General features: G+C 46.5%; 1 protein-coding gene and 1 pseudogene across 1 annotated transcript; both read left to right on the plus strand.

Moving 5' to 3' along the window:
- The first annotated feature begins 82391 nt into the window (after window positions 1-82391).
- On the plus strand, window positions 82392-83562 carry LOC147709004 (ADP/ATP translocase 3 pseudogene; annotated as a pseudogene).
- Window positions 83563-84500: 938 nt separating this feature from the next.
- On the plus strand, window positions 84501-238158 carry RAB1A (RAB1A, member RAS oncogene family). The gene is made up of 6 exons (XM_086927595.1): window positions 84501-84783; window positions 162859-162931; window positions 185882-185977; window positions 211062-211157; window positions 212255-212386; window positions 236361-238158. Exons 1-6 carry the CDS (start codon window positions 84761-84763, stop codon window positions 236556-236558), a joined length of 618 nt encoding a protein of 205 aa, XP_086783721.1. The 5' UTR covers window positions 84501-84760; the 3' UTR covers window positions 236559-238158.
- The last annotated feature ends 50200 nt before the right edge of the window (window positions 238159-288358 follow it).

Here is a 288358-nt window from a genome sequence, read left to right on the forward strand (position 1 = left end):
GCTTCACGCTCTATGACCGAGTAATTCCTTTCAGTCTCGGTCAAGGAACGTGACGCAAACGCAACGGTGTACTGTTTACCACCACCTTTTTGTGTGAGAACTGCCCCGATCCCAACAGAGCTAGCGTCAACGGTGAGGATAGTGTGAAAAGATTGTACAAAGCTTGAGAGGATATTAGCATCTAAGATATTTTGTTTGATCACTGAAAAAGCATTTCTCTGGTCATCTCCCCATGTAAAACCTTTCCCTTTTCTCATGATGGCACGTAAGGGTTCCACTTTCTCTGCAAAATTTTTAACGAACTTGGCATAGTACTCTACCATACCCATAAAAGACCTTAGTTTGTCTTTGTCATCAGGTTCAGGCACATTGCATATTGCACTTACTAAATCCTTCTTTGGCTGAATCCCAAGGCCAGACACATGATACCCCAAATAGTCTACTTCCCCAACAGCAAAAACACATTTCTCTTTGCGCAGGGTCAAACCAGCCTTTGAGAGAGCAGTGAGAACTTTGTTAAGAATAGCATTATGATCATCAGCATTTAAACCATAAATTAGGATATCGTCTTGAAAGAATACCACTCTTTCTATGCCTTTCAAAACGTCAGTGATGATTCTTTGAAATGCGCTTGCCGCAGAGCAAAGACCAAACGGGAGTCTTTTGAATTGATATGTTCCCTCTGGAGTGATGAACGAAGTGAATTGTCTTGAGTCCGGGTGAAGTTTTACCTGGTGGTATGCGCTGCGAAGGTCCAACTTCGAGAAAACTTTACCTCCGCCCAAACTCAGAACAATTTCGTTTATGTTGGGGAGTGGAAAGTTGTCCATTATCACAGCCTTGTTTAGACTTCTCATGTCCACACAGAAACGCAAAGAGTTGTCCGGTTTCTGTGTGATAACTACAGGACTTAACCATTGTGTGGCCTCTACAGGTTCAATTATGTTATCATCCAGCAACTGTTTGATAATCTTTCTAACTTCATCTCTTGCGGACAAAGGTATTTTCCTTGCAGTGTGTTTCACTGGTGCAATACACTTCTTAGTTTTAATAATGTGTTGATAACCAACAGCTTCCCCCAATTTCTCACAAAATATATTCTCATGCTTTTTTAGAATGCTCTCTAAATCCCCAGGAAAACTATTGCACTCGTTCTCATTATCTATACACAACACAGGTGGATCTGCTCTCGGGTTCACCCTTATGTTTAGTTCGTACTGGTGTAGCCATCCCAAAATGGCAGGGCCATGAGGTGACACGTAGACCTTCCCTCGAGTAACCCTTCCTTTAAATATAATATTGGCCTCAAAGAACCCAAGAACACCAATGCTCACACCTTGATAACCTCTCAGGGTGATGTCAGATTTGATAAGAATTGACTCTTTGCACGAGGAATTAAACAAACTTTTGGGGATTATAGTATATAATGAGCCGGTATCTACCATCAGGTTTACTACACACCCATTCAATTCAAAATCGGCCTTTGGGCGAGACAAAACAACATCTTCCGTCAACTCTTGACTACCAGCAGATGTAATCATCATTACCTCCGCCTCATCATCAGTGGTTTCACTTTCAACTATGGCAACCTTTTTTGGACCACTATTAGTTCTACACATACGCGCATAATGTCCTTTCTTTCCACACTTTAAACAATCCCTGGACAAAGCTGTACAGTTTTTTGAATCAGCTAAGTGAAAAGGACTACCACACCTGTTGCAGGAACGTGTGGTTTGTCTGAATCTGTTTGGTTGCCCACTCTTACTAAATGAGGTTGAGGCTTTCCCTCCTCTATTCACCTGTCTCCCTTGTATTGGGTTGACACCTTCTGAGCTATCTGTTTGTAAAACTGCAACTTCTTGCCCACTGGCGTACCCATGTTGTATCCTCTTAAGTTCCTTCATGCATCTGTCACTTTCTTCAGCCACCTTGGCAATCGTGATTGCCTCAGTGAGAGTGGGATTTTTAGCTGCCCACAGCTTTTCTTGTGTTTTTTTGCTAAGACATTGCACAATTAACTGATCACGGATCATTTCATCCTGAATATTGCCAAATTGACACTTCATAGAAAGTTCTCTTAGCCTAGACACAAACTCATCAATTGTCTCATTCTCTCTTTGAGGAGCAGTGTAAAATTTATGTCTGCGCATTACCACATTTTCTTGTTTTGCAAATCTCGTATACAACCTAAACAAAGCATCTTTATATACATCATCAATATCTAAGGGTGGGCTCGGTAAATACTTAAAAACTCTCTGTCCCTCTTTCCCTAATGCACCCAGTAATAAAGCCTTTTTCCTGACAGCAGAAAACTTTGTGCCATCTAATGCTACGATGTAGTTCTCGAATGCCTCACACCAGTCATCCCATTCCATGGATGGCTCACCCGGGGCACTCAAGAAAGGGACAGGGGCTAGGATGGTGTTGTTTACATTCATGGCGTGAACAGTGAATTAAAGTCACAGTAAGATGAACAATTAGTGTGTGTGTCACTGCAGTTTTGGTTTGCAATTGTATGACACACTGGATTTAAAGTGAGTGTGTCACTGTTGTCTACAAATTGTGTGGCTTCCCATATAAGTGTGTGTGTCACAGTTGTTTTAATCTCCTGTCCTTCAGAATGACACACAGTATTTAAAGTGAGTGTGTCACTGTTCGCTGTAATTCAATGCAGAAAGGTTTGACGTTTTAAATATGTGCCTGTGCCGCTTTTAGATGTATTCTATTTCAATTTCAACAAGTTTGTCTCTAACCCTTGAGCACGTTGCCCTTTTAAGTAGTCTTTTCCGTTTAAATTTTCTGCTAGTGCCGCTTTCAAAGTAGGTTGCATCAAATCCCTTAGCGCGTTGCCCTTTTAAATATTTTTTGGGCGCTTTCAAAGCAACTTGCATCAAATCACTTAGCGCGTTGCCCTTTTAAATAGTCTTTGCCAGCGGTGGGGCTCACCAATGTTGCCTTTCGATACAGAGGGAGATTTCCCTTTTAAGTGCGATGGCACAGAGGCGCTGCTGTCTGCGTTGACGGGCTGGGAACTTATGGCCACCGCTCCGTCAAGCTTCACGCACAGTTAAACTTTCCCGGTGAGTTATTTTAACATACCTTCTTTAGAGGCTTACGGTACAGTCTTTTCCTCTATGCGACACTTCTCGCCGAGTCACAGGAGCTCTCCTTTGGTCGGGTTCACTTTTCTCCCTTTCGACGTGTTCGTCGTCGGTTTCCGCTTTTCCCTTCACTGTCGTCTTCTGAAGTCGCCAAAATGTTGTAAATAAACGAGGAGGCAACGTAGTGAAGTCAGTTTGGTAACAAGGTTTATTCAAGAAGAAGGGTAGAAAAACCCGACCAGCAAGACCGGGACCAAACGGGCAATAATCGCCGTTGGGACCGAACACTGGCCACGTAGTGCAAGCAGGCAGCTCGAGCTCAGCGCGAGATGCACGCTGAGAGTAGGGGAAATATAACAGAGATCCATGCCACTTGTATGCTTAAAGCATCTTTACAATCTTCAGAGTTAATGAAGAATGCTCTTGACTTTTTAGTCCATTTTGGTGCACTGTTTTGTTGTGCACTGAAACTAAAACGCAAATATTTCTCATTTTGTGCTTTTTGTGGCATCAAAGAAAGAGTCTTCCCAAGTGTGTCACTCAGGACCAGCTTTAGCACTGGTGGCGCCCTGTGTGACAATGTTTGTTAGCGCCCCCCCAATGACCACCTCTGCCACATATTCCATCATTTGACAGTGATCCTTAAGTCTCAGTAACCACTGTCTCTCATATTAATTTAGTTGTATAGTGCCACTCATGGCAGTTTAAGGTGTCAGAACATTTTCTTTTGCCCACAAGCATTGCACAGATACAATTATATGTGTGTGAATCAGTGTATAGGAAATGTTACATAAGACGGAAGCTTACAAATGTGTAGGAATCACATGTCATCCATTCTGGTAGGCAGTAAAGTTTAAGAGTACTTGGTCTGGAAAAGCACAAATTCATAATTAAACATGTAACACCATTGTTAGGGGTTTTCTTTAATAATAAGAATTAACTTCTACCTAAATTATCCCTTATTTCAATATTAGGATAACGAAAGACAGGGCAAAAAAACACATAGCTCTAATATATTCCTTGCCGTTTGCATGCAGCTCCTTGATGACAATTAATAGCTCATTGCTCTATATCAGGATTTTAACTTATAAACTGCAAGTAACAAAAGGATATCTCTGTCAAAATGGGTAACCCATTGACCAATTTACATTATGTGTACTTTGTGATCTGAATGGGACACGTTCTTTGCAGCAGGCACATTAACCCGCTGCACCACAATGAGTCATAATTTCTTAGACAAAGCTCCGGTCTTGCTCCAGGAAGAACATTTATCAAAGGAGTTATCTTGACATTTTTGTTGCTGGGACAAGGAACGTGACATCAGGTGCTTTTAAAACAATAAATATAGTGCCCACACCCCAAGTCAGAGCCCATTGCGATGGCACCGATCGCACCACCCTAGAGCCGGCCCTGGTGTCACTTAGCTGGTGGTTCTCAGTCCTAGAGGCCATGAATGCTTTATTATCCATGTGGCAACTGTTTACAGAACATTGACTGAGTAATGATGCCAAAGGCAAGAAATGTGAGGATCTTTGATCACATAGTGATAGTGATTTGAAAAAAAGTACACTCTACTGCATTCTTAGATTTGAACAGGAAAGCATAACTGCTGTAGTTGACATAATAAAAAAAACTAGAGTCTGAAAACATCCTTATCTACCAAGTGTTCAGCATAATTGGTGTAGATGTGAAACATCTCCTTGAGAGTAGGCTGGGCAACACTTTTAGCGACTTTGGCACTGCAACATATTCCATGCTAGAGTGCTTGCCACTTGGTAAGCAAAGAAATGTTGAGGAGCAGTTCAGGAACTTTTAATTGACAATGTATGAGAAATATCCCTTCACTAACCATGGCATTTGAAGTCAATGAAGCCTCACTGTGGTACACCGTTATTAACAAGGGGTAACCCAATTAGAGTCAAAGGACCTGGGTATCAAGTGTTATAGAAAAAATGGTCCTAGACGCTGATTCAATATATGCAATGTAAACATAAATTAGATATTCATTTCATTTCTGATCACCAATCGATTAAATCTGTTATGGATGATATTAATCAAAACAAAACACAACAAATATTATTAGCCCGAAACATTCGTTGATGCAGAAGAGCCACACCTGAAATAAGTCTTTTTTTCTTTTTATCACACCGTGTTTCGGGAGACTCTCTTATTTATTATACACTTCGAAAAGATATGATAGGTATTTACAACGTAAAAGATCACAATTATTTACATAGGGGGTTGTTAGAAGGCGACTTCAGGGGAGGACAGGAAGTGTACCTGGCCACCCTGGGACCCACCTCCCTGGGTACAAAGACGAGCACTGGCGGGGGACTTCCCAGGGGGAGAGTCTTGAATCTGGGATCATACACACTACTCAAACAGCACACGACAAAGAGACACCACACCGTAGCTTCTTGAGAACGTTTCTTTATCTCGTGATTCACAGGATCTTTATGATCGGCAAAAGCAGGTAGTTACACTTAGAGCAAGGGCTCAAAGAGTCTCGGGCAGGGGTAGCGGGGCAGTCATTCGGGATCAATGTCAATATTGGTGCGTATCCGGCGCATAGCTCTCAATCCTTGAGCCGGGGGGATACGATGCGATCTTTGGGGTCCAGCCAGACTAGGAGAGTCCGGGATCCGCGAGTCACTCAGCAGGGCTCAGGTGTTACAAGGTTGCAAAGAAACCGCGAGTCACTCAGCAGGGCTCAGGTGGTTTCAAAGTTGCAAGGGAGCCGCAAGTCACTCAGCAGGGCTCAGTTGGTTTCAAAGTTGCAAGGGAGCCGCGAGTCACTCAGCAGGGCTCAGTTGGGTTTAAAGTTGCAAGGGAGCCGCGAGTCACTCAGCAGGGCTCAGTTGGCTCCAGCAGAAGTCCTTCTCTGCCAAGCGAGCCGCGACCACGTCAGCAGGGCTCTCGTCGTTCCAGAATCGAGTCTCCCGATAGTCCCAGAGCAACCCCAGTTATAGGACTGCTCCTCTTTGATCTTCGGAGTTCTGGTCTGCAGGGTTCTTAGCACCTGGGGGCCGCTTGTTGGGGCTTCCTGCCAGGCGGCCCTTCGATCCATTCATGTCAGGTTCGGGAGGAGTCCCAGACACACAGCGGGCGTGGAGCCAGCCCTCCGGGTGGCCGGCGGGGCGATCAAAACCCACTTCTCGAGGAGAGGTCGGAGGTGTGAAAGGTACTGCTCCTCCTTCTCTCACTCAAGGGGAGTGCTCTGTCCTCCAGTCAGGGTGGCGCCTCTCAGCCTAGGCCGTGCGGGTTTGGGCGGCCATCTTAGGTGCCGGGAAGTGGGCACACAAGGCCTACGGGCCGGGAAGATGGAGGCATGGACGGGGAAGTCCGGGGACGGTTATAGGTAACCTGGAGGGAAGGGTTGGCTAGACCGGGGGACTCAGGGGTCTGTTGGGGTGTAAGGCTTGGGAGGGGGGTGCTACGGGTCAGGGAGGACCACGCCAAGAGGCCGGGTCTAACATGGGTTCACTGTCAAAAGTTGACGTGCACAGATGAGAGTGATAGTAAGTGCTCGTGAGTGAAAAGCGACCAAGGAGGTCAGTGAAAAAGTGTAGGTTAAAATGCAGTAAAGTTTCTTTTAGACAAAGACTGAGCTTCAGTCCTTAATATAGGACATGGATGAGCCTGCCCTTGATGTTATATTCGCAAAAAATGTACTTCTTTCTTGCTGGCACGTAATTGCAAAATCCTCCGTATTCTAACTGATACAAGGGAGAGGGGCGTGGGAAGAGCAATACAGGTACAGACTCAGGAGAAGTGTGTCGACGTTTCGACCCAAAAACGAACAGGGTAACTTATATCCTCAGGGGCGGGTCTTCATCAGGACGGGGGAGGGTGGGAACTCAGTATGCACGAAAACAAAATGACCCCAACATGAGTGGGAACCCTTCAATGGTGTGCCACTTGTTGCGCAATCAGTCAGCACCCCACCACTATGGTGTAAGTCAAGCGGTTTCAACATGCTATTCAGCACTAGGGGGTAGAAGGAGAGATGACCATCAGTGCCACGATAGATCTCACGCCCAAAGATCCCAAAGGTGGATTGATTAAAGATGTAACTTAATTAACATCAATGATACGTGAGCCGTAAAAAACCTTTGCGCCATCCACATACGCTGTTGCTGCAACCGTAACTGCGGGAACCTTCCAGATATGAACATGGTGCACTACAGGGGCATGGCCAGGGAGACCGCTTAAGGAAGTGAGATGGAGGGGGAGCACTGCTTATGGCAAGTCGACCACTGTCTGAGATTACGAGGACCAACCCACTGCGATATTCCAGCAGTGGACCGACTCCTCCCTATGGACTATTTGTCAATGTGGAGGAGCTCTGGAGTGCCAAGAGAGGTCTGAGGAGAGACAGAGGCACACTGATCCTGGAAGTGGGAGCTTAGGCATCCCACCATGGGGAAAGATAAAACCTCTGGAACCTCAGCAGCACAAGGTCGCATTGACAAACTCATGAAAACCAGAGCACCACATGAAGAGGGGGCGTCCCCTGCCACCCAATCACCAGTCAGTCGCCATCTTGCAAGCTATCCATGACTCCCTCGCCACCCAAACACCAGTCAGTTTCCATCTTGCAAGCCATCATGACTCCCATTCCTCGTTGGAGGGGAAAATTGGAGAACTCCAAACAGATGTCGCCTTGTTGCGCCAAGATCTGCCAACACAGCTGCAAGGGTCACAAGGGCATCGGGGAGGTTATCAGAGATGGAAGACATGGTGAAGACTCAACACATCACAGTATCAGCCCACAAACGGCAGGTGCACCAGCTGAAGGTGAGGGTGGAAGATGAGGAGGGGCATCCCGCCGTAACAACCTTCGGATTATAGGCATATCCGAAGGATTGGAAGGCACCTCTGCCAGCGTTTTGTAGCAGACTGGATACAGACCTGGGTCCCCGAAGGTGAACTTTCAGCGTGTTTTGCATATGAGGGGCCCCATTGGTCACTGGCCCAGAAACCCCTGACAGGGGCCCCTGGTTAGAGCAGGCAGACCCTGAAGCAGAGGTCAGACCCGGGACCAGGGTTCAATTCCCGACGCGGCAGGGTCTTGAGCTCAAATGTCCATGGACTCGATAATTCTCGCTTCGGTGCCTGACCTAATCATGGGTTCACACTCTGCAACTCTGGGCATTAAACTTGCTTAATCTCCACAATGGCCCCCCGCGGCGGGATGCCTGGCTTTCACCTTGGGGATGCCCTGTAGGGGCTATCTCACAGGGAAAAGCCAGGACGGGTTCCCAAGGCAAGCGCGGAGATACCCCTTCGGGGGTCGATTCAGGCGCTATATAAGAAACATAATAATAATAAATAATAATGTGTTCAATTTTACAGACGGAGATATGATACTTAAGGCTTTCCGCAAAATTGACACTCTATTTTGCAACTCAGCATGGGTCATGGTATTTCTGGACTATACCTGGAAGGTTCAGTAACAAAGACATTCATTTCTGGAAGTGAAACAAAAGCTAAGGACAATGCAAATCCAATACATGTTGTTCTTTCCAAGCTGCCTCAGAGTAATCTTTAACAATAACACTCTCTTCTCTGGCACACCGGAAGCCTACTGGTCATAGACGGAAGAGAGACCTGCCTTCCAACACTCCTTGCCACAAGACCTGGGACTTGGGTAGCTTTGGAGGCCAATGGGAGAAGAAACGTTCCCAGCAAATTACCTTAAGTCCCAGCACATTACCCGAAGTAACCGGAGACGTCAACACAATGGCAGGCTGTTAGACGACTCGAGCCTGCACCAAAAAACTCCCTAACGCATTTGGATAGTGGACACCCAGGAACCAGCCCTGCACACACCTGGCCCGTACATTGACTGAGTGTCCTGATTGAGCCAGCTGCAGCATTCACTCCAGATTTGTTAAATGGAGGAGAACTATGTTGCGGGCGCAGCCCACTCCAACATTTATGTCTCCCTTGTTTTCTCTTTCCTTTCTTGATTTATTTGCCCGTGAGCTATTGACATTTGTTTGGTTCGGGGATGGGGAGGAAGAGTTTGTTACAAGAGGACACCGCTGTGGTCTATATACCCAGTTGGCAGTTGGCCCTAGTTTATTCCACAACAGATGCCTTCAGTTTTCGAGGCATTGGGAGGGGGTTGGTGGAGGAGTTCTGTTCATGTTTTATTTTACAGACAGGACAGCCCACATCCCATTGAATGTTCCCGATTAGTGACTCCTGATTGCCCTGACATACCCACACATATTGATCCTGGATAAGCCTCAATCTCACAGACATCTACACCTCCTCACATGGAATGTCAATGACCCCAGTAAAAGAAGGGGCAATCCTGCAAGTGGATAAACGCTATGAAGCTGATGTTCTCCTTTTACATGATGGGGAAGCTACGGACACAGTTCATTGTTACTGCTGGGGTATGACTCGGTCCCCCAGCTCTCACCAGTGCTGCAGTCAGGTAGAGTAGCCGGGCCGGCCTCTTGCAGCGCTGGATGCATAGACACAATATATTGCTACTGCTGGGGTGGGACTCGGTCCCCTAGCTCTCACCTGTGCTGCTGTGAGGGGGAGGAGGCCTAATCGATCATTAAAACCGCACAGGCCTCCCACAGTGCGGGACGTGCGCGGGTGCACCCGGGCAACGGGCCGGTCCGTCTGCGTCCGTTCGTGGCTGATCGAGTCTGGGTTGGACATACTCTTTTTTTTTTAAACTTTATTTTCAAGTTTTGTAGTTAAATTCACAATGCGTTATATATTGAACAGTGTCACAATGATACAATATCCCGCCTATTCAAAGCTGTCCCACCAATGATTTCCCATGCTTAACATGTCAACCAAATAGCAAATGATCAAAATGCACAGTCCTGTCTCTGCTGCGCTCCCATTGAGGAGTACAACTCTAAACAGTTAATAACACATAATTTACATTTGGCTATAGGTCAGTGCATGTGTTCTACCCATTCCTAGATTTAAAACCCATTAAACATCACAGATTTCACCATCAGTATCCACAGACCCCTTTAGTGGGAGATAACCCTGCAACGGGCCCCAGATATCTTTGGGCTTGGAGGCCAGCGCCAATAGTTCAGCATAAGTGTTATTTTGCTCTTGACAATATAGGTCTGCTATCCATTACTTACATTTCGGGATACGGCCCCTACCCTACCTGCAGGCCACTCTACGTTTGGCAAGTAATAGGGAGAGAGCAAAACATTTTCTATACTTTGTAGGCACTTGTGCCCTATACCCCAGTAAAGCTAGTAATGGATCCCGCCCCAGGATTTGACCAATCATGGTGCCCAAAGCTGTCAGAACTTGCTCCCAGTACTCCCGTATAGTCGGACATTCCCACGCTAAGTGGAGAAATCCTGCCCCTGTTTGTCTGCACCGTAGGCACCTGTCATTTTAAACCGCAATTTCTTTGCCGACGTGTAATACATTCTATGCAGATATTTATAATGCATAACTCGTAACCTGCAGCTGGATGAAATTTGTGCCGTCTGCACACAACTATATCCCCATTGTTCATCAGTGACCTCACTTCCTAACTCTTCACCCCAGTGTAGTCGGGACTTACTCTCTACTCCTGCCCTATGTGTACGGAGGCTGTTGTATAACCTTGACACCAGATGCTACCCATCTGGGGAACCTAACATGTGGTGTAGGGGGAGGAGGCACGCTTGTTCTTGTGGGAACTCAGGGAGAATAGACCGCAGCCCCTGTCGAAGCAGAATGTACAGGAATGTATGTAAGGGCGTAGGTTGTATACCGGACAAGAGATGATCCAAAGAGCGAAACACCCCGTCATGAAAAAGATCCCCCCAGGTGATTACATGTGCATGCACGCAGAGGTTCTGAAAGCCCTTCTCTTGTAATAGCGATAGTTCGGGGTGATAGGACAGCGGGAGCTGGGGAGAGTAAAGAAGTGGCACATCCAGCAAAGTCGCAATCCGATGCCAGGCGTCCACATTACCCGTGACAGTCGTAGGTGGTGTTGCTTGTGTGCTGGTAGGCCCATATATCACGCCAGTTAATGGTATTGGAGCAGCAAGCCAGTCCTCCACTGTCACCTGTGGCATATAACGAGGAGGGTGGACCCAGTAATAGGCATGGTGCGCCCGCGTACTTTAAAAATAGATTTCAAAATCTGGAACATCGAACCCCCCTTGCTCATATGACCTCGTTAACGTGGACCATCCAAGTCTCGCTTGCTCCCATCCCCCCATATGAGTCTGAGCAATTCAGTACGTAATGTTGGTCTGGGCCTACTCTCTTGGCTGGTTTATGTTGGAGTGGTTGCAGACATGGGCGTCCGGAGGGTGGGGGGGGGGGCAAGGAGGGGCACTTGCCCCCCCTAGAGCGCCCCTCCTTGCCCTCCCAGCAGAAGCCCATGACCATCACCACGTGGCGTCTTCAATCCCTCGTTCACCCCTCTTTTAAACTTCACGCCAACTCATCTCCCTCCTACCTCGACTTTAAGCAGAGGCACAACTAGAGTCACATTTCGGGGGGGAGGGGGTAATTCATCCAGCCATATACAGAGTGGAGATGCAGGGGCTCTAAGAAGGGTCAAAAACACAACAAAGCCTCATTAACAAGTAAAGGGTCTTTTAAAGACCTGTGTGAAGTACTCAGGTGCGGCTGTGTGTGTGCCCGGGAAGCTGTCTCAGTCGGGCTGATACACAGGGGGGGTGCTGCAATGGGCGTTGCGCGCCTGACTTTAAACACTCTTGGTGCTAAAATCTGTGACTTTGTTTGTTGCTACTTTAGTCTCCGATGGCAGCTTTGCAGGTGATAACCATTCAGGCACAAACTCCCATTTGCACAGGATATAGCATTATTATTTGGGTACCGGCAATGCGGTATGTATTTGCACCCAATTACATGTGCCCTGAAATAAGGAATAACATGAGTAAACATTTCCTGTGGCAAGTTTTGAATGTTATTACTCCTAGCGTACAGATTTGTACATCAAATATCCTCCAGGTAGGACCCTTTGACAATTGCATGAGCAAACACAAGAGCAAACGGCATGTATGATCAGCTCATAACAGGAGTAAGAACAAAAAATATAACCTTTTGCCTTTGTTCTCTCCACCCACCTCAGAATTAGGCCTGTAAGGTGCTGCCTCCTCTTAAATCCTCGGCGTAAGAACCAGACCAAACTAATGTAACTGTTTGTGTAATTGCGTATTTGTTGGGCAGTCTGTCCTGGCACACATTGTTAATAGAGGGTAGAAAGCATTTACCACTTGTGTGTGAGCGTTATTATTTATTTGAGGTAAACCCAAGCCCTTCAGAGATTGGTGCACTTTAAACCAGGTGATTTACCACACACCTTTACAGTATATTGAGAATGACCTCATGTGGGGTAATACATGTGCTCAGTACAGTGCAGAACACGAGGGTTCTCCTGCCAGATCCCGGGGCTGTTATTAAGCATGGTCCAGGATCCAGGGTAATCCCTGAGGTAATGCTGATTTTGGCCTGGTGTAATTTGCCAACACCATGACACATTCAGCAGCACCCACAACTGATAGCTCTTTATTCTGAGCATCAACCTGCAGGCGGTGAAGGGGCTTTTTTATCTTCACTTCCAGGTGGACCCAAAACAATGGACTACTTTAAATGGCCTAAATCAAATACCATACACTGTCAACCGCGCTACTCATGTAGGCAAGCACTTCAGCACCCCACCAGCACTATATAAATGCTGCAATATAATCTACTACTTGCAAATGTAATAATCTTTTTATACAGGATCCTTGACATCTCTGCTTGCCAGACACTGCAACTCTTTATCAATTCTCTGAAGATATCACCTGGCTGCATTTGTTGCCCTTTTCTATACATAATTTCTCTTTTTTTAAAATATTTTATTGAAGAGGATTTGCAAAAACAATATCACCATTATATCGTACATATTTATCTTGTAATATCTAGCATGTGCAGCGATGCAAGCTAACATATAGTATAGTATACATCTTGAGTCACATAAACAATATTATAAAATCCCCGCATGCAAAAATAGAAAGAAAAAGAAAAAGAAAACGAAAGAGAGAAAGAAGACTAACCATATATTAACCATATATTACTATCGGTGTAATCCTCCGAGCATCTTTCTATATCTTATAATTAATTACGCAGTGGTTTGATCGGCAATCCATCTTTTAAACAGAGCCCAGATTACTCAACCCCGTTTTCGGGCAGCCCGGCCTTTACATTTATAAAGTTCCTTTTCCAGATGGTATATGGCCAATAGTCGGCCGATCCATGCTTGGAACCAGGGTGGTTTCCGATGAGTAGAGATAAGAAGTCTCATTACCGCTATTGCAATGAAGACAAATTTGCTCGCCTGAGAACCACATTGTAAACTTTCGTCGCATCCTAATAACATTAGGGTGGCAGATATTTTAATAGGACACTCTACTACTGCTGTCAAAAAAAGATTCCATGTGTTTCATCACTGTATTTAATTGATCGCAACTATATAACATATGTATCGTATCTGCAGGTCCTTGCTTACATCTATGACACTTATTATCATCCCTTTTACCCCAATGGTGTAATTTTTCAGGGGTAAAATAAAGATCATATAGTGTATAATAATGTTGGGCTTTCAAATTTGCCACCAGAAAAATCTCCTTAGATAAGTTCAGGGATCGGCATATATCGATATCGCGGTCCCCAGTCTTCATAGCCCATTTAGCTTCTACCGCTATCAGATCGTCTGGGAGTGTATCCATTAACACTTTATATATATTCTTGATTCTAGTCAGCGGATTGGAGAGGATTTTAATTAAGGATATCTTACGGAGCAATAATCCCTTCTTTTTTACTTTATTCAAATAGCTTGCAACCTGGTTATATTTAAAAAACGAGTTGTCAGATAAACCATATTTTTGTTGAAGATCCGAGAATGGCAATCTTCGTTTAGCAGCATATAGATCACCCACCGTAAGTACTCCCTTTTCCTCCCATTGCCAAGCTGTTCTATCATACAACAATGGTGAGGAATAAGAGGATCGCCATAGCGGAATATATCTATTATATATAGGTATGTTAAATAGGATCTGCATCTTTTTCCAAATCTTCCAAATTGCAATCATTATCTTGAATTTTGTTTTTTATAGTAGCTGAGCTCAATTTTCCTAAAATGTTTCCCTTGAGCGATGTTACCTACGGCTAACTCATAAATTGAGGGTAGATCACTGTTTGACTTATATTGCCTACCCCTGCTGCCTGGCATAATTACATATGACATTTGCTGCATAAAACATGCATAGTAATAATATCTATTATTTGGGGCAGACCATCCTCCTTGTTCCTGCGGCAATGTTAAAAATTTGACAGATCGGCGGATTTTAGAATATTTCCAAGCAAAACAGCTGAAGATGCTATCTATTCTCCTTAAGAATTGTTCATCAATAGCAATTGGTATTGACCTGAACAAATATAACATTTTTGGGAACATAACCATTTTTAAGATGTTGCATCGTCCTATAAGTGATAGATGGAGTCTGTTCAACCGTTGAAGATCTATGCTAATCTGATCACATATAGGTTGCATATTTATTTTCCAGAAGGTATCTATGTCTCTAGTGATCTTAATACCTAAATAGGTACTTCGGCTAATTTTCGAGGATCATTACATCCGGTGTTGATGTTACATAAAATCTGGGTTTTTCTTGTGTTTAATGATTTTCGGCCATACTCTTCTGCTAATATCTGGATCCAAGCTATTGCCTTGTCTGATTCTGTTGTTATTATCGCCAGGTCATCAACATATGCCAATATTTTTGTCTCACAGATATTACGTTGGACTGGCGTGATAGTGTGGTCTTGAAGAATTTGCTCTATGAAGATGTCAATATAGATAGCAAAGGGTATTGGCGAGCAGGGACACCCCTGCCTCGCCCCCCTTGCAATTGTTATTGAAGCAGATTCTTCCTCCATAATATTCAATTTGGCATATGGCCGATGATATATGGCTTGTATGGCTGTTACAATACCAGGGCCAAAGCCCCTTTGTGCCATGGTTGTCCATAGATATTGCCATGCAACACGGTCGAAAGCTTTCTCCGCGTCTAGGAGGATCATAGCCATCTTCTCCCCAGCCGCCTCAGTGATGTCCAGCAAAGCTATCGCACTTCTAATATGATCTGTAGTGCTTTTTTTCTGTATAAAACCGTGTTGCCAAGGAGAGACAAGATGAGCTATGATCCTCCCTAGGCGGATAGATAGGATTTTTTAATACAGTTTTGTATCCGTGTTCATTAGAGATATAGGCCTGTATGAGGCAGGACTATTTGCAGATTTTCCTTTCTTTAGAAACACAACTATATCAGCCCATTCCCAGGACTCTGGAGGCACTCCATTATATTGTATCCCCAAGAACAGATCTAATAACATAGGGGTTATTTCTTTTTGAATCGCTTTGTATAGCTCCAGGGGAATCCTATCTGGACCTGTCGCCTTCCCTATGGCCATTGCTTGTAAAGCGCCAAGTAGTTTAGGTTCGTGGTCGATTGGCAGTCAGAGGTTGCAAACCAGGTGCTGGTCCTTCTGCGCGTACTTGTAGTGGCAATTACTGCAGATTTTGAAAGGTGATTTGTTCATTCCTGCGCTCAGGGGGCCCCCTGTATGCGCATTTTCCGTTGGACGTCAACGTTTCCAGTCTTCCTCTACTTAGTCGTCCCGGATCTGTGTACTTGATTGTGTGATGAAAACTCCAACTTTTCGGTGGTTTTCTGCTTGATTCTCTCTTCTACTTTCCAAAAACTCTGGAACCTCTTGGTGACGATCCAGACCAAACGGCGGAAAAAAGAATCTGAAGATGGCCCCCAAAGGTGGGAGCTTCCGGAGGAAGCACGCCGACTTCGTGGGAGGACAGCAAATGGTGGGACGTCGACGCCCACCTGGGCCACGAAAAAGAAAACTATGATTCCGGACCCAACCACTAGACAGCGGAATAATGCGCAGCATAGTGAATCCAGAAAGATTCACGCTGCAAAACTGATGTTAGCGGGGGGCGTGGCCAAGGCGGCGAACATGGCGGACGTAGCCTAAGAGAGCTCCGTCCCGCCGGTGAGTTATCCGACAAATATTCTTCGTCTCCCCAACCCTGAGACATCTCAAAAAGGGTATATAGGTGTCGGAAGTGGCGGGGAAGCCCCGACGGCAATTTGCGTGACCCCAGACGCCGGCCCAACGGTGATCCTAGACCTGAGTGGAGAGGCCTCCCGAACACGCCGAAGCCGGGACGTCGAGTCCGGGTGAATCCGGGCGGAAGTGCGGTGCGATGGGGACCAGTGAGGAGCAGTGGACGGGCCCGCACTTCCGGCGCATGGAGGCCCGCAGTGAGTAAACTGTGTCACACGGAGGAAACGGAGCACCCGGTACCACCGCTGCCACACCTGGGTATTGGAGGCTGCGCCGGCTGCGAGCCGGGGTTGCGGGAGGGGCCGGGTTGGCCTTGCTCGGCGGTCGCATCGGACCGCGGGGGGACTGTTGAGTTGCGGTCACTATTGGGGATCTCTCCTGTGTTTACCCCCCCCAGCCCTCCGGCAGGTCTTGGACGGCAGTGGCGGCGCTCGCTGCAAAGGAGGCGGGTGTCGTGTACCGGGACCGGCTGGGGCCCTTATCAACTTGAGCTACACACGCAGCGCGCCCCTGCGTGCACCCTGATCGGCGGCAGGATCGGGCCGTTGGGGTGACCTCCGAGGGCGAGGTGCCGGGGTGCCGGGGTGCTGAAACCTGGGCCCTGAGTGGAGAAGAACTGGCGGCGAGGCCGGGGGCCCAGTGATTGAGGACGAACGACCCTGCGCGGACCCTGTGACTGCCTGCACACTTGGGGCCCTGGGCTCTTGGAGGGTGGCGACTGTGCCCCCGGAGTAGCTCCTGGACTAAGCTGAGACCCCTATGCCCCCCACATCGGACATGGTATAATCACATAGATGGGGGCCCCGTGACATTGGGGTAAGGAGGTGTGATACCACGGGCGACAGCGCAGATTGATCTGAGAGCGGACGATATCCTCCCAAACGTCTCAGAAAGTGGGGAAGGCCCGGACACAGATCTGCGACCAAGGAGGTCAGGGTGACTGACCTACACCCCCCACGGTGCTCTGGACTCTGTGCACATATCCGTTGGCAGCCATGACGAGGGGTGGCAACAGTGGAGGCGCCTCGAAACAAGGCACGATCGACAAAATTACTGGGCCAACTGGGGGTGCCGGGGCTTCCGGGGGCCCCCAGGCGTCTGGCCCGGACAATGCAGCCCTCATGGCAGCGATAACGCAGTCCAGAGAAATGCTAGATGCAAAAATAGGGGCAGTTGGGGCGGATGTTACTTTGCTGCGCCAGGACTTGCGCAATGCCGTGGCCCCCATCACTGAGACTGAGACCAGAATTACAGGAGTGGAGGACGACGTGGCAACCCTGAAGAAGAAGGTAGCCAACATGGAGGGGATTCAGAAGGGCCTTGCACTGCGAGCGGAGGACGTGGAAGGGCGTGCTCGGCGAAATAACCTGCGGTTCGTGAGATTTCCGGAGGGCTGTGAGAAGGGCGACATGGAAGCCTTTCTGACCCAATGGTTGGAGGGGTGGCTCCCTCCGGAGTCCCTTTCGTGCTGTTTTATAATTGAGCGATCGCACCGAGCGCTGGTCCGGAAGCCACCGGTGGGAGCTCGCCCGCGACCTGTGATAGCCAAGCTGCTCAATTACCACGATCGTGACACGATCCTGCGACAAGCGCGAGAGAAGGAGCCTTTGTTATTTGAAAATCACAAAATCCTAATATTCCCGGACTACACCAGACTGGTTCAGCAACAACGTCAGTCATTTACCGCAGCTAAGGCGCGGTTGAGGGGCCTCAATATCCAGTATGCCTTGCTCTACCCGGCCCGCCTGCGTGTGGTCTTCCAGTCCCGGACTTAATTCTTTAACACTCCGGAAGAAGTCTTCACCTGGACGGATGAGAAGGTCTGGATCAGAGTGCATACCCCTCCGGTCCGAGACTCGGATTCATCATCCACGGCCGGGCCCCCGAGGACCCCCCGGCGATCGCAGAGCAGGAGCAACTGGAGGTCGCGCACCAAGAAGAATCCTCCTCCCAATGATGGGGCGGCGGAGGCGACCGAGACTACAGACTCTCAGAATCCGGATGCATGAGACCCAAAGACACTTGGCAGACTCCAGACATGAGCCCTTGGGAGTGGTCGGAGGTCTGCGCTCATCTCTTGGGCGAAGAAAACTCTTGTACTCTATCGACTATGACTCCTGAGGAATAAGTAAATGGGTAGTCATGGGACATGGGTTGGGGGACGAAGAAGGGAGGGCGGTCATAACCCCTCAGTTTAGAGGAGTTTGTTCAGTGGGGGGTGAGTTGGGACTGAGTGGGTAGTTCATGGGGATCCATTGGGATAGTGGGTCTCTGACCTTCCGTTGGGGGCCGGAGATAATCTATACCGCGACAGGTACTTCAATGTTACTGAGGTATGGGGTGGGGGGTGGTGGGGAAGTTGAAGGGGTGACTTGGAACGGGGTGGGGGTTGGGGGGCTTGTTGGGTGTGAGTTGAAGGGGGTAGGAGAGGGAGGGATGCGTTAATCTGCACAGTGTTCTTTCAAGTCCTCTTGAGGCAAGATGTGTGTGTGTGGCCTCAGACGCTCGGGCCATTCATTTTTGTGCCCATGGATGGCGGTTGATACTCCCGAATTGGGCCTACAGAGGGCATTGATGCGTGTTGTGAGCTGGAATGTACGGGGGATGCTGGACAGGATAAAGAGAGGGGCAGTCCTGCGGCAGGGGAAGAGAGACAAGGCTGATGTGTTACTGTTGCAGGAGACTCACCTCATGGGTACCAAGACCCTTAGTTTACAGCGCTATGGATTTCAGCAGGTATATCATGCTGGGTTTGCGAGGGGATCTCGAGGGGTAGCTATCTTGGTGCACCGCAGGTTGTCCTATATTCATGAGACTCAGTGGGTTGATGCACAGGGCAGGTATGTGTTTGTCCAGGGCAAGATAGGCACTGAGCCGGTAGTCCTCGGGAGTGTGTACGCCCCACCTCCACTGCAAGGTGCTCTTATAGAAAAGTTGTTTGGTGTGTGGGCCGAGATACCAGATGTAATGGCAGTGGTGGGCGGGGACTGGAATGATGTGATGAATGCACGGATGGATCGACACAGGCTGGGGGGAGATGTGCCATCGGACTCACCTACTAAACTGAATGGCATGGTGAGAGGGATGGGATGGGTAGACGCATGGCGACACCAGCACACCCAACGTCGTGAATACACATACGTCTCATCAGTACATAAGTCCTTCTCCAGAATTGATTACTTGTTTGTCCCCCACGCCTGGGTTGGTAGGGTGGATTCCACGTCCATACTGCCACGCGGTCTGTCGGACCACTCCCCGATAGTGATTAACTTACTTCTCGATAGGAGACGGCAGCCGTTCAGATGGTGCCTCTCCACGTGGCACTTACAACAGGAAAGCTATCAGACCCACATGAGGGAGGCTATTGCTCACTACTGGAGTGATAACAATAACTCTGACACAGATGACATGACCCTCTGGGAGGCTCTGAAGCCCACGATTCGCAGGGGGGGACATTGTATGGTGTGCAGCTGCCCATAAGACACGTAGGGAGGATATAGTGAAAGCTGCGGACCGAGTCAGCGACCAGGAAGAAAGATGCCATGCTGGTGGGGGTGAGGAAGATGTGGGACAACTACTACTGATGCAGCAGTCGTACCCCTCCTTGTTGTTAGATGAAGATAGACAGCTGTGGCTGGCGACTCAGAGTAGGATCTACCAGTGGGGCGATAAATCCAGCTCGATGCTATATAGGCTCTGCCAGAGCACTTTCCACGCACAGTCCCTACCGTGTCTCCGTGATGAGGCGGGAACGCCCATGACGGCCCCAACGGACCTAGCAGCCAGCTTGCACGGAGCTTCTCCCGGCGGACAATATCGACAAATTCCTGGCTGACCTCCCGCCACGAACAATCTCGGATGAAGGGCGTGCTCGCCTTGAACTCCCTTTGTCGGCGGAAGAGCTGGGTACAGCCCTCGGAGAATTAAACGTGGGCAAGTCCCCCGGACCCAATGGGTTCCCTTGCGAATTTTTAAAGAAATTTCACCTCCAACTAGGTACATACTATGGTAGGGCACTAGAGGCAGCCAGAGAATGTGGCCGACTCCCGAGGGACTGGCGACACGCTGAAATAGTGGTCTTCTGAAAACCAGGGAGGCCCCCTGAACAACCCGAGTCCTATAGACCAATCTCGCTATTGAATACCGAAGCAAAAATATTGGAGAAAGCGCTGGCCAATCGCCTCCTCCCATACATTACCGATCTTGTCCACCCGGACCAGGCCGGGTTTATGCCCCATAGGGCAACAAGACACAATATTAGACGCGAGCAGGTGGCGGTGGAGGCAGCCCGAGCAGCAGGGATCCTGACGGCACTTCTACTGGCCGACATAGATAGGGCCTTCGACTCAGTAAGTTGGGTCTACCTCCGCGTACTTCTGTCCCGCCTGAATCTTGGGCCCCACTTCTTGTCATACCTGCAGTTATTATACACGGATCTAACGGCGTCGGTGAGAGTGGCTGGGGCAGTGTCCGACTCCTTCTCCATAGGTCGGGGCACCAGGCAGGGATGCTCCCTATCGCCATATCTATTTGCCCTGGCTATGGAACCGTTGGCGGCGTGGGTCCGAATGGACGCACAGATGCGGGGCATTGAGTGGAGAGCGGGACCCTCCGATAGAATTGCACTATATGCGGATGATGTCCTATTTTTCCTCACAGATCTGAATAGATCTGGGCCGCGGGTCCTCGACATCATGCGGATATTCGGGGAGGTGTCGGGCCTCCGCTTGAACTTGCGTAAGTCTGTGCTGTGGGTGCTGGGGGAGCGTTGTGGCCTGGGGTCCTGGGCGGCGGCATTGCAGGACGCCACGGGAGGCCTTAAATATTTGGGTGTGTTCCTGACAGACCTGTGTGGAGTCTCCTGGACACGCAATGTTGTGCCCGTATGGGAGTGTATCCGCTCAGACATGACTACATGGTCCCGCATGCCCCTGAATTTGTACGGCCGCTCAGCCATATTTAAAATGGTAGCCCTCCCGCCTCTCTTATACCAACTACAAAACCACCCATATCCCATTTCACCGCAGTGGTTCAAGCAAGTAAACTCGACACTCAGTCAATTTCTTTGGGCCGTGGGAGTGGCGAGAGTAGCGCTCCGCACATGTTTCCTCTCCACGTATTGTGCGGTCTAGCAACGTCGGACATCCTGTCCTATTATCAAGCTTCTCACCTATTGATACTGAATGAGTGGTGGTATGGGGACCAGGGAGATCCGACCTATGCCCTGGAGAGGTACCTGATGGACCCTGACACGCTACATACTATACTTTATTCGGCTATTAAGAGAAAGAGGCTCCCAGTGGTCACTCAAATAGTGTTTCACATATGGCACGGAGCACTCCGCCGCATGGGGTGGTGGAATAGGCTAACGAGGGAAACCCCATTGTGGAAAAATTGGCTACTGCCGGCTTTGACGTCCCTACAGGGGTTCCGTGGCTGGGACGCAATTGGCATTTCAGCCATAGGCCACGTTGTCAAGGGCATGACCCTCAAGTCGTTCCAGGAGCTACGGGAGGAGTATGACATGCCCCAGACCCAGTTCTTTAGGTATTTGCAGTTCCGCCATGCTATCACACCCACCCTGAAAGGCCTGGACTCCTTGCCCGAGTTTAGCCCCCTGGAGGCTAAGGTATTTATGGGGGAATTGGAAAGTAAAAAGATATCCACTATTTACCAAACACTAGTTACACATTGTTCATCTTCCCTAGACACTCTGCGGACTAAATGGGAGAATGATCTGGGTGCATTTGAAGAGGAAGACTGAAGAGAGTCGCTTGAGGCTCCAAGAGGAGCGGCCATTGTGGTACGCCTGCGATTCAATCAGTTCAAATATCTGCATAGAGCGTATTACACCAGGGAGCGACTGTGGAGGGCGGGCATGATTGCGTCCCCTGATTGTTTGAGATGTGGCAGAGAGGTGGGCACCTTTATACATACAGTATGGTCGTGTGACGGACTGCGGAGGTTTTGGTCGGGGGTGTGGGACTGCCTGTCTGAGGTGGTGGGCTGGGAGCTCCCCCGCATGCCACAATTGGGTCTCTTCCATGTCCTGGAACAAGTGGGGGGAAATATCTATAAACAATATTTGCTGCTGTTGGGCCTCATTGTGGCCAAGAGAGATGTGGCCCGAGCCTGGAAAGACCCCAGGGCCCCCCTAGTGGGAGTGTGGAAAAGGGGACTAGACATTTATATGGGAATGGAGCGCCCAATCTTCGAAGCCAGGGGCTGTCCCCGGAAGTATTATAAGATTTGGAAGAGATGGGCAGATTATAGAGGACTGTGGCTGGAACCGCCAGCACATGATGAACCTGAAGAAAGACATTTGGACACCGATCCCGGGTGATGAGGAGTACACACTAAATGTTACCTGACATGCTTTTTGTTTACGGACTACCTAGACGCTGTGCAGGGGGCGGGAGGGGGGCTTCGGGTGGGGGGAGTTCGAGGGAGAGGGGAGGGGGGACGTAGGGTAGTTATTTTCTTTTAAACGGTTGTTTGAATTGCCTAAAATGTGATTATTACTTTAATGCTCACAGCTTCTCCGGTTCCCGGGGCGCTGTGCTTGTCATGCAACTTTTCAACAACACAATAAAATCTTGTTCTGAAAAAAAAACTGATGTTAGCACGCGATGGCGGCGTCTAAGTAGCTGCAGCAACTTTATCCCAGCGACCATGACGCCAACGACTAATGTGGAGCCGACTGACGCCACCTTTTGACTCGCAGGGGTACTGCTGACAAAAAATTCTCCGGATCCAGTCTGGCGCCTGGGGGTAATTCACAAGGTAAGGAATCTGTAACTAATTGTCTCTTTCAGATAGTAGGATTAGTTAAATTGTCCACTGAAATAACAAAATGACAAATGCAGAGTAATTTGTCTGAACAGCTGCAGGCTTTGTCCTGCGGCTTATGGATGCAAAGGTGCTAGGCAGAGAGCTGTTAACTGTAAGCGTGGGTATAACTTATTTCTAGGCAGTCATATCATCACAAAACAAAACAAAATGCAATACAGGAAGTTATGACTTCTGCTTTTATCATCTGTTGCAAATCAGGATATGAAAATTTCCAGATAAAAGTTTGGTGCAGGGATGTTATGTATGTATACCTCCCGACTTAAAAATCAGATCCCTCAATTATGGTACACTACACAGTCACTACTGCACTGCTCATGAACCTAGTAGGCCATACATACAACATAAATGACAACCTGAATGGAAACAATGTTAGACTGTTTCAAGACACACACACACATTTAACAGCCAACAGCAGTACTACAACCATATATCTAGATAAAGAAAGCAAGGGTACCATTTATCTCTCCCTCCAACCATGGAAGCTCAGGACCACAACTATACACAAAACCTCAGATTGGACAACACCCAGTGCAGTAAGCAGCTAAGGAGACTGAGGTGCCGGGTTTTTAGGAACCCGGTGGTGCCAGGGGATAACACCCGAAGACCTCTGAGTTCTCCCTGTTCCGGACCACAGAAACCAAGAGTCTTCTAGGTGAAGTCAGAGATCGAGTTTTATTGGTTGCAACCAAGTAACATGTGTCCTAGAAGCACGACAGAACGGGCCGTGAGTTCTCAGGAGACTGTTCGTTTTTACAGAACCAGCCTTCTCCTTTTATATACGATATTACACTTCAGGCAAGAATTCTTGAGTTTACAATACGGCCATATACATATTTACACAATAGAGCAAAACGCACAGTCATGTTGGTCAACCCATATTTTAGATGTCCAGTTTGTGATAGATGACCCAGCCCAGCCCGGAATTACAATCAGATATCGATGAAACCCCAATAAAACAGGGCACCTCCTTGTCATAAAACTGGCCATAAACAAGGAACATGGACAGGTGTATGTGTGTAGAAAACATGGTCTGTATGTGGTGAATGGTTTATGGCATGTTGTACTTTGATGATATCTTACTCGGCCACTGGGTGAGGAGCTGCCCAAACAGGTTTGGCTGGAGGCGGTGGAGTCAGTTCGGCCAGGTCATGGGGAAGTCAGCTAAGGTGGACGTGTCCTTTCAGATCAAGCTCGACCTTAATCAATTGACTTATATGAGGGCAAGGCATAAGATGGATGCCGTTCACAAAATGGAGTCCGAGGGTTCAGAGCGGAAACCACGATTTGAGGGTGTTGGCATCGCTCAATCACGACGCAAATGCACAGGGATAATGTCCTAATCATTACCGGTCTGCCGATACCAAATTCGTCATGGTACGACGATATTTTGTGACACGAGTGTCGGGCCTCGGTACCGTATTATAGCAGGGTCCAGAATTTCGGAACCACAGACCCTCCTTTTGCCCTCATATTAGGCAATAACTCATGCTAATCTGAGTCCAAATCTGTATTAATGAATTCATGGAGATGCTGCTGTAGCATCATTCTGTTGCTCAATTCGTCCCTGGACACAGGCTTCCTTACACATGAAGTAGCACAGAGGCCACATATTGCAGGAGCGCACTGCACGAACAGGCAGAACATAAACAGAACGGCTAAGATCATCCCAATGAAGATCAGAGTTTTCCATCCCCAGGCAGAGATCAGTTCCCAGAACCACCCTAGCAGGGACCAATCCCCTTTATCCATATGAAGGGAATCGGAGATTTTGTGCAGTTTGGAGATGGCCTGATACACTGTCGGAGCATTATCAGGGATGAAAATGCAGCAACTGGATTGGATCACCCTACATACACCACCACGGTCTGCAAGTATGACATCTAGGGCAACTCGGTTCTGAAGAGTCATAAGCCGGTCCGACTGGAGCTCGGCTGTCAAATTACTAAGGGCACCGGCCGTTTCGGTCACGGCGGATTCGACTACCCTTGTTAACTGGCGAATTTTCCTGCTGTTCACCATAGGCCCCCAAAAGGGCAGAAAACCCTTTGCGAAGTCCCCAAATTCTTGACCCGCAGTGTCGTCTTGACTCACGACACCCCTAACTGTCCTTGTCCGATGGTAATCTGCCCCGGCCGTATAGGTGGGTGGCAGCAGAAACGAGATAAAGCATGTGCCCGAGAAGTCAGGGGGCAACCAAGCGCATGCTTTGTCATGGCAGATGAAGTATGTACCCTTAGCTGCCAAGAATGGAGGGGAATTTCGGGATGCAAACACGTACGTTTCTGTGCATATGCTCTATCCCAACTGTGCTTCGGGATCCCTGCCAATACCTTGCAGACATAGGTGACCTCGGTGGGGTACCATCCAAACTGGGGAGGATCTCTTCGCTTTCTGGCTCTCACTTAAGGAGATCCCATACTTAGTGATGTTCCACCTACTGTACGGGGTAAACTCATCTTTGGGAGTTGCTCTAACCGTGTCAATATCTCTACTCATATTTCTGATTCCTGCTACTAGTGCCTTATTATTTGAATTTTTCCCTGGAACGTACGGTTCAAGGGAAAACAGGAACATGGTCTGGAAAGCCCACAGAGAACCGAAATAACTAAACGGCAGGACAAAATACGGGATACCCTTATCCGTAGTGTGTGGCATGAGTCCGCATATCCAAGAGTTCGTAGTGTTCATGACAGATTGGTGCTGGTGTAGGAGTTGGACAAATGAATTATTTACAAATTCTAATCTTCTGGCAGACTCGTGTTCAGGTAGGGGATGAAAGGAGTGCGGGGAAATAGTAGGAGGAGGTGCAAGCTGAGTGTTGTGCATGAATGGAACTCGGAAAATGAACAGAGCATAGCCAGTTAAAAACATTATTATACTACACAACATTGAGATGCTTAATACTAGAGATCGTCTTCTTGTCATTACAGTGCATATTTTCTTTTCAAAGTTCATGGGTCTAGCAGGTCTCTCCACCCTCGGAAACTCCATCCTCTAGTTGCTGCCCGCGGTGGGAGTTTGATTCTGCCAAGGAGTGCGCTCTGTTCAGTCCGGGGTAATTCCCTCAGACCGACCAGAACCGTTGACCTAGGCGTCCCCAGCTGCACTCCTCAGACTTCAACCGCGGCCCTAGCAGCAGAACCAGATGGCGGTTCGAAAATCAAAAATGAGCAAGTTCCCTGGGCGAGAGAGCTGTGAAATCAAAAATAGTTCTTTAGGAGAAGAGAGAATCGTAGTAATTTGTTTCCATTAGTCTCTTGTTCTTGACCTCAGATTGTATTGTTGTTTCCCAGGTACAGTGTGGTCTTCGAACAATGTTTCAGGTTCTGTAGTGTCCAACTGCATTGGCGGAGGCACAAATCCTTGCAAAGTACGATCACTCTCCTTTTCTGTACCAGTTCCTTTCAGTCGTGCATCGCTGAAGAGTGCAAAGCGAGGTACAGCTTCGGTCTCAGAGTCAGCGATTCCGTCCTGGACCCACCGGTCATATGGAAGAGGCAGAGGGACCCGTTTACCGTGGGTCCCGTGGATCCAGTTCTTCTTTCCTTCCACCCGAACGGCTGATCTTGTGGAAAGAAGGACGAGGTACGGTCCGGTCCACCTGGGCTGTTCGTTGTTCGTGCGCTGAAAATTCGGCACCAGTACCCAGGTGCCAGGTTCAATGGAGTGACCTGGATCGTCAGAGGCTGGCGGAGAGGAACTGTGAACCTGTTGGTGTAAAACACGCAATTTAGTTGTCAATTCGTGTAAATAGTCAAGCAGTACAGGATGCTCTACTTCAGTTAGCCTCTTTGGCCTTGGCACGCCCCAGATGTTAGCTGGGCGGCCAAACACTATTTCGTGGGGACTGAGTCCTAATCTAGAATGGACAATCATTCTGGTAGACAGGAGTGCTAAAGGCAGGGCGTCAGGCCATTTAAGACCTGTGCTGGCTTGGATCTTGGCTAATTTCAGTTTTAACGTGCCGTTGTAGCACTCTACTAATCCTGCTGATTGGGGGTGATTCGCAGCGTGAAATTTCTGGTGGATGCCTAGACATTCGCACACCCTCTTCATCACCCGTCCCACGAATTCACTTCCATTATCACTCCAGACCATTCTAGGCATCCCAAACCTAGGGAAGAATTCCTTGACAAGGGCTTTGGCAGTTGACAAGGAAGTGTTGTCCTTGAGGGGATACGCTTCCACCCACCTGGAGAAGGCGCAAACAACCACAAGCACGTATTTCAGATTGTTAAACCTCTCCATGTGGATGAATTCGAGCTGCAAAACCTCGAACGGGTACGTTGGAGGCGCAAAATGACCAGCTGGAGTTGGGGTCCCTCTACCGGGATTGTACTTCAAACACACCATATAATTCCTGACCAAATTCTCTGCGCATTTCGGGATACCACTATTCTGCCATACTGGGGCCAACAGTTTACAGATTCCTTTTACACTGATGTGCGCCATTCCATGGGCCATTGTCACCACTGCGAGTACATATGCGTCGGGTAACAGCCATCGTTCGTGTTCTGACAATTCGACCCAACAACCATTCGCATCCAATCTTCCCTTGCTTTCCCTCCATTCATTCACCTCTTTTTCAGTGGCATCAGCTTGTATGGACTTCACACTTTCAATAGTGTCCTCACACATACCCACATCAGGGATCCATCTAGCAGGACCTACAACATACATCCGACTCATTGTGTTCCTTGCGGTCTCTTTCGCAACTTCGTCTGCAAATGCATTCCCCCGACCAACATCATCTTGAATCTTTCTGTGTGCACTGCATTTTACAACCGCAACTTGTAGTGGCAAGGTCAGTACCTCGAGGAGCTCGTTAACTAGCTGACCATGTTGGATTTTTGCACCATGTGACGTCAGGAACCCACGTTCACGCCACAATCTTCCAAAACTATGGGCTACGCCAAAGGCGTATTGGCTATCTGTATACACATTCACTCGCTTTCCTGTTGCCAACACACATGCTCTTGTAAGTGCTATTAACTCTGCTGCTTGTGCAGAATTCTGGGGGATGCGTGCGGTCTCTACAATAGTGTGCAATGTTGTCACAGCATATGCTGCAGTTGTATCACCATTTGGCAACTTGAAGCATGAACCATCAACCCATAAATTATCATTACATTCAGGAAGGGGTGTGTCCTGCAGGTCTACTCTCCCTTTTGTCTCTTCTTCTGTCCTAAAGCAGCAATCATGTTTTTCAACCTCATCTGTCTCTGCCGGAATGGGCAATAACGTAGCGGGGTTGAGTGTATCACACCTCTTTATGTGTATGTGGCTTGCTAACAGTGTCAGCTCATAGCTGGACAGTCGAGCACTAGTTAAATGCTGCATCTTTGTTCTGTTTAGTAAAATGTCTACTGCATGCGGGACCATAACGATCAGAGTATTATTCATGACTAACCCAGCAGACTGTCGAATACAGACAGCTGCTGCAGCAGTGGCCCTCAAGCAACTTGGTAATGCCTTAGCTACAGGATCTAGAGTCGCTGAGAAATACGCGCATGGGCGCTGTTTGTCCCCAAAGTATTGTGTCAGTACTGATAATGCGCAACCTTCCCTCTCATGGACATATAATGTAAAAGGCTTACTGTAGTCGGGGTTGCCCAACACAGGAGCCGAACACAATGCTTCGCGCAACTCATGGAAACTTGTCTGACAATCTTCAGACCAAGGCATAGGATTGGGTGTGTCTTTGCAGAATAGTGCCAGCAAAGGTTTGGCCAATAGGGAGAAATTCGGTATCCATTGTCTACAGTACGATGTAATGCCCAAGAAAGCCCGAACTTCTCTCTGTGTCCTTGGGGCACTCAATCTTGCGATTGCCTGTATTCTTTCTGGGGTCAGTCTCCTTCCCTCCTTCGATAAGATGTGACCTAGGTAGGTCACTTCTTGTCGGCAAAATGGCAGTTTTGAAAGAGAGACTTTATGCTTCATGTCACATAGATGACGCAACAACGACAGTGTGGCTTGCTTACAAATTTCTTCAGTATCTGCAGCGATCAGTAGATCGTCTACATACTGAATCAGAGTCGCACCATCAGGTAGAACAATCGCATCAAGTTGTGTCTTCAGAGCTTGACTGAATATAGATGGACTTTCACAGTAGCCCAGAGGAGCGCGTTTGAAGCGGAAGCTTCGTCCTCCTAAATTGAAGCCAAAAATGTCTCTGCTCTCCTCGGCAATCGGGATGCTGAAGAAAGCGTTCTTCAGATCAATCACCGAAAACCAAGTGGCTGAAGCTGGAACCATTGTCAATAAGGCAGTAATGTCGGGGACAACTGGAAACTGCGGTATAACGATCTTATTTACTTCTCTGAGATCGATCACAAATCTGTATACAGGGGGCTGTGAAGGATCAGTACGCTTTAAGACAGGCAAAATAGGACTGTTACAAATGTTGCCTGTTGTTTCCTCAATGACATCTTTCTCAATCAGATCGTAAATGATCGCTAACAACGCCTTTTTACATTCGCTAGAGATCTTGTATTGGGGAATACGTGGCAAACTAACATTGGCTTTCAATGTTATGACATACGGTGCTATCTCCAAACGACCTACATCATTAGAACCGGTAGTCCAAAGTATATCTGGAAGAGATGACAATTCGGTTGGAGTATCTTCCTTTGACAAATACATTGGGGAAATCACTTTCTTACCAAGGGTAAGTTGTACTCCCGAAGGAGAACAGTACAAAGTCGCATATAATCTTTTTAACAAATCCAAACCTAACAAATTTTCGCCACAACCTGTTGTAAGGATGAGGGGTGCTTCTAATTCGCATGGGCCAACAGAAAGGGGCATAGGACTAGATATCGGGTTTCTAACACAGGCGCCAGAGAAACCTACTGAAATATTCATTTCGCCAGACAAAGGTGCGCCAGGAAGTTTCGAGTGCATAATAGAACTTTTCGTAGCACCAGTATCCAGCAGAAATGGCTCTGACACTCCGGATGTAATCACCTCAACATAAGGTCCATTCTGATCTACTGGAACTGAAACAACTCCCTCTCTTTGTCCATGGCTGTCCTAGCAATTATTACCCTCATTCTCTTTTTCTGCGTAATAGTCATCAGCATAGTACTGAGCTGACCTAGAAGATGCATTATTCTGTTGATCAAAGCTATTCATAGAATTCTGAGGCGGAAAAGAAGTGTTATTCTGGGGCAAATTTCCACGGCCCCTACCCCTAGGAGCCTGTTGAACACCTCTACCTCTTCCACCAGACACACCAGAAACACCATTCAGACGTCGTGCCAGAGCTGGACAATTATTCTTGAAATGATCCTCTTCTTTGCAATAGGCACACTGATTCGGGCCGTACGGTAAACGCTGATGGGAAAACTCGTTCCCTTGCGCGTTTCTCGAATACTGCTGTGGTTGCTGATAATTGGGCTGACTAGGAGTGCGAGGCGGATAGGCTTGTTGGAGAAGAACTTTGGTCTTTAAATCTTTAGTCTTCTTATCTGCCTTATCTAGCTCGTCTTTGCGCCTATTTTCGTAGTACTGGGCTGTGGCTAAAATCTGCGCTGACGTGGAAACAGCCCAAGCACTCTCTGAATCTTTCAATTTATTGCACAGTTCAGGAAGCAAATTATGTACGAATTTGTCTACAAACAATCTTTGACCACCTTCGGTAGCCATATCCTGACCACTATGATCGACGAAAGTCTCTTCAAATCTCGTGAAAAGTCAGACACATTCTCATCTTTCTTTTGCTTGCATGCAGACAACTTATCCCAATTTACACGCAGTTCAGGCATTAACGTCTTCATGTACGTGATAATTCTACCAGGAAGTTCGGCTATTAAAGGCTCAGGTTTGGAACCACCAACTTGTCTAGTATCTGCAGCAGTAATATTAGCCCACGTGTCACCTAGTTCTTGATCATGATCTGTATGACGAATTTTACTCCATAAAGGCTGTGGAACGACGTTCCCAAACAACATGTCTACATCTGCTAAATTCATTATACATGAGCTGGCAGTCTGTGATAACTCCTTATAATACCCTGCGGGATTTTTACGTGGATCAGGTAATGTCTGCTTGAGTGCTAAAACTTCAGATCTTTTCCAGGGGACATGTACCCATACACGCTGGAAATGCGGCGGAACAGGTGGATGTGCATTCTCATCACCTTCCCTCCAAACTGGAGGAACCTCTCTCATAGGGTATTGTCGCGGCTTTTTCCTACCTAATACGTCATCTTCATACAATGATCTAGAGACATTTCCCTTACTCCTATAGGATAATAACAGATCTATTGCTTTTTCAACATCGGCACCTACAATCATGCCTTCATAGAACTTAAAACACATACGAAATAATTCCTTCATTTTGCGTTTGGGATCGTTTGTCTCTAAATCTTCGCAAAGGTATACACACATCTCTTCGAATACATATCTCTGAGTGGGTGCATCCCATTGTCGGAAGACTTCCATAACAGACTGAACATCGTATCTAACAGTGTCAGTAACCCATTTGCGTGCTAACTCATTCAGTACTTCCCTTTCCTCGTAATCAGGCAGTTGACTACGCAACTGTCTACGTCCTGTTTTAGGGGTCGTTTTAGGCGACCCAAAGAAAGGTGAGAACAGACCAGTGACAGTACTTGCCACTCTCTGTCGAACGGAAGGAGAAACTTGCGGAGAGGCAGATGCGCCAGAAAAGATAGGCTGATGTAAAGATGAAGTCGAAGCAACAGCAGAAGCAGTCGAGGCAGTGGCAGAAGTAGTATCAGGATAAACAGGTGGAGCGGTAGGCAAAGGTGTAGAAGAAGTAGATGGAGTATGTAGCAAAGGCGGCGGCCCTTGAGAAGGCTGCGCCGGAGAAGTAGGAACCAGCTGAAGAGGAGCTGGTGCTTGTGCAAGAGCTGCTTTTCGTGCGCCGGGGCGCGGTATAACAATACGCTTCGGGGGTCCAACAATACTCGATGTATATGGGGGTGGTGAATTCAACAAATGGGACATTTTTTTTTTAAAAATATTTTTATTGTAAAACAAAAGATTTTTCTGGCACACACATAACACAGGATACAAATAAAATTAATACAAATAATAAACCAAGGTTACTATCAAGAGAAACGATATAGTACTAAACATAACCTTCGACACAAAAAGAAGAAGAAAGAAGAAAAAAGCTATTAATCAAATATAATAATACATCAGACTACACTTGCATTTGTCCTTTCCTTCCATCGATGTACCGGTTCCCAAATTTTCATTCCCAACCTTTTTACCCTTTTTCCCAAATATACCCTTTTCAAGGTTAAACGTCCCCAATAATAAAGCAATCCACTGCTGTATTCCCGGGGGTAAGGGGTCCAGCCAGACTCTAGCAATCAACAACCTGAGAACCGCCATCGCTACGAATATAAATTCACCATGGTCGCCTTCGCAACCCCTAACTCCTAACATAATTACTGTCGGTGTTAGAGTCACATTCAAAGCAAGTGTATGGGCCATAAATTCCTCAATACCCTTCAATAAGGGTCTTAATTTGGGACAGAGCGCAAAAATATGGATACTATCTGCGGCCAGAGCATTACATCGCCAGCAATTAATCCCTGTAGTGGCACCCCACTGTGCTATGCGATCTGGCGTATGGTAAAGTTGATACAGCGTTTTGAAATGCTGAGATTGAAGTGGGGCAGAATAAAAGGCTGAACGACCTAACTCCAAGGAATTCAGAAAAACCTGATTCGATATCCCTAATTTTCCAGCCCATTTATTACCAAATTTGTCAGTGTCGTCCTTCTTCGTTTCAGCCAACTGGGCATAAAAATATCGAATGCAGCACCCCCCACTTTGCGCTATTGCTTCCATAATATTACTTGTATTAAATCCTCCCACACCTCCTTTTTTTTTAGAAAAAAAACTCCTAATCTGCAGGTACTTAAAAAAACTATATCTTGCTATATTAAATTTAGCCATCAGATCTGAAAATTGAAGTATATTTCCATCTAAGTCTAGCATATCTCCTATATTTTTAATACCTTTTCTGTCCCAGTCTGCCATAATGGTATCAGAAAAAATTAAAGGGGGTAGGGATTTATTCCTATACAATCTAGTATACCTATTAAATCTCCCTAATCCACAATTTTTTGCAACAGCAGACCATACATTGTAGGCTGCGGCAACTGTCTTGAATCGTGTACGTTTATAATATGATGAATCTGTACAATTTAAGAAAGCATTTACTGAATCTTCGCCCAATACAATTGAATAAATCATAGTTGAGACAGCTTTGACTTTCAAATCCCCTTCATTTGCTCCGATCAAGCCTTGAATGTACTGCAATACCGATGCCCAATAATAAAACCTAAAATCAGGAACCCCCCAACCTCCCCTGTCCCTTGGCAAAGTCATAAATTTGTATGCCCGTCTTGTCTTCCCATACGACCAAATGAATTTGTTAAGAATCGACTCCAGTTTGTTAAACCAAATTGACTCAAACAAAAGAGGGATTGTACGAAAAAAGTGAAGAAATTTGGGAAGTATAAGCATTTTAATAATGTTAGTGCGGCCCACTAACGTAAGCCTAAGATTATTTATCCTCATCAGGTCCGAGCTTACTTTCCTCAATAAGGGGGAGATGTTACGTTCAACTACTGTCCCTAAATTAGGCGAGATTTCAACCCCTAGATAAACTGCTGCCAAGACCACTCGTGGATCATTACATTGAGCTACTATGTTTTTAATAATCTGTGTTTTGGCTCTATTAAGCTTGTAACCAGAAATATTGCCAAAATTTAGGGCCACTTGTTCTATCTCACCAATTGCCATTACAGGATCAGGGGTAATTATCGCGACATCGTCTGCGTATGCCAACACTTTAACCTCTATCTCATTTACGCACATGGGGGGAATACTGGGATTAAGATTAAGATTGCGTAAATACGGATCCATATACAGTGCAAATAAAAGGGGAGAGCTTGGACAACCTTGCCTTGTTCCTCTTTTAATCTGCACCGCCGTTGTTAATTCCCGATTGATTTTGATTCTAGCCGTTGGATCCCTATAAAGAACCTGAATTGCTCTTATAAAATTGTCACCGAACCCAAAAGTTCTCATTAGCTCCCACAAATACTCCCAAGCAACCCTGTCGAAAGCCTTCTCGGCGTCTAAAAATAAAGCCGCGACAGGGCCGCCAGAAGCCTCCATAGCATCAAAACAGGTGATCACAGTCCTGACATGTTCTGTAGTCCCTTTCCCCGGGATGAATCCGTGTTGTACTGGGGTGACTAATTTTTCTATGACAGCTGACAACCTTGTTGCCAGAATTTTAGAATAAAGCTTCACGTCAGCGTTCATTAAGGCAATAGGTCTATATGACCCAGGAGCTGTGGCGGGTTTACCTTTTTTCAGGATAACTATAATTTCAGTCCCGCCCCATGATTTTGGGATTGAGATTTCTCTCTGAGCTTGAATAAGTGTATCCAGTAGCTCCACTCTAAAAACTGATATAAAAGTTTTGTAAAATTCGATCGGTAGCAGATCTGGTCCTGCAGCCTTTGAGGATGGGAGATCTGATAGGGCTAGTGTCAATTCTTCTAATGTTATAGTGGCATCAAGTATAGTTTTTTCCTCCAAATCTAGTTTATTAAGTTGAATGTTTCCTAAATAATCCCTAACTTTGTCCATATCTACCTCAGTCTCCCTATCATATAGTCCAGAATAAAACTTCCAGAATTCATTCCTTATACCAGCAGAGTCAGAGATCAAGTTGCCTGAATCGTCTACTATATTTTTAATGTCCCCTGCATTAACTTTTTGTCTGGTCCTAACAGCAAGAATATGACCGACCCGCTCACTAAATTCACAAGCCTGCTCCTTCTTTGCTAAATAACTAACTGCTGTCTTATTAGTGATTCTTTCCGCTATTTCCGCCTTTAAAACCATAATTTCCAACAATTGTTGATCCAATGGGAGCCCCCTCATAATTAACCTACTTAACTCAGCCTCAGCGTTCAAAAGGGAATTAACTTGTTGATCGATCATTTCTCTTTCTTTTTTCCGTCTATATGTTGAAAAACTAATTGTCTCTCCCCTGACGTGTGCTTTGAAGGCATCCCAGATATAACCACTACTAGTGCTCCCCGCATTGTTAAGCCAAAACTCACTGATCCACTTTTTCATATGCTTACAATAACCCTCATCTTGTAGCAGAGCTCGCTCAAATGACCATTTATATGTCTTTCTACCTAACCCATTTAAACTAAGTGGCAATAACAGTGGGTTGTGATCAGAGACCAAACGAGGTAACTTCTTAATCTGCCTATTAGAAATCAAGACATTGGATATTAAAAAATAATCCAACCTTACTGTTATATTGTGAGGAGCAGAGAAAAAAGTATCGCCATCTATCTGCGGGTGCAAATTGGCCCAAACATCTGAAAGAGCATTATGCGAGGCCATATCTGCTATCGCCCTATGCACCCTTTTCTTCCTCCCCGTATAGGAATGACTCAGTTGTAGCTCAATATTTGCCGGTCGACTGATATTAAAATCTCTGCAACAAACAATTGGCTCCACCCAAGTTGAGAGTTCCTGATCCAGAAATTGGAATATGTCTGGGTCATCACACGTTGAGCCATAAACTGAAACCAATGTGAACCTAGCTCCTCTGAAACCTATTTCTGTAATCACCCACCTACCCCAAATATCTTCTTTACTCCTAAATACTGTGCAATCCGCCCCTCTCCCCAAAATCGCTACCCCACGAGTTTTGGAGGCTTGTTTGGTATATGCTAAGACTTTAAAGCCAACCTGTTCTAGCAAAAAACCCTTTCCTCCCTCCACATGAGTTTCCTGTAGACAAATCAGATCAGGAGACATTGATTTGCAAAATGCTGAAACTCGCAGCCTTTTTTGGAGATCGTTAAGGCCACAAACATTAAATGACAAAATTCGACAAGTCATCAAAAAACATCAAAGATTAGCACCAGCTTCCAATTCCAACTCTTAACCAAACCCATCGCTTCCTTCTTTCTCCATTTGTACAAAACCTGTAGCTGCCTCAAACTACGTTTTACTGTGTATGATGTGTGTCATTTTCTTTCCCTCTTCCCCTTCCTCCCTCCCACCTCCCTGAACCCCCCCACACTACCCCTCCCCCTCCCCCCCTACAGGCAAATAGGTCACGCATGACCTATATGTGAACGCCAGGGAAGCAGCAGCCGCTACTCCTCCCCACCGCCAACCAACATATCAAACATAAATCCATTATGTGTTCTCCTTATATCCCAAAACTTCCATCATGTAAGCCTTCGCCTTAATCTCTGAAAAGAAAAATTTAAACTGGCCCTTGGTCACAATTTTCAATTTTGCAGGATATAACAAATAAGCTTCTGAGCCCAAAGCCTGAATATGTGGTATCAGTTGCCTCAACCTCCATCTACGTTCAACTGTGGCATGGCAAAAGTCTGGTCTTGCAAAAAAAGTGACATTGTTATAGGTACGTCTCGACTCTGGCTTCGCTTTGTCCAATATCAACTGCCTAAGGAGAAAATTCCCTACAAAAATTAGCAGAGCCCTTGGGCGCCCACCCTGTGCTCCAGCCTGAGGCTGACCCCTTTTAAGGAACAATGGGAAGCGATGGGCTCTTTGAATTTCAATTTCCCACTGCCAACTAGATAACTCCGGAAAAGCCCCCTTTAACAAATTTACCACAAACAACCTGGGGTCCTCCCCTTCAAGACCTTCCTCCACGCCTAACAGTCTGATGTTATTACGACGCTGCCTGTTCTCAAAGTCTTCCAACTTCCAGTTGATGTCCTCTGCCACCTTTTGATGCTCTTCCTTGTATGATTTCAGGTCTCTCAAGTCGTCTTCCACTTTACTGGTCCTTTCCTCTACATGTACGACTCTCTCAACCATCTCATCTTGCCTTTTACTTATAGTTCTAAGTTTATTCTGTATCTTCCTTGATTCCTGTCTCGCCCTCCTGCTCTCCCCTCTAGCCTCAGATTGCATTAATTTCAAGGTATTAAAAAGAAGATCAAGCGTAACAGGAGGCTGAGAGGATTGAGTAGAGCCTTGTTCACCAATCAGTGTTGCCGGACTGTCTTGCTCCAGAAACGAAAAGGTAGTAGTAGAATAATCCCAAGCTAGTTTTTTAGTAGGATCAGTAGTACTACTTGCAGTGGAAGGTTTCCTTTTAGAAAGGCGTTTTTTCTGTGAAGTTTTCCTAGCCGGGGAGCTACTGGCTGAGTCAATACCCGTGGATTCATCAGAACTAAAGCCCTCTGATGGCTGAGACTGCGACTGCGTATCTTCATCAACAGAGTAAAATCTCTCTGCAGAAGCTGAACCACTAGCGATGCCAATCTCGGCGGAGGTAGAGGATTCACCTCCTGATTGGATTCCCCCACTCTCCGTATCTAAGTCCATGGTTTCTGCCCAAGTTAGAGGTTTAGGCAGCAGTGTACCCGCATTATCCCCATCAGTTGCAACAACCTCCATTCCGTCTTTTAACTTTTGCCCAGGTAGCTCGGTCCCCAACTCAGCTCCCAGCCCTGGCGCCAGCATAGAAGACCTTCGAGTTTCATCCGGTAGCTGAGTATTCATAGCCCGGTTATCAATCATATCTATAAGCTCTTTACCCGCTCCTTTGTTTATATTTGTTTTTACTGTTTGCCTGAATTCATGCGACTCTGTCCCCAGCTTCATCCCAGTCCCAGCGTATCCTCCAGACTCACCCTCGGCAGCCACCAGGCCCGCATCTCTGTTCTCAACCGGAATGACTGCAGGCACTGCAGCGGACGGCTTTCCTGCTGCTACTGCTGGTCTTACGGGTTGCCTAGCAACCCCGACACCGGCTCCGAGCCCTGCTCTAGCATCCCCATCGAGGACGCCGGCTCCAACGCCTCCAACGCCGGCTTCAGCTTCTGAATCCGCTCCTGCTCCTGCGCTAAGATCCGCAGAAACACCAGGTTTGATTGCGGGGGGTCCGCTACTTGCTGGGGTGTTTGCAAAACTTTCCGTAACCGTAGGCTGCCGCAGCGCGTTTTCCTTGGCTTTCGACTTGATAACGTGTCCTGCATCTCTTACGGGTGCTGCACTGTCCGCTCCGTTTCTTTTTGCTGCCGACTTCTTTAGACTTGAGGCATTTTTTTGTGCAATAGTTATGGCAGGGCCAGGGCCAGGAGCTTTTAAATCCGCTTTATTTTTCTCTTTTTCTTTTACTGTTTGGCATCCGTGTCTGCCGATTTCCCTCCCTTGCCGTCTTTGGTCTCGAGTCCACGCTGCAGGCGAGGAGGCATCTTGAACCAGGATTTTAGTACCAGTCTAACAACTTCTGATATTCTCCTCTTAAAACGCAGGGCTGTGCGGGTTATGGTATTTCCTCGTTGTTCCCAGGAAGGGAATATCGCAGTGCTACACAAAAAAGGCATACAGTGACCTCAGGCCAAGCACCTTAGTTACTCCATTTCACCATTGGAAAGCCTGGCAGTGGAGAGGAGAAGAGTGCGGCTTACTCGCTGCATCCCTCGGCGGCCATCTTGCCCTCTGAAACGCCCCTCAACAAATGGGACATTAATGGATCTTTGTCAGATGCTCCCTTCGAATCTTGTCCTTCATGGGGCAACATCGGGTAACATTTATCTACTGCTAATTTCTTGCTTCTGAGCATTTTCTCACTTTCCTGCTCTTCCTCATTATCCCTGTATGCAATGGCAGCTTGCACCATTGACATACCTCTTTTATTTTTCTAAGCTAATTTCATTTCTTTCTGTTTGGCTTCTTTGCGCCATAAGCGAAAAGAGTCAAACATCGCCGGCCGGGCTTTCTTCTTAAACAATTTGACCTCGAGGTTATCTAAAATTTCTGCGTCAAAACTACCATATTGGGGCCATTTTAAAACACCATCCTTGCGGGTGTATTTTATCCATACCTCATTATATGTGATAGGGCCTACTCCGTGCTTGATATTTAACTCATATGTTGGAGTTCCAATCGGAGGAACCGGACACGAAACCTCTAATCGGGAGTCCTTACTACAACCAAGACAAAACAAGTTTCCAAGTCTGCTAAGACCAGGCATCTTTGCTCACTAGTCTAGCTTCAAACTTCAAGGGATTATCTAATTATGATATTTTCGTGAATACACGAATCCCTCGGTTTTGGCGCTTGCAAGTTCCAAACAAGGTGTACCTCAAGGATACCAAAGACTAAGAACCAAACTAAGGACTAGGAGACGCTCCACTTATACTTAACTGAAGTATTGAAGATCGGTGACGTCACTAGAAGACTCGTCTATCGTTTCGCTCTACCAAGGATCACTGGGTCCAAAACAGGGCGATAGTCAGGGCAGCAGTCCTTCGTAGCCGTCGGGACGCGGGGAACCTCGCAGCAAAGACCTTCGGAACCACGTCGACATACAGGGGTCGCTGAAGTGAAGTAGTGTGGCTCACTGGTTAGAGGCGGCAGACCCGAGAGCAGAGGACGGCCAGGGACCAGGGTTCGATTCCCGGCGCTGCAGGTTTCTGGACCAGGGTCAGCGGACTCGATAATTCTCTCGCCTCGGTGCCCACTCTGATCAGTGATCACACTCGGCAACTCTGGGCATTAGCTTGCCTCATCTTCACTAACGGCCCCACCAGACCGCCGGGGATGCCTGGTCTCACCCTGGAGATACCCATTAAGGGACCATCTCTCAGGGAAGCCAGGAAGGGTTTCGCAGCGGTCGAAGCGCCTTGGGACCCTACGGGTAAGTAGTGCGCTATATAAATGCCAATACATTTACATTTACATTTTACATTTACAAGTGGCTGGCCGTCCTCTGGAATTTTCACACGAAGCTCCTCATGAACATCTGGCTTGGACCGTCACCGCTTGATACCGCCCCGAGTTGGGCGCCAACTGAGGTGCCGGGTTTTTAGGAACCCGGTGGTGCCAGGGGATAACACCCGAAGACCTCTGAGTTCTCCCTGTTCCGGACCACAGAAACCAAGAGTCTTCTAGGTGAAGTCAGAGATCGAGTTTTATTGGTTGCAACCAGGTAACATGTGTCCTAGAAGCACGACAGCATGGGCCGTAAGTTCTCAGGAGACTGTTCGTTTTTACAGAACCAGCCTTCTCCTTTTATATAAGATATTACACTTCAGGCAAGAATTCTTGAGTTTACAATACGGCCATATACATATTTACACAATAGAGCAAAACGCACAGTCATGTTGGTCAACCCATATTTTAGATGTCCAGTTTGTGATAGATGACCCAGCCCAGCCCGGAATTAAAATCAGATATCGATGAAACCCCAATAAAACAGGGCACCTCCTTGTCATAAAACTGGCCATAAACAAGGAACATGGACAGGTGTATGTGTGTAGAAAACATGGTCTGTTGTGGTGAATGGTTTATGGCATGTTGTACTTTGATGATATCTTACTCGGCCACTGGGCGAGGAGCTGCCCAAACAGGTTTGGCTGGAGGCGGTGGAGTCAGTTCGGCCAGGTCATGGGGAAGTCAGCTAAGGTGGACGTGTCCTTTCAGATCAAGCTCGACCTTAATCAATTGACTTATATGAGGGCAAGGCATAAGATGGATGCCGTTCACAAAATGGAGTCCGAGGGTTCAGAGCGGAAACCACGATTTGAGGGTGTTGGCATCGCTCAATCACGACGCAAATGCACAGGGATAATGTCCTAATCATTACCGGTCTGCCGATACCAAATTCGTCATGGTACGACGATATTTTGTGACACGAGTGTCGGGCCTCGGTACCGTATTATAGCAGGGTCCAGAATTTCGGAGCCACAAGATCATCATATGAAATTCCATAAAGGGACCTGCAGAGCTGTTCAAAGCGACCAGCATACCGAAAACAGCAAAACTGCGCGTCTGAGACCCTAACACGGCCAAAACCAACCTACACGAAGGAATGAAAGAAGTAGCCGAATGGATGAAGCACAGCCGTCTGAAACTGAACTCAGACAAAACAGAAGTCCTCATCTTAGCTACCTCCCCCTCCCTCTGGGACGACTCTTGGTGGCCAGAGGCCCTTGGAAAAGCACCCATCCCGACGGACCACGCACGGAACCTGGGCGTCATCCTGGATTCCTCACTCTCAATGAACAGACAAGTCAACGCCGTTTCTTCATCCTGCTTCAACATTCTTCGCATGCTCAAAAAAACATTTCGCTGGATCCCTACCGAAACTAGAAAAACAGTCACCCATGCTCTGGTCACGAGCCGACTGGACTACGGAAACACCCTCTACGCCGGCATCACCGCAAAACTCCAGAAAAAACTACAACGCATCCAGAACGCCTCAGCCAGGCTCATATTAGACATTCCGCGTAAAGAACACATCTCTGATCACCTGAAAAACCTACACTGGCTCCCCGTCAATAAGAGGATCACTTTCCGGCTCCTAACCCACGCACACAAAGCACTCTACGAAATCGGACCCGAATGCCTCAACACACGACTATCCTTCTACACCCCCTCCCGCCAGCTACGATCCTCCAACCAAGCCCTTGCCACTGTTCCTCGCATCAACAAAACCACCATGGGAGGTAGATCCTTCTCCTGCCTAGCAGCTAAAACTTGGAACTCACTTCCCACTCACCTTCGCCTTACTCAGAACCACCTAGCATTCAGAAAGCAACTCAAAACGTGGATATTCAACAAGTAACTCCCCACCCTTCTTCAAGCGCCTTGAGACCCTCTGGGTATGTAGCGCGCTATACAAATCTTTTGACTTGACTTGACTTGACACTTCATCTAACAAACTGCTACACGATGTATTCCATAACACAATGTATCCCATCACACGATAATCGCACCACGGTAGTCATCACACACAACATCGAAAACATTCCAACATAGGATCAAAACAAAGACAACATCCTTCCAATCACATACCGTACACTGTCAACCGCGCTACTCATGTAGGCAAGCACTTCAGCACCCCACCAGCACTATATAAATGCTGCAATATAATCTACTACTTGCAAATGTAATAATCTTTTTATACAGGATCCGTGACATCTCTGCTTGCCAGACACTGCAACTCTTTCAATTCTCTGAAGATATCGCCTGGCTGCATTTGTAGCCCTTTTCTATACATAATTTCTCATAGGATATCTAGCTGCTGTGGTACTACAGACTCATCTCAAGATAATGCATCATGTGATGGTTCATCAATGATATTAAAGCAACTAACAGTGATGTCATTCATGATGTAGTATGAAGTCTTGAGCAGAGCGTTGGAGAAGTTAGTTGCATAGCTCAGCATAATTAGAGAATGTCGTTAGTTTCTAATTCAATTTCAAGTTTTATAACACTGAAATGCAGCCACAGAAAACCATTTAAAGACTTAAAAACTACGATGTCAAAAATAGTTTGGCATTTCAATTTTATTATTAAAGATATTTCTCTATACATTAGGAAACATCTCCACACGTAGGCATGCAAGCTAGACAGTTCTTTCGTCCTTTTCATAGTGTGTTCTCATCGGAATCTTAAAAATGCTTAAGATAATAAAATAGGTATTGGTGTCAGAGTTTTTAAGTTAAGCATCCATCTTCCGGCGTGTGAAGAGCATCTCCTTTTGATTTGTTTAAAGAACAGCAACAGAAACTAGCATTTCTGACGACTAACTTTTTAGCAGCTTTTGGGAGAGGAGTTCACAGTCCAAGTAGGAATACAGGGCTGTGTAACAAAATAAGGAGCAAAGATGTCCAGTTAAGATGTTAAGTTGAAGAATGCGCGCCCACGACTTAAGACCGGTAAGTTCCTGAGCAGGACCTCAACCGCTTAGGTCAGAACACTAAGTTAACTACGCCCAGAGCATGAAGCACGGACCATAATCAGCAAGTTAACAAAGAAGCAAACAGTGTACAATAACGTGTGAAAGGTACACATATCTTAGGGGGCTCTTCATTTCGCGTATATGTTTCAAAAAGCCCCATTCAATCTTTTTCATTGATATTCATAGATAAATCTTTCTACGGTACTACTTAAAAGAAAGCATTTTGTGTTTTGAAACTTATTTTTTAACACATTTGTACGGATTTAAACAAAGTTAAATATATGAACAATTCAAATAAAATCTGTATCTGTGGTGGAACACAGTATTTATATTTGACCGCACCAGCTCGTATTGAAGACCGGGCACATCGTTCTGGTAGAAATGCAGAGTTATGGGAAAAAGACACAGGAATGTTAATGAAAATAACAATAAGGTTCTAAACCCATGCCTTGACACTTGCATGTAGCTCCTTGATGCCAATCCATAGCTCTCTGTGATATATTAGAATTATTGCAAGTTATGAACAGCAAGTAACAAGAGGATGTCAACTCAAAAGCAGTAACCCGCTTACCTTGATACATACAATACAAATTTTAAATTTGCATGTTAAACTTCATGATTCTTAACTGGGTGTAGACAAAACACAGATCTTTGCATTAACCACCAGAGAAATCTTACTTTATTAAAGAAAGAGATGGCTGTGGCACTACAACCCTATGGTGTATGAGATCATATGCAGCCTGCTTCCTGTCCCCCAAGGCTCCTCCTGCGCCCCAGTGTTTCTTGTGCCCCACCTGGCACACATAATGTCGGAGAATGGTGAAGACGTTAACATTTTGCCCCCCCCCCCCCCCGGAAACATTTCTGCGGACGCCCATGGTTGCAGAGTGAGAGATACACTATTTCTTCATCTGAGGAGTAGCATCTACATTGCTATTGCTGGTTAGTGCAAAAAGTCTGAATTCCAATATGAATATTGACTTGATAGTGGCTTGTTTTGTTCTTGTGCCTTGGCTTTTTTCATTTCAATGGAAGGAGCCCCCCACAAACCCTCCGCTAGTCAGCCACAATGGGGAAGAGAAAGGCAGCTTGACTGATCACCTTAATAGTAATAAGAGGGCTACCATTGACTCCTTCCTGGCGAAAGAGGCGGGAGCTATTTCAAAGGAGATTGACAAAGCAGAGAGGAGTCTTTCTGTGGGCTCTTTCGGTCTCCCAGTACTATTGCCAGGCCAAACATTAGACACAGTAGCTTTGAGCCCCAGGCTACTACCTCCAATAATCTACGGCCTCTGCTATATGCGCTCTAACGCCCGTTGTGGGAGATCAGTGCCTTAGTACTCCCTCTTCTGCCACAGTTAGGAATAGTCGTGGGGTGACACTAGCCACTAAAGAGGGAATGGATACAGAGGCATCGCCAGTCCACAGAAAGCAAAAAAGAGAAATCAGCCCCCGCTGAGAGAGGAGGAACAAGTAACATCTATTAGCTTGACAGAGATGGGGGGAATTATGGAGCACCCTGAGAAGTGTATTTACGGATTTGCTGACTGATCTGCTATCACAGCTTTGGGACACATGTATTAAGGTATTATCAGTCTCTAGAGACATACTTGGTAAAGTGGAGAGTATGTTGAACACTATTACTATGGTACCCTCCCCTGTCGGATTTCAATGGTCTGGATTGACAAGTAGAGGGCAGTAAACATAGCATCGTGCATGTAACACCGACTGACATACAAGCACAGGACAATACGCCTAGTGAGTCCCAGCCAAGTGAGAATGCAGGTTATTCCCTGAGTTGCTTAAATTCCATCTGCCAAATGGGCCCCCGAGGGAAGCTATAGCCGCTCCTACACCCTTTAGTTTGGTATGCAGGGAACATGTTAGTTTGATCTCCTGGCATGTGGCTGGCCTAGCCTCTAAATTCGAAGATGACAGGTGGATTCAATTTATAACATCATTTAATAATATATGTATTCAGGAGACCTGGGAGGTGGGAAAAAAATTCTGGAAGGATATAAGACATTCTTCCTTTCAGCAGAAGGGTCGTCCTCTGGTAGAGCAAAGGGAGGATTAGTTATTTTTATAGCACTTGGGCTCTGTACGACTGTGAAACGATTGACTTGGGACTCAAAAGTGCCACAAGGCCTCAAACTAGTGGTAAAGAGGGCTTTGCGGTTTACACTTATACATGTTTACAATGTAAAAAACAAGAAATAGGTCGCCTCCAATCTGGTGGAGCTAACTGGGCTGTTAGAATTGTTACAGGGTGATGATCCCCCACAGGAAAACCTTATTCTGTTAGGTGACAAAAGACACACAATCGATGGACGGAATGCAGAATGAATCAAAACATTCACCCCCAGTCAAGAGATCTTGGCTAAATCCATCATTCTTTTGCTCACCATGCCACGCCAGTTTAAACCTGGCCATACGCAAATCAGTTTTGACCTTGTGCCTCATGGGAACAGTCCAGCCCGAACTGCCAAGCCAGGTCCTCCCTGGACCGGAAACAAGCATCCTAGGACTGGTTTCACCCCTCATCAGCCAAGATAGCTTGATTCCAGTGGTACAGTGAGCCCAGGACCCACGTCTGGGCATACATGGCCCACTTAGGGCGAGAGAGCAAAAAAGACACATTTGATGGACGGAATGCAGAACAAATCAAAACATTCACCCCCAGTCAAGAGATCTCGGTTAGATCCTCATTCTTTTGCTCACCATGCCACCCCAGTTTAGACCTGGCCATATGCAAATCAGTCTTGACCCTGTGCCTCATGGGAAAAGTCCAGCCCGAACTGCCAAGCCAGGTCCTCCCTGGACCGGAAACAAGCATCCTAGGACTAGTTCGGGGTTTCACCCCTCATCAGCCAGGATAGCTTGATTCCAGTGACACAGTGAGCCCAGGACCCACTTCTGGGCATATCCGGCATACCTGGCGCACTTAGGGCGAGAGAGCAAAAGACACACAATTGATGGACAGAAGGAGAGCAACGTACTAATGATCTAGAACCCCTCTTATGTGAGGCCCAAATTAACTTCCTTCTCGAAGAGGTTAAAATTGGCATTGAGGGACTGTCCCAGAATAAGGCCCCAGGTCCGGATGGGATTCCCCGGATCTGTTTCTGAATAATAAAGATATGTGGGCCCTGGACCTGACTAGGGTCTACTGCTATTATTGTTCCAATATTTAAGAAGGGTGGCAGGTATAATCCTCAATGTTACCGCCCCATTTCCCTGATCGACTCCACTGTAAAGGTTATGGGTCGGGTCTTATTAAATAGGCTATGCGAGTGGGCAGATGAAAATCAAATAGTTTCAGAGGTTCAATATGGCTTCCGCATAGGTAAAACAGTAGATCAATGTCTGAACCTTTACCCCTTGATATCTAAATATACAATCGCCAAAGCGGGTTCTATCTATCTTGCTTTTATGGATCTCACTGCAGCATTCAAAAGAGTGAGCAATAAGTTGACCATGTTATTAGACGAGTTAGGAGTCGAGCGCTCAATAATAAACGTTTTAATGACTCTCTATACCCATACAACAGCAACAGTCAGATTTACCCAAGAGGGGGGACTCACTGACAATTTTAAATGCTCAAGAGGAGTGCATCTAGGGTGTATTTTCTCCCCTTTTTTATTTACCTTATTAATGGGTTAGAATCTGCCCTGATATCCCTGCAGGCTGATACACAGAGAATAGGCAGTAGATCAGTGCCAGTCCTGCTGAATGCGGAAGATGCTGTGCTTATAGCACATACTTCCAGAGCATTGCAAGTCCTAATTGATGGGCTTGTTTCCTTTATGAATGTGCAGAATGTGTCTCCTAATTTTACCAAGTCGTTTGTGATGGAGCTAGGGTGCTGAGGGACTAGTTTGAAAACTTATAAGGCAGGCTCTTTTAGTTCATCCAAAGTCCCGGCTTTCACATATTTGGGTGTTTTATTTGATGCCAAACTAAATTGGAATAACCTGAAGGCAGAGAAGCTAAGGGACATGAAATAATCCCTGGGAGCTATTGCAAATTATGCACACAGATTGGGCATATGGCCCTGGGGATGATTATAAAATTATATCAGTCCTTTTGTATTTCCAAGGTCCTGTACGAGAGTGAGATTTGGTGGTACACTGCAGTTGATAAATTACAGACATCGCAAAATAATTTTTTAAGGCTGATTTTTAAAAGTCCTCCAGGTAACCCCAGCTTACTCTGTACACGAGAAACTTGGAACTAAGTATATCACTGATTTGGCTGTAGCTAAGCCTCTGCTGTGTTGGGTGAATGTTTGGTCTAATGAGGAGGCATCTTTTAATCGAGCAGTAATTCTGGACTGCCTTTCACTGGACCATGTTTTCTAAAATTCCTTGGTTAAAATATATCATTCTGAAGCATCTTCACAAAATATGAAACAGTGACACGACAGGATAAACAATTGATTAAAGATTTGTTTTTAAAAAAAAAGCTATTGCAGAGCTTGAGGGCATGGAGCTCAACAAACCCATTGTGAGAGAAAATGCTCTACTCAAATCAGTGCAGGGTGTAGGAGCGAGGGATCTGCTTCTTATAGTTACCCCCCATTTTTGCTGATGTTTCACTGTTTTCGACTTAGTCTGGCTGGGATCCTGCTATTCAGGATCCCAGCCTAGCCGCTTTTTCCTCTAAATTGATTGCATGCACTTTAGGTACACTCCAGATTGGATTCTGGGGTACCCTTATAAGTCCCTAGTATATGATATACTATGTACCTAGGGCACAGGTACCCCAGAGGCCTCCCATGGGCTGCAGCATGTAGTATGCAACCCCTTAAAGACCACTCAAATTGAAACCACAGGTCTGCTACTGCAGCCTGTGTACGGAGGTGCATGCACCCCTTACTTAGATATCGGTTCACTATATCTACCTTATATCACTGCACATATAAACCTATCAGTCACCCCTATGACAGGCCTTATCAATCCTGAAGGCAGGGTGCTGGGTTCTATGTGAGAGGGTGCCCATGCATGAGCAGAGCCCCGCTTCAGCCTTTGGAATCTATTCTCCGGGGTTGTTCTGTGATGTAGCCCACCATATACTCTTAAGTGCATTATAACCTAGCAGTAAATGCTAATTTTAAAATGGCTGCAAAGAAACATGTCATGTTTGGTGTCAAAAACCTTGGAATCATACCTCCACACCAGTAACTGCTGTGGGAGGTATGATTACACCCTCCTAGAGGGAGAAATATGATGACACCGGTTAGTCCGGTACCAATTTTACAGACCCTGGCATCATAAGATGGATCATGCCAGCCACAGACACAAGTCTGCCCTCCTGCTGCTGGACGAAACTCCGGCAGGGGAGGCTGGACAATAGGTTTCCTGTCACAGGGAGGTGTAACCACCTCCCAGTCAGGCTTTAGTGTATTGGGGCTGGGTGGATACACTCTGAGAGTGCTTTGATGTCTGCACTGGGGGCACATTTGGAGTCCATGCGCATATTCCAGCTCAAACTGGTTGCAGGAGCCATTTGCTCCTGCTCTAGTGCGAAACTGGACAAAGGACATGGGTGTAGCCACCCCTCTGTCCTGACCCTCCCATAGGTGGGCCCCAGAGTTTGTCCCATCCCTTCCTTGGGTTTGAAGTAGGAACCCCAGACTACAGGACTTTAGATTTACCTGGACGAAACTCTGCTACAGAAACCAAGTACTTCGACAATCTACACTGCGCTAGATGACTGAAGAATTTTCCTTGGAGTAAAGGAGTTACTCCCCTGCTAAGCAGGCACCAAAGACGCATCTGACCTGTTTGCATCTCCGAAGCTCCTGAGGACTCCAAAGACCGTTGCAATACAGGACCTGGGTTTCCAAGCGTCCCCGAGGTCAACTAGTGTGCTCAGCAAACCTGTGACCCATATCCCTTGTGGGGACTGTGCAACCCCAACCCTTGGGCAAGTCTATATTTGTAGAATCATCTGCTATTTGGGGACCCCTGAAACTGTGCTTTGGGCTACTGGTAGTCCTGACCCGGAGCAGTGATTCCACCAAAGATTACCGGCCTACACTCCACGAGTGTTCCACGGGCTAGTATTTTGTGATTCCTCTTGAGGTCCCTTTGCGATCCCTGGTCCGTTGGCCTGTGGGTCCCTGTGAAGGTAACTTTGAGCTTTCCTGGTTGCTCCAGACTTGCCCTAACTCTCCATTGCTTGGGGAGTCCCCAGAACTGTGCTGTTCCTCACCTAAGCATCTTTTCTCTGACTACTTGGGTTGCAGTTGGCAAGGCTTGTTGGTGTTCAACCCGGACACTGACCCCCCAGCACTCGACATCCTTTGTGGGACAGCTCGCCTGTGGACTTTGGTCATCCTCGGCGTCTCCTGGTCCCCGTGGCTGCAGAGTCAAGCTTCACCTCTTCTCACCTGAAACACCCGACATCGGTGGGCATTCGTCTATCGTGCCCCTGGTCACTGGCAAGTGACCCAGACTCTGTCCCCTCTGCATTCAGGTTCTTCTCCGCTCCGATCCAGAAAACGACAAAGATTCCTGACACCATTTGACACCTATGCACCCTGATTCCCTGGATTAGGTAACACAAGTACTCCGGTGCTCACATGGGTGCTGGCCTTAGACCCTTCTAAGTTTGAAAGGGTTTGCTAAAAGTCCTCTCCTAAGTGTCCTTAATCTTTAAAAGTCCAACCGTGACTTTCCCATAGAGTTGTACAGAGCTCGCGGCTGTGTTCTCACACTGCACGCATCCCCGTGGGTCCCCTGTGACACTACCTTGGTTGGTTCCTTGGGGTCCTAGCGATTCTACGGGCTCTAGGCACTGTGTATAGTCAAGTTGTGGTTGTTATACCACTTTCTTAGTATATGGTTTGGTCTCCCCCTGGAGCCCACTGTGTATTGTGTGATTTACTGTTGTTCTAGTACTGTAATATTGTGTGCCTTGTTCTCTAATCTCATAAAAAGGTTAGAAGAGAGTGTTTAGTAATAAATACATATATTTTATATATACCTTGTGTGGTTCTCCTTTCATTTGGTCATTCAGGATTTATAATCTGGTAAACCAAGCTGCTTTACATTCCTTCGAGACTTAGCCTGAAGGCTGCTCTCCATAGCTACCACTAGGATAGATTTCAATAAAGGTTGTCTTTAACCTAATCATCAATAAGGGTCGTTTAGACTGGTGCAAGGTGCCCACTATAACTAGTGGACAGCATATACCAGGCCAACTTCTCATATTGGTGTGCAGCGATTGGGATTCAAGCTTGCTATTGTTTTACCAGATAATCTCATTGAGTGACTAACTGAAAACCACTAAAGGTATTAGGTACATATAAATCAAGTATAGAGTAAAGTAAGTTCTACTGAACTTAGAGTTGGGTAAGTCAAGGGTCTAGCACACCCTTTCTCCAACTCAAGAGAGTTTAGTTCTGACTTGGATAGGTAGGTGCCTACACCACATAACACTAGTATGTCTTCTAGGGTAGAAGCCAGTGGCTCCTTGCTAACTAAGTATGCCCATATCTAATTTCAGGAATTGAGAAATATGTGTGCATTTAGAAAATTGAAGACAGGCTGTGTACCAATGCCGCTTGCACCAATGGCATTATGTATTGGAAGAGAGGTGACTGAAGATAACAGGAAATAAGAACATTGCTCAGTGTTTTGCTTCCTACTATGCAAAATTATATCTAGACGGGTCGATCTGATCAGATGGCCATGCAAGAGTTTGTAAGGGACCTCCCAGTGGTCCCGCTGCTGAGGGTGAAATGCAATGGCGCTGCAGGAAGACAACACATTAGAGGAGTTGGCAGATGCCCTTAACCAGCTCCAAACATGGAAATGGCCAGAATCCAGTGGGTTCCCAGCAGAATTCTTCAAAACATATAGTGTCCAGCTGTGCGATCCATTGACCAAGACCTTACTCGCAGCTCTGGAGTTGGGAACATTGCCCCATTGCCTCTGTCTGGCAGAGATAGTGGCTACACTGAATCCGGGACACCCACCGGAACATTGTTCATCATTATGACCCATTTCACTCATCGGTATAGAAGATAAGGTATGGTCTATAATGCTGGATAACCAATTGCTCCAGGTGATCCGTGCGCTCGTCCATCCCGACCAATCCGCGTTCATGCGACATCAAGCATTCACAATGCCATAGTCTTGCCCAAAGACTGTCTGGAACCTCATGCACTCTTCCTAACCGACTTCCAGAAAGCTTTTGACTCTGTACAATGGGACTATCTGTTCTGCCTTTTGACTAGATTGAACTTTGGCATTAAGTTTATTATCAAAGTAAAACTGTTGTATTTTGACTTATCGGCTCGCGTATTGGTGGGTGGCACTGCCTCTGACACGTTCCGAATATTCAGGAGTACTCACCATGCATTCACTTTATTTATCACCACTACTCTGCTCTGGCTATTGAGCCTTTAGCCTGGTGGGTGAGAGTGGATGCTCTGGTCTGGGAACTGGACGCCAGCCGTTTCTTATCGAATAGCATTACATGCGGATAGCATTCTCATATTTATGACAAAGCCTCGAGATGCGGGACACCGAGTCCTCTAGATATTTCATTTCTTTGGAACGTTCGCAGGGCTCACCTTGAACAAAACAATATCCATAATATACCCAATTAATTGTCCAGCATCAGAGCGGGAGCGGGCCGGCGACATACAAATTCAGACAGAGGGCTTCAGATATCTTGGGGTATACGTCATCTCTAAATGTTATACCTTGGCCTATGATGGCGGCATCGCTATCCCAGATATAGCCTCCTTTTATAGAGCCTCACAACTGATCATCGTAAATGAATGGAGGTGATCATCATAAATGAATGGTGATCCCACCTTTGAAATACTCCTCTTCTGCAACTATTATATGGCAACCCTGGGGTAAACCCATTTCCACCAGCCACCAAGATGGTGCTTCAGGTCTGGCGAGACACTCACAGGGCCCTGGGATGGTCGGGACATCTGACCAGGGAGACCCCTCCTTTGGCATGTGACTTCGCTGAGAGAGGATTTGAACCTGCGGGCTTTCCGGGGTGTGAAGCTATTGGCAATGGACTGGAAGCCGAGTCCAGACAGATGCATGAGTCTGAAAATTCCCAATTATGCGGTTCAAGGCTACCCACAGAAATATGACAGAATATGGGCAGCATGGGCACAATATAGAGGGAATCCCCTGGCACGACCAAAGGCTAGATCCCTCTCCACTGATGAAGAAATTAGGACATTTTAGGGATTTGAGGATTCCATAATCAGGAGGAGCGGGAAGAGGTGAACTGAGATTACTATCGCTAGTTTGTTTATGCATAACTGGGACTTATGAGGAAAAGTGGGGAGATCGGAGGACTTCACTGACAGACCTGTTTATACAATGGTGGTATACACAGTCTATGTCGATGTCTGTGCTACATGTAATAAAATGTGTTATTAAAAAACAAAAAAAGTCCTCTTGTTACAAAGAAACATTGATTGCATCTGGGTAATGGACCCTCTCCACTCTTATCTAATATTTAATTGTTTTTGCTCATAACAAAACTGCCACCTTGTGAAAATATGTCACGTTGTGAGGCGGGGTTAGGGTTTTGAAGGGTGTAGGGCTTTGTGCCAAACACAGCCGGGGGCACTTTAACTGACCACCCCCCTCCCACACTCAAAAAAACTAAAGATTCTGAGGCTGCTGCCCATGTCCTGGGGAGGTTTAGCACCTCATAAATGACAACAGGTGCACAGGGCCTCCACACAGTTAGCTGAAAATCTGTTCTCTGCAGGGGTTTCCAGCTAATGATTACCTCACTGTGGGATGACAGCTCCTCACCGGATGACAGTGTGAAGGGAGCTGATACTGTGCGAAACACGGTGACACCGTGTATGTTAGAGGATCCTTCATAAGCATTTGCTACCAAGTTTTTGCTCATTTGTAATCTTCTCTGGTGCCCAACGGACAAGTCTGTGCTATAGAAACCTGTGTAAATACAGGAATCATACGCGGACTTCTTCCCTTACAACTGTCTTTTAAATGAATAAAATGTTAACGCTGAATTCTTCATCCAAGACAACCAACGCAATGGATACCTCTCAATGTGGCTCTGGTGACACACCCCATGGGAATCCCTTGCCTCTGTCAGGCATCCTCCTAGATGTCACAGCAGATGTAGAGCCCTGGGCATCTACTGTCCAGGCCTTACTGGCATTTTGAGGACCATCGGTCCTAACTAAGTTACACAATAGATGGACCAAGGACACCAGAATTGTATTCATTGAGGATATCCAAATTGAGTTGATTGAGACTTGTTCACATAATGTATGGCTTTTTTGGGCAAGTGGAGTCCAATCTATCAATAATTCGGAGATGGATGGCTGTGTTTTAAGTAACAAGGCACTATCGTTGTGTGAAGAGGATAAGTCCTTTAGATATTGAAGTGAGTCTCCTTACTTTAGCAGTTTCCTGGGTGCTTCTTTGTACCTTTTCATCATGTATGGCACAGGGACTTGAGGACCGATTTGCATCCCACAACCTCACGCTGCCTGAAAGCATGGAACATAAAGGCATATCTATCTTGTCCAATTCCCTTTCCCTTTCTGGATTGTCTAAAATTGACTTATCACTTAGTTGATTCATATGATTCCATTGGTTCCATTCACCTCCCATAAAATCTACTTCCCTGATATCCGCAACACACTGCTTCACATCTCTGACTTTTCAAACACAAACAAGCTTACATTGGCTTAAGTTCTTTTTTGCAGCACTTTTGTTAGATTTAGAGCGTGAGCTGGAGACATTTGCCGATTAAACCTCAATTACATCTTGAACAAACCTCTGCTCCAAAAACAAACATTGGGTACCTTTTTCCGGGCCGGATTCCATGATCACGTTAGTATGCACTTTTACAGTAACACTTATCGCATCCTTTTTCCTAGGATTAGTACCTAACTGTAAACTTGTAGTAGACTCCACAGTATTCTCGGCCCTATGTTCACTGATCACTAGGACTAAAGATGATTGTTCCATTTTATCCCCAATGACCTTGGTGACAAACTCATTTGCAGCCCCTGGGCAACTGTTGGCAGAAAACTCCCCCTTCTTCGACTTGGGTTGCATAAATTACTTTATTGAATAATATGAGAACCTTATGACACATCGATTTTTAATTAACTCCCTACTTCTCACAAGTCGGGATCTCAAAACATGCAATGGGCTAAATGCTACATGAGCGCCTGAAATAACACTTGACTGCACGTTAGATCTCCGATTCAGGGAGATGTCCCAGAAAGATAGTCCAAGGCTGCCAGTAGTTCTCAACCATGAATAACAGATTAAACCAGTTTTTTATAATATATTTTTCCATTATGCCCCTAGTATAGTCACAGCTTCAAGTACTGTTTTCTCAAATCTTTCCTAGTAGCTATTTTCCATGTGGGGGTAATTATTCAAGCCATTTAAAGAACAAGGAAGCAATTTCAAGAGCAGCTTCGATATTCCAAAAGCAGCAAATAATGACAAAATACCACCATTTCCAAGCTATTATCCAAGTATCTGAATGACCCAGCTCACAATAGCAGGTACAAAAGGGGGGTGGTGATGGACGGAGCATCTGATCCAATCAAACACTCACACCCAGTCAACAGATCTGGGTTTAATCCATCACCGTTCTTTAGCCAACTCTGCCACCCCAGTTCAGACATGGCCATATGCAAATCAGTCTGACCCTGTGCCTCATGGGAACAGTCCAGACCGAACTGCCAAGCCATGCCTTTCCTGGACCGGATCAAGCTTCCTAAGACTGGTTTCTGGCATCACAGCCTTCTTCAGCCAGGCTTGCTTGAATCCAGTGGCAAAGTGAGCAAGGCAGCACTCCTCCAAACGGTCCCAGAAAATAAAACACAGATCTAAAAACTAATCCGATCAACACAGACCCCAAGGGGCTCCCGAAAACCACACCTGGGCCACCTTCCCACAGCCCCTACAACTGCACCACTTCACCAGGCTGCCCTCATCCGGGAAACAACCATTGCAATGCAGTCATTACAACGCACTGTTACAACACAACGACCTTTACATCGCATGCCATTACAACGCATGCCTCCACAATGCATGTCACTACAACACATGCCATTACAACCATACCAGTACAAAGCATGCCATTACAACGAATTATAACGTAAGTAATGGGGATGTTTTCGTTTTAGGGTGGGTAGGAGTTTTAGGGTACATGGGGATAGTATTTTTACCCCCAAACTATCCAACACTTACCCTACTGCTGCACTCACTGGAGTGGGAATAGTAATTTTTACTCCTACACTATCCAACACTTACCCTACTGCTGCACTCACTGGAATGGGAATAGTAATTTTTAACTCTACACTATCTAACACTTACCCCACTGTTACCCCAAAAGTATTAAGCTTTGTAATGGTATTCGTTGTAATGATATGCATTATAATGGTATGCGTTGTAATGGTAGTTTCTAAAAATGAGTTGTAATGGCATGCGTTGTAATTGTTTGCATTATAACGTCATATATTCCCCTCATCCACTCCAACAGAACGATTCTCCCTCTCCCACACACACCGCAAACCTTAGGACAATGCTCACCAGCAGTTTTTGAATGCCATTGGTGTGAATCAGACGTCCACAGAGTTTACCACCCACACTCTACTAGAGGTAGGACAGAGGTTTGCAAAAGATGGTGTGTAAGGGTGAATCGCTCGAGGAGGGACTGGCACCCTGGCCCAATGGAGGAGAAGAAATTTGTGGGGCACAAGCACACCCGGTCACTTTCTCAGTCTGCCTGCCTGCAGGTGGCGTTTCAGTATTTTTACTGTATCACTTGGGCCGACTCACTGAGGGCACTTCCAGCCCACTCCAAGGAACACCTCCACAGAATACCTTCGTCGCTCGCCGCCCACCTGCCCCATAAGTGCACAGGGCTACGCAGCCTCTCTAATTGCTTTAGGTGGGGTCCAGGTAGGGCAGACGGGCAGTGTAGCGAGAGACACGAGCAACAGGGCAAGGAGGTGGAGGTGCCACAACCCCAGTGGTCACAGAGCAGAGCAATGCTCCGCTGATTCTAAAGTTCCAACGCAACACATCAAAGCAAATACCTTACCAGTTTACCAGTCATCTTAACCCAGTAGGAAACATTCCCCACTAACCACCAACTCTCTATGAAAGGAAGTGGCTACCTTGTTCTGCAAAGGCCGATTTTTGGGAAAAACAAGGCCCACTGGCCTTACAAACAGGCTGACTTCTTGTAAAGTAATGCCAAGTACACACAGAAAAAAGGCTCAGATCAAGAAAGAGACAGACATTCAATAAAGCAAGGTGCACCGCCCATATAAAAAAGACTGAACGTCTATTATACTAGGCCCACCACTCTTGGAGACTACTTCTTGGTGGACTACCATTCCAAAAAAAGATCACCAACCCAGGATCTAACTACGCAACAGGCTCACCAACTACATCAATTGTAATTTTAACACAATTACAATTCCCACCAAGGGCCATCGACAAAATACTCCCTGGTGAGCTTTGAGGCATGGAGTCACGATCCATGTTAATCCCTCCTCTACCAGAGTCACTCTTCGCAAAAAATCCATCCACACTGTTACGTTAAACTAGAGCATACATCCCAAATCACACAATGATCACAAAATGCCTGGTTACCCGCCCTACATGAGTCAGCCCACCTAAAGGACCAGGATCAGTCTAGAACACACCTGAAATCTGGCAACTTTGACGATTCTGAAGCCCAGTTAAGGAGTTATTTACCACCTATTGATATATGCCAACCGTGATCAGCAAATAAACCTGCTAATTTGTTCTCCCCCTTTCTCTGAAAGAATGAACTTTTTCAGCACTATGAAAAAGGCACGCGCTGTAGGAGCCAGTCTCAAACTGATGATCTCATAGGATACACTACTGCTGAGGATCTCACCTCAATGAACTGGTCAGAGAACTTGAAAATCCCTTTATGCTATCCTTTCTCCACCAGAAAATGTCAAGGCAATTGAAAATGAAAATTCATGGTTATGTGACACGTGGTATATTGACATCACCTTCATGGCTAAGAAAAGACCGGCAGTAACCTACCCAGCCCTGGCACACCGCGAGAAATTAAGCCAGCAACAGACAAGCACAATAACTACATGGAAAACTGATTAATTAATGTGCTCCATTAAAAAACAAGAGAAAAAGACCTAACCTTTGCTCCCTTGGTTCTCAAAGGATCTATACGCCGAAAGAGAGCTCTTGAGGCATCTTGTAAAAAAATGGAAACAAGCACCTTATCTAAGTGGCTAGCCTCACGACTGCCAGAAGAAACAACAACCTGAACATCTAAATCTAACCACATCACCTCTCTCCTTGACGTCTCTGAAAATCAGCCAAAATGTTCAAATCATTAAACAATCCAACAGCCAGTCTTTGCCTAGCACGGTCTACACACTATCTTCCAAATGTGAAACGTTTGTAAACTTCTTTGTGGAGAAAGTAGACTCTTTGCAACTTTTACTTCCACCAAGAGCAATCAATCCTGATGACTACGTACTTGAACCACCGGCCCAATACACCCGGTTTCACTTTGATGCAGTTGTTACTACCATACTGGACAGCCCTGGTGAATTCCTCAATAAAACAGAGTGCTCTCCTCGAGTGTTAGAAAACTGACCAGGTCTCCCCCATCCTAAAGAAGCCCACAGCTGACACCAATGACCTGGACAACTTCCGCCCAAAATCAAAACTACCCTTCTGAGGGAAGATGTTAGAAAGCTGTGTAACTCACAGCTATCCCTTCATATCCAGACAAATAGCCTTCTGAACGTCTTCCAATCTGGTTTCAGACAAGGCCTCAGCACTGAAATGGCTCTTCTGCAAATTGTGGATAATTCTCTCTTTTTCCTCAATTCAGGTAAATTGCCTATTTGTCCTTTTGGACCTCTTGCCTTCCATTGATACAGTCCATCACATATGCTCAGGTTAACATCCAAAAGGAATGATTGGGCATTGAATGATTGGGAATTCTCTATCATCAATAAGTGGAAGACAACTTGATCTAACAGCAGATTTCTTGCCCAAATTAAATCGTTCGACAGGGTTCAAAAGTTGATGGTCAAACACCACATTACACTCAACCCAACAAAAACTCAATTTATTCTAATCTCTCCGAAAGAATAAAATCTCCTTGCCCAAGAGTGGCTTGATTCCTTCTTTCCACTGTACTGTAAACTGCCCTTTATGGTCTTTATACTTGACAGCGAACTTAACCTTCAGAAAAAAATCTTGTCCATGGCCAAGAGTGCTCGCGCCAACTTAAGACTGCTGTGGAACATCAGGCAGCATCCCTCAGCAAGAGCCAAACTGGTACTCTTCCAACGGAACCATTGACTGTATCCACTCCAGTCCCCCGAAAGTACATTTTGCACCCCTGAGAGCAGTGCTTCATTCAGCTGCCCACTTCTGGTCACAAAAACATTTACCATATTTCTCATATTCTTCGCACCCAACAGTGACTTCCCACTGAACCAAGAGCCCAATTTAAGGTTGCATACATCATCCACAAAGCCATCCACAGCACCACACCTTACTACTTAATTGGTTACAATTTAAATCTCTGCCACTCACCAGGGGTCAAGAAAGGCTGAAGCACTCTGGTTGGAACCTCCAGCATTCAGGCAAGAACGTTTTAAGGAAAAAAGCCTTCTCTGGCAGTGCAACAAGGATTTGAAACTCACTCCCTCTTCTAATAACCTCGAGCCTTGCCACGTTTAAAAAGGATCTCAAAATCTCCTGTTTAAGAGAAACTTTGGATGAACCTTTGATCGCTTCTCTGCATCTCCTTTTGACTTGGGGCCTGATTTAGAACTCAGCGGATTGGTTACTCCGTCACAACGGTGAAGGATATCCTGTGTGCCAAAATATAAATCCCATAGGAAACAATATTTGACCTTTCTCCCCTGATTCAGGCCTCCCAATTACCACACATCAGGCGTTAGGCTAACGCTTTTAAGTGTGGTGGTTCGCATCAACGCACTGAAATGCAAAGTCACGCATAATAGCGCCTCCTCAGCGCGAAGTAATCATGCACCAATTGCTGCCTGATTGAAATAAAAATTGGTGCAGTCTGGCGTGGGAGATCGCCATGAGTGCTGCTTCCGGCGGGCTTAGGGGGCGAGTCGAAGCTATAAGCTACAACAGTGTAACAGATTTACCTGACACATACTGCAGCATGAATAATGGCTATAGATTCATGACATTGTGGCGCGAGTGGTGAGCGGACTGACTGCAGTTTGAATAAACTAGTAGAAGCCTACAGGGAGTGTTAATGGCAGTGGTGCACTGCTCACACAGTGACCGAGTTCTGTGCCGTGGGTATTTTATTATCTCTGTCAATCACACAAGACCTGACCGGCCGCGGCTTCTGGAGCTGTTCGTCAGCAGCCCAGAAGCACACAAGCCCCTCCTGTGCAGCTGCTGCCAAGCAACATAGTTATGCCTTGGCCGGTGTTTGCTGCAGGGTAGTCTTTGCGGTGAGGGGAGGCCCGTGCAATTGCCAATCCTTGAGTCGACTCACAAAGTCAGTTGTGCCTCAGTGAGGTAACTTTTTTTTTTTTTTTCTTTTTTTTTTTTTGGTGTAAGACGTTTATTTAGTACCGTTAAGTATACACAGCATACTGCCACAACCCGGAGGCCGGCTGCTATAGCACATTTCAGTAATCACAAATAAACACTAGCGAAAAGGCAATATTGTGTTGCGGAGCTGTATATATAGAAAATGACATCAGTAACAGCACAGGTACAGAAAGCATATAAATGCGTCTTACTTTTGTCGTTTTTTGGTTAAAAAGAGAACAATGAAAACAAACAAAACAACATCGTCATAAGCGTGCGCACCACAAACAAGCAGATTTCGGAGGGGGGAGGGGGGGACAGCATCCCGCAGCAACCAGGTGGACCACGGGTAGGTAAGGCATACAGGTGAGTGAAGCAACAAGGACAGTTCAGAGACATGGCAAGGGGGGTAAAGTGCATAGTGCAGTCACAAGGCATACAAAGTTGCAGGTAGGTCCAAAGCGGTTCAGCACCCCTTCCTCATCACACCTAGAACAGTATTACAGTTCACAATTCATCGTCACTCGGTGCATCCGTTATCAGGTAGCATTGCAGCGGAGCCCAGACATCAGTCGGCCTGGATGAGAGTGGCAGTAACTCCGCATACGTGTGCAGTTGTTCCTGACAATACACCAGGTCCCGTATCCATTCCTTAAATTTGGGCGCCCTGCCTCTGCCCCATCTACAGGCCACCCTCCGCTTGGCTAGCAACAAAGCTAACGCGACATACTTGCGGTGAGCCGCCTGCAGGGGTACGACCCAACCCAATAGTGCCATTTCAGGAGTTGGCGGCACCGTAGCATTGATCATTGTAGAGAGGGCCTGAAATACTAGATCCCAATACTGACGTACAGTGGCACATTCCCAGGCAAGATGTAGAAAGTCAGCTCCAGGGGCCCCGCATCGATCGCAGTTATCAGTGTCTCGCAGCCCAAATCTGTGTAATCGAGCCGGGGTATAATACAATCGGTGCACAAATTTGTAGTGGATAATTCTATACCTGCTGCTGGATGAGATACGTTCTGTCTGTAGTAAGCTAAATTCCCATTGTTGATCGGTGAGTGGGGCAGGCAGCTCCTGATCCCACTTCGCTTTGGCAGGAAGTGTGGTGAAGTCAGTGTGTGTTCTAACTAATTTGTACAACGTGGACACTAGCTTATATGGATTCGCAAGTTGCATTATGTGTTGCAGGGGTATGAGGATCGGTGGCTCGCGCGGAAAGTCAGGTGTAAGGGCTTGCAGCCCATGTCGCAGGCGCAGGTAGTAAAACACTTCTAGTGAGGTAGGGTGTATGGTACCAAACAAATGATCCCTCGTACGGAACTCGCCATTATGATATAGATCCCCCCACGTTTGGACATGGATTTTAGACAGTAAACGCTGGAAGCCAGTTTCCTGCAGCAGCTGCAAATGTGGGTGATAAGCCAGGGGCATACATGGAGCGTAGAGGAACTGCAGCCCCAGGGAGGCACAAATGTGTAACCAGGCCGTGATAGTGCTAGATAAAGTGTTCGGGGTCTTATCCCTCCCCTCAACAACGGCATACAGAGCTCCCTCGATAGGCGTGGGGTGTGCCAGCCAGTGTTCCGCAGCCAGTTGTGGCATGTATCTCGGCTGCCTCACCCAGAAGTAAGCATAGTGCGCCTGGGCTGCCCTGAAGTATAGCTCAAAATCAGGTATACCGAACCCTCCCCGCACATATGGCCGTGTCAGAATCTCCCATTGGAGCCTAGCCTGCTTCCCGCCCCATACCAATTTGAGCAATTCTGACCTTAGTCTCTTAAAGAAGTATGTACCAGGATGGAAGGGTATGTTGAGAAACAGGTAGAGCAGCTGCGGAAGGACAACCATTTTAATCAAAGAAGCCCTGCCCGCCATCGACAAGGGAAGGGACACCCACCTCGTGACCTGGTCTTCAATCCTACTAATGGCAGTGCCATAGTTCGCTCTCATAAGCGCTTCCCAGTCCCTCTCAATGTGGACCCCAAGGTACTTAAAATCACCTTCAGTCCAAGTGAGCGGATATTCCAATGGGAAGGCCTGAGTGGCCGCCGTGAGGGGGAATATGCACGATTTGGTCCAATTTATTTGCACTCCCGAGAGAGTCCCGAATCTAATGAACTCCCTAAGTATGGGGTGTAGGTTGTCCCGAGGGTGCCGGACATACAGCGTGATATCGTCTGCGTACATGGATATGAGTATTTGTCGCTGGAAGCAACGCAGCGCGCTATCCTTATAATGTTGCCGCAGTTTGGCAGCAAGGGGTTCCGTGGCGATTGCAAAGAGCAGGGGGGATAGGGGGCACCCCTGCCTCGTACCTCTAGAGATATCAAAGTCAGGGGAAAGCTGCCCATTAATAAGGACTTTGGCCGTGGGCCGTGTGTAGAGCAGTTTTATCCAGGACACGAAGATGGCCGGGAATCCCATGCGGTTTAGTACCCCAAAGACGTAATCCCACTCCAGGGAATCAAATGCCTTGGTGGCATCCAAAAAGATGGCCGCCATGGGCAGGTCCTCATGCACAGAGTCGTACACAGAAAAAAAGGTGCGTAGATTGTGGGATGTAGCCCTCCCTGGGACAAAGCCCGCCTGATCCGGGAGGATCAGGTTAGGCAGCAGTAAGCTAATTCGAGTGGCAATGAGCTTTGCGAGAATTTTCACATCACACGCCAATAAAGAGAGGGGTCTATATGAGTCGCAGTGTGATGCAGATTTCCCGGGCTTGAGTAAAGAGATGATCAGCGCAGTTCTCATTGATGCGGGGAGATGCCCCACCTCCAGAGCGTCCTCATAGACCTCCCGCAGTACCGGGGCCATAAATTCAATGTATGTTTTGTAGAATTCTATAGGGATGCCATCTAGGCCTGTGGCCTTGCCTGATTGCATACTCATAATCGCCTCTTTCACCTCGTCAAGCTCAAACGGGGCACTCAAAAACGCCCGTTGAGCGTCACTCAGCCAACCAAGCGCGACATCCGCGAGGTAGTCATCTAAAGGTGGGCCCCCCAGTCCCTTAGAGGTGTACAGCTTATTGTAATGGCCCACGAACTCGTTAAGGATTTGCGTGGAGTCACGGAGCAGCAGCCCCTCGGCTGTTTCCAGCTCTAGTATAGTAGTAGGCGCCCTCGCAAGCCGGACCGTAGCCGCCAACACCTTCCCAGGCCTATCTCCTTCTCCATATTTCCGCGCCACCCAGTATTTATGTCTAAATTTTGCCTCACGCGCAGCTTCCTCTGAATATTCAGTAACCAAATCTCGAATCTCTGCCAGAGTGTCGCTAGTGGGGCGCGCTCGGAGGGTCTCTTCCGCCTGACTCAGTTTTACCTCTAGCGCCTTTAAGCGGTTCAGGATAGCTTTAAGCACCCCCGAGCCCTTCGCAATGCAGAAACCCCTTAGTGTGACTTTGAAGGCATCCCAGACCGTCTCCACTGCATCCACAGACCCCTTATTTCTTGCAAAGAAGTCTAAGCATTCCTCGCGCAGCGTCTCTCTAAATTCCTCATCCAGCAGCATTGCGGCCTGCATGCGCCACGCGGTAACAGGAGGGCCTAGCTCAGCTCCGCGCATGGCGACCAGAACCGGGGCATGGTCCGAATAAGTTCGAGGGAGGTGTCGTGCACAAGTGACAGTGGCATACATGTGTGTGGTCAGAAAAAAATAATCAAGCCTGGCCCAGGACCTAGCCTGTGCCGTGAAATGCGTTCCCTCCCCCCTCGGCCCGCAGTGTGCTCGCCAAGCATCCACTAGGTGATTCTCCTCCAAGATGGCGCGCAGCACCTCCCGCCCTTTTGTGTAGTGGTGTGGGGCCGGGTGTGAGCGGTCCAGGGTCGGGTTCACAGTAACATTGAAGTCCCCCCCCCATAGTATGTGTTGCGACCCAGCTTCCAGTATAGCAGCCCAGAGTGTCTAGAAGTATTGCGGGTCGTCCACATTGGGGCCATAACAACACGCAAGGGTGACCGTCACACGGCCCAATCTGCCCCATAGCAGGCAATATCTCCCTTGTACATCTGATTTCATGCCAGCCATGTGGAAGGGTGTTGACTTTTTAACCAGGATTGCAGTACCACGGGCATAGGAGGAATACGAGGAGAACACAGTACTCGAGGCCCATCTACTACCAAAGGCTGGCAACTTGTGAGGCGCAAAGTGTGTCTCCTGCAGAAATGCTATGTGAACATTATGTCTGTCTAAATATCCCAGAACCTGGCGTCTCTTCCGATGATCCCCCAAGCCCCGCACATTCCAAGTAATAACATTCAGACAAGTGTCCCCCATCTCAACATCTTTTCATATAACAGAACAATCCAACTGCACCAACAGTCCTTACAGTTAGAATCACCAGCGGCCCACAGTAACCCCGGCCACCACAAATAGCAGTCCCTGAATCCCCCCCCCATAGCAAAGACAGTAGACCAACCCACCCCAGGACGGGTGGAAGGTCGATGAGGTAAAGGTGCACACGCTCGACCACAAAACGAAAACTTAAACCCAGTGCAAACCCAGGCATCCAACACTAGAAATCGTAACCGTTGCCATTCAGCAAACAGGCCTCCGTGTTTGACTAACCATGAGGCATCCCAGTTTTCCCCTCTCGAGCAGCGACACATAGAGAGAGGAGCCAGCAACCACAGAGCTATTACTCGGGGCCACAGGCCCAATTCAAGGACAGTGATAAACATGGACCAGATCAGCACGAACTGTCCCCGTGAAGAACTTCTCCCCACCCCCACCCACTGAAGCGCCCCCAACTCGCCAGTACCCTGTGCCCACCCCCCTCCCCGATCAAACCCGCAACAACCAAACAGTAAAAGTGCATTGAGCAAGTCCAGTGGGGCACACCCATTCGGGGTTCTAGAGGTGCACCGTCGTCCACCCCCGCCTCTCCTCACCGCAGTTACCGCCATTCTTACCGTCCTTGTCCGGGCGAGTGAGTCAGCATGGGGGGGGGTGGGGGCCTGGCATGCTACAGGGCCTGCAGCACCACCCAGCCCTACACTCCTGGGGGCCATATCAGGAGTAGCAATCCATAGAAAAAAAAAACAAAGCATATATCAACGAGTCATCAATAACGAAAGCGAAGATCCCAGTTCATTCCGCACCAGAATCGTGTCCGCCAACCGCCTGTGCAGCTCTCTTGTCCCTTTTCGGCAGGGTCTTGATGTACTCCTCGACCTGTTGCGGGTTCAAGAAAAAGTGTTGCGTGCCCTGGTGGGTCACGCGGAGCTTGGCAGGATAAAGTAATGCATAGTCAATGTTCAATCCTCTCAGTTTCCGTTTCACAGCTAGAAACTTCCTTCGCTGTTCCTGAACAAGTGGAGTAAAGTCCGGATAAATAGAGAAGGACACTCCCTCATAATTTAGGTTTTGATTCGCCCTCGCTGCTTTCAATGCCGCATCCCGATCACGGTAGTTTAGCAGGCGTGCTATGATGGGCCTCGGTGGAGTGCCTGGTTGAGGTTGAGGTCCAAGGGAACGATGGGCCCGCTCCACTATAAACTGTTTGGAGAGAGCCTCCTCTCCCACCGTGGCCATGAGCAAACGTTCAACATACAACTCCATACGTCCCGTGTTTGTGGATTCCGGAATTCCCGTAATCCGGACGTTGTTCCGCCTGCCCCTCGCCTCCAATTCTTCGTTCTTGGCGGCGATCACCCGCAAAATGTTGTCCATGCGGGATAGTCGCGTGGCTTGCGATGTTGTGGCATCCTCCGTTTCGGATATGCGGCGTTCGGCCTCTGTTAGCCGTTCGTCGTGTACATCCATTCGTTGGACGATGCCGTCCATCCGGGCGGAGAGCCGGTCCACCTTGTCCACCACCGTGGCGAAACCCTGCCGCATCTCCTGAAGCATTGTTGCTATCTCCGGGACCAGGGGGGCCGCCTCTGCCGCCGGGCTCCTCGGCGGCGCACTGTCCCCCGTCTGCCTCGTCCCCTTTTTTTGCGTCGCTGGTTCAAATTGCAGCTTGGGCTGCCGAGTATCTGGTTTCCCCATGCCAGGCAAGCAACAAGCGCACCTCTGTGTCAAGCCGCTCTATTAGGAAGCGCACGCGTGAGCAACCACGGCGGTGGATCGGTTCCGACGTCCAGTGTCCAATATAGGCCGGTTCCATGCAGTTGTATAACAGAATGTCTTCGGGTCAGAAAGCAAGCTGCCGAGGCAGAATCCCACTGCTAGGTTGATGGGCCAGGCCCGCTAGGCGGAGGTGCGCGAGGCGTAGTGCGGCCTACACGCCACGTGTCAGTCCTGGGCGTTGCGTGCGGCACCACGCCGCCTACAGCGAGGTCGTAGCTCTCGGTCTCTCCCGCTCCAGACTGATCTCGATCTAGCTCCGTCCCCGAAGGTCGTAGGATCTCCAAACTCAGACAGAGTGTGCAGTAGATATATCTCAATCCCTCAGACCGTTTTCGGGCGGGTGGTCGCAGTTTTAAAGGATAAAAGGAAGGATAAGAATGCCAGGCAGCCGGAACCACACTAAAGTGCGGCCATTCAGCTCGTGCGCCCTCTAGCGCCCCCCCCTCAGTGAGGTAACTTGCTTTTCTTCAAAGTGTACTTTACATTTTATTAATAGCGCTAACACACCGCCAGTGCTGCCAGTCTCATTACTTTCAGTGCCAGCGACCTTAATTCAGCACAGGTTGTATGATGTTACAACGCGATCTTCTAGATCGCGGTACATCACAACGCAGGTTTTACAACGCAAGTCGTTACCACGACTTGCGCTGTAGGGTGCTGGATTTATGAATAGTTAGATTTACTATTCCAACACCAGCCTACGTACAGTAGGGAAGGTGTTCGAATAGCAAATCTACTATTCCTTAGTCTAGAGTGCCCTCAAGCGCAAGTCGTGGTAACGACTTGTGTTGTATAAGACGCGTGATAACGGCAGCGCGGTGTTTTGACCGTGTTGTCATGGATGTTTCCCTTCAGCACAGCTCACGTGGTCAGTGTCTGTGTAGTAGCTCTGTGACAGCAACTTCTGAAAACAAATGTGTGCAGGGGCCCTTCTTTTCATCTAGGCAGTGTGCGGGCTCTGCATTCACAGTACGTTACGTTATGCAAATATTTCATATTGTGTTGCAGAGGGTTGCTTGGGAATTGTTTAGCAGTGACACTAGTGTATTTAAACCCAAAGCCCTCTTTTTTTGCACATGCTCTGCTTCCAACCTCGACAACTGCTTTTTTGTCAAAACATTTGCATTTTATTTTCCACTGCCTGTTTCTTTAGTGCATTGTGGCGTCTTGAGATCACCTAAAAGCGCTGGGAGTTCTGGAGTTCGTTTTCATGTTACACCCAGTGTTGCCTTCCGTACGGGGTGTGCATGTGCCCTGCTCTCCAAATGCGGCCTAAGCAACATATTGCTTGTAAGATCTGAATGTTTGTTTTTATTAATGCTAAAAACAAAAATCTTTTTTGAAAAGCATTATTGTTGAAAATGGCCCTTTTTGCAGGATTATCCCCAAACTTTTTGCTTCTACCTCCAATTTTTTCCTGACTCGTTTGTGTTGGTTTTAGGACTCTGGGCACTTTACCACTGCTAATCAGTGCTAAAGTGCATATGCTCTCTGTGTAAATTGTGTTATGGATCGGTGTTTCCATGATTGGATATTGGATTTACTTGTTAGTCCCTAGCAAAGTGCACTGAGTGTGCCAGGGCCTGTAAATCAAAGGTATCTAGTGGGTCTGCAGCACTGATTGTGCCACCCATGTAAGTAGCCTTAAAAAGTTCAATCAGGACTGCCATTGCAGAGTCTGCGCGCAGTTGGTAACTGCCATGTTGACTTGGCCAGTGCACACATTTGCCAGGTCCTAAACCTTCCCTTTTCTACATGTCAGTCACCCCTAAGGAAGGCCCAAGGTACCCCTGCGAGCAGGGTGCAGCGCCTGTGAAAAGTAGGACACGTGTGTGTGTGTGTGGCATGTCCTGATAGTGAATAACAGCCAATTTCATTTTTCACTATTGCAAGGCTATCTGTTCTCATAGGCCAGAATGGGCAGTTTGATTATAACATCTTATAATCCTAAACTGACCCAGGGAACAAGGTAGAAATTAAAGTTTAGTATGCCTGAACTCAGAATGTTAAAATACATCTTTCAGTGAAGGTGATTTTTACATTCTGTGTTTGAAAATACCACTTTTAGAAAGTAAGTATTTTATTGCTCAGTCATCCTGTGTGTCTCTGCTAGAATTTGGATTGCCTGTCTGGGTTTCGGATGAAAGAAGGCTGGGGAGCAGGAGGCCTTCAGATACTCTAGGTAGGGTCAGGAATGGGCTAAATAGACCTGGGCTGCAATGGGGGAAGGGGGAGGAGATTTCCTTGCACCTCAAAGGGCCTGGTCTGCCTCTGACAATCTCGTCTCCACCCCCTGCCAGGAAATCACACCAGAGAAGGCAGAACTGGTTCAGGCTGGGCACAGACACCCTCTGTCTAGAAGATCAAAGTATTTTTGGATACAAATACTGGGCCCGACCCCTGAACTTTAGAACTCTTTTGGATCAAGAAGACTGCCAAGAAGAAGAGCTGGAGAAGCTGTGAGGAGGGAATACCACTTTGCTGTGTGCTTTGCTATGTTGGCCTGCAGTGGGTGCTTCTGTCTTGGGCAGTGAAAGGACTGGACTGAACATTCTACAATCTACTTTGTTAGTTTTTCCAAGGGCTTGAGGTAGAGCTTGCCCCTGTTCAAGAAGTCTCAGGAACAACAAAGACTTCAAACTCTTCTGCCCGCAGCACTGGGGAATGTGTATTTTGTGCTGCAACAGAGGAAAAGCAACTCGACGACGCTGCCGACCCCGTGTCCTGACTGCACCGCAGAGGGCACCGGCGCAACGCCGCACTGCGACCTTGGTCTCACCGCCGCCGCCACCGAGCCGCTGCTCGCACCACCACCTGTTGGCGCCACACTCCGCACCGCCTTGCTTCACGACAACGCCTTGGCACTGCCGTAACGCCGCATTGCGACCTTGGTCTCACTGACGACGCCTGCTGACACCGCCACCGAGTCGCAGCTCGCATCGCGACCTGTGGGCACCACACTCCGCACCGCCTCACTTCACGACAATGCCTTGGTATCCCAGATGACGCCACTCCATGTCGAAATCGACGCCGCTGCTTGTACCTTGGTTTGAGGTCACCACTCGTAAGGTTACATGACGCACTGCCCTCATCCCGCACGGCAGTCTTGGCCTACCGACGCCAGTGCCATCGACTCCAGTATATCCGACGACGACAGCGCTCCGCAACGGTGACGACGCTGCTTGCACCATGACCTGCTAGCACCGTGACGAGCACCGTCTTCATCTCGCACCACGAGCCTGGTCTCACCGACGACGCCATCTGATGCAGCCACCGAGGGGGGGCATGGCTTGGACGCTGATGTAGGCGGCAGCGGACTACGGAGCTCCTCCGCAGCCGCCCTGCTCCCGTAATTATCCTGACTTGATTCCAGTTCCCCAAATGCGGAATGCACTCCTAAAAGCCTTGCGCCCTACCTGGCGGGAAGAAAGTGCGGCTTCGGCACCCCCACGCGGCGTGGGAACACTATCCGCCGTGCTCGGTGCAGCCTGAGCTTCTCCTTCTCAAAAGGGCGGCCTGAGCTCGAGAAAGGAGCGCCTGACCGAGGCTCCCCCTTTGTCCAGGGACGACTTCTGGAGACCAGCTCAGCGAGCGGTAGGCACTGGTCCCTTGCCCACACAGAGAGCTGCAAAGTGGGGGGCAGACAGCATTGACAGGCGAGTCCCCACGGGCGGCCGGGCAGAGGGTTGCCTGACTTCAAAATGGCGGCGCCCGTGACGCACTTCGATGCCCATCACAACGGTGCTTAGAAGACAGCGTGGTTGCACAGAGGAGAGATAATTCTGCAGATTTACGGAGGCAGGTGTGCTCCGCTTGACACTGAGGGAGGGAGACGGCCGTCGACGCTGACGCCTCTTTATTGACTGCGGACTTGCCTGGGGCCCTGCTTGGCCACGTAGAGACGATCTGGTTGGTGGAGCCTGCAGGCGCTGGGCTATTGAGGGCCCACTACGACCCCCCAGAGCTGAGGAGGAGAGAGGCGATTAGAGGTGCTGGGCTGGGGAGGCTCCTTTGCCTTGATGGAGCGAGTCGGGTCCCCGAGCGGCTAAGCCTACTGATCAGCGTGGGGCCCCAGGTACTCCAAGGAAGTGCGGAGCGCTGGTTCTATGGGTCACCAGGCATAAGAGCCTCACTGTTGGACAGGGGCTACGGCACTACAAGCGCTGACTGTTACACAAGAGACTCTGCAAAGGGTGATTATACCGACTTGGTTAAGAGGCCCTGCGACGCGGTGAGTGGGGAGGTGCTGAGAAGCCGGACATTCACTATTCCACCCACGATGGGCAGGGTGTCCAAGAAGAAAGGTTTTGAAGCATTGCGGCTGGATGACCCGGGTCACGCTGCGGACGACGAGGAATCGGTGCCGGGGAATAGAGCTTCCACGTAACCACGCGACCCTTCCTTGGGCGACTTCATGCAGGCCATCATGGCCTAGAGAGAGGCCTTATAGAAACAAATTGACTTCATCGGATCTGACGTCTCCCTACTGAATGATGACCACAGGAACCTTAGGGAGCGAGTGGCGACTCATGAGATGACCATTAAAGATATTCCGGACTCGGTTGATACCTTGCGGTCACAGTTGAATGAGGTGGTGCAGAAAGTCTGCGTACTGGAGATGCGGGCAGAGGACAGCGAAGGGCGCTCCAGGCGCAATAACCTCTGCATAGTTGGAATCCTGGAGCGAGAGAAAGGATCTGACGCCGTTCAGTTCTTGGAGACATGGATAAAAGCGGAGGTGGCGCCGGCGAATCTCTCTCCCTTCTACGCGCTGGAGCAGGCGCACAGGGTTCCGACACGACCGCCAAAGCCAGGGTCCCAGCCGCGCCCGATGGTGGTGAGGCTTCTACACTACCGAGACCGCGACTACATCCTGCAGAAAGCCAGGGAGATTCAGAATTTGAGAATTGGCAACAGTAAAATAATGATCTTCCCGGATGACACCAGGGACGTGCAGCGCCAGAGAGCTTCCTTTTTGGCAGTGAAGCGGAAATTGAGGGCTCTGCATCTTCCTTACGCAATGCTGTTCCCGGCCCGATTGCGTGTCACTGCTGACGGGACTACGCACTTTTTCATCACGCCACAAGCCGCCTGGGACTGGCTAGAAGCCCGTGGTGAGACTGGTGAGCGTTCACCAGCTGCGACCTTGCCTCAATAGCGCTATCCTACCACATTGCCGACGCAACAACCAAGCTCTCCCGAGGATTGGCGCTGAGAACGCGACAGGGCGGTTTTGGCTGTGGCGGCCATCAGCCAGGGAGCCCTCAGTCCAACCAGCAACACTTCGGAGCGCACGGGGAGTGGAGAACAGAGCCCCAATTCCAGCAGCGCCCACGGGCTCTCGAAGACTGAATTACCAGGGGTCACTCTACAAACAGCAGATGGGGTGTTTGGCTGACCGAACATTATACACGATCTGTCTGCCTTTGTGAGGTATTGGGGTTGCTTGCTGGGCCTTGGGATTTAGAGCCTGGTGGGGGCTGGGCCGACGGAGCGCGCTGTGGAATTGTTGAGGTGGACCAGGTGGGGAGATGTTCACATGGGAGTGGGGAGGGGCTGGGGGGGGGGGGGTTCTGAGATTCTTGATTCGGTGTTCCAGGCAGCCTGAACTGATTGGACTTTCTATGTGCATTTTCTTTGTTTGTATGGGGATGCCGTGTTGGATGCCTGTCCTGGGGAGGGGGAGTTGGGGTTGTTTGAATTGTTCTATTTGTGGGGGTGGGTACAGGGGACCTGGGCGTGTCGGGGGGGAGGATGGGATGGAACGTTATCTAGATAAATGTGAGCAGCGGGGCCCAGTTTAGGTTACACATGTCTCACATGGAATGTAAGGGGTATGCATACTATGCATAGGCGACACAAGATACACTCCTTCTTGACACGTAGAGGTATACAAATTGCCTTCCTCCAGGAGACCCACCTCACTGCAAAGGAAGGGAAGGCTCTCCATCGCCGCTGGAGGGATCAAGTTTACTACACTACTTACTCGGCATATGCGAGGGGGGTCTTAATATAGGTACGAGCTGGGGTTCCCTTTCAGGGCACATCACAATTGGTTGACCCAGAGGGCAGGTATGTGGTGCTCCAGGGGAAACTGGATGGTAGAGATTTAACACTGGGATGTTTATATGCGCCGAATGTGTACCAACCAGCCTTCTTCTCCTTACTGTCCCACAAATTGGCATCAGTCTTAGTAGAGCCTCTATTATTTGGGGGCGATTTTAATTGTGTTACAGACATTGACCTTGACCGCTCACACCCCCCCTTGCCGAATGCACCAGAAGGTAAACTGGCAGTGACAAGCTCTACCTGGAAGCAGACTTGGGGGTTAATTGACACTTGGAGGGTTCAGCACCCATTGGATAGGGGTAGCTCCTTTTTCTCTGCCCTCCACGAATTACATGTCCGCCTAGATGCATTTCTATGCTCCCCTGATGTACATGGGGAAATTAGTAATAGCGAATATCTCACTCGCACTATTTCTGACCATAACCCGCTGATGGCCCAGTTACAGTGGTTGCGGCGGCGCCCCAGAATCCCTACCTGGAGATTGCGCCCAGAAGCACTTGAGGATCAGGTCTTCCGAACCACCATAGCCACATCCATTGAAGACTATTTTCAACTTAATGCAGGGACTACGGACACCTATAAAACAGTGGTGTGCGGGAGATGTATTTCAGTGGTATCTGGGGCCAGGAAGACGCTATTGCAAGACATCCAACGGGATGATGAGCGATGGCATGCCCTGGACATAGAGCGCCCTGAATGGCCAGATAAGCAAGATGAATTATTGACAGCCAGGGAGACAGTTGCTGCAACTGTGGAACACTTACGATGTTTTGATTACAAAGCCTGTCTCGTACGGGCGCACTCAGAGCGGGATAAATCGGGAGCCCTTTTGGCCTGGCTAGCTAATCCCGCTCAGCGCGGCTCAGTCATACTAGAGTTGAGGGATCGGGTAGGAGCGGCCCGCTTTGACCAACAAGGGTTAAATGAGCTGTTTTTTTACTACTATACGGAGCTTTATCGTAGCCGGGTGCTTCCATCAGAGGAAGACTTACAGAACTTTACGGGGGGTCTGGATTTGCCGAAATTGGGGGATGATGATGCGAAACAATTGGGTAGGAACATCGCGGTGAGGGAAGTGCGAAAAGCCATTAAAATTATGGCACGGAATAAAACGCCGGGATCTGATGGTTTTCCGGTGGAATTCTACCTCACTTATATCGACCTCCTTGCACCTCGTCTGGCGTGGCTCAACAACGAAGCCAAAAAGTTGGGTAGATTACCAGAGTCCACCAGGGAGGAGATCATAATCCCGTTAATGAAACCGGACAAGCAACCCTGGGATAGAACGGCGTATCGCCCTTTATCTATGCTAAACCTGGATTACAAAATCCTGAGCAAAATACTGGCGACTCGGCTGCTTCCCCACATGTCCACACTGATACATGCCGATCAGTCCGGGTTCATCCCCGCCCGCAACACAGCGCTTAATATACGACGGCTCCTACAAATTCTGTAGGCCGACACTTATGAGGTGGATACCTCAGCGGTGTTTGCTGTTGACATCGAAAAAGCATTCGATAGTTTGGAGTGGGACTACCTCTTCCACGTTATGCGTCGGATGGGGTTGGGGCCGGATTTTGTGAGCCGGACGGCTTTACTGTACAAAGATGCCATGGCCAGAGTTCGAACGGGAGGGGTGATCTCCGAGGCATGTAAAGTGGGAAGGGGCACACGCCAGAGCTGCCCCCTCTCCCCATTGTTGTTCGCTATGGCGATGGAACCCCTTGCGGCGCATGCTCGATTGGGTCAAGCATATCAGGGATTCAACGTTTATGGGCAGGTCCACCATATCGCACTCTATGCGGATGACCTATTAATGTTTTTGGCAGATACGGGGGAATCCCTGCGGGGAGCAAAATCTCTGCTGCGAGCCCTAAGTGTGGTAGCAGGGTTGAAAGTCAACTGGACGAAGTTGTGCCTATTTCCGACTCGTGGTGGTAGAGAGTGCCCGCGGACTACAGAGGGGGTGTCTTGGGAAGAGAAACGTCTCCCCTACTTGGGTACGATGATTTATCAAGAACGGGGAGATATCCTAGACGGAAATGTAGGGAAGGCGATCAGGGGTGCTAAAGCTAACTTTGAGTTCTGGAGCACCCTCCCTTTATCTGTAACGGGCCGAGTGGCACTACTCAAAATGGTGACCCTACCGCGCTTACTCTACTTCTTTAGGACCCTTCCGATCTGGATACCGGCGGGCCACTTTCGGAGACTACGGGTGCTGATCGGTTCCTTTCTGTGGGGATCAGGCAGGCGTAGGGTAGCGCTCGGAACACTCATGAGACCTCGAGCGGAGGGGGGACTGGCGGTCCCTGACTATGAGACGTACTACTTAGCTGCCCAGCTTCAACGGCTCATGCAATGGGTAGCGAAGACCACTAGGGAAGAAGGAGAGGCAGGTGTGCCGACGGGCACCTTGCTGGTGTTGTGTAGCATAGCTCTGCGGCTCCCGATCGGAGACATGCAGCTCAATCAGGACTTTGCCACAGCTCGTAAATGTTGGAACAGGTATCTACGAAGAGGGGGTATAGCGGTCCCTTATGCGCCCAATCTCCCATTAAAAATATGCAGGGCACTGCCGCACGGAGGAAGCTGGCGGAGGTTGGAGACCTGGGAACAACAGGGTTTAGCAACCATAGGGGACCTATATGAGGAAGGCAATCTGCTGCCTTTTGATGTCCTCAAGGACCGTTTTGAACTACCAGGGGGAGACTTTCTGGTCCATGCTGCGCTCACAACAGCGATTCGCAAACACTGGAAATCGGGCTTGACGGAACCGCCTACATCTATCGGTTGCCAATATGTTGTGGTTGCGCCGGGCAGAATCAAAGCAGTCTCATGCTTGTACAAGCGCATGACCCACGAAGCTCTAACACCACTGGGAGCTTTGAAGACACAATGGGAAGCGGACATAGAAATGGAAATACCAGATCTGGCGTGGAGTGGGATAGTGGAGAGAGCCTGGAAGGGTACGCGAAATGCACTGTTCCAGTTGGTGCAGTTTCACATTCTACATAGGGCATACCTAACACCAGCCCGTTTACATAAATATTTTCCAGCCCAGTCCGCGGCCTGTCCCAGATGTGCACAGGGGGAAGCCGATTTTAAACACATGATATGGGCTTGCCCGGTGCTTAATTCCTTTTGGCAAGGGGTGACTGCACTGTTGAGGGAGGTTACTGGGAGGGACATCCAACCCACCATGGCGCATTGCATCCTTCATTGGTTTTCCCACACCTCAAAAAACAAAATCACTAGTAAATTTATTAACCTGGGGTTCCTCTTAGCTAAAAGAACCATAACCTCGCAGTGGAAGGCGAACAAAGGTCCCAGTGTGGATCAATGGAAACATGAATTTAGCAAGTGGGCTCGATGTGAGGGGGAGGTCCGACTACAAATGGCGCATAGAACAGGTAATGAACAGGCATTAGAGAGGGCGAGAGTCTGGGAGAGATTAGTCATGGAACTCACACTCCCTGCAGATGAGGATGGAGGGACCCCTGCACACAGCCCTGGGGCACACCCGCCATAGAATGCCAAGATGAAAGCAAGTTGCCTTGCATTATCCGGTTGCGCACTGATGCCCCACACTGGGCAGTGAGACAACACATTATTATTTAAAAATTATTTAAAATCTTATATAGCGCGCAGCTACCCTTGGGCATCCCGGCGCTTTTCCAGGCAACATCCGATGGTAATGGGGGACAGAATTAACACATTATGCAGGAAACAAAAAGGTTTTAAGACCTTTGCGGAAACGCAGTGTGCAAGACTCAGCGCGTAGTTTTAAAGGAAGCGAGTTCCAAAGCTTTGCCGTGTTAAATGAGAATCTTCTCCCGCCCGTACGGGCCTTTTTAACTCTAGGAACTAGCAAGAGATGTTTCCTCTCAGATCGCAGCGTTCTGCTTGCTTTATATGGAATAACTAGGTTTTTTAAAATGAGGGGGCCTTTTCCTGAGAGGATTTTATGAGCAGTACAAAGTGCCTTAAAAGTCACTCTCTCCCGCACAGGGAGCCAATGCAGCGCCCTCAATGCCGGTTTCGCTGATTGCGTCCTCGGAATATCCATAAGCAACCTTGCCGCTGCATTTTGGACCTGTTGAAGGGTCTTAAAGGTAGATTCAGGGGCGCCCAAAAAAATGGTATACCACATGTTATCCACTGGTCCGGATGCGAGATAAGAGCGGAGATGTCCACATCTTTACAGCCCAATGGGGCTGCATCACGACACGCCTGGGGGGCGAGGGGGTGGGATGTGTTGAATGAGGGGGAGAGAGGGAAGGGGGGCTATAGTTGGAGTAGTGAGTAGATGTTGGGGGGGGAAGGGTCTTACAGGGGTTTTAGTTCTATTGTTTGCAATTGGTTGCACTGCCATGTTAGTGACCCAGAGTACAAGAGCTATGTGTGTACAGTTTTACTGCTGACTATGGAATTTAACCGAGTACTTGTCTTGTGATAGGCTGATGCTTATGCCTGATCAGTGATTCTGATCTAATATCTGTCTGAGCTTTCATTTCAATAAAAAAATGTTTTGAAAAAAAAATCTGATGCAGCCACCAAGCCGCTGTTCGCAACGCGACCTGAGAGCACCACCCGCCACACCACTGCACTTCGCACCGCAGCACACAATGCCACCGACGCCAATGCTCCTGACTCCATCAGAGAGGAGATCGACCTGCAACGCGTGTGACTTTGAGGGCCCCGACGACTCCTACACGGACCTCCGGAACCGACGCCTGCGGACGCCTTGTTTTCGGAAGCTCAACGAGAGGTCATCAACGCCCTGCATTTCTAAAAGGTACTGTTTGCGGGTCTTCCCTAACTTTGCCAATGCACGACTATAGAGCTCACTGGAAAAACTGGTCGTCAAGTGGGACTGGATGTTGTTTGTGCCAATACCACACAGAATCCACTGAACATGTAATTTGCTGTTGCCCAGCTTTGCTGTCCCCAAGGCATTTGTACTTAAGAACCATGTTCATTCAACACAGCGTAAGAACATGCAAGGAGGCCTAAAAGCACATTTACACTACTATAGTCCCGATGGAGCTGGCACGAATTGGGAAGTTTTATGTGGCTGCTGGAATGACTTTACGATCGGCCCGAGAATTGACAGTTAAATAAATTACGATTCACGGATCACCAGCACTCGCATTTGCTCAGCACCGCACTTTTAATACTATTACTGTCTACACTAACTTTTACTAGTAACAGGATATTCAATAGACTGAGCCCTCCGTGGTGGCGTAGCTTCGTATGCCCCCTGCATGTCAAATCCTTCATGTGTTTTTTTTGGAAAATCTTAACCAGTATGGGCCTACAACCACCAGGGCTGGCCGCTAATCAATATCATTTCAACCAAGCAATTAGAACCAGTCTCGGCCTCCCGGGAGGTGAATCCAGCACGACTTCAATTAAAACTGGCAGCATAGCATACTATACGAATAGCAGGATAATAAAGGTTCCATTTTATAATATAAAGATAGAAGGATCAGGTGCCATACAATATCACAAAGGTGCATAAAGGGCAGGCAAAACAGTAGGAGGTCCAAAGTTAGTTCAATATCATTCAAAACAGTGGCGCTGAGGCATACGATTCAGGATAAACAAGCATACAATTAATGTTCGCACCAGTGGAGCGCCCGCTCGATGGTACTGAAGTGCCGTGAAAGTATAGGCACAGATAAAAAGTCGACAATTGACAAAAAAATAGACCCACTACGCTGACCCGAAAAAGAAGAAACAAAAGAAAAGGCGAAGAAAGATAAAAAGAAAAGAGGCCATAGAAACAAATAGTAAAAACAACATTCCCCCCCTCTAACCCCCCACCCTGCACCCCTGCAGATGACTACGGCCTACCCCCCTAGCAGCGTGCCTGCCACCCCGTAAATGAACCCGAAATATAGAAGAACAAAGGGAAAAAAAAGAAAAGGGGAAAGAAAGAAGGGACTAAAACCCTACCCAAAAAGGGAGAAATAGAGGAGGGCTATGTCATACGCATTCCTGGACTCTCCCCCTGTCTTAACGAAGAATCCCCCGCAATGCTGTCACAATCAAGCAGATCACAATAAACAGTACATCAGAGGAAACTAAAAATTCCGCCCCGGATTCCGTTAACCAAATAAAGCAGTCCCGTTACCAATAAAGCAATATTGTGAAACCTCAAACAACAGTATCAGCCTTGGCCCAGTCGATCAAATTTGCTGATCCCCTCCGATAAAGAAAGCCCCACCGTAAAATTGTCAAAGGTCAAACAGAAGTTGTCGAAACATAGTCCATAAGTCGAAGAAAGGATGGCAAGTCCCAAAGCAGACGCTCGAGTCCAACGATGCCCCTTCCCGACTCTAAGACCAGGCACTATCCCATCCGCCATCTTGATAAACCAGCTGGGAAGGGGGTGCGACACAGTCCCACACAGATCACAATTACGAGCAAACGTCTCCAAATCGGGAAAAGCAGTGAAATGTTCCGCCAATTGCAGTTCCAAAGATTCCGACTTTGTAGGTGCATCGCCAATCTCCACATGTTCGAACCGTTCCACTTCTGTAGGGGCATGGAAAGCTCCAAGCACCGGGTCAAATTGCATCGCTGGGGTAGCAATAGGGAAAGGAATTGGCCACCGGGTCTCGGGCAGCAAATCAGAGTCCGGTCCCGATCCTCTAATTTCGTCCGCCGCCAACATCAGATTCCAGGCCTGAGTCTTCATAGTCGCCTGAAGTGCCTCAAGGGCTGCCATCACTGACCGCAATGACGGGCCGCACTGAACCCGCTCCGCCGGGTTTCGCATAGCATCAAGCATATTGACCCCCACGGATAGGCGCCTTCCCCGGGGTAAGATTAGGCGGAGCAGGAATGAACCGTGAGGGACCGATCGTCAATAGGCGTTAGTGCGCACCAAGTCTCCGATCCAACGGCACCGGCGCTACGAACGCCAGGCCCCCGGGTCTCGGACCCCCACACACACCACCTCGGGCGTCACTCGTCTCCTCACCTCCGGTATAGTTCCAGGCAGCAGATCGGCAGCCGAGCAATCATAAAGATGTCGGAAGTTCCATGGACCGGACCCTGCCGCTCTCTCCTGTCCGCTGTTGTTCAACTAGGACCCGGCTAGACCAACACTTGAGACCCCGGCTTCCAGACTGGGCTAGGCCTCAAATTAAACCTCGACATAACTCCACTCCACCATGTCGGAAAAACCTCGGGATTGCACCATCAGTCCGCAGAGTAGTTCATGCACCCGGATATGGGGAGAGAAATCAGGATATACGACAGGATCTTCGAGCGAAAGACGGGGGTCAGCGGAGCCGGGAAGCTATGCGGCCATCTTGCTTGCTGTCGTAGCTCCTCCCCTCCTTCATGTGTTTTAATTCTAAATGCACCTTTTTTTTGCACCAAGTTATTTATGTACTGGTACATTGTAGCATCTCTGCATTTTAACCCCCCTTTTAGAGTTGTGTCTATTTTACCTTTACCTTTTCTAATTTGTATCTACTTGTTCCGCTTTTGTAAAGGATTTTAAGTAATCATACAATAAAGAATTACTTACTGTTTGCGGGTCTTTCTGACACCGTAGAAGGCCCGCGACGCCGTGGTCAGTCAGAACTGCTTGGATTTATTTGCTCACGATGCCTTGATAGCCCCGGACGGAGCTATCAACATCAAGGAACTGTTTTTAAAGCGTATTTTGATAACTGTGGCTTTTTAAGTACTGTATTGTGGATTTTTATTGTTTTTGGTCATGTCTAAAGTATATACAAATATTGGATCTAAACTGGTGTGGTGTCTTTTTGTAGTGCTTACACTGTATTACTGTTGGTTATGTGCAAATGCTTTACACACTGCCTCTAAGATAAGCCTGACTGCTCGTGCCAAGCTACCAAGGGGATGAGCAGGGGTTATTTTAGGAGTGTAACTCCATTATCCTGACTAGAGTGGTGGTTTCTGCCTGGCTTTGGCACATGCCCTAGTCTGCCAAAAATCCCATTTCTAACATTGGTTGTCAGAGGTGAGGATAGGACTTGCGTTTGCACTTGACTTACAGTGATTGGTGGGCACTACTACCATATCGTAGACCATTACATACCACATACTGTTTTTTTGGTCTATTTTGCCTTTCCATTGGTTTTGAACTTGAACTTTCCAGTACAACATGCCTGAATCAACTGCATCATCTGTTGCACCCTTGGAAGTGGCCTTTGAGGAAGAGAGGTTAGAAACCTATAATGTGATGGGAATGAAGGCTATCTGCAAATACCTCAAAATCCAAATCAGGGGCCGCACCAGAAAAGAGGAGCTACAAAAGGCGCTGAGGGCCTGGGTAGCAGCCAGACATGCTAGTAAGCTGTCCGGAGATCTTGGCATGGAGACAGAGGAGCCTATTCCAAGGGTGGATGTGCTTTCGGGAGGGGGGGAACCCTTCCGGCCAGGTAGCAGTAGCCTGTCCCCAGAAGAGCTGAAGGACAGACTAGAAGCAAGGAAGTTCGAGTTGGAAAAACTCAGGATAGCCAAAGAGGAAAGGAGGATGATGTTAGACCAGGAGTTTAAAATGAGAGAGCTGGACTGGGAAGCCAGTGGGGCTAGGCCCAGCACAGATGGTGGCAGCAAAAGTGTTAGGTCCAGTACTGAGGATGAAGTAGGCACACACACACAGATTTGGGGCCCTGCTTCAAGGAGGGGGTTGACATACACCAGGGGGTTCAGGATTGTGAGTTAACTCCAATGGTGCTCAGTGTCCCTGAGGTGGGTTGGATAACTGGCACAGGGGATCATTTTCCTGGAAGTGGGAGGGACACTCTACTGACTCTAGATGAGAGGTACAAGGAGAGGGGTTCCCCCACGATAGAAGCCCTGGTACGTGAGTGTAGAGACCAGCCAGAAGAGTATGGGTTGAGGGGCAGCAACAGCCAGACACTGTCTCACCAGTCCTGCATGAATTATGTGGGGTACTTTTCTGAGGCACTGGATGGCGGGGTGAAGGGTAGTTTGGTTAACACCTGTGTGGGGCTGTGTGATTCAATTGTTGGAGAGCATATTTTAAGTCCCTGTTTTCAAGAGCTATGCCAACACCCAGTGGATTGTGAGTTCTCTGACCTCAGGAAGCTTGCACTGGAGGAAGACCTTTTGGTGAATTCCAGAGGGTCTGGAGAAGCATCTGGGAATGACCCGGAAGGAAGTAGCTTAGGTATTTCCCAACCGAGGGTGGTGGGAAAGGTTTTTGGTAGCCCAGATAGGTCCCGGTGCTGTGGGAAGGGAGTAGGGACTCACGTCCTGTCTCCGCAGAGAGGGAGTGGGAATGGGCTACAGCCCAAGATGCCCAAAACGCGGTCCCAGACCTAGGTGCTTCCAGGAGGGAATACCAGGTGGGAAACCTAGGCTGTACTGGTAGGCTGTCCGTTGAGGGGGATCTCCTAGTGTCAGGAGAACGTGGAGTGTCTGTAAACAGAGCTCCAGTGGTTTTGGTGTCTGGCGTTGCCGCTCCTAAGGGGATGGTGCATGAATACAGATGGAGGGGTGAGAGGAGGATGCGTGCCCCAGTGGGAGAACTAGTGGGTCAGGGGCCAACCAGAAGGCTGAGCCTCCTTGGAGTGACAATGGTGACACCACTTCTGTCCTGGGAGATCGTTGCGCACTGTCAGATGGACAAGGGTCGGGAGCTCTGCGCAAGGCAGACTATCACACAACACATGAATCATGTGGTACCCTCAAGGGGGAGGCATGCGTGCCCCCAAGGAAGTCCTGGTGTACCAGGCAGGTGCTCAGCCGCAGGGGTTAGTCCCTAGGATGGGAGGCCAGGTTCAGGTCCTGCCTGACCTGGAGGGAAGGACGACTGTAAGCAATGTCCTGACCGGTTTATCTTCCAGGGGTACCACTCCAGGTGGGAGGGTGAAGAACTCTGGAAGGGGGTGCAGAGGGAAGGAGTCCTTGCCTCTGACCCCGGTTCGACCCGAGGGTTATATCCTAAGGTGGTGGATCAGTTGCAGGGTCAAGGCCCCGAACTGGTGGAAGAATTGTGTAGGAGGTATGGTTCCAGCGTCCTGACAGTTTTTGGTTCTGAGGGTGCTTCTCCCGGAAGGAGAGTGCGGAACCCCGGAAGGAGAGGTAAGAGGAGGAGAGGCTCCCCCGAGACCTCTGGTCAGCCTGAGTGTACAGACCCTGGGTTGGAGGACCAGGTTCAGGGTGTCCCCCTGACCTGGGGGAAGGGGCGACTGCTAACAGTGCCCTTACCAGTTTGCCTTCTGGGGGTGCCGCTCCAGGTGGGAGGGTACAGAGCCCCAGGGAGGTGGACCGGGTGTGGGAGAGCCCACCCCAGTCCCTTGTTCAGCCTCAGTGTACAGACCCTGGACTGAGGTACCAGTTGCAGGATAGCCCCCCTGAACTGGTGGGTAAAATGTGCAGGACACCTGCCACGGGTACCCTGACAATTCTGGAATGGGGGACAGCTCATGGTGGGATGGTACAGAGCCCCAGGGAGAAGGAGATAGAGTGGGGGAGCCCACCTCCACCACCTGTCCAGCAGCAGGATACAGACCCTGGGCTGGTGGGCCAGTGTCAGGATGCCATACCAGACTTGGCAAGGGGGAGAGTAGAGAAAGGGTGCCAGGCACCTGGGGCCACCGCCCCCCCCGACTCCCTGACGCCACAACGGTTGAAGTGGCCAGAAAGGTATAAGGCCTGGCTCTCATCACTGACCGTTATCGAGCTGCAGTAACGACTGTGCACCCTCCGAGCACCGCGGGCCGAGGCAAGCTCGCCCTCCCGTTGACCTGTGCATCCAGCCGCCAAGTGCATCCCCGCCGCCATGGCTGACCAGGCGCTTTTATTCGCTAGGATTTTCTGGCCGGTGGCGTCGCCGCCGCCATATCCAAGACGGCCGTGGCCCCCTAAGAGAGGGTGAAGCTGCTGCTGCAGGTACAACATGCCAGCCAGCAAATTGCTGTTGATAAACAGTACAAAGGTATCATTGACTGTGTTGTCCGTATCCCTAAAGAGCAAGGCTTCGTTTATTTCTGGCGTGGGAACCTGGCAAATGTTATCCGATATTTTCCCACGCAGGCGCTCAACTTCGCCTTCAAGGATAAGTACAAGCAGATATTCTTGGGAGGAATAGACAAGCATACACAGTTCTGGAAGTATTTTGCTGGAAACCTGGCTTCTGGTGGTGCAGCAGGAGCCACATCTCTGTGTTCTGTTTACCCTTTGGATTTTGCCAGAACACGTTTAGGTGCTGATGTTGGTAAAGCTGGGGCTGACCGACAATTCAAAGGGCTCGCTGACTGTCTTGTGAAAATCACGAAGTCGGATGGGCTGCGCGGCTTGTATCAAGGTTTCAATGTGTCTGTGCAGGGCATCATAATCTACAGAGCTGCCTACTTTGGCGTTTACGATACAGCAAAAGGTATGCTCCCTGATCCTAGGAATACTCACATTATGATTAGCTGGATGATTGCACAGACCGTGACTGCGGTAGCTGGTGTGATGTCCTATCCATTTGATACTGTGAGGCGTCGTATGATGATGCAGTCTGGTCGTAAAGGAGTTGATATAATGTACACTGGAACAATCGACTGCTGGAAGAAGATTTTCCGAGATGAGGTTGGAAAAGTGTTCTCCAAAGGGGCATGGTCCAACGTCCTCCGAGGCATGGGTGGAGCTTTCGTCCTTGTGCTGTACGACGAGTTTAAAAAAGTCATTTAAATGCAGATTAGTTAAGCCAATCATGTAGAGCTCCTCTTCCATAATGGACCATTTGAGCTTCGAGAGATGTTCAGTCTTATTAACAAAGACGTTCAACCCATGTTTGCTGGCCACCTAAGTTGTAGTTGAAAAGTGTACAATTATGTAGATTGTCCTCTTGTCTTGCAAACTAGCAATGTATCGTTTTGCACACCTGAATATTTAATGTGCCCAAAGTTTGGGCATTCTGCTAAACAATAAAAGATAATCTTGACCGTCAAAAAAAAAAAAAAAAGACCTTAGAGTTTCTTGTCGCTCAAATGGGTGTAATTTCTGATATTTATCTGTTTCCCTGATCTTCATTACTAGATTTTGTTCTCGAGAAGGTGTCACTCATAGTCATTGAAATGTCACTCATAATTACACCGACATTGTGCAAATGTCACACATAGCAATCTGAAACCTGGGGAGTTATGCTGATTCGAACCTCTGGGTCAACAGGTTTTCTTTGCTGCTAAGCTGTTATTTTTATGTTGATTGTTTTCCACATTGCTCTTCTAAAACTCTGTGATGTAATTTCGCTAAATAAACTATATGCTATAAAAAAAAAATTAAATTAAATAAGGTATACAAATAAATAAAATGACGTACGTAACAGATGGAATCAAACATACTTATTTTAAAGTAAATTGTGAGAATTAAAAGGTTAGTTTGCCTTATGACTTAAATGCGTTTCCTCTCTCCACTCTTCTTCTTCACGAGTCCTGACTTGACATTGTCCTTATACCGGGAGCAGAAGCTCCTCCCATCTTAGCTTTTTTTTTGTTGCTCTTATTCTAACCCCGCTCTTAGACAGTAACTAACACTACTCCTTCCTGCTTTTACTTCTCTTTTTACCCTTCCATTCTCCGCCTCGCTGACTTGCCTACCCAGTCACATTTTTACTCTCATACAGAATGTTTCCCTCACCCCTCGCCCAGCACCTCCCCTCTCGCCCAGCAGCTCGGTGACTCGCCCGGCTGCCACGTTTCAGTGGTGACGTCACCCACCGCCAGCCCCCGATAAGCCGTTCTAGAGGAAGCCAGAGCCAAGACAGCCCAGGCTGGCATTGGCCAATGACAAGGGGAGCACAGGCAGGGGCGACGTCATCTCGTAGGATGTGGTGTTACGGGGCATTGCGGGATTAGTAGTTTATGTTGATAACACATATTATTGGATCATCAGCAGTTTGTTAGGCTCTGGGACTACAAGCGCCAGGGTGTAGTGGTTGCCGGCCTCCAGACAGCCCAGTAAAGCCCTGAGCTGCAGCAGTCACTATTTCCTGGTTCGGGCTGGTCGGCCATTTTGGGGTTTGAGAGGAGAGGGGCCGGTGGTGTTTTTTTTTCTTTTGGGGGGGTAAAGGAAGCGAGTGTCAAGCGGCCCCGCCCCAGCATCAGACGGCGGAGAACTGTGCAGACGCGGAGGAGGGGACAGCGTGACATGTCCAGCATGAATCCTGAATAGTGAGTATTCGGTGAGGGTGGGGGCAGAATAGTTGGGGTCATAAAGGGCGCATGAGGACGGTAGGGAATCGGGGAGAGGGACGCACATTTTGTAAATTTCCTACACGTAGTGATTATAGAGCTTATAGGTTTACCCCTAGGACCTGAGCTGACACCAACATCCCCTCCCCTTTAACTACAAAAAAGAAGCATCGGCAGGCCCCGTGCACCTGTCGAAGCTGGAATGTAGTTGTTTTTCATCTAACCGGTAAGATCGAGACCGGTAAGTGCCTGTTGTAAGGTGTTTACCCATGTCCAATTAACAGGGCAAATGTTTATCTTCGATTTATAACGTTGAAGGTGTAGTCTCGCCAGTTACTGCCAGCTAAATCATGATGTCCATTTGTACAGAGTGAGGTTTCTTTACGGTGGGACAGGTTGATTGTATCAACGCCCAGTAATGGAAATCTGCGTCCCAGATTTGTTCCAGTCGCCTGCTTGTTGAAGTACGTGTCATTACCATGTATATGAACTCGCTGAGCTATCTCGCTAGTGGGTATTACCTTGGTGACTCGAGTGATCGGTGTTCCTACCTTCTGTTCCCCCAAGTGCTGTCTCCGAACAACCACTTAATACGCCAGCTACTATTCCTAACTTTCTAATTATCACTCCGCTTTTCTTTATTTCTTTTTCTTTCTTTCTTTACTATTATGCAATTAGAACCTTCTTGAATGTAAAGTTAGGAGCTCGTTGCCATTTGCACATTATTATTGAAGGTCTTGTCAGTATCGTGTCTAAGTTGTCATGTGCCAGCTGATTTCTCCCTCCCACACACTTTCTGTGACCTGGAACGCAACCCTGCTTGTGGTGGAGAGTTCATTTGCTTTCCACGGTGTTTATAGCGAAACCGGAGCAATTATTTTTAACTAATTGTGGTTGGATGGTGATTTCTATGATAAAGTGACTGGCGGCCTTTGGTACTTTCAAGAGTAGTGAACTGGAAATGAAAACGGAAACGAGTAGTCTTTCGAGCTCTTTGTGGCTTTTGGTTACAACCCTGAATAGTTGCAGATAAGTGAAGTTAGCGCAGATATTAAAAAGTTGGTAAGCAGTCGCTACCTTATTTAAAAATTCTGTTCTGACTGCATCATGTTTTCGACTAGTGCGCCCAATTCAACACCTGTAGTATTCTTGAAGTTGTGACGTCCCCTGTAAACTGTGTTGAACTTTCACTGCCTTATGTGTGATTTAGTGTGGTACTTTGTAGTAGATATAATTCGAGCTTCTTATTTGCTGAGTAGCGCTGTTGACGGCCGGGGAAAACGTCAACCCGCCATCGGAGGAGAGAGTCATGTGTTTGCCTGTCACATGTCTATTGCTAAATTCTTCTTGCCTGAGATGTTGCAATCCCGGACGCAGCCACTTAAACAGCATTACTGTATTAGTGTTGCAGAGAACTACACAGTAGTGACTAGGCTGACAATCCCCATGCTTCTCTTGTATTTGAAACATCCCTATCGGTGTCTGTAGTATCTGTAGTTAGTATCAATGTAAATACAAGGGCGTGATAGGTTTCTTTACTAGTTAAAGTTGTTGCTCCAAAGAGTTACTGGACATCCTTGGAAACGTGTTGTATAGGGCTTTGTGTTCATTTCACTCCTGTGGTGCAGCAATTGTACTGAACATATGTTCTAATTTAAGACTAAATGATATATATAATTTTTTAAGTACGTTTAATTCCTGCACGGTCCAACTCCGTAGTTGAATCCAGCTAACTAGCAACCCCCTCATGTATAACCTAATTCACCCCTTTCCTAAAACTGACAGACGCACGCCACAACCGTTTAATGAATGTGTAAACAAAGCATAATCCCACCCCCCCCACCTCCGAAGAAGCTTGTCACTCCTTTAACTGCTGATGTGTGTAATGCCTCAGTTCACAGGTGGTCTTCGGTTTATCATAGTATATATTACAGCCTAGTTCTGTCAGAATCCGTTAGAACCCCCCCCCCCCTCACCACCATTCATTCTTTCTCTGCACAAACGTAGCTTTTTAACCCATCTGCAGAACATTTCAGCAACTTGTCTCCCTGCACAGCATTACTAGCAAGCATATCGTACAGTATTGCTTTGAAAATGGTTTTCCTTTGTCCGTTTTTTAATACATCATATTTCCTAACTGCTTTTTCACAAACGGAGAGACCCATACTTGAGCAAATCATCTACGTGAACTGCTTGAAGCAAACTTACCCTTCTTCACCAACATTCATAACAATGACCTTTTACCATCTTACCCTTATTATAGCCCTTGCAATTTTTCCTCCGAAGACTCATTATTGTAATTGCATTTATGTAGTGCTTACTATCCATGACGAGGTGTCAAAGCCCTTTTTCAGCGAGCAGCACGCCACTCTGTAACCCAAAAAGGATTGGTGGTGAATTTGTATATGGAGATATGCAAATAATTTGAGCTATGGACTCGTGAGTTTGTTACTTGGATTGAAAAACAATAGTGGAGAGAGAGGGAAGGGTTTGCATTTATAAAGCGCTTGCTATCCCTGATGAGGTGCTGAAGCACTTTTCGGTGGGTAGCACGCTACTCCGGAACCCAAACAGGATTAAATATTATAGGGAAATATGAAATTAATTTGAGCGGCGGACATGTTAGTCTGTTTGGATTGAAAAAAAGGACAGTGGAGGGATAGAAGAGGGAAGGGTCTTGAAATTGGTGTTATTTTTGTTTCTTTTTAGCTCCGTAGTAGGAGGAGGAGGTTTGGAAAGGGGAGGCAGAGGGGGAAGAGTCATTGAAGGGTGATGAAAGGCTTGCTTGGGAGATCTGATTAGTAAATTATGAGATGATGCAAGGGGGTAGAGGAGGGAATAGTCTAAAAAGGGTTATTTTGGGAATCCTAGTAGAATGGGGTTTGGAATGAGTCAGAGTGGAAGTAGAGGATGTATCGAGAGAGGTATAGGGTGAGAAATTAGGTAGTGCATTGGATAGCATAGTAGAATGAGGTTTGAGACGATTCAAAGTGGAGGTAGACCATATATTGAGAGATGTATAGGGTAGTTGATTGGAGATGCTCAATTCAAAGTAAAGTAATAAAGGTACTCTTTTACTATTCAGATCTCCCAAACAAGCCTTTCTAAACCTTTCCCTCAGATTCTTCCCCCGCCACCTCCCATTTACTCATCCCTAACCCTACTGCTATGAACTCCAACCAAAAAAAGTTCAAGACCCTTCCCTCTTCTATCTTCACTATTCCTTTCCAATCCAAATAACAGACTAACATGTCCACCACTCAAATTAATTTCATATTTCCCTATACTAACTCCCCACTAATCCTCTTTGGGTTTCGGAGTAGCGTGCTACTCACCAAAAAGCGCTTCAACACCATCAGGGGTAGCAAGATAGATAGATAGAGATATATATATATATATATATATATATATATATATATATATATATATATATATATATATATATATATATATATATATATATATATATATATATATATATATATATATATATATATATACACTCTCTCTCTCTCTCTCTCCTTGGCTCCAATTTCGTAGTCCAATGGCGCTCTTATCAATTCTATCGAACGATAGAGAAAGTCAGCACTCAACAAAGGATTTGCTTCCCATTTTCCAAGATTTATTTTCAGATTACAGCATCATCTGCACAATACCAACGTGTTTCGCTACACACTGTAGCTTGTTCACGGTAAGGGTACAATGTTGCGGTTCTCTCTTATGTTTTGAAAAAAACCCCGCCACAGACACTTGCTGCTGATGTCACTTCCTGTCACTCAACAGGAAGTAGGATGGGAATTGTAGTTTCCCCCCCCCCCCCCCCCCCCCTTCAATGAGTGTATGTTTCGGGAACAGCGCTATCACTAAATGGAAAATACGTTGTCACAAATATATAACACTTAATAGTTATATCTCATTAACTGGCAGTTATTGTGAAGAAGCATGTTACAATTTCACATGTTTAAGGGTGATACTTTCGGTCTAATGCATAATTCCAATAGCCGAATGAAAATAAGAAATCAACAAATATATATTGCCCTCTAGTGGGCAAAGTTAATTAAACTTTTGTTATTTAAATAAAGCTCTCTGGTGAGCATTTCGGCTAAGGTGCCTGAACTATAATAAAGCCCTCTGGTGGGCAAACAAACTAAAGTTTCCCTTCAATTGTCTAAGATGTGACTCCATTACGTTATTAGTTCCTTGTCAACCCAAATGTAAACGCTTTGACATTTTCTGTTCTCTGCCACATGTTATATACATCACTATTAATTCGTAGTACAAAAGATAGCGCACTGTCCCTTAATGTTCGAACCGTTCCCAGGAAACCATATAATTCCACCCACTTTTGTTCTGATTTAACTATTTACTATTGTCTCTCACTTTTCATTGCAAAGAAATTGTTCAAATACACAAACAGTTCTCCAGTTGTCCAAATATTTACAAATGTACATAGAGTTCCTCGCTCTGATTTAATCCCCAGGGGCACATCGTTCGAAAATTTAGAATTTGTCTAGATTCTCTACATCTCAGTTGTTTCTCCTGATCTCCGCCCCTTTCGTGTGGCAAGATGCATTCCAATGCATATGTTTTGAGGAGTTTCCAGTCACTGTTGTGAGCCAACTCCATATGCTTCGCGACAGCATTACTTTTGTCTTTATTTACTGTAGCTCTAATATGCTCCAGGATCCGTTTTTTGAACTCATTCTTCGTGCTGCCGATGTACTTGAGCGCACACGGACATTCGATTACATATACTACGTGTGTGCTCATACAGTCTATTAATTGGTTGATCTTCCACCATTTTTTATTTGGTAACATTACTTCTTTTTTTGTTGATGGCAATTTGGCTGTCGCGAAGCATATTCTGCTTTTAGCTATTCTGGGTTGAATGATAGTGAGGCACATCTTCGGGTGAGAAATGTTGCAAGTCTGCTAGAAATTATGATGTTCAGCTCAGTTGATAGCAGCCAATGTACAGGTTGAAAATTACTGTGTAGAGAATGGAACCTTGAGGGTTGTTGCCTAGGAGGACATCCATTTGGACCAACTAAGCTCTGTCAGGCAAATACAATTCAAAACCGTATAGGATGATGCTGTTGCAGTCCATTCAGAGATCATACAAGCTTCCCTTTGTGCTCTGAAGAGTTTCATTGGTACTTGGATGTTTGCTTCCACTATGCTGCAGAGTGATCTGATCCCTGATTGGTAACACTGTAAGAGGACAATACTTGCTTTGATGCTTGCTTGTGATCTTACCAAAAACGTTAGGTGTGTATGTAATTGGGTGGTAGTTTTGGGGTGGAGGGAGGGGGGTAGGAATTCCCGATCCAGCTGATTGAGGAAAGGCTGGACCTGCTTGGGCGTGACCTTGCAGAACAGAATTTTATTCTGTTATTTCCTTCATGGGTTTTTGTACTAGCTAGTGTCCTGCTGATGTAGCAGTTGATTCAGAATGGTGTGGTCGCTTGCAGCTGCTTTCTTATTACCACTTTTTCCTGCTGTCTAATGAGCATGGGTATCTACTGCTTTCCGCGCAGTGCTGTTAAGGGCTTATAGCAATGCTTTGCTGTGATTACATTTTAACCCCTTCGACACTCATGACGAGCTGGGCTCGTCATGGTGTAGCCCGCTCGCACACTGATGACGAGCCCAGCTCGTCACGCAAAGTGCGATTTTGAAAAACCCAGCGCGCTAGCGGAATTCCGCTAGCGTGCATGCGGTTAAGTTGTTCTAATAAATAATGTACCTAGAGGATGGGCGATCTCTAGACCTACAAAGTGCTCAAATTGCTGGTACGATATGGTGTGTGATGTTTATGCGGTTTAAGTTTTCATGTTGACAATCTCAGTAGACAGTGGCTAAACTCCTCTCTCCACAGTGACTGTTTATCAGCACATATTTGAATTGGGGCAGAATTAGATATAATAAATTGTAGATACAGTAAATGGGGGGTAGTCACCAAGGTTAAAATCTGTAATCCTGTCAAGAATTTCAGCCTGTACTTACAATAGGGAAGTACATTAAATAACATTCATCTAATAGATTCTGTGGTTGGAGTGATATGTCTTCCATTGAGATTCGAAACTTCTTTGGATATTTCTACTATTTTACATAATATTAGAGTGAAGCCCTGCCAGGTACGGTTGTTTGAATGCAGTCTGCGCGAGTGCATGAATGATTTCTTGGATGCCGGAAATTATGTCTGCACAACTCGTTGTAACTGAAGCATAGGTTACATGTTTGTCTAACAGCACTCTGTAAACATGGGCTTAAGGTACTCTACAGTCAAAATGTGTTATCTGCTTTGTGTATGTGGCAGTAGCTTATTTTTAGTGTTTCTATTTTCCTCTACCCCATGTGACACCAAAGCGTTAAAGGTTGGCTGATGCCATTGGGAAATTAGTAAAGTGAACAAGTTCCTACATGGGTCGGGACACAGCACTGCAAGGTTGATACAGTGAATTTAAACAAACAAAAAACTGTTCCAATGGAACCCGGTGTAGCCACGCTCTTAGTCGAACACCGATGGGCTCTCTGTATCTCTCTCCGGTTCCATGTGACTGTAAACTGTAGCATGTCACTTGAAATAGTTGCACATCAGTAGTGGTTGGGTTGAATGACAATTGAGGAAAGTAGTGAAATACAGACTCCCTACTCTGTTCAGTACTTAGCATAGCACTGTCCTCGGGCTGTCCTTAAAAGCAGATATTCTATCTTATTAAAGACCATTATTGTTGAACCAACAGCATACTTATATGAAACTCTGTCCTAGGCACAGATGTAAAGGATGAAAAAGTAACTTTCCGGATTATTTACGTTGTAATGTACAGTAATTCTAGCTCACTCACTTGTTCTCTTTTGGCACAGATATTAAAGCACATATATTAAACCACAGATAACTGTGACTCAGATGCTGCCACCAGCTTTCATCTTGTGCCTACAATCAAACCTTATCATGTGAAGAAAAAAAATGCTCCACCTTCTTCATCTCCCTTCAGATGATCTCTTTCAGGAGTTGGTAGCGACTACAGATCTGTAGCACTAAACACTTCATAACAATTTGAATAATCCTCTCCCCAGGCATCTGTAATGCCAAGGAGTTTTTACTTTGTCAACCTGTCCTTTCTTCCCACTTCACAAAGCTGGCAAAAGCATCTTCGTCAGAACAGGCTATCCTCATCCCTCTATTGAATACCCTAAAAATGACAGCTCGCCCAATACTTGTCCATCCTGGGATAATCCAATGTAGCATAGGTTCTGGATCCAGTAGTGACATTCCAACCAAATTCCCATTAGGAGCAGTTTGTATCCTGTCCTTTTTGTCATACGGAAATAGTAATCACACATAGATGTGAATTAATCTCACAAATTCCCTGACTTGCGGTACACCCTAGACCAGCACCATGTTTATTTTGGTATTGATGCTTAATATTTGGGGTCCTTCTCTGCTTGTAAACCACCAACTTGCACTGAACTTTATTGAATCCTTTTGGGCTTGTGCAGCAGCAGAAACGTGGACATCCTTGTTAATGGGTTACTTATTTTAGAAAGCACAATATTTTGTATTTAATCCCAGTTTCAAGGTTGAGTGCTTGAGATCCTGCCCCTTGGAAGTTTTGCCTTGGATCACTGTCAAAACACACACTGCTTTATTGCAAGGCAGTGTTTCAAAGCCCCAGTACAACTCAAAGTGTGCCCATCCAGATGATTTCACACCCTAATAAAGTACCCTAAAGAGTGAACTCATTTTCCTAAAACTCTTTCCACCAAAACGGACACTCCCGGCTGCAGACTCTCTGATCTTTTGGCTGAAATCTCTCTATGTTCAAGGTTAAAAGCTATGGAAATCTTTCTGCTGTCTTCCAAAACATTAAACAACTGCCAATACTGTTATCTCTAAATCAAGTTTCTAAGATTCTCAACAAAAAGAATAAAACTTATTGTGACTACGAGACTTGGAAATCCGTCCGAAAGAATCACTTTTTATTTTTATATATTTTTACGACGTTCATTGGGTAAATTTCACAATTAACATGGAAAAAGCAATACAAAAACAATTTCATAATAAAAACTTTATCCTCCACTTTCATACATCATTGATCAACATTACACATTCCATTCTTACTCTCACACACCCGACAAACATACTTTATTTGCAATTTATTATGCAGTGGTATATATAATTATCACCATAGACAGTAATTTGTTTGATTTTAAGAATAATATCACATATGTAGCTATTTTGAAGATCTTATGGTGTAGCAAAACGGTCTACGCGTTTCGAACCCCTATTGAGTATGGAGTTCTCATCAGGACCTCATAGCTGTAGAGAAGAAGAAAGTCTCTGTCACTATGAATGGGGACTACGTCTACATAACTATCTGCCAGTTATTCTTTGAGCCTCTTACCTTATGACTGGAATGTGCCCTAATTCGTAAAGTGCCCGGCGTGAAAACACTGAAGAAGACAAAGCGATGGACCCCAGTCACTATTGTGAATCCATTACCAACACAGGGCTCGAAAAATCATACAAAGTGCATTAGACCTGCAGGTCTAGTAACATACCAAATCTCCTCGACCTAAGTGAAATACACTTGACCTCTGACTCTGAAAACAGAACAAATGGGACAAGTTAACAAGATTTAAAAAGCATTTTTATTGTTCATTTACTTTGTGAGCAATAAAGATGCCTTTAAATCTAGCTATCTTGTCACATTTCCTCTGCTTTCAGAGGCAGAGGTCAAATGTCAGTTTGTCTTCCGACTCCAGAAAGGGCGAGTAGGACCTAAAAATAGCTTGTCCTGAATTAATCTAACTCGCAAATGCAAGCGGTCGAGTGAATTTTTCGAGCCCTGCAACAACCGGTGCAAGCAGACGTCTGCAACCCACTCAAATCTCTTTAGAAAACAACTGAAACCAATGTAAGGTGAAGCTTACTTACATCGCTTCGGGGATGCCAATGTAATACGCAGGAATTACGTAAAGACAATGCGGTCATTTAGAGTAACTTGTCTGATAAGTGCCTATGATGTATCTAATGTGATTTAATCTGCTTACTTTTAGTTATTCCTCTTCCTGTACGTGTTGACTGTGCCAATAGTTGTTTGTGGAACCTGAAAAGAGACGAGTGCGATTGTAAATACCCTTCGATTAAGCAAGGGGAGCAGTCTACATTCGCTTGGATGCCACGCTGAGGAAATCCTCTTACCTTCAATTTGCGATGCGCTCTGTCACGCAGCCTGTGTTTACAAAGGCGTGTTGGTTCAATGAGGGACGCCGTGATTTAACCATGGAGGGTTTCCTGGTTGGGTTTGAATCATGGGAGTCAGCCTGCTGGGAAATGGAGTTTGCTTAGTGCATGATGCTATCCCGGTCTGAGCATCATGGGATTTGTAGTTTGTGGTGTTGCGTGTATGACGAGAACGTTTAGTGCGATATGTCGGCCCCATCAAAAATGCAAATCGGGCGCTCCTTCAATTGTAGGCATGAACGTACATGGAGATAAATATAATTTCGGCACAAACGCTTAATCTGCTTCGATCAGATTTGTATCGTGTGATGGCACAACTCTTAAGGTGCATCGTGGGAGGTGGAGTTCTAAACTTCTGTGGAAACTATGAAGTGCTTAGCCCTGCTGTCACAAATTGTTCCCGTTACCCTCTGGGGAACGGGCCTTAGTGAGGGCACATATGATGAGGCCTTCCCAGCCAGATGGTGTCCTCATATGCAGCCATCTAATTGCTTGTGCTTTATATTGATAATTCCCTAGTATGGTTGCGTTAACTGGTTGACTTCCTGAGTTGTGCAGGTCTAAAATGCTTGATGACACCTGTAGTTGTTTGCAATTGATTGGGCAAACATTGGTTGTGTTGGTGAGCTCTAGCATGTGTCTTAGGCTTGATGAGGTCCTGGATGGACCCTGGATTCTTCAGATTCTGTATTTGGTGGGAGCGCAGGATTGTTTCTGTATCTGATGCTGCGGAGGGAAGCTGGTTGCATATTAATTTAGCTTACATATCTCTGACAGTTCATTAAGGCCCTCCACGGCCGAGTTGAATTTAACAATAAGCATTGCTTCTCTTCTGGATAATTTCACATCCAGATCGCCACCTCTTAGATCATGTTCGACCTTCGAGATAACTGCCCACTTGATGTCAGTTTCACTGTGGTTCATTGTATGCCAATGGTTGCCCAGGGGAGCAGTCAGTATGTTCGTTCTTTTTTTTTTATTTTTTTTTTATTCTCGATTTTGTGTTGTGATTCTTGTTCTGACTTCTTGATTGGTCTTGCCAATATATAAGAGGTTGCATGGGCACTTGATCCAATAAACAACATAACGTGATTTACAATTAGTAAACTAATGATGTTACCCAAAAATATTTTTGTCCTTGAAAATAGACCCTTCTTCTGTAGTGAAGCAACATATGCACGTCCCACATTTCTTATGTCCTACAATGGGTGGTAGGCCAACTAAGGATCTTATTGTGATTTGTTCTTTAGGCGGGAGAGCCGCCCTGACTAGATTGGCAATGCTCCGATCTTTTCTGAATGCAAACAATGGTTTGTTGTTCAATGATAGCTAGCAATTGGCATTTACTAAAAAACCTGCATATGTTACCTTTTTTAACAAATTTAAGTTGGGACAATATGTTGGTACAACAATCCTTTCAGTTTCTTTTTTCACGCTTCTTTCAAGGAGGCTTTCACGCGGCGTCCACCAGGCGCGTTTCATCAACCTTTTGAGTAGCTTCTTTAGATATCCTCGTTCCAAAAGGTTTTCTGTTAGTTTGGTGGCATTACTTAAATACTCATCTTTAAAATGACAGTTGCGACTAATTCGCAAATATTGGCCGTAGGGTAAATTATCTTTCATTGACCTATTGTCCCAACTCAAATTTGTTAAAAAAAGGTAATTGCTAGCAATTGGCATTTGGTAAAAAACCTGGCATTTGGTAAAATTTACAATGCCAATAGCTCAAACTCGCGTACATGCGAGACCTGTTGCATTGCAAATGCTTGTACTTTCTGAATGGGAGAATGGAAAGCTTCCAGCGAGCTGCTCCCCATCCCAGTGCAGCCTCTGCAGCGTTGAGCATGGACTGAGCCTCCTCGTACTCCGGGTGCCTCTCACTATGCGCCTCCCCGGGACCTGGGCAGCGCGGTCTGCAAGAGGAGCCGCCGATGGCTTGGAAGAAGCCCCTCTACTGCGCCTCCTGCCCGGGTGCCCTAAGTTCGGAGCTTCCTGCAAGTGAGCAGCCCTCGCTGTCCTGTGCCAGGGCCAGCATCGCTGCTCCGGGACCAGGTTTTTGTGTGGCTTTTGACCTTTTCTCTACTGGCTGCGGGGAAGGCGGAACAAATTCAACGAGTTTTCTTTCGATGTGCATTTTGTCATGCGGAGCCTCCTGGAACTGTGTTGGTAAATCTTTTTCTTGAAGATAACGACCTCTGTGATCCATTAAGTGCTGTACTTTCCCGGTAAGGAAGGGGCGCGGGGTTCCTTGGGAGACTCTGTGACTGGGAAGGAGCAAGGGCGGTGAGGAAATATTCCCCAAGTGTTACATTTATGTCGGGGAGGGGTGATGGGTTGGGGACACTGGGCTGCATAATATACCCAGAGGATAAAACTGTGTGTTTGGGAGGATAGGGTGTCCCTTGTCCGTCCGCCCCCCATGGGAGGGGTAGAAGCAGCGTTTAGTGGTAGAGAGGAAGGAGGGGAGGCCCTCTGCTCCTTGGATTAGGGGACGGTTCCTTGTCGCTGAGAAGTTTCCTGCTGCTTCCTGCAAAGGGGCAGAGCGGACCTGGGAACTACTCCTGCCATTAACGCGCATGCATATCTCCTGTCCCTACACAAGCGCGTTCTGCTGAAACGCAGTAATGGAAAGACACGCAGAATGCAATGGAAAACAAGCGCGCATGCACATCTCCTGTCCCCCTTTGCCTGCGGAGAGAGGATGCCAATGGTGCGTGCTGTGTTCACGCGGCTACAGGAGATGTGCACGTGTACGGAGTGCACATCTCCTGGCCCCCTTCGGCAGAGAAACCGACGACTATAGGTCTCGCCAAGGCGAGCAGCGCTGGCGCTGCGACGCTAGGCGAGACCTAAAAAGGGAGGGAAGGGACCTGCCACCACCTGAAAGTGGCAGTCCGATGCTTGCCATAAATTTTCTATCTCTAAAAATACCTGGACCGTCGTATATAGTTAGTACAGTAGTGGTGGGTGTATGCAGAACAGATATAGAAAACCTTTTTAGTTTTCATGCACGTTACCAACGTTTCTTGTGTTGTAATGAAGAAATGGTTTTGTATTTCTGTAGCATGAAGTCCCAGTTTAATCATACAAGACTTACTATAAAGAATTCCTAAAAGTTAAAGAATGGAAAGAACAAACCATCAGAAGAGTAAGCTAGTGGTCCACCTACCATGGCATTGAAGTGCACTTCTTTGTGGAAAATGTACTTATTTGATCTAGAAAATGCAGTTGCCAATAGTGCAAGAGAACCAGCGGCTGAAGTGGGCTGATTCATAGTCCCATGCTGCATCCTTTGATGGGTGAAGCATAATATGAAGGACCATAGAACAGACCAGTGAATGAAGAGGGCTGTTTCAAAGCCCCTCTATGCATACATGATTGTATTTTTTGGTCTGGCCTTTGAGACCAATTGTGCTATCTCGCAAACAATTTTTTTTTCTCCAAACAATATCATAAATGACATTCACAGATGAAGAGATTTTGGTAAGTATGCTTAATCTATAGGTCTGTTAAATTATATCATTCAGGTATTGCTTCCTCCCAACACAGCATCGGGCAGTATGTCAACTGTCAACCCACTTTACCCATTGGATCATTTTGCTTTGAGTGACTGCACAAAGCCTATGCACATTGTTCACCTCTACCTAAAATAGTTCCTTTCTCTTCAGTGTCTTTATTTTGCCAGCACTTCTGTGGTCCAGTTAAATGGCACCTCCTTTTCAATGTTGTTTTCTAAAGTATATGAGACGGTGATAAATTTTAGCTGCCTGCGGTTTGAGTGCTTGGTTACATCTTTAGTTTTATCTCCTTCACAAATGATAAAATAAATCGTTCAATTGAAAGGGGTGTTGCTTAAAATCACTAGTCAAAAGACTAAATCAGTGAATATTTTTTACACTTCACATTTTTACTGCAAGCACATGGTGGCCAAATTAAAGTGGCAACATAATCTTATTATTTTTGTTGAACATGCTTGAAATAAAAATTTAAAAAATGAACATTGCACCAACTTGTCAATGTTGACCTATTGGATTTGCCAGTGCATGTGTTTTTATCAACCTTTTTTATTGCAAGCGGCTTGTGAGACTGCAAGATGTCTGTAGGCAAGACCTAAAAATGCCTTTGTCTCTTGATATCCATCAGCCTCCCCTTAGTCTGTTTGGTCACCAGCCACCCTATACTGTTGGGGATGGGTGACTTTACTGCTCCGTCTTGCCACCAACCACAAAAAAGATCAAATGCCTCCAGGAGGCTCGCAGATGTGGAGATCGTTGTGAAGGCTAGCTTTGGCATAACCAATGGGTTTGTGGTTTGCCATCAGCCTTTAGGCTTTGTCAGTGCTTGTTTTGTCAACGTTTTTGTGAAACTTTGTTGGGGGAGGTGCCAGGGCACCATCAATATAAATAAATAAGACTGGCTGAAAGCAAAAATAGATTTTATTTGGTTGGCAGAGAGAGCTGCTTGGATGGACTTAGTTAATATCATGACTTAGCTGATTGTCATTGTGAGGCGAATCCGTCGTAGTATGTAGCTATTTGGGACCTACAGCAGTGGACTCATTTAAAATTAATCTAGTGTCATGCGGTAGATCCCTTCAGTTATTCAATGTCTGTTCAGTTGGTGATGAGCTGTTTATTCGCTGTGGACTGGTACAGTATTGGGGTCATGACATGCCCCTTAGCAATTTTTGTCTTATGTAAGTGTCAAGCAGTAAAAGGGAATTATGCTGCCTGTATGAATTACAATAGACATCCAATCACTGACTGTTATATTATTAAAAGTGCGAATGAAAAATTTCCTAGCTAAAGTAACGGAAAGTTTCAATTCCTATTAAGGACTCGGAGGCGAGGATTATGCCTTCTCTCTTCGCTTTATTACAACAGCAGCATGACGGTCAAACAAAACTACGTTTCCCATGAACCATAGGGAAAAAGTAGTCAAAATACAAACAAGGCAACAACCATTCCGAGTCCATGGCAGTGTCCAATCAGGGACAACCAGCCCAACATAGTCCTCTTTCGGAGCGCGACGACAGCTGGACCCCACACTTCAGGCATCTTGCTTCTGAACGTCAACACCTGGAAAGGACAGGTAGGCGTTACTCATAGCACTGTCCACAACCCGTTAAAACCATACAGAATACAACTTCAATAAACCTTAAACCATACAGAATACCACTTCAATAAACCTCATGAAATTGAAAACAGGTACTTACTACAGTACGGGGAGGGGTCTCATCCAAGAGAGCATGGGCGGGAGTCCGAAGACAAATCCGCCGCATTTAGGATATCCTCTAGGCGTGCCCCAACGCTGAACGCCTTGGAAGCCATTGCTCCTCGAGCGGAATGTGTGCCGAATTACCGCAGACTTATGCCCGCCTCCTGCATAACCCAGCGAACCCACCTTGCAATGGTGGGGGAGGAAACCGCCCTAAAGAGCCTCTGGAGCGAAATCAGCAACTGGCGCTCACCAGGGGGACGGAATTCCTCCGTTATTTCCTCGTACGCCTTGAAGCAACGCACCACGCACAATTTAGGGGAATCTGGAAATGCTGGGTATGAAATGACTCAAGTGTGGCACTTAGTGCGACGCAGGAGAGTAAAAGTCACTCCCTCAGGAGAAAATGTCCAGGACCCGAACACCAGAAACCCGCCTGCACGAAACCAGGCAAAACAGCCTAGCTAATTTTGCTGAAAGCTCTTTCCTGGACAGATAACGATTAGGCTGCCAGGAGATACTTGGTTGACATCCCACAAGGCAGAATACCAAGGCTCTGGAGGCAGTGACAACCGTATACCCCTCAACAGCTTGCACACCAAGGGATGCTCCCCCACCGGGGAACCATTCACCAAGACATGACAGGACGAAATCGCCGATCTAAAAGTATTGATCGACCTGTAGGCCAGACTAGCCGAAGCCAGGTGAGCCAAAACATTCACCACGGCAACAATGTCGGTGACCAAGGGATCATAACCCAGTCGCAGACACCAACTGGACCACCAGCCCCATGCAGACCTGTAGCGCTTAACTGTACTGTCTGCCCATGCCTTCTAAATGAGGTCCTCGGCTTCTCTCGAAAGGCCCGGGGTTTCCCATTGGGCCCCAAAAATCCACCACGCTATGAGCTGCAGAGAGCCCGCTAACTCCAGCGGGTGATGATCCCCCTATGGGACCCGTAAGAAGAGTGGGAAACTGGGGGAGTAGGATTGGAAAATCCCAGGAAAGTTCCAGAAGAACTGGAAGCCACACTTGAGACCTCCATAGGGAAGAAATGAACACCAGGTCTGCCGCTTGTCTGCGGACCTGCGCCGAGGTCCATATGATCATCGCAAACGGGGGGAAAGGCACACATACCCCCGTTCCAATCTCCAGTCCTGGAGAAACGCATCTGTGGCCACCGCTAGTGGGTCCGCCCCCAACTGAAGAACCGGGGACCTGGTGGTCCAGACGGGACGCAAAAAGGTCTGCCGTGAACGGACCCCAATGAGCGTTCAAAGCTGCAAAGCCGGTCGGGTCCAGCTTCCTCAAGCTGAAGTCGCGGAAGTGCTGAGACTGAAGATTCGCCTCCAAATTGTCCCGACCTGGGAGATACTCGGCTGTGACCGAAATCTGACTGTCTAGGCAGTACTGCCAAAAACTCGCCTCCAGATCCGCGAGTGCCCGGGATTTGGTGCCTCCCAAGTGGTTCACGTACCGCACCGCTGACACATTGTCCATCTTCAAGAGGACACAAGACTGAACTAAATATCTTGTCCAACACCGTACGGCAAACGAGTCTGGCAAAAGCTCCAGACAGTCGATGTATAATCTTTGTTCGTCTGGAGACCATAAGCCTCCCGTGGCCAAATCCCCGCAGTGCGCCCCCAGCCGAGTCTGCTGACTCGATCACCAGATCCGGGGTAGAGACGAAAATTGCACGCCCATTCCAGGCTTCCATGTGGTCTAGCCACCACTGGATCTCGGCCCTCGCCTCGGGAGTCAGGGACACCGTGTAGGAGTAAGATAACCCTTTCCGCAGAAAGTATCCTTACAGGCACTGCAACGCCCTGTAGTGCAGGGGGCCCAGAAATATGGCTTGGATAGAAGCCGATAAGAGGCCTACTATCCGCGCTAACTGGCGGAGGGACACACGCTGCTTGGCCAGGACGCGACGTAACTCGTGCCGGATTTTGGAAATTTTCCTTGGAGGAAGACTCGGCGTAGAAGCTGTCGAGTCGATGACGAACCCCAAAAAGGTAAGAGACTGGGTCGGATGTAAGAGAGACTTGTCCCTGTTGATCACAAACCAGAGGTCCTGCAAGAGGGTTATTGCCATCTGAAGCTGCGCCTCCAGGCGACGCAGGCACTCCGCCATTAAAAGGAGATCGTCTAAATATACGATCATCCTGACACCTCTGTAGCGCAAAAATTCCACTGCTGGCTTTTGAGGACCTTGGTGAAACACCAAGGGGCTGACGAAAGGCCGAAAAGAAGAGCGGTGAACTCTTAGACGCGGTCTTGCCAAAGGAATTGCAGGAACTTCCTGTGTTCGCGGAGGAAAATGGGAACCACCAAGTACGCATCTTTGAAGTACAAGCGGACCATCCAATCGTGGGGACGAAGCACGTCCCGAAGGAGGTTAATCCCCTCAATTTTGAAATGGCGATCTACAAGCCACTCGTTGAATTCGCTTAAGTTTATGACAGGCTGCTTTCCGCCATCCGTTTTGACCACTAAGAAAATGTTGCTTAAAAACCCCTCGGGGTGACGGGCCACCTGGGAAATTGCGCCCTTGTGGAGGATGAGAGGCTTCGTCCACCAGGGCGGAATCCGCACTTAAAAATGTAATGGGGCTGGGGGCGGGGGGGGGGGAAACGTTGCTTGGGAGTCCCCAGGAACTCTATATGAAATCCCTGCACCGTCTGAAGAACCCACGCATCGAGTGTGATGGACAACCAGTTTGCCAGCCACCTCCCTAGACTTCTTGGGGAAAAAAGGTGAACACTCACCGGAGTTTGAACTGTTGGAGCCTCCACAGAAGCCTCTTCCTTTCCCTCTGCGACCCCTAGTGGGGTAGAAGTTCCCGAAGCGGGACTGGTCCTGCTGCTGACAGGAGCCTATGTGGTTACCTTGCTGGTGATCTCGAGCGGCCCCTGCCTCGGCCAGCCCCGCGAAAAACACGGGGAAACGCATTCCAAATCGTTGTCTGCGCTCTGTCGAGAGACGTGAAGGTATTCACAAATTTGCCGAGCTAACTCACGAAGGGCTCGCCAAAGAGACCCCCTTGCGCCACCGCCCCGGCCTCAAAATCCGCCAGGTCTCCCAATTTCGGATCAATTTTTATTAGAAGAGACCGGCGGCGCTCTGTAGAGGGCGCACAATTCGCGTTCCCCAGGAAAATAATTAGTTTTTGTGCCCAGTTGGAGAGGGTCTCAGGAGAGATAGTAGAACTGGACTCCTTGGCCTCCTCCGCCATATCTAAGATCCTAGTGGCCGGGCCCAGGGCATCCAGAAGCTTGTCCTGGCAAGCCCGCCAGGATCTATCAATCCTCCGTTTTGATCTCTAATTAAATTTTGCAAGAAGGTATGCAAACTGGGGTCGATTTCAGGGGTAAGGGTAACCTTCCCCCCCCCCCCCCCCAAAGAAGGGCGAGGGCATTATGCACGTAGGCAATTTCGGGATCCTTTCTAAAGGCTTGCGGATGTGTTCCGCCACATAAGCAGCTACCTTTTCCCCCGGAACCCACTCCGAAGAGCGGGGGTGAACAATATCATTCGGATCCAACATATCCGAAGTGGCCGAAGGGTTAGCGGCTGAGCTCGAGGGAAGCCAGGGTCTCGAAGGGCCTGGGTCGCTGTCGGGCTCCCCTCCAGCGTCTGGGTCAGCAGGCTGGGAGTCCTGCAGAGGTTGGGAGGGAGGGGGTCTGGGAGGGAGGGGGGCTGGGAGCGAAGCCGGCTGGGCGGAACCGCTGTCCAGGAAAGCCTGGTGTAAACGCTCAAAAGCATCCGAATCCATCCCTGGAACCCGGGCACGTTTGGCTGGGATTTGCCGTCTGGGGTGGAGGATTTGGGGGTGGCAGGAGTTGGTGGAACCCTATGCGCCGCTCTAGGCGTGAAAAAGCGTCGCTTATTTAGTGGAGTGATAGCCTGATAGATTGAGAGTCCACAGCATCATAAAATGCTTCTCCCCAGGGCATCTCAGCGAGGGGGTCCTCTTCGGGGTATTCATCGTAATAATCCATATTCGCTAAAGCCTTTTGCAAGAGGCAAGGGTGGCAACTGCCCAGCCCTCAACAGGGGACTGAGTCAAAGTAGAAAGCTGGGTGTCAGCTAAAAATCAGGTGGGAGAGTAGCACTGCAATTTAGGGGGTTCTAGCCCCAAGGGACACCGCTGGCAGTTAATACAAGCACACTCCCTGCCAAGGAGCGCTCACCTGTCTGGAAAATGTCCCCTTAAACGCCTAAAGAGGCTAATACAAGACCTCACCTGAGGTGTAGTGAAACCAAATAATACCGACTGCACAGCCCTCTGGAGAATATGAACGGAGGGCAGTGAAGCAGTAACAACGCAAATGTGGAGGAAACGCCGTAAACGGGCCGCCAATGCCACTACAACCCTGCACGGGCGTTTCTGCTCAGACCGGGGCCCTGCAGCGGGGACGCGCGCGTGACATTAGAACCGTTTCAGGGCAGAGATGAAATGTCGCTTTGTTGATCCGACAACCACCAGCGGCGGGAGGTCCTAGGGCACAGCCAGCACCACAGACTCCGCGTAGGGACGAGGGAGGCCTCGACCCCGCGGCGCGAACCAAGCCACAGAAACTACGAAGGGGTAAACGCGACCCCCGATAGACAGCAAAAAGGGAGGGGGGGAATTAACACGCTGGCGCCGCTAAGCCTGAAGCACGCAATGGGCGAAGAGCCCTCAGGCAAACCAGCGTGAACGCCTCCACCTGCAAAAGATCACATAATCACATAATCATAGACTGCAAGGATAAACCAGGCAAATAGCTTGTGATATGAACAATAAGCACAACAAAATAAGGCAAATAGCATTCAACGTGACCAATAAGCACACTAAAGCGAAGAGAGAAGGCATAATCCTCACCTCCAGTCCAGACATAGAATTATATATTGTAAAGCAACTGCATTTATCCCTTAGTGCCCAAAATGAGGTGTTTACACAGCCTTCCGCTGGGAGCACGCTGCTCCAATTGGGATTTGCACCTTGGGCGAGTCGTGCTGTGCAACATTCCAAGCCATTGGTAACTGAACTTGGATTAGTACCAAGGGACGTCTTGCTGTGCAGCAGTTTGCATTGCTACTACAGAGCTTCAGCAGAGCATTTAAAAGCATTCACATTGGCTTCTACACTCGACCATGAAACTTTCCAATGACAGAAGGACCGTACCTCTTCTTCACAAAGGACCGACGGACCTAGTGGATGCAACGCTTTGTGGTCCACCCATGACTGCACGCTAACGAGCCACAAACCAAACTATGCTAGAGATGTTCGGGTCTCGTAATCCTACCCAGTTTTGAGTAACAGCTCTGCTGCTTTGAGCAGGTTTCACTCACTGCAGTTCAGTTACGACTGCTGCTCGTACTCTCCACTGGGTTAACGTGAAGCCTCTCCCCTGCATTAGTTCCCGTTACCAAAACGAAATCATAACTTATTGAAATTTGAACAGAGGCATGCTGCTGCGCAACTCGCTGCTTGCTTGCGTCAGTCGACTAAGAGCTGCAGCTGCGCAATACGCTAAGGAAGTGAAATGTGGGGACACAGCTCTGCATTGGTCCGACTCTGGAGGCAACACTTGACAATTCAACGCCGTCAAGGAGGAACGGGGTGGGCTTAAAATCAATTTTCAAGTAATGATAGCGCACTTGCGCTACTATGATTGCTGTTATGCTGATGCTGGGTCTTCATCCACGCAGACAGTTTCTGGCAGTGGGTGGGTGACCTCCCATGTGCCTCTTGCCAAGGCAGGTGACGTCCAAATGTAAATATCTTACACACCAATCCTAATAATGCAACACTGAACCCAGGCTGGAATGGATTTACATGCGATATCAGCTCTTCACCGGAGACAGTGTGACCTTAGTGAGCTGATATCACATGTAGACCCGGCCCTGAGAAATAAGTGCCGGTTAGCACCGGCACAAATTAAGCACTGGTTTGCCCCAATTGGAACTTGGTAGAAACACTCCATCTCGCAACTTTTATCTCCAGCCTTCTAAAGATTATGGAATCCATATAATGCCCTCATTTGAAGTGAATTATGTATCTGAGGCAAAATTTAAAATTGTAAAATACTAGCCAGGCATAAAATGTCTTGCCGCTATGTGTGCATAAAGGATATTCAGCATACTGAGCACACAATTGTGGACATACACATTTCTTGATTGGTAAGTTAAAATGTCTGAAATAATAAACATTGTGGTGGACTAGCCTTTTTAAGGTGACCAGTGAGTTGAGGACTTTTGCTGAGCTGCATGTGGCATCTGCAGGACAGTTTGAATCAAAAGAGCTCCACCTCCTCTTTTTCTGTGCTGCGCTGTTTGAAAATACGTTTTTTTAACCAAATGGCTAGCTAGTATTTTTCTCAAAAATATTTAATTTGACAAATAAATGCCTATTGTGCATCATAAACCACTATCACACCTGCAACATTATTCCCATGTGTAAGCTTCGTTTATTTTATTTTCCTAAGGTTGTTTCTAATTTGCATCGCTGTTGCCCTTTGTGTTAATTTCCGAATAGCCTTTTGCTGTAAGAGTGTCTGATGGTATCATCCACACTTTCATTTGTCATTTTTAGGTCTCGCCTGTCGATGCGCATGCGCATCGAGCAAGCGAGACTATGGGGGCTTATCCACTCTTTGTCCAACTTGCAAGGAATCGTGGCGATTCCTTGCAGTGCACGAGAAATTTAAGCTCAATGCGCATGCGCATTGAGCTTAAAAGCACGTGCACATGCCCCCAGCCGCCTGCCTTGACGACTCTCCCGCCCCCTCACTTTTTGATTGCACGGCCGCTAGGCCGTGCCTCCCCTACTCTCCTCCCCCCTCCCGCCTGCCTTGCCTACTCTCCCGCCCCCTCACTTCTTGATTGCACGGCCGCTAGGCCGTGCCTCCCCAACTCTCCTCCCCCCTCCCCCTCCTCCTCTCCTCCCATGCCTGCCGTGTCGCACCTCTCCCCGCTCCACCCCCTCCCCTGCCCGCCGTGTCAAAAGGACTCTGTTCAATCTTTCCTGTGCCTGTCTGACCACCTTTGGTCAGATTGGTTTGTGTTAATTTTATGGCGTTCTAGTTAAATATGCTTTATATAAGTGCACTCCCATTGCCTTGTTATTTCATGCGATCGTTTGCGTAGACTGGTTTGTTGGCTTTGATCTCTGGCGCGCGCAGTGCATTGCATTTTCTGATTTTAGCGTCGCCTTCTCCTCGCAGAGCCCTGTGTGATTTTATGGCTCAAAGGCGTTCATGCCGGGGCTCGTGTTACAGGGCTCGGAGACCGAGGAAACACACTCCCTTTCCAAGACAATGATGAATAGGGCTCGAGGCTGCCTATCTCTGGCATCGGCAGGTGATGCAAAGAGGTGCATGGGAACTGGAAATGTGGGCTGGAAACGGCATTTACTTGTACTTTTTAAATAGCTAATATATTTAAGAGACACATGAAGGCTTAACATGCAACAGCGATCCCAGCAAGAACTGTGATGTTTTAGGACGCATTTATTTGTTTGCACTGTGTATGAGGTGGGGGGCGGATGGAGCAGTGTCCACTCCTTGGAGGAAGGGTGTGTGTTGTTTATTTGCGGCGCCGCGGCCACGAGGTTAATGTGTAGCCCTTGGGCTTCCTGCCACGTAAATTCAAGGAAAACACGATTTGAAGAAATTTGCATGTTTTCCCCTCACGGTGAATTAACACAAGTTACAGTTGATTTGATGCTGCACGTGTAGAGCTATAGGGTGGGAACTAGCGCAGTCCTGAGGACCCCCTCCCCTGCAGTTTTAATGCCCCCCCTGCAGTTTTAATGCCCCCTCCCTGCAGTTTTAATGCCCCCCTCCCTGCTGCGGGTACGGGGTGTGGGAACCCGGTGACACGGCCTTGGAAAATAATGCTGATCAAGCAAATCGAACAAGTCCCCCCCCACCACACGTATAGTAAGAAACCAGCCCGTTTAGCAGTGCGAAAGCGGGGCCAGCGACAGGATTTAATTTCCATTGGGGTGGTTGTGATATCGCTGTGGTTTTTAAGGAGTTCTTTTCTGCCATGAGTCTGTTTTACTTAGTGCGGATCTGAGTTGCAAAGCACAGACCTAGCAGGGTGGCGATTGACAGTAACGACACATTCTCCACCTTTCGAGATTAATTTTCAGATGCTTTTGCAGCTGTAATCTAAGGCGCTTGATGTAATTTCTTCAACATACATGTCCGTATTTATCTTAAATGCACACTGTGACTTTAGACGGGGAAGCTCGTTGGGGTGTTTCTAACCTTTACATTTGCCAGTATGCAACAAAGTCCCACTTTTTGCATATTCTGTGCCCTAGTGAGCCAAGGGCATGACACTTGATGTGTAAGGTATATTAACAATGCACTGCGGCCGCTAGCTTCATAACCGGAAGCCTTGGCGATCCCCTTGGTGGCCCGCCCCCTTTGAATGGCTCTCTTCTGTCCACTGCAAGGGATCTAACGTCGTTCGGATTCCCTAACGTGAAAGTGCAGGCCGCTGTGCGGGTGCACAACGAGCCAGCCCCTTGTGCATGCATGTGTGGCCATGCATTACTACAGCTACTCATTTGACATCCGCACTACCTGCTGCAGACATACATCAGTGTCGTCCCGCGCCCCCTTAAAGGGGGCCGAACCCGTATTAATGGTGGGGGCTGCCTTAGACCGGGGGTCTCTACCCTTCTCTGTAATCAGACCTACTTCTGTGCAATGAAAGTCATACCGAGCTGCTAAAACTCAGTGTTTTTATACTGACTACATCAGACATGATTATTTAAGTTGCCACCCTATTCATGATTACCAGCAGTTAGTCACTCACCCTCAACCCCTCACCCTCACTCACCCTCACTCACCCACCCTCACCCACCCTCACCCACCCTCACCCACCCTCACCCACCCTCACCCACCCTCACCCACCCTCACCCACCCTCACCCACCCTCACCCACCCTCACTCACCCTCACTCACCCTCACTCACCCTCACTCACCCTCACCCTCCCTCACCCTCCCTCACCCTCCCTCACCCTCCCTCACCCTCCCTCACCCTCCCTCCCTCTCCCTCCCTCTCCCTCACCCTCCCTCACCCTCCCTCCCTCACCCTCCCTCCCTCACCCTCCCTCCCTCACCCTCCCTCCCTCACCCTCCCTCACCCTCCCTCACCCTCCCTCACCCTCCCTCACCCTCCCTCACCCTCCCTCACCCTCACCCTCACCCCCTCCCTCACCCTCACTCACCCTCACTCACCCTCCCTCACCCTCCCTCACCCTCCCTCACCCTCCCTCACTCACCCTCACCCCCTCCCTCACTCACCCTCACCCTCAACCCCTCCCTCACTCACCCTCACCCTCAACCCCTCCCTCACCCTCCCTCACTCACCCTCCCTCACTCACCCTCACTCACCCTCACTCACCCTCACTCACCCTCACTCACCCTCACTCACCCTCACTCACCCTCACTCACCCTCACTCACCCTCACTCACCCTCCCTCCCTCACCCACCCTCCCTCACCCACCCTCCCTCACCCTCCCTCACCCTCCCTCCCTCACCCTCCCTCACCCTCCCTCACCCTCCCTCCCTCACCCTCCCTCACCCTCCCTCCCCCTCCCTCACCCTCCTCCCTCACCCTCCCTAAATATATTTAATAAACTTTAAGCTATTGGCAATATAAAATAAAATCCATTTTATTTACGTATTCATTATTAATTTTTTTTTAAAGCCATTGATTTTTTTTATATCAATACATATAAGTCACATATAAGTCCCGTTAATACAAAACATGTTGCTTTACAAATGCTAGAGGGTCACATTTACAAAAATTATAACTATTGGCTTTGTAAAGAAGAAAGCTATTAATTTAGCTATTTAGAAAAAACAACACATAAATAAAAAACAAAAAAATAAATAACACCTATAGCTCAAACTTTACTACTGCGAGACCTATTGCATTTCCAATGCTTGTTTTTGTTGGTTCTATGTGTTCGCTCACACCGTTATAATTAAAATAAACAATAAAGGAGCTTCCGTATGTTATACCACTAAGCCTCCCAAGCCATGGTTGCGTGTGCTTTTTTTTTTATCGATACTTCCCTCTTCCCCCTTGAAATTGATATGTATTTTAAAATGTTACAACACATGCCTTCTTCTTTTTGGGCTGGGAAGCGCATCATCTGTTAAGTATCAAGAAGCTAGGATCTTTGACCTGTAGCCTGACTGGATCACAAAAGGTGTCTTGTCTGCTGGCAAGGAAATGTTTCACACACAATCGGACAGGATGAGCTGTGAAACGTGAATGCAAGGTCTAATGTTTCAACTGGGCGTTTGTTCCTCACCTGGTCCAAGCATGGACTGTCAAGTAAGTTATGAACATTTTGCATCGAGTAAGTTGGTCGTACACAATTAAGATGTTGCTAGTTGATTGTTTAACACCACTATGTTTCGGTTTCTAAAAGTATTAGTGCAGTTATTGTGCTGCTTCGCGAATTCTCATGTCCCTACAATGTTCCTCTTTGTACCGGAGAAAAGCATACTGCAGCAGTATCACTTACTGGTGACTGTTATTTGCATGTAGATTCTCAAAACATCTGAAAAGTTAGGTACACAGATTAATAAAAGCAATCTGACATGGTGCACCATTTGCCGAATCCGTGAATGTGTTGGGATGGGGGACATGTGCTAGATATTCCAAGGGAGAACATATATACCCCACAGGCTTGATGGTGCACACGTTTCGCAGTTTCTCATGTAGCTCTTTAGGTCAATTGGCTCCGGCTGAGGATTTTATTTTTATGGACCTTAGTAACGACCAATGAAGTCTTTTTGAGTGCACTTTTGAAATCCGGACCAGGAGGTAATTTACAATTGTAGAGGTAGGGCTTTATGGTAATGGAGTGACAGAAAGATACATTATCGGACTCTTCATCCTGCCAATGTGGGTTGTACTTAGGAGTTTGGTTTGGGTTTTACAGCAGATGGCTCTTTTAGTATTCTAAAGGGGGTAGTCTTCAAAGAATTGGCTGGTGACAGGAGAGACAGTGGCTTGGTTGAATAATCTCATGATGGATTGCTATATATATGTGAAATGAGCATCTAATAACCAGTGGACTCTTAACATGTATAGTTGCACGTTTTTGATGTGCAAACGTTCATGACTGTTAAAACTGTGTGCACCCTAAAGCCACATTACTGAAGAAATGATGAAGTTTCCTGTACAGGTTTGCACAGTCACTTTGCATGTCTGCATGGAAGAGCACAACATAGAGCTTTGGTCTGCAGGTTGCTCCATCAGTGTGCAGCAGGCTTACCTGCCCCGAGGGCCTGCTCTGCAATCCTCCTTCAGACTGGTGCGTCGTGTGCAGATCCAGATTACACAATCTTGCAGCATAATGAACCCCCATACCCGCAGTAACGGCACATAATCATGACTGCACATGTGATTAGGTAGAAGGACTAAAGCGCTGTATCACCTTAATCTCCCCTATATAGTCATTTATAGCAAGAGCCACTTCTCATTGGTTTTGAGCAGCTTGGAAGTATAACTAAAACTGCAACATACAGAGATAGTTTTCCCCTTTACAATTTATACATATCATTTGTAGGTTTTCAATATGTACTGTTTAACGGTTTTACTTAGATGTTGAAATGACTAGATCTATGCTAGTTTCAGTTTTCCCCTGCAGTATGTAAGTGAGGTTCATTGTTCGAAAATCCTTTATAAAAAAAAAAAAAAAACTGGAATGGAGTATAAATTGCTTTGTTACATATAGGTGAGTGTTCCAACCGTCATGCCCTAAAGGCACATGAAGAAATAGGAAGTTTTCAAGCTGAGGGTTGAATCCGCTTTGCCACTCAACTACTGTATGCACCTCAAATGATGTTCCCACGCCATTGGGCTTAACCATTTATTGCATATGGAGACTGAATCTCCCCCACGAGTTGTGCTTGCCCTAAATGGGCCAATGTCTGTATTTTCTAGTTGCATATCTCTGAAAGGGGGCTTTACAATAGAAGATCTACTAATATAAATACTGATTGTAACAGCCTATAAATTCTACTAGTTCCCTATAGTTTGCCAGTTTTTGACGCGTTCATGATACGCAAGTCTTGTACTGCTACAGCCTCAGTGGCTCAGTATGGAGTCATTTAGCTAAAAATACATATAGGCAACAAACGGTTAGTAAAATTGCATTTAATGTAATGCAAGAGTGAAGCCCACTATCCCTTTGAAGTTGGAATAGACTTATTCACAATAATGCCTAGTTACACACTTTGGATGCATCATTTTATAATCTGTGTTCACATAGTGAAAAGGTGAAAAAAAGTTTTATTATGAGTGTTCTATATAGAGCAATATATAATCTATCAATGAGTTCTGCTAAATCTTGGAATATATAATCCAATATTTAATATTGTGTTAGCAAGCCTTAGTTCACTGGTAAACAATGGTGTTTCAACCGTAAACATTTTGGTCATCTTCAGGATAAAATAATCAAAGCACAGGATAGATATAAAATAGTGGTGTCACATAATCACCAACTGGTTTGAAGGGATTCAATTAACACTTCAGAGAGGATGTAATATAAATTCACCACTGCTGCCATAAAAAAACGTTTTAATGTTCTTGAGCCCTTCCACTGCTCCCCTAATATCCCTTCTGTGCAGCCTAGTTCTAGGAGTCCACCGCTAATAAAACTGGAGCCTATGTACTGCACCAGTCACTCTGTAATTATCGCCCAACCTGCTCACCTCTTCGCCCCCGCACTTAATTTTTCATCACTGCTCTTGCCTGTCACTTATAACTTTGTAATCCTTCAATGTTATAATTTGCCACCTACCTCCAGCATAATCCTTGGTGTATGCTGAGGTTCGTCTCTCGTCCATTAGTTCTTCTCTAGCCATGCAAAGATAGGTTTTGCACCCTCTTACTTAAATTGGTGGATGATCTTGATATTGCAGAGGCCGGGATTCGAAATGGCACTGGCACTCTTCTTGTGACCACCCCAAATAGCATTTCTTCACAAAGTGGCTAAATGTAAGTTTACATAAAGCTTGCACCCGTGTGTGTGTGTGTTTGTTAGACCTTTATGTAAGTCTATATGCCCTCTGTTGCTAGGTGAGATCTTATGGGCTTTGATGCTGGTAGTGAAAGTACTGCCATTGGAATTTGGGTGTGTTGCCAGTGTCGTGCTTCCAGATAACAATTTTGCTTGTTTTCAGTATTTATCGCTTGCAGTTGTCTTGGATTTGTTGGGATTGGAGCAAAATACGTCTATCAATTGAATAAAGCTCTGCATAACCGCAACTCTGTCCCTTTGCACATCCACATAGCATGGTTTTTAGCTCTACCTTTTTATATCCAAACTGGGGAGCGAAATATAAGCACTGATTAAAAACTTTTGACATGTGGGGCGGTAAATAAAAATGCTCCAGGCTTTTTGTTTCCTACACTAGGTGAAGATTAACATGAAGCGCCTATGTCGCATTACATATATGGTTCACTGTCTTCTGAGAAATGGAGCACAAACTCGGGCTTTTCAAAACGTTGGCTCACTAAGCAAAGTGAAACCATCCACTTCGTCGTAAAATGCCAAGGGCCATTCATTCTTTTGAAAGCAACAAACGTAGCCCTAACTGCCATTATCAAAGATATAAAATGTTGATTTCTAACTGCCATCCATGTATGCTTAGTCATTGCTTTCATACGGCCCATGTCTTGTGCCGCCTTGCCCAGTTCTGGCATTTTACCCAACAGAACTTTACATTCTGATACTTAGCATTTTACCCATACAAGTATGTGTTTAGCATTCGCAGCCTCAGTTTGAATTTGGTTCTTGGGACTGGCCCACAGGACATGGGGTGAATTGACAGGCATGGATATTTGCTCTGTCTTATCCGTGTGAATATGAGCTTGTAATTGTGTTGCTGTGCACAAGGGTGTCTTTGTATGTGGTGTTTGTGTAAATGGAAACTTGCAGGTGTCCTGCAATGTCTGCAGATTTGCTTTTGTATTGTCCCTTGGTGTATATGCACTATACAAAATACAGATCTCTTGACTCTGTCAATGCTTATTTTGTTCCTGTATGATGGTTCTATATGGCACATCTTTCATTTCTTAATATGCATTTAGGTAGCTAAATCAGGTCTATAAGAATAGGTGGAGTACATAGACCGTTTAAATCTGCTTCAACAGCTAAATACATTGTGAATGGGGAAACTTCGTATTGTCTCTTATGAGCAGATTGAAGATTCGATAATATCTTGGCCACTTCATGCACACAGGAACGAATGCATATGTTCTCTCCCTTGTTGGGAATGTGTGGTTTGCATCATGCTTAACATTTATTGTGTTACAGAATGCTGCTAGTCCTTTAGGGAAGATTAATCTTTATTTTGTTGTGATTTACCCATATGCTTTACCTGCAATTTACAACAGTTGTGGAATTTATAACTGTTCCTATTGCCTGGACTGGTACTGCAGGTTTGGCATTAGTTTTCTAGAAACTCCCAGAAGACTATGCAATCGTTTGTGGTCTGTAGCACATTACGGTATCATATTAGGGTATTATTCTAAACCTAAGCCTTTCAGGCGTGATCCCTGTGTCTAAAGCTAAGAATGTCCTTGTTTCGTACTCTACTCGCTAGGAAGAACATTGCATATTGTAAGATTCCAGGTAAAATAAGTCACAAAGTCCAAGGAGTACAGGGATTCAAAGGTAAATAAAGGGAAAAAAGGAAATAACATTGAAACTCATTTCTCCCCTAAGGAAAAACTAAGAAATACCATTAACACATTTGGTAACATGTCTGACATTCCACACTTTACCGTCATGGGTGACAATACTATTGCGATTGACTTTAACAATCTTAATAGGTTTACCAAATTTCAATTCACTTTTTATGTACAATGCCATGCTTCCAAATTCTGACCCTTTCTCCAACAGTGAAAGAAGGTTCTTTGACTTTCATATGGATATCATAATGACATTTACTTTTGAGTTGTTTAACCTCCACTCTTTGGGCCACATCATCAACACTGATGTCAGAGTTACAACATTTCGTTACTTTTTTTGAACAACCAGGGACATAATTTGGAAATGGGATCTCTACCTCTCAATAAACGGAAAGGTGAAATATCAGTGATAGTGTGAGGAGTTATGCAGTACAGCCACAGTTTGTCTCTCAATTTATCCTTCCACTGGGCACCAAAGTTACGTGCCCACAAAATATCTTGTTTGAGAACCCTATTCTATCTCTCCACCTGGTCATTTTCCTGAGCTTCATACAATGCTGTAGTCATATGTCTAACATTAGAAAACTTAAGAAAATCAAACATCTTGTGGGACTTAAAATGCACCCCATTGTCAGAAATTACGACTTAAGGATAACCTTCACGGGCCAAAACTTCTTTAAGGCTTAGAATGACCCTTTCAGTAGTGGGGTGGGCTACAAGTTTGACTTCGGGCCATTTAGAATAATAATCAATTAACACCAAAGCAAATCTACATTCTTGTGGCAAAACATTGAAAGGACCAGCTATAGCCAAGCCTAATTTTTTCCAAGGATAATCTGGCCATTGAATTGGAATGAGAGGAGCAGGGTCACATTTACACATCTTGTCGCTGCTGACACATTCAGGACATTCTCTCACAACTTTGTCTACAAACCTGTCCAAACCAGGCCACCAGAAAAAAGATCTAATCGACCTTTTCATTAAAGACATGCCCAAATGACTCATGACTCACCGACAAAATGTGGCTGTGAAGAGATGATGGAGGAATACACTTCCTTTGTCTGAAGATCAAATCTCAGTGACAAGTTAATCAGAAATTTTCCAGAATCGAAACATCAGCAGTGACATAATTTTTAGAAGGCCGTCCTATTCTAGTGTAATTAACAACTTTACATAAAAGATCATCTTCACTCGTAGCTCTTTTCCACATTTCCTCAGAAATGAAACCACATTTTCCACATACAATTTCAGTGATGTCCGCAACCACTTCATAATCTTTACATATATCATCTGTATTACATGAAAGTCTTGATAAACATGGTTACATTAATTTTACCTAGAACATATTCGACTGCAAAACTATACTCCTGTAAACGTGACATAAGCCTAGCTATCCGAGCAGTAGCACTAACACCTCCTCCAGGGGACAGAATGGAAACCAAAGGTTTGTGATCCGTTCTCAAAACAAACCCTGCAACCCAAATATGATTACGAAAATGTTCTACTTCCCGGACACATGCCAACAACCCCCGCTCGATAACAGCGTAACGCCTCTCAGTGATAAGAGTGCGGGAGGCAAACTCAACATTCCACTCTTCTTTCCCTGTACGTTGAGACAAAACATAACCTAAACCATACAGGCAGGCATCACAGTGAGCACACACAACTTGTTCATACAATATGGTTTAAGTGTTGGGGCAGCTATAATTTCAGCTTCAACAAGACATTTTTGGGGAACAACACCTTCCTTGGACAGTGTGTCCCCCAGATATTCAACAGAATCAAGGTATAATTTGCATTTCTTCATCTTAAGTGTAAGACCGTACTCCTTGAGAGTATTACAAACATTTCTGAGATGCTCTGTGTGTTTTCTTGTCTGGAGACAAATTTTAAATGTCATCTTGAAAACACTTAACGTAAGGTTGCATGTCCTTGATTTTGCTTTGTCCTTAAAAGGATGGCACATGGATCTCTGAAAAACGGATGCTGCTGACGCTAGTTCAAATGGAATCCTCTTAAATTGAAACGGACCTTGGGGTGTGATGAAGGCTATCATATGCCGCAACTTTTGCCAGTTCTATCTGATGGTATGCAGACCTAAGATCATGAGATGAGAAAACAGTGGCTCCTCCTAACATACTCACTACGTCATTGATATTAGGTAAAGGGTGACCATCAATAAGGATATTGGTGTTAAGAGCTCTAAGGTCTATGCATAATCTCCGACTTGTCCGGTTTGCGTACTAGAACAACCAGAGAAACCCATTCTGAAGATTCTATTTCTTCAATCACACCACCAGTTAACATTTCTTTCAAAGCATCTCCTAACTCTTCTTTGACATTGATTGAACATTTCTTAATTTTTGTTTAACTGGTGATGTCCCTTGTTTGAGCATGATAACATGTGTGAAACCCTTAAGCTTTCCTAATTTCTCAGAAAAAAAGGTTAGGAAATTCCTTTTAAATATCTCTTCCCTGCATCTTCTTCTACTACCATGACCGGTTCTTTGTTGCCGGGATTAAGGATGATTCCCAATTTCCATTGATCCCTCCAACCTAAGACATTACCACCCTTTTTAGCAACATATAACTTGATAAAAGCTGACCTTCCTTTAAACTCAATCTGAGAGGCAACATACCTAATACAATCAATAGCAGAACCATCAAAACGTTCAACAATAATATCAGGAGGACACAAATCCCCAAAATTTCTTGGCCCCATATTTTTCATTGAAATAACCCTGTCACAATGGACCAGGTTGAACCCGAATCTGCCTTAAGTTCAAGTTCCTAATCTAAAAATGTAACAACACACTTAGGATAACTTAATGTCTCTCCTTCAACAATACATACATTTACAAATGAAACCACTATGCCTTTCTCAACGTGGGAATCATCGTTAGATGAATGATAACATTTAGTACATGTTATCTCACTAGGTTGATCACTCTTACATATGAAACTTCACTGTTCTTATTAAAATTTCTATTTCTATCAAAAATTCTCTTCCTTTCATTTCTACAAGCCTTGGCAAAAATGTCCCAATCTGCCACACTTGTTGCATTCTTTACCTATAGCTGGGCAAAATCTAAAAAAAGTAACATGGTTGTTACTACCGCAACTTTAACATACCACACTCTTGGCAACAAATGTTCCTATTTGGGAATTTTTGGTTGAATTATACATGGCACAGACTTCATTGCTACTGCTCACCTTTAGCATTGACCTCCTCAATGTTCTTCATCAATTTGTCGGCTAGTTCAAATGCTTTGGCAGTAGCAATGGTATAGTGCAAATTGGGGTTGCCTAATATCCATAGTAGTTCTTGTGGTTTTTTTTTTACTCCTTACATTCACAATAATTTGGTCTCATCTCATCTGTTATGGCTGAAGAAGTTACAAGTGTTCTGAGGGCAGTTAAAAAATCCTCAAACAACTCTGAATCTCTGTGATCTAGTGTAAAATTTGTACCTATTAAGTGCTTTACTGGTGGTAGGTTTAAACCTAATCTCCATGCGTAAAAGTGCTTCATCAAAGGTTCCCAGATCACCTTGAACCATAGGAAGTGTCCTAAATACAGCTTGCCCCTCTGAACCAAGACCATGAAGAAACATGTTTTTCTTCATTTCATTTCCTATTCTCTCCCCATCAATGGCCTTCAAATATGTTAAAAACACCTCCTTCCTCCCGGTCCAAGGAATAAGAGGATCACCCTTGGATTGAAGGAATTTGGTTGGGGGCTCAAACTGCATAACTGTATAGTGGGAGTAACCACTAAAAAAATGTAAGATATTTTAACAAAGAGAATGGTTAATCCAACCTAATGAGTGGTTGACAGAAGTGATATATACTTTAATGCAAAACGTAAGTAAATTAAAACATTTCCTCTGCTATACAGCATAAAATTCAAATAGTTTAAGCAAAAATATGCTGACCTTAAATCAGCTGTGCACATCAGCGTGATGTGCAAAATGAATAAGAAAAAAGTTCATTAAAAATATTATTTATAACAGTACCTTATGAGGAGGTCCACACTTTAAAATCCCAAATACAGTGTGTAGGCGTGCGTATTTACTTGACTAAACAACATACGAAGTTGAATAAATGTACAATCGAGTGCATCGATGTTGATTTCCCAGCTCGGTTGAAGAAATGCGCTGTCGAGCGCATACGCGGTGACTACAATGCTCCATAGGGATTTTTCCACAAATGTAGATACTCCCAAGATGGCGGCAACGTGATGACGTAGACACGCTACGTACAACAAAACACACGTCCTGACGTCTACAAGTGATGATGTAGACACGCTGATTGACATAACACGTCTAAGGAGTCCATAGCGCCGAAGAAACAGGACATGGAATACCTCGCGTCATCCAGCCAGAATACCAAAATGAGCAGACGCTTCAGGTTTCCATGGTTCCAGGTGAGGGTGCCCCGGTGTCAATGTTGCTTGCATGGAGAAATGGAGAGCCGTTGACAGTCGAAAAATGCTGCACTCCAAACAGGTTACTCCAAATAGTAGAAAAGCAATAAAAAGTCCATAGAAATACTTAGGAACAGGAAACGTTCGGTGGTAAATAACAGAGAAAAATTGTTTTGGTTTTAGTATAAATTCAAGATGAAGTGCAGATGTGAAGAAATAAAAATCTTGAAGGTCCAAATGTTGAATTTACTGCTCCCGTGCCCAAAATAGTAGCAGGTACCTTGAACCTCGTCGCCAATGTAAAATTCCAGGTAAAGTAAGTCACCAAGTCCAAACTGAGAAACAGGACTTTATTAAAAAGAGGCACAGTACTGCTCCATACAGGTCTCTAAGCAGAATGACTAAAGAGAATCACAAGAGATTCCAATTCTAATTGGAATTATAACCAACTGAGTGGCGGGTGCCACGATTAAAATGTATACAGGGATTTAAAGGGACATAAAGGGGGAAAAAGGAAATAACATTGCAACACATGTCCAGCTAACTTGCCAGGCTGTGCATAGGTATGGTGACCGATTTCCTCTGGCTTTTACTGCGAACTTTATTTTTTATGTACCCCACAATTCAATTTGCCAGCTGTCAGAACTTGGACCGGAGAGACCATATTGTTTTCCGGTTTGCTGAGCTCAGCTCTTTTGTGTTTCTTTCACCCTGTCCTTGTAACCTTCAAGTTATTTTTTAGCGGAACAGACCTGTGATTAGTGAAAGAAAAGATGGAAGTACTGCTGCCCACTCTGTCTTGAAGTGCATTTACTAATGCCATTTTTTTAAATGAAGACTGGTATCCAAAAATAGATATTGGGAGTCTGTCTGCTGGGCACCATCACACCTTGCCTCCAGACTCATCATGCCGTCACAGGATACAGGTACTCTGCTCACACGCTGGCTATGCTCTCCAAGAAAATGCAAAGGATTACAGAAGAAAAACTGCTTAACCCCTTAAGCGCTGCCGTCGGCCAACGCTCGTTGCGAGCACTACCTTGCCAGTGCTGCGCACGACCGTTGGCCGATGGGCCAGCGCTCGTTATTCGAACGTTCAGCACTGGGTGCTGAACGTTCGACGCAGCTAAGAGGTTAATGATACTAGGAGAACAAAGTGAGGCAGCAACGAGATACGTTGTATCTTCTTTTCAGTAATGGCAAGAAAAAGAACATGGCTATTAATCCATAATTTTTTTTGTGTCAAATTTCGTATGTATCAGATGTTTGTATTTAACTGCATTAGTTGTGTTCATTTGCATAGCAGAAAATACTTAAAGAATAATGTTTGGTAGTAAGCAATGGGTATCTGTTTCTATCCAACTCAGTGGTACTCCTGTTACCGACCTCAGAAGAATGAAAGTTTGATTTAACCCTCAAAGTATCCCACTGTATACAGGCAGACGTTTGCAGCATGTACATAATCTACTGAACCATGTACCGGAATAGGAGTATAACCTGAAGTTCCCAAAAGGGTGTTAACAGTAACACTTGAACCCAACTCCCTTTACTATCCTGTGATTGCAAACATATCTTCTCCGTTAACGGCCAGAGCAGCAGTATTTTACTCTGAAATTTGCTGATACGACATGTCTCTGATTCAAATGCCTTATACCCTAAGCTAGTGGTTCTTCAACCTTTTGACTTCTGGACACCCCCAATTAATAATTACTGGAACATTCCGCCCCCACAAATCATTATTGGAATCCGGCAACCCCTCACTGAGTTATAACTGCTAGCCGAGGGCCCTAGCCTAAGCTTTGTCAATGAGTTGAACCGCCACACCATGCACAAAAAAATTCAAACATACACAAATTATAATGCATTTTATTTAATTCACAAACTCTTATACATTGAAAACAAATGTTAATATGAAGGTTGGAGCTTCTCGAAGTTTAATTGAGGCCACTCCTCATCCATAATATATACTGCTTAAGGCACTGGCACTGCTCCTACAAACCAATCTGCGTGTGCTAATTTAATTTTTAGTTTCCAAGTTCAAATTCCTTCACACTTACAGTAAAGTTTTAACTGTTAAATTGTACATTTAGCTTATTTAATTATATACTTTATCTGTTATTGAATTTTCGAAGTAGTCACAGTCTACCTGGTCCCACAGGTGGACCCACAGCTTTTCCTGGACCACAGGTTGGAAACCACTGCCCTAAGTCATTTTACTGGCCGGAAAATTTGGTGAACTGATTTAGCTTGAATACTAGCTCACGAGTTAATAGTTCTACTCAGTTTACTTGGGGGGGCATGGGGTCACTGTTTTAATTCTTACTGCGCTCAACTCAGTCTTTCATTACGCTGTGGTGGCTAATATAGGCCCCTTGGCTTGGATAATAGCTCCTATCTGCATAGTTGCTATAATGCATGCTCGTGATCAAAACTAGCTTGACAAACCACACATTAGCATGTGTATTTACCTACATTTGTGGTTAAAACAAAAAAAAAGTATGATGGACGGAATGCTGAACAAATCAAACCTTCACCCCTAGTCACATATCTGGGTTTAATCCATAATTTATTTGCTCACCACGCTGCACCGGTTTGGACCCAGCCATATGCAAATCAGTCTTGACCCTGCTCCCCATTGGAGCATTTCAGCATGAACTGCCAGGCCAGGTCCTCCCTGGACCAGAAACTAGCATCCTGAAGCCGGTTTTGCGGTATCCCCCTCCAGAGCGGCCAATGTAGGTGAGGGCGGTGGGGGGGGGGGGGGCACTCTGCAAACGACAAGTGAAAAATAATTAATTTTTTTATCTTGCTGCTGTCGAGTACACAAAGCACCGCTCTTATCGGCATTAGCCGCTCCTGACCATCCTTCAACCTGCAGGCTAGCTTGAGTCCAATGGCACCGTGAGCACGGGACCCACGTCTGGGCATATCCTTATCACTTAGGGCGACAAAAGCAAAAAGAACAGATGATGGACGGAATGCTGAACAAATCAAACATTCACCCTTCGTTGCAGATCTGGGTTTAATCCATCATTTTTGCACACCATAACACCCCAATTCGGACCCAAAGGTTCCACTATATGGGTGGGGTTATACTTGCATTTTTGGTTTAAGCAAAAATGGTAGCCCTCCCCTCTGTGTCTGTAGCAGTTTTTAAAATTGGGGTGGGAGTTCAGATGATTAGGTTAATTGGTGTTAAATCTGTGTGGGATCCAGGGCAGTTCTATTTGCTAGTAAAATATAGCTAGAAAAAGGTTGTTTCGATCTACAGAATATCTGCCAATATTTTCACTTCACTTGAAAATGGTCGTTTTCTAGACCGTTACTTGTTTGGTTGTCTAGGATTCTTTGTTCCTCCTCAAGTCTTTGTTCTTCCTTGTTAATTATGTTGTAATAACGGTATTTGCAAGCTAAACAGCTCAGGAAGTTTGTGCATGTTGCAACACTGAGTTGCAATGTAAAATATGCCTTTTATAGATGGGTAAAATGGAACAACCAGTTGTTGAAAATTATTCACTTTAAAATGGGCAGCTTCCAGTGGGGACTACTGGCAACAGAAGCCTGTACCATGAGCACACTCAATCCTCCACTGCTATTCATTTGTATATCTTGTAGACGAATACTGGGGAGAAAAAATACGTAATTTTTTTTTCTCCCGATTTTTAAATGCATCTTATTTTTAAAACCGGTCTAATTTGTTCCTGAGCGTACTTATTTGCTGTTTTTCCATCAGGTAGCAGGACTTCAACCTGCTGCATAAGTGGACTGATCACCAGATGAGGGTGGAAGGTGAGATGGAGCCTCATTGGTCCTTCAGGCCAGTGTCCGTCTTGTTTCTGGACAGTTGCAGTTTGCTGTGATCTGACTGTTGCAGGCGTGTTGGCTTTCCCTATAACAGTATTTTTAACATTTGTTTTTTGCGGACCCCCTCTTAATTATTACTGGAACCCAAGGACCCCAGTGAATTATTGCTATCCGTGGATACCCACTGAGTCATTACTGAAAGCCGGATACCCCTGTCTAAGCATTTTCGATGATTTGAACTGCAAAACAATACTAAAAAAAACAGAACAACTTTTCCTTAAACAAGTATACAAAAGATGAAATATTTGATTTAATTGAGACATTTAAACAAAAAATCTAAATTGTAATTTTTATGGGAAATTTGGAGCTTCTTTGATTTCAACTGAGGCCATTCATCATCCAAACTATAGTCTGTTTGATGTACTTGTACTGCTCTCCCACAGATATATCTGAGAATACTAACAACTTTTAGCCTCCAAATTAGTTCACATTTACAGAAACTCTTAAAATGTTCAATTTTACGTTTTATTTCTTTTTATTGAAATCTGATATTTCATTTTCGAAGCAGTCACAGACCCCCAAGGTTCTCTACACCGCAGGTTAAAAACCACTGCAATATTGCACTAAGTGAATGTCTTATGTGCATGCAGCTGCTTAGAATCGCCGTACAGGTTCTTTATCGCCTACATTTGAGCATTCCACGTTGATGCTCACTGTAGAGCATGCCAGCTATGCAATTTCTATGAAGAACGCTACACCACATTTCATCAAAAGAAGCGTCCAGGTAATGCACGCTGATGGCTTGGTTTTGTTCAGTTCATGGAGTAGGATATTCCTTTTACTTTTTCACTAAAAAAAGTTACAAAACGAACGAGAAGTTTATATTTGGAAAAGAAAAACCTATTTAGAAGACGCTACTGAAGGTCCCGTCTAAGCTATGGGTGTGGTGTGGGTTTTTAGTGACAGCTTATTTTCAGGTTGTGCTCGGAAACATTTGGTATTTAAATTAAGAAGGGGGAATTAGGCCAAATTCCTTAAATATCACGATTTCTGAATGTTGCTAAACGCCTCCCAGGTTGTGTGTTTGCAGAAATGAGACCTGCTTGCATGTAACATACGGTTTGCAGTAAACTTGTACACAAAGCTCCCTTTCCTGTTAGCATTTCAATGCACTGCTTTTCTGCAGCTTGTGGTAGAGCTCTTAACTTTTGGGAAGGGACAGGAAAACGGGAAGTTATGCTTTTAGATTAGCTCCTGAGCTGATATTAAGCACTTTTAAGTGCATGAACTATTTTATTCTGTGCTAGACTGCAGCTTTGCCCAGATCAACATCACATTTGAAACGACTCAATTTACGGATTGTGTGGGTGATTGAGTGATGCATACAAACATATAACACAAACTGGTATTGAGAGTAACGCAATAACTTACAAAACAGGAATAATAAAACCAGAGTAAGGGGTTTACCACTGTATACAACTCATTAAAATCAAGTTCCTACTATGTCATGTGTGCCTGATAAAAGGAGGTTTTGCTCGGGGCTTTAAGAGGAGTGAAAACAGTGTGGAGACTCAATAGGGTGGATGGCCTATGTAAATAACACTTTCCGTGCTCATGACAAGCTCATCTCGTCATGAGGCATGGTTGAGCTGTGCTCATGACGAGCTGAGCTCGTCATGACAGTTGGAACGTTTGCACGCAGGGATAATTTCCCTGCTGTGCTGAACGTTCGAAAACGGGTGTGGTCGTGCTGAACGTTCGAAAACGGGTGTGGTCATGATGAGCTCCGCTCGTCATCAGCACAGCGCCGCCGTGCAGCGTGACAAGCCGAGCTAGTCACAAGCACGGGGGTGCCACGCGTGGCCCCCCTCTCCCCGCACAGCAGGTGAAAAAGCCCCGCAGCGAAGGGGTTAAGGGTGTGACTTAAACGTGTAAACTAAATTTCTGTGATTCCACTATTGTCGACCTAACCAGTATTTTGGTGTCTGAGCTTTATTTCATCGATATACATATACCACAACAACAGACAGACATTTAAAAACAACCAGGACTATTGGCTTTATCATTGTTAAGCTGTTTAAGACCAAGCACTATAAAAGAATAACCTGCTACATGCAAAAGACAAAAAACATTCTGGAGTAGGTAACACTGTTAGGGAATGCAAGATTAAATAAAACATGTGCAATGTAAACACAAACTAAATTGCGGACGTGGATTAACTTAATGTTTCTATATTCATTGTTAAGAAATTGATCAGTGTTTTAACCAGTAAGGTTAAGGACAATTATATGGGGCCCAATAGAGACTTGTTTCACTGTTTTAAATTGCTGCCAAGTCTAAGACCTGTGTGGACCTGGCCCATTCAAAGCCCTGGTTTGACTGTCACAATTGGCCACTAACAAACCAGTGTTGGAATGCATAGGAAGGTCAAGCAAAGGAGTATTTCCATGCCCATCTTGTCTGGCCATTTCCCTGGGAATTGTAACGATCTCTGGATGGATACACTTTTTTTTTCCACACCTCTGCTGGAAGGTAGTTCGTTGTCTTTATCACTAACTCATGGACTATTCTTGGGATGCACAATATAAAACTTGTCTGAATGCATGTTTCTGTGCCCCTTTCAAGGTGTTTAGTAGTTGTTGCAAGACCAAGGTGAGAGAAGGATGTTTGCAGCTGGAAAAATGCTAAGTGATGCTTTGTTGTCTGAGTTCTTGAACAATCTGGTTAGCTTGTACTTTATCTTTTCAGGTTCTACAGTTTGGGTGTACAATAGTCTTTATTTTGTCCTTTTTTAGGTTACAACTAAGACAGCACGTGCACTGTCAGCAAAATCTTTTGTTCTCAAAAACTAAAAGATTTACACTGTCTTAGAGCATGCCTGTTACTTAGTATTGGTTGGCTTCCATATCACTCATGTCTCCTTGCTTCTTATTGGTCCGTGCCTCCTGCTGCCTCCGAGAGTCTTCAGTGTTTGTTCCTGCCATTGAGCATTGGACCTAGTACAGCTTCCTGTTTGCGGCGAGTCTTTCCACTGGCCGTGCGCTCCTGCAGGTACTTTTTTTTAAAATTCATCTTTTAACTTTTTACCATCCACTCTTAACGCCTTAACCACGGCGGCAATTATGCCGCGGTGCGGGTGTTTCAAAGGGTGGGCGGGGCTGCGATGGCCAACGGTCGTGCGCAGCACCACGGAAGGAGTGCTCCCGTCGGCAGACGGTAGCAAGGAAGGGTGTAAGAGTGCATGACACTCTACAGTCAGTCTCATGTTGCTTGTACCCCTCATCCGCCTGCTGTCTGTTACTGCTCCCTCCACCCCTACAACTCCCTCGAGTCCCCTCCCCACACCCTCCTGTCCGTTGTTGCTTCTCCCTCTCGATTTCCTACACTGCAACCCCATTGTGGCGCGGTTTGAAGACTCTACGGTGTAGAGCCTACTCGCTGATGCACGCTCTACTTTATCAGCAGCAATTGTGAACACTACACAAGAGTAGACTGTTACTCACAATAATACTTGGATACGGAAGCCATGATTGGCACGATTGTGAATTTGGAATACTAAACATACGATGATTTATGAATAAGGACCGCAGGACCATGCAACACTGATACGCCTTAAAGATAATCCAGGACAGAAGTAAAACCGGAATTAAGGATTGGTCCCATGAGCTATATTACAGGAAAGACAGCCCTGAGGAAGTCATGGGGTACACCCAGTCACGACGAAACACGTGTTGGATGAAAATAAAGAACACAAGAAAAGAACAAATGTTTTTCTAAAATTGTTTTCATAATTTGATTTACATTTGAGTGTGCTTGGGGGGATTGATAAAAACCCTCATGTTGTTCCCACCCCCCTTTTTTTTTTTTATAGTTCTAATACACAGCAGCCCAGGGTGTAGTGCCACATAGCTTAACCCCTTCAGTGCTCAGGATGGCCCCCGGCTGTCTCACATCACGGTGGGCGTGTGCTAACGACGGAACTCTGCCCCCTCTCTATTTCACCCGCACAGGGTGAAAATTCGGCCAGCGCGCAAGGGGTTAAAAGAAGTAAAAAAGCTCCATGACTCGTTTAACGCCGAACGTGTCGGCACTTTTTTTCTTTTAGCTATGTTGTACAGCAGCTGCGACAGTTTTAAAAAAAAATTTGACACAGCCATTAGATCTCGCATAGGCAAAACCTTGCCTTTGTAATGCCCAATTTTAAACATGCTGGTTGCTATGCACCATGATGCTATGTCTCGTAGGTTGCTTGACTGTTATCTGTGAAATAGCTTCTAGAGCTCCGACTCCGCAGGGGTTCACTAGGACCCTCTTATGGTTTATTGTCTGTTGATGTGGCACTGCTGTTAGAACTAATAAACCACCATTCAATTACCTGTCACTGGTTGCATCATTTTCTACTTCAACAAGGTCTTTTTTTTCAATTCCTTTTTTCTTTTTCTAGCCTGTGTGTTCTCCTAAACCATCTTCCCCACCTTTTTTGGAATTTCTGCTTCTTCCTTATGGGGTTTGCCCAAGCTAATTTTGAATATCCTAGAGAGCACAATCCACGCAGTGGTGGCACCAACCTACATAAGCAAGAACTTCTTTCAGTGTAGTGTTAGTTCTGTTCTTGAAGCTGCCTGATGTGCAAATGCATTTTTGTTTGCCAGCTGAGGGCCTACACCAGTCTCTTGAATAGTTTATACTACCGCACACATACTCTTGCTATGACAACATACTCTCTCTGAAGCTGTAAAATTCCTTAGTTTGTTAAAACTGTCCACCCATGTAAATAATGATGTTATTGAAACAAATTTGCCTCTCAACTTGCGCTCAGCTGATCTATTATACTTATTTTTTAGGTCTCGTAGCGATACAGTGCGTAAGCACTGTACTCGCCGAGATCTATTGTTACTGACACTGCTTCCCAGGAGACAGTGCCGGCCGCGCGCTTCTCTCAAAATGCGATAGGCGCAGGCCACGCGCTCGCCGTGTCTGTCTCCTGGGAAGCGCATACATACACAGGCACACACCCCCCCCCTGCACGCATGCGCACACACATACACAAGCACACACACACACACGCACGGAGAGACATCCCCCCCCCCTCCCCCTCCCACACACAGACACACGCACAGACACAGGCACCAACCCCTCCCCGCTCCCCGGCACTCCGGACTTGTGCAGCCCCATACCTCCCCCCGATCCCAGCTCCAGGACCTGGCCGATTGTCCCCACTGCCGTCCCGGCCCCCACACTCACCTCTGTGCCCTCGGCGGACCCTAGGCTGCTTCGCCCGGACACGGGTGAAAGGAACGAGAGGGTTGCAAGCTCCGACTCAGGCTCACCGCGCCTGCGCACACTGACGGCTCCCGCAGGCCGGCATGAGCTAAAGGGACTGCGGAAGTATAACAGGGCATGTACGTCAGGCAGGGGACGTTCACTACGGGCAGAATTGCCAGATTCCACAGAAAAACCTCCAAATTTACAGTTCGTAATCTGGGCATGCTGATGGACTGAACGGAAGTAGCAACACTACCCGATCACAGCATCGTTCAGCTTCTCTCAATGGTTCTACATTCTGATTGGAATATTCACTGTTGGTGCTTTTTGAAAATCCAGCTGAACAGTCGCCGAGAAGTTTTTACTAGCAGAGTAAGGGCGAAGTTGAAACGCTGCATTGGTAATCTGTTTTTGAAGCCAACCTTTTAAGATATTTCTTGGTTATTTGTGTGTCGGTGTTTAATGGAAACAGACTTTCTCATAGAGAAGGTATTATTTACTTCCTAAGGGCACGTCTTTTTCCTCTCCTTTTAATTCCTGCTGGAAGCGGATTGTGTCCCAGTGGCACAGTCGCGCCATCGAGAAAACAAAGCCATCTACAACATGTAGAAAGGTGGGAGTGTGCTTTGGCTCTACCATAACTTAATATTTCTGTCTCATGAAGCATACTACTCGGTCTCCAGAAGAAAGTCCGAGCCGCTCCAGCATTGTTTATATTTTGATTTCCCTCTACGATGATGCAGGATTGTTCAGAGTTCTTTGTGCTTTAACATCTTTAAAATGTAAACCGTGTTGGCTGCGCTCTGGCTGCTCGGGCTCTCGCCCCTTTAAATTGCATTTTGCCAGCGTAGCCCACGTGAAATCAGATAACTAAAGCGGAACTTGTATTTTAATGTAGCTAATAGAAATCACAAAAATGGGCTGCAGGCCTGCCACCTTTTTTTTCTCCAAGAATAGTCTGAGCCTCGCGCACATGTGGACTCTACCCCATCAGCAGCAGGGAATTTGGTGTGTGAGACATATTTTCCACAACACGTTTTGTAAAGTATGACCTTTCCTTACTGAGTGGAGCCGGATTCTGTCCATGAATGTTTACAGCCGAACTCTCCATATTTAAGCTCTTAAAATGTAGACCTGTGGATTCTGTTGCACTTCTTATAAGGCAGTTTGTGCATGTTGCAGAGGATCAAAGTTCGAGGGTGTGATAGTGTAGTGCTGCAGGTCATGAAATAGGTGTTCACTATGGCAAGCATTTATCTCTCTTGGGTACCAGCCTCGAGACCTCAATAGTATTTTAAAGTCTATCTAGAGTTACTGACAGTAAATGAATGTATATTATTTAAGATGAAACATGGTATATTTGGATAGTGTCGCATTCATTGCATATATACCATATTTTAATGCGTTCAGGCTCTCGACCAGTTTTCTACTGAGCTTGTATATTATTCATTTCCTTAACATTCAGTTGTTGCCATGTGCACTGATGTTTCCATTCCTCTGCCGGGCTTCTTTATTCGTCTTCGCAATTTTAATTTAGACATCTGCTTTTTATTTTGGGAACTATGAGCAATTGTAGAGTTTAGTGACTTACAAAATAACTTTTATGCTCTGACCTGTCGCAGTCCTGATGTCTAGAACAACCAGATTCCTAGAGCTGGCAATAAATATCACCCATCGCTAAGCATTTTACTGTGCTTTCATCCTAACATTTATGCTGCTGTAGCATAAATCTTTGTGAATAGAAATCAATAGGAACTGCCTACCTATTACTGAGGTGAAATGTTTTCTTTGTCTGTTGATCAAACTGAGGCCGTAATGTATATTTATAAAGGTTAACTGTCTTATGCATCAGTTTCTGTTGCACTAACTCACTAAAGTCTTGTAATGTCAATTAAGCTGTTGGTTTTAGGGGGATTCTGTGAGTGCTCTATCTCCATGGTGCTACCTTTGGTGTTGCTGGGTTTGGACTTGAGCCATGTCACCATGTCATGCACTGTTGTAGTATGCTGTTGACATTTGTATAGCACATGGTAGGTGCGTAAACTGCCTCGTAGCTCATTTGGCTTTCGATGTGGTGTAGGCGACTGTAGTTTCTGTTTTTGGGAATTCCATTAACACCGAGTCTTACTCATCTCGGGATGAAAATGTTCCAGGATTTGTGTACTGTTACATGTCTGATTGTTGGTGTTGTGTAATGTGCTTTTAGTGTCTGAGTGGTATTTAGGGAGCATTATCAAGATGCTTGTCCTTGTCTTGAACATGTAACATGCCCTTTGCCCGGCGAGCATAGTTAGTCTTGTCCTAGTATTTCTCGCCGTTTGGTAGTTTATGTGTACTTTGTCATGGTACAAGCGGTGTTTGTAGCAATGTTATAGACCACTACAGGCAATAGCTGTGCTGTGTAGAATGGATATTATCTTGAGCGAATACTGGAAGCTGTGGGTAAGTGTGATAGCGACAGTGCATAAAGAAGGTATAGTATGCAATCTCGCGGGAAGTCGTTGGTTCGAACAGTGCCGAGGTTGCGTTTTAGCCAAAGAGGTGAGAGTTTTGGTGTAGTGGTAGGTGACGGCCAGAGTGGGACATCCGTCACTGCTCTTCAGCGACTAAAAGCACAAAGAATAATGCGGGGTAAAACGCATGATATTTATATTAACTTCTGCGCCTAGTTGCAAGAGTGGGGTCTAGGAGAGCAGTGTATGAATGCAGTGTTTTGATGTGTGTGATATGTAGTATAAAGTACATACGTGACATGCTAAGCGTATTGGATTTAGTTATTCGCTTCTTTTTTAACTATGTATACCATGCATGAATATTTATATACCAATTGACTAGACTAGGCAGCTTCGATATAAATACATTAAAATACAAATAATAGTGTAATGTACTTCTCATGCCGCTGGGATTGTGGAGCTCGTTTATGCCTGGAGAGGAAGAAGTAGGGTGGGAAGTAACTGTGCCTGTTATTAGGGCTACCATTCTCAAGCAGGAAAGGTTCGGTTTCGTATGTAAGAACGGTCCTCAGTAATATGTCTACACTTCAAACACCTGTTGAATAACTTTTTGCCCTGCCTGACCCTGTACAGCTCTCAGCTGCCTTCTAGTTAGGTTTGTGCAAGAAAGAACATTACATGGAGTGTTCTTTAAAAAAGTGTGTATTCAGCGGTTTCTTAATTTTTAACATTAGGGTGTGCCTGATGGGTTCCTGACATGATGCTGCAGATCCAGGGTGAATAGTTGAACAGGTCTGTTGCTTTGCTTTTAATTTATTTCGTTTTTTGACACTACTTTTCTCCAGGCTAATGGTGTGCTGGCTATATGCATATAGAGAGCAGCTGGAGATGTTGAGCTTCACTGCCACATGCTGAATGCGGACTGTGATGTTGTAGCTACTATTTTTGGTCTTGAAGATTATGTGCACTAGCAAATAAGTCAGTGGAATGTATTCAGTTTGGGAGTGTTCTTGTTCTATTTCTTGTCTGTGAGGTAGCTGTAAAAATTCAGGGCAAAGTTGCTATCTACACGTGTTTGGAGTTTAGCTGGGTTCAGAGAGCAGAAGTGGACATTTACAAGTTTTATAAGGGGACCAGTGTGGAGTTTAGGTAGCAGTGGAGCATTGTGTTGCCACTGTCTAGAAGTGGGAGTATGGGGGCTTGAATGGAAGCTGCTTTCCGGGCTGATTGATTTAACTGACCAGTGTGTTCTCACAAGGTGTATTTACGTAGTGTTAAAGACTTAGTTTTTTGCTACTCCCTAGTTGTGGTCTGTGACACTGTCCACTAATAGGTTGGCATTAGCACACATAGGTCCTTGTTGGTTAGCGAGCATTGATGTAGTGAAACATTGCACAGTCTCAACAGTTATTGATACTTTTGGCCATGTGGAAGCTGAACCCCAATAAACTACTGAACCTCAATAATCCAGACGCCCAGAGTTATACCTCGGGCAGTTTGGCTCCTTGATTTATTTATTTTTTCCGTTGATCTATCCGCAAGTAGTTCCACCGTATACAGTAATCAATAATATAATTAAAAGAATACAAATCAAATGGCATCTGGGACCACTCAGTAATTGAGTCATAGATCATAAACCAGTCGAAAAGGTTTCTTACAGATTTCTTTGTATATGCGATACACAGGAATGCATTAAATGGCATAAAGGCTCAAATCCAGAGTACAAAATCAATAAAAGAACTAATCTCTAAGCAGTTAAATCCATCTTGGTTCTAAGAGTCAAACTCGTAAAGAGCAACTTTCTAAAAACAGATCAACAGTAACTAACCATGTTCACTATTGCATTGTTGCCCTTTTCAGTATTTAGAATATATATTATAGTCTAGCCTCTCGGACAGCTTTATAACTTCTCCAGAATATTGTTTCCCCCCAAAACATTTATAATGTACACAAATAGGCTTTTTATCAGCAGGCTCCAACAATTGGTCTGTTGAATTGTAAGCGGTTTATTTTGTTTGCACTTTAGTTGCCCAATTAGATTTATTTCCAGTCTCCATTTTAAGGTTACTTTTAAAGGGTTTAAGTGCTGTTGTAGCTGCCTGTAATTTACGTGCTTGTTTGGGTGATCATTGTCGCCGTCACAAAACATAGTAAAATGCTTGGCACAATTAAAAGGATTTTTTTAAACAATCTGTTGGAAAGCTGCTAGCTCAGTGAATATTAAGTAAATTAGGAGCATATTTATATGGTCGTCTTCTTTTGCTTTTTCTAGTACTAGCTTGATTGATATATTATTTTTTTTCAACGCATTCAAGTCCAAATCTAATGGCGCTTTCAGTCCTTGTTTGTATTGTGGTCGGTGAGGCCCAGTCCTGTATTTCACAATTTAGTTTTTCCTCTGCACCGAAAAGAATTACTTAACTCCCAATGCAGCTCTTCCTTCAGTTTGCTTATGTACTATGTTGCCTTGTATTGTAATCCATTTTTTTTGGTGTAACTGATATAAACAAATGGTCTGCTTCTTTATGTAATGTCACACTTGGAGTTCAGATTCCTATTTTTGTATGTAGTTATATGACAAGTTTGATGGTGTTGCAGTGTGCGCCATACATGGGTACAGATAAAATGTGTAAGATGTTCTCAGTGATACCATTTTCTTTGGTCCATCCCTGCCCAGGTGGGTGAAACCTACTATCCTGGGACTCTTGCAAGGAGCGTATTATGGAAACCCCATCACAATGTCGTGCCCTCATTTGCTAAGATTTGGGACTACCAGGTCTCTGATGAAGGTGTACATAAGTGCAGGACCCTGTTCTTAGTTCCTGATATCCTTATGTGTTTTTTTGGCTCCTTATTTTACTTTTATTTTAAGTAAATTTTTGACATACTTCTGTTTCTTCCTGTTTATCAATTTACTTTGCAAGTCCTCCCTTATAATTTAGCTTTTATAAATGTATTTTATTTTTTAGTTCCTGTTCTTTGCGAGGTGTTAGCTTCACTTTGTGTGGACAGTTGTTTCTGGAATTCCTGTGGAGGTGTTCCTATTGCACCGTCTACCCACCCAAAACTCCAACTCTGTATTTGGTAATTTGAGCAGAAAGTGCACATCTGTCTCTTAGACCTCTTCTCTAAAGTTTTCCTTGCAAACTGCAAAATATATTTGTGCATGATATCCACCAAATTGTATGTTTTTTTTAATGAAAGATTATTCATTAATATAGGATACTGTTTTTATGATTTTTCTTTTAAATAGTTTCTCCCTCTGATCAGTGCTTTATTGAACTGTAGGTCTTAGTTCACAATCTTTTAAAACGCTTCCTTTTTTTAACGTCATGCTATTCCTCCTTTATTCTAGCCATCTTTGCTTGTATAATAAAAAAACCAAGCCTTGAGCAAGTTCTGTGTTGACACCTCAACATGCAGAAGTATTATTTTAAAAACGTTATTTAACACATTCTTAGAATGTATGATAACAACAAAACCCACTTGTAGTGATTGATACATTGTAAATAGTAATACAGAATTCCCTTTAATCGAGTATTTTTACACTGTGGCTGAAACTTAATTTCCTTTCTTTTTGAACTTTAAGTTTTTATATGTTCAAAGTATAACACTCTAATTTCTTCAAGATCATAATTTCATTTCCTTCAATAACATTTTAACATGTTTGATTTTGAAATTCAGTGCATTAGCTGCATTTGACTTGTCTTTTATGATGCCAAATGTAAGAATAATTTCCCACTACCCAGCCTGTGGCGGTTTCTTCTCCTTTTGTTATGATTAAGCCATCCACAGCTTTCTTACTAGGTCACAAGTCCCTTCCCATTGTGTTTTATTTCAACCTGGGCATGTAAAGCATTCTTTGCTGCCAAGGAACTTTTTTTGATCTCGCAAATGAAGCAGCTTCCTTCCTTCCTTTCATTTGTGAGAGTAGTTGAGCCACCCATTGTTACCACCTCATGCTTTGCTTATGTTATTGTGGGTGGTTTAACAGTTGAACGATTGACTCTTTCCTACTTTTGCACATGCCGGATGACTTGGATAGGATTAAAATAACCTGTACCCTACAACTTGCTTCTTTTGCTAGACATTTGAATTTCACTACTGTGTAACTTATCTGACAATGCCAATTTTCTTAATCATGTAGGATTTGCATTGGGGATACCTCTCTTTAAGAGCAGATTCATCTGGATCTTTTTTCACATTTTTTGTTTTTGAAAGTATGCAGTGTGGTTCATTTCTACCACAGTATTCCACAAGGCCTTCTAGCTTACCCTGACTTAAACTTCATTACCCTTTTAATAAATGTGCTTAGAGATCCATGAACAGCAGCTTTGTGTTTTAACAGGTCTGTTTCTAATAATTTTTTTAAAAGTGAACATGCAACTCAAGTGTATATATGCAAGAATTTATTTTCCACCACCAGTAGATGCTTCTGAGCATCTTTGCCATATTTTTTTATCCAAAGTTCTAAATGTCCTGCTAATCTGTCTTTCAGCTCATCTAGACATCATAGAGTTAAGGCATTCCTTATACTTTCCTTTTCCTTTCCCAATGATTCATTGCGGGTCCCGCTGCATGAAACTTGAGCACATGCTTCCTTTGAAAGAAGGTTTCGCCTTCTTTTATGTTTTGTCTTGACAGCACAGCTGTCACCATACAAGTATTTGAGCATCACTAAAGAGGGGCATTGGCTCCACTCACATGTTGGGGGCCAGGATTACATGTTTTGATGGAGTTGAAGTTGTGTTCTTCTACAAAAAAAAGAACTTGCCCTCCACCCAGCTGTGTTCATTTTGTTTATTTATCTAGCTACCTAACCTTGAACTTTATGGGACAAGCACATGACATTGGAATTCTTTTAAAGTACCTTAGACTAATAGATAATTTGATATGTTTCTGACAGCAGCACACAATGGAGAGAGACAGCCATTGACTTATATGAAATGTTAGGTCTTGCATTGCACTTGTTACCTGACCGTTCAACCTACACCAAAATTATTCTACAGTTTTCTTCCACACAAATACATATCTAGTCTGGTGCTATTGTATGGCCAATAGGGAAATTGTCGACATCACGAAGTTAGCATGAGCTCTGCTGCCATTATGCCGCTTTTGCACACGTTACTACATGACTTTATTTTGCATGACTGCCTTTCACATGAGAACCGCCTGCTTTCTGCGTTCTCTGCCTGTTCCTGGAGTTTAGTCTGAGCATGGTGTGCAAAGTCGATAAACAATGCCCCTTGTTCTGTTCTGGTGAAGACTCGTGCTTTGATATCATGGGAATGCATGTTTGGTTGACACACACTTGGAGAGGGACCTTTCCAGGGAGAAGGGCCATGCTGTTCCTATGATTTATCTAGGCCCAAAGGTTTGTGGTCTGCTGACAAAGGAGAGAAGAGTAAGAGAAGCACTCAGAGTGTGATCTTAAGAAAACCTGTTGACTAACCTAATCCAAGGGTGCTACGCTACAGAAATGTGTTGGCTAGCACAAAGAATGAAAGCAAATAACTAAGTAGAAAAAACCTACTTGTAGTGAGCACTGTTCCTACTGGAAAAAAGCCCTTTTCCAACAATTTAAGAGAGACTGCTAGTCAAATTAATCAAAAAGTAAGCAATATACGATTTCACCTTGTATTATTTAATTCTTATTCATAGAACTTTTATACAACATGTATACATATATATGTAAACTATATATAATGGTGAAAATATTTATTCTCTTTGATTGTACTGATTAGCTCTTTGTGTGTTTTAGGATTTCACCCCTGAAGAAGGGTACCTTTTGGTCCCGAAATGCATCGGGCATCGTGTTTCCAGAAAATCAACTTACATTGATCTATGTACCATTATGGATTATGGTTTCTGAAATGTTTAGAAATATGTAAATAGAATGTGTTCTGTACCAATTCACATCCCTATGCAACACATGTTGATTGTTCTATAGTTAGAACAGATGCACAATAGGATACATGATTATAATGTATTAATGTATACATGTTGTATAAATGTTCTATGAATAAGAATTAAATAATAGAAGGTGAATTCGTATATTGCTTACTTTTTGATTAATTTGACTAGCAGTCTCTCTTAAATTGTTAGAAAAAGGCTTTTTTTCCAGTAGGAACAGTGCTCACTAGAAGTAGGTTTTTTCTACTTAGTTATTTGTCTGCTGACAAAGCACAGAGATCTTCTATTATATAATAATACTTCTTACCAAGGGGAGGGTGGTTAGGCCTTATAGTCTTTTATCCACTGTCTATATAAGATGACCTCTCCCTTTATAATATATGGACTTGCTACAATTCTAACTGCGTTATATAGCCCGACAGTTATAATAAACATTTTAAACTATAACCGTGTCTCTGTCAGTTCTTATTGTGGACAACTAAGTGAGGGAGCGAGAGTACGTCTTGTTACCGCGATTCCTGAGCGAGTCGGGATTGTATTGTTCTGGGGTGTCTAATCATTTGCATCTCCGTGATTGTTTAGGAGATCGAGTGAGACACTATAGCTAGCTAGTCAGTCCTGGGACTGTGGGTACTGAGGCGGTAAGAAGGCTTCGCCCCTATTCACTGAGGCTCTGTATTCCTGAGCATAGTTCTGTGTATGTGCAGAATCCCTGCAACACTATTTACTTGTAATGCTTCACATTACCATATAACATTCCTTTAAAGCCAGACCTATTACTGCTTTTTAGGCCGAGGACCGTCTCACTGCATAGCAGTGGGCGGAGCAGAAGATTTTGTGTCTTAAAGGGGGCTGAAGCCCACCCCTTTGCTCCATTGGCTGGCTTCCTAAACTGAGGCCAGCCATTGGAGGAGAGGGGCGTCACTCGTTTCAAGCCCCGTCTTTTTCGGATTCGGGCGTGTTTTTTGCATTCTTTCTATCTGTGACATCATCAGTCACTCGGCAAAAAACACGCCCCCGAATCCGAAAATTTCGGAGCTGTGCGGCAGCCACTTTTTTTCAGAGGAGTACCGAACTTCACTGCTGACTTTCTCCATTCAGCAGAGCTGTGTGAGGGGCTGAGACAAGACGAGCTGCGAGACTCCCTTCCACCTCGCCCGGGCTGCCGGCTCTATTCCGCCTCCCTCAGATCTAAAGCGGGTCTGTAGCGCAGGGGTGCCCTCTCCTTCAGGTGCACTGCTGATCTCCGCCGGGCCCCGGGCAGCTGCGGGCGGGAGCTCCAGCCACTCTCTGCCATTTTCGGCAAAGAAGAAAAGCTTTCCTGAGGAGCTGGAGTGGAGTGCGAGCCCCGAACCACGCGAGAAATGTCAGCAATTAACGGCACAATAGACTTAATTGATGTCACTTTTCTGCTCGACAATTCTTTGCTGCCCAGTTAAAAAGAATGTTGAAGATTACTGTCACACTCAGCTTTTCAAGACTCATCCTCTCGTGATTCATACACACCTTTCAGGGGGGGGGGGAGTTTGCCGCGCGCAGCCAGTGGGCTGGAAGGACAGAGGGGTACCGCGGCGACACCCACCCAAGCCGCTGACGGCCACACTAGACACTGGCCTTTCGCCGCCGCCAGGGGGCGGTACCTAGAGGCAGCTGAAGTACGCCACCCCCACCTCGCACTCCGCAGCCCCCTCTACTTGGAACATCAAGTCTAGAGCCATGCGGACACCGGAGCTCGCCACCACGGGCATTTGCCACCTGATGACCAACAGATAGTGACTGGGCGCTTGTGAGTAAAGCCTGGGCGTGCAGGTGGTAGCCCCTGGGGCACGTTGATTAGTTGGCATGGGTGGGAGAGGAAGGCGCCAGCGTGGCTGTGTGTGTGCGTGGCTCTGTCTGTGTGTGTGCGTGGCTCTGTCTGTGTGTGTGTGTGCGTGGCTCTGTGTGTGTGTGCGTGGCTCTGTCTGTCTGTATGTGTGCGTGGCTCTGTCTGTCTGTCTGTATGTGTGCGCGGCTCTGTCTGTGTCTGTGTGTGCCCGGCTCTGTCTGTGTGTGTGTGTGCGCGGCTCTGTCTGTGTGTGTGTGTGCGCGGCTCTGTCTGTGTGTGTGCGTGGCTCTCTGTGTGTGTGCGTGGCTCTGCCTGCCTGTGTGTGTGCGCGGCTCTGTGTGTGGCTCTGTGTCCGCAAATTCTCTCTACTACTCTCTAATGCTCACCTATTGCCATTGTAAATGACAATACCATTTATTTATATATATATTTTTTAATAAATGAAGAAAAATGTCATGAGCAATGCCAATAGCTCTACCTTTAATAATGTAGAGACCATTGCATTGTAAATGCTCGTTTTCTTTTGGGTTAAGTAAAGCTGTTGATCATGTCCCATTCTGGGTACCTGCTATGTTGTTGGTTTGGCTGTAGCTGGTAATCTATTTCACAAATGAATAGGGGTGTGATGAGACCAGCCCTCTGCAATGCAAAGGCAAAAGGAGCTAATGTTATCGCTTTAGAATCAACAGCCAGCAAAATATAGATCTACTCAGAATTGTCATCCGCTCTAAAATCTATCACCCGACCTGCAAAGTTAATGTGCTGAACAGTGATGCATGTTGTTTAAAAGTGGGCAGGCACAATCTCAGGCCAGATACAGTTTTCATCATCCAACCATAGGAGTTACTTCAGACAGGCCATAAGATGGACTCTTGCTATTCCAAAGCCTAAATCCTGCCTGGAAGTGATCTAGAGGTGCCAGAGCCTTAATCCATTACTGAAACAAAATTATAGACATTCATTAGGTCTCTCCTGGGCAGCGCTTGCGCTGTATCTTCAAGACATGCTGTATTCAGGTATTCACTTGAAGCTGCGCCCATTTCCCGCCCATCTTTTCAATTGGGTTCTGTTTCTGACCTTTCTAAATGGTTTCTTTAAAAATAAATATTTTAATTTTATTTTCAGCACATTAATACATATTACATTATTACAATTACAGCATATTTAGTCAATCACAATGTACAATACACGGAGATCTTCCCTAAATGGTTGCTTTTGATTCGTGAATGGGCTTAGTAGTCTCTCCTTAGTTCCACTGTTTCTCCTTTTGTAACCTCCAATGAGAACTGGCCCTCTTTCATGTGGTGTTATTCCTTATCTTTTATTTACAGTCTGTGAGCACTATTTTCTTAAACTATTTTCTCTATTTGCAGGCACTGCCATGCTTTCCTGCAACGGTGCCTGCTTTTCCCTGCTCCACTGTCCCTCCTCCAGGCAGGGGCTAAAGTTTCAGCACGGCGTCTGGTTTCATATTAACAACAACACAGGCGCCACGCTTCATACTTTAGCAGGCGCCCGCTTCTATAATTGTTCTTTTTGTAAATTATTTGCATTATTTTATAACTACTATGCAACTCCGCATGAAATCACGGCTAAACAATGGCGGCTGCACATCTCGCCCAACTCTATTTCATCATATCCGCGTTTATATTACCAGCACGGGTGCCACGCTTTGTTGCAGTACGGCGCCCCTTTTCATATTATCAAAAACACGGGTGCCACATAATATTTTAGCAGGCGCCTGTGCTCCTAATTGGTAACAATATTGTTTCTTGCTTTATTTGTTAACTTTCCAGTTCAGCCGTGTATTATATATTGTTTTCGGCGCTGCCCGCTTGTTTTCAGATATTGAAAGTGGGTAGAAAATTAACAATCGTGTGATTGACTAGAGTTCTCTTTCAGAGATACTGACATGAATGGTGCTGCTTGCTGTGGTGGATGGAGGTGGGAGGGTGAGCGACATGCAGGTTTCTAGTATGCTTTCATTTTGATCAGTAGGTGCAGGGAGATTCCACTTGTGCCGTAGTGAAGTCTGCACCAATGGCAGTCACTCAAAGTCTCACCATACCGCCAGGTGGACCCTGGGCCACTCCTGGGCTCTTCCTGCCATTGGGTTTGCCAACTAAGTCCTCTACCGGCTGTAGCAGCAGTTCCCCCTGTCCGTCACCTGGCCTGCCTTCTCCACCAGCACACAGAGTGGGGTCTGTGCTACCCCCCTTAGCACATTCTTCAACTCCCCAGCCTGGGCCCATGCCCCCAGCAGCATGCTTGTCCCAGCCCACAGCCCGCCTCGGAGCACAACTTTACTTACAGCAGCACTGGCTGTGAGTGGAAGGGGAGCTGTACACTTATTCACTCAAGAGGAATTATTCCCCCTTTATAGGTCTCGCGTGGGCGGAGTAGCAAAGCTGCTGCCGCGCCCTGCGAGAGATTTTGTAAGAAAAAGAGTACTGTAAGCCCGCCCCTCCTTTTCATTGGGTAGCGTCAGCGTTTAGGGTAAACACTGGCTTCTTATCTGCTTGTTTATTTAACAAGCAGATAAGAAAATTCTTGCAGGCGCGGAGGCGCAGGGGGCACGGCCAGTGCAGCCCCCACCCCGGCCGGGCTCTCCCTCCCAGCGTCTGTCGGCAGACACTGTAGCAGGGGAGAGTATCTCCCCCGTCCTCCCACCTTCAGCCTCTTCCTGGTGTTTGCTGCAGAACCGCTCTCTCCTGGGTGGGACTAAAGACCCCGCTTGCTACTAGTTTTAAACCATTTTAATGAATATAATGTTGGCTGAATAACACGAAGGGGTAATATGCACTCCACTGGCTTCCAGTAAAAAGCAGGGTTGACTTTAAGGCTCTTTGCACTTGCCACCACATTTTGTGCGGGAAGGCGCCTGCACCGCTAAAAGACCTGGTTATTAGATATGAGCCTGCGCGCTCCCTGCGGTCTTCTGGCTCAGGGCTACTGAAGGTCCCCAAAGTAAAAAAAACACGTATGGGGGGTAGGTCCTTCAGGTACCTGGCTGCCAAGAGCTGGAATGCTCTCCCTCTGGAACTGCGCCTGGAGCTCTCGGAGTCAAGATTCAGGAAGGAACTCAAAACATATCTGTACACCCGGTAGGAAGGGGCCACCGCTGGTTGGGGTAACCCTGCCACCACCACTTACCGTAGCGCGGGACACGCCGGTGTGCATAACCAGGCGCTTTATAAATTTCCCTTATTATTATTATTTATTAATATTATTATGTGCAGAGCGGTTTGGGGCTGCCGTGATGATGATGATGAAACCTATGTTCCTAGGGATTTTTACATTACTTTCCATATTTCACTCTTCGTTCGAAATGAGTTTTTAAACTGCTGCATTTGTGCAAAAGAAGCCCAGGGACGTGATGCATAAAGTCTAAAATTCTTTTTGGTGCCGTTATTATTGAGTTTATTATTACACTGTTGCTAATTACCTATCACACACGCACACAGAGACACACCCACACCCACCATTGAAACCGAAGCAGCCCAGCCCAATAACAGGCAGCATGTAATAATAAACCTATATTCGCATGTTTATTATCACATTGAAAAGGTTTTATTTCCATAGTAGAAGATATGTTGCTTGTTGGGTCTCACTAGCGTATGCAGCGCATGCGCTGCTTCGCTAGCAAGACTATTGTTGGCGCTTTCTGTCCCGAAGACAGACAGGAGGTGGCACACGCTCACAGGAGATGTGCACTCTGTATGCGTGCACATCTCCGGTCCCCAGAGGCTGGCAGCGCGCGCATCGCGCACTTTCAGTTTCCCTCCCCCCCCCGCCGAACCTCTATTTTCTCGTTTTCTCTTCAAGTAACTGCAATAGGTGTTGATGTCCTCTTTAATCACGGAAAATCATTTTAGAAGTCTGATCGAGCGATGTAGATCTGAAAGTTTATTAAAGCTTTACTAGGTAACTTGAGTACCCCATTAAAACCATTATTGACATGCTCTTTAACTTCCCTCTGTATATTGTTTATTTTTTTAAGCAAATTCTTCTTAATGCTTTTTTTTACAAATTATCTGAAAAAAAGCCTCAGTGGGTCAGAAGAATGGTGGTATGGCGTGGCACAGGCAGCGTTAGTCCAAGTAGCCCCATTAACCTGTTTCTCAAGCAAAGTAAAATATATTTAAAGCATGGCAGCTGCTAGTGTGCTGCAGGGAAACGTGTGTCCACGCGCATCATTGCTGGGGTTATAGAGGAGGGGTGGAGATACGACTTCCAGGCTCAACCACTGAGACGTGTGTCTCGCAAATGCGTCATCCTCGCTGGGCTGGCAAAGATGCAGTTACAACTCTGAAGCAGTCTGTGTCCACTGGGTCCTCATTCCGCTAGGAATCCTTTGCATTACATTGAGGTCTACGTTCTCAAGCACTCGCTGCTGACATCTGGTGTGGCCTGCAGGTTATATCATTTAATACAGTCTAGGCTAATTCAGCCTTCCATCCTTCCGAGGTTGATAGAATTAATAACTACTATTAAATTAATTGTAGCGCATGCGATATATGCTCGCCATGCTCCAATTGTACAGTGCACTATTTTTCATGTGGACTGAGACTCAGTGTTCAAACCAAGGACAACACCTGATGTGACTCAGTACTTCAATTCAGCGAGTCAAGTCCAATCCCTCTTAGATAAGGGCCATGAACCATTTACACTATTCAGACATTTGAGGGTAATAAAGCGCCTTTTATTTTAAAAAAAAGGATTTTTATATTAAATTGAGCTAGATTTTCTATTAATGCTTATATTATGACCAAAAACAGTGAAAATTAACAATTTTAACGTTTTTGTAAAGAGTACAGACAATTTTTTGAGCGAATTAAATAGTTTCTCATATAAAACCTGCAGAACCGCAGTGGATATGTGCCTTAACAGGCGAGCCTCACTGATGCACATTAGGTAGGGATTAATAATATATTAACAAACTAGCTTGAAAGGTTTGTTTTGCACATTAGACAAGAACCTATTTGCATTGGGTTCAGAAAGTGGGCGTGGTCTGAACCAGAAGGACGCAGCGGCTGAAATCAACAGATTGCGTCTGGCATCCATATGCCAACGGAAACAAACGCACAGATGGTCGCCTTGAACTCATTAGCGTCTATCAGAATGCCCTGACTCACGGTCAGTTTTGTCGGTCAGATTACTTGATATTGCGCATTGTCCACAAATTATCTATTTATATCTAATCCTTAGGGGCTGGGGTTGCGAATCAATCAGAAACCGTTAATTTAAATGTTGCTCCTTATTGACTATGGGCAATATTATGCTTGCATCTCTCCATTCCGTGCTAGAAAGCTAGGAAAGGAGCTAATGAAATGTCGAAGATTCACAACGTGCATGCTACTAAGGAAACATTGCACTGTGCTGGCTCTGTTTTAACTTTGAAAACTGCACTAGTCACCCCTACATTAGAGACCAGCATTTGCAATGCAATAGGTCTTGCAGTTACTCAAGTTTGAGCTATTGACATTGCAAATGACAATACCTTTTATTTTTGTTTTTGTTTAAAAACATAAAACAAAAGGCATTGTCATTTACAATGCCAATCGCTTAAACTTGCGTAACTGCGAGACCTATTGCATTGCAAATGCTTGTTCCCTTTCTCTGTCTAATTTTCATTATTATTGATTTCACTAGCCGTTGCTAACAGTGCTTCAATTTATAAAATGCCACTGTGTACTAAACACGGTGTCTTGATAATGTTTATAAAGTGTGTACACAGTCCATGTTTATCAGGGCATTCAAATAATATTGTAAAAGAATAAAGAGGACCTAGTTCTGTCAATGACATATCTGGTGTCCGAGCGAAATGCCAAGCATACATTTTTGGAGTAGCAGTGCCCCCAGGGCACACTGTCTTGGTCATGCGAAGGCTACAGTGAGTTCCTGTGAAGCTCCACGCTGATACCGTACAGCGGTATGCAGGATTTTACTGAAAGCAACGGCCATGCCTGCTGTTCCTGTGCACCTCGTGACTCTGCCTCGGGGTGCGTGGTATGGTGGACCCCATGGTCCTCCTTTGTCTTTGCCCATACTATCTATGGTTATTCATGGCCTCTGCTAGTGTACCTTCTTACCGTCTCTAATCCTTTGCTCTGTCTCGTGCCAGTAGCTATATTGAAATAGGCCACGCTGTGTGCCCTTAATTCATTCCCTTTCCATGCTCCTCCTTTTGCTCTCCATTGCCTGTGTCTGCTCAGTCAGTTCCTGCTCTTAAACATCCCCTCCCGCCTTGGTGGCCTGTGTTCTCCTTCCCTGCTGTGTGACTCTCGGATTTTTTTCTGCCTGCCTGTTCAGCCTCTGGGTCTCTTAGGCCCTCAACACCCTTTACCTCCCGTCTGCGCCTGGCTCCCCGTAGTCACTCCTCTACCTCTTTCTCTGGACATTTGCTGCTGCATTCAAGCAGCTATGACCCTACATGTGAATGTGGCTCTCTGAGGCCCCTTAGTGCCTCCCCAGGGCTTCTTGTAGCACCAATAGTGCACAACAAAGACTTTCACCAATATTTAAAGGTCAGTCTGAGCAAATTATTTGCTAATATGGCATATAAATGCAAATCCATTTTAGCTTGCAAATGCCTTTCAACAAAGACCACAATATTTTATTTAAGGCAAGTATGTTACAGTAGACTAGATGTATTTGATGGTGAATTGTTGTGTTGCAGCATTTATATAGCACTTCACCCTCCTGTTAAGGTCGTGAAGCACTTTTGTGATGATTGGTTAACTGTAAAGGCATTTTGAAGTGCCTCGTTGGAAGGGTGTGACCTCTGTGGGAAATGATGGGTGTAGCTTGTGAGGGTCACAGACATTCGTTGAACATGTAGCCCCGTTTAAGCACATGTGGAAAGGTGTGCGTTTTATCCTAACTGGTACATAACCTTCTCTTATGATTGGTCCTTCTCAAAAGCATCATGTGATCGAAAAATGTCAGGATTTTAAAACTCTCCATAAGATAGATCCTGGTTTAGGTGTAGCCCACAGAGATAAGTTTTACCTAACTGGCAACTTGCATGCATACAATAAAAAATATAAATTTGAAATATATATACATGAATATATACGCTAGCTTTAGATCGTCCTCTTCATATACTGGTCTGTGACCTTTTCAGTCACATTTTGCTTCCACATACCTATGCGTAAAGCTTTGGGCAGTGGGTCTGCCTGCTTCAGCCAGTGGCTCTCCTGCACCATTACCAGCTAATAAGTGAGTAGTAGTGCACTAAAGTATCAGGGCTTTAAGGAAAATCTCCCCTTTCATTTTTTTTTACTTTTTTTTTTTTTATACTTTTAATTTCTTTTGCATAACTTTGCAAAAAAAGCATGTTTGCTAATGCTTGTTTTTAACCTAGTCGTTACAAAATAACGTGTACAAAACACAACTCATCCTTTTGTCAGAACTTTATCTAATGCATGCAAAAGGATACAATTATTAACCCTGTTTTCGTAAAACTTGTGTATTTTTTTTTTTTTAAACCATAATCCCTGGTCCCAGTGGCGGTTTCTTATTCTAAGTCCTCTAGGCAGTGCTGCTGCTGAGTCTCTATTCCCAGTGGTAATTCCTCATTCTGCGTCCTCTAGGCGGTGCTGCAGCTGCTACTCTGGTCCCATCAGTAATGCCTCAGTCGAAGTCCTGTAGGCAGTGCTGCTAGCTGCTTCTCTGGTCCCGTTGGTAAATCCTCAAGTCCCCTAACCAGTGCTGCAGCTGCTTCTCTGGGCCCGGTGATAATTACTCATTCTAGGTCCTCTAGGTAGTGCTGCAATTGTGTCTCTGTGCCTACATCCACTACACCCCAATCCAAAACACATGGATAAAAGGCATTGTCATTTAAACGTTAACTGCTCTAACTCTGACAAATGCGAGACCTATTGCATTGCAAATGCTTGTTTTTATAAGTCTGCAAGACATGCAAAATTAGAAATGTCACCTACTTCCAGGTTTGCTGGGAACAAAAGTGTTGTTTCCTGGAGACCCCACTGCTGCCATTCCGATATTGGGGTGGGGAGCAGGAGAGGACCATCCCAGATGTAAGGGAGCCTTCATATGCTGATTTAGAAAAGATTTCTGCAGTTTCAGTGTTCTGTTTCAAATTGAGACCGAGGCAAATGTCTTGGGGTGAATCGGAGCGCCAGCCATTCATTTTTCTTGTGTCGGTTCAGGGAGACTGGGCTGAATGCAGTTAATATTTTATATCCTGCATTGAATACATCTGAAATTCAGTGTTGCATACATCGAGAATATGCACGATCTGTCAACAGACTTCGGTGTTGTGCAGTCTATTTGCAACACAACACACTTTCGACATGTATCTTACCTACATTCATTATGGTGGGACGTGATTGATGACCCTGGATGCTTGTGTGGACAAAATACTAGTCTAGCTTAAATAAAATAAAGAGACTTAATCAATAACAATTTAGATACATAACACTGCACAGGTGTTAAACTGCGAGGTTACCTGTACTGGGAAAGAAGATTAAATATGAAATGAAATGGTAAAAGGACTCTGCAAAATCAATTATTTCAGTGTGAAGTTCAGAGAGTCATATTTAATTTACTTCAATAACTTGTCCTGAGACGTTAGTTTCATTATTATTTTTTTAATGGTAAGTTCAAACGGAGTCATCGCAGCTTTTCGGTTTGTTTTTTGACAATGCTAACAAGCTTTGTGCTTTTTACTGATCTGTTCAGGTTTGCCAAAAAGCATTGGCAAAGCCATAGATCTCAAGGGCAAGGCAGATTGGCTTTGCCAGTGTTTGATTCACTACAGCTTTTACACTCCGCCATGGTGTAACTTCATGTTGACGCCAGCCACGAACGCTGAAGCTGGTTCTTGTTCATTGGACGTTTCGTTTACGCGGCACTGGACCCAGTGTTGCTGAATACCTCTCCCAGTCCGTGCATATCCATGGCGCAAAAACCTCTCCTTAACAAGCCGGCCTTGCAGTTTCAGGGGTATGACTAAAAAGCAGACTTCTTGATTGTTTATTTTTTTACAAACTAGTATTCAGTAGCTCGACACTCAGAAATACTTATTGGCTTTGTTAGTTTTTGTATGAACTTTTCTTTGTGTTCTTATGCTGCTCTAGCAGGATATCCTCTGCTTCTCTAAGGGAAGAAATGGATCTTTCATGTATTCTGTTCTAGAAACACTTTGGCCATTTCTCACTTTTATCCAAAGTTACGAAGAGCGCATTTGTAAAAATCCTCAAACTGCGCATTCTTTACAGAAATGTGTTTACTTTGGCAAGATTTTTTTAGGTCTCGCCTGAGCCAGCGCATGCGCTCCTCTGGCGAGACATTTAGTGAGTGGGCTTTAAAAAAAAAACCGACCACAGCTTTTTGGGTGGCCTAGAGTGTGCGGTTACGCACACAAACGCACATTCCTCGCATTGTTCGCGGCGCTTCAACGCTCCTCCACCACCACAGAGCCTGTCTCGTTATCGTCACTTTAGCGGCCGCGCAGCCAATGCTTGTTTTGAGGTGGGTGCCGGAACATCATGTGCCTTTTAAGTAGCAGCACTGATAAAACTCAACGTCAGGTAAATTGAGAGCCAGAAAACAGCTTAATTGCTACCGATTATTGCGGAGTTTAAAAGGGTCCCTTCAGTAAATGCTGATCGTCCGTATCTACCTTTTACGTTGCAAATTACGCTATTCTCGGCTATCAAACTATTGAGGTTTGGATGTGTTCTGTACTTTTCTACTTAAATATACAAATGTTCATTTTGTACAATGCACACAATAAAATTACCTGGCAATAATCACAACGCTTCCCACCTTCATGCTGCTCATCTGTAGCGCTTCAGTTATCTGAGAATAAAAAAACAGACCTAAACTGGAGCTCAGTGCACACAGCACCACAGGCTAGGCACTGGGCTTGCAGTCTGTCAAGAGTCCTTTCCCGGTAGGAGGGGTCTGCCTGTAAACCGCAGTCTCATTGGCCGGTTCAGACTGATTTTAATTTGTTGATACGCTCCCTTTCATAATTGGTTGAATGTGCCTCTCCTGGTTTTCGCCACACATTTAAAATATATGTGGGAAAAGGACTTCATTCCAGATATATTTATTTTGGCTCTTGTCCACAATTAATCCTCCTTCCCAACTAATTTAAGATAACGGCTCAAATATACTCTCCCTCTCTTTTACTGTTTGTAAATCTTGCTCTCATTCTCTGTCAATCTATCTTTCTCTCTCTTTTTCAGTTTCTCTATCGCTTTACCAGTCTCAACATTCTGTCATCTATTTCTGCCCCTCCATTCTCTCCCTCTGTCTCACATAAACCTTCTCTCTTCTCTGCCCCTGACTTTCTCTCTCCAGCAGCCTGCCCCATACTTACCCAACAGTTTGTTCCGTTTCAGTCTCTTCTTTCACTGTATCTCTCTCTCCCTCTCTCTGCATTTCTCTCTCGCTGCATTTCTCTGGTTCTCTTACTCACTCATCATTGTCTCTTCACCATCTCTTCTCAGAACCCTTTGTATTACACAACAGCTGTATCCCCTATACACACTTCCCCCCCCTCTTCGCCCCCCCAATATGGCCCCGTACAGTAATACACAAAGCACTTTAGAAAGCCAACACAAACAAGCATTTGCAATGCAATAGGTCTCGCATTTAGGCAAGTTTAAGCTATTGGCACTGTAAATGGCAATGCCTTTATTTTATGTTTTAAAATCCAAATCATAAATAAGGCATTGTCATTTACAATGCCAATAGCTCAAACGTGCGTAAATGCGGGACCTATTGCATTGCAAATGCTTGTTTTATTTGTGTGTTTTGACAGAAAACAGACCCTGACCCCAGCCTACTTCGATTTTAGATCGTTTTCAATAAGTAGCTCTTTGTTCTTTATAGCAGACCTTTGTTCCCAGTGAAGCAGAATGGTATTTGAGATTAATCTTGGGATCGCATTTGTGTCACCTTGGGAATCTGACCCACGGCCACTTTTTCTCAAAATGTGTACGTTTTGTTCTCGTAGAAGTAGTGGATACGACTTTCATCCAAGAGTGAGGTTTGATTAGGAACATAATCTGATGGCAAAAACTAGTGTAATTAGTGTTGGACAAAAATCGTTCCATTACAAATCAGTCTCCGTGTTTACACGGAATCAATTACACCTGGGCATATCAGAACAGGACTGTTTAAATCAGAAGAAAATTAGTGTTTGGGTAGATTCTCCCATATTACCATTCGAAGCAAAGCAAATGGTAAGGTACATTGTTTCACAGACACTTGACCAGTCTTTTCTGCTTTAATGTATGCCAGGATTTCCTCCGTGAGGATAAACTGCCTTAATAGATGAAACATTTTGTAATGCTGGCTGTTAATTGGTATATAATTAGTATTTTAAATATCTGTTAATTCTAATAGAAAAGTATAGATTTTCTGTTACCCGTTAAGAGTTCACGCTGTGCTTCACATACATCTTGTTTCAGATAAATGTGCCTACGTAAAAACAGACTATATTGTGTTTGCAGTTCATACAAAACCTTTCTGACCATTCTGTCATTTCAAGTCGATTCTCTCGATACAGCTGTTGCACATGTTCTGATTGAGCATTTATTGTTTATATGCAGTACACTAACGGGAAAATTGTATCCTTTGCTGGTTATGAATTTCAAGTTATAAATGGCCATTAAGCCTACTTTATCTGACGTCGTAGCTGTAAACCTGCTGTGCAGTATTTTACTTTGCACCAGACTGCAAACTTGTGTATGTGTCACTGATGACTTTTTCTTTGTGACGCCGACTTAGATGCTTGCAGAGATAGACCTAGCGCCACTCATCCCTCCACGCTGGCACACACAATGTGGAGAGAAGAGGAGGCCTTTAACATGGTCTGTAGGTGGTAGGCTGTAAATGAGAATGTAGGTGGATCATAAGAGGTGTCTCCGTTCAGGGGCAACAATCAGCACTGTGTACAGTATCCAATGTATAGCATGAGTTGCTAATCAAACAAAAAGACCTAAACGGAAAGTAAGTCCTAAGTAGAAAACGTACTTGTACAACTTCTCCTTTGTCAGCACACGGTAGTAGCACCACTTTCAACACCATAGGTGCAGACCAAACTTAGTCGGTGCAGTACCTGCCCTGCTAGCCTCACCATTGCAGACAATTTGTTGAGATTTTGTTTTTACTGGACTCTGTTTTTTTTTTTTTATTTATTCTTTTTTGTAATTCTTTTTTTTTTTTAAAAAAGCCCCCCTGTATGTTGGAGCCACTTTTTGACCTGTTTACTTCACAATGCATATACGCTCTGCTTTTTTTTGTCCAACCTAGACAAGAGATTGCATTCATTGGTCTGAACCTTCAGCTCTCTTTCAAATAGACCCTGATCTAGGACCAAAAGCCGATCTTCATTTAGCCCATCTTTTGGGAAGACTTGAGGGAATTTAAATGAATTGAGCCTTGTACTCTACTTCAACAACAGCCTCTTTTAATGGGGGTTTTGGTTCCTTCTTGATTGTGCTCCCTTCTTGCAGCTATGTGGGTTGCCCTTTTCCCTTGCTGTCTGAGTCGAATGCTTGCCATCCCATGTATTTTAATAACCTGTTAATTTCTGATTTGTGCCTGTGCACATTAAGACCCATTAAAGGGGCTCGATAAAAGTATTCTCTGCTCCTGAATTGATCAAAGGCATAGAGAGGGTCACTGGCACCCATTGCGCATAAGGGTTTTACTTCCAATGCAGGGCACTTTCGTTTAAGTTAACTTTTTTTTATTTAACCTCTTTTTTTGCATATAAAATGTTCCCTGACAAGTTAGATTTCGTTTTATTTGACATTACACCCCCCTGCCCCCAAAAAGTGAATGTAGAAGTGTGGCTTCGTGAAATTGACATAAGACTCTTACAACAAAGAGCTCCTCAACTGTGTAGCGTGCCACCCATCCCCTGATGCGATTCAGAGACGTTTCAGTGGCTGAAGCGTTGACTTAACCCTTTCGACGCTGATGACGAGCTCAGCTCGTCATCACCCACGGGAGTCGTGTGCTGATGACGAGCTGAGCTCGTCATGCAAACAGCAAAATGGTAATTCCCAGCACACAGCGGGAAAACGCCTAGCAGCCAAGAGGTTAATAGAACTGTGATGCTGTACAGGAATATATGTGTCCTTACTATATACAGTGTAGACCGTCATGAATGAGCCGTACACCCTTTGTGTGAGGCAGCAATCCATCACTGTCCCAAAATTGGTACATCTCTTAAAGTGTAGAGCAATAAGGTAACCTGGGGTGGTAACTTTTCTGGAAAATGTAGCTACTGGTTAGGGCTCGCACTGCGACGCAATCGCGAAAGCGATTGTCGCAGTGGAGTCCTATTGTAATCATTCTGGCTTTCAAGGACTAACGAGGTTTAGGACAACAGACTGGCACGCACGCAGCCTGCCGGAATCGGATCAGGTCGCGCTCCGATTCCGGCAGGCTGTTCACAACACAAGCACACGCAGGCAGGCGCACACACAACACACATACAGAGACAGACGCACACACACAACACACACATACAGCCGCACGCAACCGCCTTCACCCCCACTCACCTCCACTCACCAGGCTCTTTCAGCGTGTTCTGTGTCCCCAGCGCTGGTCTTCACCCGGGCACCCGGGCCCCCTCCTGGGACCCGGGACTTCAGATTCCTGCACTCTGCTTTGGCGCCGGGGGCGCACATGCGAGGACAGCCCCTGCCCTCTCACTGTAAACCCGGGCTGCTTTCGCTGGTCACGTGCCCGTAGCCACGACAACACGCGGCGCGCTCGCGCGGACCCCGAGAAGGAGCAGAGAAGCGGCTGGCAAGTGGTATCCCGAGCGGAGGACCGGAGCAGCCTACATAACTGAGTGGCGTAGCTAGAGGGGTGCGGGGGGGACGGGACGCCCATTGCGGCCTTTATAATTTATTTGGGACCTGGAACGATCGAACAGTTGCCCCACTCCTCCCCAAATACATTATAATGGCGGCCGCGGCCGCAACGAGCCTCCAGTGCCGCGGCCGGGCCCAGTAGACAGTAAAAGTGCATGGGGACAGAGTTCACTTTGCCAATGGCCTGTCTTAAAACGTCTCTGCTTCCTGCCGCTTAAATTTGCCCCCCCATTATCTCATTATCTGCATGCCTCACGCGCCTCCGCAGAGAAAGTGACAGGCAGGTAATATTTCGTATCTCTGACATCGCAGAGATGATTTTCGTACCTCTGTAATCCCCTTTGGCAGTCCTGTCATTCAAGTATAACGCAGTCGATGCTGCTATCAGTCAACCGTGGGCGTGGCACACCATGGGGGCCGGGATTAATTATCCGGATGTGCCGGGCGGCGGTAGAGTTTGCCATCATGTCCGGAGGAAGTCAGAGGAAGTGGCGGCAGTAGCGGCGGGAGACTCATTTGAGTCAGTGGAGTACTACACGAGACTCTAGTCTCTCATGGCTGCCACCGCGCAAAAGAGCATGATTGATTGCGGGGGCAAGCAGGAAATTCTGATATGAAAAGTAAGTGTGCCATCGATGTGCACTCTGCCTGCCTCCAGGCTTCACCCCAGGCTGCTGGCACTCGAGTCGACTCGTCCCGACCCGCTGCAGGAAATTCTGATTTGAAAAGTAAGTGTGCATCGATGTGCACTCTGCCTCCAGTCCAGTCTTCACCCCAGGCTGCTGGCACTCGAGTCGACTCGTCCCGACCCGCTGCAGGAAATTCTGATTTGAAAAGTAAGTGTGCATCGATGTGCACTCTGCCTCCAGTCCAGTCTTCACCCCAGGCTGCTGGCACTCGACTCGTCCGGTCTCGGCCATCGACTCGAGTGCCAGCAGCCTGGGGTGAAGCCTGGAGGCAGGCAGAGTGCACATCAATGGCACACTTACTTTTCAAATCAGAATTTCCTGCTCGCCCGGCCTCCAAGATTTCATTGCCCCCCTGTGCCAAATTAGATAATTACAGGAGGAGTTCGGTGGCCGGCCTGTCACCTCCTGACCTCGACACTTCCTGCCTTTTTATTAGTCTCTGTTGTGGAGGATCTCTGAAGGTTGTGTCCTACACAGTGTGAGTCTGAGAGTAGAGTGCTGTGTGTCTTTAAAAGGCACAACAAGCACGGCTCTCGAGACAACAGTGCCATTTAGCAGAATATATCACGGCCATCACTACCTGAAATGTGTCCAGATTGCCAGCAGCTGCCTGCGTCCAAGGAGTGTGACAGACTCGGGACCCATCCCCAGCAGTCTTTAGATTTTCCGCTGCAGCACTGTGACTCGTTAAACTTGGTAAGAGTAAAACATGAAAGCTGCTGCCATTTTAAATGTTCATGCTAAGGTCAGATTTGAAGTTTTATTAGATAGCTGCCAAGGTTTTAGATTGCTACGTGTGACATTTTCATAATTTTAGTAAAATTTTTGATATGTATATGTTTCCCTCATCTTCATTGCTTGATTTTGCTCGCAAAAAGTGTCACTCATATTTGTTGAAATGTCACTCATAATTGCACTACAATTATAACAATGTCACACATAGCAATCTGAAACCTTGGCAGCTATGCTTTGGGTGGAAGCCGTGAGGCGTGAGCGCCAGTTTAATGTCACTGCACAATATCGCCAGTTTTCACCACACCATAGGATCTTGGGGAACTGTCTGCCACTTTTTTGCAGGCTCCTCAGTGGGAGATGTGCAGGGTGGTGAGGAACCGGTCATCAGTTACAGCATCTCACCAATGGTTTAAACCCCAGTAGTTTGTCCGAAAAGTGAAACCAATGGCATGTTTAGAGCGGGGATTCCCAGCTGACATTTGAAAAAGCCATGCGTAATATTAAACATCCTATTAAAAAGTTAATTTATACCCAAAATAACTTTGTAGCAACATTAGGATAATGAAAGACTGGGCCAAAAAATAATAATCTTACCTATACCATGCATTTTGCATGCAGCTTTTTGATAACAGTCCAAAGGAGACTGCTATATTAGGATTGTAACTTATGAACTGCAAATGACAAAAGGATTTCTGTGACCAAAGCAGTAGCCCATTGATCTATGCACATAAAATACAGTTCTGTGATCTGTATGATACATGTTCTCTGCAGCACGGACGCTAACCCTCTGAGTTACTTTATGATGACTCAAAAACTGCCTCTAGACACAACCCTGATCTCTCTCAGCAGAAACATTAATCACCAGACTTATCTTTACTTTTTATTGTAGCCTAAAAACTACTGAACACACAAGCAACTCTCCAGCAGGTGCTTTTAAACCATAAGTTACTGCTATTATTTCCAAACACAGCGCCCCCTGTGGTCAGCGCCTGGTGCACTGCCTAGGAGGCAGAAGGTGGAGAGATGCACAAGGAGGCGCCATACAAATGTATTTGCCTTTGCTTTGTTACAATATGGGCCGGAAAATAAAACGCACCGGGCCTTTTTTTGAAATGTGACTTAGCATTAAAGATGTGCTGACTTTTCACAATTTAAATGAAAATAGACCAGTGCTTACATTAAATACCCCCTCTCCCACTTGTGATAAAGTTACTGGGAAAGCTTTCAAGTGCTCACCGTCCTTTTTCCCCAGCAAACCCCCTCCCCCCGAGGGGCAGCAATCTGAGGGATAGCCCATTTGTTGCAGCTTTATATAGCACCAAATAGATCCAAAGGTAATGTACACTGGTCCCTCTCACCCACTTCTTGTGGCGAGGTTAATGCATACTCGAATTTTATTTTGGTGTGATTACTTTCAAACCTTCCCCCGTCCCATTGCTGTTTTCAATGCCATCATCCACCTTCCCATTATTGTTTTAAACCCCTCACCCCGCCACTATTTCCAGTTCTCCCCCACTATCCCTCTGTGGCTTTCTCAATTCACCCCCACCCCTCCTGCTGTTGCTTTTAAATCCCCAAAACCCTCCAGTTGTTTCTGTCAGACCTTCCCCTCCTACCTCGCCAGAAAAAACATCACCCGCTAGCCATCCCACCAGATTGCCTTTGACAATGCTTCTTTACTTAGAATTCTGCCGTGCTGCGCTTGGGCAATATGCATTTCTGAGAATGACAGTCCCGCAACTAGCCCAGAGCGTGCTCGGAGTAAATAAATACAAGTAGGAGTTAGAGTCCTAAACAGCACGGACAGTGTGACTGACTCGAGACGGGGTGCTGCAGTTCCTCAATGCTACTGTCTGTCAGACCAGAACATGTGCGCATGGGACAGCAATGCACCGGACTTGTTCATAAAGCTCTTTGCCACCGTCCCATATCTTTGTAAACCGGCTTTGCTGCATGAAGTGACTGTTCTGCATGCCGAAACCTAAAACCCACGTGCCTTTATTATTTATCGCTCCCTCTCCTTTATTGTTATTTATCTCTCCCTCCCTCTCGTTTGTTATTTATCTCTCTCCTTTATTCTTTATATATCTCTCTCTCTCTCTCCTTTATTGTTATTGATTTGGACTGATCAAAGTGAACAACACTGCTGGAGTCCTGCTCACACGTTGTCATTGGTGCCTGAATCTTGTTTCCCGTGGGTCTCAGCCGGTCGGTCATCCCTTTGTTTTGAATCTGTGCTTTGTACATATGGATGCTGACAAAAAGGGGAGTTTCACAATAGGCTGCAGCATCACAGTCATGTGTTTTGTCTTGTTTTGGGTAATTACAACATGACTGTGGGCTCCGTCACTGCTCATGCGTCCACGTAGCAAGACTAATAAGCATTTGTAATCCAATAGGTCTCGCATTACTGAAAGTTTGAGCTATTGGCGTTGCATCATTATTTGCAATGCCAGTAGCTCAAACTTTAACTACTGCGAGACCTATTGCATTGCAAATGCTTGTTTTTGTAACCTAGCATACCACTTGCCTTGATTTTGGCATGTTGACTTTCAATTAATGATGACCGAGAATAAAGTCAGTTATTCTGTTCATTTATTGGAAAGTAGGAACTAGCAGACACGTGTTTTCCTCTGAACCACAGTATGCCCAAGAGTTTTGACTCACTGAGTGATGTTGTATCAGAAAGGTTTAAATCAGGTGCTCAGTCTTGAATAATATTGTAAGACTTCCGCTATGATAAGTTTGTTCAGTATGCGGTTCTGGTTACTTGTCCTCTGACCCCCAGATCTGTCTTTTGTGGAACACGACATTCTATACTGCATGTAGAAAACATCCTGCTAGAATAGGAAAGCTACTTACCTGAGGCTTTAATTTCTGGCAGAGTAATAATTCGCACACATTTGGAACTTTTACACCAGCTGAATAAATTCACTCTTTACATGCACGTTTTGTGAACTCGTTTGGCTTCGGATAGCCTCTAAAACGTTTGGTTCTCCATTTAAAAAATATAGTGGGTAATGTGTCCATCTTTATTCGTTTTTTTCCCCTAGATTGACTGGTTTTTGGGGTAGAGCGGTCGTTTGCTGTGTGTGGGTTCTGACTATCCCCAGGATTAGAGTATTAATCGTCTGAATGCTTTATTTCATTTGCAGGCAGGAAAAAATGCTTCTGCCAGAATATGGTGGTTTATTTTCCTCCTCCCTACCTTATTTCGTTTATGTATTTTTTTTTAAATAACCACCAGGTGTGTTTAAAAGGAAAAAAATATATATCTGCATAGTACTTTAACAGTAAATGCAGCATAAAATGTGTTTTATAAAGAAAGTTTATCAGAATTGTGTCAGGAGTGTGACTTTTGTGCAGTTTATGTATATGATGCTGCCATGGTATATCGATTCAGAAGTGTTTGGTAATAATTTTGCGTTTGGGACCTTGTCTAGCCAGACGCTTAATGTAGTACATTAGTGGGGTACAAATACATGTAAGATAAGCTTCGAACAGCCTTGAGGAGTTGCCAAATTACAAGCTTCAGTAAAACCTGAAACTCGTAATGATGAAAAAAGCTGTCTAACTAAAGGGCATCGATGACAGGATGAAGGGTATCATGTAGGCTTAATCTTGTAGGGCTGTACAAGGAAAGTGAACATCAATTCAGAAACTGCTTGGGAATCAATTTTTTTCTCTGATTTTCCCCACCAAATAGCCCGGTTAGCAAATGCAAGTACTAAACTTATTTTAATCTATTTTAGCATTTATTCCTCTGTTGGTGCTTACCAGGCTCAAATAGCATCCTAGCATAAAGTGAATAGAAAATTTTGATATTTGCAAATAGCAAAGTCACATGGTAGTTTGATAAAATTGGTGTGCAAAGGGAGATGAGACTTGAAACACAAGGCACTTTTTGAAAGTATTCAGACAATTATGACAGTAAATATACACATGCACGGAGATCAAAAGATGCAGACTGCAAATGTAGTAAACATGCCCACGGGCAGGGAATGCAAACCTTGTTCCGAGGAGGAGGAACATAGTAACTGTTAAACCTGGCACCATTGGCGTGGTCTCCCTTCCATTTTTGCTGTTGCCTTATGTATTTTTGCTGGTGTTAGATGCTTTGGGCACTGTGCCACTACTGTCCAGTACCACAGTGCAAGTGCTCCCTATTGTAAATTGAGGTATTAATCAGTGGTTCCATGTTTGACTATTTGGTTTACTTGTCAGACCCTAGAACAGTGCACTGGGTGTGCCCAGGTCGTGTAATTCCAAATGCTGCTGGTGGGCTTGCAGCACTGGTTGTGCCACCCATAGAAGGAGCCGTGTAAAATGTGTTTAAGGTCTGCCATTGCAGAGCCTGTGTGCAGTCTGGTACGGTCATGCTGACTGTGCAAGTGCACCCACTTGCCAGTCCCTACACCTTCTCTTTTCTTCATATCAGTCACCCCTTTAGTAGGCCCATGGGCAGGGTGCATTATAAGTATGAGGTAGGACATGCCCTGGTGTGTGTGGCATGTCCTAATAGTGAATTACAGCCATTTTCTTTTTTCACTATTGCAAGGCTACCTGTTCTCCGTAGGCCAGAATGTGCTGTTAGAATTATTACATTTTATAATTCTAACTGACTCAGAGAACATGGTAGAAATTGGAGTTTAGAATGCCTGGAATGATAAAATGAAGTTGGTTTTAACATTCTGTGTTTGCAAATACCACTTTTAGAAAGTAGGTATTTGCTTGCCTAACCTTTCAAGCCTGCCTCTGCTTGGTTGTGTATTCCTTTGTCTGGTTTTGTGAGTGAGAGAGCTGGGGGATTCCAAGAGACAGGATAAGTCAGCCTAGTGGTGAATAGAGAGATCTGCATCTAGATGGGAGGGAGGAGTTGCACCTGAACAATGAATAGGACTGTGCCTGCCTTCCTCAATGCTGGCTCCACCTCCTTGGGAGCGGCTGTTGTCTCTGCCCTGCACACTAAAAGAAGAGGAGTCAAGTCAACAAAGTACTCCAGGACTGTACTTGCCTTCCACAATGCTGGCTCCACCTCCTGTGGGGCGTCTGATGTTTCTGACCTGCACTGTGAAAGGAAAGGAGAAGTCTGTTAAACAGAGTGCTTTAGAACTGGTTTGGACTGGGCAAAGGCCCTCTCCCCTCAGAGAACAAAGGATTTTGGGGTATAAATATTGGGACCCTGATACCATGAAAGTAGATCACTTTGGACTACAAGAAGAAACCTTTACTGAGGAGAGGAACCTGAAGAAACTGAGAAGAGACTAATCCCAATCTGAAGTGCTGCTTGGGGGGGAACGGCCTGCAGTGGTTGCCTTACTGCAAAAGGAAGGAGAAAGGAACTTTGTGTACTTTGCTTTCAATTTGTGAAGGATCTCCAAGGGCTTGGAAAAGAGCTTACCTCCTGCTGAAGTCTCAGGGACAACAAACTTCAACCCCCATACCCCCCAGCGATCTTTTGGAAGTGCCTGCTGCTGTTTTGGGCCTTCTGAGGAACTGCGTGTCGCAAGGAGCTAGAAGCGCGACGCAACAGCATCGAAGCGTGTCGCTGCTGCTGCCGTCACACCTCTGAACAAGGGTGTCGCCTCCTGGAGTTGTCGTACTGCACCACATCGAGAGAAGCGTGCCGCAACGAAGAGTAAACGTGTCTGCGTCGCTATTGCCTGCTATCGCACTTTTGAGCAAGGGTGTCTCCGCTGGAGTTGTCGCACTGCACCGCATCGAGAGAAGAGTCTCGCAACGAGGTAGAAGCGTGTCGCCGTCGCTGGGCCTGCCATCGCACTTCTGAGCAAGGGTGTCGCCGCTGGAACTGTCGCATTGCACCGCATCGAGGAAAGCGCGCCACCGTCTGAGCTGCTGCCGTCGCATTTTTTAACAAGGATGTCGCCTCTGTAGTTGTCGCTTTGCGCGGAAGCTTTACACATCGTGGAAGAAGAGTGTAGTAGTTGGAGCTGTTGCTGTCGCACTTCGGAACAAGGGTGTCGCGGCTGCAGTCCACGCATCGAACCGAGAACTTCTCGCATCCCCGGAGAAGCGTGCCACATCTGGAAGATCTTCACGTCTTTATTTCTTTGCACCTGAACTTTGCCGCATTTCCCTCGCTGCGACATTGCTTGTCATGGAAGCGCAACACATCGTAAGGTACATTGACACAAAGTGTTGCATCTTTAGAACTGAACTTAACTAAGCTAAATCTACCATCTTAAAGTACCAGTATTGTGTATTTTTGTCATTTATGGTCTTGTGGTAACTCTATATAAAGTATACTTATTTTTTATATAAAACCTTGTGTGGTGTCCATCTGTAGTGTTGTCACTGTGTTACTGTATGAGGTCAAATGTTTTACACACTTCCTCTGAGATAAGCCTGTCTGCTCATGCCAAGCTACCAAGGGGGTGAGCAGGGGTTATTTTAGGAGTGTAATCCCCTTGTCCTGACTAGAGGCAAGGGCCCCTCTTTGTGACAAGTACCTACCTGTGCCAACCAGAGACCCCCAAATCTAACCGTAACCTAGGACATGATTTTAGAAGAATACTTAAGCATTTGCAATGCAATAGGTCTCACATTTGCGAGAGTTTAAGCTATGAGCATTGTAAATGACAATGCCTGCTTTTATTTCTGTCTTGATAATTAACAAATAAAAGGCAGTGTCTTTTACAATGCCAATAGCTCAAACTCTTGTAAATGCCAGACCTAATTATCTTCCAAAAAGCGATCGTCATTGTCCTGGGCTGCTTGGAAAGTAAAAGCGCGCGTAGCCCGCTGAATGTTGCAGGAAAGCAAACTCTCTAAAGAAAATAGTGCTTACACACTAAATAAGGCATACCGTGTAACAGAAGTAAAAGGGCAGTCCTCATGAGAGGTTACAAATGAAGACCAGGCAGTTCTAAGAAGCCAGCATTTGTAAAGGACCATGACACCAGCCAATAAAAAATATTGGCGGAGCTTCAAGTCCATACTCTAATGCAGCATGCCGCGCAGAGCAGCTCATCGCCCAGACTCGACCTAAAAAGATAAGGACAGTTTAAAGTAATGTCCAGCACTTCAGCACTATATTAAAGACCGATCACCTTTGTGTAGAGGTAGCAGGTGTGACGAGGTTACTAGCAAAGGTAAAGGAATACAGTTTAGATTCTGGGGCAGAACCTAAGCTCGATGGCAAGAGGGTGTATTACCTATTGAGCAGGAGTCTATTGTAGGTCAGCACTGCAGAGCTTACTTAACATCCAAACGATGTTCAGTTTCTCCGCAGTTGGAGTGATTGAGTTAAAGGATCCTGTGTATGAGGCATGTCAATTTATAAATATATGTGACTTAAATAGGGTTCTACAACATGATACAAGCATTTTGCTCTATTATGAGGGAAGTTTAATGGGAGCTAATTCAGTCTTGGCTAAATGCAAGAGCACCATGATTAATCTGTAAAGAACTTAAGACTTTAATCAAATGTAATTATCTACCAGCAGGAGGTTTTTGGTATCTATTTACTATATCATTATAAGTTGAATGTTGTCATAGTGTTCACAATGCCTTGCAAATCTAGTCCACCATGCAAAAAAAACACCAAGCATTTGATATTATTAGTGATAATGAACAATTTGGACTTGAACCAGACATGTACTAATGAGTTAGAGGGATTTAAGTAGATGAATAGCAGTTGAGTCGGCTTGTGTGTTTGAGAAAGCCGATTGATGTCAGAAGGCTTTTTTGTTTGTTTTGGATACAGCCCCACGAATTCATCATAATCACGTTGGTTTGTAGGTGTCCACTGAGAGGGTCCACATATATGTTGAGAAATATAGTAGCTAAAATAGAACCTTTGGTTTCATACAAAGGAGTCCGATGTGGGTGGAGCCTGAGTTATCACACTTTACATGTCGTCAGTAGTAGTTGAGCCAGATGAAAACCTATTTAGCATATGACCATTTTCGTTTTATGGGCATCAAAGAGGTCTGTATGGTCCACTATATGAAAAGCAGAGGACCAATTGGGGAGAATCAGGAGACCAGGTTCCCTTTTGTCAAGAATGTAGACCATCCTCAACAGTTTGTTGCATAGAAGTATCATTACTTTATTTCCTCTAAGCTCGCTAGATGGATGGATGGATGAGTGGCAAGTACCCTGATGATACAGTTAAGGTGGAATGCAATAAAGATACATTTAATAATTTGAGTCTGGAACAGGTGATCAGTAATTGTCCGGTAGTTGTTGAGGTAATCTGGATCTGCATGTGCTTTTTAGGCAGACAGACATTTTCTGTGGGAATGAGATTCCAAATGTATGACCAAATGTGGGGCATTATGATGGCCGAGCAATTCAGCAAGAGAAAACTGGATGGGTTTGTTGTGTAGTTGCTAGGTAGGAGGCTTTCAAGCCAGTTGATGATTTTCTCCAGACTCAGTGAGCTTTGGGGGCATGGCCTGGAGGGGAAACATCATTTACTACGAAGGAATTACCCCGCATAACGTTTACCACGCGTCACTCACCACGAAAAGGTCTTTTCCACGCGTATGCCTTCAACGTCCGTCTTTACCACACGAGTGGTATTCCTTTGTGTCGTTCTGCCTGTACGATCTGCGTGGGCTTGGGGGGGTTTAGGGGCTGGGGGGGGCTAGGGGGGAGTTGGGGGGGGCTAGGGGGGGTTGGGGGGGTCTCCCCCCCCCCCCAAAAAAAACAAGCGGATAACAATAAATAAATAAGAAAACTTAAAAAACGAACAAGGAAATAGCCTCACCAACAAGGAGACGTGTACGTCATAATTGAAGTCCTTTCACAGTTTTGATAGACGTGTTTTGACACTTGTTTCCGTGGTCGGTGGAAGAAAGGGCTGATGGGGAAAGACGTACAGGGGTCAGATAAGAATCTAAACTTTATTAATTAAGGTATTATTTAAGCGTATTATGAAAAAAATAAAAATAAAATGTAAGGGAATCTGTTTTTAATTGTTTAAAACATCGATCTTTTCCTTCGTACTGCATGTAGCCTATCAGCATCGTTATGTAAATTTTAAATGAGACGTGAGATGTTTCGTAACGTTAATTTTGCGGAGTAAAAACATGCGTTGTCAAATGCTGCGTGGTGAAGACACATGCGAACTAAAGTTCGCGTGGTAATGCCATGCGTGGAACTTGTCTTCGTGGAAAAATCATATATTCGGCCTGGAGTAGGTACATAAATAGGTATTTCTCATCAGTGAAGAATTCAGAATAGCGTTCACTTAATGGACGAGCATTTGTGCGAAACTATTGGAGTTGTAGACTGTTTTATGAAAACCCATCATTTTTGGGGTGGTTATCAGCCAAATTTGATTTTACGAAGGCTTGTTTAGCTTGATAAAATCTGTTTTAGTCAACTGATGAGCCGCCCATTTGCTCATCAGATGACTAAAACGGTAGCAGAATTATAAAATTATACTGGTGAAACCTATGTTCAATAGTCCTTATTTTGTTTATCTTCCTTGAGTTCCACTGAACCCATTTTTGGAGACATTTTTCAGCTTGATATGGTCCAGGTTATTGATATTTACAACGTTTTTTTATAGGAGTGAGGAGGAGCCTGCATCAATTACAGTGTTAGTCATTTGCCAGGACAATGACAAACTAACCTTTTATGTGTCAACATTTTTAAATTCAGAATAAAAATAGGCTAGTTCTAGTCTGATTTCAAGATCAGAAGTGCATCCGGATGTAGAGTGATTGGATTATAGAAGTGATCTGGATAGTATACCATTACAGGGCGTTCAGTTTTGAGGAAGGAATTGAATGTTGCATTTGAGGGAAGAGTTTAGGGGAATATAATTGTCAGAGCAGTCTTTTGTACATAGTCTGTTAACTTTGATTAGTGTTGAATGTTCTTTTAATTAATTTTTTTTTTCCCCCCAGTGATTATTTATTCAAATTGCTGCTCATTGGAGACTCTGGCGTTGGAAAGTCGTGCCTTCTGCTTAGGTTTGCAGTAAGTTCCTTGCTAATTGTGTACACCCACATTTCATTTTCTTCCATAAATGCCATAGCAGTGGTCGTACGCATAAAGACCTTTCAATCTCACATTGTCTTATTTGTACTTTTTTAAGGCTGGTCACTTATGTTGTGAAATGTTTGTGTAGGTAGAAAGGAAGAATTAAACATTTTCCCCAAACAGATTTTGCACGTGAGATGTATTAATGTGCTACTCTAGAATTAAAGTATTTTTAGCAATGATGCCCATCGCAATTGTAGTGTTTTGCACTGTTCGAAGTTGCAAGTATCCAAAAAGTGCTCTGTAAGATGAAATGTATATATTTGCAAGCCAGATATCAACATGCTTCTATCAAGGAACATTTTTTATGAAAGTGAAAAAAAAAATCAGAATATTTTCCATTAAGCTACTTTTTTAAGGTACACAATCCTTTTTCGGAATAATATGCAGTACTCTATGCACAGTATTCCCAAATATTTAAGCCACAGTCATTTCAAAGCTCACCCCCCGTCTCACCCCTGCTCTGGTTCACCCCCGCCACTATTCCCTAATGTGAACTGTATGATATGGAACATATTTCCCATTTTTTCAAGTTAAAGAACTTTCCTTTAATCTCTCTAATATGAAGTACTCGGCCATTTTTGTTTTCCCAGTAACTCAACTGCTAAGTGCTTTAGTAAGTACTACCCTATTAATCCAGAACAAAAGTTCAGTAAAATAAAAAATGGATGAAATCAGGACGTTGACTGTTACGTTTGCAGAAAGATCCTGCACATACCGTGAATGAATGCAAACCTCAAGGCTGAACTAATAACCATTTGTACTTTGAAATGGCCTCACTAAGTCATTCTTGCAGAATTTAGTCTTAAATATGTTCTAGCTCTGCATTTGTTCTAGTATACAAACAATAGAAGAAAAGCTAGTTGTAATAAAAAGGTTAGTGAGATTTTGGAAGAATGGCACGCTTTGATATAGGTACTCTCTAGTATACTAAAAATCAAATTCTAATTTAGGCAGCTACCTAGGGCTAACACCGGTGTAGCAGACATAAAAGGTAATAACCTTGTACTGAATGGCCTAACTAAGAGGGTCGAGAAAAAGAGGATATGTGCCAAATACTTATCTTCCATCCTTAAAATATTCGATCTTCCCTCTAAAATGATGCTTGATGTTGGACATGATTTGTGGCCCAGGCATAATGTATTTTATCCTCAAATCTTGGGAGTAATACCTGCAACATACACAAACTGTTCTAGAACTGTACTGGATGCAGCCAAAGCAATGACCATGTGTTTAACATGCCCTTATATTTACCTGCCTCAGGGGCTAGCACTACCTACAGCATCAGTCAAAAATCAATAGTTTGATATGAGGCAGTGTTTGTTTGCCTAAATATAACATTGGCATTGACCACCATGGTCTTTGAAAGATTAGTTGTCATAAAGTGAACTTAGTGTTATTTTTCATGTAAGGTGAGACTTGGCTACTGTTAGAACTTGCTGAACGTCCAAAATATATTATGGAAAATCACAGAATTTTTAAAGTGTGTATTTTCATTTTGCTTCAATTGCTGTAAACACTTTACATGTAAATCATTAAAAACCGTGAATGGAAGGACTCATGAGGAGGAGCATGATTAAGGCACCAAATTGGGTTAAGCGGTGCAGGTTAGTGAATTCTCTAGTAATTGATTTGGACAGTGGGGTGCAGAGGGAATTATTTTTAGAAGCAAAGGCATCTGATCCTGGAGAATGTTACTTCTATAACTCCTTGGAAACTCTCACTTTTTAGGATGGCAATGCACCTTCAACATATGGAAGACAACAGCAAACTTTAAACTTTCATCACATACTGACACCTGACCCCTTGGTTCCTAAAACTAGACCTGTGGGCTGACTTACTAGTGACGATCAGCCTCAAATAGTCTAGACACTGACCTGGATCATCCTAGAAATGAGGATTAGGTCCAATGCAGTTCTCCTTTTGTGGCTCTAAAGTATGTAATCTTACCATGTACAACTTTTCAGAGTTGTGTGTCATCCTTGAAATATCGGTGAAAAGCAAGTAGACTCTTAGGAAATCTTAAGAGACGGTTGAAACACAGTTTCTATGATGTCTTTACCACTCGAAATGGTAAGATTTTATGCAAATTAAAATGCAGATTGACCACCAAACTATGTGTATCCCAATGCAATATCCAACCTCTCAGACAGTCAAATTTCACTTAACCATCCATTTCACATTACAGCCCGGGCTTAATATTGACGGCCACTTTATTCGCATCCATTCTACACGGAAAATTTCCTTCTAATAAGCTGGGCCAATATTGAGCAGCAACTTCATCACAACGACATAATCTGATTTTTGAGCCTTGAAAAAGCCCTGCGGGCAAAACTCGCGTCAGCTGCTGCTGTTCTTCGTTTATTGAGAATATTGGAAATAAAAGTCAAGTGACCTGGTTCAGGAGTGTGGTTGAAATCTTATTGAAAGGACATTGGACAAAGGACTAATTTGAACGCATCACGGGGAAGAATCTCCATTATTGCTTGCCTTATCACCTTATTGGATTATAGATAGGCTTTCCGGGATTCGGTTAAAACCGACTCTCCCCGACAGTACCCCTCCGGATGAAAATCAGGTGACCCGGTTTAAATTGAGTGTCACTGATTTTCAAAGCCGACGTGGAGGGAGAGGAGCTGTTGTGGTCTTCCGTCTTTTTTACTGCGGCCGCACCCGAGTACTTCACAGGTCTTTAAAAAGACCATTCACTTAATGAGGCTTTGTTGTTCTTTCGCCCCTTCCCGGAGTCCCTGGGGGCGGGGTTGAGCGCAGAAACAGTCTTCATTGCTTGCGGTTTTGTGACATGTCTGGCAGCCAGCCCTCCACCAGGGAGCTTGGAAGCGGACACCTATTGGGCTCAGAGGGCTTCAGTCCCACCCCTCCCACCTCCTTCCCCCGTTGTGTGTGTCAGCCCGGGCTGAGCAGCCTCCAGGGCACACACAAAGACAAGTTTTTGATCTGCCAGCTGCACCCGAGTACACATGGTATACCGAATATCAAATAGCCACATCATATTCCCTATAAAATACAATAAAAAAAAAACTTTATAGGGATTTTACAAACTACAGATGTGTGAGATACTAGCGCTCTACTGCTTTAGCAAGCTTTAAGGTTCAACATTTAGTTAGTCATTTGCAGTCGCCCCCTGCTAACAAAACAATCCCAGCCCCCTCCCTTCCTGAGCCCCTTCTTTGCCTTGTGTGTGATGCCTCTCGCACCCTGTTTGGGTGTGCTACTGTCGGGTGAGACGAGACGGGTCGTGTAGTTTCCTTACAGGGACTGAGTCCCTATAGGTTACGGCAGCGTCTTGGAGCAGCCTTAGTTATCCGAGGGTCTCTCTGGGGGTTTGTTACTTACCCCGTTGGTGATGTGGGAGTGTCCGAGTCGGGACTGGTAAAGCTATCCACTATTGTGTCCCATGCTCAGGTGTGCCAATAGTGCCTCGTCTGACTTCCCTGGGGGCGGGGCTGAACGCAGAAACAGTCTTAATTGCTTGCGGTTTTGTAACATGTCGCCGGCCCTCCAACAGGGAGCTTGGAAGCAAACACCTATTGGGCTCAGGGGGCTTTAGTCCCGTCCCCCCTCCCACCTCCTCCCCCGTTGTGTGTGTCAGCCCAGGCTGAGCAGCCTCCAGCGCACACACAAAGACAAGTTTTTGATCTGCCAGCCGCACCCGAGTACTTCACAGGTCTTTAAAAGACCATTGACTTGTTAATGAGTCTTTGTCTGCAGCCTCCAGTGACTTTCCACAAGAGGTGGCTGGAGGTGTGCCAAAGCCCTAATTCGTAAGGATGTGTCAGTGTCCATAGCAAGGGCTTCACGCCATTGGCCCTCGTGATCGAATACTAATCTGGCTGCAATCCCTTTTTTTACCCACACAGTCTCCAAGTGGTGGTGTTATTCCCATTTGACTCCTCCCTACATGAGTGGCAATGCGCTGTCCACACGGTTGTCTTTACGGCCCCCTAACATTCTTTTACAAGTCCCTGGCAGGTCTCCTACACACTCTTGAGTGGGATTGTATATGATATGCGAAGCAGAAAACTGTGTGTGTGTGGGTGGGTGGGTGGGTGGGTGGGTGTGTGTGTGTGTGTGTGTGTGTGTGTGTGCCAAAATAAGTGGCAGGGCAACAGAAACCCCGTGACCTGGCTGCCGGTAAACCCCCAAAGAGAAGCAAACTTTGTTTCTTTAGAAAGCTAAAAGAAACCTTTAAAACGTTTTCCAAACTACGGAGCACTTCCTCCACACTAAGCAACAAAGAGTCACCAGATTTTATATCATCATCAAAAGCACAAATGTCCATATCCTCTGTGCAAAGGTCACTGGCTGAGACTGCATCACAGACACTTTGCATGCCAGAAAGCTCTTCGGTTTTGATATCATCTCCAGCACTACTACAAACAGCAGGCTAGAGACTGGCGGAAGAAGGGCAGTAGTTTATTGATGTCAGAAAAGTGATGCGGGTACCCGGGCTGATAATGGAGCACCAGGCGGCTCGCAGAAATGTAGAGAGCAGTGGCATTCACCGGGTTCATTGCAGACGCTGCGGCACCGAGGGGATCCAGCGGAAGAAGAAATGCAGTCAGGCAGAGCACCGGGCCCTGAGGGCAGCCAGGGCAGAGGCGCCCCATGCAGCGGTAGTCTCCATGCTTAATGCATGGATTTGGAAGCGGTCAGTTTGTCAAATGCCCAAAGATAAGTTCCTATGCCTCAATCATTCGAAGTGCAGTTGACAGTCTTTTTGGGATCTCAAGTGCGCCTGACATAAGAACCCAAAATGTGTGACTCTGTGCACCACCACCATTTCTCTTTGAAAATGACTTGTTTCCCTGTGCCCAGGAACACTGAAAACTTAAGTGTTTTGATTTAGCACACAGCATGTACATGGATGGTTACTAGTGTCCTCTATGAACTGCAGGTGGAATATTAGAATACAGATGGGATGGCACCACTTTCTGTTTTGTAGTATACCCTGGTGTCATTTCTGTGAATGTGGTCCGGTAGTTTTATTTTGTTTCTGGTGGGAGGGAGGGTGAAAGCCATAGGAAGAATAACAACGTGATGTATATGTTGAGTCTGTACTTTACCCACACCCTCTTTCCGTTTTTGCAAGAAGAATCACCTATTTTTGATATGAAGAGTAAATGGTGGAAAATGCAAAAAAAAAAGAAACCCTTAAAACTTCACCTAGGTGAAAAAGAGTTGCATTTAATACACAGGCCCATGAAACAACAAGACTGTCTGCGATAGACATACTAAACTAAAATGACTGTGACATTTCATTAAGAAATAAGACAACATATTTTCTCCCTCTCCCGTCATTTTCTTTTGCCCACAGGCGCCTCTCCATGTAAAGAACAGAGCCAATATTAGTCAATTAAAAGTCCCTACACAAAAACGTCTGCGTAACTGTCAATAACCCACTCAGTCAAATCCAAAAGCTACAGTATATTCGTCACCAACTTTATTATGAAAATGATTGTTTTGCTAAAAAAAAAAACGAATGTTTTTGTTAAAACCAAACAAAAAAGACAATATTTTGACCGCCCAAGACCAGTTCAGTGTCTTTAAGTGGTGCAACAACAGACGCAGGACATCTAGATTCGATAAAACTGTAAACCAGGTCTTGTTTCTTGGTAGAATCTGTCAAGACACCCTCCCCTTCAAATAGCTGACTACTCTCTCTTTGAGAGCATCTTTTCTTTGAGCCTTGTGTCTACAAAAGAAGTACAGGGGTACGTTTCCATCTTTATTTACTACTTAAGCTAATTCACTTGTAACCATTCAAAGTATGTTGTTAGTTCAGGAAGGCATTCTCTCATGGCTCCAAAACCACAGGTCTATCTAGTTTAAAATTCAGTAATAGTGACTTGTTTGAATAAGTGTCTGGCATTTCCATAATTTCATTACGTACTGCACGCTATTTATTGAAGTGTGCTTATTGCTAAGGAGAAATCTCACACTAATAAAGATGAAATGGTCTTTCTCTGGGCTTGGCTTATTGCAGAGCATCCGGCCATCCTTCTCGCTGAGAGTGGTGCGGATGTTTAGCAGGCGGGGGCTGGGGTAGCTGAGGGGAGCAGGAGTTTGATTTATGGTAGTGCTTCTTTCTGCTTGCACTTTGTTGGCACTCTTCGGTTGTACTGATCATGTTGATAGAAACCTACGGCTGAAATAGCAAACCAGTTATCATTCTTATACAAAACATGTTTTTGTGATCAGTGTGATGCTGAATTGGCAAGATTTCAACTTCACAAACTCAAACACTTAAAGCATAGACTCTTCCATAAACCTTGAAAAAAACAACAGGAGAGGATGTAGTCTAATGGTTAGGGCGGTGGACCTCAAATCTGGCGAATGGGGTTCGAGTCCCGGCAATGACGCTCAACATCCTGTGATTCTGGGCAAATCACGTAATCTACCCGTCCCTAACAAAAATGAATGTGCCCTTGTTTAACGCAAGAGGTGCTCATGTGATGCGCTTCAATACCTTCAGGTAAATCTGAGGGGGGAAAAATAGCAGTGAAAAACCAGCCTAGCTTTACTCAGAGCCATGCCATCGTGCTACGTGATTTGTAAGGAGTGTCCAAAACCATGAACATGTCACCCAGCTCTCAGTTTCTTCAAATGACAACACATTGATTCTAAATAAACTATGAGACCTGCCTTCCTTGCCTACAATGCCCAACACCCCCAGAAATCTCATTTCCAAAAAGTTCTCTCTGTACCCCGCAGTTCAAGAGGTGTGCCTTGCACAGAGCCTCCCTTTTCCGGCAAAGTGCTGACTTAACCTTCGACTTGTAAAAATATTTTTGGACCTCATATACACTGTACATAGACTGTCTATATTCTATGCATCAATGAAGTAAGCAAGCAATAATAAAAGCAAAGCATTCCATAAACACCGGTAAAACACCGTTTCAGTTTTTTATGTTGCAAAAATGAGTAACCACTGAAAAGCACTGTTTTTTTGAGGTATTAAAATCACTGGAAAACACTGAAAAAACACCACCAGAATTTACCAAAAATAGAAACTGAAAACATAAAATCCTAATTATAGATCTAGTGATTGGGTGTGCTCTGGTGTATTGTGATTGACAACTGTTTGAGGAATTTCACCTCCACCTCAATCATTTCAATAAATACTTGCAAATGAGACACACCCTGACCCCATACACTGCAACACTTGCAGACCTCCCAGAATTCCACCCATTGTAAGGGCTATTAATGGGAGATAAAGGCACACACAAGATCGGGCAAATATATCAAACCATCGTAACGCATAACAATACAACATTAGGCTCACTTCAACAGAATTGGGAAAGCGACATACCTGACCTTTCAAGCGATGATTGGACAGAGGCTTTAGCTAGTCCTCTCTGTGCATCTATAGCATCGTGCTACTCTCTAATCAAATTCAAATTCCTCCATCGAGCCTACTTCACCAGACACCGCCTTTGGTGCATGGATGCAATTTGGTCGCTGGTGTGCCTCCAGTGCAACTGGGAAACGGGCACCTTCCTACATACGGTATGAAGCTGCAGTGCTTTTCAACCCTTCTGGTATAAAAATTTTGATCTGTCTTGGGGAGGTATTATCTTGTCGTATCCCTGTAGATCCCAAATTAGCACTACTCCATAGCACAGTTGTCGGTAATGGGTATGAACAACACCTCTTATTCCTAGGGCTTAAACTTGCTAAGCGGAATACTGCCCAAGACAGGAAGAATGCCGCCCGCCAACCTTAGAAAAGTGGAAAAAAGCCTTGGACTGGTGCATGGCAATGGAATTGGCAGCGTTCCAGGCGCGGGGTTGCGCACAGAAGCATGGGAAAATATGGCAACGATGGGCACAGTATAGAGGTATAGACCTGTAGGTGGTGGAGTCCCAGGAATCCCTTATAACACGAGTAGCAATCTAATCACATCTCAGTACTCTAGATAAAATTATCCAGTTAGACATAATGCGTAAATGGTTGAGTGGGGCATGATGTAGTGGGGGTGCCGAATGTGTGCTTGTTTGTTTATGGTTAACTGTTTATTTTATTTTCCTATTAATATTATTCCTATTTGGTCCAAAATGGCATTTATTTTGAAATGTCATTCGTCTGTGGTCCCTTCGGGCCGCTGTTGTGCCAAATATAAAACCTGAATAAAATTTGTTCCCAAAAAAATAGACATTTGACCTCTGTCCTTAAACAGAGAGCATATGTGTCAAGATAAAAACACGACCTCTTTATTGCTCATTGTCTTTCGGAATGAGCAGAACACCTATTCCTTTCCAGCTCAAATTTACTCACCAGAAGGGACCAATAAGCCCTGAAACTAGCGCGACCTGATCAAATCTGACTCGCCATAGCGAGTGGGTTAGATTTTTCGAGCCCTGCTTTAAAAGGCTACTAAAAATGTCTAAAAACCCTGTCAGCAGAAACTTTTTGCATTACAAGTGTGCACGGGCCAAAACGATTCTACAAGAGGCAACAGTGAAAGGAAAGAGGATCTCCTTCTGCTAAAAATCTGAGATGTTTCATCTTCTCTCACTATTTTTTAATGGCAGTAATGCAAGCTGCAGTCCATTGTAGGCTTGATTGTGCTAACACTTTATTTGGGCCTAAACATTTGTTTTACTACCTGCAGCTGCTTCAGAACTCGGCTGCTACACTTCATGAGCGTACTCACCACTCGTCACTGTACCCTAAAGGAACTGCACTGACTCCTTCCTAAAAAGAATTGCCTTTTCATGTCCTTATTACTGTAAACATTTCTATGTCAGTCTACAATGTCTGCACTTGAAACTGATTCCTTATGTGTCTTCTTAGTCTGTTAGTTCCTCTTCCTTGTATTTCCATGTCCCTAATCTATAAAGTCCGTGTATGAGGGCGGTACTTCTTTTTTCTTTCAGTGAAGAGCTAGGGCCACCTTCCTTTCTCACTTTGAATGTAATTAAATTACCTCCTCCTGACTAAAAAAAAAAGCTCCTATTTCCGGACTTCCAGTTTCCTTGGTCTTTTAGTTGCCTTCCTCTACTCACCAGGACACCCATTGGGGGTAACAATGCCCGATGTAAATGTATATCCTCATGTTTAGCAAAAATGTCTCGTGCTTAAACTAGAGGAATAGATTTGATCACATTCTTGCCTCCAACAGTGCAACCTGTTATTCCCCCCCCCAAAAGTTATCTCGTAACGGACCACACCATATGTGCAAAGTCCAAGTGGTACAGATAAAAGGTAATGCTGTTGCTCTGTCAGCATTAGTTTTCTTTGACAGAGCTCAAGGGATATTTTGTTGGAACATATTCAGTTGATTGGAGCTAAATGAAAGTGTATTGAGATTGAACACATAAGCCGATGGGATTAATGCTTTGCAGGTAGTCTAAACCACTGACAATCTCTCTGCATAGCATTCTAAGCCATCATTTTTCACACTCTGTGCCACTCTAGATAGAGGCATGCCTTCTGTGACTCAGTACTGAACCTGCACATTACAGGAACAATCCATTATGAATTGCAGGTAACTCCCTGCCCGCCCACCACCCCTCCTCCCCGGTTCCAGAGGGTAACACAAGCAATCGTAGGTCAGATTCGGCCTTGTTAGGCCTCGTCACTGAGGTACAGCTTTGGTTCTGACCCAAATGATGGGTTGCAAATGTTACTCAGAACAATTGCCAGTGGTTTGGTTTAGATTATTTACAAGTACTCCGCTCATCACCTTTATGTGTGTTTGGTGTAATGACAGTAATTGAACTCCATATGGGGTTGGTGTGTTCAAAAATGTAATTGATTGTGAGTCACATCGATCGTAGCATTAGCCAAGGATGTTTCACACCAGTTCTCTTTAGTTATGGCTGATAACATCTCAAATGCATGAAGCCGTGACAATCTGAGACGAACATAGGAGGTATGAAGATCTATCTTCCACATTTGGATTGTAGGAAGCTGGATTTAAGGAATGTGTTCTAGTTGTCAGTCATATGAACGCACTTGTATCAAGAAATCACTCTGTAAAGTTCCCAATGAAATTTGGTGAAATTACAAAAGGTATTTTATGATTTGGTTTCGTCTTATTTCAAAGTAACAGTTCCACTTCACCCTTCTCTGTTCTGCTGGGGTAGTCTGTGAAAGTTATTGCACATTACTCGGACGTAGCCACTATTGTATTCTTCCACTCCAGGAGCAGAGCATGACTCCGCTCCAGGGAATCTCTTGCCTTCAGTCAGTCTGGAAGGGTGGGATGAGAGTTGGTTGCCTGGTGCAGGCCTGCATAGTTTAGTTTCCAAATGCAACAGTTCCTTTGGTGGTATCCCTGGCTTGCATCCTTGCTGCGGGTAGAGTCTTTTGTCACTCTGTAGACCAATAGCTATGCCCTCCCCTTCCCAGGTGCAGGTTCAGTCTGTGGTGCTGACATAAGACACCTCTCCTTCCTCAGGAGGTTAATGTTTCTCAGTACAAGCTCACAGAGAGAGGAAATTAGTGTCATCACTCACTTGGAAGTCCCAAAAAAGAATCTTCACCAAAACTAGTACCAAACCAGTTACAGCTAGTCCGCTGGTTTGCTTAGCAAAGAGTCCTTTCCTACGCCCCTTTTTGCCCCGGTGGCTTTCAGCAGATCAGCTTCTCTGATACTCTTTTTAGAAACACATACAGTTCTCTGTTGGGCAGTTAAAACTCTTTACAGACAGTTGAAGCAGGCTCCTAAGTTCGTCACCGAGTATGTTTGTGATCTGGCTGTCTTGAGCCTTCCTGCCATGTTCTTCCCACACGAGTCTTTGTTCGGTTTTTTTTAGCAGCCACACACATCCTCCTCACCACTAACTTCTGGTTTGGGCTTTTGTCCAGTTCTAGACTTACCCTTGGGCAGTCTCCAGGTGTACTTCAAAGCGTCTACTTAGGCACCATCAGATATGTTGTACATAGCAGGGGTTACATACAATGTACACTTGGTTTCATTATCCATAAAACCAGAACCTTTTGAAAAACGGGCCTGAACTATGAATCTTGACTTATCCATCTTACAAAACTGGCCATTTGATGCTGAACTGCTTAACTGGGGCTAGCTTGCTTCTGCTCATTCCTTCCCTTTGCCGTGCACTGCAAGGACTAACTGTTATCGCCATTACGACTGTAGTGTAGAAGAAAGAGGGGAGCCTTGCCCAAAAGCAGAATTCCCTACAGTAAGATATTTTTACGTGATCTCGACCCCTGAGATACTAAGTTTAAAATAAGTACAGCAGTGGTACTAAAAAATACTCTCAGCAGTTATTTTAACAGGGTGGTTTTAGAACGGTTGCCAAGGAAGTCAAACACAAAAGATCGTTCGATAGGAATGTTGAAACCAACGTAAATTAATGCCATTATCAAAGGGTTCAGTTCGGCTCAAGTGAGAAAAGGGCCATATGGCTAAAGTCCCAGACTTTTAAAACGTAATCCATCGCTAATGGTCTTACGATCTTGTCTAGAGGAGGTGACTTGAATCCGGGGCAAAGCTTATGATGCTAGAATAGTGCATATACTGTGGGAAGATATGGCTATATTTTTACAAGAGTTTTAAGAGTTTGGAATTAGACTCCTGTAAGTGCTATGAACTTTGAATTATAGGTTAACTCTATAATAGATAAATTGAAAAGTAGTGAGATTAATTTATCCAAAATTATATAAAACTTGGTGATTTGACTCGAGTGGAGACTACTAAAAGATGTTCTTTGCTGTTCTGCATATCTGAGCATTAGTTAAAAAGGTGATTCTTTCATTTGAATCCATTATGTACACAAAGGTGAAGTTCTGATTCAGACTGGCTTACTTCATTAGTTAGAGAATTAGTATACACAGAACTTTGAAGTGCGTCTTTTTACTCCAAAATGGAACTGGCTACGAGCCGTAGAGGGGTACAATGGCGAGTTAACCACTGGGTCTACTGCCAATATGTGCATTTGCTCTTTCAAAGCCAATTTTGGTATGAGTCGACATTAACATTCCTGTGTCTTTTTCCCATAACTTAAACTCTGTATTTTCTACCAGATGATGTGCCCGGTCTTCAATAAGTGCTGGTGCTGTCAAATATAGATACTGTGTTCCACCACTGATACATAATATATTTGAATTGTTTATATATTTAACTTTGTTTAAATCCGTACAATTTTGTTAAAAAAAAATTTCAAAACACAAAATGCTTTCTTTTAAGTAGTACCGTAGAAAGCTTTATCTGTGAATATCAATGAAAAAGATTGAATGGGGCTTTTTGAAACATATACGCGAAATGAAGAGCCCCCTAAGATATGTGTACCTTTCACACGTTATTGTACACTGTTTGCTTCTTTGTTAACTTGCTGATTATGGTCCGTGCTTCATGCTCTGGGCGTAGTTAACTTAGTGTTCTGACCTAAGCAGTTGAGGTCCTGCTCAGGAACTTACCGGTCTTAAGTCGTGGGCGCGCATTCTTCAACTTAACATCTTAACTGGACATCTTTGCTCCTTATTTTGTTACACAGCCCTGTATTCCTACTTGGACTGTGAACTCCTCTCCCAAAAGCTGCTAAAAAGTTAGTCGTCGGAGGGAGGAGCCTAACTAGCAACCATGATGGCCGCCTGATCTCTCGGCTCCGCCGACCCTCTCGCTTTTCTCCCGCTTTCCGCCTAATCCTGTGACCTATCCTGCTACTACTTGGAATCGGCGGAAACGGGAAGAGACCCCGGATTGATTGGTGTGCTTTTTTGCTGGATCCCGGCGGTGCGCCTATTGAAACATCTTCACCCCCGCCTCGCGCGGCTACGGCCGGGTCTTTGTTCTCGGACTGGGGCCGGCCTCGCTCACTACAACAGCCGCCGTAGCCGGTGGACCACCCACGGCGGCTTAACCCTCGTCCTGCTCCCTGTGGCGTGCTTTCTTGTTTCAGGGGCTCGCACATCGCCGCTACGGGGAACACATTGTATCGTGTTTTTCACCCGGATACAACTCTACTGGATACTTTGTCTCCCTACGCGCCGGGCTGGGCGCCATCTTACAGGCTAGTCCCCCTTCCTAAAACAGCGGACCCTGGGCTGCTACCGAAGATACAGCTGTCTGCCCACGCCACGCTAATACTCTGCGTCCATGCAGTGTGCCTCCCTTATGCCTCAAGACTTGTTGTGCCATTACTCGGATTTACGCGGTGCTCGGCTGGCCATGGATGGCAATGGTGGATGGCTTGACGGGCAGTGCTGCCCTTGTTCGCCCTGCATGCGGAGGACTGCTGAATCCTCTCATCCCGGTGCATCAGTGCTGCTCAGTGATGTGATGTGCGCCCTAGCTACTCTGAGAGCAACTCTACATTCTGCTGCTCGTGTATTGGGAGACCGACTGACTTTGATTTCCCCTGTGGCACCACTGCTTGAACATGGACACTCCCGGGAGCAGGACACTGTCTCATTTTGATACTGCCCTCTGTTCCTCCTTTCCGGCTACCACTGGCACACAGCAGGTGCGAGACCCAATTGCAGTCAAGATGCCGGCTGTACTATCCTCGGGGCAGGCTACAGTTTCGGAATATGTGGTGTGGCTAGAGCAGCGTAGCTGGACGCCATGTCTAGTTTCTCCTCCTGAGGACCCTGGCGTGTCTCGCTTCCTCATCCTGATGCGACTCCTATTGACTGGTCTTGCCAATCCCGGAGAAACTCTGTTGTGCGTTATCCTTGATTATGCCACGGACTCCTACATGGCTGTGTATCGGATGGACTTTATTGATCGTCCCCCCACTCGGATCTGGATACTTGGATCGCTTGCCTCCTTCAAGATGTCTACCGTGAGGCCGGACTATGTCGCTGCTACATATCGCAGGGGGCAGGGTTGAGTGTGCCCCCCCCCCCCCCCCCCCCCATCATGTCGGGACCGTTTCACTTGTACTGCTGGGTCACTGATGGACTGCCGGGGATATCGACTATGGGTATTGTATGGGTCGCGGGGTCTGGGATCGGGCGGCCGGAATGAAACGTTATGGTGCTTTGGGGATATTCGATGGCCCTCCTCCGATCTTCTGTGAATTACGTTTTTTCTTTCTCTTCTCTTTTTCTCTTTCTGTTCTAAATTTCGGGTTCGGTTAGTGGGCGACAGGCACGCTGCTTGGGGGGGGGGGGGGGGGTAGGCCGTAGCCTCCGCATACGTGCAGGGTGGGGGGTAGGGATTTTGTTTTAGTTTCAGTTTCTATGGGCCTTATTTCTCTTGTCGTCTTTCTTTCTCTTTTTCTTTCCTCCCTTTGGGTTGTCAGGTGCTTTGGGGTAGTGTTACCTATTCTCTCCGCTGTCGATGCTGTCATTTTTGTGGATTTGGGTGTTCTGAGTCCGTGGGGCGGGCGATGGCCAACGTGTACTGTTTTATTGTGCTATTATCCTGATGGTCACTATCCTTTGTTGCTTTTAATTTTACTCCTCGTTTTGCTCATGACTCGCTGGTTCTTGCCTGCCATTGCTTTCGGTGGATTGAATGCACCTGATCCTTTTTCTCTACAAAACTTTAAAAATTAACCTCATTCCTCCTGTGCCTGGTGGTCCCGCTTCAATCTAGTCACGTCTTAGACAATTATCGTCTGTACATTCATTGGGACTGCTGAGTTGAACTATCCGTACTTTTTGTGCTATTGATTGCTTTCGAGGCCGGCCTGTATGGTTGTAGGCCCGTATTTGTACGCTTGCTATGCACAATAAAGGTTTTCAAAAATAAAAAAAATAAAAAAAGTTAGTCGTCAGAAATGCTACTTTCTGTTGCTGTTCTTTAAACAAATCAAAAGGAGATGCTCTTCACACGCCGGAAGATGGATGCTTAACTTAAAAACTCTGACACCAATACCTATTTTATTATCTTAAGCATTTTTAAGATTCCGATGAGAACACACTATGAAAAGGACTAAAGAACTGTCTAGCTTGCATGCCTACGTGTGGAGATGTTTCCTAATGTATAGGGAAATATCTTTAATAATAAAATTGAAATGCCAAACTATTTTTGACATCGTAGTTTTTAAGTCTTTAAATGGTTTTCTGTGGCTGCATTTCACAGTGTAATAAAACTTGAAATTGAATTAGAAACTAACGACATTCTCTAATTATGCTGAGCTATGCAACTATAACTTCTCCAACGCTCTGCTCAAGACTTCATACTACATCATGAATGACATCACTGTTAGTTGCTTTAATATCATTGATGAACCATCACATGATGCATTATCTTGAGATGAGTCTGTAGTACCACAGCAGCTAGATATCCTATGAGAAATTATGTATAGAAAAGGGCTACAAATGCAGCCAGGCGATATCTTCAGAGAATTGAAAGAGTTGCAGTGTCTGGCAAGCAGAGATGTCACGGATCCTGTATAAAAAGATTATTACATTTGCAAGTATCAGATTATATTGCAGCATTTATATAGTGCTGGTGGGGTGCTGAAGTGCTTGCCTACATGAGTAGCGCGGTTGACAGTGTACGGTATGTGATTGGAAGATGTTGTCTTTGTTTTGATCCTATGTTGGAATCTTTTCGATGTTTTGTGTGATGACTACCGTGGTGCGATTATTGTGTGATGGGATACATTGTGTTATGGAATACATCGTGTAGCAGTTTGTTAGATGAAGTGTGGGAGTCAGACGCGGAGTTTTGCTGTTTTCGGTATGCTGGTCGCTTTGAATAGCTCTGCAGGTCCCTTTATGGAATTTCATATGATGATCTCCTTAGCTGCTTACTGCACTGGGTGTTGTTCAATCTGAGGTTTTGTGTATAATTGTGGTCCTGAGCTGGCATAGTTGGAGTGAGAAATAAATGGTATCCTTGCTTTCTTTATCTAGATATATGGTTGTAGTACTGCTGTTGGCTATTAAATCTCTGTGTGCATGTGTCTGTCTTGAAACAGTCTAACCATTTTTCCATTCAGGTTGTCATTCATGTTGTATGTATGGCCCACTAGGTTCATGAGCAGTGCAGTAGTGACTGTATAGTGTACCATAATTGAGGGATCTGATTTTTAAGTCGGGAGATATACATACATGACATCCCTGCAACAAACTTTTATATGGAAATTGTTATATCCTGATTAGCAACAGATGATCAAAGCAGAAGTCATAACTTCCTGTATTGCATTTTGTTTTGTTTTGTGATGATATGACTGCCTAGAAATAAGTTATACCCACGCTTACAGTTAACAGCTCTCTGCCTAGCACCTTTGCATCCATAAGCAATTACTGTGCATTTGTCATTTTGTTATTTCAGTGGACAATTTAACTAAGCCTACTATCTGAAAGAGACAATTAGTTACAGATTCCTTACCTTGTGAATTACCCCCAGGCGTCAGACTGGATCCGGAGAATTTTTTGTCGGCAGTACCCCTGCGCGTCGAAAGGTGGCATCAGTCGGCTCCACATTAGTCATTGGTGTCATGGTCGCTGAGATGACGTCGCTGCAGCTACTTAGACGCCGCCCTTGCGCGCTAACATCAGTTTTGTAGCGTGTATCTTTCTGGATTCACTATGCTGTGCATTATTCCGCTGTCTAGTGGTTGGGTCTGGAATCGTAGTCATTTTTTTTTTTTTTTTTCGTGGCCCAGGTGGGTGTCTACGTCCCTCCATTTGTGCCCTCTCGCCACGTCGGCGTGCTTCCTCTGGAAGCTCCCACCTTTGGGCGCCATCTTCAGATTCTTTTTTCCGCCATTTGGTCTGGATCGTCACTGAGAGGTTCCAGAGTTTTTGGAAAGTAGAAGAGAGAATCAAGCAGAAAACCACAGAAAAGTTGGAGTTTTCATCACACGATCAAGTACACAGAGCCGGGATGACTAAGTAGAGGAGACTGGAAACTTTGACGTCCAACGGAGAAGGCGCATACAGTAGGCCTCCTGAGCGCAGGAATGGACAAATCGCCTTTCAAAATCTGCAGTAATTGCCACTACAAGCATGCGCAGAAGGACCAGCACCTGGTTTGCAACCTCTGACTGCCAATCGACCACGAAAGCAAGGATTGCAACGCCTGCTCGGCGTTCACCCCAAAGACCCTCCGAGTGAGGGAGAGACAGAGGATACAAACTACACCATGCAGGGCAAAGGACAACCTCCGTCACTGTGGGACTTGGGCCTCTCCAGCGGAGAAGAGGACAACATTGCCGAGTGACCTGAGGACTACACTGTTGTAGAGACTGAGAAGAAGTCGACAAAGGAGGTAAGAGACGTCGACCCCTAAAACCCCAACACACTCGTAAAACAAAGCCAAATTCCTCGAAAGGAGCACTGGCGTCGAAGCAATAGTCAGCCACAGTTGCGTCCATGGACAAACAGCCCAGCGGATCCTTCGAAAAGGACTCCCAGCCGGCGAAAGCTCAAGAGAAACCTAGGTCGTCAAAGCACGCCCCCGTAAAGGCACGCTCAGCGCTGAAGGAAAAAGAGCCGAAGGCGGCTTGGACGTCAACATTGACGAGAAACGCTGAAACTCTCGACGGCTTCCAAAAGGCCGAAATGGACAGTATCCTCCAGAGAAAGAAGGATTTCGATGAACGGATGAGCAGATACACCATCCCTTCGAAACCCTCGACCGTTATCGAAGTAGAAGAGGAGTTCGACGCCGAAAACTCCGTAACCTGCAGGACGAGGAGGTTGTATATTCCTACTGGGGAGAAGACTAGGAAGACCAACAAACTAACTTGGGGTCGGCATCCTCGGTGGCACAGGACCTGGATTGGCAGGAACTCTACGCCGAAAGCCCGGAAGAGGCCGTAGAATCATATCCCTCGAGGCCTTTGCCGCCAGATGACATTAACATCTATAACATGGTCATCAAAAATGCTGCAGCAACATATGGGGTAAAATTAGAGGAAGGAAAATCAAAAGATTGCTTTCTCTTAGAGACCGTGCCCCCACTCAAACCAGGGGCCAATTCCTGCCCATGCTTCCAAGTGTCCTGGACCAGGGCAGGGAAGCCTTCAAGGAGCCATTAACCTGCAGGTCTGTCACCCCTAGAACTGAGAAAAAATATAAACATTCCTCTAAGGACCCAACATATATCCAGAGTTCCGTACCAGCTGATTCAATCATTACAGCAACAGCCAGAAAGAGGGCCAACATTCCCACAAACTCTGGCCCACCCCCAGACAAAGAGAGTAAGAGGATCGACCTCACAGGAAGAAAAATAGAGAGGAATGCAGCAATTCACTGGCGAATTGCAAACTCCAATGCCCTATTAAACAGACGTACGTACCAACATTAGGAGGAGGTCGGTCAGCTGCTCAAAAGTCTCCCTGAACAATACCAGCAGAGGGCAACACTCGTAGTGAAGGAAGGTAAGAACAAGGCCAACTCCTGCCTGAAATCGGCCCTGGATGTGGCAGACACATCCAGCAGGCTCATGATGATTGGAGTGACAGAGGAGACATGCCTGGCTAAAGATTTCAGGCTTAAAGCTGGAAGTTCAGAATAATATTCTAAACACACCTTTCAATGGGGAAACACTATTCGGTGCGCCAGTAGATGAGAAACAGACGCAACTCAAGAAGGAGAATGAAACTGCGAGGTCCATGGGAGTGCTGCAGTTCAGAGGTATGAGAAGGGGGACCCACTCAAGGAGACCAAATGGCAGAGGAGGAAACCAGCCGGGGACGTCCCACCTGACCTTCCAGCAGACCTAACAGGGCAACAACCAAGGGCGGCAGCAGCAAACCTGGCAGTACCAATCTAGGGATCAGTCCTTTCGGGGGCGACCGAATGGACGGAGACTAACAAGAAGAGGGGGCCAGCAACCCACCTCCAAGTGACTTCGCTGCACTGAACGTGCCCGCCAACACAACACCTGACTCCACAATTAAACGCCCCAAACGAGAGATAAACAATCATATACCGCCAGTAGGAGGCAGGCTAAAATACTACTTTCAGGAGTGGAAGAAAATAACAGACAAATGGCTACTGAACATCATACCTTTCGTATACTGTATAGAACTGGAAAGGAAGCCACCAAACAGGAGGCCAAAAAGCAAAACTCGCCCAGCAAAAGAACTTGCGCTCCTCCTGCAGGAAGCACAAGAACCCCGCCACAAGGGGTCAATCGAGACAGTGCAGTTCAAAGAAAGAAACAAGGGAGTATACTCCAACTAATAATACAGAATTTTGTAAAGCGCGTGCAGTTACCTCAAAAAGAGGTGTCCCGGCGCTGAGTGTGCAGAGCAAGCAAAAAAGACGTAATGAGACAGAAGGAAAAAGGAAGCTCATTACTTAAAAAGCCACGTTTTCAGTAGCTTCCTAAAAATAGCTTCAGATGGTGCCCGCTGTATAGCCAGCGGTAGGGTGTTCCAGAGCTTTGCCGTGCTGGCTGAGAAGGTCCTGCCCCCGCATCCGAGCCTGCCTAACTCGAGGGACACAAAGCTGGAGCAAGGAGTTGGAGCGAAGATGTCTAGTCTGTGCAGATCTAGGGAGTCGCGCCTTCAGGTAGTAAGGACAGGTACCATGTAAGGCTCTAAAAGCCAAGGTTAGGGCCTCAAATTTGATTCTACTAGCTACTGGTAACCGGTGTAATCTGTACAAATGCGGAGAGACACTACTGCCTTGTACCAAAGATGGACGAAACGTTAAGACCCATCCTGGACCTACTGTTCCTAAACCAATACATAAAAACTCAAATTCAAAATGACGTCCCTACAGGAGGTTATCCCTCAAATAAGGGACGGGGATTTTATGTCCACTATAGACCTCAGACGCATACCTATACATTCCCATGAACAAACAACACAAACATCTACGAAGATTTGGCATCAACAAAGCGCACTACCAGTTCACAGCCCTGGCCTTCGGACTGAAATCCGCACCAAGGGTCTTCATAACATGCCTCGCAGCTGTAGCTGCGCACCTACGGAGTGAGAGGAATTCATGTATATCCCTACCTCGACGACTGACTGATAAGACATGTTCCTAGAAAGAATGCAAACTACATGCACAGCGGGTTACTCAAACGCTGACGGAACTGGGATTTTCAATACACTGGGGAAAATCCTCAATGGAACCAAAACAGGTGAAGATCTTCTGGGCGCACAGATCAATACCATTCAGAGCAGAGTGCTCCCCAGCGAGAAGAGAACACTTGCCCTGATGAAGGAGACACATCAATACCGGAAGGGGCAAGCTCTGACCTTGAGGACAGTGAGCAAGCTCATGGGGCTGATGGCGTCCTGCGTACACCTAGTCCCCAAAATACGACTCCACATGAGACTATTCCAAGAATGGCTCCAACAACCATGGTCACAAGCAACAGGGAGTTGGGAAGATCTAGTGGTTGTAACACACGCAGTGCATGAGGAGATAGCGTGCTGGAACAAAGAAAACACAACGAGGGGAAAGCCATTTACACCACCAACTCCAACAGTGACCATCACCACAGACTCATCCCAGAAAGGATGGAGAGCGCACATGAACCAGCTCAAGGTGAGGGGTCTGTGGACACCAACAGATGCGATCAGAAACATCAACTACCTGGCACTAAAAACTCAGTTCCTTGCCCTAAAAGCATTCCAGAAACAACTGTACAGGCAAAGAGTGTTGATACCAACCGACAACACTACAACGATGTTCTACATCAACAAACCGGGAGGAACACAATCAGTAGCGCTATCAAACCTAGCGCAGGAACTATGGAAATGGGCCATACTACTACAAATAGACATCCTGGCGATACACCTGCCAGGAAAAGACAGCGTGGAAGCAGACAGGCTCAGCAGACAGACATCAGCATCCCACGAGTGGGAGCTCAATACACAGGAAACGCAAAAACTATTCAAAAGGTGGGGGACCTCACAGATAGACCTGTTTGCAACACACCAGAATGCAAAATGCCAATACTTTGCATCTAGACAGCCAGGGGAGCAATCCCAGGGAAATGCCCTACGGATAAGCAGGTCGAAGACATTTGCCTTGGCTTTTCCCCCGATGCCACTGATGCACAGAGTGCTCAGCAAATGCAGAACCAGCACCATGACGCCGATACTGGTGGCACCACAGTGGGCCAGGCAGTCCTGGTTCTCACAAATAGTGGAGAAAGCGCAGGGCCCACCACACAAGTTCGCAAGAAGAAGAGATTTGCTCTCCATGCAGAACGAGGAGATGCTTCACCCAGAACCAGAGAGCCTCTGCCTAGCAGCCCAGCTCCTGAATACTTAGTTTGCACACCTAAAACTCCCAGAGAGCACGCTGCGAGTGCTGCGGGAGGCAAGGAGACCTACCACACGCAAGTGTTATGTAGCAAAGTGGAAACGGTTCACACAATGGTGCATCACTAAAAGCTCCACAAGAAAATCACCAGGGAATCAACAGTGCTAAAGTACTTAACACACTTGCTAAAAACAAACCATAGCTGTAGCTCACTAAGAGTACACCCAGCAACGATAGTAGCATATACCAGAGGAGAGACTGGGAAAAGCATCTTTACATCCCAAGTGGTAAAAAGATTCCTGGTAGGGGCCAAGCGAATCGCCCCACCAAAAAGGATGCTACCACTGGCATGGAACCTTAATATAGTCCTAACCAGGGCGATGGTAGCTACCACTGCTTTGGGACGGGGAGTTCCCCCTCAACATCTGTCGGGCAGTGATGTGGGCATCTCTGCACATGCTCACGAAGCACTACTGCCTGGACAGCCAACTCTTGAGAGACCGCTTTTTTGGCCGTCGGTTCTCCGGGACTTTCTGGTGTTAACTTGGTTTGCAGACCCACTTCTGGGGTTGGTATTGCTGGGGTATCTAGTCACAAGGTAAGGAATCTAAAACTAATTGTCTTTCAGATGAACAAGTTACTTACCTTCAGTAACGATCTATCTGTAAGAGACATAGATTAGTTATGGATTCCTTTCCGCCCCACCCATCCACTTCGTTCTGCAAACTGACTTCTAGGATTAAGGATTTTCTTTCAGGGACCTAGTTTTGCGCACCAGTGGTCAGTGTCTTGCATGGCTCTGCTATTCTGGCGTGGAAAGTTGTGTACAAAACTGACGTCAGGGCGCGAATGTGGCATCAAAGTAGCTGCCGCAACATCATTCCTGCAACCACGATGCCAACGACTAACCCGGATCTGACCGACGCCACCTTTCGACGCGCTGGGGTACTACTGACACAAAATTCTACCGATCCTGTCTGCCGCCTGGGGTAATTCACAACGTAAGGAATCTATAACTAATCTATGTCTCTTACAGATGTATCGTTACTGAAGGTAAGTAACTTGCTCTTACAGTCTGCAAGCAACTGATACAACTCAAACGTAGACCAAATTATAAGCAATGTAGTACATTACCTTTTCTGTTTCTGCATGCAATTACAATATGTGCTAGTCCTCTCAAGAACTGGGACAGGACTTAGCAGCTTCTAGATACTGGTGCCCAGCATAAGTTGTGGGGTTTGTTAGGGTTGCAGTGGAGATAATATTTGCTGCAAACCCTCCCCGCCAAAGTATATCAGTTTTTTGTTTTTTTTACAATTGCATAGTCACAAACCTGAAGCAGCATTGCAGGCCTGTGGCCAAATTTAGCTGTGTTCTCAAAGAATTACATTTTCAAACTCCCTTGAAAGGGCCCTAACCCTTTCTTGTCTTCACTTTGTGACTCTGTTGCATATAGTACTTTGGAACAGAAATATCCTTATCATACAGCTTTCTTCAGCAGGCACCTAGTACTGAAATATTTAGTCGTTGCCATTGTATGTTCTTGTAAATTGAAGAACTGTATTTAGGTTTCTTATTAATAGGAGTATGTTGCTTAAATATAACCTCCTGATAAGTTTGGAGCCAGCAAAATATCTTTGCTTGATGTTTCAAGAGAAATGTAGTCCTCTTGAGTTTCCTCTTCATATCTCCCTTCTACTCTGCATTTAACTGTAAAATGTGGTTTCTAGTGCGTACTAAATTATTTTTCTGTTTCTGCAGGATGACACTTACACGGAAAGCTACATCAGCACAATTGGCGTTGATTTTAAAATCCGAACTATTGAGTTAGATGGAAAAACAATTAAACTTCAAATAGTAAGTATCTTGTAACTTTTCTGTGCAACAGGGTATTTAGTAAATGCATTCAAATCCTTGTATAAAGTAAATAACTGAATGTTAAACAAAGAAGAAAATGAGCTGCCCGGATTCCACATCAAATTCGCTTGTATGTAATCGTAGATTTATTGGCAATTGCAGCAAAGCAACCATTGTCTAACAAGTCTAGTATTTTTAGTTCTGAAAAATGAAACTCCCCCTTACCTAATCGAGCCAATGCTGCCTGTTCATTTTTATCATTCAGTCTGCTTTGGTTAACTTTCTTATATAATACAAGTGTCTTTATTCAATTCTTCACAGTTCTCTTAATGTGAATTTTCCTTCACAATTTATTCCTCCCTACTTTCCTTTTGTGAACTCGCTTCGTCACGTCGTTCTTCTTTTTTTGGATTGGTGTGCTTAACAAGTGACCAGTTGATATTGCCTTACACACAGGGCACACAATTGTACATCAATAGACTGTCCTTTGAACATATGAGAATATTTTTTGAAAGATGTGGGACAGCGTGTAGGGCATCTGAACAAGATTGGAATGAGAGAAGCATGAGCCGTTATCATTCTTTAACAGGCAACGATCGAGATTTTTGCAGAATAGTTTTAAGCGATAGATCTGATATCACAAAATAGTGTTTTTCACAGTCTTGGTGCCACGCATGAAACAATGCTGTGTTCTTTCTGAATATGTAAAAGAACGGTAGTCTGTTTTAGGAGTTGCATATGCCAGCAACAGACCTTTTCATGGAACAGGCTTGTAGTCAGCAGACTATGGAGTAAGATTAGGACGGGGATGTTGTTGGTTTACTTTTTGCCTCCATTAAGAGTGCCAGTGGGGATGAACACTTTCAGACTTTATTAATGATAGAGGGCTCATCCTAATGTGTAGGGAACTCCAGTTTAGAGCCTTAATCTGGCAACATTTTAAGGGTGCCTTAAATATGCTTTTTACTCAATTGACTTGCTTACCCGCCTTACAGACCCATCCCACCATGATGTAACGTAAGCATTGATTAGGTTCACTAGAGATCTGTTTGATCATTATCTAGCTGGTCTCATATTTTTGTGAAATACAATATTTGTAGCATGTGCTGCTGTAGATCACATGCTCTGCATACTCCTGCCATCTTGTGTGGGACGTTTGCAAGTTGCTTTTCTTGAAATAAGTCTTCAATCTCGAGATCTCCAACTCCTTCCTTAGCCCATAATGCACTATTGAAAATTGTTTTGTCTTCCTAGCTTGAGGAAAGAGTCATCCGGCCAACAATTGTTGCAACAGATTAGAACCATTCCAATAGCAAGGAAAACCCTCATACATAGACAACTCCCACACAACCAATATCCCAAAACAAACTAGTCTTCAAATCAGATGCCTCCTCTTACAATCTTTCATTTTCCTAGTGGTATTTGTTTGCTGTGAAGCATTTCTGCTGCAGTGCTTTCACTGTGTGCACTCCAGAGGCAAAAAGAAGAACCTAAAGACTCCTCCTACACATTAACTAAATAGATACAGGTACAACCCCCATGTTGGAGACTTTAAAAAAAAAAGTAAATGCTCAAAGAAACACTACTCACACTTTCTGATGCTGATCAATAGCTGGCGAGATACGTGTTGACCTATATTATCAAACTGTAAAACTGATATATGCAACTTATGTTTTTTAATTGGTACGGTCTGCTTGGATGTGCTTTCTATATAAACCATGTTCCCTTTAATTGTCACCATTGACCCTGCTGCAAAAATATTCAGGGGAAAAAAGGCTGTTGATGTGTCCAAATATTTTCCTCTGTCATCAGTTTTAATGTATTGCATCTAGGGTTTAGAATATTACAACAAAGAAGCAGTCAAAATCACATGATCACTTTGTTGTGATTTCAGCTCACAGCAATTAATTGATATGACTTCTGGATCTGCTACAAAATATGGAAAATATTTGTACTTTTCATATTAAGCTACTTGCATACATGCTAATTCTACTTGGGTGATACTGTTGAGGGTGATCAAATGATGGCATAGCTAAAGGACAATGCAGGCAAATTAGTAAGAAAACTTTCAAATATACAACGTTACTGAGTTTTTTTTTGAGAGATCTCCTAAAAAGAGCACTCTCTCTTGTCAACCTTCTAATATAATTATCCCGATCAATACTGCCTAGCATCACATGATCAGCAAAAGGTTTTCTATAGCCGCTACTGTTAGACCAGTGACTCTTAAACCACAAAAAGAATAGGCCTCCATCCAAATATCCATCATCCCCATGTCAGTTAGGATCTGGTAGCAGATTCATATAAGCGTAATGATTGCCATGTAATGAAATCCAGTTGTCCAAGTTCCATTTATGTTTTACTAGCTGGATGGACCATAGAGGTCCTGAGCAGAAATGTTTTAACTCCATATGTGTTCAGGGAGCCAAACTCCACAGTGTGTTTTTTTTATATCAGTTTATTGATATTTAGTCAAATGCAAAACATGGTAGCAACCCTTCAAGGGTGCCATGAATAGCTGACGATACATATCGTGTGTCACCAGTAATGGTATCAAATGCGTTAGGGTTGTGATTTCTAAGGAGTCATCCACTATTTCTATCCTTGTGGATGATTTCTCCTCCTTCCCTAAGATCCAGATCCCCTCCCATCCAGGAATGTCTCAATGGTGAAATTTAAACAAAAGCTCAACAAAAGGAAGCACTAAACCAAACTAAGTTCCAGCTTGGTGCACTTGGATTTAGTGACAGAGTATTTTTTTTATTAGCCTAAAGCAAGCATCAGAGGGCAACTGTGGAAGGGATGAGGAACGCAGGAGACTTGGATGGTGTGAGGGTGCTGCAAAGAGGGAGTGCGGGTGTGTCTCCCCCTCCTCCCAGAGAAACTTTCTTTTCAGCAGCTGCTCATCATTTTCCCTCTGCATTTTTGCGGGACTACAGTAGCACATCCCAGTATCCCATAATAGGGTAATTTCACAGCCTGCCCACCTCCTCCCGCCACAGTCTCGATACATACTCCTGCCCAGTGTTCTAGGTCCCTATGCCAAATAATCACAGTAGGGGGGAGAAGGGGACTTCCTGTGCATGGTGATCGCTCTTTTGGCCAGTAAAAAGGCCAGGTCAGTGAATTTTGTGGCTGCTTTTGGGTTTGTGGGTAAATGCCTAACATACAGGCTTCAATAGTCTCGAGTCGTGGTCTGGCAATTATCATGGCTGTACAATGTATGAACTCTCCCCCGGTATCCGTGCAACATTTGATAGGTCCATAACATGTGTAGAGGTCAGCCTGATAGGTCTGACAATTGTGGTAGCTGGCAGGCATGCTAGGAAATATCCTGTGCAGTCTATGGGGCGTTGGTTATGCTTTATGCAGTATACTATATTGTATGAAGTTAAAACTGGCATTTGTGGTGACCTTTCTTGGATATTCCAGAGCTCTCCTCTAGTCATTATCATTGTTATGTTAATGCCACATTGGAAACCACTTTGTCATGATGAAATGCAGACTGATAACTCCCGATAAACCCCCACCCACGTCATCTTTGTAGATAGGCAAGGAAGGTTACAGGCGTTGGTGGGCTTATAGATTATAAATCTGTGCGCTCTGGCCTTATGGCAAGACAGGGCCTCTACTCGGACACGCAAGTATTATCAGCACAACCAGCTTTTCAGTGAACACGTAACTCCTGACTTTGCAAAAAGTCCCCGCAGAAACACAAAATGGGTGTTCACAGACAAAATGGGGGAGAGCGGAGGCTAACTTAACAGAATACATTTTTTACAGTTTAACAAATGCAAGGTTTGAAGAAGGTGGGCAGAGGCCGCCCCAGCTGGCAGATTGCAAACTAGGCAAGCCGCAGTGTTATGCACCACCTGTCATTTTGATAGCAACATCTCATTAGCGGACGCCAGCAACAGATTGCAGTAATCCAAGCGACTAATTATCAGGGCCTAGACCACCGTTTTCCTTGCAGAAAGTGCCAGTCTTCACAATATTCCCTCAGAGTTCAGAGTGACACTCCTGTATGGTCAAGGATAACCTTGTATAGCCATGTAATAAACCTCCACCCATCTCCTAACGTGTGTATGCAGTCTACGACTTTATCTGTGCAGGGTTCTCGCTCAGCTGCATTCCATTGAGCCTTCAGTGCACGCATTATCTTGGCCAACTGTAGGAATTGTCCGATCCCCAGCTCTTGTTTAGCGATCAAGATGTAAAATTCAGTAGCAGTGCTTTCCATGTACAGATCACCCAGTGTCTGGGTACCTACAGCCTCCACTGGCTAACTCTCCAGCTGTTAATGGGCCAATGGTGGTAGGTAGGCCATTAGGCGGGAGCTGAAGGCTATAGAGCATGTGTAGTGAAGACACAATGTCAAGGTCACCATCTGTACCAAGACTGGCAGAACTTTAGTGAGTTTTGTCCCCAGGAACAATAAGCCGTGGAGGACACCACTCTAGAGTTGCTCCCCCAGTAGTGCTGTCTCAGGCAGGAGGTGCCCCGCCATCCAATAAGTCACCCAATGTAACTGGGCTGCATGGAACTAACCACAGTTGTCTTGGGCGAAAAGGCCTCCCTTGTCCAGTGGTAGGCGTACTTTGGCCATGCTTATTCTTCAACCTTTGCCTCCCCAAAAAGATCCACAAATCCACCTAGCATCAACTGTCGCTCCAGAGCCATTTGCCAGAGTAGGATGCCTGGACTTCGAAGGGTTAACGCACAGTCCTGTGGTGCCAAACTAAAGTGGTTTTTTTCGGTTTTTTTTTTTTAAATGGACATCTTCAAACTAACAAGTTGCAGTACAATACAACAAGCCAGCATGTTATCAAACCATACAGGAGCTCAGGTAAGCAGTCTAAATAGTGCACAAATCTCTGTATCAACACATACTTCGTCAGCACTCCACTAACAGAAGGATTTATATTAGTCATACATCTAGATGATCGCACGAATCAACAAGGTGAAACAATTGAATAACCTTATATTGCATATTGCCTCAGAGAGGTCTTAAGTTCTATATGTCCATCACGCTCATGTCCACAATGCCTAGACAATACGACAGGGGAACAGACCTCAGGGGCAAGTGGAGAATAATATAGCCAATCATGTCAATGGCACATTCCGAGTGTCGCCCACATTTGTTTCTGTATTAGATGTTTGGTGACTCTGAGCCCAGGTCAGGAATGGGTCCCATATGTTACGAGGTCTTGAAGAGGGTGTCATGAGCTCCCAAAATGTGCTTAACTGTGTGTGCCCGTATGTGACGTCCCTGATCCATTCCTTAATGGAGGGCACCCGTCTCCTGCCCCAGTGAATTGCAACCTGTCCCTTCGCAAATAATAAAAGGAGTGCATGTTGTTTACGCAGCTTGGGCGGTGTATCTTTAACATAACCCAAAAGGCCAAGAACAGGGGCTGGGACTAATGACACGCCGAGGATGTGATTTACTGAGCCAAAAATTAGGAACCAAAATTTGGAAATCTTGAGGTAATCCCACGCGACATACAGAAACGTGGCCTGGGTATATCCGCAGCGCCAACAACTATCGTACTCTTATACCCATACTGTAGAGGCTCACGGGTGTTCTATAAAATCTATGCAGATATTTAAAGTAGATCAATCTCAGCTTGTAATTAGGAGAGAGTTCAGTGAGTTGCCCACAGTAAAAGTCCCATTGGGCTTCAGTTAATGGAGTTGAGAGTTCGTCATTCCAGTATCGGAAGGTTTAAGGTATCACCAACGGGGCAGTGTTCTGCATGTTTGTATATAATCGTGTAATGAGTTTACGAGATGATGGTGATTTCAACAAGTTTTCGAGTGCAGGCAAAGGCGGAGGGGCCATCTGGAATCCCTCCCAAAGAGCGCGGCATGCTGCACGCAGTTTATGATATAGAAAGAGCTCAGCAAATGTCACAGCTTGACCCTCAGCCACTCCTTGGTGGGGTGGGGTTGGGTGGGGGGCGAGGTCAGAACTCATCTCCTGGTTAGAGGGAAGCGAAAGTCTGAAGTTTCATCTTTTGGCCAAGTGACTTACTCACACCATCCTGTATACAAGGCAACATTGGGTTTTGCAGCAGAGGAATGGAAGGGCGTATAACACCGGAACTCCTGCTCTTTTACGCAGCTCGTCCCATGCCCAACAATGTTCCAGAGGAGTCTATATCGCCGTGTGGGCAGCTTGATTTTTGGTATAGTGCCACCTTAAGCGGGACAGGAGCCATCAAATCATTCTCGACTGCCATATGAGGCTGGAAGGGGGTCTGGTATGCCCAATAGTGCAAGAATTGTGCCTGGGAACATAATGCATATAGATGCATATCTGAAAGAAACACGTTAGTGTTAGATTCCTTACCTTAGAATATCCCCAGGCGTCAGTCTGGATCCGGAAACTTTTGCGTAGCAGTACCCCTGCGCGTCGGTAGGCGTCGTCTGCAGGCGTCCCCTGCGGCTCCGCGTCCGTCGTCGGCGTCGTGCGCCGTGATGACGTCGCTGGAGTATATAGACGCCGCCTCCGCGTGCTGACGTCAGTTCTTCTTTTTTCCGCGCCAGTGGACGCAGATCTGAAGAGCAGTACTCCGGTCTTTTGACCAAGTTTTTCGATAGTTATTTTTCTCTTTGTGCCTGGTAGGATGCCTGGGTTCAAGCACTGTGATGACTGTGAGCGCACGATGTCGGTCACAGACCATCACCGCCTCTGTCTCCGGTGTCTGGGCCCCGACCACGACGTGGACTCCTGCGTCGACTGCCGGGCCCTCACCAACAAGGCTAGGCGGGAGCGGTCCCGCAAGCTACTGGAGCTCCGGGTGTCGGCCCCACGTCGGGACCGGGAGCGGTCCCGGTCCGGCCGGAGGTCGAGAGAGCGTTCAAAGGAGCGGTCGCGGAGCCGCGCCGAGCGTTCCGGAAGTAGACACCACTCGTCAGGCTCATCAGGTAGGAAGCACAAGAAGTCGGGGCGTCGTCATCGTACCCCCGACTCCCCCCGACGCTCGCGCGATGCGGCCGGGGGCTCGGGTGACCCCAACCCCGCGGCTCCGCGAGAGTCGCCGGCGCGGCCTGCCTCATACCCTCCGGTCCCTGGGCACGGCGCGACGCCTGAGGAGATCGAGGCGTTCCTCATGGCCATGAGGGCGCTCGGTTCTCCGACGGGGCCTACGGTGCCTTCGGGCCCAGTGCTACCGTCTGGAGGCCCTGGCGGTTCGGGTGTCCCTGCCTCGGTGCCGCCGACGGCTCCGGCCCCGGCGCCGCCGACGGCTCCGACCCCGGCGCCGCAAGGGCCTTCGGGTTCGCCGCCGGCTGGCCTTCCGGCCTCTCCGGCGCCGTTACCATCGGGGTTACCCCCGGCGCCGTCCCCGCGCGGCGCCGGTTCTCCGGTGCCGGCTCCGGCCGGCAGCGGGGTTCCGACGCCGGCTCCGGGCGGCGCCGTCCCCTTACCTTCGCCGACGCCGGACGCGGAGCCGGACGGGCGTCGCTCGACGCCGGTTCCGGCGCCGATGGGGCCCTTGAACCCCGAGGAGCCGGTCTACATCGTTGACTCCGAATACGGAGAAGATGAAGAGTTCGGTGAAGGTTGGGAGGGGTCCGAGGACCCTCTGTCACGCGAGTGCCAGTATGACCCGGACTGGACAGGTGACTTGGGGGATGCCAGTGGTCTGGACGACTCTCCTAACCCTGGTTTGATCTCTCCTCCTTCCGTGGCATCGGTGGAGGGAGCTGCATATTCTGTGGTGCTGATGAGGGCTGCCAAGGCCTTACACCTTGAGCTCCCCGTCGCGGCCGTGAGGCCTAACATCCTCACCGAGGTCTTCAAACCGCAGTCATGCCCACAGGAGCCACTGCTGCTGTTTAATGAAGCCTTGTCAGACGTTCTGTTGGGCACGTGGTCCAGGCCCGCTTCAGGTCCGCCTGTTGATCGGAACGTGGCCAGGCGCCACCGTCCTTGTCCGGACGACCCCAAGTTCCTGTCTACCCACCCCACTCCTGAGAGTCTGGTGAGCCAGGCCTCGACCTCCCAGTCCGCATTCCCGTCGGCCCCGCCCGACCGGGAATCCAAGAGGTATGACCAATTTGGCAAGAAGGTCTTCTCGTCCATTAGGTTGGGCCTGCGGTCTTGCAACACCGCTTGCCTCTTGGGCCGCTACACCCACTCTGTGTGGGATACGGTCGCGGAACTGCTGCCAGAATGCCCCATGGAGATGCGGGCAAAACTCGGTCAGGCTGTGGCTGAGGGCCGAGATGCAGCGAAATATTCGATACGGTGTGGTCTTGATACGACCGACTAACTGGGCAGAGCTATGTCAACGACGGTGGCGATTCGTCGCCACGCCTGGCTGAGATCCGCCAATTTTTCGGCAGATGTCCAGAATACCTTGATGGACATGCCGTTCGATGGCTGTCACCTCTTCGGTGACAAGGCGGACCACGCGCTGGAACGCTTCAAGGACTCCAGGGTCACGGCCAAGTCCTTGGGTCTCTCGACCCAGCGTCAGCAAACGGGTTCGTTTCGTCCCTTTCGTGGCCAAGGAAGGGGCGCCCCCACGCGTGCTGCCAGCCACGCGCCGCCAGCCACGCGCCGCAACAATCCTTTCAACGCGGTGGCGGCCGTGGAAACCGCCGTGGTGGCGGTCGGGGACAACGGCGGGGTCAGACCACACCTTCCCCCGCAGCATCTACCCCAAAATCCTCCTAGTCCGTGCTTTCGGCCCCATGTGACGCCAGTGGGTGGCAGGGTGCGCCATCACCACGCTCACTGGCGCACGATCACTTCGGACAGGTGGGTGCTGCAAATCGTCCGAAGGGGCTACTCCCTCCCCTTCGAGACCTCTCCTCCAGCCATGCCACCGCAGAACCACCGTGTGTCGGGGGACCACTTGACACTTCTGCAGGAGGAAGTTACGGCCCTCTTGGCCAAGGGGGCCATCGAGCGCGTTCCTGGGCCAGAAGTAGGGCGTGGTTGTTACTCCCACTACTTTCTGGTGCCCAAGAAGGACAAGGGGGGCCTACGTCCTATCTTGGATCTAAGGAACGTCAACGGCTTCCTCCGGAAGGAGAAGTTCAAGATGTTGACGTTAGCTCAGGTCTTGGCTGCCCTAGACCCACAAGACTGGATGGTAGCGTTGGACTTGCAGGACGCCTATTTTCACATCCCCGTCCTGCCGGCCCACCGGCGTTACCTGCGGTTCACGGTAGGCCAGGAGCATTTTTAGTTTATCGTGCTTCCCTTCGGCCTTACCAGCGCCCCACGGGTGTTCACAAAGGTGATGGCGGTGGTCGCAGCCCATCTGCGCAGGTTGGGGGTTTCAGTCTTCCCCTACCTAGACGACTGGTTGTTGAAGGCGGGCTTGCCCCAGACAGTCGTCCACCACCTTCAGATGACGGCAGACCTCTTGCACGACCTGGGGTTCTCCATCAATGTGCCGAAATCACACCTGTGTCCCTCTCAAAAGCTCCTTTTCATCGGAGCGGTTCTGGACTCGGCGCAGTTCCGGGTTTATCCTCCGGAACGGCGGGTTCGGGATATTCGGGCTTTGATTCCCATCTTTCAGCCGCTATCCCGGGTTTCGGTCAGGTTGACGCTGCGGCTGCTGGGACTGATGGCTTCCTGCATCCTTCTGGTGCATCACGCCCGGTGGCGGATGCGGGCTCTGCAGTGGGACCTGAAGTTTCAGTGGGCCCAGCATCAGGGCAACTTGTCCGACCACGTCTTGATCTCGGAGGGCACTGCGAGACAACTGCAGTGGTGGCTTACGGACCGCGATTGGGTCATGGGCAAGTCCCTCTCCCTTCCCCAACCGGAGCACGTTGTCGTGGCGGACGCGTCCCTCCAGGGCTGGGGTGGCCACTTGGGAGAGGCAGAGATCAGAGGCATCTGGTCTCCGGCGGAGTCCCGGCTCCATATCAATCTGTTGGAGCTGCGGGCGATTCGTCTGGCACTGAAGGCATTCCTCCCCTTTGTCAACGGGAGTGTAGTGCAGGTGTTCACCGACAACACCACCGCCATGTGGTACTGCAACAAACAGGGCGGTGTGGGGTCGTGGACCCTTTGCCAGGAGGCTCTGCGCCTCTGGCAGTGGCTGGAACGTCAGGGCGTGACTCTGACGGTTCAACACCTGGCAGGTTCTCTGAACGCCAGGGCGGATGAGCTCAGCCGTCGGTGCTCGATGGATCACGAATGGCGTCTGAACTCGGACGTGGCGCAAGGCATCTTTCTGCAATGGGGAGAGCCTTGGTTAGATCTATTCGCCACCGAAGAGAACGCGCAATGTCATCAGTTCTGCGCGTTGGAGTTTCCAAGACGGCACTCGCAGGCGACGCCTTTCGGCGCGAGTGGAGTTGCGGTCTGTTATACGCCTTTCCGCCTATACCACTTCTGCCCAGAGTGCTGAAGAAGATCAGGCGCGACCGGGCCCAAGTTATCCTTGTGGCTCCGGACTGGGCTCGAAGATACTGGTATCCCGAGCTACTCAGCATGTCAGTCGGTCCCCCGATCCGCCTGCCCCTTCAGGAGGACCTTCTGTCGCAGCAGCAGGGGACGGTCCTCCACCCGAACCTGTCCAGTCTCCACCTCCATGCTTGGAGATTGAGCGGCGGCAGTTGAGGCCATTTGACTTGCCTCCTGAAGTCTGTGATGTTATTCTGGCAGCCAGGCGTCCCTCCACTAAGTCGGTATACGCCTGTCGGTGGAACAGATTTGTGGCATGGTGCACAGCAAAGGCTGTGGATCCTCTTTCTGCCCCTCTTTCGGAGGTTCTTCTGTTTCTTCTTTCTCTTGCCCAGCAGGGCTCTGCTCTGGGCACTATCAAGGGCTACCTTTCTGCCCTTTCAGCCTTTTTGAGGCTTCCTGATCAGCCTTCTTTGTTCAAATCCCCGATTGTAACTCGTTTCTTGAAAGGCATCACTCACATGTTTCCACCTGTTCCGTTTGTGATGCCTCAGTGGGATTTGAACCTGGTTCTAACTTTTCTGATGTGTGCTCGCTTTGAGCCCCTTCATTTTTGCCCTCTCCGTCTCCTGACTTTAAAGACGGCTTTCCTGGTTGCCATCACCTCTGCCAGGAGAGTGAGTGAGCTCCAGGCTCTTTCTGTCCAACCTCCTTTCCTGTCCATTCATCCTGATAAGGTAGTTCTGAGGACTAGGCCTTCTTTCCTGCCCAAGGTTGTTTCGGCCTTTCACATCGTGCAGTCCATCACCCTCCCTTCCTTCTTCCCGCCTCCGCATCCTTCAAAGGATGAAGAGCGGCTCCATCGTCTGGACCCGAAACGTGCGCTTTCATTTTACATGGATCGCACACGCCAGTTCCGGGTGGATGACCAACTGTTTGTTGGCTACGTGGGTGCGAAGAAGGGACGGGCGGTCTGTAAAAGGACCATCTCTCGATGGGTCGTTCTCTGCATCAAAGCGTGCTACTCTTTGGCTCGGAAGGAGCCTCCTGTTGGGCTGAGGGCCCATTCCACTCTGGCCACGGCGGGTACCACTGCCCTGGGCCGGGGAGTCCCCTTGCAGGACATTTGCCAAGCGGCTACGTGGGCCTCGCTGCACACCTTTGCGAGGCACTACTGCCTGGACAGTCAAGTCCGGAGGGATGGCTTCTTTGGCCATTCTGTCCTCCAGGACTTTCTGGTGTAGTATTGTATTGGTTCGCAGACCCACCACCGGGGTTGGTATTGCTGGGGTATGTATTCTAAGGTAAGGAATCTAACACCAACGTGTTTCTTTCAGATGAACAAGTTACTTACCTTCGGTAACGATATATCTGTAAGAAACATTAGTTAGTGTTAGATTCCTTACCGAACCCACCCATCCTCCCCGTTCTGCGAACTGATACCTAGGGTTAAGGACATCCCTTTCAGGGCCCTAGTTTTTTACATGGCACCAGTGTTGGTTGTCTCATGGCTCTGCGTCTCCTGGCGCGGAAAAGCTGTGTGCAAAGAACTGACGTCAGCGCGCGGAGGCGGCGTCTATATACTCCAGCGACGTCATCACGACGCCGACGACGGACGCGGAGCCGCAGGGGACGCCTGCAGACGACGCCTACCGACGCGCAGGGGTACTGCTACGCAAAAGTTTCCGGATCCAGACTGACGCCTGGGGATATTCTAAGGTAAGGAATCTAACACTAACTAATGTTTCTTACAGATATATCGTTACCGAAGGTAAGTAACTTGTTCGTCTGTGGCTCATAAGCCATCCTTTCTCAGTGGGAGGGTCAGAAGGTCCCATGAGGTTCTGGCCCAAACTCCACAGTGTTAATCACATAGTAAGAGACCAGTGAGGTGCAATAATGATCCGATTGATTTCCTACCAGGGGATCCCTAACCAGAAGCACTCAGTGAGGTACTTGCGCTACCTATAGATTACTTTCCAGTGTTTGGGACTACCCCTACTGGGTGCAATATTTGTGTAACATTGCATTTGTTTTATCAAGTGTGAGCCCGCAAACGTCCTATCTTCTGAGGGGCATAGATTTTATGTAGGTGGAGACTGGATCATTTTGGAGTAAAGGGGAAATAAGATCTGCTACCCCCATTAACTATAAGGATAAGTTCCCTGTACTTTAGACTGCCAAAAGAAGGTACTCTTTGTCTCATTGTTGATCACTAAACCGGCACAGGGTACATAGAACTCTTCACTGTCCAAACTACTTAATCTAATTCTTTTTCTAAAGGAGGATATGAACTCAGGATTGCATTAGTCATAAAGCAGCCTAATTGTTTGCATCCAAGCCATTGCAGGTGGCCTACTTTTTCAGGATTATGAAAGTGGGAAGGTCTAACAAAACATTGCAATTGCATCCTTTGAACATGCAGGCAACAGTGTGTCCAAACAAACTCTTTGTGGTATTACCACCTCTCTGAACATGGTACCATATTCATGTATCCACAACTAGACAGCTGGTTGAAAAGGTTCTATGCCTGTGTAATCTTTGAGTTACATTTACCTTGAATCCCTCTGTGAGTATCTCAAAGATTCTGTGAAAAGCAGAGAGTCTCCTAAGACCCCCCCCCCCCAATGCTGCCGGCGCAGGATCACCACCTTTAATTCACCTTGGATTCGCTATCAAAATAAGGAGGCAGGCGCTGGAAACTGGAAGACAAGAAAAAGGTTTATTTCTCATGAGGAGACCACGTCAACTGAAGACACCGGGATGTCTCAGGGAGGCATTCTGCTGGCAACTGCTTTGGCTCTTCCTTTTATACAGGTTTGACACAATGTATTTGTTTCATTTATCATGGTTACAAGCTTGGAGTCTCTGCCCCGGGCAGGTTGTCACACAAGCCCAACATTGTTTCATCAACATGGTTACACAAGCCCAACATTAATTCTCCTCCCATCCAGGTCGAAACAGACAATTTAATCTTGCAGCTGGACCTTGCTTCAGGGTCTAAAACATGTGAGACCGGCCATTTCTAAGAGTACGTTCTATTGATAAAAACAGGTCGTATTGTTGGCAAACACAAGTCTTGCTGTGTGCAGTGCAATAAACCATGTTTGCAAGAGTCTGTTTAGTATTTGGAACCTGTTTGTGTAGGAGTGTCCATGGGTTTGTCTATAAACAGATAAGAGGAAAAACGAGTTTGTGGCAGCAAGCGAGGTTGATGTTCGTTGTGGCAATAGAGTTTATAGCCCCCAGCTCACATACCAGGTTGGTCAGAGGGATGCTAGTAAGGGCAGGGTGAAATGAAGGTGACCATTGGAATACAAAATGGCTGCGGTCGGTCAGAATGACTGCAGTTTATGTGCACGTAGGAACTTCCATCCATCAGACAAGGTGGCGCAGATAAGGTTCATGATAGTAGTTTTGCTTTTAACAATTCCACATTTGACATCTTTGTAGAATATTGGTTCTAGTTGCATTAGTCTATTTACCGCCACAGTAAATCCAACTTTAAAACATAGTTTGTAAATAAAGAGGATTGTGAATGTGCCTGATAGAGGAATTTATACATTATGCAATGAATATGTGTACTTTCTGAGAAAACAAAAGGCACTAGGTAACACACACTGTATCTTCGTGAAACTTGGTGCATTCTTGTAAGCAACAAGAGATTCAAGAACTCATTTCCACAGGTAGCAATTCTAGCAATCCGTACACAGCCTGGACCTGAGGCGGGTAATGTTTCTATTCTAAAACAGATTAGTTAATTTGCATTGTGGCTATTTACTCTACCCGTACAATGCAAATAATTTGCTAAAGAAGGAACTTGAGTCATGTTTTCTATAGCACCAGGCAGTACAAAGGGATGTGTGTTCAGTGCACGAAGAACATGAATACGGAGAAGAAATGTATAAGCCATTTAATCACTTATACACTTTGCAAGGATGCAAACAATGGGGGCACACAGGCCACATTTTTATGTGCTGTGGCAATCTAGCAATAAAACTCTTTGGACCAAGACAAAAAAGAGAAAAGTGCCTTTGGGATAGGGTATTTACAACTAGACATGACAGGGAATTCTTTTTGATGGTTCAGTCCAAGACACCACCGCTTCAAGTTGACCCTTCAAAATCTTATGAGACCACTCAACTCAACCGTTCTCTTCATAGCTCTCATGGCAAAGTATCTTTCCTTCTGGGAATTTATTTAGCTATCTTGTTTTGCCTTGAAATATTCTTAATGGTGAACCTGTTGTTGAGGAGGAATGGCATAATTATGCAGCTGAATCTGGAGACCTTAAGCTTGGTTTTTGGCTCCTGAGGTCGGAGACTAAGAACCTTCCTAATTCTTGAACAATTCAAATATTCCAAGAGAGGCTGGTATGCTGTGAAATGTAAAATGCTAGCACTTCAAATGAAAATGTTGGCTTCACAACGTAATATTACTTTAGAGTTTGTTTACTCAAACACAGTTAGTCTTTAGTATATCTTTATTATAGCTAATCCATCCCAATTTAATGTACATGTAGTGCATGCATTATTTCCCCTTTGTAAACTGAAAGTGGTGGTAAATAATTTTTTTATATATTTTTTTTATTGAGTTTTTCTCACACACAAACATCTAACAATCATCCTACATCATTATTAATGGACATAGTTCCCAATTCTTTTACAGTACATTTATCTTAACCATCTTCATATGTGGCTACCTCCAGGCGTCTAGTGTCTTGTAACATTTTCATTCTCCCCCAAATATTGACATTCCCCGTATACAGGTGTGGTAATAACTAATGTGGTCTAATTTTCCTAGACTTATCACCATATGATATCACCATATGAAGGGTAAACTTTCAAGGTTTGTTGAGGGGGCTCTGTTTGTATCACAGATTTATTTGTTTAATTCATAGTGGTTATAAGGTCTCATTTGCTATATTGCTTGTTGGCTTAACATTTTTAAATTTAATCCCAGAAGTCATTAAGGCTAATTCTGCTCTTATGAGCAACACAAATGATTAGCATTGAGGAGTTGTGCTAGACCTATTGTTGCATGCAAAGAGCCATTTGGTTGATTTTTGTAGTTTTAAGGTATCCATGGCAGTCCATGATGCTGAAGCCTATAATATCTTCTGTCGTATGGAAGATGGTGCTTCTACCTATTACAACAGGTGATGACTTTTTTCGCTAAGGAGTTGTATTTTGGCATAATCATTTGTGAATATCGTTCTTAATTTAACTAAAACTTACTCTGGTCATGTCAAAGATAATGAAGGTAATTGGGCAGGCTCATTTTTCAGTTTTTTTAGAGTCGGGTCAGGAGGTTTTAAGAAATGCTGCAACAAAGCAACTCTGAGAAATGTAATGTCTGTATGTTCATGCCTTGCTCCTCACCTTTGAACACCTATTCAAAACACAGCCAAGAAGTGGAAGGAACAGTGGAAAAGAAAGAAAATCAATTTGCATTGAATGGGAAGGCCTTAAAATGTGAAAGAAAAAAACCTTTCTGTACTTATTGCAGCACTAGTTTAGTTGTAGGAATGTTAATTGCTGTCTTTAAGTTAAATAATTCAGAATGTGTAGGTTTTTAAAGTGAGCATGTTATTTCATTGAAATGTTCCTGTCTCCAGAGAGGAGCAAAATGTTATAGGTATTTTTCTTCTCTAGATTACACTGACATTTTAGCATAAAGAAGTGTAGAATGAGAACCAGAAATGGAAAAAGTCACTTAAGTCATGTTGGTCTGCCATACTCTCTAGCAGGGCCTCAGAAAATCTCTTTACACAGTTGGTTAATGTGTTCCGTTGTGATCAAATCACTTTTTTCAATTTACCCATATCACTGGAGATGTTTAAGGAAGGGTCTTTCTCAACAAGTCATTCTGGGTCTTTCTCAACAAGTCATTCTGGGTCTTTCTATGTAGTGTTTACGTTAGTTGTGGTATTCTGCACAAATCCCCACCATATTTACTCTTATTTAGGATACATGAGTCTAAGTGGATAGTGATGGGGTATCACCTGGATTTTCATATGTATTAAGGAGATTATCAAATGTAGACCAAGGTGTAAAGCTTAACACTCATTCTAGGATTGGAGGGGGAGTGTCTGAGCACTGGATTAATTCCAGGTGCACGTTTTTTATCACCATGCCATCTGGTCATCTGTAAGTTAGAACTAGTCTACTACGGAACCCCCTCACTTATGGCCAATAAAATGCACTAGTTAATCTAGTCAACCCATTTGACAGCCTTCCTTCCCCCTTCGACACTGCCCCTTCCTCCCGTCATTACCTGTGACCGACTAAGCGCTTTAGATGACAAAGACATGACTGCCAGCTCCTTGTGACTAGCTAAATCAACCCTCTTAACACTGCCATCTCATTTTTCCATCCCTCATGCACCGTCCTCTCCACACCTGTGAGGCACCTGACAATGCAAACAAATTCCGATTCTTAAGAGTTTCACGTCCAAGCTTCAAACTATGAACCCCTCCACATCCAACGGCACTTCTCTTTGATGCATCTGTCAGGTGTGTAAAGTCGGTTTTAATAACCCTAACCAATTATGAAGAGAACATGTAAGCAAACACACTCTACAGCACAACTTGTCTACAACAGACGTCAACTTTTGAATCCCCACCAATTTAGCTGTTTGTAGAAAACATGTTAAGCTGACATGGTTGTAGACCACTACAACAGACCTCTCAAGCTTATGCTAGGTAGTGTGCATCAAATGTTTGCATTCTAGGCATGCTTTCTGGGAAACTCTTAGGTGTGGGATGTCTTGTGAGTGAGCACATGTGGAATGTTAAGGATGTAAGGTCGAGGGTCAGCTGGGAGCAGTCAATGGTGTGCCCAGTTCATTATTTTTGCCAGTCTAATCTACGCACATCTTAACTTTGCAATACAGTTTTTAAGACTGATGTGCGCCTGTCATTGTTCCATCTACCCTACCTGCACCCCAAGACATTTTTCAAGATGCAGGTCAGTTCGAGGCATGTGGGCTGCTGAATTCATATCTGTGCATAGATCGCCGCCTAGTGTTGGGTCCGGATGATTGCACATTGTTGTCCTGGAAGAGTCTTCGAAGTATCACGAGATAGGTGGCTCCTCCCCTGGACTACAGTGCGCATGGGCATCGCCTCCATACCCAGATTGTTTTTTTCCGCCATTGGGTTCGGATGTGTTTCGGTTCCCTCTGTCGGAACCGATAGTAGTTTTACGTTTCTACTTGAGACCAAAAGGTCTTTAGGCTGGGCGTCGGTATTGTTTCGTTCGGGTTATCTTATTCTCAGCTCCGAACACTCCCTGCCCCTCCGCGTGCTCTCGGCGCGGACGGGCCTACTCGACGCTCCAAGTTCCTGAACATGGAACGGACTCCGTTCAAGAGGTGCCCGGTGTGCACCTCCAAGTATTCGCACCTCGACGTGCACCCTGTGTGCAACAAGTGTTTATCACCGGACCATGACGAGGCCAGGTGTATGGCCTGCTCAAAGTTCCAGTGCAAGAAGACCCTAAAGCATCGTCGGGCCGCTCGACTCCAGGCCCAGTTGTCGGCGCCCCCTGCGCCCCCGCCGGACAACATCTTTGAAGCATTTGAAGACGACGAGAATGTCTTTCAGGTTTCGGACTCTAGCCCTGCGTCGGAGGGAGAGGACTACGACGCAGAAGATGAGGAGTTTGATGAAGCCGGCGACGAGGTAGGGGACGACGATGGGGCCATTGCCACCGTGGGGGATAGCTCGGAGGAAGAGCACCCCCAGACTGCCTCAGGGGCTAATCCCCAACATACGGCCCAGGTCGAGGGATCGCCTTCGGGCTTTACCCAAGACCTTGCTAATAGTCCAACTGCCCCGCCTCTCGGCCCGGCCGCGGACATTTCTGAGGCGCCACTCCCGTTGAAGAAAACGAAAGTGAAGCCATCGGGATCTACACCATCGGTTTCGAAACCGAAAGTGAAAGCTCCACTGGTGGGGCAGAAGGCTCTGGAGGCGTCAACACCTAAAAAAGTCAAAATGGGCGACTTGGAAAGCCACGCCAAAATGGCCGACCCCAAGGCCTCGGGGTCGACGCCGAAGACGAAGGTGGCCGACTCGGCTGCGTCGGCGCCGGAGATGGTCGAGGTCGACGACCCGAAAAAGGCTCCAAAGAAGCGCCAAAGCGATTCCAAGGCTCCGGCTGTGCCGGCTCCGGCTGTGCCGGCTCCGACCGTCGGGGCCAAGGATGGCAAGGTGTCGACTCCGAAGACGCTGCCCCCGGCAGACTCGACTCCCGACTCAGGGAAATCGCTCGAGACAGTCAAGCCCTCTCCAGCCTTGACGAAGAAGGTCGTTGAATCCCTCCAACGGATTCGAAACGCTGAGGTTCCCGAACCAGAGGGAGTGAAGCCGAAGCCCGCATCAAAGCCGGCGAAGGCGCAGACGCCTATTCGCTACACCCTGCCGCCAAAATCGACGCCGAAAGCCTTCGCTCCGAAGCAGAGGGCGGACGTGCCTTCAAAGTAGGTGTCGACGCCCAAAGCGTCGCTGGCAGGGTCGAAGCCTCTGCTCCAGCCACTCGCTGAGGAAGAGCGCCGTGAGGTCATCATCGACGCCAATACTGGGAAATTGTCCCTCCTCAAACGGAAAATCACCACGGAACCGGTGCTTGAACATTTTCGGATTCCTCTTAAAAACAAGGACTCTGCGGGCGCTTCGGCCCCTATGGAGCCTTCGTCTCCCAAACAAGTGGAACGTTCTCCTACGCGTTCTAACGCAGGGGAAGGTGACGATGAGGAGGAAGTCGAGTACAACTATCCGGCGTACTCGGATCCGGAGGAGGAACATGAACCCTGGTCGGCCGGAGCCGACCCAGATGACCCGCAATCGGGTCAGGAACCGCAGCTCTTTGCGGCAAAGACCTCACCGACGGAGGACTCTGCGGCCTTCAACGCCCTAATTGAGAGGGCCGCAGCCAACCATGATGTCGAACTCCACTCAGATCCTGTGGATGTGGACTTTTTGTTTGACACTTTCTCAGTGGCCGAGAAGTCAGTCAAGACATTGCCAATGCTCAAAGGAGTGCTAAAGCACGCGCCGGAGGTCTTCAAGGAGCCCACCCGGGCGCGTGTCATCAATCCTCGAATTGATAAAAAGTATAAGGCAGCGCCCTCGGATCCAACATACATCAAGGGACACTTGCCACTGGACTCTTTGGTTGTATCCAATGCTCGGAAGAGGGCGAATTCACAGACAACTGGTGACACTCCTCCCCCAGACAAAGAGTCGAAAATATTCGAGGCCTCAGGAAAAAGGATTGCTGCGCAGGCAGCTAACATCTGGCGTATTTCAAACACGCAGGCCCTACTTGCACGCTACGATAGGGCTCACTATGACACCCTAGAAACACTGTTGCAGCACTTACCTGACCAGTACAAGGAGGCTGGGGAGATGTTAATTCAGGAGGGCAAGCTAATCACTAACGCTTCCATCAAATGTGCACTAGATGTGGCTGACACTGCCTCCAGGGCGATCAACACTAGTGTGTTGCTGAGAAGGCATGCATGGCTTCGAATCTCGGGTTTTAAACCTGATATCCAAACGACCATACTCAACCAAACAGTGAATCCTGACCATCTGTTTGGCCCTGAGGTGGATGCGACACTGGAAAAAATGAAAAAGGACACGGACACTGCTAAGTCTATGGGGGCCCTCCAATCTCAGCAGTTTCGGGGTGGTTCCTTTCGCCGCTCCAATTCCAGAGGCACCTCCAGGGGTCAAGCATCGCAATCCACCCAGTACTATAAAAGCAATACCCAGGCCTCATACACCAACAAGGGTAGAGGTGGCTACAGAGGCAACAATGTCAAGGGCAGGGGACGTGGAAACAATAGCTCCAGGTCCACCGCCGCCAACAAGCAGTGACGTCTTGTCACTGCCCCCCGACCACTCAACACCGGTCGGGGGGAGACTCCAGCAGTTCCTGCCCGCGTGGAAATCCATCACCACGGACAGGTGGGTGAGATCTCTTATCCAGTACGGTTACTGTCTGGAGCTTACTTCCACTCCACCAAACATTCCTCCAAGAAGCCGTCCTATGTCCGGCGAGCACTTGCACTTGTTGCAGCAGGAGGTCACAGTCATGCTGCAAAAAGGGGCAATAGAGCTCGTTCCACTGCAAGAAAGGGGAACAGGGGTTTACTCCCTGTACTTTCTGATCCCCAAAAAGGACGGATCCCTCAGGCCCATCCTGGACCTCAGGCCCCTCAACTGGTATATTCTCTCGGAGCACTTCCATATGCTCACGTTACAGCAGGTTCTCCCTCTGCTTCAACAGGGGGACTTCCTGGCCACACTGGATCTAAAGGATGCATACTTTCATATCCCCCTGCATCCTTCCCACAGGAAGTATCTCAGATTCACAATCCTAGACCAGCACTACCAGTTCAGGGTTCTGCCGTTCGGGGTCACCACAGCGCCAAGGGTCTTTACAAAGTGCCTGGCGACTGTGGCGGCGCATCTGCGACGCCAAAACGTCCACGTCTACCCTTATCTGGACGACTGGCTCATTCAGGCAAGGACAGAGCAGCAGTGCGCAGACCACGTGTCACACACTATTCATCTCCTGCACGATCTGGGATTCTCGCTGAACTATCCAAAATCTCATCTCCAGCCCGCCCATGTACGGCAGTATCTGGGCACGACGATAGACACGCTGGCAGCCACTGCGCAGCCAAATTCAGTGAGAATCGCCAGCATCCAGACTCTGATCCAACGATTCAGACCTCAGCACTCGCTTCCAGCGAAGGTGTTCATGCAGTTGATAGGCATGATGGCCTCCTGCATCTCCATCGTCCCGCACGCGAGACTACATATGCGTCCGCTTCAGGAGTGCTTAGCACGTCAGTGGACTCAGGCTCACGGGCAGCTGACAGACCTAGTGTTGGTGAGCGGTCGGGCGTACAACTCTTTGCATTGGTGGAATCCACAAAACCTTTGCAAGGGCCGACCGTTCCAGGAGCCTGTGCCACAGATTACCCTGACAACGGACGCTTCTCTCCAGGGATGGGGAGCGCATGTACTCCATTACACGGTGCAGGGACTATGGACACTACAGCAGAGGAAGATGCACATCAACGTTCTGGAACTGATGGCAATCTTCATGGCTTTAAAGGCATTCAAAGTACATCTGTCCAACAAGGTCGTGTTGATCCGGACGGACAACATGACGGCCATGTACTACATCCAGAAGCAGGGAGGCACACTCTCCGCAGCTGTCTCATCTGGCTCAGAGCATGTGGAAGTGGGCCATTCAGAGGAACATCTTCCTCATGGCGGAGCATCTCCCGGGCAAAGACAACCAGATGGCGGACCTGCTCAGCAGGCACAGCCACCAAATGCACGAGTGGGAGATACACCCATCAGTACTCCAACCGTACTTCCAAAGGTGGGGTCATCCAGAGATAGACCTGTTCGCCACAAAGGAGAACGCAAAATGCCAAAGCTTCGCCGCCAGGTTCCCACACCCGCAATCACAGGGCAATGCGATGTGGATGAACTGGTCAGGCAGATTTGCGTACGCTTTTCCCCCAGCACCTCTGATACCGCTGGTGGCACGCAAACTCAGGCAGCACTCGATGACTCTCATCCTGGTTGCTCCAACATAGGCTCGCCAACCATGGTACACCACGTTTCTGGAACTCTCCGTGGTACCGCATCAGAGGCTTCATCTCACCCCCAGCCTTCTGACGCAGAGCCATGGCGACATTCAGCACCCAGATCCGCAACAGCTCAACCTGGCGATCTGGCTCCTGAAGTCCTAGAGTTTGGCTACCTCAATCTTCCCCCCCGATTGTATGGACATCATTCGGGAGGCAAGGAAGCCCACTACTCGAGCTTGTTACGCAGCCAAGTGGAAGCGTTTTGTCATTTACTGTGTAAACCACAATATTGACCCTCTGGACGCTTCCATTCAGAACATTATTTGCTACCTGTTCCACCTGTACCAATGCAATTTGGCTTACTCTTCCATCCGCATTCATTTGTCTGCGATGGCAGCTTACCTTCAGAATAGGCAACACCTATCCCTTTTTAAGGTCCCTGCTATCAAGGCTTTTCTGGAAGGACTCAAAAGGGTCATTCCACCGCGGACACCACCAGCTCCAGAATGGAACCTCAATGTGGTCCTTACAAGACTGATGGGTCCTCCCTTTGAGCCACTGCACTCTTGTGAGCTTCAGTTTCTGACTTGGAAGGTTGCTTTCTTAGTAGCGATTACGTCGCTACGGAGGGTTAGCGAGTTGCAGGCGCTCACCATCCAAGAACCTTTCTTCCAAGTACACGCTAACAGGGTGGTGCTCCGCACTAACCCTAAATTCTTACCCAAGGTTGTATCTCAATTCCACATGAACCAGACAATTGAGTTACCAGTGTTTTTTCAAAACCCAGAGTCACTGGCGGAGCGAATGCTCCACACCCTTGATGTTAAAAGAGCCTTGATGTACTACGTCGACAGAACTAAAGATTTTCGTAAGACCAAGCAACTCTTTGTTGCTTTTGCCTCACACCACAAGGGAAATGCTATCTCCAAAGCTGGGATCGCTAGGTGGATAGTGAAATGCATTCAGATCTGTTACGCTAAAGCTAAACGCACTCTCACAATTCCACCAAGAGCCCACTCCACCAGAAAGTTGGGGGCCTCTATGGCTTTCCTAGGTAACATTCCCTTAGAAGATATTTGTAGAGCAGCTACATGGTCTACCACACGTACTTTCACTAAGCATTACTGTGTAGATGTGCACTCTAAACAGTAGGCAGCTGTTGGCCAGGCTGTTCTCAAAACGCTTTTTCAAACGGCTGCAGCTGGCACGGGCGGCCGCCGCTAATGGAGGGACTGCTATGTATTCTATGCACAGATATGAATTCAGCAGCCCACATGCCTCGAACTGCAAATGCTACTTACCAGTATGCATCTGTTCTTGGCATGTAGGGCTGCTGACATTCATATCTCCCGCCCTCCTCCCCGGCGCCTGTAGCAGCTGCAGTATTTTCTTTACACATATTTTCATACTCTTAGCATAGGGCATCACTCACATATGTCACTCCATCTCTGCCAATGGCTAAAAACAATCTGGGGATGGAGGCGATGCCCATGCGCACTGTAGTCCAGGGGAGGAGCCACCTATCTCGTGATACTTCGAAGACTCTTCCAGGACAACAATGTGCAATCATCCGGACCCAACACTAGGCGGCGATCTATGCACAGATATGAATGTCAGCAGCCCTACATGCCAAGAACAGATGCATACTGGTAAGTAGCATTTGCATTATAGGCTGCAGGAGAAATGAGAAATACAGAGTGGAGAATGTTACTAGTACCTGAAGATCCTGCAAAACAGATCCGTTTTAAACCACTTAACTTTTTCAGTGGTCTGCCTTTTTTCCTTACTTTCAGTGGCAGTTTGTTTCATACATATTCTCTCCCAAACCAATCTTCAGCCTTATTTAAACTTTTGTGTGAAGAACATAATTATGAAAAAGCAGACTTGCTATCTCTGGAGAGTTATGGCAATGAGAAGAGGATCATCTTAGCTCTTTAACCCCTTCGACGCTCATGATGAGCTCAGCTCGTCATGAACCGCGGGGTTTTTCAAAAACTCAAACTCAGCGCACAGCGGGAAAACGGCCCGCGCGCATGGTGTTAAGCAAGTGCATTATGAAGTGAACTCTCAGGGATAGTGCCAACATATGCAGTCTAGTCATTGCAAGAGTTCTCCTGTAAAACCCACAGATTGCTCCTTTCAGCACAGATGAACATCCTTCTCGGATATGCAAGAGTCAGGTTCAGGGCCCTACAAAGGTACGCTGTCATAAAAGGCCCAAATGTTTGCTGATGTGGGTCCCTCAATAAAGAGCTTGATGAAAGCAAAACCACGTTAATGTCCCTGGTGACAACCAGAGTAGAAACTACTACTTAGAGTGGTAGTGGCATTGAAACACAATTCTTGCTGAGGGCCTTATAATATCTCCTTTAAAGAGCCCTGTAGGTGAGGTGCCAGTCCCATCTAAAAGAGAAAAAAATGGCCTTACGTTTGGGCCTTTGACACTGCAGAAGTCTCTGCTAGAAGTAAAATGGGCTTAATAGCATGTTCTCCATTTGCATGCAGTATGGTTGAAATAGTGCCCAGAGAAGAGCGGATGTTCATCCCAGCTCCTCTTTTATTAACCATTCCTTGATGTTCTTTCTAGACGGTAAAACACTGTTGACCTTTGAACCAGTATACAGTGTGTTTCAGGTCACTTTCAAACTGAAGGAGCTTCTTCAAGTAAAACAAGTGTTACCGTTCAACCCAGCAGTAGATGACATTAGGGTGCAAAGCGAATCTACATCAATATAGGTTTTATTTGTTTTGTTACAGGTTAGTAACTTCCTTTCCTTCTGGTTAGAACTATTATCTGTGTTCTTTGTCACTGCTCCATATGTTTCTGGGGTAAAAAAACTGGAAATGTAAGTTACGGTAACACCATGTAGCTTTGCGTTGGTGCAAGTGCTAGCAAGTACTGCACATTGAATGAGAAACAAACCAAAAGGAAGACTCACCAAACACCTCCTTGGATTGTAATATAATTCAACAAAAGTCGAAATTATCATTTTACCCAGTTTAAACTTAAATGTTATGTCAGAAGCACTGATCATTAATTTTGTGGTGATGCTGAAATCGCAATTTGTATGTTTCTCAATACAGTGGGACACAGCAGGCCAGGAGCGATTCAGAACGATTACTTCCAGTTATTACAGAGGAGCCCATGGCATCATAGTGGTGTATGATGTGACAGATCAGGTACAAATGAAGTTTAACAGAAACATGTTTTTTGTTGTCCTTTTACTAAAAATGACGCGCATGAATGTACTGGAATTCTTTTTGACACTTGTATAGTTTTCTGAAAAGGCGTTTTGCAAAGATGTCAGTAATTTATGTGCCTGAGCATACTTTTTTTTAGTGTGCTACTATGAGAACATGGTTAATAACTCGACCAAATTTGTTCTTGGGTTCTACCTAGGAGTGTAATGGAAGTACATTTTGTTAAGTCACGCCCATTGGAAAAAAAAGTCTTAAATGAAAAACAAACCTTTCATACAGTTAGTGGTGAGATATTTTTCTGTCACTACGTTGAAAGTGCTAAAAGGTTTCCAAATTAAAATGTGTGGACCCGTTACGATGTAGCTTTTTCCAACATCTTCGTTATAGTTAGTTTGACTTATTCTCATTTCAAATGGTCTACGTAAGCTCCCACAAGAGGTAAAGCACAGTAATCTCTGGTCCTGCATAGAAGGCTGCATGGAAATTATTAACTTCATGGAGGGGGGGGGTGGTGGGTAGGATCCTAATCTCTATCTTCCTGGTTCCGATGATTCATTCTAGCAATTTCACTCATTCCCTTTTCAACGTTTAATGTTTTAACCCTTTCTATGCTGATGACGGAGCATTTCGGTCATGGCCCGGCCGCCGCGCCTGCGCGGCGCTGATTTCGTGCCTGCACGGTGCGTTCTATTGAGCGGGTGGGGCCATGACGGAACCGCTCCGTCATGAGCACAGCCCAACTGCGGCTGATGACGGAGCGGTTCCGTCACCAGCAGGCGGCCGCCGCACTGCCGCCCGCCCCCTTAGCGCTGCGGCGGAATAGCCGCCGCAGCGATGCGGTTAAGTTTCATAGCTTGTTCACTGAGCGGGTGGGGATGTGTCGGATTCAGAGCACATTGAGTGAGGTTTTGAAACAGAACATTGCGAGTTGAATGAATTCAGAACATTTTCAGTGCCATGAAATGTTTTTGCTGTTATGTTTCTTGATAAAACTTGATACAAATGTTGTCGATTTCTTACCCTGGTACATGAAAATGGGAGTTTGCCTTATTCAGTGTTTATCTTTTACCTTCTAGGAGTCCTTTAATAATGTAAAACAGTGGCTGCAAGAAATAGATCGTTACGCCAGTGAAAACGTTAACAAATTATTGGTAGGGAATAAATGCGATTTAACCACAAAGAAAGTAGTAGACTACACAACAGCAAAGGTAAGCTCATTCTTTTATAGCTTTGAAGATGTATTGGTGTGGTCTGCATTTCTTCCTTATTGGAAGTTGAACAGTATCTTTCAATAATTGAGTCTCTTCAGTGAATTATAATTTATCATTGTTAATCTGCTTAAAATTCCACAATCTAGTTTGGGTGCATTCTGTTTGTTTGCAAAAGTTGATTTGATTCGTGTCCTTTTTAGAAAAATGTTTTATTTACGATAATGTTTAAAAGTACAAGCTCCTGCCTTGCAGTATGGTTTAGTATAATCTATGTCCACTTTAGCAGTATAAGAAGGCAGTGCTTGAACTACGCTTTTTGCTGGCTGATACTTTTGAGGACACATTAGCCTGAACATTAGGGACATGTAATGTTGTTTTCTTAAAACAATGTTTGCCTAGGAAGTATGGGAATGTGAGCAGGACATTGCAGTTTTCTAAAATGCATTCCTCTGATATACTGGATGCCTTATCCTGTTACCCATATACAAACAATATATACGCAGTTTAGTCTGTCACAGATTCACTTGGTGTACAATCTGCCAACTATAGGTTTTTGCAATGATTGGTGTCCCCTGTGATGGCACCAGGATGCACCACACTTCACCACTGCTTAAAAATTGTATTTGATACCATTCCGGTTTGGTCATGAAGTGGAAAAGTTTTATGGACCCATTTATTTACTTCAGTTCTGGAATCATTAACTAAGGCATGTGTCTAATGAGAATGTGTAATGTTAAGTAATTTCGAAATTTTATTTAAAGGCTGGTGGCCTTCACAAACTGCTTGTGTTTATTCTAAATTCCATGTAATAATGGGTTCCAGTGAATTTAAGAAAACCTTTATTGGCATTTGCTTCGGGACTGCAACAACAACTTGCTTAGGGCTTGCAGCATGCTTATGCAGAAAGAGCTGTAGCTCAATCTTTGTAAATTTGTGCTCCGGGCTGGACTGGTGTCCAAAATCGGCCCTGGCAAACATTTTCAAATCAGGCCTACACTTCAGGTGGATAGGGTTAGAGTGGGTGAATGGGCGCCTGGTGGGGTAGTGACAGCCCTCTAATCTGCAGTTTATCGAGCAAGTGCCAGAGTGAAAAATAACCAATCCATTCAACTTTGTGCCGGCAAGTCGTAAACCTATTTCGGCCCCCCCCCCCCTGATCTATGCTGAGCTCCAAATATGGCGCACTTCAAAAACATTGCTGTTTTGACTATTTCCTTAATGTTCTAGAAAATAATTGCTGGATTATTAAGTCACGCTTGGCTTCATTACTGATACATTTACTGCTCCCTGGGGTGTCCCCAGTACTCCTACCTAGGTGGGTTCTTGTGAGCAGTTACTGTTGACTTCTCCTTGTTCACCAAACTGTAAAGCAGCATCCTTGTACTTTCTGTATAGGCGAAGCCCTCTCTTTTGCCATAATCCATTACATATGCATTGATCTCTGTAGATTTTATAATAGTAATAAGATCAGAATAAGTGTTGAATTAACCACTGTAAAAATCAGGACCTGACTTAAAAATGAGAGTATGTACGCAAATGATAAATGTTCGTTGTTGCCAATGAGTTTTAAATTATGCACTTTAAGCACTTTATTGAATTGCCATTTAAAGTTATTGTGAATGTATGTGGATATATGCACTCCAAGATGGCTACCGCCTTTTTAATGTATGAACCTTCTTTTATGTCGATGAATTAATGCAGGTCAGGTGGGCTTTAAAATGGCAACTAATCACAAACACAAACTGACACTGACGAAGCTTCTATAGCGAAACGCGTCTGTCTGGGGTGAGGGGGGTTGCAAATAAAAATAATCAAAATACCGGATTACCTGTATGCTTGCCGTTTCTTCTGACGACACTAGGTTGGATTGTGTGGTAGATGATATATATATTTTCTGTTGTAGTGCTTAATGATTTTGAAACCCGGGTATCCAGAGTTCATTTAGTATGTGTATGTATGTATTGATCTTGGGTGATGAGGGGGTGCTATAAATGTGCGACTAATGCATTTTAGTGTGGAGATGCGGACACCGGCAATAAAATCTTAGTGTAACCCTATATGCGCGATAGTTGTCAGACTACGTTTCAAAAACCAGTCTGAGACATGTCCTAAAGCTCTATAGGAATGAAGAATTTAGGTTAAAGGGCCGAACTGGGAGCCGAAACTGGCCCTGGCTAACTACTCGCCCGGCCCTGGGGGCGCGGCAGAGCTGTTTGCTAGGAATGGTTTTGGTCGATTTTGTTACAGGGGGCCAATATAGCTGGCCCTGGTAACAAAACTGCCTCCCAGGGGCCCAAAACCGGCCCCCGCTTTGGTGGTCCACCAGGGAAATGCCCTGTGACCGCGACAGCCAGTCCTGCCCTGGTGGGGATAACTAAAGGGAGCATGCAAAATAGCTTTAAAGTTCTGCCCCATGTACATTTTTGTGCTCCAGCCAGCCTTAGGTCTGTCTTCTGAGGGACCACAACAAAAGAGCCTGAACAGATTGCAAAACCTTACTGCCAAAGAAGACCATGCAGCACCAAAGTTGCATACAGTGAGTGCATTACTCAACAATGCAGATCATAGGCTCTACCAGCTCACAGTCTGATGTAGTTGCTGAAGACATTGAAGAATCGAATCGTATGACAGAGGGGCAGTATTGACACTGCTAGCTCAGAAGCTTATCAGATGTAGTGCCCTGTATATGTGTCCTTTCAGACTCTGACCCCACAGATGACCGGACACAACACTTTTGGCCTCGGCTGAAAACCGTCTATTCACGTGTTAAGGATCCCCCAAGGAGATCAACCTCGAAAGGATCCTTGGCTGAATTGTTTGATTGAGGAGCCTCTTACAAAAGAGGCTTAGCAGTTGGCACTGCTCGTTACAGTCCTGGCTCTTTGATGCTAAAAAAAATCTTCTTTGTTTCTAGAGGTCCCACAAACCTATCAATCTTACCATTTTTATCACACTGAAGTTGACTCCAAATCTGAGCAAGGCATCTACCTTATGCAAATCACTACCATCAGAGGAGGATAGTGAACAAAACCAAAATATTCCACCTTCAAGTGGTTCAAAGGAATGTTTCCTATCGTGGTAGGATGCACACAGTGTTTGCTTAAATACCCCTCTCACACCAAATGGGCCCTTGGTGTCATGCTTCATCATAGGGGTCTTCCCGCCCTGCTGCGGGACGGGGCGTGCTACGACCAGCGACTATGCGGGAGCACTGAATTTGTAGCAGTGTGTGTGATGTAGAGGTAGTTAGAGGCAGGGTCAGGGGTGGATGCGAGAAATTAGTTAAAAAGTACCTGACCTCATAGACTTAAAAAACTTTAATAGGTCAGGGGGGTTGGTGCTGTTAAAAAGGTGGTGCGGAGTAGTCCTGCGTGTTACGTGTGGGTACTCCTAATCAAGTCAATATGTTTCGAAGCATCAAGGCTTCTTCATCAGGACTAAAAATGATCCCTTCTGTACCCACTATGTTGCTATCAATTTTGTGCTAGGACAAAGTGCTATATACAAAAATTGTGAAAAGGGATGCAAAACCTCATGCATTCCATACAATACACAATCAGTAATGTTAAAGTGTAAACTAAATCAGTATTTCTGAAATGTAAGCTAGAGTAAGCAGGAGACTTTGCTCCTTGAGCATTTCAAACGGGTGGAAAGGATGATGCCACTGTATTGTAGTGATCAACAGGTCCTCGCCTCTGCTAACACCATCCCGCGGCTCCGTGGTGCCACGGGATGGCGTTAGCAGAGGCGAGGGGATAATTTTTAGTCCTGATGAAGAAGCCTTGATGCTTCGAAACATATTGACTTGATTAGGAGGACCCAATTTCCAATGAAACTGAGGTGTACCATATCCCTTTAAAGAAAACTGTAAACTAATCCACTGCCAGCACCCCTGAAAATGTCACCCTGTTCCATACATTCGAACTGCGACCAGGACAGATCTGTACACCCACTGCCTATGTAGGACCCAGGGCTAACTTACCAACAGGAAGTTGCTTGTCATGAGTATAGGACAGATCTGCAGTACAAACTAATCTTTGGAACAGTACCCTGTTAAGGATTGTCCCCCGATTACTCCTTTGCCTACCATGCAGTCCTACTCATGGCGGTAAAACACCACAAGGTACCAACTATTAAACTAATATATACATATATCAATTCGATGCAGGAACCCAATACGGAAGGAGGCCACACGAGAACTCATGGCTTTCAAATGTAATGACATCATGCAAGCAGGCTTTCAGTAGTGAGATACACTTCACAGATAATCGCCATCACCAGACGCGTTTCGGGTTACGAACATCCCTTCCTCAGCGGCGTTAGAATGGCAAGTCAGCTCAGTTCATTGTGCACGCAATTTTTTAACAGTTCCTGCCCCGATGGGTGTGGCTCTAAGGCATTCTGGGATCTGTAGTGCCAATATGTATTACCCTTGTGGGTGCGCTGGTCTTGTCACATATAAATTTCATAAATCCACAGTGGGTTGAGGTGAACTCTCTCCTTATGCATGCACTGCTTTGTAGATGCCACTTTTGGCGTTGCTGGTACTCCCTGCAGAGCGCCAGCACTCCCGTTCTTCCTGCTGAAACAGTCTGGTATCAGCATAGACCCGTAGCAGGTGTGGGTCTTCTTCCCCAACCGAGACAGCCGTTTATATAGCAATTCGATGCAGGAACCCATATTGGCACTACAGATCCCAGAATGCCTTAGAGCCACGCCCATCAGGGCAAGAACTGTTAAAAAATTGCGTGCACAATGAACTGAGCTGACTTGCCATTCTAACGCCGCTGAGGAAGGGATGTTCGTAACCCGAAACACGTATGGCGATTATCTGTCAAGTGTATCTCACTTCTGAAAGCCTGCGTGCAAGATGTCATTAAATTTGATAGCCATGAGTTCTCTTTCAGTTTGCATGAGCAATTTCATATTCATAAAACCTTTGTAATTGAGTTGATGGCATTACAAAATAACATATATGTAGTAGGAAGTGCAGGCAGCGCAGTGAATAATTCCTTGTTGATAAAACCTTTATTGAAGGTTTTAACCAGTTGGCTGCTTAGCTTTTTCCCCTAAAATGCTAAGCCCTTTTTAGGTCTCAGCCTGCGATGATTTAATGAGATAGAGAACATCACTAGCGAGGTTATGCCCCTCCCCTCTTCTCCATTGGCTAGCCTCCTAAACTTTGGCCAGCCATTGGAGAAGAGGTCCCCGTGACGTTCTTCTTTCTCCTTGAGTCTCGTCCTTTTCAGATTGGGTTCCTTGACTTACTGCTGACGCAAAAGGTTTCTTATCTTCTTTATGGGTCCAGATGGCCCTATAAAGAAGATAAGGAACCATTTTTGTGCCAGCAGGAAGTCTGGGCGCCCAGTCTGAAAAGGACGGGGCTTACAGACAAAAGGCATGGCGAGCGCTTGTCATCACTACTCGCGAAATGCCGCTCCTCGGAGCGTTGACGGGCGGCATGGGTTAACCGCGTCCGTCTCGGAGCTCGTTCAGCCGTCCGTGCCCTTTCACACGCATAAATACAGAAAAATAAATCTGCAGTTCTGCAGCATCCACGAGCACCGCTGCCTCCCTGCCAGACAGTGCCCAGATAGGTTGCCTTGGCCCCCTCACCGCGACGGCCCCGCCAGAGCGCTGACACCGCCTCCCCCCGCCCTTCGGAGCCGGGCAGGGGTTACACTGAGTGGAGCTTTACCCAGCCCCACCCAGCCATGGCTCAGAGATGCGGCAGCTGCTGCCCTAAAGCAAAGCTGGGTCTTGGAGGCGGAACCACCTCCATAACACGGCTGCGGAAGATGAAGGAAAAAATGCACGTGCATCCCTGTCAAGAGTGCTAGGTACGGTGCATGCGGCGACCATATATCGGTACCACAACAACAAGAGGGCGGGCAGCTGTGCCCAACCCTTGCTGATTGATGTCTGGTGAATTCTGCCGCTCTGCGCCTCCCTGCTTTATGCCGCACAGCGTTGACCCTTACCAGGCTGTTATGTTTCAGTCAGACACCGGCGAGATACGAAGGTGGGCGAGCGCGAGCCGTTTGTTGAGGCTCGCGCAGCGTTACTCGCCTAGCGTCCCCATCCCAATAGCGCGTGACGCAATGTTCGCTTCCCCTCCCCCTCCCCGAGCTGACACCTGACCGCTTCCTCTCACGGTCCTGGGAGGAAGGCATTGTCTGTTCACTGCTCCGAGCTCATCCTGTTCAGCTCGTCCTACGCCACAGACACCTAGTTTCCGCTCTGAAATCTGATTTTGCAAATATGATTTGATACGTTCCGACCGGCTTGTCCGCCTCTTAATAAATGCGCGCTAGTGACATTTAGCAGCAGAACGAAACGCAGCTGTCACAGAGTGCAAGTTGGGACAGACGAAGAGAGGCTGAAAAGCTGCATTACAGGAGGCACAATAAAAAGTGTATGTATGTGCATCAAAATGAGTTTATGCCATGCTGTGAAAATAAACGTGGCTATAGGTGTAATAAGCACTGATGCACCCTTGTATGAGTGCAGTGCAAAGGTACACGCAATGTTTTAACCCTAGCATGGATTAACTTGAAAAATCCTTGCACCTTGTTTCTTATTGGATCTCGTATTCCGTGTTGCAGTGGCTTTGGTAAGAAAATACCACAACCCATCTCTTTAGTAAACGTCATTCGTTCTGGTCAAATACCTGTGTTCACAACTAATGCACATTGTATTGTATAGTCCTTGCATTTCTATAGCGTTTACTACCACTGGCATTACTCCTGTGTTCACAAGAAAAAACATTCCATGCTTTTACTCTATTTTCTTTGTAGTGGTTTAAATCAATTGGAGTTAGGTCTGGATATTAGTGGTGGGAAAGTATGAGTCCTATGTGTGGTAACAGCATGCCATAAATTATAAAGCATAAAGATCGGATCGGCCTATAATCGGGCAGTTCCTAAAGAGCTGACCTGAAATGTCAGTCTGTGTGCCTTTTTTGGCATTTGGCTATTTTAATGTCCTGTGGGCTCGTTTTACTGTTAGCTGACATCTCTATGATCCTAGACCTTAGAGTCAGCGGGCTGTCGAGGGAGCGGCAAACACCGACACTACACTAAAATGTTGGCGACTACGGTGTGCAGCGAGAATGTTATGCGCAGGTAAACCACAGATCACCAGTGCCTAGAAGCCCCCGTCTACTAGCGCTACATAAAACATCTCAAAAGAGAACTCGCAGTGGTAAATGATGACAAAACCAATAAAAAATGTTATTATGCCTTCTGATGGTTGGCAGATATGCAGTTTTTGAAAAATAGTTTTGCCCAAAAATGATATAATTCCGATAAGGCAGTATCGGCAATCTGACTCTTTCTCTATCTTGTCTTGTAAAAAAACAACATGGCAAAAGTAGGAGGGGCATCGTCAGGCAAGTGAGAGAGTGAACAGTGGCTTTTTTTGTTTAGTGATACAATACAGTGGAGGCGGTATCAGGGAACTTTAAGAGCTGATTGTGCCCAAATTTGCAGGATGGTACCTAACATTCGGCAAACTACACTACATTAGCTACTGCGTTTGAAGATGTGTCTGTGTGTGTCTGGCTCTGTGTGTGTCTGGCTCTGTGTGTGTCTGGCTCTGTGTGTGTCTGGCTCTGTGTGTGTCTGGCTCTGTGTGTGTCTGGCTCTGTGTGTGTCTGGCTCTGTGTGTGTGGCTCTGTGTGTGTGTGTGGCTCTGTGTGTGTGTGTGTGGCTCTGTGTGTGTGTGTGTGTGTGGCTCTGTGTGTGTGTGTGTGGCTCTGTGTGTGTGTGTGTGTGGCTCTGTGTGTGTGGCTCTGTGTGTGTGTGGCTCTGTGTGTGTGTGTGGCTCTGTGTGTGTGTGTGGCTCTGTGGGTGTGTGTGGCTCTGTGGGTGTGTGTGTGGCTCTGTGGGTGTGTGTGTGGCTCTGTGGGTGTGTGTGGCTCTGTGGGTGTGTGTGGCTCTGTGGGTGTGTGTGGCTCTGTGGGTGTGTGTGGCTCTGTGGGTGTGTGTGGCTCTGTGTATGTGTGTGTGGCTCTGTGTATGTGTGTGTGGCTCTGTGTATGTGTGTGTGTGGCTCTGTGTATGTGTGTGTGTGGCTCTGTGTATGTGTGTGTGTGGCTCTGTGTATGTGTGTGTGTGGCTCTGTGTGTGTGTGTGGCTCTGTGTGTGTGTGTGGCTCTGTGGGTGTGTGTGGCTCTGTGGGTGTGTGTGGCTCTGTGGGTGTGTGTGGCTCTGTGGGTGTGTGTGTGGCTCTGTGGGTGTGTGTGTGGCTCTGTGGGTGTGTGTGTGGCTCTGTGGGTGTGTGTGTGGCTCTGTGGGTGTGTGTGTGGCTCTGTGGGTGTGTGTGGCTCTGTGGGTGTGTGTGGCTCTGTGGGTGTGTGTGTGGCTCTGTGGGTGTGTGTGGCTCTGTGGGTGTGTGTGGCTCTGTGGGTGTGTGTGTGTGTGTGTGTGTGTGGGTGTGTGTGGCTCTGTGTGGGTGTGGCTCTGTGTGTGTGTGGCTCTGTGTGTGTGTGTGTGTGTGTGTGTGTGGCTCTGTGTGTGTGTGGCTCTGTGGGTGTGTGTGGCTCTGTGGGTGTGTGGGTGTGTGTGTGTGTGGGTGTGTGTGTGTGTGGCTCTGTGTGTGTGTGGCTCTGTGTGTGTGTGTGTGTGTGTGTGGCTCTGTGTGTGTGTGTGTGGCTCTGTGTGTGTGTGTGGCTCTGTGTGTGTGTGGCTCTGTGGCTCTGTGTGTGGGTGTGTGTGGCTCTGTGGGTGTGTGTGTGGCTCTGTGGGTGTGTGTGTGGCTCTGTGGGTGTGTGTGTGGCTCTGTGGGTGTGTGTGTGGCTCTGTGGGTGTGTGTGTGGCTCTGTGGGTGTGTGTGGCTCTGTGGGTGTGTGTGGCTCTGTGGGTGTGTGTGTGGCTCTGTGGGTGTGTGTGGCTCTGTGGGTGTGTGTGGCTCTGTGGGTGTGTGTGTGTGTGTGTGTGTGTGGGTGTGTGTGGCTCTGTGTGGGTGTGGCTCTGTGTGTGTGTGGCTCTGTGTGTGTGTGTGTGTGTGTGTGTGTGGCTCTGTGTGTGTGTGGCTCTGTGGGTGTGTGTGGCTCTGTGGGTGTGTGGGTGTGTGTGTGTGTGGGTGTGTGTGTGTGTGGCTCTGTGTGTGTGTGGCTCTGTGTGTGTGTGTGTGTGTGGCTCTGTGTGTGTGTGTGTGGCTCTGTGTGTGTGTGTGGCTCTGTGTGTGTGTGGCTCTGTGGCTCTGTGTGTGTGTGTGTGTGGCTCTGTGGGTGTGTGTGGCTCTGTGGGTGTGTGTGGCTCTGTGGGTGTGTGTGGCTCTGTGGGTGTGTGTGTGGCTCTGTGGGTGTGTGTGTGTGGCTCTGTGGGTGTGTGTGTGGCTCTGTGGGTGTGTGTGTGGCTCTGTGGGTGTGTGTGGCTCTGTGGGTGTGTGTGGCTCTGTGGGTGTGTGTGGCTCTGTGGGTGTGTGTGGCTCTGTGGGTGTGTGTGTGTGTGTGTGTGTGTGGGTGTGTGTGGCTCTGTGTGGGTGTGGCTCTGTGTGTGTGTGGCTCTGTGTGTGTGTGTGTGTGTGTGTGTGTGGCTCTGTGTGTGTGTGGCTCTGTGGGTGTGTGTGGCTCTGTGGGTGTGTGGGTGTGTGTGTGTGTGGGTGTGTGTGTGTGTGGCTCTGTGTGTGTGTGGCTCTGTGTGTGTGTGTGTGTGTGTGTGGCTCTGTGTGTGTGTGTGGCTCTGTGTGTGTGTGTGGCTCTGTGTGTGTGTGTGGCTCTGTGTGTGTGTGTGTGGCTCTGTGTGTGTGTGTGGCTCTGTGTGTGTGTGTGGCTCTGTGTGTGTGTGTGGCTCTGTGTGTGTGTGTGGCTCTGTGTGTGTGTGTGGCTCTGTGTGTGTGTGTGTGTGTGTGGCTGTGTGTGTGTGTGTGTGTGTGTGTGTGGCTCTGTGTGTGTGTGTGGCTCTGTGTGTGTGTGTGTGGCTCTGTGTGTGTGTGTGTGTGTGTGTGTGTGTGGCTCTGTGTGTGTGTGTGGCTCTGTGGCTGTGTGTGTGGCTCTGTGGCTGTGTGTGTGTGTGTGTGTGTGTGGCTCTGTGGCTGTGTGTGGCTCTGTGTGTGTGTGGCTCTGTGTGTGTGTGTGTGTGTGTGGCTCTGTGTGTGTGGCTCTGTGTGTGTGTGTGTGGCTCTGTGTGTGTGTGTGTGTGTGGCTCTGTGTGTGTGTGTGTGTGTGGCTCTGTGTGTGTGTGTGTGTGGCTCTGTGTGTGTGTGTGTGTGTGTGTGTGTGTGTGTGGCTGTGTGGCTCTGTGTGTGGGTGGCTGTGTGTGTGGCTGTGTGGCTCTGTGTGTGGGTGGCTGTGTGTGTGGCTGTGTGGCTCTGTGTGTGGGTGGCTGTGTGTGGCTGTGTGGCTCTGTGTGTGGGTGGCTGTGTGTGTGGCTGTGTGGCTCTGTGTGTGTGTGTGGCTCTGTCTGTGTGTGGCTGGCTGTGTGTGTGTGTGGGGCTCTGTCTGTGTGTGTGTGTGGCTCTGGCTGTGTGTGTGTGGCTGTGTGTGCGCAAATTCAATAGGATTAATACACTAGATACATGCGGTGTGAGAGATTAAGCTATTGGCATTGTAAATGACAATGCCATTTATTTATCTGTTTTCAAAAACAACACATAAAAATTTGTCATTCAAGATGCCAATAGAGCTAACTTTTGCAAAGGCGAGACCTTTGCATTGTAAATGCTTGTTTTGCTACCTGGTGTACTTCGTGCTTACACATTGTTAGATTTTTCCAACACAAGTTATCCAGACCTATTTTACCCAGCAGAATCCAAGCTTTTTATTATTTTTTTATGATGTGGCAAGCTGCGAATGTTGGGCCCTAGCTCAGCCGCCACCCAGGGAAATCTACCATATGCAGACATTGGTGAAAATTAGATGCCTGTGGTGTGACTTGTGAGGTTCTCACAAGGTTTTCTTACCCAGAAGCTCTTGCTAACCTCAAACTTTGGTTAAAAACACACATTTTCCTCCAATTTCTGTGAGTAGGTACTTGTGGTGCCTGCAGAGAACCACAAATATCCTACCACCTAAAATTCCCTTGTCTCCTGATAAAAATGGTACCTCACTTGTGTTGGTGGGCTTAGCACCTGCAACAGTAATGTGACCAAAATGCAATGTGGTGACATTTTCAAAAGGGGTAGCGGTTGCATTTGAGCCCAGGCTCAGTGGCCACCCAGGGACACCTGGAGAAGTCCAAGAAGGTGTACCTCACGTGGATCCCATGATGTTTTCTTACCCACATGCCCTGCAAAGCCCAAAATATGCCTACAACTATCCATTTTCCATGCATTTTTGTGATGTAAACTCATGAGATTCAACAAGTAACCACAGATTGTCTACCACTCAGAATCTGCACTTGGTCCTGTGCCCCTTAGGCAAAGTCAATCTTGTAGCAAATGTTTAGAGGGAGATTCAAAATGCAAATAAACTGCTTGGCGGTCCCCTCACAAGCAGCCAAAATGCTTACTAATAATAATCCCCTTCGGTTTTACTAATAAGAATGTCATAGGAAAGTAGGCAACTATAAACGGCACTACGTCAAATCACAACTCTACAAACTGTAGCTGTATCGAACAGTAAATGCAACTTTTGGAAAATAATAATCTTGAAAGAAAAGAACCATACAATGAACTATTTACTACAAAAAGATCCTTAGATACTTCTTACTTGCCACGGACAGCTAGACTGAGGATCATCTGCATCTACACTGCATAGGTCAAACACCAAACCTATTCCACTAGAAACGAACAAACAAAAATGACACACAGACTACACATTGTAGTTTTGCACAAAGCCAAACATGAATTTAAAAGCCAATAAAACATAAGCTAACTGCACGGCACCGTGAGTAGGACTGCATGGTAGGCAGAGAGTAATCGGGTTGATAATCCTTAACTGAAACTGGGGGAGTTGCCCTTGTAAGAAAAATTCCCTGGTGGCTTAGAGCTTGAATTCTTGCGCGCTGTTGTGATCCCACTCACAATTCTGCAGCCTGAATGCACTCAAGAGAAGCACTGGGGGAAATAAACGTTTTCCTTTCCCCAGTGTGCCTCTAGCCTCCTGATTTCTCTCACCCCCTAGCGAAAGTGCTTGGGGAGAGTCCTCACTAGGTGTGCTGTAAGCAAATTCTTCCAGTGCGTTTCTGACAACTAATCAGAACATCAGCTTGTTATGAGTGCGTTGACATGATCCCACCGTGGTGACAGAGGATGTGCTTCTGCTCCCATCTTCGGTGATTCATGTGGCAAAGGGGCCAGCAGGGGAGTGCCAGTGCTTCCCCTTCGGGTGGTGTTAGGATGTGTTGGACATTTCCTTAGGCATATCTACCAGGGATTCTTTAACTCCTCGGGTGCTAAAGACATGGTGGACAACTGTCTTTTTCTTCATGGGTCCTTAATAGGTTTATAGGGCCTCGACATGAGCCCCTCCATTCTTGTCCTCTACAGTTGCTTAACTGGAAGATGGTTTTCCTTATTAGGATCCCTTTTCTCCAGAGGATAAGGGAAATTCAAGCTTTATCAATTGCAGTACTGTTCATGCACGGATACAAAGATAGAGTAAACTTTAGAGCACATCCTCATTTTTTGCTAAACGTCATCTCTTTTTCATGTCAACTAGTCATTTTCAGTTTTCTTTTCCCTACCTCACAGTTGGGGACGGAAAGAGCACTGCATACCCTACCTTACAGCACTTCTAAGCAAATGTTGTAGATTTTTTTTTTTAATGGGATCTGTAGATAAATCTCATAATTGTCCTAGATGGCAAAAAATAATGGTCCAATATTGCAAAATTTGCTTAATCCAAGATCATGTTTCTTACTTACCACATTGTGAAAATTGTTTTCTGTCTTGACCCAACTTTTCCAACGGCTAATATCGGTTTAAGATGAGATTTAAAAAAAGATTCAGCATTCCAATATGAATATTCTATGTAGCATCACATTGTTTCTTTAAGTCTGCTACTGCAGCTTTCATTCCCTGCCAGTGCATCCACCCAGAATTATTTTATTCTAACACAAAGAATAGAAGTTCTCACAACCTAGAGAACTTTATCACTTACATTTGATCATGGAGGAAGTTGGCCATATTTGCAGGCAAAATACCCACTTTTAATTTGAATATATTTAAACCTAAATTTGATTTCTCATCTGGTCACAAGTAGGCTCCAAAAAGGCCAACTCCACAATTACAAGGAAGAGCGCATCCCTGTCTATGCTCGCAGTCTCTGGTCGCAGTTTATTTATGCTGGGCACAGACGTTTTTTGAAAAGGAAATTGGGGTGGGGGAGCAGCCACTGTCTTTTCAACCACGGTATTTAGAATGTAGTTTTATAGCCTGGCCCAACTATGAACACACTTTCTGGTAGCATATCACTGTGTGTGCCGTGCGGTAGCTCTACAGCATTTTGTTCTTTGGCTGAGAGCTGCAGTGAAGGGGGCGGCACAAGACATTTTATGGTCTGGTTTGGAAGTGCAGTGGTCACCCAGGCATTTGAGTATCACCAGAAAAGGGAGGGGTTTGCTCCACTCGCGTGTTGAAAGCCAGGAGTATCTCTTTTGGTTGGGCAGACGTTTTGTGCTTCCACAAAAAAGAGCTTGCCCTTCACACAGTGATGAGCCTTTTGTTTATTTATCCTGCTGCCTGAGCTTGAACGTTTAGGGGCACACATGTCATTGCAATGCTATTCAAGTGTCTTAGATAACAAGATAATTTATGGTGTTTCTCTAAAACAGCAGCACAGATGGGAAGAGGGCAGTTAACGCACATGACACTGACAGCACTGAAGCCCTGGCACCTGCGTTCAAAACACTCCTTTCATTGTAGTCCTGCTTCAATTTGCCTTTCTATCCAGTAATAACCCTGTTCGAGGAATGTGAGCTGTATATCACATGCTTTGCATACTCCTGCCATCTAGTGTTGTGTCCGGATGTTTGCAAGTTGTTTTTCTTTGAAGAAGTCTTTCCATTGACGAGGTGACGAGTCCTCCTTTCGGTGATGATGCTCATGGACATCAACTCCATTGTTAGATTTTTTTCCGCCATCTGGTTCAGACTTGTATTGCTGCGCTCCCCTACAAAACAGTTTCTTCAGGTTCTCCTCGGTGCGCAATCCACTCTACCGGCGTCTGTATTGTTTCGAACTCGTATCCCACCTCTCTGTGTATTTTGTCCGTCAAGGAAATCTTCTATCTCGATCGAAGATAAATAGGAAGGCCGTCCGGCCTAACCGCGTCAGTCCACTTCGCATTCAATGGAATGGACATCATTCAAATTCTGCCTTCTGTGCCACACCAAGTATCCGCACACCGACTCACATGCAGTGTCCAACATGTGCTTGTCTCCGCAGCATAACGAACAGGACTGCGACGTGTGCAGAACGTTCCGATCGAAGAAAACGCTCCGTGATAGTCGGGCTTGACGTTTGCAGAGTCAAAACGTTGAATACACGTCGGACATCTTTGGCGAAGGATCCGAGCACTAATTCGACGCATAAGAGGCCAAGGAAGAACACAAAGAACTTGTCTCCATTCCAGAATCGGACTCCGAGATGGATGAAGACTTGCCACAAGGTTCACTTCCTGTGAGTACCCCATGACCCAAACTCCAACTCAGCTGAAACAAAAGGCTTCCGTCTCACCTCCTCGATGTATTATAACACTAATGTACCTACAGATAATTACCCAGATCTTTACTCTGCAAAGCCTTCCCCTCCTGATGACAATGTAGGATATCTAGAATTACTTGCTAGAGCTGCAGAATATCATGGGGTACAGTTACACAAGGAATCCCTAGAGGAAGATTTCCTATTTGAAATACTCAGTAGCACACAAAGGGCTAGACACACTACCTACGCGTAAAGGTATGATGAGACATGTTGATGATATCTTTAAAGATCCAGTGTGTACTCTCATTATTACACCCAGAATTGATAATAAATATAAGCCTGCTCCCTCAGAGCCAGTCTTTATTAAAGGACAGTTACCACTTGACACCTTGATGGTCTCTAATGCCCATAAACGGGCCAATTCACAGACTACAGGGGATGCTCCCCTTCAGACAAAGTCAATGAGTAAACGAGAAGCAGCCCAAATAGGACATCATTGGTGCATTGCCAACACTCGGGCCCTGCTAGCAGATACGATAGGGAATGCTGGGACGAAATGGAGCAATGGCTACAACACCTCCCAGATGAGCACAAAGCAAAAGCCCAGGATTTAGTACAGGAGGGGAAGCTCCTTGCCAATTTATTAATTAGATGTGCTTTAGAGGCTGCTGACGCCGCAGCTAGAGAGATCAACCCTAGTGTGTTAAGGAGATCTGCATGGTTGAAGATTTCTGGTTTCAGACCCGAAGTACAACAGTCCTTTTGACAAGGAACATCTCTTCGGGTCCAAAGTAGACGAATCACTAGAAAAAAGACAGACCTGGCCAGGCTATGGGAACTCTGCAGACTCACTCTAATTGGGGCTCCTTTTGTCGCTCCTACTGTGGAGGGTCAAAAACCATGTCCCCAGACAATACTGCCGCCTCCTACAAAGGTAACAATCTATCTTCCTCTACAAGGGGCTTCTTTAGAGGAGGATACAGTGGCAACAATAAAGGCCGAGGCAGGTGTTCCACACCACGTAATCCCCTCCCCCACCCCCAACAAGCAATGATTTGCCTAAATTCCCCCACCCTCCCCCTCCCTGTCGGGGACGTCGTCTATTATTCCTCACAATTTGGCAGTCTTATCACCACATACAAATGGGTGTTAGGAATTATCCAACATGGTTATTGCCTGGAACTTACCAACCATCCTCCAAACAGTCCACCATGTTCTCGCAAAATGCCACCAGGACATTAACATCTACTTCAGTTAGAGATCCCATTTCTCCTGTCCCAAGGAGCCATAGAACCTGTGCTGTTATAACATCAAGGGACAGTACTCACTGTACTTTCTCATCCCCAAAAAGGACGGCTCTTTGAGACCTATTCTAGACCTCAGAGAACCTCTATATACTTTCAGAGCATTTCCACGTGGTGACACTTCAACAAGTGCTCCCACTTCTACAGCAGGGGGATTTTATGTCTACTCTAGACTTAAAAGACTCATATTTACACATTCCAATTCATCCCGCTCATCGCAGATGCCTCGGATTCATGATAGCAGGTTTTTACCAATTCAAAGTACTACCGTTTCGAGTCACCACTGCTCCCAGGGTATTTACCAAATGTCTGGCAACTAGTCGCAGCACATCTGAGAAGACAACACATCCATGTCTTCCCATACCTAAACGACGGACTCATCAAAGCCAGCACTTACCAAATGTGTATCAAACACACACAAGCCACTATTCACTTACTTCACCAACTACTGTTTACAGTCCATGCGTTGAAGTCTCATCTACAGCCTTCCAACACACAAACTTATCTGGGAGCCACGATAGACACTCGGAAAGCTCTAGCCTCTCCCAATACAGCCAGGATTCACAGTGTTCACTCTACTCACTCAATTTCAGCCCATCCAATCATTACCAGCAAAAGTATTCATGCAACTGCTAGGGATGATGGCTTCTTGCATTATAATTGTTCACCACACAAGACTTCACATGCGTCCCCTTCAAGAATGCTTAGCAAGTCAGTGGAACCAATCACAGGGTCAGTTGACTGATCTACTGTTGGTAGATGGCCACACCCATCGCGCTCTGCAGTGGTGGAACCCACAAAATGTATCCAAAGGGTGACCCTTTATCGACCCTGTCCCACAGACCGTGCTAACAGCAGACTCCTCGGTCACTGGTTGGGGCGCTCACCTACAAAGTCACACAATCCAAAGATTATGGAGTCTAAAGTACAAGCGCTTACATATAGATCACCTAGAGCTACTAGCAGTGTTGCTAGCGCTCAAAGCCTTTCAAACTCACATAATAGGCAAGAGTCCTAATCCGCACAGACAACATGACAGCTATGTACTATATACAAAAACAGGTGGGGGGAGCACACACTCTCCAACTGTCACACCTAGCACAAGCTATTTGGAAATTGGCCCTACATCACAAAATCTATCTCCTAGCAGAACATCTTCCAGAAATAAACAAACAAATTGCAGACCTTCTCAGCAGACCGACTGCAAATCCATGAGTGGGAACTTCATCCCAAGATTCTTCTTCCCTACTTTCAGGAATGGACACATAGACCTGTTCGCCACAGCTCAAAATGCAAAATGCCCAAGCTTCGCCTCCAGGTTCCCACACCTACTCTCCAAAGGCAATGTCCTATGGATGAACTGGTCAGGGATATTTGCCTACGCTTTTCCGCCTCTCCCATTCATTCCGCTAGTAGTTCGGAAGCTCAGACGATCATCCCTCAAACTCATAGCTCCCACATGGGCACATCAACCTTGGATCACCACCCTGCTGGAGCTCTCAGTACTTGCATACCAAAAGCTTCACCTCAACTCCAGTCTCCTCACTCAGGGCCATGGAGAAATCCTGCATCCAAATCCCAAGGAACTCAATCTAGCGATTTGGCTTCTGAAGTAAGTTTGGTTATTTACAATTATCATCAGACCGTATGAATATCCGAAAAGAGGCTAGGAAACCTACTACTAGGGCATGTTATGCAGCAAAGTGGAAACTACTTGTTATATACTGTAACAATGTCAATTTCCTTGATGTGTCCGTGCAAAACATCATCTGTTATCTCTTACCTTTACAGCAATCTGGATTAGCCTACACATCCATTCAATTGCCTTTAGCAGCAGGAGCTACATACTTACAAAACAAACAACAATTATCTCTATTCAGAGTACCAGTGATTAAAGCCTTTATGGAAGGACTAAAGAGTAATACCACCAAGAGCTCCACCTCCACCAGTATGGAACTTGAACATAGTCCTTACAAGGCTAATGGGTCCACCTTTTGAACCAATGCACAAGTGTTAACTACAATTTCTCTCATGGAAGGTTGCTTTTCTTATTGCAATCACTTCCTCAGGAGAGTTGGTGAACTCCAGGCACTAACTATACAAGAGCCTTTCTTTCAACTTCACAAAGACAGTGGTTCTTCGCTCCAATCCCAACGTTCTTTCTAAAGTGGTTTCTGCTTTTCACATCAATCTGTTGAGTAACCAGTGTACTTTCCTCAACCTGATTCTGTGGCAGAACGAGCTCAACGCACACTAGATGTTAGAAGAGCTCTAATATATTATGTGGAAATGGAGATTTTTGTAAGACAAAACCGCTCTTTGTTGCTTTTTCGCCACCACACAAAGGCAATTCTATTCTGAATCTGGCATTGCAAGATGGATTGTGAAATTTATCCAAACCTGTTATGTGAAAGCGAAAATAACCTAGACAGTATTCCCTAGAGCAAATTCCACCCACAAATATGGGTTACTATGGCCTTCTTAGGGAATATTACTCCAGCTGACATCTGTAAGGCAGCAACACGGCCTACACAGCACACATTCACCAAATACTATTGTGTCGATGTGTTAGCGAGGCAACAAGACAGGCAGTACTTAAAACACTTTTTCAAGCAACTGCAACGTCTACAGGGGGGCCACCGCTTTGGAAGTTTACTGCTGTATAGTCTATGCAAAGCATGTGATCTACAGCTCTCATGCCTAGAACGGATAATGTTACTTACCCAGAAAGCATCTGTTCTTTTACGTAGAGCTGTAGATTTACATGCACCCACCCGCCTCCCTGGGTACCTACACTTGTTGCAGTTTTTCTTACTTTACATACATATGCATGGACATCTCTATTCTACCTTTACTAACTCCATTCTCACCCTCTGTGGGAAAACAATCTAGCAATGGAGTCGATGCCCATGCGCACTATCACCGAAAGGAGGAGTCTCCTACCTTGTGACTGGAAAGATTTCTTCGAAGAAAAACAACTTGCAAACATCCGGACCCACAATTAGATGGCAGGAGTATGCAAATCTGAAGCTCTCCATGCCAAGGACAGATGCTTACTGGGTAAGTAACATTAGCCTTCAGTGTCTTGGATCCCGCAGGTGACCTTTTGGTGGTTGGCTCTGAGCTTCCCTTCTAAAGCCCTTGACTGTGGACTACACTAGAATGAAAATCCGTTTCTATTTCTTTATTCATGCTTAATTACGTCAATGCATTGCATGGTTAACACATGTAAACATTAAAATATCAGTGCACTATCAAATTGTTGTAAAGGTGCATTAGAAGAAAAAAGTTGGCACAAAGGTTATTGAAGTTATAGCCACAAATAATGCATGGTATCCATTAATTGATTGAATTGAAATTGATACCTGCTTTTAGTAGTATTCTGGTTCATCTTAGACTATGGAACGGCCTTGAAAGCCACTGAAGTTTCCAATCCTCCTACACAAGTGACCTTTTATCCTGCTCAGATTTGATCCCTCAGCATAAAAAAAAGCAGTGCTAACACTAGAATGTACTATAACCTTTTGGATTGTCCTTAATGTGTTCTATTTTGTCTAAGTTTTGTGGTGACACCTGTGTACACCATGTATCTGATAGAGAAATCTAGCTGCAGAATCCTTAACTTAGAATATCCCCAGACTTAAACTGCGTGCCAGGGGACAGCGCCACACGACCCCATGCTGACGTCGTCCTCATTCGTGACGTCCGAGAGGTCATTTATGTCCCTCCTGGTGTGCTGACGACAGTTTCCAACGCGGATCCGAAGTGAGCTCCTCTAGCCTGCTTTCAGGCCGCATTTTCAACGCTTCGCGTCAGGAACAGTGTGAGATGCCTTAAGAATTCAAATCTGGTCATTCTTGTTCGCAGCAGATGTCCGCCACGGACCCGCATCTTCTTTGTATGTGGTGCCTGGGCGAGCACCATGACTCCACGGACTGTAAAGCATGCCAACGCCTGAAACCGAAGTCTCGGCGGGCATGTCCCAGTTGGAGTCATTTCGCCCCCAGCCTCGCTGTCGACCGCAGGTCACTCTACTGTTCGGTTCCGCCGTCGATCGCCCTCTGGGTTCCGGGACAGTCGTTCTCCACTTGGTTAGTTGAGGTTCTTGTCGCCCAGGTCATCTCAGGGGCTCTAGTTCGGGAACTTTCCAGACGTACGCTCCCAACTATTGTCCCCCCTCTATCCGCCCTTTCCGGGTGTGGGGGCGACTTGGGCCCAAATGAAGGCCTATGTTACGGCCTTGCAGGCCTCCCTTGAGTCCTCTCCCGTTCCTGGGGCGTCCTCTGAACCTCCGCCTCTTGTGGGGTCTCTGGACTCGACGGTGGGTTCGACCCCGGCGCCTATTGAGCCCTTGCCTCCCAGGAACGTCGGAGATGTGGTGTCGTTAGGGCGCGGCCCAGCTCGGTCTGGCTCCACCTGGGGTTGTTAGGGCGTGGCCCTCCTGGGTTCCCCTCTTCGTCCCACGGTGCCTCTGCCGCGCTGAATAGCCCCGCGAGGCTCCCTGTGGCGCTGCAGGTGGTTGCTTGTGCTCATAGCTCTGACTTGAGCACACTGTCTTCTGGGCAGGTGGCCGCCTGTCCGGAGCTGGAGGCTTGCCTCCTCGGCACCACCTGTGCTCCTTTCTTCGGAATCGTAGCCCGCTTTGGATGAGGCGGGCCGGTGCCGTAATGGCGCCGAAAGATTGCCTCGCCGGCCCCAGCGACCTCTTCAGAGGGGGGACTTAATATAGTTTGGCCGATTCGGTGTCTGGCGAAGCACAATCTGTGCCAACACATGTCGTTTCGACGCCAGGTTCTGGATTCTTCTATACAGGACTCTGGAGAGGGTTTGAGCCGCTCTCCCGTCCGGCCTCGCTAGTGCTACCAGTGCCCCCCCCCCCTTGGAATTTGTGGAACCTCCTCAGGAGCTCCCTGATCTGGCAGGCTGTTCGCCTCCCCAGGAGCCTCGTCCGGATCCTCGTTCTTCCATGGGGCTCCCTTCCGTGGGGCATTGGGCGCACCCTCGGTGTCTTAGGAGGGTCAGCCTACAACCCTCCCCCACTAATGAGCTGTTTTCCCCTCCATGGAGGGCTACCGAGGCTGGTGCAGCTTTTTTTGAGAGTGGTCTCTTGGGCCACCCGCATTTTGAAAATGCAAACCCCCTTGTCGGTGGATCCCTTGCTGGAGGTCCTCCACCGTGGGTCCAGCAATGTGGAGTCGCTTTTGCCTTTTGAGGCATCCCTTTATGATGCCCTCTTGGGTACCTTGTCCGACCTGCTTCAGGAGATCCGGTGGCACGTTCAGTTCTGCACTGTCACAGCCAGATCCACATGATCCGGTCTGTCTTTTTGTGCACCCTGATGCGCAAGGGTTTGCCTTGCAGACTGCCTTTCTGTCTCTACCCCCTCTAACGCTTCCTCCCTCTCGGAAGTCCAGGTGGCTTGAATCTATTAGTGCAGCCCTTCGGTCTTTAAATACCATGTGTGTTTTGTCTTGGGCAACTTCTGCCCTGTGGGACTCTGCAGAGTCTTTGCTTACTGCCACCTCCGAAGGTGCTCGCGCTGATCTTCATTCCATTCGGAATAACCGCGACATGGCCAAATTTACAATCCGTTCAGCCTTAGACACTGCGGATTCTTTGGGCCGAGTCATGGCGAGTTCTGTTGCCTTATGACGTCATGCTTAGTTGAGAGACAGTGTCTTCCCTGAAAATATCCGGGAACGTCTGGTTGATTTACCCTTTGATGGGGTTTTGCTATTTGATGCTCACACAAGAATCGGCGGTTCACAGGCTGCTGGTGGTCTTTCGTCCTCCTACTTAGGTCCCTTTAGGCCTGGCTTCTGTGGTACCTACTCCTTTTCGCATCAGTTAGATGCGTTCTGTGTTTAACATAGGCAGTGAGCCTTACATGTGCTCTGTGTTTCACATGATCAGTGAGCTTTACATTCTCCTTTTATGTGGTCAAGGGTGTTTACACTTTTATTAGCATCTCTTAGATGTATTTTGAATTCAGTTGCCTGTTGGCCTTTGGGGCCGTGTTTCACAGGTTGCTGTGTCCTCTGCTTGTGGCTTTCAGCCGGGTAACTTCATTACGGGCCGGAACTCTGTTAATGGGTTCAGTTTGTTCCTGCATTCTTTTTGACCTGGCTTTTGCCCAAAGAGGTGTCCCCCGTTGTCTGGGGTATACATACATGTGGGGTACTTGTACGCTATTATATAGCCTTGTTTCACTCACCTGGTGATATTGTGGGCTCCAGGCACCTATTGAATGTCCATTGTACGGTGTTCTATGTTTTTCATTAAGGCCACCTGCTTTTGCCATGGTTATCCGTCTCTTTAGAGGTTTCATGGTCTTCTCTTCGTAAAACCTGCTCTAAAATGTGCTGGGTATGGTCCGACATATACATTTTGTCTACATGCCAGTTGCCTTGGTTTCCTCTTCCTACCTTGCCACTTGTCATAATTGCACAGTTAAGACCAATATCTCCATGAGTGGGGGAGCCCTTTTCAGGTGATTGTAAGTTCCCATAGGGTCCTCCTTGCTTCTACTTCCTGGGGTGATTTTCCAATTGTCATATGCCCCTTTTTTGGTGTTCGACACTATCCATGTCTTTTGAAGTGTTTGTCTTGGATGTAAGGATCCTTCAGCCTTTAGTTCACTTAGCGTTTTTTGGCCTCTCCCTTAGGAGTGGCCTATTCTCGTTGGAGCAACGCCTGTGGGACAGTTTTTCTGATGACAGTGGTCTTTAAAAATCTCTCTATCTACCTCTACCGTCGGATTGTTCTGCCGCAGTTTTTACCCTTTCTCCAACACCTTGTTGACGGATCGCATACCCTGGGGGCTTTCTGTTGTCCTGTCACAGACCGGCCCTCTTTTTGGGGTATGGCTATGGTATCTATTCTAAGTTGAGGAATCTGCAGCTAGATGTCTCTATTAGATGTACGAGTTACTTACCTTTGGTAACGAGGTATCTGGTAGAGACATTGTCTAGCCCCAGATTCCTTAACGCCCATCCAGCCTCCTCGTTCTGCGAGGACCTTTCTGGTGGTGGTCTCCACTGGCAACTTCAGTTGCCATTGGGGTTTATCGTCAGGGGGTTGCACTCACCTGGGTGCTTTTAAATATACCGTTAACCTCTGCTGAGAGACTTCTTTTCTGCTTTATGGTAGCTTTGATTCACTTGAAGGTTTATTTTCCTCTTCTATTCCCTTCCCTTCAGTCTGCGCTACTGCCTCGTGGTCCTGGTCTCCTCGTGGTCATCCTCTTTGAGGGTCGGTTGTGCTCTTTTCCCTTCCTCTGTTTTTACAGGGAACAGGCAGGCTTTCTCTTTCTATCCTAAAGTGGACTGTTATTTTTGTGTTCCATTCTTACTGGACGGCACAGATCCACATGGCACGATTTCTGTTTGTTGTATGTCCTTCCCTTGTTGTACTCTGGGAGGGGGCCCCACTTAACCTGCGGGGCTCTTTCTCAAAGCCTCCACTTATTTGTGTAGGCGGTGTCTATTCGGTCTTTAGGATGGTGTCTCCCACCATCCCCCTTCTTTATTCACAGAATTTTCATTCCTCGCACACTGTTCCCACACTTCAGTTTTTAGTTGGTGGCTCTGCATTGTGCAGTGGAAAAGTTTCTCTGAAGAAAACTGACGTCAGAGCGCCGGGAGGGATTTATATGACTTCACTGATGTCAGTACGAGGACGACGTCAGGGCGGGGTTGTGTGGCGTCATCCCCCGGCGCGCAGAGGTGCTGCTGCAAAAAAAAAATCCGGATCCAGTCTCTCACTTGGGGATATTCTAAGTTAAGGAATCTGTGGCTGCACCTCTCTACCAGATGCCTTGTTACCGAAGGTAAGTAACTCTTACAAATTGCCACTGACCACTGATTGACCTAGGACCTGGAGATAAAGCTTAGCTGATCTTGGCCAGTTCCTCAGGACAAAACTAAAAACTTATCTGTAAAATTGTTACTACTACATTTTAAGAACATTAGTTATCTTTCATCCCTGTGTTTTTCTGGTGATTGGTTGATAAAAAAATCACTGCATTCCTTAACATATTTTTGTTTATTGAGTAATTGAGACCTCCTTTTTAATTTTAGGAATTCGCAGACTCCCTTGGAATTCCATTTTTGGAAACCAGTGCAAAAAATGCCACAAATGTCGAACAGGCTTTCATGACTATGGCAGCTGAGATTAAAAAGCGAATGGGCCCTGGAGCAACATCTGGTGGGGCCGAAAAGTCCAATGTCAAAATTCAGAGCACTCCGGTCAAGCAGTCCAGTGGAGGTTGCTGCTAAAACCTGCCTCCTCGTTTTCATCACATCAGTGAATTTGCAATCTGATCCTAAGTGACAAAACAAAATTGCCTGAATTGTACTGTATGTAGCCGCACTACGACAGATTCTTACTGTCTCCCCAAGGGTCAGCGATTGGGAATAGTCGTTGCTGACTTTTTTTTTATTCCCTGACTCAAGACCGCTAACTTCATTTTCAGAACAGTTTTAAACCTTTGTGTGTGTGTTTGTACTGGTTTATAAATGTGTTTATTCTTCATTGCTTTACGTATATCAAACTGTCTCCTGTGGTTGGTTAGAAAATAATTTTGTTTCAATGTTCCTGTTGGCATGTTTAGATGTCTGGTTTAGTCTTCTGAAGATGAAGTTCAGCAATTTTGTATCCAACAGCACAACAGTGTCTGTCACTTTCCATGCATAAATAAAAGTTTAGTGAGCTGTTCTATGTAACATCTGATTTGCTAGTTCTTTCTTGTAGAGTTATTAATGGAGGATTACGCTGTCTGATTAATATTTTCTTCATACTCTGCATATAATTTGTGGCTGCAGGATATTGTAATTTGTTGCCCAATATGTAACAAACTGAAGAAATGTTTAATAAATATTGTACTTATTGGAAGTAATATCTAACTGTATGGTAAAGTAGTGTTGTCTCGTAGTTAGGAAGAAAATACATTTTTATATTTCCTACTGAATTTGAGTTACCTTGTATCAATAATGTACATTGGACAAACATAATTGATTTTCCAAACCAAGTCTATTGCCTTTGTTCTTCTTATCATGATATATACAGTAATGTGTACCTAATGTTTTTGAATTTAACAATTGCTTCAGGTATAGAAGTTAATACTGCATATGCTTTGATATTGGTTGGGAATAGGCAAGTTAATTGAAAATACAAGGACATCTCAAAAGTAAAATGCTTTATGCTGAATGTACAGGATCTTCTCCCGACTTTCAGAGGCCATTTGATATGGCTGTTTTATAGCTTTCCTTACTTTTTCCACAAAGTCTACAGCCAAGGTGAAAAACAGTTATTTTTCTTTTCATGAGCTCAGGCGTCAGTGATTTCTTTTGTTGCCTATCTACTTTTTGTATTGCTAAATCTTCGGATCCTTTAGCACTTTTAATTTTATTAAATAAGTTAATATCAACATTTGTAATTTTTCAGTTCATAGCAAAGATTTTAACTGGAAACATTCCGTTCTGTTTTAAGACCTTGAATTTTTGAAAATACTACAGGATAAACATAGGAGTACTGCAAATATATCAAATTATGTTGCAGACAGTGTGGCGAAAGTATGGGTTTAAAGATGAATATGAAATCTGAATTTGACCAAAACAAGATGCCAAAATGAAACGTTTTTGTGCTCGAAGTAGAAGTGATTAAAGTGAAACTTCATATTTAAGAACAATGCTTAGAAATACTAGGAGTCTAGAAGTTGTTTAAATTACTTTATCGGCTGTCATGCATTTCACTTATGTGCCCAAAAGGTTTATGCTGGTACAGGCATAGATATTTAAACAGTACACGTTTATTCATTCAGCACTTTTCATCTATGAATCATTTTGTGGCCAAATAACACATTTTATTATTGACTAATAACTGTGTGCTTATTTTATTTAACATAATCGAACGGAGTTTGCCAATATTGCAGGTTGCATATATGCTGTGTAGAATTATTGTGGTGTTTTGGAGACGACGTTATCCTTCCTTCCTTGTGCACAACTGGCTTTAGGCTAAAACTTAGATGTGCCTTTTTTGCAGGTTTGTCCGTCCAATGTCAGTATGTGTACTAGAACTTAAAGGACGCAGCTACTTGTACGACTCCTCTCTCATACGTTTCTGGTGATATTCAGAGAACTCACGTACTAGGATCTATTTTTTCTCTGTAGGCAACTTTGCCATTGTTCAGCCAAATTGGTTGAAGACTTGAAAATCTGCAGCCCATGTGTCCCATAACACTGCTCTTAGGCAGTTTTTGCCATCTAGTGCTAAATATCCCAAATTAATAAATACTGTTTCCATGGGCTCCCCATAGCCTTTGCACAATGTCTCTCCCTTGCTCTTTTATGACTCTGGAAAATAATTTTGTGGAATTACAGTATTTCTTGTTAAATAAAACACCCTACTTAAAAAAAAAAAAAACCTTTTGAAAAACTTAATGTAGGTGCCTATTTTGTTTATAATTTCTTATAAATAATGTGGCTTAAAACTACAGGCAATTTTAACATATATAAATATGTTTGAGGTTGAAGTAATTCCACTTGAATCCAATGAAACACGCTGGCACCCGTTGAAATCCTTATTTATTATTCATAGATATGTAGAGTGTAATAAGAGATTTAAACCATTGTTCAATGGGTGGAGTGGTCATGATTCCCCTCGCTCAACAATGGCTGTGAATATGCAGTGTGTGGGGGGCAGTAAACGCATTCCAGTTTTGTTCTGCTGTGGTACTCTGGAATTTAATATTTTGCATGGTAACAAATGTGCAGTGCTTTTTTTTTTTATATATTAATTAGTCCAGTTACTCTAAATGTGTTTACCAAATTGTATTGAAACTGCAGCTGACTATACTTTTAGCACCTCAATCACAGTGTCCACCAAACGTTAATGTCCTGTGCCAATAGCCTCCGAGACTTGCTGCAGTTTAAACCCACTGGTAATCCAGAGACACAAGTTGAAGATGAATGGATACAGCACCAGGGATGAAGTCACACTAACCCATAGGATATTTTCAAGTCTCTTTTATTCTTCTTTGTGTTAAAACAACAGGACAACAGCCACCGCGTTTCGTTCCATATATAGGAACTTCAACAGGGCGATAATCAACCCCTCCATATGAACAGTGTAGGGTCTGATTCCGACCAGAGCCTGTATGTAACCCTATATATTGTCAGTGCTGTATTTACATTGAAATCAATTAACTGTGGTGGTTCCCGCCAAGATATTTAACAGGAATTCAGCATGATTAAAAGGATCAGAGAAAGAGGGGTCCAGTCGGACAAATTTGTAACTGCGGTTTAATGCCCTCACACCCAGAAATAATGTGGTTGACCAGTACCACCCGTCAGCTGTCTTCTGGAATAGTAGTAGGTACAACAGAACTAATCGCAATGATGAGCAGCTGCCCGCCACTCCCCAGAAAGAGTGAAGTTGTAATATACTTGATTTACGCAATCGAAGATGCCTTGTATCTCGGAGACCATAAATAAGCCAAAACCCACAGTAGAAAGAAGCATTCCAGTTTTGTTCTGCTGTGGCACTCTGAAATGTAATATTTGCATGGTAGCAAATGTGCCGTGCTTTTTTGTAAATTAGTACAGTTACTCTAAATGTGTTTGGTCACATTTAGTTTCATAGCCACGGCATAAATATATGTTCGAGGCATATGGGCTGCAGATGGTACATTATGAATAGATCGCCATCTGTTGTTGGGCTCGGATGATTGCACTTTGTTTTCTCTTGGAGAGTCTTTTGTAGATTGGTGACTCCTCCTTTGGTTGCTAGTGCGCATGGGCATCGGCTCCATCCTTAGATTGTTTTTTTCCGCCATCGGGTTCGGATGAGGATTGAAGTGCTCCAGATTGACTTCGGAAAGAAGTGATTTTTCGGCGCGTATTCCCTTTCCAATTCGACGGTATTGTTATCGAACGCGATTTCATTTCCATTCTGACGCGTTTCGACTCCAACATCAAAGAAAAACTTTGATCTACGTCGACGAATAGGAGGCCTTTCTCGACGTGGTCAAGCCCGGAGTCCATGGAAAGGACTCCATTTAAGAAATGTCCAACGTGTGGTGCTAAGTTCCCACACAAGGACCTACACGAGGTGTGCAACCTCTGCCTATCGCCTGAATACGAATCCAGGGACTGCGAGGCCTGTGCAGCATTCTCCTCCAAGTCGACTATTAGAAATCATCGAGCTCAACGACACGAGGTTTCCAGAATTCAGTCGGAGGCGATCCCGGAGCTGTTCGAGGACCAGCACCTCGATGAAGAAGAGGATCATGAAGAACAGTCGGGGTCGGAAGGGGACGAGTCGGATGTTGAACTCGACGTGCAACAAACCGTGAGTGACGACGTCCCCTTACCAAAAAAACAACCCCGTGCGGTAACGACCCCGCCTTCGAGCCCGGCCAAACCGCAGAAAAAAGTTTCCGACGCCCCGCCTTCGGGCCCGGCAACGAAACCGAAACTCTCGGTCTCCCACCATGTCGGATCCGAGAAACGGTCGACATCGACTTCGACACCGAAGCTTCAGGCAAGAGAAAGCTCGGCATCGAAGCATTCCATGTCGAAACCAAAACATGCTTCGACGTCGAAGACTCACTCGACACCGAAAAAATCGGAATCGAACAAATCCTTGGTGCCGAAAACACCGAACATTGACGATCGAAAGCAAAGGCACCTTTCGGAACCAAAAGCTCCGGTACCGATACAGGAGCAGCAAACAGATCCGAAACAAAAGATTTTGTTTATCAATCTACAAACTGGCAAAGTAGTGACGAAGAAGAGGAAGAATGAACAGTTTGAAGACAAACCTCTTCCTTCTAAGAAGAGAACAATGGGGACAAATAAAACTCCTCCTACTTCTCCTCGACCCAAAGTCACACCCTCTTCTCCTATTCCTCACACTATGCTAAATATTCCTCCACCTTCTACATCAAGACCATCTACACCTCAGCCAGATGTAGACAGTGATACAGGGGAGGGAGAACTTCATGGGGACGATGACACTATCCCAGATGAGGATGACCCATGGGAAAATTATGACGCAGGGTCAGATGATAACGACCCAGAGTTATATCCCTCAAAGCCTTCACCACCTGATAACACAGGGTTTGTACAGCTCATTAATAGGGCAGCAAAATATCACAAGGTAGATCTACATACAGAACCTCAGGTAGAGGATTTCCTATTAGAGACATTACCTACTGCACAAAGAACATCAGGTACTCTACCTATGCTGCAGGGTCTTCTCAGTCACGCAGCAGACATATTCAAAGACCCAGTGAGGGCTATGGTGTTAAACCCAAAAATTGATAAAAAATATAAGGCAGCTCCAAAGGACCCAATATTTATCAAGGGGCAGGTACCTCTGGACTCGCTTGTAGTTTCAAACGCTCGCAAAAGAGCGAACTCATTATCTACGGGAGAAGCCCCTCCACCTGATAAGGAGTCAAAATTAATAGATGCATCAGGCAAGAGAGTAGCATCACAGGCGGCAAATAGCTGGCGCATAGCCAATACACAAGCGCTACTTGCACGTTATGACAGGGCACATTATGATGAGTTAGAGAAACTCATCACACATCTTCCTAAAGAACATCAGAAGAGAGCAGATCAGCTAATACAGGAAGGAAAGATAATAACTAACACTTCCATTAAGTGCGCCCTGGATGTGGCAGACACTGCAGCAAGATCCATCAACACCAGTATCATGTTAAGGAGACATGCATGGCTTAGGGTCTCAGGGTTCAAACAAGAAGTACAAACATCCTTATTAAACCAACCCTTTGATCAGAACACACTTTTCGGCTCAAGCACAGAGGAGACCTTAGAAAAGATGAAAAAGGACACAAACGGCTAAGTCAATGGGAGCATTACAACAACCAACACAAAGGGGTTCCTTTCGTAGATCCATCTATAGAGGGGGCTCAAAAAGTACAGGAACAAGTCAGCAATCCACCTCTTTTACGCCAACGTCACCCAGAGGTAATTCAAGAGGCAGTTACAGAGGTAACAACAACAAGGGTAGAGGTCGCGGAAATAATAACCGCAACTCCCCAACCCCAAAACAGTGACTTAATACAGCTTCCCCCAGACCACATAACACCGGTCGGGGGACGTCTAGCACAGTTCCTACCTGTCTGGGAAAACATCACATCAGACAAGTGGGTGAGACAAATTATCCAACATGGTTATTGCCTAGAACTCACAGCTACCCCACCAAACATCCCGCCCAAACAGCGTCCAATGAGTCAAGACCATCTGACATTGTTAAAAGAAGTAATATCACTGCTACAAAAGCATGCCATAGAGAAGGTTCCAAAACATCAACAAGGGTCAGGAGTATACTCTCTATACTTCCCAATCCCCAAAAAAGACGGGTCTCTAAGACCAATCTTGGACCTCCGACCTCTCAATGCATACATAAATTAGGAATATTTCCACATGGTCACGCTCCAACAAGTACTTCCTTTACTGAAGAAAGGGGACTTTCTTTCTACACTGGATGTAAAAGACGCTTACTTTCACATCCCAATTCACAAAGCTCACAGGAAATACCTAAGGTTTGTAGTGGAAGGACAACATTATCAATTCAAAGTCCTTCCGTTCGGGGTCACAACGGCACCATGAGTGTTCACAAAATGCCTAGCTGTGGTGGCAGCACACCTAAGAAGACAACAAATACATGTCTTCCCTTACTTGGACGATTGGCTAATAAAGGCCAAGTCACAAGAAGAATGCCTTCACAACACACAGAAGACCATTCAATTGCTGCATCACCCAGGGTTTACGGTGAACTACAAAAAAATCACACCTACAACCAAACAAGATTCAACAATACCTGGGGGCTACTATAGACACAGAAAGAGCCAAAGCATACCCCAATCTAATCAGCATACAGACAATGGTCAAGTTGATACAAAAATTTCAACCACAACACTCACTACCAGCACGAGTGTTTATGCAACTGTTAGGCATGATGTCCTCCTGCATACTGCTAATACCACATGCCAGACTACAAATGCGCCCACTACAGGAGTGTCTAGCGACACAGTGGAATCAGGCTCAAGGTCAGATTACAGATCTGGTGTTGGTGGACGACCGTACGCATCGCTCTCCGAAGTGGTGGAACACAACAAACATTTCCAAAGGACGGTCGTTCCTAGAACCGAATCCACAAGTGATACTGACAGCGGACGCATCGCTCTTCGGATGGGGAGCGCATGTGGACAAATACACAGTGCAGGGGAAATGGAGTGTGCAGCAAAAGAAACTGCACATCAACTACTTAGAACTACTAGCAGTATTTCTAGCACTAAAAGCTTTCCAAATGCAAATAACCAACAAGGCAGTCCTGATCAGAACAGACAACATGACTGCAATGTATTATATTAAAAAACGGGGGGGGGGGGACACACTCTTCAACTATCCAGACTAGCACAGGACATTTGGAGATGGGCCATTCCTCAAAAGATCTATCTGTTAGCAGAACACCTACCAGGAGTTCAAAATCAGATAGCAGACATCCTAAGCAGAGAGTCAGAACAAGTACACGAATGGGAGCTGCACGACCAAATACTGCAGCCATTCTTCCAAAGATGGGGGCAACCAGAGATGGATCTGTTTGCCAATCATCAGAACGCAAAATGCCAAAACTTCGCATCCAGGTACCCACACCACCGGTCCCAGGAAAATGCACTATGGATAAATTGGTCCAACAAATTTGCTTACGCTTTTCCCCCTCTCCCACTAATTCCGTTAGTGGTTCGGAAACTGCAACAGCACTCAATGACAATGATACTAGTAGCACCCACGTGGGCAAGACAGCCGTGGTTCACCACGCTACTACAACTCTCACAGGTGCCACATCTAAAGCTAAGATTATTACCCATGCACCTTACACAGAACCATGGAGAAATAATGCACCCAGATCCCAAACAATTGAACCTAGCGATCTGGCTCCTGAGGTCATAGAGTTTGGATATTTAGATTTACCTCCAGAATGTATGGAAATCATTAAACAAGCAAGACGTCCTACCACCAGAGCATGCTATGCAGCAAAATGGAAAAGGTTTGCTGTACACTAACAATAATCACATCAACCCTCTGGACGCATCCACTAAACAGATTATTTGCTATTTACTACACTTGCAGCAATGTAACTTAGCATATACCTCTATCGGAGTTCATCTCGCAGCCATAGCGGCGTACCTACAAAACGGGCAACATCTTTCCCTGTTTAAAGTACCAGCAATTAAAGCTTTCATGGAAGGACTCAAGAGTCATTCCACCAATACTGCCACCTTCCCCAGTCTGGAATCTCAACATAGTACTTACCAGACTAATGTGACCACCCTTTGAACCTATGCACAGGTGTGAAATACAATTCCTCACATGGAAGGTGGCCTTCCTCATAGCTATCACTTCACTCAGAAGAGTAAGTGAGTTACAAGCGTTTACAATTCACGAACCATTCATGCAGTTACACCAAAACAAGGTGGTTCTTAGAACAAACCCAAAATTCTTACCTAAAGTAATTTCAGCATTCCACATCAATCAGTCAGTGGAACTACCGGTCTTCTTTCCAAAACCACAGACGGTAGCGGAAAGGGCCCTACATACATTAGATGTCAGAAGGGCATTATTGTATTATATAGAAAGAACACAAACTTTCAGAAAGACAAAACGGCTATTTGTAGCGTTTTCTCCTACGCATAAGGGCAATCCCATCTCAAAAGCAGGCATTGCCAGATGGATTGTAAAATGTATACAAATATGCTACTTAAAAGCAAAGAGGACGGGTGCAGTTGAAGATGGCGGCGGAGTAGGACGCCTTTCCGAGCCGCTCCGGCGCTGATCCGACAAAGCATCTTATAGCACGGTCCTGAGGGAGCGGTTTCACTTCAAAAGTGCTGCGGAGGTCCCCCTGGCATAGCGGAGAGGTTTGGTGCCGTCGGTGGGGCGGAGAGACTTCAAGATAGACCACGGGACCGACTGAGCTCTGTGGCCTGCGCGACCCCGGCCTTTCTTGGGTCTTGGCGGCTGATGTAGGAAGAGGGCGGAGCTCCTGAGATCCCGCCTGGAGGCTCCGGAGCTGGGGGAAGGTGGAGAACCACGCTGAGTCGGCGAGGCGGCAGATCTTGCTACAGGGGTGGCTTGGAGTCATCTAGCTTGTGGCGTGGAGCGGGCCCACGAGGCTTGGAGGAGGAGGTTTAACAGAGCCCGGCGGTGTACGCCGAGAGGAGGCCCGAGACATCTGAACGCCGGTGGCGGTGAGACCGGGCAGTGGCTGTGGCCCTGAGCGAGACTGGTGGTGGAGAGCGGTGCCAGGTCGGCGAGCTCCGGTGAGGCCGGATCTGCGTATGAGGAGGACGCGGCCTACGGGATAGCGGCGGCATTCATGCATGGCCGCCATTGGACTTTTGGTCGTCCGCAAGCTTGAGCTTTACCCTGGTCGCCTGCGACGCCTGAGGAGCGAAGACCCGGGCTGCAGTGTGGGCCGTGAGCGTTTTTCAGAAGTACTACGGCCTATAGTTCGAGGTTTGGTCATTGGGATGACGGGCCTAAGTTCTAGACTGGGTCGAGCGGCAGGGCCCGCCATCTTGTTTGGCCGCGTGGCGCCTGGGTGGAGTGCTGCTTGCCGCCATGTCTAACGTGCAGCGCAAGGGGCGCCCGGGGAAGGATGGCACTTCGAAATCTTCCCAGCAGCCGGCATCCCCAGGAGCTAGTGGTTCCTCGAAGCAATCGGACGATGAGGCACCGGTGACGAAGGCTTTTATGACCGAACTCTTTGCCTCCATTAAGGAAGACATCTCCGAGCTCCGCGCGCAATTGGCCTCCGATCTAGGGGAGGTGCGGAGGGATGTGGGCGGTATAGGCGAGAGGGTGGCGACTCTGGAGGACCATGATTTAAGTATGGCCAACGATGTGCACTTGTTGCAGCAGGATATCATCCGCCTTACCGAGCAGAACCTGGACTTACAGACGCACACGGAGGACTTAGAAAACCGTCCCCGCAGGAACAACATTCGTATCCGAGCTGGGCCCTGGGATGGTGAGGCAGGAGACCTGCGTGGATATGTCCAAGACCTGTTCCTCCAGATACTGGATGAAGAGGATACGCAGGAAATTCGAATGGACAGGATGCATAGAGTGGGGTTGCCCAGGCGAGGAGGGGAGGGGGGGGGGGGCCCCTCCTGATATTCTTGTATGTGTCCACGACTTTCAGGTGAAAGAGCGTATCCTCCGCAAAGCCAGGGCAATCACGTCATTGCAGTTCAGGGACCACTGCCCTCAGCTGTATCAAGATTTAGCGGCCTCCACACTACGGAAACGAAGGGAGTTCCGCCCAGTGACTGCCTTTCTGAGAGAGCGTGGCATCGCTTACTCCTGGGGGCATCCATTTCGAATCATCTTTCGGTGGCAGAATCGGCTCGCACAGATTCGCTCGCTCCAGGTGGCAAAGGACCTCCTGGGCCTGGAGGATGTACCGCCTTCGCAGGAAGCAACTACTTCTCCGTCTCGGAGGTGCCACCGCTCGTCCTCCTGGCACAGGGTGGGCGCTTCCCCCCGATCGGCGGAGACCGGACCTCACTACCAGCCTGCAGGAGCGGGGCAACGCGGTGGCATCGGCTACGTTGACTGATACGCAGCAAAGCTCCGGAGCGGCGTGACCTCTTTCTTGCTGATGGATCGGCGCCGGAGGGGTTCTGGCCTCCTGGTCTGTGGGTATGAATGTACTCTTGGAGGAGACACCCTTGACCGTGGCCATGGGGGATACTGTATTGGTCGCCCCGGCCTACTTCCTGAAAGGAAGGCCCCTGTGGACTCTGGACTTCTGGACACGATGAGTACTGTCTTTGCTTTCACAATTTTGCTTTTGTTCTTGCTGTTGGTTGTTTTTCGACTGGGGGGGGGTTGGAGTTGGGGAGTTTGGGGTGTTGGGGGGGTCCCATGACGGTGGGAAAGGGGGACTGCTGGATGGCGGCTGGTGTGCGTGCGAGTTAGCATCGTGGATAACACTGCTGTGGTTGGATGGCGAGTTTTGGGTTATGGTGGGGGGAGAGTGGCGGGCATGAATTCACCTTAGAAGAGGCAGAAGGTGTGGAAATATGTGGTGGATCATCACCTTGACATAGTGGGGTTGCAAGAAACCCACTTAGCACGGTAAGATGAGATGCGCTCTGCCATAGGGCTTATCCCATTATTTATAGGTCTTCCGCCGCTACGAAACACAGGGGGGTGGCACTCCTTTTCCGAACTGCGTTGCACTTTCAACCTATGGAGGTGCGTCACGATAAGGAGGGCCGTTGGTTGATGGTCAAAGGGCTTATTCAAGGTCGACTGTGCACTTTTGTGGTGGTGTATTTACCAAACGTAGGTCAGAATAAGTATTTGCAGGATCTGTTGTTGAAGGTTGGGGACTTTGCGGAGGGTCATCTATTCTTGCTGGGGGATTTTAATCTGGTGTGGGACAAGGATATGGACCGCTCAGGGGGGCATAGGGCGGGCACGGGGGTGTTTTCTGCTTCGACACAGCATGGAGTGGGGGAGCTGGGACTAGTTGATGGCTGGCGGTTTTTCCACCTTACCACAAAGGATCACACATTCTTCTCCCACGTGCATCATTCCTATTCCTGTTTGGATTTCATTTTCCTTAGCCAATCTCTACGCGGGGACGTGGTAGTTGCCGCCATTCTTCCAATCTCTGTTTCGGACCATAGTCTCTTGGTGCTTAGCCTTCGTTGGTCGCCAACTGGTGCGTCGCATCGGAAGTGGTATTTCCCGGCGTCGGTAATCAGGGACGATATATCTAATCAAGCCTTGCGACTTGCTATCAGAGAATTCTTTGACCTTAATCCCCCGTCGGACACCTCACTGTCGACCACATGGGATGCCTTTAAAGCTACGATCAGGGGCACATGTCTGGGACTCAATTCGCAGATTAACGCCCTGCGGAGGAAGGAACGTGAGGCCTTGGAAGCTGAGGTGGTCTAGCTCGAACGTGCTCACAAACTCAACCCCTCGAGGGTGACTCTCCGCCCGCTGACAGCGGTGAGGGGCAAATTAAAGGCGCACTATGCCAATAGGGCCGAGCTTACGCTTTTGCGACTGGGGCGACAATCATATTCATGCGGTAACAAGGTTGGCAAACATCTGGCGCGGCAACTGCGGGATAGGAGGGAGCGGGAATACATAGGAGGGATCAGAGATGCTGCAGGTGTGCTGCAACACCGGGACGGAACGAAGGCGGAGATTTTTGGACGCTTTTACGCCGAGTTGTATACGGGTGACAACCTGGATGCAGAAACACAAAGAGAGTTCTTACGACGTTTGCCGTTACCCCGAGTATCTAGAGAATGGAACGACCTATTGGAGGTGCCAATTTCTAGAGAAGAGGTTCTCTCCGCCATCAAAAATTTGAAATTACACAAGTCCCTGGGTCCGGATGGTTGCACTGCGGTCTTTTACAAGACGTATGCTACCGAGCTGTGTGATTTTCTAGTTGCTCTCTTTAATGATATGGCGTCGTCCGGAATGAACACAGGGACCCTGGCCGAGGCGGTGATCACGGTCTTGCCGAAACCAGGGAAGGACCCGGAGCATTGTGCTTCGTTCCGCCCCATAGCCTTACTTTACATTGACGCAAAACTATACTCAGCGATTCTGGCGAGCCGCCTACAGGATCTGTTGCCGGCGATTATCCACCCAGACCAATCTGGCTTTATTAAAGGTCGCCAGACCCACGATAATACCCGTAGAGTAGTTCACCTCATCGAAAAAGCCGACAGGTTCCGCATACCGGCTGTGCTGGTGGGCCTGGACGCGGAGAAGGCCTTCGACCGAGTGGGTTGGGGCTTTCTGTTTAATACGCTACTGGCCTTCGGCTTTTCTGACAAATTCATCACTATGGTAAAGGCAAACTTTTGCAGCCCACGCTCGAGAGTGGCAGTGAATGGCCACCTATCGGCCTTCTTCCCACACTCGCGGGGCACCAGACAGGGGTGTCCCCTCTCTCCCTTGCTGTTTGCGCTCAGTATTGAGCCTCTGGCGGTGGCGGTGAGGGAACATGAAGGCGTGAAGGGCATACCGTTCACGGGAGAGCAACATAAAATCTCGCTCTTCGCGGACGACGTCCTGCTCTCGGTGGCGGATCCAGCTGGTTCCTTGCCCTACGTTAGGGAAATTTTGCTTGAATTTGAGGGTGTGGCGGGATTTAAAGTAAGCTATGGCAAGTCTTACATTTTGAATCTGACTTTATCGCAATCTGACGTGGCTCAAGTACGGGCGTTGACACCATTGGCGTGGGCATCCGGTTCGATTGTTTATCTGGGAGTACACCTGACTCCGACGGTGGGTAAACTGTTCGCGGCCAACTTCCCGCCCCTCCTGACGAAGACCCGGGCAGAATTGGAGAGGTGGAAACCTAAATTCCTGTCCTGGTTAGGTAGGATACATGCGATTAAAATGGTCCTTCTCCCCAAATATTTATACCTGTTCCAGGCTCTACCTATTCCGCTGGATAGCGCCTACTTCCGACAGCTCAAAACGCAGATACTGAAATTTATCTGGCAAGGGGGCCAAGCCCGTCTGTCCTTCACAGTTATGCGCCGGCCTCGGTCGGAGGGTGGGGTTGGTCTCCCGGACCTGCACCTATATTATAAGGCTGCCCAATTGAGGGTCATGGTGGAATGGTCGCAGCAGCTATCAGAAAAACATTGGCTGCATATGGACCGGAGCGTGGCGGGTCGGTCCATCTGGGATTTAGCCTGGAAACCGAAGAGAGACCGCCCCTTGAATGCCTACATCAGTACCCCCACGGGCACTACGCTGAAGGTCTGGGACACCTTGGCTGGCGATGAGCGGTGGACAACCTTCCCATCTCCATTCACGCCATTGCATTTCAACCCGGCCTTTCCACCGGCGCTAGCCGAGGGACCCTTTGACGCATGGAGGGAGGGTGGGTGCAGGGCGCTGCTTCACCTGTTTCATGGCTCTGATCCTTTGACCTTTGCTAACTGTATGCGGGACTACCAGGTGGCGCAGACTGATAGGTATAGGCATGTCCAATTGCTACATTGGGCCACGTCGCCAGGAGTGCTGGAGGCAGCTACGAGGCCTCCCTCAAAATTTGAGGCTTTTCTGCTAAGGACGTCTACCATGAAGGGAGCCATCTCCTTCCTATATCAGTTACTGCTTCAATCTGAATTGTCACCTAGGTCACGATATATGGAGCAATGGGAGGAGATGGTGGGAAGGGATGTCGCCAACGCCGAATGGTCAGCGCTTTGGAGGGATATGAACCAATTTAACCACTCGATCCACTTACGGGAGGCTCACTTAAAGACTCTCACGCAATGGTATATGTGTCCGACTCGGCTCCACCGTATATATCTGGCTGCCTCGGACAAGTGCTGGAGGGGATGTGGACTTCTGGGGGACTTCCGCCACATTTGGTGGGATTGCCCGGTGATCAGGCCGTACTGGGATGAAATTCTTTCCCATATCAAGGATATCCTGTTGAGGACTCTATGGCCTTTGTGCTATTGGGCCTGCGGGACCCCGGTCTTGAACACCAGACGCGCTCGGATAAAAAGATTCTGTGGCTGTGCTTGGGGGCAGCCAAGCTCACACTGGCGGCGGCTTGGAAACGGAAGGAGGCACCAGCAATATCCCTTTGGCACGCGAGACTCTGGAGGCTTTTGAGCCTGGAAAGAATGGCGGACATCTTCCTCGGTAACTACAAGAACTTTAAGCACGTGTGGGGTCCCTTGGTAACCTTCCTATCTACTGGCTTGCCTTCGGCTGTTTGCCCAGCATCATTGAGATCCTTACACCTCTTCCAAATTTAGTGTGCCTGCTGAATGAATGTGGTATGTATGCGGCACCGTCATGGGGGGGAGGTGGGGGGGGGGGGGGGGCTGGGGAGTTGTATTTTCTCTTTCTTTCCCTGTGTTGCAACCGAGGTGCCTATTTTCACCGGATGGTACATTTCCATGGTTTTGTATAGCCAGAAGACCTGCTTGATGGGACATTTTGATTTCGCAAGACTCAGCACCAATGTGGCTTTTTCTTATGGCTTTTTTTTGCAGGTACCTGGACTGATTGATTGATCTTTATCTTTGCGATGTAGCGTCACCACCGTTTTAATTTGCTTCTTTTCCCACTGTGTGGGGACATGTGCGGCACCTCGGTGCGGCTTTCTTGTGTTTTTCCTTCTTGTTATATGCAAAATAAAAATTTTACAAAAAAAGCAAAGAGGACATTAACTGTTCCTCCTAGAGCTCACTCTACACGTAAGCTAGGAGCATCTATGGCATTCTTGGGAAACATTCCACTAGATGACATATGCAAAGCAGCTACCTGGGTTACACCGCATACCTTCACAAAGCACTATTGTGTAGATGTCCACACAACACAACAAGCTAGAGTGGGACAAGCTGTATTAAAAACTTTATTTCAGACTGTTGCAACAGACATGGGCAACCACCGATAGGTAGAGAACTGCTGTATAGTCTATTCATAATGTACCATCTGCAGCCCATATGCCGCGAACGGAATATGCTACTTACCAGTATGCATCTGTTCTTGGCATAGAGGGCTGCAGAGTGGTACATGCCCTCCCTGCCTCCCCGGAAACCTGTGTCTGTTCCAACAATATCTTATTTAGATAAACTTACATGGGCATTTCTATCTGTATACTATCATACTACTCCATCTAACCCTACTATGGCAAAACAATCTAAGGATGGAGCCGATGCCCATGCACACTAGCAACCAAACGAGGAGTCACCAATCTACAAAAGACTCTCCAAGAGAAAACCAAAGTGCAATCATCCGAGCCCAACACCAGATGGAGATCTATTCATAATGTACCACTCTGCAGCCCTCTATGCCAAGAACAGATGCATACTGGTAAGTAGCATATTCCTTATGCCATGGCAGTAAAAATAAATGACCAAATAAGAGTTGTTTAGAACAACCGTTCTAGCAAATATCCTTTTGCGTATTTATTACTACAGTACAATCTTCAAATTGGGGTTAATGACCAAATAAGAGTTGTTTAGAACAACCGTTCTAGCAAATATCCTTTTGCGTATTTATTACTACAGTACAATCTTCAAATTGGGGTTAATCACCAGAGTACTGCAGAATTGACTTGAATAAAACACTTTATTGCCTCATTGCCTTTCTCATGCACCTTGGTCAGTCAACCTGTAGCTAGGCGACCTATACCAGATTCCAATGATCTAGACTTCTTAATTGCTCTACGATGGAAAGCTTGGTTGTTCAGGCATCGACGAGTAGGATTAACCCTAAGTTCGAGGCATGTGGGCTGCTGAATTCATATCTGTGCATAGATCGCCGCCTAGTGTTGGGTCCGGATGATTGCACATTGTTGTCCTGGAAGAGTCTTCGAAGTATCACGAGATAGGTGGCTCCTCCCCTGGACTACAGTGCGCATGGGCATCGACTCCATCACCAGATTGTTTTTTTCCGCCATTGGGTTCGGATGTCTTTGGTTCCCTCTTGTCGGAATCGATAAGAATTAACTTAACTTTGCTTGAGACCAAAAGGTCTTTAGGACTTGCGTCGGTATTGTCTTGCGTTCAGCTTCGCAACTTTCCTCGGCTCCAAGCCAAGCTTGTACTTCCGTGTGCTTTCTGCGCGGAAGGGCCTAGTCGACGCTCCAGACTCTTCAACCATCCATCATGGAACGAAGTCCATTCAAACGATGTCCGGTGTGTGCCTCGAAGTACCCACATATCGACGTCCACCCGGTGTGCAACAAGGGTCTGTCACCGGACCACGACGAGGCCAAGTGTATGGCCTGTTCCAGGTTCTGGTCCAAGAAAACACTCAAGCTCCGTCGAGCTGCGCGCCTGGAAGCCCAGCAATCTGCACCGCCGCCTACGGACATTTTCGATGATGGGGAAGTCAAGGATGAAGATATCCAGGACATCTCGGAATCTAACCCCGCGTCGGAGGTCGAGGACGACTACGACGCAGAGACCGAAGATTTCGGTGAAGTCGTCGAGGAGGTAGGGGACGACAGGGCCCTTGCCACCATGGAGGATAGCTCGGACGAAGAGCTTCCTCAGACTGACTCCGGGGCCGTTCAAATAAATAAGGCCCAGGTCGAGGGATCGCCTTCGGGCCTTACCCGAAACCTTGTTGTGAGTTCCTCGGCCCCGCCTACTGGCCCGGCCACGGACATTGGTACCGATTCACTCCCGGTAACACAGAAACCGAAAGTGAAATCTGCGGTCTCGACGCCAGAGATATCTAAACCGAAAGTGCGCATCGCATTGGTCGGATCGAAGACTTCGGAGGCCTCGGCGCCGAAGAAATCGAAGATGGCCGTCGAGCCAAAGAGCCACGTCAAAATGGCTGACCCGAAGGCTGCTACATCAAAGCCGAAGGTTAAGGGGTCGGACGCAGCCGCATCGGCTCCGAAGACTGTCGACGCCAGCAAGGGTCGACTCGATCACAAAAAAATGGTCGACGACCCCAAGAAGTCTCTTACCGACCCGAAGAAGCGGCCAGACGACACGAAGTCCCTCTCTGCCCCGCTTCCACACGACAAGGCCAAGGGAACTACGCCGAGTGCGTCGACTCCGAAGGGAACCTCGTCTGTCTCCACTCCAAAACCAATCGCTAAGGACTCTGTCAAAATGGCGCGTCCATCCGCCGCGTTCACAAAGAAGGTTACGGAGTCCCTACAGCGCATTAGGGACGGCGCCGCAGCAGTCGAGCCGAAGGACCCTCCGCCGGCCAAGCCTCTGGAGAAACCGGCAAAGGTGCCTACGCCGATCCTTTTCACCTTGCCGCCTAAGACGGCACCGAAGGCTTTCGCTGCTAAACTGGGGGCCGGCGTGCCCGTAAAGGTGTCTTCGACGCTGAAACTGTCGTTGGTGGTCCTCGGCCCACGGCCTCGACAGCTTGCAGAAGAGGAGCGTCAGGAGCATTTCATCGACGCCGAAACGGGCAGGCTTTCCCTCTTGAAGAGGAAAATCACCCCTGAGCCCCAATTGGAGTCGTACAAGATCCCACTCAAACGAAAGATGGACTCTGCTGGTACTACAGCCTTGGTGGAGCCCATTTCACCACAGGCTCACGAACTCTCGCCCACTCATTCCAATGTCGTAGCTGGTGAGGGAGACGACGAAGATGAGTACAGCTATCCCGTCTACACAGATCCAGTGGATGTGGCAGAGCCCTGGTCTGCTGGTGGCGATCCTGGGGACCTGCATTCTGGACAGGACCCTCAGCTTTTCTCAGCCAAAACTTCCCCCACTGAGGACTCTGGCCGCTGCCCGCTCAATGAGGGCATTGAAAGCCGCAATCACAACGTCGAGCTGCATGCTGACCCTGTGGACGTCGGCTACCTATTTGACACCTTTTCTGTCTCTGAAAAGACTGTAAAAACTCTGCCAATGCTGAAGGGTGTTTTAAAGCACGCTGCTGAGGTCTTAAAAGAACCCACCAGGGCGAGGGTCATCAACCCGAGGATCAACAAAAAGTACAAGGCAGCGCCCACAGATCCAACTTATATTAAGGGACAGTTGCCTCTGGACTCCCTGGTTGTCTCCAATGCCCGGAAGAGGGCCAGCTCGCAGACTACGGGTGATGCTCCTCCCCCAGACAAAGAATCAAAAGTCTTTGAGGCTTCGGGGAAGAGGGTGGCAGCGCAGGCAGCCAACATATGGCGCATCTCTAACACGCAGGCGCTCCTGGTGCGTTATGACAGGGCACACTATGATACCCTAGAGACCCTTTTGCAACATTTACCCGATCAATGTAAGGAAGGGGCTGAAATGTTAATACAGGAGGGGAAGCTAATCTCCAATGCTTCCATAAAGTGCGCTCTGGACGTGGCTGACACCGCCGCACGCCCAATTAACACTAGCGTTATGCTTCGTAGACATGCATGGCTGAGGATATCTGGGTTCAAGCCAGACATTCAAACCACCATCTTGAACCAAACAGTCAACCCAGATCACCTGTTTGGCCCTGAGGTTGATACCACCCTTGAGAAGATGGAAAAGGACACCGGCACTGCAAAATCTATGGGTGCCTTGCAGTCCCAGCAGTTTTGGAGTGGGTCCTTTCGTTGCTCCAATACTAGAGGCACCTCAAGGGGTCAACTTTCACAGTCAGCGCAGTTCTACAAAAGCAACACCCAGACTACTTATACCAACAAGGGTCGAGGTGGATACCGCGGCAACAACGCCAAGGGCAGAGGGCGTGGCAACAACAGCTCCAGGTCCTCTACCGCCAACAAACAGTGACGCATTGTCACTGCCCCCCGACCACACAACACTGGTCGGGGGGAGACTCCAGCAGTTCCTGCCCGTGTGGAAGTCCATCACCGCGGACAGGTGGGTCAGAAAACTTATCCAAATTGGTTATTGTCTAGAGCTCACATCCACTCCACCCAACATACCCCCAAGGCACCGTCCTATGTCCGGCGAGCTCTTGCACTTATTGCAGCAGGAAGTCACAGTCATGCTGCAAAAAGGGGCGATAGAACTCGGGTCTTTGCAGGAAAGAGGCGCAGGAGTTTACTCCCTGTACTTTCTGATTCCAAAGAAGGACGGATCCCTCAGGCCCATCCTGGATCTCAGGCCCCTCAACTTTTACATCCTATCAGAGCATTTCCACATGCTCACACTGCAGCAAGTTCTCCCACTGCTTCAACAGGGGGACTTCCTGGCAACTCTGGACCTGAAGGATGCGTACTTCCACATTCCGCTACATCCTTCACACAGAAAATACCTCAGGTTCACCATCCAAAACCAGCACTACCAATTCAAGGTTTTGCCTTTCGGGGTCACCACGGCACCCAGGGTTTTCACAAAGTGCCTGGTGACGGTGGCGGCGCATCTGGGACGTCAAAACATCCACGTCTACCCCTATCTGGACGACTGGCTCATTCAGGCGAAGTCGGCCCAGCAGTGCGCCGACCACGTGTCCCACACCATTCACCTCCTGCACGATCTGAGATTCTCACTGAATTACCCAAAATCCCATCTCCAGCCCGCCCACATACGGCAGTATCTGGGTGCGACCATAGACACTCTGGCGGCCACAGCACAGCCGAATTCAGTGAGAGTCGGCAGCATTCAATCGCTGATCCAAAAATTCAGACCTCAACACTCGCTTCCAGTAAGATTGTTCATGCAGTTGATAGGCATGATGGCCTCCTGCATCTCCATTGTCCCGAGACTACATATGCGTCCGCTTCAGGAGTGCTTGGCACGTCAGTGGACTCAGGCTCACAACCAGTTGAAAGACCTAGTGTTGGTGAGCGGTCGGGCTTACAACTCTCTGCATTGGTGGAATCCACGAAACCTTTGCAAGGGCCGACCGTTTCAGGAGCCTGTGCCACAGATTATCCTGACAACGGACGCTTCTCTCCAGGGATGGGGAGCGCATGTACTCCAATACACTGTGCAGGGACTATGGACGCAGCAACAGGGGAAGGTGATCTGAACTGATGGCGATCTTCATGGCACTGAAGGCATTCAAAGTACATCTATGCAACAAGGTTGTGTTGATTCGGACGGACAACATGACGGCGATGTACTACATTCAGAGGCAGGGAGGCACACACTCTCCGCAGCTGTCTCATCTGGCTCAGAGCATGTGGAAGTGGGCCATTCACAGGGACATCTTCCTCATGGCAGAGCATCTCCCGGGCAAGGATAATCAGATGGCGGACCTGCTCAGCCACCAAATGCACGAGTGGGAGATACATCCATCAGTACTCCAGCCGTACTTCCAAAGGTGGGGTCATCCAGAGATAGACCAGTTCGCCACAAAGGAGAACGCAAAATGCCAAAGCTTCGCCGCCAGGTTCCCACACCCACAGTCGCAGGGCAATGCGATATGGATGAACTGGTCAGGCAAATTTGCGTACGCTTTTCCCCAGCACCTCTGATACCGCTGGTGGCACGCAAGCTCAGGCAACACTCGATGACTCTCATCCTAGTTGCTCCAACGTGGGCTCGTCAACCATGGTACACCATGTTTCTAGAACAGTCCGTGGTACCGCATCAAAGGCTACATCTCACACCCAGCCTTCTGACGCAGAGCCATGGCGACATTCAGCACCCAGATCCACAACAGCTCAACCTGGCGACCTGGCTCCTGAAGTCCTAGAGTTTGTCTACCTAAACTTACCTCCCGATTGCATGGACATCATTCGGGAGGCGAGGAAGCCCACTACTAGAGCCTGCTATGCGGCAAAATGAAAGCGGTTTGTCATTTATTGTGCGAACCACAACATTAACCCGCTGGACGCTTCTATTCAGAACATCATCTGTTACCTCTTCCATCTGTACAAGTGTAATCTGGCCTATACTTCCATTCATCTGTCTGCAATGGCCACGTATCTCCAAAATAGACAGCACCTTTCACTTTTCAAGGTGCCTGCCATCAAAGCTTTTTTAGAAGGCCTCAAACGAGTCATTCCACCACGGACTCCACCAGCTCCTGAGTGGAACCTAAATGTGGTTCTTACCAGGCTGATGGGTCCTCCCTTTGAACCACTGCATTCCTGCGAGATTCAGTTCTTGACATGGAAAGTGGCTTTCCTCGTAGCAATTACATCACTTCGGAGGGTTAGTGAATTACAAGCCCTCACAATCCAAGAGCCATTTATCCAAATTCATTCCAACAGGGTAGTGCTCCGCACTAATCCTAAATTTCTGCCCAAGGTTGTGTCTCAGTTCCACATCAACCAAACTATCGAATTACCTGTTTTCTTTCAAAATCCTGAATCATTGGCGGAGCGGATGCTCCATACCCTTGACGTTAAACGGGCCCTAATGTATTACATTGATAGGACCAAGGATTTTAGGAAAACTAAGCAACTCTTTGTCGCCTTTGCACCACACCACAAAGGTAACCCTATTTCCAAGGCTGGTATTGCTAGATGGATCGTTAAATGTATCCAAATATGCTATATCAAAGCTAATCGTACTCTTACCATTCCACCAAGAGCCCACTCCACCAGAAAGTTGGGGGCCTCTATGGCATTCCTTGGAAACATTCCTTTTGAAGACATATGTAGAGCAGCCACATGGTCTACCACACACACATTTACTAAGCATTACTGTGTTGATGTGCACTCCAAACAGCAGGCAGCTGTAGGGCAGGCTGTTCTCAAGACACTTTTCCAAACTGCTGCAGCTGGCACGGGCGGCCGCCGCTAATGGAGGGACTGCTATTTATTCTATGCACAGATATGAATTCAGCAGCCCACATGCCTCGAACCGAATATGCTACTTACAAGTATGCATCTGTTCTTGGCATGTAGGGCTGCTGACATTCATATCGCCCGCCCTCCTCCGGCGCCTGTAGCAGCTGCAGTATTCACATATACTCATAGCATGGTCCTCATTCACTGAGTTTCACTCCATCTTGGCCGCAATGGCTAAAAACAATCTGGGGATGGAGTCGATGCCCATGCGCACTGTAGTCCAGGGGAGGAGCCACCTATCTTGTGATACTTCGAAGACTCTTCCAGGACAACTATGTGCAATCATCCGGACCCAACACTAGGCGGCGATCTATGCACAGATATGAATGTCAGCAGCCCTACATGCCAAGAACAGATGCATACTTGTAAGTAGCATATTCGTTCATTTCCAATTATCCAGCAGGAGCATTTAAAAGAATGAATGCCTTAGGAAAGCTAATGTTTTCTTCAACTAGTTTAGCCCTCTGATTAATCAATAAAGGTTATCTGTTGCGCAGATACACCCATGGGTTATGGGGACATGGCCAGCGAGAGATTGTGCAGCTGTTCCTGAAGACCTCCGGGCCTCACTAGCTCAAACAGTACATGATCGGCAGGATTCTGCAAAGAATAGAGTTCGAGCTAGTGTGGGCACTAGTGATTGCCAAGTTAGAGCTATTGACACCAGCATCGTGCTCAGAAGACACAGTTGGATGAGATTAATCAGGTGTTCGGGAGTCATGCAAGGATACTTAATTCATGGGCATGCCTTTTGATGGCTGCAGGTTATTCAGAGAAAAGGCTAATTTGAAGTTGGATTGATTAAAGGACAATCACGCCACAATTGTGTCCTTGTGACTGCTGATACCAGCCTGGAAATTTCTTAAACAATACAGGAAGTTCAAGGGGGCTAATTTACAGTCCATACCAACCCTCCCAGCCTATGATGCAGCAACAGGCCCATACCCATTTAGGGAATGGTATCGGCGAATTGTTTCGTAAGAAGAGTAACTGCAGTCTCTAAATTACTCCTCCCCTGCTTTGGCAGCTGCCAGGCTCCTTTAGTTGGCCATTATAGGGCCACGCCTGGCCAGTAGTAGGCTGGATACGGCATTTCAAACCTGATTTGGGATTCATGAAGTTGCAGGTAGGTCTTGCAGATTATTAAACAAAGCTATGCCCTACCTTTCATCTATTTTCCACCCCTCTTCCTCCCACAGCAGAGCATCTTCTGGATCAACACTCCACGAACCTCATGCAGGAAGTCAACCTTTTATTGTGCTAATGTGCTATTGAGCAAGTGCGAGACTTGGAAACTGGGAAATGGTGTCTTTTTGTTCGATTTCCTTGCTTTGAAGAAAGACAGGGGTTGAAGGCCTGTTCTATACCTATGCCGATTAAATGCCTTTTTATAAGGAAAGACACATTTAAGATGCCCATTCTAGCTCCGATGCTTTCTGCTCCTGAGACAGAAGACTGGATAGTGTCCCTGGACTTGCAGGAAAAAATACTTCTAGATGCCTGTCGTGTTGTCCCACAGGTGTTACCTGCAGTTCAAGGCAGTCGGAGCACTACTAGTTTACTGTGCTCCCCTTTGTCCTGCCATAAGCCCCTCAAACGTGATCACAGTGGTCCTCCTCATCTTGGTAGTCGAGGGGATTTATCATTCCAATGCCTCACAACTGTGTTAAGGTGGTTTGCTGCAGTCCGTCACAGACCATCTTAAAATTAGTCTAATTCCTAACAGTATTGAGCTTTATTAACAAGTTAAAGTGCCAGCTGAGCCCTGTGCAGAGAATTTCCTTCATTAAGGGCATACCTGGACACAGTAGTGTTCAAGGCTTTTCCACGACTGCAAAAATCTGGGACATTGAGGATAAGGTCCTGTTACATTGTGATAAGTCCTGGGTTGTAATGAAGATGGCTCTGAGACTTGTGCATTCACCTCATCCTGAACACCAGGTGGCATACGTGGGCCCTGCAGTGGCTAAACTGATCTTGGGGGCAGGCCATGCCCCCTTCCACAGGCGGTGTTGCAACGCCGTTTGCTTTATGGCTATTAATGCTCAAAACAGTCTTCCAGATTGCGATTGTCAGTATGTTGAGTGAGTAAACTGCGGGTACTTTTGATGCAGCTGCCAACCACCACCACCTTTACTGACTATTTGGTGCTGAGGACCCAGGTAGTCTTTCTACCAAAAAGTTATTTTGCCGGTCAATTGTTCACTCTGTCAGCATTCTTTGCTTCACTTCATCCCTTGAAAGAGGAGAGTTGATCGGCTTGACACTGCATTCACCCTGCAAAGACCACGCATGGATGGTCAACTTTTTGTGGATCTCTGTGGAGCATAGACAGGGTAGCAGTGCAAAAGAGGACACTGTCAATGAGAAAGACGTCTGTTTCAAGCTTTGCTATGCCCTGGCCAAAAAGCAACCATCTGATGGCAGACACACCCACTTCGGGGCCAAGTTGCAAGGGATACCTGTGCTAGACATCTGCCATGGGTGTCCCAGCATATGTTCACAAAGCTCTTCTTCCTTGACAGTTTGGTCCAGTGGGAACGTCACTTTCCCCTTTTGGTTCTATAGGACATTTTTGGACTCCGTAATGTCACCAACCCTCCATCTTGGGAAGTACTGCTAATGTATCTATTATAAAATGGAAGAGTTTGAAGTATCCATCAGAAGAATGACTAACTTAGATGTGGTAATGCGCTTTCTGGGGGATTCTTTATCTAAGCACTGTCCTCCTAATCTTTACTACAGTATCCTCTCTGAAATGCTTTGTTTTTACAGCTTTAATTTCTTCAAGATCATGGCGTGTGCCACACCTTTATCATGAATTCAGAATGTTAGTACTCTAGTTCCTCATTGTAACTTTGTGCTACAGTTTTTGCTGAGCATTAGGGACGTCACAATGGGTGTGTGTGGACGACGGCCGGGGGCTGTCCTGACCACACCCAGTCATAAATCACCCACACCGCGGCGGAAATCCAGCCGCGGTCAACTGGTTAAGTGTGCATGTCAGAATGTTTTGCTGACCTGGATGAGAAATATGTTTGAGAAATCAAAGAAAATGTGTCCTCCGTGTACCTTTCTGGAGCACTAACCATAATTTCTATGACAAAACAAGCCCCTTCATTCACTGTAATGTGTTTTTGAGAGCTTTGATTCCATCAATATTATTTCAGGTGTGCATCAGCTTTGTCATACAGAATGTTAGTGCTCTGGTGTTTCATTAGAGCACTGTGGGGAACAAAACAGGGAGGTATCCGACTGTTACTGCTGTTGGACGTGATTTTTTTTTTTACTCAAAATATCAGACTTTATTCTCACATATCGGAGGAAGATAGTTTGAACTTATAGAAAATGTGCTCTAATTTTAGCTTTTGTGGCACTTTCCAAAACCGCTATCAGAAATTCATGACAGAATAGTTTCTTTCAAACATAGTTCATCAAAACCCAGTAGAGGCTCTGCATTTTTCAAATCGCAGGATAAAATCACCTTAGTAATAAGCATTACTTCTTTCCCCTTCGTCGACAGTGTCCTCGAAGGGTCAGTCACTGGTGTCGTCGACCGATGTTTTGTGTGAAAAATGTTTAAAAAGTCCCAACATTTGAGCTGTTGGCAGATTTAGTTGTAGAATAGTGTTTTCTCATCAGCAAAGCGGGTATCGCTTTTAATGCCGATATGTTGTAGTCTACATTGCTGTCTGGTTTTCGTGGATGTCTTATTCAATCAGGGGGTTCATCAACACTTTTATTTTTCTTCAAACCTCTGTAGATTTTTTTTAATAGGCCTGGGCAAAATTGTAATTATGGTTGAGTAATCTCTGTTATTACACGTTATGTAACTTCATGTAACGAGTAATTACACCAGCTTGAGTAATTTGTGATGAATTTTACCACAGGAACAACAAACTAAGAGTGACCGGCTGCTGTTTACTGCTGTTCGTGTCCTGTACCAATTAGTGCTATCTTCTTAGTGCAAAATGCACCCTCACATCCAAATACGATCAGAGGATGCATTTTTGAGCTAAGAAAATAGCGCTAAATGCTGAATTATGCTTCTCAGGTAAGTGCCAGTAATTTTGTGGTAATTAAGCTAGAAAGAATTGTGCCAGTTGCACCCACCCCTAGTTTTTAGGTTTTGCCTCGCCAAAAAGATGCGCTCTGCGCATCTTTTTCGGCGCAGGCGAAAACCTGATGAGAACTGTAGTGTGCTTTAGCTCGGCCCTCGTCATTGATTGGCTGGCTCCGTAAATGGAGCCTTGCCATTGGACGAGGGGCCTGTCCGTCAATGCCGGACCAGACACGGGGGCGTTCCCGACATTCTTTGGCTTTTGCCGACGTCACGCGACGCCGGGAACGCCCCCGTGTCTGGTCCGGCATTGCCGGCACTTCTGCGTCTCTCCTGCCCCGTGACTGGCCGGCCGGCCAATCCTAGCGCGGCCGGCCGGAAGTGCCCGCCCCCCGCAGCCCGGGGGAAGAAGGAGAGGAAGACGGCAAGCACTATGGCGGCGCCCGCGGGGAGACCGGAGAAGTGCCTCTCCAACCTGCCGCTCTGTCTGGGCTGCCCAGCCTGTCGCTGCTCGCCTCCCAGACCGATCGTCACGGTGCTCTGCTAGAGGTGCCTCGAGATCCTTCGAGGTTCCGCTGCCTTGACGCTCTGCCGATTTGGAATGCCTTGTCCCGTTACCTCCGTTTCCCTTCTTTGTGCGATGCTGCCCAGATGTGTTTGTCTGCTCTGAGCCTGGGATCGGCTCCCATGGACCTGCCTGTTTTTTTCGCTGTCCTCAGCTTGTGTGTTTGGAATGCTGTTTTTGTTGGCTTTCTGAGGCAGTCGTGTACAGCTGATGTTTGCAATCGCACATGCGTCTTTATTTGTTTTTTTTGTTGAGAAATACACTGGTTACTTTGATTGCCTTGTCTTGGAAATAAACGTCCTCCACTGACAGCATCATGTTTTTTTTAAACACACAACATTTTTAGGTATTGTTGAGGGCCACTGTCTGGGCGGCACCCCACGTCCTCACCCTCGCGTCGGCAGTTCCGCCCACAAGCCCTCGTCCGCCCCCCTACCGAACTCCCTTGCCCCCTGTCCTGCCAATCTACCCTCGCGCTCCCGACCACGCATCCACTATCCTCCCCTGCGCCCCCCCAACACTTAACAAGCAGGCACCCTTTCCCGGGCGCCACTCCCTGCACTCTGAGCCTGGGATCGGCTCCCATGGACCTGCCTGGTTTTTTCGCTGTCCTCAGCTTGTGTGTTTGGAATGCTGTTTTTGTTGGCTTTCTGAGGCAGTCGTGTACAGCTGATGTTTGCAATCGCACATGCGTCTTTATTTGTTTTTTTTGTTGAGAAATACACTGGTTACTTTGATTGCCTTGGCTTGGAAATAAACGTCCTCCACTGACAGCATCATGTTTTTTTTAAACACACAACATTTTTAGGTATTGTTGAGGGCCACTGTCTGGGCGGCACCCCACGTCCTCACCCTCGCGTCGGCAGTTCCGCCCACAAGCCCTCGTCCGCCCCCCTACCGAACTCCCTTGCCCCCTGTCCTGCCAATCTACCCTCGCGCTCCCGACCACGCATCCACTATCCTCCCCTGCGCCCCCCCAACACTTAACAAGCAGGCACCCTTTCCCGGGCGCCACTCCCTGCACACCTGTCCCGAGGCCCACTTCTCCCAACCTTCACACCTACTCTCATGCACTCGGTCTCGCCCCTCTGCTGTTATTATTGTTACCCGAGCACCAATAGCAATCCTGCCCCATTCCGACGTGCGCCACTCCAAATGCCGACCTTTTCCTAAAAGTAATGACACCAATCTTGTCAATTCCAATCCATCCATGAAACCTGGGCACCCCCATTATCAGGGTGACGCAACACTTAATTAACCAACCCGCACCCTCTGAGCAACCCTCATTTGTATCCATGCGGTGGAATCCAGGACGCTATACCTGTTCTTTGTATAGGCAGTAGAGGCCTTCTTACATCGTGTTCTGTTGCTGGCTTTTCCCTGCCTTTCCTTCTCATTGACATCGCGCGTGCTTCCCGCTCAGAAGGCCTTTCGTAACCAAAACCCCACGAGCCCGCCAGCTGGGGTGGCCTGTGCGCGGACGAGGTAGGTAGCAGAGTATCTCCCTTTCGGCTAATTAAGCTGGAATATGCATCAAAGCAGCCTATTAGCATGGCACGCTCAAAGATGTATCAAGGCCTTTAGAGTAGTATGTCGGGGAGGGCATGTGATGAGCCCCCCGCCGTCACCACCGCCCCCCAATCCCTCGGTGCCATTAGCCTTTATTTTTAATTTATTTATTTCTTTATTTTTTGATGTGACAATGTTTTTCTCGCTGCCTAGTAACCCTCAACCTTTATGTAACTCATGTAATCCCTAGTCCTTATGTTTGCAACTAGTTCTTATGTAAAGCGCTCTGACACCTTCGGGTAAAGTTTGCGCTATAGAAAATCGCATCAAATAAGTAAATTATGGCCAGGCAGTTCTGTCTGTTGTCTCGTTCATTAACCTCCGCAAGCACAGGAGGGGTGGGGCAGCTCCCTGGTGTCGACCCACCATGCTCTCGTCCCAGCCGCACCCTCCTCCTCCCCTCCTTCTGTTGTCCTGCCCCTCCCCCAAAGCATTCACTGCATCAGGCAATTTCCGAATGGCGCCAACTGGTCATCCCTCGCCCGCTCTGATATCCTTATCTCTATCCATTCATTCTCCTGGACAGCCCCCTACCCCCAGCCTGGTTCCTCCCTCCTTTACCCTGCAATCCGACCCGACGCTGCCTCTTCCTTGGTCCCTACTTAGTGCCTTTGGCGGGCTTTTTACTATCTTTTACAGTGGCCTTGAAGGGGCGTTCTCGCGCATCCAATACTCACTCTGCACTTTTACCCGAGCAAGTTATCTCTATCTATCCATCGACATTATAACGCTATGCATGAAACATACTACAGGACCCAGTGAGGTGTCTTATCTACCCGGTGTTCCTGCACCTTTGCCTACCTTAAACGGCACATAATGAGTGATAATAGTCAAGAGGTGAAATCGCCCTCTTATTCAAATTCCGTTACCAACCAGTGTAAAGCAGCAACCGAGGCATATGTCCACATCTCACGCATATGCATCCCAATCCCCTTAAACAGCCTTTTTTGCATTTTCGTATTTTTGTCTAGGAGTAGACCCCACCCCACCGTGACTTGCTACCACCTCTGCGTGCTCCTGACCCCCCACCCCCCCTCCACCCCTGTATTCCTTCACTTTCCTTGCACCCCCGCAGTCCGGGACACCCTCACCCCACCGGCGCCCACCCTGCCCCCATCCCCCCACGTCCTTCAGACATCTGAGCCCCCAGCTCCAAGCATAGCCCCCCGTCTTGTCACGCCACATCCTCTGCTCCTGAGCCCCAGCCCCGTCTCCGCAACCCTCAACGAGCCTCTAACCATTCGCCAGCGCCCCCCCTTTTCCGACCACCCGTTGTTAATGTCAGCAACAGAAAACTTGTAAATTGGACTGCAGTCTAGATTAGAAGTGGATGCTACAAACTGGCCGAATACAATATACTAACTGAGAATGTGTGGCATGCTAGTGAAAATCAAATAATAAAGAAAACATAACACAGCGTGCTAACCGAAATGCACTATTCTGTAGTTTTGTCAAAAAACAAGTGTTGCGAGTAGCCAACTCAAAGGTATGCTTTCTTTGAAAGCTAAAGGAACTAAGGAAAAATGCCCTCAGTTTTGTAAAGCGCCGACTTTCATCTTGCAATCACGTAGTAAATAAAGTCAGTTACTAACGGCAGCCCGCTTTGAACACCATCCGACATGTGAAGGGTATAGAGTGAATGGTCCTAGGTAGTTTACTAATTCGGAAGCAGTTTCGTTCAACTTGCAGAAAGTCGCATTGTATTTCACCAGCACATCCAGGTTACACATAGGGTGCACACGCCCTCCGTACATGCCTTTCTTACACTGCTAACTCTGAAGTGATCCTTTGGACTTCACACAATCTGATCTGTCATGTGCACTTTCGTTGTACTATATATAAAGTATTCTGGTACCCAATCTTTTCCTTAACTGAGAACGTAATTTGTGCACTCCTCTACCCATCTCCTGCCATCCTGTCTCCCTCCGTTCCCAGCATGCCCACCCCGAAATCCAAACGTACTCCTCCGCATTACTCTTGCCACTGTCATAACCGCCGCCAATACACCCTTCCTGAAAACCATTCTTCGGACTTTAATTTGTTGTTCATTGCGCTCTCACTGCCGGGAGGAGGAGTGGGATCTTGGGTGGTAAATAAAAAAAATATTGCACCAATTTATCCAGAAGCATTGTTTGGAGGGTACGTGTAAAAATACTGTAAAACGTAAGATTAAAGTCGGATGCAGTTTCCGATAGTAATGACTCATTGTAGCAAGCCGACTAGCAATCGTGATGGGCGTGTGAGGCTATTGAAAAGGAGCGCTGCATTTACGTCCGCCTTAGTAACGCGTTGGACGGTGACGTCTTCTTAAAGCCCCAGCCATGTACTGGTGTCCATCCCCGTTGTATTGAAAAACGTGTTGCTATAGCTCGTCAAGTTTACTGTGTATGAAGTGGCATGTTTTCGATGTGTTATGTCTTAAATCACTTTTAAATGCTCGAACTCCGTCCAGATCGTGGGTTCTGGTAGCAAGGTGAATGTAATGCATTTTGGTCCAGTAGCCCCAGCACCATTTTGGTCACTTTGTATCACATCTTAATGCCAAACAATACCAGGCGCACACACGGAGCATGCGTAATAACACATTATAATCTTACACATGATGTGTCATTTTGACAAAATTACTCATTTTAAGTACCTTATACTTGGGGGGGCTTTGTGTGGCTGTGTGTGTGGGGGGCTTTGTGTGGCTGTGTGTGTGGGGGGCTTTGTGTGGCTGTGTGTGTGGGGGGCTCTGTGTGGCTGTGTGTGTGGGGGGCTCTGTGTGGCTGTGTGTGTGGGGGGCTCTGTGTGGGTGTGGGTGTGTGTGGGGGGGGGCTCTGTGTGTGTTTGGGGGGCTCTCTGTGTGTGTTTGGGGGGGCTCTCTGTGGGTGTTTGTGTGTGTCATTTGCGAGATAAAGCTAGTGGCATTGTAAATGACAATGCCATTTATTTATGTAAAAAAAAACATAAATAAAAATAATGTCAAGAGCAATGCCAATAGCTCTAACTTTAACAAAGGCAAAACCATTGCATTGTAAATGCTTGTTAATAAAAGTGTGGAAGGCTCTGACCTATGTCCTTCTGACCTTGCTGAGGTTTTTTTTTTATATTAAACCTTCTAGCTTCTTCCAGTTTACAATCCTTGGGTATATTACGTGGATGAGGGAAGACATGCATTCCTTGTGGGGTATCTTCAGAATCCGAGTGTGCCATAAGGTCTGGAAAAACGCGTTTTTTTTAGCAGACCAATTATGTTTCTGTCAGGGTTATCTTCCAGTAGGTAAAATTCGGATGATGTATTTAAATAAAGTTTAAGTAAATATAAGTAGATGATCAAAAATCAGCTTAAAAGCCGAGATGCAGGGGAGTTCAGGTAGAGGTGGTTCACACACACACACGTGTCTAGAAATCTGAGATATGGTGGCTCATGAGAAGTGTTCTAGAGTGAGCGTCCTTTGGGAATTCCGAAAATCCTACCACAGTCTTTTATCCCAGACGCAACTACCATTCACCCAAGAATTATCCTTCCACATTCAGTCTGAGGGATCTCGATCAAATACCATAGGTCTGAATGTTGGCACAGAAACTTAGTTATGTATCAATATATTTATTTTATTAAAACCGTGCTACAAAATTAAAAATTTCATCAAGGCAAAAGAAATGCCTTGCACAATTATTACACAAAATATTCTTTAAAAACAGTCCGAGATACAAGACATTAGATTTGTGTCATTGGTTTCCACAACCACTACCAAAGACTGTACACAAACACCCCAATATGTCAAGATTAGTTAGTATTTGGGGTGAGAGCGTTGAGTTTGTGGTAAACTGGCTTCAACGCATTTCAAAGGTATAGTATTATTTGGACCTTTATCAAGACTATAATCGGTTATGCTCCTGGTCATAAAACATCTAAAAAAAAAAAATATATATATATATATATATGAAATACAAATCAATGTAAACTACAGACACATTGCTGCAATAACATTCCATTGAATAAAACCGCAATCTCATTGATAGAAACCTCACAGAATATCCTGCACAGTAATGTATATAATATTATCAAAACTTCATTGCAAAGAACACCATTGTTATTAATAAAAGCATCATGACACATTTTACTTATGCTCTTTAAGGGAAAACTCCTAAGCGGGCTTTTCATTTAGTAGTACCGACACATCAGTCCATTAAGTGAACCAACCAAAACGTCCTCCCATTCATTCCTCTATCGGCATAATTCTTCTGTCACTCAGAACAGATCTCCATGGTGGCAGCATGGTATTGAAGAACAATCTATTTCTCTTTGAAGAAGATGTGTTCCAACAGGTAAGTGGTACGAGCACTACCAGTCTGGCCTGCCTGTATGTTGGAGAATTTGAGGCTAAACATGTCTTCAATGAGGCGGCGCCGTTTTTTGAGACCGTGAGTTAGTGGCGCCGCTTCATTGACGACATGCAGCCTGATTCATGACAGACCCGTTTTGCGAGTCTGTAATAGCGATTCATAAGGAATTGCTATTACAGGCTCGCAAAACGGGATTCATGTAGGAATCGCAAAATTAAATACGATTCCTACAGATTCCTCATTTGCGATTAGCAAATTGCTAATGGCAAATAACGAATAACTCCATAGGAATGAATGGGGAGTTATTCCTTATTTGCGATTAGCAATTTGCTAATCGCAAATAAGATTGCGATTTGAAGGGTGCCAGGGGTGTCCAAAGGACACCCTGTATCACCCCTTAAATTCACTTTTCAACAGGGGTTGCGCACACACATGTCCTAAGGACATGTGTGTGTGTAACACGCAACTTAGAAAAATGCTTTTAAAAGCATTTTTCTAAGTTTTCGCTATTTACCACGAGGTTTGACCTCGCGGTAAATAGCGGTCAAATTTTGCGATTTCGCAATTTTAAAATGTTTCAAGAATAGCATTTAAGGAATCTCTAATAGAGATTCCTTAAATGCTATTCCTCGCAAATTTGCGAATTTCTAAATAGCGATTTTTGCATTTGGGATGATGAATCCCAAATGCAAAAATCGGACTCGCAAAGGGCCAGATTCTGAGAATCTGGCCCTTTGTCAGCCGATTTCAGCTTGATGAATCAGGCTGATAGTTTTTATTTGGGAAGGCGATGAAGAGGAACTAAAGGAGTTCATTATGTGGCTTAATCTGGGAGATCCAAATTTGAGATTCGCTTTACTACACAGCAAAGAGAGAATCAATTTTTTGGATATTTGTATCAAAGACAATAATGGGAGTTTGTTGGTGGAGCTGTATACTAAGCCAACCGACAAAAATACCCTCTTGCACTACGAGAGTTTTCATCCGAAAGCCCAAAGGGACATTTTTCCCTTTGGGCAATTACTACATTTACGTATAAATTGTTCTTCGATGTGCGATTTTAATAGACATTTAGAAATGCTTAAACAAAAACTTAAAGATTGTGGCTACCCCAGAGAACTTATTAATCAATCGTATAAACGTGCCAAGTATTACGATCGTGACTACATGTTGGATCAAAGTAAAACAAAGAAACGAGAAAATAGTGTTTGTTAGCCAGTTTTCAGAATGTAGTGATAAAATTAAGAACATTGTGAATAACAACTGGAAAATCTTTAATGATGGTCAGGAAGTGAAATTAGACAAACCTCTTTTTGCTTTTAGAAAGAATAGGAACTTTAGGAGTGCCCTAGTAAATACGTACAGGGACAGCAAAAAGGATTCTTAAACAACTCTGTATGGCACAAAAGCTGTGGGCAACTACCAATGTGGAATGTGTTCCATTTGTGAGCAATGCATAGTGGGCAAGAGGCTGAATTTTAATGATCAAGAAATCCGCTGCGACAGTTTAAATAACTGTTGCAGCAAAAATTTGATTTATCTCTTGATATGCCCGTGCGAGCTAGGGTATGTAGGGGAAACAAGTTGTGAGCTTCGTGTACTAGAGCATAAATCTACACTGAGAACGAATAAGGAGAATGCTCCTTTGACTGAACATTTTTCAAGGTGCAACCACAGTTGTGAGGACCTGCGGTGGTTCATCTTGGAAAAAATCTCAGGGAACATGAGAGGAGGTGATCTTCACAGGAAAAAAAAGTTTAGAGAGCAATGGTATATTTGCAAACTCAACACGGTGCAGAAAGGTATTAACTCCAGAGATGATTGGATGTCCGTTATTTCCTAATATTGGTCCTGCATGATATGGCTTGGAGAACTCTTCTTAGAGAAACGTCAACCATTCTGGATTCTAAGAACGAGGAAACTTGATTTCACTCCCTTGGTTTTCCATACCCAAAAAACTGTAGAGTAGAGATAAAATAGAGCTTTTCAAAAATATTCTTAATGGAAACATTATTGGGATTGCTGCAGATAATAGTGGGTATTGTTAATGACATTAAATTGGGTGAGGTCGTGTAATTAAAGGAGTGTCCTTGTTTTATTGCCTTTAGGAACGCACATGGAAAAGTAGGCGCTGCATCTTACATCAGTTGTGGTGGTTAACATCATAGAATTAATAGCGCAAGGAATATGAGCAGGACAATTTGGTATCTAATAAAGTTTTCAGGACTGGGAAAAAACTAGGTGTGAGCGGGAAATCCGTTACGCTCGCGGATTTTGCGGATTTTTGGGAAATCCGCGAATTTTGCGGATTTCCCGCAAAATCCGCAAAAAAAAATCTGCGAACGTAACGGGTTCAAAAGTTGAACCCCCACTCATGCAACTATTTTACAATGGCGCCAGCAAGCTGCCAGCGCCGTTGTAAAATAGTTACAAAGTTAGCTTGCACAGGAACCACTAGATTAAACGAAGCAGGTGCTGCTTTATTTTATCTAAGTGCTTCCTGTGCAAGCTAACTTTGTAACTATTTTACAACAGCCCTGGCAGCTTGCTGGCGCCATTGTAAAATAGTTACAGCTCACAGCTCACTCAAGGGACCCCTGCGCCCTTCGGGACAATTGCATAGTAACACACACATGGACGCTCAAACTAGTTGATGCTCAAATTCAGTGACTCATTCATTAGCCCAAAAACAATCGTGAGCGTCGTCGAGGCTGGACAGGTGTGCCTTCTTCCCAAATCTACCGTGGAAAATCAGCTGTGATGCTGGATAGGCTTTGCATCCTTGACTTTCACGAGCGCAATACCCGTGCTGTTCCTGTGACCAGGAGCTTCTTTCTCTTCATATGCTGAACTGATCTTTCTCTGACCTTTTATTCACACAAGACGAGGCACATACCCTACTGGGCACATTGTGTTCGCACGGGTTTCTGCAAGTTCGCACGTGTTTTGTACAATTTCGCAATTTGCGACATTGTACAAAACCCTCGCGAACTTGCAGAAACCCGTGCGAACATAAAAAAAATCCAAAAATTTGCGGATTTTGCGGATTGCGAGTTCGCAAATCCGCAAAATTTGCGAACACGAGATTCGCAAAATTCGCCCATACCTAGAAAAAACTAAGGAATGGATTTGGTTGCAAGAGAACGTAAATACGTGTTAGCTCATGCGCTACGTCAACTCTTCCAGATGCGAGCAGCTATTTAAACACCCGACTCGGGCAGAGCGGTGTTTTTATCAATACGTGCTCAAACGGAAGAACTTTAGGCACACCGACTCTGCACGTGGTGAGTGACTTCAGGAATGGATCTGAGTAATGCCAGGGCTGTTAGCGTCAATTGTGGTATGTAGAACAGCAAGACATAGTAGGATATTCCTGCATAAAAGCTAAATGTTTAAATCTTGGGCCCTGCATAAAGAGGATAGGAGAGGACATAAATATCGTGAACGGGCAAGGTTGATATTGCTTCCATCTCAAGGGGTCCATGAAAGGTGCACCAAGGTATACGCCCGGTGTGGTGTAGGGTATCAAACATTGATGGGATGAAAAGTATGGGGCCCGCAGGATTCAGCTGAGAATTATTCGTGGGCAGTGTGGAAGGTGTAAACACCCTACAGATAATCTTCTTGTTTATTTACAGCTTTGGAGGGGCCAGAACTAAGTGAGGACCCCAAAACAAAACGAGTAAATATAAAAGTAAGTATAAAGGTAGAGAGCATCGTGCAAGAAGGGAGTTCAGAGAAAGGTCAGACTTAGCCAGCAGACCCTTGGTTAGGAAAATTAGTTTTTTTACTTTAAACTAGAGTAACAAGTTTGAAATATATAGTGAAATCTTTAGATAGACAATAACAAATGCCTTATGTTGTAGGCAACGAAAGATTGGTTACGTGGAATTCAGGAATTGGCAGGAAGAAATACCGCCAAAAGATATAACGGAGCTTCTAAATATTGAAGCACTCTTTAATAAGTAGGGAATTTTATTCATGCAACCCTGCTTCATTATATATAAGGTTATTGCCAAACTTAAATAGATCTTGGTGTTGATTTTTGTGTGCTTCATAACAGGTGATACAAATTCCGGTGTGGCTAAAAAACTGTTGAATCAACAAGATAGTGGTCAACCTGCGCCTAAACTACAAAGAATTGAGATCGATGGGTAAGAGCTGAATGTTCTGAGTGACAGTGGAATTATGCTGATAGAGGAATGAATAAGAGGACGTTTTGGTTGGTTCACTTAATGGACTGATGTGTTGGTACTACAAACTGAAAAGCCTGCTTAGGAGTTTTCCCTTAAAGAGCAAGCCTGGTGATAAGCTTCATCATTTGGGTATCCCTTGATGTATAGAATGACAGACTAGCTCTATACGTATCAGAGCCTGCGAATGTCAAATGGGTGTATTTACCAAAATAAGCAAGATGTAATACATGGGACCCCAAAGAAAAAAAATGTGTGGGTATTTTATTAAATGCAGTGAAAGAGTGAAATGTGAAAATATAAAATTGGTGCGTGAACAGACTAACTCTTCTTATTTGTGTCCGTCACGATCAAAAATTAAAAACATGAACACCAGGACTAGTTTTCACAAATAGCTGTCCTAGGTAGTGGTGGTCAACATGTTGACCACCACTGCCTAGGACAGCTATTTGTGAAAACTAGTCCTGGCGTTCATGAATGATGGGAATCCATACACACAAATCTTTATGTTTATTGCATTTCACATCTTTGATTCTTGGTGGGAACTTCCTTTTTTAGTTCTCTCGCTATATAGACGCTGGAGTGTATTTTGTATGTTTTGATTGGTAGTTGCGTCTGGGATAAAAGACTGTGGTAGGATTTTGGGAATTACCAAAGGATGCCCACTCTAGAATTCTTGTTTTAACCCTAGTCCTTAGGATGTTAAAGGGTCCCTCTCTTTTTTTTTTAGAAGTCTCATGAGAAGTGTCAAGAGCTCCTTCCAGACTGGCTGAAGTATAATTCTTATTTCAATTATGTGAATTGGTTAGCAATGTCACTTAATTAAACTAGGCTGTGCACTGTAGGAAGGTGGATATCTGCCTATGGCTGCCCCCAACTTTTTGCCTGGTGTTTTGCTGGTTTTCGACTTAGTTGGCCTGGGACCCTGCTATCCAGGACCCCAGGCTTCCTGCTCTCTCTGTAAAATGGACTCCATGTACCTTAGGTACATATCTAATTGGATACTGAGTCACTTTATCAGTCCCTGTACAGTGTACCTTAGGTACCCAGGGCATAGGTGCACCCAGGGCCTATCAGGGGCTGCAGCATGTATTATGCCACCCCTGGCTGGCCAGCCAAATCTGACACAACTGGCTGATCAATCAGCTGGGGCAAGGTGGTGTAATCACCCTTTGCTTTAGATATAGTATCCCTATATCTAACCCTAAAATGGACACCTATCCTCCTATCAGTCACTCCTATGGCAGGCCTGATCAATCCTGAAGGCAGAGTGCTTGGAATTATGTGAGATGGTGCTCTAGCATGAGCTTAGCCTGTCTGCAGCTTTCGGAACCAAGTCCTTTAGCTGTTTCCATAATAACGCTATACCATATACTCTTAAGTGCATTATAATCCTCGCAGTTAAATGCTAACTTTGGTATAGCATTATCAAAACATGTCGAGTAAGGTGTCATACGAATTGGAATACTACCCCCTCGCCAATTCTGGCGACAGGGTAGCATTCCACCCTTCTAGAGGGACACGACACGTATGTAACTGTGAACCCCGGTTAAAGTTAACTCTAGCCTCAGCATCACAAAATGGATGCTGCCACCACAGACACAAGTCTGACCTCCTGCTGCTGGGAGTCCTTCCAGCGAGGAAGGATTGGACAAAAGGTTTCCTGCCTTGGGAGGTGCTAGCACCACCCCAGACAGGATTTTGTGTATTAGGTGGGACAGGGCTGAAAGGAATGAGACATGCCTGGGGCACACAAGGTGTCCCTGTGCATACACCGGTCTAAACCAGTTCCTGGGGCACTCCAGCCCCAGAGCTGGCGCAAGACCGGACAAAGGAAAGGGGGTGTAACCACCCCCTTCCTGGTCCCACCCTGGGGAGGGACCTAGTCGTAGTGCAGCCCCCCTTTAGCCGGATAAAGGTAGGAGCTGGTCCCATTCCAAATTAGATTATCCTGATCAACTCTACAAAAAGAAACTCTGGACTTTGACGTTCTGCTCCACAGAAGACTGAAGAAATCTCCCTTGTGGGCAAGGAGTGTCCACCCTGCACAAGCAGGCACCATCAGCGTACAGCGGCTTCCCTTTGTCGTCTTCCTTCAAGGATCCAGACTTCAGAGGCCGACGAGACCCGGATTCCCAGACCTCTACCCACATCTGCAGCACAGCTGAGACCCGTGGGTGCGACGAGACACGTGGGACCGGCCATCTTGAAAGAAGCAGCACTTCGCTCCAGCACGACTTCAGAGGCATCCTCGACCAAGTGCTTTGGGGACTGAGAAGCCCCGACCCCGAGCAGCTCCTGCACCGAAGACCAGCTCTCCAGCATCCACGAGATCTGCGTGGGGCCCTTCTGCCTGTTGCTGCTCGACGCGTTGTCTGGTCACTTGCTGGCTGGCTAGTGGCCTCCTAGATGACGAACTCCGACAACTTCACTGCTGGTCTGGTTGCTCCAGACTGGCCCTTGCTCCCTTCCAAAAGAGGAGCACCCCGGACCCTCCTGGTCCACTCCGGACGCCGTTTCCACTCACCGCGTGGGTTGCCTTTGCCAAGGCCTGTTGAACCCAAATCCGGAGACGACACCGCCGACAGCGAGAGCCTGCGTGGGACAGCTCGTGCCTCCATCCTGGTCGTCGAAGACACCACCTGGTCCACGTGGCTGGAGAGACAAGCGTCCACCTTCACCTGATCGCGACGACGACATCTGGTTCCACTCCTGGTTCCACTCCAGTCACTGGCTAGTGACTTTGAACATTGTCCCCTCTGCTTTCAGGTTCTTCTCTTCACTGATCCACCCTTGGATCACACCGGACATCTTCCTCCTGACCGCCTGCAGCATCTTTTCCTCCAGGCTCCATAGACTTCAGCGCCGGAACCCGACACGACTTGGCACCTATGCACCCGCAGCCTGTGGGTGAGGTAACACGAGCATCTCGGTGCTCAAGGGTAGCTTGACTCTCCTAGTGTCTAGTTCCACAGTTGTTTTTGTCCTATCTAGTCGGGGACGTCCGTACTCACCTTTTCTTAAAACTGTACTGTCCATAGACGTTTGTACGCATCTCACGTGTGAGTTCACACTCTGCACACGCGCTCCGTGGGCCTCCTAGTACTTACCTCAAGTTAGTATAGCGTGGTCCCAGTGATCCTACAGCCTCTGGACAGCTCCATTCCTTTGATTGACTTTCACATTCCACTTACTTAGTATATGGTTTGTCGTGCCCCTAGGGCACTATTGTGAATTGTGCAACTTAAACGTATTTTCCTAAGAGTTTGTCATGTGCTTAGCCCTCTGATCTCATAAAGAGTTCAGAGGTGTATGTTAGTTAATAAATACTTGCTTATTTTCATAACCACCTGTGTGGTGTCCTTTCACTTGGTATTCAAGGGGTTATATGTGGTAAAACAGCTGGCTTCACATGCCAAAAGAGTTTATCCTAAAGACTGCTTTGTCCATGCTACCATTAGGATAGCTGGTCTATAAGGTTGACTTACAACTAATCACCATAAGGGTTGTTTGGACTGATACAAGGTGATCACTAGAACTAGTGAGCATCATATATCAGGCCAACTTCTCACATGCACTGCTTTTCTATTAAGTGTTTGTTATATTTACTGTGGGACTCTCACCTCAACAATGGGGAAGGATTTAAATATGTAGCAGTCAAATCCAGAAATGGCTGTTCGCTCATGAGTTGGCTCAAACTAATGAATAACACACCAGCGTCAAAAGATATAGGCAAATTAAAAATGGCTGGTCAGTTGTCTGAACCATAACAAGACAGTTACAACTGTCACTGTGTCTATGCATTATATTATTAGAAGTAATATATACAGAAACTTCCTCATTCAGCAGTTACTCTATTGGAGTGTCATTCATACTTTAGACCAGCTTCAAAACAGCATATATAGAATGGGTGATTAGATCAGCCCCTTCACTAGTGTGTGTAGGCAATATTAGTCACAATTTAGTTATTAGCACACAGGACGGCAATTTTGTGTTTAATATTGAAAACAGTTGGTCCTCGACGTATATTCAACATATAAAACAATTATTGCATTTGGTTAAGTTAATTTTTGTCAAACCAAGAATCAATCTATATTGTTGGTTAAATAGGTATACTAGCCCACATTGTCAAGATATCATACAGAAAGCACCAAGAACCTTAGGATTTGAAAAGAATCCAATCGGATTGACTTGTTTCATATACAATTCAACAAAATGAAGAATTTAATATCTTTATACACATATTTACATTAATAATAAACAAAGGTATATTCCTACAGTAAAAGAGAAAACGTGCACAGAGAAAGATCAAAGTATGTGCTCAAGTGAATGATTAAGGGGATCAGAGAAACAGAGTGCAGATTATTTATATAAAAGAAATTGAGCCTGCCCTAGAGAACGCTTGCAAAAAATGTACTTCTTTTTTACTAGCTTGTATGTTATACAAAGTTCCGTTGTCCTTAATTTGCACAGTTGGCAAAGGGATTTGGAAATGGGGCAAGTGGCAGGGATTAATAGGTGCAGGCTCCCACAGGGAATTGTCGACGTTTCGACCCAACCATAAAGCGGGTAATTCGAATCCTCAACACAGGGTCTTCATCAGGACGGGATATAGGGAGGGGGCGCAAAAAGTCTTTCAGAGTGCACGCAGGTTAAAAACCATTGTCATTGGGCACCCTTCTGTGGTGCATCAACATCCGTGCGACGTTTTGTCCGCACTCAAAAATTAGTTGTTCACAAATTTACACGCTTAGTTCGGGGATGCTTTCCAAAGAAAGTAAGTTGAAATGCTAAATTCGCTGTCCAGAACACGGAGAAATGAATCCTCTAACAACCGTGCCGCACGACTTGCCAGTTCCACTTCGCGTTATGGAATTCCATAGAGGATAGAGGATTCATTTCTCCGTGTTCTGGACAGCGAATTTAGCATTTCAACTCACTTTCTTTGGAAAGCATCCCCGAACTAAGCGTGTAAATTTGTGAACAACTAATTTTTGAGTGCGGACAAAACGTCGCACGGATGTTGATGCACCACAGAAGGGTGCCCAATGACAATGGTTTTTAACCTGCGTGCACTCTGAAAGACTTTTTGCGCCCCATCCCTATATCCCGTCCTGATGAAGACCCTGTGTTGAGGATTCGAATTACCCGCTTTATGGTTGGGTCGAAACGTCGACAAATCCCTGTGGGAGCCTGCACCTATTAATCCCTGCCCCTTGCCCCATTTCCAAATCCCTTTGCCAACTGTGCAAATTAAGGACAACGGAACTTTGTATAACATACAAGCTAGTAAAAAAGAAGTACATTTTTTGCAAGCGTTCTCTAGGGCAGGCTCAATTTCTAGTATATAAATAATCTGCACTCTGTTTCTCTGATCCCCTTGATCATTCACTTGAGCACATACTTTGATCTTTCTCTGTGCACGTTTTCTCTTTTACTGTAGGAATATACCTTTGTTTATTATTAATGTAAATATGTGTATAAAGATATGCTAGATTCTTAATTTTGTTGAATTGTATATTAAACAAGTCAATCCGATTGGATTCTTTTCAAATCCTAAGGTTCTTGGTGCTTTCTGTATGATATCTTGACAATGTGGGCTAGTATACCTATTTAACCAACAATATAGATTTATTCTTGGTTTGACAAAAATTAACTTAACCAAATGCAATAATTGTTTTATATGTTGAATATACGTCGAGGACCAACTGTTTTCTATATTATCAAATACCCAGGTCCTTTGACTAAATTGGGTCAACCCCTGTTCAATGGCAATTTTGTGTTTGGCTTGTCAGGCAGTGTGAATAATTGCATTTTGCCGGTTTTCTGTCTACTACATATAGAATCTTCTTTTCTTCAATCTAAGAATGAATTTCTGCTGTACCCCAATGTCCTTGTTACTGTTCAAATGCAGCTCATAGGATACTGACTCCTGCTATGCCAGACCTGCCCTCCTTGTCATTACTTCATTGTGCTCAAACAATTCTGTCTCCTGCTCTTCTTTGCCCTCATTGCAATTATGGCCATGGTGGTCCCGGCTTCAGGTCTCTACCCTGCTCCTCATCAGCAACTCATTGTGTTCACAGCCATTCCTCTCAAGGGTATCTTGGCGTGAATAACCGATGTTTATTGTTAACCACCTCCATGGAACTCATTTTATCGACCTCAGAAGGGTGAAAGGCTTAGTGGACCCTCCAGGATTTGAACAAGTGGCCGTGAGGTCAGGCCTCTACAGTGGACGCATTAGTCCACTAAGCAACCAAACCCAAGTGAAGTATAAAGTGTTAGTTTAGGTTGCTGTCAAAATGATCAGATTTTGAATTACCCATTTTACTTACGCCTTCATTCCCTTTTTCTAATGATTCTGAACTTCTGTAGTAGGGGATCTCTGTGTATAGTCATAATCTAGTGAATAGTCCCGCCCATGTGCGTGGACCCCGGAGCAATCAAAAATAATCTCTAAAGTGTCGAAAAAATGCAGAACTGCACAGACACTTAAGAGAGAATTTAAAGACATATAATGCAGCCTATAAAAAGGCTACACTGTCCAGTACTTCAGCTGCTAGAAATTCCACCAAAAATCCACAAAACAGCAAAGCCTGTCCAGATTTTCCTTGTCTTCAGTACAAACCCCTCAGGAAGATAGAGAGGAAGGCATGGACAGACAAGCCCCATAGGCTGCCATTATGTGGCTCAGAACAGGATACTGTGCCTTTAAGAGAACTTTCCAGAACTTCACAGTATCCCAGAATGCCTTGCAGGTCTCCCTTACTTTCAGTTCTTTTTTCCGGCTCCTGCTAGCAGGACCCTGGAGCATTGAGCTCTCCCTATTCAAGGGTTTTTGTTGGTGTTTTGCACTAAAATCGTTTTTTGTGTACTTTATCTGTACATTACAGCTTTCTTCTTGACTTTTGGCATCGAAATAATGCCTGCATTATTTGATAAATGCCCAAAGTGCTCCAGGAAGAAGGCCAAGACAGATCCCCATGAGGTCTGTAACCTCTGCCTTCCCTCTTCCCACATCCCTGAGGAGTGTGAGATCTGCCAGGGTTTCTCTGGCAGGACCCTGAAAGACAGAAAGAAAATCAGGCTTCAGGGACTAGAAGAAAGGAGACAGAAGGCGCAAGGTGGGTCTGGAGGGGCTTCTTCTGCCCATGCTGAGGCCCCTGGGGGGCTCCCCGGGGGCAGGAAGCCCAGCACACGTCCCCATTCTCCGTCTGGGTCGGTGGCACCCTCCACGACGTCGAGGGGGAAGTCCAAGGCCAGCTCCCCTTCTCCCCAGGGCTCTGGGTCGAGAAAGCGTCGACGTCGAGGGACCTACATAGGCCGCCGTCGGACGCAGAGACGGTGTCGTCGTCGCTGTCTTCGGCGTCGACGTCGAGCGATCGCCGTCGACAGGACCGGCGTCGACAGGATCGGCGTCGACGCACGCCGCCGAGGCAATACCGTCGATCGCCTTCCAGGCACAAGACTTCATCGTCGTCGAGGGGATCCTCGTCGTCGAGCCCGCCGTCGACGCAGAAGCACTCGCCGGCGAGACGAGGCGTGCCCCGTCTAGGCGAAGGAGGTCGTCGTCGTCAAGGTCGACGTCGAGACGCCACAAGACGACGTCGAGGCGGTCGCCGTCGAGGCGCAAGCGGTCGCCGTCGAGACACAGGAGGTCGTCGTCGAGATGGTCCGGGTCGACGTCGAGACACGCGAGTCGCTCGACGCCGAAGAGGAAGCGACGGTCGACACCGAAGGGCCGCTCGACGTCGAGGGACCGGCAGTCGACTCCTGAACACCGGTCGACGGTGCCGGATGTCCGTACTAAGCGGCCTGAGGCTGTGGGGGGCTCCCCTCAGCCCAGGAAGGTTGGTGGATCACCGGGATCGGTGCACTCGGAGGTTTATACTCCAAAGAAGTCCGTTCCACCTCCTCCTCCGTTGCCTAGAGGCCCGCGTCCGAGGATGCCTACACCTCCTCCGTTGCCTCCTCTACCAGAGAAGCCTCCACCGGTCCCACCAAGGTCGGCCTCGTTGCCTCACCTTCCGACCCCTCCCAAGAAGACTCCGAAGTCTAAAGAACTGCGTAAGCCCAAGTCGGCCACCCCGGACAGGCCGGTGGACCGGCCTAAGCCCAGGAGGTCGAAGTCTCGCTCCAGACGGAGAGAACGATCGAGGAGCAGGCGTAGGTCCTCCACTCGTTCCAGACGACGCCATAGGAGGCGTAGATCCAGGACGGATACATCTTCCAGGACTCGCTCCTATTCCCCGACTCTGTCCGATTCCCCGGACACTAGGGTGTCTCCCATCGATGACATCGGCACGTTCCAGGATGTTCTCCTGAAGGGGGCCGCGAAGTTGGGTATCACGGTGACGGCTCCTACACCTACGACGTCCGTGATATTCGAGACTTTGCACAAGAAGCACCTGTCTCGCCCTCTGTTGCCCTTGGTTCCGGGACTGGTTGAACCGGCACAAGAACTATTTCTTACGCCTGCGGTGGTCAGGGCCGCTCCTTCTAGACTTTTGAAGAAATACAGGGCACCGGACTCTGACCCGGCCTTTCTGAGGATGGACCCAGTCGCCGACTCTGTGATCGTTACGGCGGCCAGGAAACAACACTCTACCTTCCCGTCCTCCACCGTGCCTCCGGACAAGGAGAGCCGCTGGATTGATTCGGCGGGAAGGAAAGCGTGCGGGACTTCTTCCACCACGATGAAGGCTTCCAGCGACTCGGCGCTACTGGGTCGATATGACCGGTCGCTTTGGGACTCCATGGAACAGCTTGCGGACCTTGTGCCGCGCGACAAGAAGGAGGATTTCATGGAAATCGTCAAGGAGGGGATGCTGGTTTCGAACCAGGCCATCAGTGCCGCGGCGGATATTGCCTTGTTGGGGGCACATGGCTACTGCCACGGTATCAACCAGCGCCGCCATGCATGGCTCAGGCTTACATCCCTCAAGCCCGAGGCACAACAGCGAGTGGCCAACCTGCCGTTTTCCGGGGACACGCTCTTCGGAAAACACGCTGATGACGAGATGGCCCGGATGAAGGCCGAGGCAGAAACCCTGACGGCAGTGGGCTTGGAGAAGCCCAAGGACAAGAAGCCATACCGCCAGTTCCAACGGCGGTTCGGTTCACAAGGGAAAGGAAGAGGACAGTCTTCGGGACAACAGCAGCAGCAACAACAGCAGCAGTTCCGAAGACCTTTCCAAAAACGTCAGGGGGTAGAGGTGGACAGCAGCCCTCTACCGCGAACAAGGGCCCGGCCGGGTCTCGACCCTGAGCGGTTACTTCCCCGTCATCCGTTACCCACTCCGGTGGGGGGAAGCGTTCAATTTTTCCTGGCAGAGTGGAGAAAAATTACTCAGGACAAGTGGGTGCTGAATATTGTTTGCAATGGATACAGTCTTCGGTTCATCAGCCCTCCTCCAGCGATCCCTCCGGTCAGCTCGCAGTATCAGCTGCGCGAGCTCCAGGCGGAGGCCGATATCCTGTTGAGGAAAAGGGCGATAGAAGACGTACCTCTGTCTCAAAGAGGAAGAGGTCTGTACTCCCGGTTCTTTCTGGTTCGCAAAAAGGACAAGAACGAGTTCAGGCCCATTCTGGACTTGCGGCAGGCAAACAAGTGGATTCGCAGGGAAAAATTTCGCATGTTGTCGTTGCATCAGATTTATCCTCAGCTGCAACAGGGGGACTGGCTTTGTGCCATAGACCTACAGGATGCGTACTTCCACGTGCCCATCGCGCACAAGCACAGGAAGTTTCTGCGATTTCAAGTCGGCGCCAATCATTACCAATACACGGTGCTGCCCTTCGGACTGAAGTCTGCACCCAGGACATTCTCGAAGTGCATGGCAGTGGTAGCGGCACACCTACGGAAAGGCAAGGTGTTTGTCTACCCGTACCTGGACGATTGGTTGATCAAGGCCTCCTCCTTCTCAGAAGCTCAAGCAGACTTTCAGAAGACGTGCGTTCTCTTGAACAAGCTGGGGTTGCACATCAACATGTCCAAGTCTGTCCCGATCCCGGTCCAGTGCATTCGGTACTTGGGAGCCTCCATCAATACGCTGTCAGCAAGCATGTCTCCTTCGGAGGAGCGACTGAAATCGATCCTTCGGAAGGCTCAGGCTCTTATGACCGTTCCATCTACGACAGTGAGGACGGTGTCTTCTCTACTGGGGTCGATGGCCTCTTGTATCTTCCTCACTCCTCATGCACGGCTACACATGAGACCTCTGCAGGAGTGCTTGGAGGACCAATGGGACCAGAGGAGAGGATCTTGGGACGACAAGATACACCTGTCTCTGCATGCTCTTCAGTCTCTGAAGTGGTGGTGTTCAGCGGAAAATCTCCTCAGAGGGGTTCCCTTCCACAAGGACATTCCTACTCAGACGATCGTGACGGATGCTTCTCTCTAGGGCTGGGGAGCGCATTCGGGGGACTTACAGATCCAAGGCACGTGGTCTCAGACGGAGTCCACGTATCACATCAATTTCCTGGAACTCAGAGCTGTTCACTTGGCACTGAAGGCCTTTCATCCGTCCTTCCGGACCAACTCTCTGCTTGTGCAGACGGACAATACGACCACCATGTATTACCTCAACAAGCAGGGGGGGTCGAGATCGCGCACCCTGTCTCGGGAGGCGCAGACGATCTGGCACTGGCTTCTGGCAAGAGGATTGACGATAACGGCTACCCATCTGCCAGGTGTGCAGAATGTTCAGGCGGACGCACTGAGCAGGCTGCTTCAGGAAAACCACGAGTGGGTCATAAACGACGACGTACTAGGAGAAGTCTTCGCAAGGTGGGGGACTCCAGACATAGATCTGTTCGCCACCGCCGAAAACAGCAAATGCCGAGACTTCGCCTCCAGGTACTACCAGCACGGGACGCTGGGGAATGCACTCTGGATCAACTGGTCGAACAGCTTTGTTTACGCTTTTCCGCCCATTCCCCTGATTCCAGCGGTGCTCATCAAGCTGTCCCGGTCCAGGGCACGGATGATCCTGATTGCCCCGGAATGGCCCAGACAGTGGTGGTTCACGGACCTTCTACACCGGTCCCTCCTTCCGCACATTCGGTTGCCGTGCAGGCCGGACCGTCTCACGAAGTTCGGGGGGCAGATGGTGCACCCCAACCTCTCGTCCTTGAGTTTGGCGGCATGGCTCCTGAGGTAGTGCAATATGGACATTTGAATCTGCCTGAAGATTGTATGGACATACTGAAGGAGTCTAAGAGACCCTCCACTCGAACGTCCTACGCTTACAAGTGGAAGAGGTTTTGTATCTGGTGTGTGTCCAGGAACTTGGATCCTACGACGTGCAAGGAAGATGTCATACTTCCCTACCTTCTACATTTGGCGCGATCTGGCCTTAATGTTCACTCTATTAGGGTTCATCTCGCTGCATTGACTGCCTACAGGAAGAGCCCTTCACAGACTTCCTTCTTTCAGATCCCTGTGATCAAAGACTTTTTGGAAGGCTTGAAGAAAGTGTTCCCTCCTGTCAGGCTCCCTTCGCCTTCATGGGAATTAAATGTGGTGCTGTCCAGTTTGATGAAGGAGCCTTTTGAACCCATTCATAAGGCTTCGTTGCAGCACCTATCCTGGAAGGCGGCGTTCCTCGTGGCCATTACATCGGCCAGCAGGGTGAGTGAAATTCAGGCGCTGTGTTGTAATGAACCTTATACTGTATTTCATGCTGCTAAGGTTGTTATGCGAACTCACCCTAAATTTCTTCCCAAGGTTGTTTCTGACTTTCATGTCAATCAAACTATAACTTTGCCTACGTTTTTTCAGAATCCCTCATCTCCAGCGGAACGTTCCTTACATTCCCTGGATGTTCGGAGGGGGTTGAAATTTTATCTAGATAAGACCAAAGATGTACGTAGGTCAGACCAATTGTTTATCAATTACGGATCAGTCAGGACGGGTCTTGCGACCTCTAAGCAGTCCATTTCTAGGTGGATTGTGTCCTGCATACAACTATGTTACCAGAAAGCTAATAAGACCTTAGGAGGTAAGCCTAAGGCTCATTCCACCAGGGGCAAAGCTGCCACGACAGCCTTGCTCCGTAATGTGCCGATTGCAGAGATCTGCAAGGCCGCCACTTGGAAGTCGGTTCATACCTTTGCTAAGCATTACTGTCTGGACGCTGATGCCAGAGCAGATGCTCAGGTTGGACAGGCTTCGCTGCGGAATTTGTTCGCACAATAGTGGTGTTGGTTTTCTTTTCTCCACCGCCGCTTTGTTGTGGGGATGGGCTTGCCATTCTATTCACTAGATTATGACTATACACAGAGATCCCCTACTACAGAAGGAGTAGTTTCTTTTCTGTAACTCCAGTTCTGTAGTAGGGGTATCTCTATTATAGTCATAAGCGCCCGCCCTCCTCCCCGGTGGAGAGATGTTCATGGAAGGAATGCTACAGGTCAGGCGTGTTCCGCCTTCAAAAAGAACTGAAAGTAAGGGAGACCTGCAAGGCATTCTGGGATACTGTGAAGTTCTGGAAAGTTCTCTTAAAGGCACAGTATCCTGTTCTGAGCCACATAATGGCAGCCTATGGGGCTTGTCTGTCCATGCCTTCCTCTCTATCTTCCTGAGGGGTTTGTACTGAAGACAAGGAAAATCTGGACAGGCTTTGCTGTTTTGTGGATTTTTGGTGGAATTTCTAGCTGAAGTACTGGACAGTGTAGCCTTTTTATAGGCTGCATTATATGTCTTTAAATTCTCTCTTAAGTGTCTGTGCAGTTCTGCATTTTTTCGACACTTTAGAGATTATTTTTGATTGCTCCGGGGTCCACGCACATGGGCGGGACTATTCACTAGATTATGACTATAACAGAGATACCCCTACTACAGAACTGGAGTTACAGAAAAGAAACTACTCCTTTCTCTACATGTCCTAAAAAGTTAACTTGTTTCTGAACTTTCTTAGATTTTATTTATTCTATGTAATTTAATTAGAAAACCAAATGGAATATTCTCATGGATCACTCAAATTACTTTCATATTTCACTATACTAATTCACCACTAATCCTTTATGGGTTCCGAAGTAGCTTCATCGCCCCGTCAAAAGTAGCAAGCGCTATATAAATTCAAACCTTTTTCCCTCTTCTAACCCTCCACTATCCTTCTCATTCCAAATAACTGACTAACATATCCACTACTCTATTCACTTTCATATTTCACTATACTAATTCACCACTAATCTTTTATGGGTTCCGGAGTATTGTGCTACTTGAAGAAAAAGCAATTTGATGCATCACTGGGGGTTGTAAGTACTATATATATATATATGCACTTGCAATAAAACTTGCAAGGCGCTAATTTATTTTCAATGGTGGACGTCTGGCAACTTCTCTGAAGTTTTTTCCAGGTAAGTTATTTATGCCGCACCTCACTGTTCAAACAGCTGCTAAGATTTCATTTCTTCCTGCTGCCCCTTTTTTTGCTGAGTAAATATGCATTTCTTCCTTCAAAAAGCCCTGCCATGCTGTTCCTTTCATTTGCTAAATAATTTTTCTGTGTAATAGGTCTGGAGTTTGCTTTAGAAAAGTGTTCTAGATCAAATATTTGGTGTATTTAGAACAAAATATGGTGACCAAAGGTTTTAATCGTTTTTTGGTGTAAATGTTGATGGCTGTGCGGTTTTAATGTGTTTTGTTGGTGCTGCAGCAAAGAATATGCTTTGAGGTTACTTATAAATATGGCCACTGATACTAGCTTTTCTTTTTTTTGTTGTTGTTGTAGTAAGAAATGTTTATGCTTATAGCATTTCAGTTTCCTAAAATGGCCACTTGGTTGCATTGTGACAGGCTATCTTGATACATCTATCTGAATGAGACTTAGTTATAGATTCCTTACCTTAGAATTGCCCCTGGGTCGTCAGACTGGATCCGGAGGAATTTTTTCTTAGCAGTACCCCTGTGCGTCCGTAGGTGACGTCGGTCTACTCCGCGTCTGTCGTCTGCATCGTGGTCACCTGGATGACGTTGTGGTGTTTGCTCAGACGCTGCCCCTGCACTCTATCATCCGTTTTTTGTTTTTCCACGCCAGCCAGCGTAGGTCCGTAGAGAGCTTGCCCCTTAGTTGCGTTTTTGGACTACCTTTTTGTTGATGTCTTTTGAGTCTTCCGACTCCTGGTGCACCAGGAATGTCCAGCCGTCTGCCTGGTTTCAAGCCTTGTGACTTCTGTCACAAGTTGATGTTGTCACCGATCCTCACCTTGTGTGTCTTTGGTGCCTGGAGAGCGACCACAACCCGAAGTTGTGCACCGACTGCAGGGCCCTTAGCCTGAAGTCCTTGCGGGAGGGGTCTCGAAAGTTATTGGAGGCCAGACAGTTTGCTCTGCGCCACTCTAGGCCCCGGTTGAGGGGGAAGGTCGTGGAGCCATCACCATTAGTCATGGAAGGTTTTGCACTCCTTGGGTAAGTCACTGTCGCTCTTCTCCTTGGCCGTCACTGGCCCCGGAGCGGCGTCTCTTTCCTCTGAGCTCGTTGGGACAACTCTGTGCTTCCGTCCCTTTACCGGAGCGTCCCCATCCCAGCTTCGTCAGTTTTACGAAGCGCTGCACAGCATCTTTGAGCAGCCCGACTCCACAGGCGTGTCTTCGGGCCCCATGGACTCTGCTGGGGGCCGTGGGCCTTCGATGCTGGCGGCCTGGATCCGAATTGGGGCCGGTCGACCCTTATGTTACCTTCCCCGGCACTGGTTCCTGTGATGACGCCCCCTACTTCGGTTGTGCCCCCAACCTGCATTGACCCCCAGCCTCACCCCGGATGTGGACACGACGCCAGACCGACTTCCGTACTGGTGCCGGAGGGTACTTTTGTCCCACTGTTCATCCCTGGTGTTCCCTACCACCCTGAGTACAGCCAGAGGAAGTTGATGAGGACTATTGGCCCTCTTGCAGACCAGCTTGAGCACCAGACTGGAGAGAGGAGTTAGGTGATGCCATTGGTCTGGTATGCTTTCTTCCCTTACTGTGGTTACGGAGGAGGCAGCTTCCTACACTGTAGTGTTGCGTAGGGCGGCTGAGGCTTGGGCCTCCAGCTTCCTATTGTTGCTGTCGGGACTAACCTCCTGACTGAGGTGG

The sequence above is a fragment of the Lissotriton vulgaris genome, chromosome 6 (genome assembly GCF_964263255.1).
Source record: "Lissotriton vulgaris chromosome 6, aLisVul1.2, whole genome shotgun sequence".
In the NCBI taxonomy this organism is placed as follows: Eukaryota; Metazoa; Chordata; class Amphibia; order Caudata; family Salamandridae; genus Lissotriton; species Lissotriton vulgaris.

What these genes read in the sequence shown, in the direction of transcription:
- RAB1A (XM_086927595.1), top strand. Translation starts at nt 84,761, where the DNA reads ATGTCCAGCATGAATCCTGAATA. An exon ending in TCCAGCATGAATCCTGAATA is followed by an intron (nt 84,784 to 162,858) that starts GTGAGTATTCGG and finishes TTTTCCCCCCAG; the next exon opens with TGATTATTTATTCAAATTGC. An exon ending in TGTATGATGTGACAGATCAG is followed by an intron (nt 211,158 to 212,254) that starts GTACAAATGAAG and finishes TTTACCTTCTAG; the next exon opens with GAGTCCTTTAATAATGTAAA.